The sequence below is a fragment of the Schistocerca americana genome, chromosome 1, assembly GCF_021461395.2.
Source record: "Schistocerca americana isolate TAMUIC-IGC-003095 chromosome 1, iqSchAmer2.1, whole genome shotgun sequence".
NCBI classification, from domain to species: domain Eukaryota; kingdom Metazoa; phylum Arthropoda; class Insecta; order Orthoptera; family Acrididae; genus Schistocerca; species Schistocerca americana.
The window spans coordinates 381927805-382216162 of NC_060119.1; the positions used below are offsets into that span (position 1 = coordinate 381927805).

The 288358-nt window shown below is 40.1% G+C and overlaps 1 protein-coding gene and 1 non-coding gene across 2 annotated transcripts; one reads left to right on the forward strand and one right to left on the reverse strand.

Moving 5' to 3' along the window:
- Positions 1-6506: 6506 nt before the first annotated feature.
- LOC124601260 lies at positions 6507-242199 on the forward strand. The gene is made up of 10 exons (XM_047136230.1): positions 6507-6620; positions 24379-24747; positions 60879-61025; positions 74866-75107; positions 80660-80790; positions 103363-103440; positions 221785-221879; positions 231301-231347; positions 231453-231579; positions 237334-242199. Exons 2-10 carry the CDS (start codon positions 24413-24415, stop codon positions 237554-237556), a joined length of 1425 nt encoding a protein of 474 aa, XP_046992186.1. The 5' UTR covers positions 6507-6620; positions 24379-24412; the 3' UTR covers positions 237557-242199.
- Trnai-uau lies at positions 44614-44686 on the reverse strand. Its single transcript has one exon. It is a non-coding gene; the product is annotated as a tRNA-Ile (tRNA).
- Positions 242200-288358: the final 46159 nt, after the last annotated feature.

The following is a 288358-nucleotide window of genomic DNA, read 5'->3' on the forward strand; positions in this document are numbered from 1 at the left end:
AAAAAGAGTGCATTACCTCAGGTGGAAACTGGCAGCTGCCGTCACTAATGAGTATAGGAAGGTGGCCTCTTTCAGCCAGCATGAATCAACTGAGGAAACAGCAAATAATGTCTTTCAGAAAATTATTAAGTGGTTCTCTACAAACGGGCTCTCACGAAATGTTGAAAAAATACAGTTTATGCAATTCTGTACAGTAAATGGCATAAAACCATTGATAAATATAGACTATGAACGTAAGTCTGTTGCTAATGCAGAAAACTCAAAATTTCTGGGCGTGTGCATCGATGAGAAATTGAATTGGAAGAAACAACATCGATGATCTGCTGAAATGGTTAGGTTCAGCTACTTGTGCTATTAGGGTTATTGCAAATTTTGGTGATGAACATATCAGTAAATTAGCCTACTTTGCCTATTTTCATTCACTGCTTTCATATGGCATAATATTTTGTGGCAATTCGTCATCAAGAGAGAAAGTATTCATTTCACAAAAGCGTGTAATCAGAATAATAGCTGGAGCCTACACAAGATCACCTTGAAGACATTTATTTAAGCAAACTCGGGATATTCACAGTACCTTTGCAATACATATATTCACTTATGAAATTTGTCATTAATAACCCATTCCAATACAAAAATAATAGCAAAGTACATAGCTACAACGCTAGAAGAAATAATGATATTCACTATTCTGGATTAAATCTCACTTTGGCACAGAAAGGGGTGAATTATGCTGCCACAAAAATCTATGGTCATTTGACAAATAGTATTAAAAGTCTGACAGATAGCCAACCAAAATTGAAAAGCAAATTAAAAGAATTTCTGAATGGCAACTCGTTCTATGCAGTAGGTGAATTCTTAGATATGTAATAGTAACTGTAAAAAAAGAATTAATTAATTAGTTTATGTTAAGAAAACTTATGTTAAAGTGACACATTCCACATCATTACAAAATGTCATATTCATTCATGATCTGTGGAACAAGATGTATGTATGTGTGCATGTACTTGTATTTCCAACGACATACTATTATAAGTAAATTCTAGTTATGTTAGTGAAATTCTGAAAATTCCAAAAAGTAATCAAAACAGTGAGAAAGATGAAATATAAGGAACACTGCTGAACCCTTTTCATCAACTCAAGATATTAGCTGTTGTAAACCTATACATCTATGCAGCATTGTTTTGAGTCAAACCATTTTAAATGAGTTCTACATCAGAGTGAATATACACCTTCATGACAAACTGGACATTGATATATCTGCACACAGACTGGAAAAGACTGCAGGCTTGCACATTTGTAAAATAGCATGTTTAAAATTTTTGAATAAGCTTCTGTTATCTGTTCAGTTCTTGTCCTATGGTGTTTCCTAAGTTATCATTTATGAGGGGTTAATGAAATAGTCGTTTTACAAGACAGAAGAACCATTTGAAATAAAAATTATTTCAATTAATTTTTAACAATATTTCTATAAGAAGTGGATTAAATTGAGAGAAATTCTCTGTAAAAATTGTAAAAATTATATATTTTTGTCTAAATCTATTCTACTATAGATGGGCAATCATGAATAAAGGATTAAATTAAATTTTGGGAGTCACACTGAGATTTCTTTTTATTCCAAATGGGAGATGTGTAAGAAATTTTCATTTCATTACATGCCTCTGGATTGTTTCTTCATTGTACTGTTTTGCTTTCTCTTCTGAGTTACTTGGAACAATTTTCTCTTGAGCTTTTAACAATTACTTAAAAAAAGATATCTTCCTTTTAATGCCATCATCTTCTAAGGTGTCTTCACCATCTCTATTTTAGGAATATTCTACATTGATTATTTTTTAGTGGGTAATAAGTCAGTTACTGATACAATTAATTCCTAATAAAATCATTTGAATATTTTTAAGAATTTTATCTTTCATAGTCAGACTTCCTGCATTGACCCAATTTTTATTAGTTTACATTGGTGCTATTATTTCAAGAGACACATTTTTTTAAATAGTGAAATAATAGAAGACAATAAGTGCCCACCCAGTCCTGCTGTGCAAATTTATAATAAAAAAATATATAATATAATTAATTAAACAAATTGATTTTTTCGCACTTTTATCATTTTATTCCCTATAGATTTTTAAGGAATGCAATGCCTTTCACTTTTAACTTATGTCAATTCCTGTATTCGCTTTGCTGTTGAGATTTACTCAAGATGGGTAAATGGTACTCCTTCTGCCATAATTAGTTCACATTCTTGACCATGTGTACAATATTGATTCTTAATTGGACTTCCTCTTCTGATGCAGGCAGCTACAGTGACATGACATTGGGATAATGCGCTGAAGAAAAGAAAACTTTCGTGGTTTTGCACAAAAACCAACTCTCAGACTTCATATTTTCATAAAATTATTATTCAGACAAAATACTGTATCAAAAAAAAAAAAAAATAATGGTTCAAATGGCTCTGAGCACTATGGGACTTAACATCTGAGGTCATCAGTCCCCTAGAACTTAGAACTACTTAAACTTTACTAACCTAAGGACATCACACACATCCATGCCCAAGGCAGTATTCGAACCTGCAACTGTAGCGGTCCCACGGTTCCAGACTGAAGCGCCTAGAAACGCTCGGCCACACCAGCCGGCCTGTATCACAAAAAATACGTCTTCTCGCCACGAGAACTAACGACAGAGTCTCTAATAATTGTCAAAAAGACTGAAAAAAGTTTCCATCATTTGTCTTTCGCCTTCTGGCGTAGCAAAATATCTCTTTGTCAATGCTTACAGTGGCCACACTAATGTTTATTGTCATTGGTAATAACTTTTATCTTAGCATGTTGGGGCATTTCCTTAAGTACCTATACACTGCACTCAAAAGGGTTTTATGTATGAATCACACTTAGACAGTTCTTCAAAGGTTAATTATATAAGAGACTAAGTTCTGTAACAATAGTTTTAATTGTCTTTGAGATGATGTTAACATCCACTCTGTCAAAGGTAAAAAAATGTCATTGTAGTGTGATTTTTATTGCTCCTATAAATTAACTCTGTCTGTCTCTCTGTCTCTGTTCTTTCAGACATATCCGAAACAACAGACACCATATCCATATAAGTATAGAGGGTGGTCCATTGATCGTGACTGGGCCAAATATCTCACGAAATAAGAGTCAAACGAAAAAACTAGAAAGAACGAAACTTGTCTAGCTTGAAAGGGGAAACCAGATGGCGCTATGGTTGGCCCACTAGATGGTGCTGCCATTGGTCAAACGGATATAAACTACATTTTTTTTAAAAATAGGAACCCCCATTTTTATTACATATTCATGTAGTACATAAAGAAATATGAATGTTTTAGTTGGACCACTTTTTCTGCTTTGTGATAGATGGCGCTGTAATAGTCACAAACATGTGGCTCACAATTTCAGACAAACTGTTGGTAACAGGTAGGTTTTTTAAATTAAAATGCAGAATGTAGGTACATTTGAACATTTTATTTCGATTGTTCCAATGTGATACATGTACCTTTGTGAACTTATCATTTCTGAGAACCTGTGCAGCTGATCCTGGCGGAGGTTCAAGTCCTCCCTGGGTCATGGGGGTGTGTGTTTGTCCTTAGGATAATTTAGGTTAAGTAGTGTGTAAGCTTAGGGACTGATGACCTTAGCAGTTAAGTCCCATACCATTTCACACACATCTGAACATTTCTGAGAACACATGCTGTTACAGCGCATGATTACCTGTAAATACCACATTAATGCAATAAATGCTGAAAATGATGTCGTCAACCTCAATGCATTTGGCAATATGTGTAACGACATTCCTCTCAACAGCAAGTAGTTCGCCTTCTGTAATGTTTGCACATGCATTGTAACAATGCGCTGACGCATGTTGTCAGACATTGTCGGTAGATCACGATAGCAAATATCCTTCAACTTTCCCCACAGAAAGAAATCCGGGGACGTCAGATCCGGTGAACTTGCTTCGATGACCAATCAACCTGTCATGAAATATGCTATTCAATATCGCTTCAGCTGCACGCGAGCTATGTGCCGGACTTCCATCATGTTCGAAGAACATCGCCATTCTGTTATGCAGTGAAATATCTTGTAGTAACATTGGTAGAACATTACATAGGAAATCAGGATACATTGCACCATTTAGATTGCCATCGATAAAATGGGGGCCAATTATCCTTCGTCCCATAATGCCGCACCATACATTAACCCGCCAAGGTCGAGGATGTTCCACTTGTCGCAGCCATCGTGGATTTTCCGTTGCCCAATAGTGCATTTTATGCCGGTTTACGTTACCGCTATTGGTGAATGACGCTTCGTCGCTAAATAGAACGCGTGAAAAAAATCTGTCATCATCCCGTAATTTCTCTTGTGCCCAATGACAGAACTGTACACGACGTTCAAAGTCGTCGCCATGCAATTCCTGGTGCATAGAAATATGGGATGGGTGTAATCGATGTTGATGTAACATTCTCAACACCGACGTTTTTGAGATTCCCGATTCTCGCGCAATTTGTCTGCTACTGATGTGCGGATTAGTCGCGACAGCAGCTAAAACACCTACTTGAGCATCTTCATTTGTTGCAGATCATGGTTGACGTTTCACATGTGGCTGAACACTTCCTGTTTCCTTTAATAACGTAACTATCCGACGAACGGTCCGGACACTTGGAATACATAGCACACGCCCGTTGGGCATTTTGACCACAATAGCCATACATCAACACGATAACGACCTTTCCCGCAATTGGTAAATGGTCCATTTCAACACGGGTAATGTATCACGAAGATAAATACCGTCGCACTGGCGGAATGTTACGTGATACCACGTACTTATACGTCTGTGACTAATACAGCGCCATCTATTACAAAGCGCAAAAACTGGTCCAACTAAAAGGTTCATATTTCTTTACATACTACACAAATATGTAATAAAAATGAGGGTTCATATTTAAAGAAATCGCAGTTGATATCCGTTTGACCTATGGCAGCGCCATCTAGCGGGCCAACCATAGCGCCATCTGGTTTCCCCCTTCAAGCTAGACGAGTTTCGTTCTTTGTAGTTTTTTCGTTTGATGCTTATTTCGTGAGATATTTGGCCCGGTCACTATCAATGGACCTTCCTGTATAGTTCTGGCAACACCGGCCATGGCCTTCTTCTGTGCGGATGCACACATATTCCCCAAACTTTTACAGGACTTGGTAAGAATGTCTTCCACGAGTAATGAGTGTGTTGGGGTGTGACACTACGAATGTAGTGTGTGGACGTCCCCGCAGTCGTGTTATCCTCTGTGCCCTCGGTGGCTCAGATGAGTGACGGCGCGGTAACTCAGCATGTTCGGTCAGAGGGTTAGCAGCCCTGTGTAATAAAAAAACTGAGTTAATGGATCAACTACGAACTGAAACGGGTGTCTTGTGACGTCCGCCCCGAGCAGATATAATAAACGAAAACGAACAAAATGAGATTAAAAGAAAAAGAAAAGATGGATAGTGTCTGCCATGTACGCAGGATGTCCTGGGTTCGAGTCCCAGTCAGGGCACAAATTTTCACCTGTCTCCGTTGATATCTATCAACGCCTGTTAGCAGCTGAATGTATTAATATAATTCTAATTTCGTTTATTTTTCGTGCTTGTTGTGAAAAGCGTTATGTTCTTAGCATTTCTTTACAGATTATCATTGATGTATACATTTTGTTTCATAATAAATAATATTTTACAATTTTCAATTAAAAAAATAGATGTATCTCAAACAGTACCCTAAAAAACAAAAAAACATGAATGTAAAATGCAAAATTACAATTTTAATCGTAAAACAAATATAAGTGAAATAAATATCTAAATCTTTTAATTAGGTGTGTTGAAAATAATCCAACAGCACACTGTGTACAGCTTATTTTCAAAAAATGGTATTTTAGGAACGGTCGTTATTATACATGGATGTGTGTATCTTGAAAGCTCCTTTAATTCATCTTCTAACAAAAGTTTTCATTTTTCAAAATTAATTAATGATGGTGGAGTATTCTGCAAAATTTCAGATTATTTCAAAGGTTCATAATATAGTTTTCAGGAACGTTAATTACGTATCAACTTTTATATGAAAAACATATTTTGATGTAACATCGGTTCTAAAGCTAGTATGCCAAATTTCCTTTCGCAGTGTGGTTAGTGAAACAAACAAAAAAATGTATTGCATTGCTTTTTCCCCTCTACACATCCGTCAAGTGTCATCAATATTATTTACTTACATTCAGAATATTCCTTTGTGAGATGTCTATATCTTTAATTAGTGACCTGCACCATAGCTGCATGTACGATTGCTAGATGTAAGGTGGAAAGTAGGTTATCTTACTTTCTAGTTATTGTAATCAAAATGTAAAACTACTAAATGCTAATTTCCAGAAATGTACTGCGATTCCTACATGCTTATTAAACGGAGACAGAAAAACACTTCTTACCACAATACTGAAGTGGGGGAGCCAAAGATATGCACCTTAGCAACGAAAGATTGTATCTTGTTTATAAACACCTGTGTTATTGTTTGATAACAAATCGTTCTCAATATCCGAATGGCAGTGTGGCAGTTGTGGAGGGCGGTATGATCTCAGAAGTTTGACGTAATTGTCGGTAAGCCCTATCTCTGGTTAAAATTCTCAGTCTGGTTCACTGCATGGTAATACTCTCGGCGTGAGACCGTTAATATGTTGTTTAATAAACGTCATTCCTCAGTACCGTTTCGTCCAATAGCAATATGTATTATGTAATTAAAAATGTTTTTTATCCGTGTCCAGTTCTGCTTTCCGTCTATTTCAACCTTTTTTTCGTCTTACATTTATTTTCGTGTTTTGAATATGTAATATGTTGAACGTGCAATAGTATGGTGATGTTCACTTTAAAAATCTCAATTTCGGTAGCAAACAAGTAAATGTTAAATTGATACATTTTTATTTACATTTTCTTCTGCTACGTAGTATAGTATGCAAGTTCGCAGAAGTACAGTACTTTGGGAGGACGACGATTCAAACTCCGGTCTGGCCATCCAGATTTAGATTTTTCGGGAGTTCCTAAATTGCTCCACGCAGTTGTCGGGATGATTTCTTTGAAAAGGCGCGGCTGATTTCCTTCCCCATCCTTGACACAATCCGAGCTTGTGCTCCGTCTCTAATCACCTATGTGTCGACGTGCCGTTAAACCTAATTTTCCTTCCTTCCTTCCTTCCCTGTTCTAGCATTAATCGAAACAGTGAATTTAAACAGAGCAGCAGATATCTGTATATAGGAGGGATCAATAAGTTATGTAACTTAGTGATAATTTAAAAGTTAGAATTATGAAAAAGGTCATATAAGTAGGCCGTTAGGTATTTCTCAGCAGAATGAAAGTAGTGTTTGATGGATATCGTCAATTAAGTTATTTCTGTCGTGCACTAGCAGTCAGAATGGGTTTCCATATTCTGGAGTTCGGTTAAGAGTTTTCTGTGATATTTAAGCCAGGTGATTTATTCAGCAAGCCAGTGCCCAGTTGCTTTTGTTGTCCCATAGAAAAGTAAACTAATGCCCAGGTATTTCCAACTAGAATGAACACAGTGTATAAAGCACTAGTTTCATATGTACATTTATGTGTTTAGTTATCATGCTTCCTAACACTGAGGTTTATGTTGTAGCCACACATAATGCTCATTTCACGTGCTTAATAATTTCTCTCAGTAATTAACAATTGTTTGTGTTCTGTAATATGGCCGCAAATGCCTTTACATGTTGCAAATTTCAGCAGATTGATACGTACAAACTCCACTGTTCTTCCAATCAGATGTTTGGTGTTACATTCCACAGCATCACCATTTGTCATGAAAGTTATATATGAAACTAACAAGGAACGTAAATCAAGTAAACACATGTTATTTGCCAAATAAAAATTAGGAATAATTCTCTGTAAACTAATCTCCAATGGATATTGACAAACTGTAATGTATGGCCCAGGTTTGTCACAATTTAAAATAAGTGGACCTTAGAACTTAAGTCGTCCAAGCCCAGACCAGAACCCACTCTCCATGACCAGTGCAGGTTCTAGGAGGTACATTTAATATGTATGTTTTTCTGTACACTTTCCTTAGTTGAATTTACCAAGAAACACTCTCACAGTATTGTCCACACAATGAAACATACAGTACTACAACAGCATAATACTTGAGCAAAGACAAAGTAATATTCAGTATGTAGGAATAGCATTTGCCATTGTGCAATACCCAACACACACACACACACACACACACACACACACAAAGTAATTTAGGCTACCTAACAAGAATTACAAAATTTTCAAATATATATTTGGATAGTGTTCTGATAATCCCTTAAGTTAATATCCACTAATTGGTAAAAAGAAGAAAAATTTGAGAAAATCACACAGAAATGTACTGAACGGAAAGCTTGTGGATTTTAAACCATAATGTGCACTGTGAAAGATAAATGTTTGGGTATAATGAAGTTGGAAATATAGATTAAAAAGTGGGCCACTGTAATTGTGTGGACGTATTTCCTACAAGTGATTCATTTCTGTTAGTCTGCAAATTGAATCACTTACTCATGCTACCAAATGTTGTTTGTGGTATCAGTTTCATTGACTCCCGTAACTTCCTTATTGTTGTGCAGTTTTTTTGCCCAGCAACATGAATTGGGTTACCAGAGTCATTTGCAACATGCATCGATTTGACACTAGTTATTTTTTCCTGGTAAGCGCTCTAGGAAGATTCTGCAGTACAGCTTTAATTATCAGTTTTTTTCCAAGTACTTTCCATGACAGTCTGTGGCCTTACACAGCCTTTGAAGCAACACAAAAGAGTTTCCAATGTCCCCTATCAAACAGGTGTGTGTAAGTCTTGAAATATTCATCTGTCTATGAGAATTGCCTCCGTTGTAACCTCTACATTACAATGTAGAGAAGCAATGTTAAATCACTTGGTGTAAATTATAAATGATAGCATACAGCAAAGCCTACTGTCTAGTCACATTTTATTAGTTTCTCGTGACACTGGAGATTGTAATCTCAACAGAGGTATTATTTTTTGTCTTCATGGACTCTTTCTGGGCCTCATTGTGCATGTCAGTTGGAATTTTTTAATTGTTTTGGTTAGGAGTGTGTTCCATTTTAAAACTTCCTGGGAATTTGTCGCACAATGGAATACTTCGTGCCATCTGCTCAGCAGTTTATATGTTACATAGCTAAAAGGACCCCAGCTTTTTAAGCTGAAATTACCAACTGGGCTAGAACGAATATTCACATACTCTTCAATTTAGCTCCAGGGTAGCCTTGATTGTTCACGTGCATTAGTGCTCTACTATGTGACACACAAGGCTAACATAGACACTTTTCCTGTGCTGAATTTTATGATAATTTAAGACTGATGAATTTGATTGAAGTGTGTACTTCATGTGAGTTAATTCATCAAAAACTCGTGGCAGATTGCATGCAGAGGTAATTCATAATCAAGCAGAAAAAATTGTAAATGTTTTTCTCCTCCATAGCACAGAAATAAATGTCAGCTGAAGTTATTGCATCATCAGCAGTCATTCAGATTACAGATGAATGTATTAAGCTTCTATATAAGATGCCTAAATGCTATGAAAAGTTATAATTTCACATATCCCCAGATTCCATACTACATCTTAATGAGAATAACATTTGAATTCAATCTGGAATTGATGGTCTGTTTCGTTTTATAGTCTTCTGGATTTAACCAGATACTTAATGATAATTCATGCAATGAACACATGGAGTGGCATGGTGTAGCAACTGCAGGAATCACATTTCTCATTTTCAAGAAGTAAAATGTTTTGATTTGCCACTGTAACTGATAATTCATATTTATGTTGGGCTAGCAATACAAATATTCATTCTTTGACCGTTTAACACAACAGTATTGGACATGTCAGATACATTACCGATATTTATATGTAAAACATGTACAGACGTGGATCGGCTTATGCAAAGAAGTTGGTCATAGCCTTTGCAGTGGAGTCATCCAAGTATTCTCCTTAGCAACTATGGAAGATCCAAGTCAGGATAACTGGATGGAGGTTCAAACCTTGCTCCTCCCAAATGTGAGCCCACTGCTTTCAATCTGCATATCTGCAGGGTCCCAAAACTGTGCCACTACAATCAGTGTCATAGTTGGACAGGATAGTGTCAATAAAATCTTAAGTATCTAGAGTGTGCAGTTAACCTTCCTCACTGAAATGCTGTACATAGTGTGCATCATATTTTATGTAGAGAAGTGTAACAGGAGTTGAAAAAAATAATGTGAACTTGCCCTCCAGCATAAAAATCAAGTATAGGCATATCTTATATACTGATTTATTTGTGAAGTTACATTTCTGGGAGATGACCCCATTTTCTTTTCACTTGGGTGCCAGTGTGCAAATTACCCTTGTTTTGTTGTGTTGTGATAATTTAAGGGAAATTAGTGTACTTTGCACACTTCCAGCCATTAATTTCATATGGAATAATTTTCTGGGACAATCCCAGACATTGACACAAAGTATTCATTTGACAGAATCTTGCTGTAAGAACGATATCTGTTGTTCGTTCTTGATCTTCAAGTAAGTATGAGTTGAAAAGGTTTGGTATACTAACAGCAGCCTCTCACTTAATTTATTCTTAATACACAACACGATCGAAAAATTAAAAGAAATAAAAAAAGTTTGATCATCTCCCTAGCGACTGAGTTCTGCCATATAAGGCATTTTTTTTAAAAAGTAAATCATTTCTGCTTGACAACTCTTTCTACTTCAAGCTGGAGAAGTAACAGCCTCCTCCGGCTCCTCGCGTGTGGTCCCTTGGGCCCCTCTCTTCCAAGATCTCCACTAATGCCATGGTGGACACTTGCCAGTGGCTCAAGGAGCCAAGAGCTGCTGGACGAAGAGCTTCACAGTCTTCCTCCGTGCCGGAAGCTGCTTCGGAGAAATCGTCCCAGCATGCCCCTAAAGAGAAGCGAATGAGCAGGCAAACTAAGAAGTCTGCTGAAACAGGACCCTCTGGTGACCCCAACACCACCACTCCCTATCAATTCTGCATCTGAGGATGCGGTGGAAATCTTAGCGTCCCCTGCAGACCTAGATCTCACTGATGCCTAATCCACCATAGAAATGGCTACAAATACTCAGTTGGTGGCAGCAGGTGACCCTGAGGGATAACCTGCCTCCTTGAGCACTTAATGCCTTCCCAGCCTCATGATAACGTCATCCTCCAGTGGAATTGCGGTGGTTTTTTCCACCACCTGGCTGAGCTAAGGCTACTTTTAAGCTTTAAACCTGCTTTCTGCATTGCCCTCCAGGAAACCTGGTTCCCGGAAATGCAGACTACTGCCCTTCGCAGCTATAGGGGATATTACGAGAAACTTAGCAACTATAATAGAGTGTCAGGTGGAGTTTGCGTCTGTTCTGAACTCGGTATGTAGTGAACATGTGGCCTTTCAAACCCTTCTTGAAGCTGTGGCTGTCAGGATAAGGACGACACAGGAAATAACTGTCTGGGACGTATATCTTCCTTTAGATGGTGCAGTACCCCAGAATGCATTGGCTGCACTGATTCATCAACTCCCTAAACCTTTCCTACTTTTGGGAGATTTTAACGCTCATAACCCCTTGTGGGGTGGCACCGAGCTTACTGGCCGAGGCAGAGATGTTGGAACCGTACTTTCTCAGTTCGACCTCTGCCTCTTAAATACAGGTGCCCCCACAAATTTCAGTGTGGCCCACGGCACAAATTCGGCCATTGATCTCTCAGTTTGCAGTCCTGGCCTTCTCCCATCTATCTACTGGAGAGCACATGATGACCTGTGAGGTAGTGACCACTTTCCCATCTTCCTGTCACTGCCCCGGCGTCAGGCCCATGTACGCCTGCCCAGATGGGTTTTAAACAAGGCAGACTGGGATGCTTTCACCTCTGCTGTTACCGTTGAATCTCCAACACATGGTAACGTTGATGTGGTGGTTGAGCAGGTAACTACAACGATCGTTTCTGTGGTGGAAAACATGACCTCATGTTCTTTAGGGTGCCCCCACCGAAGGACAGTCCCTTGGTGGTCGCCGGAAGTCGCTGAGGCAATTAAGGACCATTGGCGAGCTCTACAGCAGCATAAGCACCCTGGAACATCTCATAGCCTTTAAACGGCTCCGTGCCCGCGTTTGCCAGATTATCAAAAGACAGAAACAGTAGTGTTGGGAGAGATACATCTCTACCATTGGGTGCCATACGTCACCTTCCAAAGTCTGGGCAAACTTCAAACGAGTTTTTGGGTACCAGATCCCAACAGGTGTTCCCGGTGTTAACATAAATGGCGTGTTATCTACCGACGCAAGCGCAATTGCTGAGCACTTTGCTGAGCACTGTGCTCGAACCTCTGCATCAGAGAATTACCACCCAGCCTTTCACACTCTCAAACGGTGGATGGACGCGAAAGTCCCCTCGTTCACTACATGCCACAGTGAACCCTATAACACCCCATTTACAGAGTGGGAGCTCCTCAGTGCCCTTGTACATTGTCCCGACACAGCTCCTATGCCAGACCAGATCCACAGTCAGATGATTAAACATCTTCCATGCGACTACAAGTGACATCTCCTCGTGATCTTCAACCGAATGTGGTGCTATGGCGTCTTTCCAATCACACTGGCAGAAGAGCACCATCGTACCAGTGCTCAAACCTGACAAAAGCCCACTTCATGTGGGTAGCTATCGGCCCATCAGCCTCACCGTTCTATGTAAGGTGCTGGAACTTATGGTGTGTCAGCGGTTGGGTTTGGTCCTGGAGTGACGTGGCCTACTGGCTCCGTGCCAGGACAGAATTACGCCTGGGTCGCTCTACCACTGATAATCTTGTGACCCCCGAGTCTGACATCTGAACAGCCTTTTCCAGACTCCAACACCTTGTTGCTGTCTTTTTTGATTTTCGAAAAGTGTATGACACCACCTGATGTCATCATATCCTTGCCACATTACACACCTGGTGGCATCATATCATTGCCACATTATACGAATAGGGTCTCTGACGCCCGCTCCCGATTTTTATCCAGAATTTCCTGTCACTTCGTACTTTCCGTGTCCAAGTTGGCGCCTCCCGTAGCTTCCCCCACATACAGGAGAATGGGATCCCACAGGGCTGTGTATTGAGTGTATCTCTATTTTTTTGTGGCCATTAATGGTCTAGCAGCAACTGCAGGGCCACCCGTCTCACCATTTCTGTATGCAGACGACTTCTGTATTTCGTGCTGCTCCACCAGTACTGGTGTTTCTGAGCGGTACCTACAGGGAGTCATCCACAAGGCACAGTCATGGGCTCTAGCCCACAGATTCCATTTTTCAGCCGCGAGGTCATGTGTCATGCCCTTCTGTTGGTGTCGTACCGTTCATGCGGAATCAGAACTTTATCTTAATGATGATCCACTCACAGTAGTGGAGACAAATTGATTCTTAGGACTGGTTTTCGATGCCTGATTGATGTGGCTTCCTCATCTTCGTCAGCTGAAGCGGGAGTGCTGGCAGCACCTCAATGCCCTTCGCTGCCTGAGCAACACCAACTGGGGTACAGATCGCTCTACACTGCTGCAGCTCTACAGAGCCCTTGTTCAATCCCGCCTTGACTATGGGAGTGTGGTTTATAGTTCAGTGGTGCCCTCAGCATTGTGTTTACTCGACCCAGTGCACCACTGTGGCGTTCAACCAACGACGGGAGCTTTTAGGATGAGTCCGGGGTGACCAGCATCCTGGCGGAGGATGGAGTCCCTCCGTTGCAGGTCAGGCGTGCGCAACTGCTCAACAGTTAGATCGCACAGGTTTATAGCCCTGCACATCTGATTTACCGTCTCCATTTCTCACCTGTGGCAGTTCATCTCCCACATCGGCGGCTCAGGTTAGGGCTTACAATTGCAGTTCGCTTCCGATCCCTTCTGTCGGAACTGGAGTCTTTGCCTTTACCACCTAAACTTGAGGTCCATTTGCGTACACCTCCATGGTGTACACCTAGGCCGAGGCTTCACCTGGACCTTTCATGTGGCCCAAAGGACTCAGTTCACCCCGTGGCTCTCCGCTGTCACTTCCTCTTGATTCTTGACATGTACCGAGGCCATGAAGTGGTTCAACTGATGGCTCGATGGCTGATGGTCATGTCGGCTTCGTGTATGTCCATGGAGGACATATTGAATTACTCGATGGCTTGTAGTATTTTCACTGCAGAGCTGGTGGCTATATCTCATGCTCTTGAGCAGATCCGTTCATGCCCTAGGGACCGTTTCTTCTGTGTACTGACTACTTGAGCACCCTACAAGCTATCGACCAGTGCTACCCTCGTCATCCTTTTGCTACTGACCATCCAGAAGTCCATCTATGCCCTGGAATAGTCTGGTCATTCGGTGGTGTTTGTGTGGACCCCAGGACCCATCGGAATCCCAGGCAACGAACTTGCTGACAGGCTGGCGAAACAGGCTACACGAAAACTGCTCGTGGAGATTAGCATACCAATAACTGACCTGCATTCGTTTTTACGCCGCTAGGTGCTAGGTTTTTCAGCTTTGGGAGACGGAATCGCACAACAAACTGCGTGCCATTAATGAGACTACAAATGTATGGCAGTCCTCCATGAGGGCCTCTTGCAGGGACTCTGTGGTTCTCTGCCAGCTCCGCATTGGCCACTCTTGGACAACCCACAGCTACCTCCTGCGCCGTGAAGACCCGCCTCAGTGCAGTGCGGTGCCTGGTTGACAGTGGCCCATATTCTGGTGCACTGTCCCACTTTGACTGCCCTGCGACAAAATCTTTGGTTACCGCACTAATTGCCACAATTTTATCTGACAACGCCTCATTTGCTGATTTAGTTTTACATTTTATTCATGTGGGTGGGTTTTATAATTTGATCTAAGTTTTAGCGCATGTCCTTTGTCCCTCTGTGTTCTCCACCTTAGTGATTTTAGGGTGGACGTTTTAATGTGTTGCAGAGTGGCTGGCGTCTCCTTTTTATTCTCAAGGTCAGCCAGTATGGTGATCTGTTTTGTCATTTTAATCTCTTCTACCTGTTTCTTGCATTTCTGTGGTTTTCTTCTCCCCTTTTGCCCATTTAAGTGTTTGTTGTCCTTCTGTCGTTCTTGTGGTTTTTCCTTTCTCTCCGTTTTGTGTTGTCAGTCTCACTTGTTTTATTCCCACCCTTGTGGCATTGTTTTATTCAGAACAAGAGACCGATGGCCTAGCAGTTTGGTCCCTTCCCCCCTGTTTTAAACCAACCAACTACCTCTTTGAAATTCTGAAGGTAGCAATGATAAACTACAGGGAACAAAATCAAACTGTAGTTATAATACAGGCCTATTCAAAAAGAAGGAACAAATTTCAAACTTTTATTGTTTCCAAACTACAAAAGATAGAAACACAGTTCTAACTTTCCTGGAAAGAGAAGTTCAAATTTTTATGTGTTCAATGTAAGCACCATGTATGACACGACAAATATCAAAATGGTGGCTCATTTCCTGCCATACACGAAGCAGCTGTTCTCTAGTTATCGAATTCACAGCTTCAACAACACGATGTTGCAGACTTTCAAGAGTGCCAGGCATAGGGTGATAAAAATGCAGACATTTACGTAACCCCACATATAAGTCACAAGATGAGGTCTGGAGATCTGGGAGGCCACCAGCAAAGAAAATCATCTTCTGTTCCTCCTCTTCCAATCCAATATCCCAGACCTCACACCTTGTGACTTTTATCTGTGTGGTTACTCAGTTATAGATTAAGCACAATAAAGCAAAATAAGGAGTAATTTGGAAAGTAAATTAAAGTTCAGGTATAAGAATATAGCAACTTTGAAGTTTGCCAATGATTTTGTAATTCTCTCAAAGATGGCAGGGGACTTGGAAGAGCAGTTGAGTGGATGGGTAGTGGATATTATAAGATGAACATCAACAAATCTAAAACAAGGGTAATGAAATACACTTGAATCACACATTTTTGTTCCCCCCCATGCCTGACACTCTTGAAAGTCTGCAACATCACATTTTTGAAGCTGCAAATTCGACAATGAGAGGCCAGCTGCTTCATGTGTGGCAGGAAATGAGCTTCCGTTTTGATATTTGTCATGTAACACATGGTGGTCACATTGAATGTGTAATTATTTCAGCTTTTCTCTTTCCAGGAACTTTGCAATTGTGTTTCTGTCTTTTGTAGTTTGGAAACAATAAAAGTTTGAAAACTGACCCTTCTTTTTGAATAGCCATGTAGTTGAACATCGTGGAAGGGAAATGGTAGCTGAGAAGGTAGTGAAAGAGGATTGTCTATCCCCAAAGATGCTCATTTGTAGATTACGCACTCTGTAAAGCAAAATAAGTAGTAATTTGGAAAAAAATTAAAATTCAGGGATAAAAATGTAACAACTTTGACGCCTGACAGTGACTTTGTAACTCATTCAGACATGGCAGAGGACTTGGAAGAGGAGTTGAGTGAATGGATAGTGGGTATTATAAGTGTAACATCAACAAATCTAAAGTAAGGGTAATGAAATGCACTTTAATTAAATCAGGTGATGCTGAGGGGATTAGATTAGGAAATAAGAACTATAAATTATTGATGGGTTTTACTATTCGGGCAGCAGAATAACTGATGATGGCCAAAGTAGAGTGGATATAAATTCAGACTGGAAATAGCAGTAAAATCAGTTCTTTAAAAGAGAAGTTTGTTTGCTTTGAATTCAAATATTAACAAGTATATTCTGAAGGTATTTGTTTGGAACATAGTGTTGCACGAAAATGAAACGTGGATGATAAACAGTTTTACAAAAGAGAATAGAAGCTTTTGAAATGTGGTGCTACTGAAGAAAGCTAAAGTTTAGATAAATATACCGGATGATCAAAAAGTCAGTATAAATTTGAAAACTTAATAAACCACAGAATAATGTAGATAGAGAGGTAAAAATTGACACACATGCTTGGAATGACAAGAGGTTTTATTAGGAGAGGAAAAACAAAAAAAGAAGTTCACAAACTGTCTGACAGATGGCGCTGGACAGCAAAATGTCAGTGACTGCGCATGACAATCGTGTATAAAAGGAGCTGTAATGAGAGAGAGAATCAGATGCGCCAGCAGTCGCAGCATGTTGACGTTACCTGAAAAGGCGCTTTTAGTGAAGCTGTATTATTGCGCGCGATGGTTGGTGTTGATCCTGTGCTCAGCCGCCACTTTCGTCGTGCTTGGCCTCCCAGGTCCCCAGACCTCGGTTTGTGCGATTATTGGCTTTGGGATTACCTGAAGTCGCAAGTATCGTGATCGAGTGACATTTCTAGGGATGCTGAAAGACAACATCCGACGCCAATGCCTCACCGTAACTCCGGACATGCTTTACAGTGCTGTTCACAACATTATTCCTCGAGTACAGCTATTGTTGAGGAATGATGGTGGACATATTGAGCATTTCCTGTAAAGAACATCAACTTTGCTTTGTCTTACTTTGTTATGCTATTTATTGCTATTCTGATCAAATGAAGTGCCATCTGTTGGATATTTTTTGAACTTTTGTATTTTTTTTTTTTTTTGGTTCTAATAAAACCCCGTGTCATTCCAAGCATGTGTGTCAATTTGTACCTCTCTATCTAAGTTATTCCATGATTTATTCAGTTTTCAAATTTATACTGACGTTTTGATCACCCGGTACATTATACAATGAGAAGATACTGAACTGAATTGGGAAAAGAATTATTGCACAACCTTATTAAAAGAAGAGATTAGATGATAGGATGCATACTGAAACATCAAAGAATTGTGTTTGGTAATGGAGGAAAATGTGGAGAATAGAAGTTGTTGGCTTGAATACTGTCAGCATGTTAAAACAGATGTAGGTTGCAGCAGTTACACAAGGATGAAGATAAACTATGTGATCAAAAGTATCCAGACACCCCCAAAAACATACATTTTTCATATTAGGTGCATTGTGCTGCTACCTACTGCCAGGTACTCCATATCAGCGACCTCAGTAATCATTAGACATCGTGAGAGAGCAGAATGGACCACTCTGCGGAACTCACGGATTTTGAACGTGGTCAGGTGATTGGGTGTCACTTGTGTCATACGTCTGTATGCGAGATTTCCAGATTCCTAAACATCCCTAGGTGTATTGTTTCTGATGTGAAGTGGAAATGTGAAGGGACACGTACAGCACAAAAGCGTACTGGCCGACCTCATGTGTTGACTGACGGAGACCACCGACAGTTGAAGAGGGTCATAATGTGTAATAGGCAGACATCTATCCAGCCCATCACACTGGAATTCCAAACTGCATTAGGATCCAATACAGGTACTATGACAGTTAAGCGGGAGATGAGAAAGTTTGGATTTCATGGTTGAGCAGCTGCTCATAAGCCACAAGTCATGTCGGTAAATGTCAAACGGCACCTCTCTTGGTGTAAGGAGCATAAACATTGGACGATTGAACAGTGGAAAAACATTGTGTGGGGTGACGAATCACAGTACACAATGTGGTGATCCCATGGCAGGGTGTGGGTATAGCGAATGCCAGGTGAACATCATCTGCCAGTGTGTGTAGTGCCAACAGTAAAATTCAGAGGCAGTGGTGTTATGGTGTGGTCGTGTTTTTCATGAAGGGGGCTTGCACCTCTTGTTGTTTTGTGTGGCACTATCACAGCACAACCCTACATTGATGTTTTATGCACTGTTGTGCTTCCCACTGTGGAAGAGCAGTTCGGGGATGGTGATTGCGTCTTTCAACACAATCGAGCACCTGTTCATAATGCACAACCTATGGCGGACTGGTTACACGACAATAACATCCCTGTAATGGACTGGCCTGCACCGAGTCCTGAGGTGAATCCTGTAGAACACCGTTTTGGAATGCTGACTTTGTGCCGGGCCTCACCGACCGACATTGATACCTCACCTCAGTGCAGCACTCCATGAAGAATGGGCTGCCATACTGCAAGGTACCTTCCAGCACCTGGTTGAATATATTGCTGCAAGAGTGGAAGTTGTCATCAAGGCTAAGGATGGGCCAACACCATATTGAATTCCAGCATTACCGATCTAGGGAACCACGAACTTGTAAGTCATTTTCAGCCAGGTGTCCGGATACTGTTGATCACATAGTGTGCTTGCAAAGGGTTGAACAACCTGGAGAGCTGCATCATACTTCTCTTCCATTGAAGACCACAGCAGGGACTGAAAGTATCTGCTCTCATCAGGAGCAGATTTTCCAGTATCTTTCTCTAGACATGATTTGATAATGAGATTATTGAGCTTTGAAATTAAAGCATGGTCTTTCAGTAAATGGAAGAACGAGCAGCAGTTGTGAAGCAGGAAATGTTGTTCCCTGGAAGAATACTTTTCTTGCCATAGTGGATGACAATCAGTTTCCCATCTAGCAGCGAACAGCAGTGTGTGGTGATTTAAGCAGATTATGTTGATGTGTGTTTTTGATGTCAGTTATATTAGTTTCTGTATTCCGTTACCACATTTAGTAGAAATTAAACACTCCCAAGTGTGTCTGGGCACTTTGTTGCCATTCATTTGAAAGGTGCACTGTAGATCTGATATAATTCTGCCAAACACACTGTTGTTGCATTTTGTGGCATTGTTGGGCAGACGGAATGGGGACTTGCCTGGTAGTAGTCTGCCTGGTTAGAAATTTTTAAATTTTATTCATGTAAATAATACATTTGGAGATACTTTTTTCTTTTTTTGTTATTGATTTACTTGCAGCTTTTATTCATGTTTTATTAATTTTCTGTGGCATACCTGACTCTGTTTATCTTTTAATTATTTGTTTTGGTTTGTTATTCACAACACATCAAGTGTCAAAGTATTTCTTCCAAATGCATTATAGTAGTTTTGCTTGTTCAGTTGTATAAAAAGGTTGTGTGTAAACTCTGTTTTCCAACAGAAGTAAGTCACTAGAAAGATAAGACTATTCCCAAGTACCTTTTCTCTCTATCTGAAAATCTGTGATGATAGGAGGTAGTTAATGAAGAGACTGCAGATGAGCTTTCGGCCTTACAAGTGCCAAACAGGGTATTCAATGATATACTGAGCCTCAAACTGCTTCTGCTAGTATGGAATGGTGATGAGAGATGCACCACTGGAAAGCAACTTGGGTTGAGGGAGATAAGTTGCTAATTGAAATATAAAACAAAACATGAAAGTACACTCCTGGAAATTGAAATAAGAACACTGTGAATTCATTGTCCCAGGAAGGGGAAACTTTATTGACACATTCCTGGGGTCAGATACATCACATGATCACACTGACAGAACCACAGGCACATAGACACAGGCAACAGAGCATGCACAATGTCGGCACTAGTACAGTGTATATCCACCTTTCGCAGCAATGCAGGCTGCTATTCTCCCATGGAGACGATCGTAGAGATGCTGGATGTAGTCCTGTGGAACGGCTTGCCATGCCATTTCCACCTGGCGCCTCAGTTGGACCAGCGTTCGTGCTGGACGTGCAGACCGCATGAGACGACGTTTCATCCAGTCCCAAACATGCTCAATGGGGGGCAGATTCGGAGATCTTGCTGGCCAGGGTAGTTGACTTACACCTTCTAGAGCACGTTGGGTGGCACGGGATACATGCGGATGTGCATTGTCCTGTTGGAACAGCAAGTTCCCTTGCCGGTCTAGGAATGGTAGAACGATGGGTTCGATGACGGTTTGGATGTACCGTGCACTATTCAGTGTCCCCTCCACGATCACCAGTGGTGTACGGCCAGTGTAGGAGATCGCTCCCCACACCATGATGCCGGGTGTTGGCCCTGTGTGCCTCGGTCGTATGCAGTCCTGATTGTGGCGCTCACCTGCATGGCGCCAAACACGCACACGACCATCATTGGCACCAAGGCAGAAGCGACTCTCATCACTGAAGACGACACGTCTCCATTCGTCCCTCCATTCACGCCTGTCGCGACACCACTGGAGGCGGGCTGCACGATGTTGGGGCGTGAGCGGAGGACGGCCTAACGGTGTGCGGGACCGTAGCCCAGCTTCATGGAGACGGTTGGGAATTTTCCTCGCCGATACCCCAGGAGCAACAGTGTCCCTAATTTGCTGGGAAGTGTCGGTGCGGTCCCCTACGGCACTGCGTAGGATCCTACGGTCTTGGCGTGCATCCGTGCGTCGCTGCGGTCCGGTCCCAGGTCGACGGGCACGTGCACCTTCCGCCGACCACTGGCGACAACATCGATGTACTGTGGAGACCTCACGCCCCACGTGTTGAGCAATTCGGCGGTACGTGCACCCGGCCTCCCGCATGCCCACTATACGCCCTCGCTCAAACTCCGTCAACTGCACATACGGTTCACGTCCACGCTGTCGCGGCATGCTATCACTGTTAAAGACTGCGATGGAGCTCCGTATGCCACGGCAAACTGGCTGACACTGACAGCGGCGGTGCACAAATGCTGCGCAGCTAGCGCCATTCGACGGCCAACACCGCGGTTCCTGGTGTGTCCGCTGTGCCGTGCGTGTGATCATTGCTTGTACAGCCCTCTCGCAGTGTCCGGAGCAAGTATGGTGGGTCTGACACACCAGTGTCAATGTGTTCTTTTTTCCATTTCCAGGAGTGTATTTCAATGCAGTGTCATTATTTTCACTTGGGTAACACAAATTTTCAGACATAACTCTTCTGCACAGAAGTGCACTTGTGGTGCATTGGGAGCTATCTGTTTTTATTTTTACAATTTTTCAACAGCGAAAGTACCGGACAAACTTTTGAATATAAGCCTTTTATGAGAAACTCTTTGAAACGAAATTCCAAACATTCAGTGGTGAATCTCAAGGACAGTTAACAAAATCTGTCATAAATGATATAAAGATACAGAAAAAGGAAAAGATGAAACAAAAGGTGATGACAGTGAGAAGATGTGCAACACATTCATGGGTAGAAATGTGTATTTAATGTTTTTGTTGCATGATAAATCATTCACAGTCATTCAGATAGAAAAAAGAAATGTGCGGCACTTAAAAATCTTAGATTTACACGTAAATGATACTATTCATCTTGAAACACATAGTTTAGACCAACAATACTGTTTTACACTATTCTCTAATGCAGTTTGTTTAGGAATGGTGAACCACTGAGAGAAGTGTACAATACGGACTGTCTTATTCCAGCTGTGAGGTTTGGCAGCGGTTCTGTAATAGTTGTTAGGTAATAAAATCATAGTTTTTGCTTCCTATGATCACACCGAAAGGAAAGTACATTGGTAACATCTATGAAATCATTTTAAGTGTTATGTTTCATTTGTTGCTGTAGACAGGGGCTTATATATTAAAAGATGTCTTCTCTCCCATGGACACAGCTGGTATTTTACACGACCAGCTTCATGAACATGGGTGGGTAAAATACCTTGTCTTCACAACAAGCATGCTTGAATATTATCAAGGCATTGTGGCATGTATTCTAAAACCAACTATGGGATTAGTGTTCTCCACAAGCATTTCTCAAAGAATTAGACATTTACTTTTTTTTTTTTTTTTTTTTGTGAGGAGTGACATAAAGTCCTATATATCACCAGTCACTTTTTGCGTACGTCAATCCTACGGAGAATTCGAGCTGTTTTAGATGCCATAGTTGACATTATACAATTTTATGTTATTTTATTCATCAATAATATGACAAGTTCTGTTGTTAGTTGGTCTGTTATGAAGAACCTCATTTTTATGTAAATAATGAAGGCTATACGATGTCTGTCTAGAGTAGCTATTCTGACTTATTGCTTGTGAAGATAAGAAAATAGGTAACTAAATTTGTTACAGTGTTTCATATAGGGTATGTTGTTAAAATAACAACAACAAAAACATCTCAATACAGCCATTCCAAAGCTCTAGAGGTATAATTTATTCAAGCCCACTAGAAAGAAAATGGTATAGGTAAAAGAAAGGTTGGAGCGATGCTCCATTATTGAGAAAAATAAGAGGAAGCAGAGCTGAACAAATTCGCTAAAATTCTCCTATTTGAGTTGAGCATACATGATTTGAAAACTATTAATTTATAACATTGCAGTTATAGACAATCACTGATCAGTATTCCAAATATGAAGAATGCTGTACTTCACAGGAGGAGACATAAAAGCATACTCTGCAGAATATAAAGTCCAGAGCGAATCTCATAGTCTGCAGAGTAATGTGTACCACTATAGAACTTACTGATAATCTAACTTTTTTCAAAATCAAGGCTCAAACCTGAACCTCACCTTTCTCTGGCAATACTCTTACCAACTGAGCTGTACAGCTACAACTTCAGATCAGATTTCAGTTTGCAATGTATTCAGTAATGAAACTGTCTCATTAGTCATGCCAAAATAGTTTAGTTGATTAGTGCATTCTCTGTAGAACAGGCTTTGATCTGTCAGGCATGCAGTTTTAATCTGCAAAAAGTTTGAAAATATAAAATAATTATAGTATTGATCCTAAAGCTTACAATTTAGGAATTGTTAATTTATGGTATTTATGATTTTAAGACACCATTAAATGTGTAGGGATTGGCCCAAAATGGAAAATACAGAAAAGTAAATTAAAAAACGATTATCTACAGAAAATACCAAACAGTGGGAAAATTCAGGAATGTATGTAATAATATTATTAAAAGGAAAGTTATTACTCACCATATTGCAGAGATGCTGAGTCACAGATGACCACAACAAAAAGACTATTGCAAATAAACTTTCGGCCAGCAAGACCTTTGTCAAAAATGGATGACACACACACACACACACACACACACACACACACACACACACACACACACACACGTGCGCGCTGCACACATACACCTGACTTCAATCTCTGGCAACTGTAGCCCCACTTCAGTTGCCAGAGACTGCAGTCGTGTGTGTGTGTGTGTGTGTGTGTGTGTGTGTGTGTGTCGGACATCTATTTTTGACGAAGGGCTTGCTGGCCAAAAGCTTATTTGTGACAGTCTTTTTGTTGTGCCTATCTGCAACTCAGCATTTCCGCTATATTGAGTAGCAACTTTCCTTTTCATAGCAAAAATATCAGAACATAAAATATGAGATAGTCTCCATATAATCATAATGGATTCACTTACAAAATTGAAATCGCACGCAAGGACTGTCAAGCATTAAATAAATACTCAGAAAACTAAAACAACTTTGTTGCTGAAAGACATGGAAGAAATTTTTAATAATGTTAGTCTAAGTATTACCCAAGAATTTAACTTTTACCTTTGGAAGCCATGGGGAAGAACATACAAAATATAAAAACACATTCATTACACTAAATTAATACATGTGGTTTATTTTTCAGTTAGCTTGGTGTTGTTTGAATCTAACAACAACATCTAATGAAAAATGTAATATTTTGTTTATCCTCCTTTTTTTTTCAGTCATGTGTTACACAGTGAAACAGTGAAGAAGACAATGAATGGAAATTTTTTGCCACATTCTGAAGGCAAGCGAAAGAAGCGTCATGACCATAAGCAGTGTGTTTATCTGGAAGAATGGCTAGAGAAGTCTAGTCAACAAGTTCATACGGCGAGGCCACATTATGGGGGCAGAGATGATGCCAGCCCTTCAGGTTACTGGCCACCACCACCATCTTCTCGACGCCTATTTGCTGCTCTCTCAGATCCTGCCGTGTGTCGCTACTCTGCTGTCCCAATGGGCTATTCTCTGGAGCCTGTACTCTGTCAGGTTTACCAGCCACCACCTCCATACCACCCAATACAAGTGCAACACTGCAGCTACCCTGCCAGGTTAGTGTCTACTTTATGCCCAAAATTAAGGTTTCAAGTAAGTTAACTAAGTGGAATGTGTTCTTTGTCATTTGTTCTTCCTCCCTTTACTCAAAACACATTTCTTTTATTCTGACAAGATTTGGTGATATGATAACATACAGCAGTCCTTGTCATAAGTGGAAATGCATGTGCCGCCTCCTTTTTACGTAATTCATTTTACTTTTATGGCTCTTTACTTCATCATATGGTAACAGTTGCACTACTCCAGTCATTCATGGTTCCAAGTAAAATTCTGATTAAATTACCATATGTGACAACCAGTTATTATATTCTCATCTACTGATTGTTCTTATATTTATGGTGCAAACTCGAGGTTTGTGTTACGTTCATAAGGCAGTGGGTGTTATTGTGGTCTTTAGTATGAAGACTTGTTTGATGGTGCTTTCCACACTAGTCTGTCCTGTGTAAGCTTCTTCATTTCTGCATAAATACCACAACGTATCAAATGGACCTGCTTGCTATAGTCAATTCTTGGTTTCCATCTACAACTTTTGCCTCCACACACCTGCAGTTTCCAAATTAATGATTTTTTGACGCTTCAGGATGTAGTATCAGCAAGTCTCTTCTTTTAATCTAATTGTACCAGAAGTTTATTTTTCACCAATTCAGTACCTCCTCATTAGTTATCCACTCTACCCCCATAATCTTCCTCATTCTTCTGTAATGCTACGTTTCAAAAGCTTCTATTATCTTCTGGTCTGAACTGTTTACCGTTCACTTTTCGCTTCCATACAAGGCAGCACTCCAGACAGATACCTTCAGAAAAAAACTTCCTAACACTTAAATTTTTATTCAATGTTAACAAATTTGCCATTTGCAAAAATGCTTTCCTTGGTATTTGCAAAGTTGCATTTTATATCCAGTCTACTTCAGCCATTGTCAGCTACTGTGCTGCTCCAATAGCAAAACTCATCTACTATTTTTAGTGGCACATTGCCTAATTTAATTCACTCAGCATCATCTGATTTAATTCGACTACATTCCATTACCCTTGTTTTATTTTTGTTTGTATTCATCTTATAATTTCTTTTCAAGAAATGGTCCATTCTGTTCAATTGATGTTTCCAGTCTTTTTCTATGTCTGACAGAATTATGACGTTTCTGCTAATCTCGAAGTTTCCCCAAACTGTCCTCTGTTGCTTGCTCAGTATACAGATCAAAGAATGTTGAGTATTCACTCCTCTCTCAACTGCTGCATCTCTTTCATGTCCTTTGTCTATTACAATTGCAGTCTGGTTTTTACACAAGTTGCGGAGAACATTTTGCTTCTTGTATTTTATCACTGCTACCTTCAAAATTTTGAAGACTAGATTTCAGCCAGGATTGTCTAAAGGTTTCTGTAAATCTACAAATGCTATGTACATACATATGCCCCCATAGGTTTCCATTGATATTTTGATTATTTTGTCAATAATTCATCTCAGTGTTTTGAAAGCATGACTTGCTGAACCGATTGTTTCATAATACTCACACCATTCAGCACCTGATTTCTTTAGAATCAAAGTTTTTACATTCTTCTTGAAGTCTAACAACGTTTTACCTGTCTCATATAATTTGCAAATGAGATGGAATAGTTTTGTTGTTGCTTGCTCTCCCATGAATCTCAATAACTGTGAGGGGATGTTGTCTACTGCAGGTGAGCTGTTTCATCTAAAGTTTCTCAGTGCTCTGTCAAATTCTTCTCACAGAATCATATCCCCCATCTCAGCTTCACCTGCTTCCTCTTCCCTTTCCATAATATTGTCATAAAGTTCATTTCCTTTGTACAGCCCTTCTGTATATTCCTTCCACCTTTCAGCCTTTCCTTCTTCACTTAGTAATGTGTTGGCAGCTGAGAGCTCTTAGTGTTCGTACAAATGCTTCTCTTTTCCCCGAAGGTCTCTTTAATGTTTCTGCTGGTGGCATCTGTATTTCCCTTATGCATGCTTCTGTAGCTTCACATTTCTCCTCTAGTCATTCCTGTTTTGTGAATTAGCGCTTTCTTTCAATTTAATTTTTTTTGTGTCTCTATTCCCCTTCTGCATGTTTCATTTTCTACATTTTTGTATTTTCTCCTTGTGTTAAATTCTGTATCCATTATGTTATCCAACGATTTCTATTGGGCCTTGATACTTGCTAGCATGATCATTTGCTGCCTTCTTTATTTCATCTCTCAAAACTATCCATTTGTATTCATTTCCTCCGTTTCAGGCAGTGCATCCTTTGAAACTCTTTACAATCTCTGTTTCTTTTAACTGACCCAGGAGCCATCTTCCTAACTCAAATCGGAAGAAATTTATTTATTGGTATATACACAATAGTCAGTGTTTGCGAGTCATTGTCAGTCTGCATACACATCTTGAAATTGTGTGTGGGACACTTAACTGATAGAAGAAAATGACTTATGACTTCTTTAATTATTAACTTAGGTATATAAGTTACAATATGAAGACCATTTACAATTTATTTTGGAAATTTGTGGTAAGTTCCTATGGGACCAAAATGCTGAGGTCATCAGTCCATAAAACAATTTAATCAAATACAAATTACATCAGGCACTGCTGACATGAGCTTTTCACAAAAAATTATGTTAATTGCCATTAATGCCACTATTTAGAAAATTATTAAAGTTGAACTGTGCATTGTTTTAGCCTTGATTCAACTTATGTATCTGGCCTTGCAGTTGTTCTGTGCTCTGCTAGACTTTATTGAAAAAGGTTTTGCTGGTATATACAAAAATTATTTTTGATTTTGTGTAATCTAGACTGAGAAATCTATCTCAATTTTTCATTTCTAATTTGTAAGTATGGACATAATGCCTAATTTAATGCATGTATGCAATATGTGTGGAATTTTTTAATTCTTGAAGTGTGTGTAGACTAGGGAAAATAAATGTGTGTTCAGTACAGCATATTTGACAAAAAATGTAGGTATTCAAAACAAAAGTACTTCTTGTGATGTTTTTCGTTATATGACTCTTCATTTGATGCCAGAAAGATACCTCTAATGGGGAGAACATGGCAAGTGCCATAATCCAGTTTCGTGGAAGCTTTTCCCAGTGGAACAGGGTCAAAATAAGTGAACACCCATCTTATCCACAGATAATCTATCATTTCTGAGAAAATGATGGCCACAGATTTTGAGATAGTCTTATGTGCCTTTTAGCTCTTAACACAATCAACCAAAGTGGTGGCGCAGTGAATACTGTCAAAGGTTAACACTTCTGCACCCCCTGGTCGAAATCTCATTATTGTTTTTATTTTATTTTATTTATTTATTTATCTATCAGAGCGTTCCTTCATTATATGACTGGAATGTCATGGATAAAGATGGAATACCAACCTGTTCATTGAAAGTAATTCCTCCAAAGTGTACACTGCTTTGTCAGACCTGTGATGTATACTTTTACAGGCAAATAAAATGTTTCACCCGAAAACTGCAGAAATGCACAATAGAGCAAAGTGATATTGCAAGTAGACATGACAATAAAAATCCATGCATTGATTCATTATCAATTGCAAGCACCAGTTTTTGAAAAAATCATTGGTTATGTGTCATTTTCTGAGAAATTATTGCCAAAGCCTGAAATCTTCAGCAGTGTTAATGAAGTTTCGTTTCCGAGTGAGATGCATACAAAGAAATGTGACTTTGACAAAACTGTCTTTTGCACAATGCACATGGCATTCAGGATTTCCATGTTTTGAATGTTTGTTTGATCTGTATCATCCAAGGGAAAGCACCAAATGTTCCTGAAGAATAAATACAGGGTCAGGCATTTAAAACTTTTTGTCAGAATATTTGGCGAAATACACATCTGATTAAAAAAAGTGGTAATAAGCATTGTTCAGCTTGAAGTGAAGACCTCCATTAACATAATGCATGACCTCCCTGCACCATCCCTGGGGGTGGGAGGGTGTGACTGAAATCTTAAACTGGAGCCTCTATTTTTTAATGCAGATTTGGATTCTCCATGAAAAAATTGCAACTTCTGTATGAAACATTTCTTTTGTTTCGTGATAGATGGCACTGTAATCGGCAAACATGGAAATGAGGTGACAGTTGTTGCAAAATGGTACTATCTCAAACAAATGCACATCCGATTAAGGCAATCGAAGTACTTTCTTGCTATTTTTGATAATTCTATCTTGTGACGCCTCCCACAATCAAATGTAGCACAGATCGTGATCGTGTGCTCGGTCTGCAGTCAGATTGTGCATGTTACTTCAATAATTCAGACTGTACACATCTTGTTGCAATTGTTCCATGATGTTAACAATTGCAGAGAGAGCCAATATCATTGTCACGTACTTTGAGGCTTATAGAAATGTTTACAAAGTTTGTCAAAGGTATGCTACTCTGTTGCCCAATAGGAATGTTCCGTCTGCAACAATGTTTTGCAATATTTGACCACCTGTTTACTGAAATGGGAAGCATTGAACCTAGAGAAAGAATCTGACCACTATTTGTCACAAACAAAAGTAAGGCAGTGAATGTTTTAGCTGCAGTTGCTGCAAATCCTCATATTATTTCTCGACAAATTGTGAGCGGTACAGGAATCTTGCAAAAAAGTACTACATGCACGCAAATGGCATCCATTTCATTTATCCTGCATCAAGAACTGCAGGGTGATTATTTTCACAATTACCTGAATTTCAGCAACTGGACACAGGAACAACTGGCAGTCAATGATAATTTCATTTCACACATACTTTTCTCTGATGAATCAAATTTTACGAATCGTGGTCAAGTGAATTGACATAATATGCATTAGGATTGGTCAGTGGTTAATCTCCTGGACAAGGCAAGTTGAACTTCAACGCCCATGGAGTGTCAACTTTTTGTGCGGTGTTTTAGGTATGCAGGTAATTGGCCCATACTTCAGAGGCCCACACATTCACCCGATTTGACTTCTGTTGTTTTCTTCTGTGGGGATGGCTAAAAGAGAGAGTTTACATTGATGTCTCAACAACCCCCAAAGATAAGCAGCAGGAAATTCACAATGAAAGTGCAAACATGAGCACAGGGACACTGATACATGGCAGATTATATTCAGACACACAGCTGCAATGTGCATTAGAAACAATGGACAACATTTCGAACATTTGGTGCACGAAACACTTGAGAGAGGCAAGGGACTCTCAGTAATCAAGCACCCCAAGATAGTGAGAGGCAAGGGGTCTCACCAACATCAAGCACCCTGAAGGGAACATGCTACTACTATGTGCACATCGTCATCCAGGGTAATACAAAATGTAGTCTAAGAATGCATTGCGGGAGGTTATGAGAGTAGAAGGTGTCACATGATAGCATTTTTCCCAAATATCAAATAATGTACATTGATTTTACCAATTGGATGTGTATTTTTGTGAGATATTACCATTTTGCAACAATTGTCACCCTCATATTCATGAATTCCGATTACAGTGCCATCCGTCATGAAATGAAAGAAATGTTTCATACAAAAGTTACATATTTTTTCACGGAGAGTAAAAATCTGCAATAAAAAATAGGGGTTCCTATTTAAGATTTCAAAGTCAACCCCCCCCCCCTCCCCCCGCCTTCTCTTGTCCCCAGGGGTGGTGCATGGGGTCGAGCGTTGTTTTAATGGATATCCCTCTTCGAGGTGAACAACGTTTATTACCACTTCTTTTTAATCCGATGTGTATTTCACCAAATATTCCGGCAAACAGTTTTAAATGCCTCACCCCGTATAAGAATAAAATATAAGCATTGATATAAGAATGAAATATAAGGCTGTGGGATTTTAAACCCTTGCTAATATCTTACAGACATATATTACATAATAAATGTGTGACACTTATTGTGAAACCCAGTTGTATCCCCTAACTAGATAAGAAACATTTGGGTAGTAACCTTCTGCGGGTATATGTAGATTTAAAAAATAAAGGGAGGGGCAGTTCAAACAAGGGCCACAAAAGTGTGAAAGTGCAAAGCTACTCACTGCACCACTACTTCGGTCAGCCTTATTGCATGCTAAAAGGTATCTAAATTGCATCAAAACATTGACCATCATTTTCTCAGAAACAGTGGAGTACCTACAGATAAGCCAGAGACTTGTGTATGCTTATTTTGATCCCTCTTACACTGAGCAAAGTTTTTGGGTGGGTTAGGGCACTTGCTATGTTCCCATTGTAAGCATGAAAACCCACATACAGTCCCATGAATTGGTGCTCTTCAGTGGTATTAATTTTTTTTTAGTTTTCTTATGATGTATATTATCTGTGAAAATTTATGACTTATTTTCTGTTTCTGAATATACATTATAATTTGTGTTGTAATATTTGGCTAATAATTTCTCAGAGTTCTTCTTGAAACTTTGTAAGTTCCTATTTAATATATCTTCATTTCTGCAGTCGGCTGATGTTAATACATCTTGTTAGAATTATTGAGCTGCCTTTTCATTATAATCATTCCTTTTACATGGCCACCTCTGTAGCGTAGCGGTAGCGTTTCCGCCTACCACGCAGTGGGCCGAGGTTTGATTCCCAGCAGCGGACTGGGTGTGATGTGTCCTTCATCATCGTTTTCATCATCATTGACCCGCAAGTTGCCGAAGTGGCGTCAACTAAAAAGGACTTGCAATATGGCAGCCGAACTCCCCCACATGGGGCTTCCCAGCCAACAATGCCATATGATCATTTCATTTCGTTTCATTTCATTCCTTTATCATAAAAGCTTTCTGCATATGGTGTTGCATCATATTGCAAAGAAACCGTCACTACATGAAACTGATGTTTTTGAGACAGTTACAGTGGAGTTCCTTAATCCAGAAAACTTCTATGAGATTTGAATGATATTCACTTATGTCACCACTCTCTATGGTACACAGTTTTGCATATCACTCACACACACACACACACACACACACACACACACAATCAAAAAACAATTTTTTGTCTATTTGTCAGTTAAAATATCATTTATGATAAGAAATTTGTAGTATTGTATTGTTTTGAAATATTAATGGCTCCTGTTAAAATGAATATTTGTTGTAAATATTGCTAGTTAATTTCTCCAACTAAAAAAAATTGAAACAAACTAATAAAAAATTTCATTATGATGGTAGTTAATACAGGTAGACGTTATACTTGTTGAATTAACCAACATAGTATTAGTACATGGTCCGGTGACATTAATGTGACCTTTGCCTGTGTTTGATGTCAACATGCAACCATTCACAGATGGCAGGTGGCAGCACTAGTAGTGGAGGATACATAAAGCATGTCTGGGGATGCAGAAAACAGTGCAGCCATTGTCATAATTCCAAAACAGAGCGATTTATCCGATGTCCAAAAAGGGCAGGAGCATATGCTTTTGGGCCATGATTGGAAGCATTTCCGAAATGGCCAAGTTTTTACACTGTTCATGTGCCACCGTGATTAAAGTACAGGGTGGAGAAAAATTATGTCACGAAATTTTAACCCTGGATAGCTGATGCCAGTGGGAACCAAAATTGCTAATGTTGTGTAGGTTGACAACGCACAATTTTGAAAATACAGAAAACTTGGTACCACACGCTCTGATTGGCCACAGGATTGACCTGTTGCCGGATGCTCTGGACAATGCACGACCACGAATGCTTTGCCTGCCAGAGATCGCGATGTATCCATGGCGACCCGCCTGCTCGGTGGTAGCATGCCAGCCTTCCACTCTGGGGCCTGTGGGCGAATCCGCGGGGCCCGACACATCCATTGTAGTTTTATGATAATGCATACTAGGAACAAACCTGTCAACAGATGTTAGTTCGCGTACAGAAAGTAATTGTGTTGGCTCTGAAAAGGGCCGTTTTAGTAGCTAGGGCATTGTTTACTGAAAGCAGGTGCTCAAACTGGCGACCCTTTGATGTCACACGAGCTTGGCAATGTCGAATGGTGTTTTGCTGAACTCTTTCAAAGATTCCCGGCTTTACAATGATGTGTTTGGCACCATTTTGAAAGCAATCCATTAATTCCTCTTCGTTTCTAGGTGGTTGGCGTCTGGATGGGTGAACTAGAACCTTGAAGAGTCCCCGTAGGAAAAAGTCCGGTGGCATGAGGTCTGGTGATTGCAGGGGCCATGTCCTACGAGCCCTCCGCCAATTACCCATCTGCCAAAGAGTTCATTTAAATATCTGCCCACAGTACGGCCGTTATGTGCGGGCACCCCATCATGTTGCAACCATGTGCATAGCCATATGACCTAGGGAACATCTTCCAGCAGGTCGGGTAGAGTTTCTTGCAAAAAGTGAAGGTAATTTGCCCTGGTAAATTGGGGACTGGCCCAATCAGATGGTCACACACAATGCCTGCCCAGATGTTGAGCAAAAATTGTTCCTGGTATCCATGTACGCACATGATGTGAGGATTTCCCCTTGCCCAGCAATGAACGTTCTGAGTGATGTAAAGGGAATCCCAATGGCATGTCCACTCTTCGGTAAACAACACAATGGTGGGGAAGTCAGGATCTCGTGCAACACTTTGCAGAAAATACTGGCAAAACCCTAGCCTACTTTCATAGTCTGCCACATGATTTAGGTCTTGGACAGGGTGGATACTGAATGGATGCTGGTTGTCATCCCTCAAAGCCTCCCAGACTAACCGATGAGTGACCCCCATGTCATGTCCAACTGCTCGAGTAATTGTCTTAGGTGCTTCCTCGAAGCACTCGAAAACAGTCTCTTCAAATGCAGCATCCCGTCGTGTTAGAGGTCTTCCAGCATCACCATGATATCCCACTAACGAGCCTATTTCACCAGGTCGCCAGTGAATTGCTGTAAACATTTGCTGATGTGGATGGCTTCTTGCTGGGTACCATTCCTCATACAACCATCGAGCTTTGTGTGCGTTACCATTGGCTAGTCCACAAACAAAAACCATATCTCGTTGTTCTTTAAATGAATACTGTGCTGCCATGCTTACTGTAGGACTAAATCGCAGTCTCTTCAAATGCAGCATCCCGTCGTGTTCAAGGTCTTCCAGCATCACCATGGTATCCCACTAATGAGCCTATTTCACCAGGTTGCCAGTGAATTGCTGTAAACATTTGCTGGTGTGGATGGCTTCTTGCTGGGTACCATTCCTCATACAACCATCGAGCTTTGTGTGCGTTACCATTGGCTAGTCCACAAACAAAAACCATATCTCGTTGTTCTTTAAATGAATACTGTGCTGCCATGCTCACTGTAGGACTAAATCGCAGTCACTTCAAATTCAGCATCCCGTCGTGTTCAAGGTCTTCCAGCATCACCATGATATCCCACTAATGAGCCTATTTCACCAGGTTGCCAGTGAATTGCTGTAAACATTTGCTGGTGTGGATGGCGTCTTGCTGGGTACTATTCCTCATACAACCATGGAGCTTTGTGTGCGTTACCATTGGCTAGTCCACAAACAAAAACCATATCTTGTTGTTCTTTAAACGAATACTGTGCTGCCATGCTTTCTGTTGGACTAAATTGCAGATGACCTGTTTGTGCTCCGAAGCAAAACTTACGTGTGAATACCTCTGACATGAGGTGGAGACAAACAGCAAGACCTATTCAACACGTGTGCGTACCACATTGGGGCAGTGACGGGGCCAGGGACGTTTGTATTTGTGAACCAACAACCATAGTGCTGCCCATCAACTGACGAATGGCAAAAGGACAGTCCCACGGCCAATTGGAGCGCATGGTGCCCAGTTTCTGTTGTTTAAAAATGGTGCATTGTCGACCTAAACAATATTAGTAATTTTGGTTTCTACTAGCATCAGCTATCCAGGGTTAAAATTACACAATTTTTCTCCACCCTGTATACTGAGAATGAAAAAGTGGCAGTATCCGAAACAAGCTCCAAGAAAGACAACTGTGGTGCACCTTTGGCCATGAACCAAGGGGCTACCAACAGTGGCTGCTCAACAATCATTCAGCAAATATTGCTGTATACGGACCTCCACAGTAGGTGCCTGGTTCATGCGCTGCGCTGATTGCTGTTCATTGACAATGAACGATGGAATTTGCACACCAATACCACAATTGGATGTCCACTGAGTGGTAACTTGGTGCCCTTTCAGATGAATCACATTTTATGCTCCATTGGGCGTGAAATGCCTGAAAGTAGACTCTCTGGAACAAATGGTTGGAAGGATCCAGTCTGGAGGAGGGAGCATTATGGTTTGGTGTATGTTTTCGTGGCATTCCCTGGGGAATCTCATCATTCTGGAAGGTACTATGGATCAATACAAGTATGCATCTATACTTAGGACCATATTCGCCCCTAAATGCTGCTGTTCCCCCCCGTACCCCCCCCCCCCCTCCCCCCACCCCCCCTACCCCCAACCCCACCTTCAGCGCAAAGGCATCTGCTAGCATGACGATGCAATATATCGCAGAGCTTGCAGTGTGTCTGCTTGATTCGAAGAACATGAGGATGAGTTCACTTTACTCCCCTGGTCACGAAAGTTCTTGGGTTTAAACCCAATCAAGATTTAGTGGGACCACGTTGATCGGGCTGTTCGTTTCATTGATCTTCAACCAAGAAACCTAGTGCAGCTGGCCATGACACTGGAGTCAGCATGGCTCCACATCCCTGTGGGTATCTTGCAGAATTTCATTGATACTCTTGCTGTACTTCTTGCAGCGGTCTGCAGCGCGAAAGATGACTATTCAGGCTTTTGGCGGGTGGTCACTTAAATGTAACTTGAGAGTATTAGCTTAACAAAACTCTGTTATAAATCTGTATACATATTGAATCTTATGTTACAAGTCATCCATTTCTTTCCTTTAAGTCACTTGCATTATACAGGGTGATTCAAAAAGAATACCACAACTTTAAAAATGTGTATTTAATGAAAGAAACATAATATAACCTTCTGTTATACATCATTACAAAGAGTATTTAAAAAGTTTTTTTTCACTCAAAAACAAGTTCAGAGATGTTCAATATGGCCCCCTCCAGACACTCGATCAATATCAACCCGATACTCCAACTCGTTCCACACTCTCTGTAGCATATCAGGCGTAACAGTTTGGATAGCTGCTGTTATTTCTCGTTTCAAATCATCAATGGTGGCTGGGAGAGGTGGCCGAAACACCATATCCTTAACATACCCCCATAAGAAAAAATCACAGGGGGTAAGATCAGGGCTTCATGGAGGCCAGTGATGAAGTGCTCTGTCACGGGCTACCTGGCGGCCGATCCATCACCTCGGGTAGTTGACGTTAAGATAAGTGCCAATGTGGTGGCGCTCCATCCTGCTGAAATATGAATTGTTGTGCTTCTTGTTCGAGCTGAGGGAACAGCCAATTCTCTAACATCTCCAGATACTGTAGTCCAGTTACAGTAGCACCTTCGAAGAAAAAGGGACCAAAAACTTTATTGGCTGAAATGGCACAGAAAACGTTCACCTTAGGCGAGTCACATTCATACTGAGTTGTTTCCCGCGGATTCTCAGTGCCCCATATACAGACATTGTGACGGTTGACTTTCCCGTTAGTGTGGAAAGTTGCTTCATCACTAAACACAATCTTTGAAACGAAAGATTCATCTGTTGAGCGGTCGCCATCTTAGCATCAACTGACGCTGACGCCTAGTCAACAGCGCCTCAAGCGAACAAATGTACAACTAAATGAAACTTTATAGCTCCCTTAATTCGCTGACAGATAGTGCTTAGCTCTGCCTTTTGTCGTTGCAGAGTTTTAAATTCCTAAAGTTGTGGTATTCTTTTTGAATCACCCTGTACTAGTAAACAGTCCAACAGCTATATACTCATACATATAATAGTGAAGCATCCTTAAAAGAAGTGTGAACTACCCACATCATACATCATCACAGATTCTTTATTGTTTTTAAAAAAATGACTTTACTAAGTAGGTTTCACAGCAATAGCAAAGTTTTAATGTACAATTGTTTTTGAAAACTTTGCCATTGATGTAAAACCTACTCAGTAAAGTCCTTTTTTTAAAAATAATAAAAAAAAAATCTGTGATGATGTATGATGTGGATAGTTCACACTTCTTTTAAGGATTCTTCACTATTATATGTATGAGTATATAGCTGTTGGACTGTTTTTTTTTTTTAATGTACAGTTGTTTTTGAAAACTTTGGCATTGCTGTGAAACCTACTCAGTAAAGTCCATCAGCTATCCAGGGTTAAAATTACACAATTTTTCTCCACCCTGTATACTAAGAATGAAAAAGGGGCATTATCCGAAACAAGCTCCACGAAAGACAACTGTGGTGCACCTTTGGCCATGAACCAAGGGGCTACCAACAGTGGCTGGTCAACAATCATTCAGCAAATATTGCTGTGTACGGGCCTCCACAGTAGGTGCCTGGTTCATGCGCTGTGCTGATTGCTGTTCATTGACAATGAAGGATGGAATTTGCACACCAATACCACAACTGGATGTTGTAATGGTACTTGAATTACGTAACCATTATGGTACCTCACCTGAACCTCTCGATACCAGTAATATTTTACTGTGTTTCTGTAAAGTAGTTAACATATTTCTGAGACAATATTCAGATTTGATTTCATATGTGATACATCGATATGTTTATATTGCAATGATATTATTCTTATGTGTTTTCTTTCTTTTGTCACTATGATCTTTGACGTACTTATAACTCTGATTTTTGGTCGCGTAAGTGATAGTTAGTTAGTTGTTAAGTTGTTAGAGAGTCTGACCTTGAGAAAGTCAAGTCTTGGATATCATGTTGGAAAGACGCATATTATAGTTGGCTTATAAAATGTGAGGAAGATGTTTTCAAGTATGTTTTGTATTGTGAAGTGATGTTTTGTGTGATACGTGATATTACAATAAAAGCAGTTAAAAGGAAGTGTAACTTGAATTTGGAGTGCTGATTATTTTTTTTACATCACCACTGTGCTAACTTTGAAAAGTTTAATCTCCAAGTTTGGTTTGAGAAGCGCATCTACAAAACTTTTGAATATAGCAGAATAAAACCTAGGCCTCTTTGCATCCGAGCTTGGAATCATAACCACCTAGATTTTCAACGATTGAGCCATGATAATACGAGACCCGCGTGGGAAACACAAAAAGATGAGTGCCTAGTTTTTTCATTATTACATGAAATGACTATTAACTGTGCTTTAATGACACCTGCCACATAATATGACTGATGTTGCCCGAAAATGCAGTATTTAGCAGCGTGAGCAACACCACAATTGTTATTAAAATTTTGACGTTTGTTGTGGTAGGGTTGTTAAAATGTCCACTGAGTGATAACTTGGTGGCCTTTTCAGATGAATCACATTTTATGCTCCATTGGGCGTGAAATGCCTGAAAGTAGACTCTCTATAACAAATGGTTGGAAGGATCCGGTCTGGAGGGGGAGCATTATGGTTTGGGGAATGTTTTCGTGGCATTCCCTGGAGAATCTCGTCATTCTGGAAGGCACTATGGATCAACACAAGTGTGCATCTATACTTAGGACCAAATTCGCCCCTAAATGCTGTTTTTTTTTTCCAGCACGAAGGCATCTGCTAGCATGACGTTGCAATATATCACAGAGCTTGCAGTGTGTCTACTTGATTCGAAGAGCATGAGGATGAGTTTACTTTACTCCCCTGGTCATGAAAGTCCTTGGGTTTAAACCCAATCAAGATTTTGTGGGACTATGTTGATCGGGCTGTTCGTTTCATTTATCTTCAACCAAGAAACCTAGTGCAGCTGGCCATGACACTGGAGTCCGCATGGCTCCACATCCCTGTGGGTATCTTGCAGAATTTCATTGATACTCTTGCTGTACGTCTTGCAGCGGTCTGCAGCGCGAAAGATGACTATTCAGGCTTTTGGCAGGTGGTCACTTAAATGTAACTTGAGAGTATTAGCTTAACAAAACTCTGTTATAAATGTGTATACATATTGAATTTTATGTTATATGTCATCCATTTCTTTTCTTTAAGTCACTTGCATTATACTAGTAAACAGTCCAACAGCTATGTACTCATAATAGTGAAGCATCCTTAAAAGAAGTGTGAACTACCCACATCATACATCATCACAGATTTTTTATTATTTTTAAAAAAAAGGACTTTACTGAGTAGGTTTCACAGCAATGGCAAAGTTTTCAAAAACAATTGTACATTAAATATATCATGGGAGAGCAGATAACTGAAAAGATTCATGATCATTTGCTTTTTAATCTCTAATGTAAGCCATGTTTGCTGACTAAGTTATGCTAACACAGATCTGCTTATTATCAAAACAACCTTTTTTTTTTTAATGCCCAAACATGTTTTGACATATTTTTAGAATCATTTGCAGGTACGTTTAGGGTCGGTGCATATTGCACTCAGTGCAGGCAGAGTGAAGAGGACCCTGCATTTGCAAAACATGCACTCCAAATGGGCACCACATTAGGACCCATCAGAAGTTTATGGCAGGTAGCCAAGAAGGCTTTCGGTGTGAGCAGCACAGTTTTCTCTTGCCTTTATCACACCTGTTGATTGCATTCATGGTGTGTGTCAGCTGTTTTTGTCAGTCTGTTCTCTGCCAGTACTCTGATGTTTCACCAGCAGTGTGCATTTCAGCAGCTACGGTTCACTTGTGGTGTACAAACAAAAACATTTAATGATGGACTAGATGATTCTTCTAGTTCAGGGTAAACTAGCACTTTGTTATGCCAGCCATCCAGTCAATATGAGGAATAAGTTAAGGGAAGAAATATGGAAGATAGCTTAGGAAATGTTATGTAAATTAATTGTATTGCATCAATCATTCATACCACTCCCATGAACCATGGACCTTGCCGTTGGTGGGGAGGCTTGCGTGCCTCAGCGATACAGATAGCCGTACCGTAGGTGCAACCACAACGGAGGGGTATCTGTTGAGAGGCCAGACAAACGTGTGATTCCTGAAGAGGGGCAGCAGCCTTTTCAGTAGTTGCAAGGGCAACAGTCTGGATGATTGACTGATCTGGCCTTGTAACACTAACCAAAACGGCCTTGCTGTGCTGGTACTGCGAACGGCTGAAAGCAAGGGGAAACTACAGCCGTAATTTTTCCCGAGGACATGCAACTTTACTGTATCATTAAATGATGATGGCGTCCTCTTGGGTAAAATATTCCGGAGGTAAAATAGTCCCCCATTCGGATCTCCGGGCGGGGACTACTCAAGAGGACGTCGTTATCAGGAGAAAGAAAACTGGCGTTCTACGGATCGGAGCGTGGAATGTCAGATCCCTTAATCGGGCAGGTAGGTTAGAAAATTTAAAAAGGGAAATGGATAGGTTAAAGTTAGATATAGTGGGAGTTAGTGAAGTTCGGTGGCAGGAGGAACAAGACTTTTGGTCAGGTGATTACAGGGTTATAAATACAAAATCAAATAGGGGTAATGCAGGAGTAGGTTTAATAATGAATAAAAAAATTGGAGTGCGGCTAAGCTACTACAAACAGCATAGTGAACGCATTATTGTGGCCAAGATCGACACAAAGCCCATGCCTACTACAGTAGTACAAGTTTATATGCCAACTAGCTCTGCAGATGATGAAGAAATTGATGAAATGTATGACGAGATAAAAGAAATTATTCAGGTAGTGAAGGGAGATGAAAATTTAATAGTCATGGGTGACTGGAATTCGTCAGTAGGAAAAGGGAAAGAAGGAAACATAGTAGGTGAATATTGACTGGGGGGAAGAAATGAAAGAGGAAGCCGCCTTGTAGAATTTTGCACAGAGCATAGCTTAATCATAGCTAACACTTAGTTCAAGAATCATAAAAGAAGGTTGTATACCTGGAAGAATCCTGGAGATACTAAAAGGTATCAGATAGATTATATAATGGTAAGACAGAGATTTAGGAACCAGGTTTTAAATTGTAAGACATTTCCAGGGGCAGATGTGGATTCTGACCACAATCTATTGGTTATGAACTGCAGATTGAAACTGAAGAAACTGCAAAAAGGTGGGAATTTAAGGAGATGGGACCTGGATAAACTGAAAGAACCAGAGGTCGTAGAGAGTTTGAGGGAGAGCATAAGGGAACAATTGACAGGAATGGGGGAAAGAAATACAGTAGAAGAAGAATGGGTAGCTCTGAGGGATGAAGTAGTGAAGGCACCAGACGATCAAGTAGGTAAAAAGATGAGGGCTAATAGAAATCCTTGGGTAACAGAAGAAATATTGAATTTAATTAATGAAAGGAAAAAATATAAAAATGCAGTAAATGAAGCAGGCAAAAAGGAATACAAACGTCTCAAAAATGAGATCGACAGGAAGTGCAAAATGGCTAAGCAGGGATGGCTAGAGGACAAATGTAAGGATGTAGAGGCTTGTCTCACTAGGGGTAAGATAGATACTGCGTACAGGAAAATTAAAGAGACCTTTGGAGAGAAGAGAACCACTTGTATGAATATCAAGAGCTCAGATGGCAACCCAGTTCTAAGCAAAGAAGGGAAGGCAGAAAGGTGGAAGGAGTATATAGAGGGTTTATACAAGGATGATGTACTTGAGGACAATATTATGGAAATGGAAGAGGATGTAGATGAAGACGAAATGGGAGATAAAATACTGCGTGAAGAGTTTGACAGAGCACTGAAAGACCTGAGTCGAAACAAGTCCCCGGGAATAGACAACATTCCATTAGAACTACTGATGGCCTTGGGAGAGCCAGTCATGACAAAACTCTACCATCTGGTGAGCAAGATGTATGAGGCAGGCGAAATACCCTCAGACTTCAAGAAGAATATAATAATTCCAATCCCAAAGAAAGCAGGTGTTGACAGATGTGAAAATTACCGAACTATCAGTTTAATAAGTCACAGCTGCAAAATACTAACGCGAATTCTTTACAGACGAATGGAAAAACTGGTAGAAGCGGACCTCGGGGAAGATCAGTTTGGATTCCGTAGAAATGTTGGAACACGTGAGGCAATACTAACCTTACGACTTATCTTAGAAGAAAGATTAAGAAAAGGCAAACCTATGTTTCTAGCATTTGTAGACTTAGAGAAAGCTTTTGACAATGTTAACTGGAATACTCTCTTTCAAATTCTGAAGGTGGCAGGGGTAAAATACAGGGAGCGAAAGGCTATTTACAATTTGTACAGAAACCAGATGGCAGTTATAAGAGTCGAGGGGCATGAAAGGGAAGCAGTGGTTGGGAAAGGAGTGAGACAGGGTTGTAGCCTGTCCCCGATCTTATTCAATCTGTATATTGAGCAAGCAGTAAAGGAAACAAAAGAAAAATTCGGAGTAAGTATTAAAATTCATGGAGAAGAAGTAAAAACTTTGAGGTTCGCCGATGACATTGTAATTCTGTCAGAGACAACAAAGGACTTGGAAGAGCAGTTGAACGGAATGAACAGTGTCTTGAAAGGAGGATATAAGATGAACATCAACAAAAGCAAAACAAGGATAATGGAATGTAGTCAAATTAAATCGGGTGATGCTGAGGGAATTAGATTAGGAAATGAGACACTTAAAGTAGTAAAGGAGTTTTGCTATTTAGGGAGTAAAATAACTGATGATGGTCGAAGTAGAGAGGATATAAAATGTAGACTGGCAATGGCAAGGAAAGCGTTTGTGAAGAAGAGAAATTTGTTAACATCGAGTATAGATTTATGTGTCAGGAAGTTGTTTCTGAAAGTATTTGTATGGAGTGTAGCCATGTATGGAAGTGAAACATGGATGATAAGTAGTTTGGACAAGAAGAGAATAGAAGCTTTCGAAATGTGGTGCTACAGAAGATGCTGAAGATAAGGTGGGTAGATCACGTAACTAATGAGGAGGTATTGGATAGGATTGGGGAGAAGAGAAGTTTGTGGCACAACTTGACTAGAAGAAGGGATCGGTTGGTAGGCCATGTTTTGAGGCATCAAGGGATCACAAATTTAGCATTGGAGGGCAGCGTGGAGGGTAAAAATCGTAGAGGGAGACCAAGAGATGAATACACTAAGCAGATTCAGAAGGATGTAGGTTGCAGTAGGTACTGGGAGATGAAGAAGCTTGCACAGGATAGAGTAGCATGGAGAGCTGCATCAAACCAGTCTCAGGACTGAAGACCACAACAACAACAATCATTCATAATCATCATTTTCATCTTCTTTGTCCTCTTCTTCTTACTAGTCATTCAGAGAAAATTTGACAATGCACATGTGAATAGCCCATCTGCATCTACTTTGTCCAGTCCATTAATTATGTGAGCTCAAACTGAGGAGGGAGGGGGGGTGGTGGTGGTGGTGTTATAATAGGCAGTGTAAGAGTGCTCACTAATCCTTATGGCATCTGTGAATGGAACTGACTGTCTTACATGTGTGCCTGCCTGGGTTTCCCCAATTTGAAACAAGTGCTGCATGGGTATCAGATTTCATTCAGGGAGTTCTTTGCCGCACTGGTCGAAATCACTGCATGTCATTCAGTGAGTCCATCGTGACACTCTGCAATGCATATAAGGCCAGTGCTGTTATGCTCAACGTGAATTTACAGCACATATAAAGTCAAAGCTATTGTGTTGAACATGAATTTGTATATAAACTTTACATTGTGTATGTTAAGCTGTGTGTCCACAAGTCAAAACACATGTGCGAGCAAGAAGCTAATCCTTTGTGGAAGAATGCTAAGCTGAAGTTCGCTGATAATTCCCTCAGTCAAGAGACGGAAAAACTTCGCATAGTATGGCTCAAAGGAAGGTACAAACAATGTTGTCTCTCATCTGCAAAATAAGAAAAGATTCAGTGCCATTTAATGTGTGTAATATACCAATAAAAGTTCAATTTTTTAGGGATTTGTCAAAATGGTTAACACTGTTTTCTTGGAGAATTTTTTGACTTCCTTCCCCACCCTTACCTAATCCATGTGTTTTAATCAGTGTTTACAACAAATAAAAAATTTCATTTTTATGTATTTTTACTTGACTATGGGGTGAACTTCACTTGAGGGACGGGGTGGTGAGTCCTACCACATCTCACCAAGGGGGGAGGTGGGAGTTTTGGAGAAAACCCTTCACCCAATTAATGGATGACCCCTTTGGAATGTTATTGTACAGATATGCATTTGCACAAACTGCACCTCATTCGTGATTAAATATGGCAGATGTATACAGTTTCTTTGAATTCTTGAATTTACTTATGAAACTGCTTTAACTTATCTATACTAAAAATAAATCTGTAGAACCTTTGTGTCTGTCTGTTTGTCTTTAACACTCTGATCTCCAAAACTACTAGATGAATTTTCATGAGGTTTTTGGAAGTAACTTGAATACAGCTTTGGGAACTGCATAGACTTTATTTCATCAAAACTGGATCACAGAAAAAAAGATATCCTGACATATAATAAAAATGTATGTATGTTGCACATCTCCGAAACCAATGGACGATTTCTACCTAACTTGGTACCCATATCACCTACTCTCTGGAAAGAATTGTTGTGAGGGCAAAAACCACCTACTTATCAAATGGGAAGGGGAGTGGGGTGTGGGTGTCTGATGGGTAGAAGTGAAAAAGATGTATAGGCTATGAGGTACAAATACTCAGAATTTATTCTACCGGTATTTGAGAACGAGAGTACTTGGTGACCTGCAACGAACCTTACATATAATTTCCAATCTTTACAACAAAACCTTTTCTTGCTGCTCCCCCCCCCCCCCTCCCCCCTACACACACACACACAAAATTATTAAACCAATAAAGTTTACTGCTTACCACATTCCCGCATCAGGCATGATGTTTTAATTTAGTACTTCTTTACATATATATTAAGATGGTATCTGTTATTTCGGACATGTCCGAAAGAACAGATACCATCGGTGACCGTGTAGCTCGTTAGAATGAAATTACAATGAAATGAACACCCTTAGCTGCTTACAGGCATTGACATACATCAACGGGGACAGATGAAAATGTGTGCCCCGACCGGGACTCGAACCCGGGATCTCCTGCTCATATGGCAGACGCTCTATCCATTGAGCCACCGAGGACACAGAGGATAGCGCGACTGCAGGGATTTATCTCTGGCACACCTCCCGCGAAACCCACATTCTCAACGTATTGTCCCGCACTACATTCGTAGTGCCCCCGCCCATTTTACTCATTACTCGCGGCGCATTGCCGATTCCCGTAAGAGTTCGGGCACTGTTTGTGCATTCGCACAGAAGAAGAAGATGGTCAAGTGGCCGGTGAGCCTTAACTATATATATAAACTAAGATGGTATCTGTCCCCGTTGACGTATGTCAACGGCTGTAAGCAGCTAAGGGTGTTTATTTAATTGTAATTTCATTCTAACGAGCTGCATGGTCACCGATGGTATCTGTTCTTTCAAACATGTCCGAAAGAACAGATACCATCTTAGTGTGTGTGTATATATAAGGCTCACCGGCCACTTGACCATCTTCTTCTTCTGGGTGAATGCACAAACAGTGCCCTAACTCTTACGGGAATCGGCAACGTGCCGTGAGTAATGAGTAAAATGGGCGGGGCACTACGAATGTAGCGTGGGACAATACGTTGAGAATGTGCATTTCGCGGGAGGCATGCCAGAGATAAATCCCTGCAGTCGCGCTATCCTCTGTGTCCTCGGTGGCTCAATGGATAGAGCGTCTGCCATGTGAGCAGGAGATCCCGGTTTCGAGTCCCGGTCGGGGCACACATTTTCATCTGTCCCCGTTGATGTATGTCAATGCCTGTAAGCAGCTAAGGGTGTTCATTTCATTGTAATTTTATTATTTCTTTACTACTAACTGGATTCGTGACACATTTTGCAGACAGTGTTCACATATTTCAATGAATGTACCTGCAAAATTATGTCATTTCACAACACATATTTCAGGGTATATGACATCACAAACACACATGTGCAAAAACCGACACATCATGCATGACGTTTAAATTTACTATTACTAACCTGTTGAATAGATTGCGATGAAATGTAGTAAGGAGATAGCTTGATCCCTGAGGAAAACCATAGGCTACTCTAGAAATTCAGTCATACAAGATACTTGCTGAGTGGTATAATATTACATGAATTTGTGTAAAATATATAGTCTCTGACTTTTGAACTTCATCATATTTGTGAAAATGCTTTTATTGGTTGAGATATGCTATGCGATATGTGTCACAATAATGAATACAATGCTTATGTAGTCTTCAGTGTGTATAATCCCTACTTCCACACTATTTGTTGCATGATATACACCTTGTGTAATGTGTAGCTGCTATGTGTACTATTCAGTATTTGAGAATGAGAGCACTTAGTTATTTGCAACAAAATTTACGCGTAATTTCAAACCTTTGTGAAGCTTTTTCACTCTTACATTTCTGCAAAATGAGTAAAAACAAAATGAAAATTATCGCTTACTGCATTTTCGGTATTCATGCAGTATAATTACCTGACAAAAATTGCTCACTTCTTTACTACTAACTGTGTTTCAGACAGATTTTGCAGATAGTATTCACGTATATCACTGAATATACCTGCAGAATTATATTGTTTTACGCAGATAGCTCAGGGTATATGATGATATAAACACTGACTTGCATGAAAAACTGCCAAATCATGCATCATGTTTGACCCGCTGAACTGATTTTGTTGAAATTTAGTAAGAAGATCATGGGTACCCCGAGGAAGGATATAAGAATATATAGATTTACTAATTTTGCTTTGTGTATTAGAAACTTACGATCTTGCTTCATCTTCGGATAGCTCTCATTTATATTCTTTTCTAGAAAAAAAAAATGAATTTATTCAGTTATGGTTTGTGATTTGGGTGCCTACTCATTACATTCTGATTTCACATTGTTTATGAATAAAAGTCCCAAGATAACAGTTGAGGTTTCTGAATACATCAGAACAGCTAAAAGACTGAGGACTATGCAGTCTCAAGAATCCATTGAAGACCTTGAAGTGAGGCCTGCTGCAGTTAGGGAAGATCAGGCTTTAATTTGTGTTTTTGTTGAGCGATAACTCTGATCGAGAGCGTCATGCATTATCTTGCTCCTTGGAACTCTTCACTCGCAGAAAAAACTACTCATGTCCTCGGCATTTTCATAAAGCTGCTTCATGGTCTCTCAACCAACAGATATTATGACTGAGTACTGATAGTGAACGTGTAATGGATCTGGGAGATGTGTTATTTTCTACCGGATTTGTCGATACCAAATTGTAAATGTTTTCTTATATTTTTGTCAGAATTTTTTAAATTGTAATTTGCCTTATTATATGCTAATTTACTTATATTTTTGAGAGTGAAAGCATATTGATTACTATTAGTAAATGTGACAAAGAATATCAAAGAGACTGGTTACAAGTGGAAGCTTGTGTGTTGTGTAAAATGTCTTTGACACTGGAGTCGTCTTTGACTGTAGTCAGTCGGCAGTGAACTCTTGGTGTGTGTTGATGGTAGAACAATGTGCAGGTCGCCGTCATAAGTAATTTGTTAGTGAACATGAAAAAATGAATTATGTTACTACTTTTTTATATAAACTTTAAGAAGAAACCACATTCGAAGAAATGGTATTTGAAGCACCAAAAATGAGGCAAATGCATTGAACCAGGTCATTTCTGAAGCCGACGAAACTGCATTGTGGAATCATACTTCCATTAGACAACTGAAGCCAAGACAAATATCGCCTTGTAAACATTTTACGGAAAAAGTACTGTCACGAAATATGCCAAATTTAAGTAAATAAAAAATAGTGAGCATATTTCAAGCTCCATTCATTATCTCGCACCTCAGAAACATTTACTGAGCATAACAAGCACTTAAGCAATGATCAGGGTCATCACAATATTTAGAATTAGCAAGAGAGGACACACGTCGAGATCATGAGAATTTTACAATGAGTGAAAGGGAAAGAATAGATGGAATATGACAACCAGAAGAACAGCGCCAAGCTTGCCTAGATCTTGACTGACTTTGACATTCACTCATTTCATCTGAAGATTCAGAAGAAACAAGAAATAGTTGCAGGGCCTGCTCAACTTCCTCGGGTGATAAAGAGAAAATTACAGTTACTTATAGTCCTGTAATTGATTGTACCATATATGCTTCCGTGGTGGAATGGTCGTAAATTGTGTATTTTGTGAGATTATGGAATAATGGAAAGAAGTGGCTGGGATGGGTTGTTTAAGTGGAGAAATGCATATTTAAATTTTTCAGAACCTCCCTCAGATTTTAAAATCTCTGCTGAATGGTGACCGTCCACAATCAAAATACGAGGTGCATTCAAGTTCTAAGGCCTCCGATTTTTTTTCTCCGGACTAGAAAGAGATAGAAACATGCGCATTGTTTTAAAATGAGGCCGCATTCATTGTCAATACGTCCCAGAGATGGCAGCACCATGTGGCAGATGGAATTTTACCGCCAGCGGCGAGAATGAGAACTGTTTTAAATACTTAAAATGGTGACGTTTTCCTTACTTGAACAGCGTGCAATCATTCGTTTTCTGAATTTGCGTGGTGTGAAACCAATTGAAATTCATCGACAGTTGAAGGAGACATGTGGTGATGGAGTTATGGATGTGTCGAAAGTGCGTTTGTGGGTGCGACAGTTTAATGAAGGCAGAACATCGTGTGACAACAAACCGAAACAACCTCGGGCTCGCACAAGCTGGTCTGACAACATGATCGAGAAAGTGGAGAGAATTGTTTTGGGGGATCGCCGAATGACTGTTGAACAGATCGCCTTCAGAGTTGGCATTTCTGTGGGTTCTGTGCACACAATCCTGCATGGAGACCTGAAAATGCAAAAAGTGTCATCCAGGTGGGTGCCATGAATGCTGACGGATGACCACATGGCTGCTCGTGTGGCATGTTGCCAAGCAATGTAGATGCGCAACGACAGCATGAATGGGACTTTGTTTTCGTTGGTTGTGACAATGGATGAGACGTGGATGCCATTTTCCAATCCAGAAACAAAGCGCCAGTCAGCTCAATGAAAGCACACAGATTCACCGCCACCAAAAAAATTTCGGGTAACCGCCAGTGCTGAAAAAATGATGGCGTCCATGTTCTGGGACAGCGAGGGCGTAATCCTTACCCATTGCGTTCCAAAGGGCACTACGGTAACAGGTGCATCCTACGAAAATGTTTTGAAGAACAAATTCCTTCCTGCACTGCAACAAAAACGTCTGGGAAGGGCTGCGCGTGTGCTGTTTCACCAAGACAACGCACCCGCACATCGAGCTAACGTTACGCAACAGTTTCTTCGTGATAACAACTTTGAAGCGATTTCTCATACTCCCTACTCACCTGATCTGGCTCCTAGTGACTTTTGGCTTTTTCCAACAATGAAAGACACTCTCCGTGGCCGCACATTCACCAGCCGTGCTGCTATTGCCTCAGCGATTTTCCAGTGGTCAAAACAGATTCCTAAAGAAGCCTTCGCCGCTGCCATGGAATCATGGTGTCAGCGTTGTGAAAAATGTGTACGTCTGCAGGGCGATTATGTCGAGAAGTAACGCCAGTTTCATCGATTTCGGGTGAGTAGTTAATTAGAAAAAAAATTGGAGGCCTTAGAACTTGAATGCACCTCGTACTTTATGGATAGGGTCCATGCATACTATAATGCATTTCGAATTACATCCTTTGCCACGAAACAAATTATGGATGGACCATTCATGCCTACCTTCAAGGTTCAAGGCCAGGTTTACCACCTTCTCAGTACTTTGCTGCCTGAAATGTACCCAAGTTTCTTCAGGTGTAGTTTGTTTCTAATTATGAAGAACAGGCAACTAGTAGATATGGAAACTTTCCACAACTTGGCAGTGATCTGATTGCTCTGCTTCAAAACATGATTCATCAAGTGAATCTATATATTCATATTTTAAAGCTAGATTAGAATCAATTCTGCAGGTGCAAAATAATGAGTATAAATCTGTCATTAGCACAGACAAATGACCTGCTGCTGGACATGGTGGAAGTATAATGTCCCTATCACAAATGAAATTGCAGCTGTTTTGGTTAATCAGGAATGTGAACCATGTGTATAGTACTGCATACTCGACTCAATTGCCTTAAACGCATTTAAGAGGCACATTGATCATACGATGCCATACAGTACCCCTTAATTTACTGCCATGGAGAAGATGGGTACAATTTTGGGTTGTACCAAGTCAACTCCAACACAAAATTGTTGAACATTAACTAAAAGCTATCGTCCCGACAATTTTATGCTCACCAGCTGCAAATAAGACAATATTGTTTTGTCTACTTGCAGAGATTTTATGAACTCTTCTGTCAGTTTGTTGTTGATATGTACACAAAAATGAGACAAAGCCCTTAGTGTATATATGCCCCAACTAGATAACGTTATGTGCTGAAGACTATGTGCACTTATGAGTCGCTGTGCAGCAGGATGATAGCACAGAAAACTTTAGGCCGAGTAGTGATTCTTCTGTCCAGTTTTACTGATGGCCCATGCAATAAGCATTTGTGTACTCAGGACACTTTCTGTTATGTACAAAACTATGGAAGACCTGATCTATTTATTACATTCACAACAAATCCAAAGTGGAATGAATTCATTCAAGAACTTCTTTCTTGACATGTCACATGATTGACATGATCTAAGAGCCAGGGTTTTCTAGTTGAAATTGAAGTTGCTGATCCACCTGATCACAAAAGAAAGCTTTTTCGGGTCATCTTTGTGCTTCATGTATAGTGTTGAGTGACGAAAGCATGGCCTACCTCATGCACACGTCCTCCTGTGGCTGGTAGACAAAATATGTCCCAATGATGTTGACAAGTTGTTAGAGTGCTGCATTTCTGGACCATGACACAGTTCCAACACTGTTTGACATTGTAGAGACACCCATGGTTCACAATCCTTGCAGGGCATAAACAGAAACATTCCTTGTATGCAGGATGGCAGGTGTTCTTGGAGAGATCCAAGAGCACTGGTAGAGCAAATGATAAGGGGAGAAGATGGATATCTATAGTTGATGTTCATCTGAGCAAGGTGGGTTTACAGCTACAATAAAGTCACATGACCAAGAAATTGTTTTCGACACTAGACATGCCCTATTATCCAATATTATCTAAAACATTTCAAGTTACATTAACGTTGAAATGTGCAATAATGTTGAATGTATGTAGCATATTTGCAAGTACGTGAATGGGGGCAGTGACTAGAGCCACACTTGCATTGAGAAATGAACACTATAAAGTCATGAGGTTTCAGTCGAGCTGATACCTAAGCTTTTCAGAGGCAGTGTGGCAAATTTTGAGCTTCCTTATTCACAAGAGACACCTACCTGTGATTCATCTTGATGTACACCTTGCAGGAGAACAGCGAATATATTGTAACCCTGAAGATATTACAGGTTGGTTTGATAACTAAAGACAAACAATTTTTCTGGCATACTTTAGGCTTTCTGAAGCCAATGATTTTGCAAAAACATTGTTGTATGATGAAGTTTCGTTATACTTTACTTACAACAAACAGATAGGTATTTTCAGTTGTAGAATGCGTGGCAGAGCTGTAGATGGGGAGCCTGACGTATTTAAAGAACATGTTATTGGAAGAGCGTAACGGTTAATCCAAACAGTGCCACATATTTCTGCTTGAGCCTGATTTTACATACACTGTAGGGACCTCCTTTCAGCACTCTGCAAATTGTTAGTGCTTGGTGGCTATACAAAACTTGGTTACATATATGGGAGGAAGTTCTATCCATCAGTATAGCTTGTCAGTGGCATTATTAGAAGATGCATTCATCAACAGAGTGTACACAGCGGAAATAAACCATAATCCAACAGAACTTGCAGAAAAATTGTAGAACGGCATCCAAAATCTAGCAGAACAACAGTGCACAATATTCAGATGCATTTGTCCGAGTGTCAATAATAATATGGGAGGAATTCTGTTTTTTGAGGCACGTGATGGGATAGGAAAAGCATTCCTCGCTAAAATCATGAGCCCAAGGAAAAATAGCTATTGCTGTGGCTTTACCACGAACAGCAGCTACTTTTTTACCCACTGATGAAGGTGCTCATACAGTATTTAAATTCCTGATAGATTTCGATATCAGTGAACACACAGTATATGACACCTTGAAGATCAGTGACAAAGCCAGGATTCTACGCAATTGCTGTTTAATAACCAGTAGAGGTGGTTTATAAAACCCTTAAAGATGTTCAACAAAATGACCAACCCATGGGTGGCATTATTATTATTGTTATTATTATTATTATTTTTTTTTTTTGTGGCTATTTTAGGCAGACATTACCTATGGTACCACAGGAAGCAAAAGCGGATGATAAAAGTGTTGTAGAGTTCAAGTCTGTGGTGACACATCACGCTGATGTGTCCACAAACAGAATGAGGTCACAAACAGAATGCAACACAAATGCACAGAAGCTTTCAGATATGCTGTTAAAATTAGTATGGGCACATATCTGGAAGAAGATAGTAAATTGTTTTGCCTGCTAATTTGTGTCCTACAGTACTTTCACTTCAAGACCTCTATCTCATGAAAACTCTTGGCTTTGTGAAAGAGCTGTATTGTCACCTCGAACCAATCAAGCTGCGAGAATTAATGTGGGCATACTTACTCTTGGTGAGGGAGAATTTGTAGAGTATACCTCTGTATGTTGTGGAGCGAGATGATTCTGCCACTGATCGAATTTTTAAATTCTTTTAGTGCACTTGGGCATCCATCATGCAAAATTAATTTGAAAAATGGCATCCTAATTATTGTGGTGCGAAATTTGAGCCCACCAAAGTAGTTTAATGGTATGAGGCTTAAAATTACTTCTCTTCTGCATAACATAATAAAAGTGGTAATTTTGATGGCTAGTGGTGCAGGTGAGTGAGTTTTTATACCCTGAATCCCACTTATTCCTAATGATTTACCAGTTTGTTTTAAAAGTGTACAATTATAGGTGAGGTTATGTTATGCCATGGCCATAAAAAATGCACAAGGTCAGATGCTGTGAGTTGCAGACATGGACCTTAGTGCCAGTTGCTTTAGGCATGGCCAGCTCTACATGGCTCTCTCCTCCCATGTTAGTGAAGCAAACAAGCTCTTCATTCATGTCCCCAATCATACTGCTTCAGATGTTGTATACCAATAAGCTTTATAAACTATATCTTCTGTACCTGTACTAATAATAAAAATGTAAAACTGTTATGTGTTTGTCTGTTTGAACATGCTTCTCCAAAACTACTAGACATATTTTCATGGGGTTTTCACAGGTAACTAGAGGTTAGCATAAGTCATTGTATGGGCTTTATTTCTTCAGAATCAGATCACAGAAAAAATATTTGAATTGAAAGTTTCATCCATACTAATATCATAGATGCAAGAGTAACTCTGTCTGTTGCATTTCCATGACTAACCCACTGAACCAGTTTCGATGAAATTTGGCAATGATATAGCTCGAGCCCTGAGGAATAACATTGGCTATTGTAAAATGTGTGTGTTGTATGATACTTATTGATTTGAAGAATATTAAGTGAGTTGGGAAAAATATTTACTCTTTGGAAAAGCTATTAACTCTTTGACTTTTGAATTTTATCATATTTGTGAAAATATTTTTATTGGTTGATATGTGCTTGATACAATTCAGAGTGATAAATACAATGCATATACAATCTTCAGTATGTTTAATTTATGCTTCCACACTATTTGTTGCATAATGTACGTGTTGTGAAATGTATAGCTACTTCAAACAATGGAAATTTCAGGTTGGAATATTAACAATATAAGAAAAGGATAGATTGCTATACAACATAAATATGGCACATTCAGATGGAGATAGGCATAACAAATAGACACTTGTACATTATCTTTTGGCCAAAGCCTTCTTCAGAAAAGTGAGCAAGAACACATTCATTTACACAAGCAAGCTCGTGCCATGCACACATGATTATCATTTCTGGCAGCTGGGTCTGAAATGTCACACTATTTAAGGTGCTGGATTCATATTCAGGAGAACCAGAGCTTTGTTTCTTATCTAACCATTTAGAGTCGTGTTTTCCAAAATCAGTTGCAATAAATTGTGAGATGGTAGCTTTGTAAAGGAATTTGAGTAATTCTTTCCCCATGCTTATCCAATCCCAGCTTGTGCTCCCTTTCTATTGCCTTCAGTTTCGTTCTGTTGGTACATTTTACCCAACAAGTCAAGTGTCAATTTGATTTGTGTGTCTATTCTTTGATTTGCATGGTTTAGTACTGTTAGAACTTCATTGAAAGTTGGTGAAAGCTTATAAAGTGTATGTCCATTTCCAATGCTAAGAAAGGAGTGAACTTATACTACGTGATCAAAAAATCTGCATACCCTCAAAAACATAAGTTTTTCATATTAAGTGCATTGTGCTGCCATCTACTGCAGGTACATCATATCAGCAACTTCAGTAGTCATTAGACATCGTGAGAGAGCAGAAAGGGGCACTCCGCGGAATTCACGGGCTTCGAACGTGGTCAGGTGATTGGGTGTCATTTGCATAATACGTCTGCACGCGAGATTTCTACACTCCTAAACATCCCTATGTCCACTGTTCTGATGTAACAGTGAAGTGGAAACATGAAGGGACATGTACAGCACAAAATCGTACAGGCCGATCTCGTCTGTTGATTGATAGAGACCACTGACAGTTGAAGAGGGTTGTAATGTGTAATAGACAGACATGTATTCAAACCATCACACAGGAATTCCAAACTGCATCAAGATCCATTGCAGGTGCTGTGACAGTTAATAATAAAATACATATGAATGGGAAAAAATTTAAAGGATAATACAATTGCATTATTAGAAATGTTCCAGTTGTATGAATTCAGGCTATTCGGACTTTCTCTCTTACATTTCAATTGTAGATGCCAGGACACCAGTGTGTGTCAAAAAATGAAGAAAATCCTCCTTACTTGGCTCCACTTCACTTCAATAAAAATACTTAATACTGTTATTAAGTCTTCTCTTATTCATTCACACGTGTAATACGTAACACTCGTAATACTTCATACTTTAAACAGTACATCTTAACCATCCTTCCACATACAAGAGAGAGAAAACAAAATCATGTACAAAGAAAAATGAGTGTTTTTTTTTTTTTTTTCATTTGTCTGCGCCTTACCATGCATTCATAATTAATGTCCTTGCCGACACTTATGGTCGATCGGTTTCATTTTTTTAAAATAAATTTTAATTTTACCACGTAGGGGAGGGGCCTTTCACCATGTACCTACACAGCGGAAGGTGAGGAAACTTGGATTTCATAGGATGATTGAACAGTGGAAAAACATTGTATGGGGTGACGAATCATGGTACACAATGTGGCAATCTGCCGGCAGGGTGTGGGTATGGCGAATGCCCAGTGAACATCATCTGCCAGCATGTGTAGTGCCAACACTAAAATTCGGAGGTGGTGGTTTTATGATGTGGTCATGTTTTTCATGGAGGGGGCTTGCACCCCTTGTTGTTTTGTGTGACACTATCACAGCACAGGCCTACATTGACGTTTGAAGCACCATTATACCTCCCACTGTTGAAGAGCGATTCGGGGATGGCGATTGCATCTTTCAACATGATTGAGCACCTGTTTGTAATGCACGGCCTGTGGTGGAGTGGCTGCATGACAATAACATCCCTGTAATGGATTGGCCTGCACAGAGTCCTGACCTGAATCCTATAGAACACCTTTGGGATGTTTTGGAACGCCGACTTTGTGCCGGTCCTCACCGACTGACATTGATACTTCTCCTCAGTGCAGCACTCCATGAAGAATGGGCTGCCATTCCCCAACAAACCTTCCAGCACCTGATTGAACATACTTCTGCAAGAGTGGAAGCTGTCATCAGGACTAAGGGTGGGCCAACACCATATTGAATTCCAGTGTTACCAATGGAGGGTGCCACGAACTTGTTAGTCATTTTCAGCCAGGTGTCTGGATACTTTTGATCACATAGGGTGCATGTATTGTATATGGAGTTATGGATGACCCAAAACTACAGTTACCAAAGGAACCATTAGCAAAATGCACCATATGGTTTCGGGCAATAGGCAATGTAGGTTTACCAATTAGCTGACAACTTATTCATACACTGGGATACATTTTCTATGAAAAATTAATACACGAGGAAGTTTGTATGAGATGGTGCACTGCATTTGTTGGAATCTGATTCAAAGCAAAAATAAAAATAAATTCCTTGGCACATTTAGATAGCATTACAAAAACTCCAACTAATTTTGTGCACTAATTTGTTACCGTGGGAGACTCATGGATACATCATACCTCATCAGAAACAGAAGAAAATCGAAGTAGTTTTATTTGTTTTTAAAAGTAATGTCAATTAGATCTGCCTATATGATTATGAATAGTGTTTTCTGATTTGCAAATTGGGGTGTTCATATTGATTACCTTGTGAAGGGTAAATCTGTGGTGATTAGTAGTGTAAAACTCTTCTATACAACTTGAATGAAAAAATATGTGGGAAGTGATATAGACTGTAAAAGAAAGTAAAAAGAAAAGCTCTTCAGGATAGTGCACATGCCCATAAAGGTTTGTAGGGCATTGGAACTTGGAGGTAGTTGTAGTATTATTTTTTGGAACATCTGTTCTGTTTGCCTTAGTTGGCACACTCTGACTTCCACCTGTGCCCACATGTAAACAAATTTCTGATTGGAAACATTTTGAGTCAAATGAAAAAGTTATGGCAGCTATATATGGCTATTTTGTAGACCATCCAGAATCTCTCAACATGGACAGAATTTATTTAAGGAAAAAATGCTTAAAGGCTCCATTGATCTAAAAAGAGTCATTGTTGATTGATAACATCAGTTCTCCTCCAAAACTCATTCCTTATATGCTGTATTGATAAATGTTCTCCTTGGTGTTTTCACAGCATGATAATCCATTCATTAAATTTTGGGAGGCAACCACAAATTTTATTTCTTCTTTTTGTAATAATGTGGCTGTATATCTTCCAGCAGTATCAGAGTCACCCACATGAAGCTAGAGCACATTACAGTACTTGTTCCATTGTTTTAAACCACAAAAAGTGTGAGTGCTAGAGACATTGATGATGCTGATGTGTCATCATTAGCTACAGTGTAATGACGTCTTTGTGAGTTTATTAAAGAAAGCAATGGGGTTCATTGTTTGTCTGGGTTTAAACTGCTGTCTTTGTTCGTTAAATTATTCATCAAAGAAACTTCAACGGCGTCTTTCACCACCGAGTCCAAAAAAATGAAGTTGTAACTAGAATTTTGAACTTCTCATACCATGAGTAGAATGACCTCTATCAATGCAGTGCCCTGTCACAGCTGCTTCCTTGGGCTGTAAGAGTCACATGTGCCTGCAGTGTTCAACACACCTTAACAGAAAGTGTAGTTTCATTGTAGACAAATCATGGAATCTGGTGCTTTCTTTAATAAATTCACTAAGACACTGCAGCAAATAACTACATGTTGATATCCCATCATGGATTGACCACATAGCCAAAGATTCAATTTATGCATATTCTTTGTTGCCAATCAATGTCTCTGGTGCTTGTGTTTTCTGTGGTTTAGAATGGAAGAACAAGTACTGTATCGTACTGCAATGTCAATCGGCTCTCTCTGAAGATAGCTGGAAGATATACTGCCAAAATATTAGAAAAAAAAAAAAAAAAGAAATAACTTCTCAAAGATAAAATTTTTATCTTGCTTGCTTGCTCTGTATGGCATTAGGAACAGAGAGAGAGAGAGAGAGAGAGAGAGAGAGAGAGAGAGAGAGAGAGAATGAATAGAAGATTCACTATCAGATTTTTTCATACCACATAGTGGCAAGCACACCAATAAAAAGATGATGACAAACAATGTAACATCTAGAACAAGTTTCTTTTTATTGTTACTGTTGTGGTTTTAGGGCACTGAATTACAGGGCCATGAACACACTTGCATAATATAAAGAGTGGCAAGTGCAGTTAAAATGATTAAAACTATGATAAATTCTAAAGCTATATAGAAACGACACACACTTACAACAAAAAGGCTTAAAATACAACACTGACCAAAAGAAGACAACAAAAACAATAGCACAAAACATATGAAAACATGAGTAGCAGCTGATAAAATATGTAATAAAATAGTAGGGTCTTTTTTAAAATAAAAAGGTACCAGATTACTGGGTGTGAGTGACACACTTGGTTATAATGTCTAACCTGTCCACTCTAATATGTTAAAATGTACCTACAAACATTTTGGGAAGGAGACCAGACAGCACAAAAACACCTGCACCCCATACTGCACTCATCTTTTAGTCATTAAAAATAGTGAGCAGATTCTGGGGAAAACACAGTCTGTCCCTCAGGTTAACAACTAAAACACATTAAGTTAAAATATTGTATATCAATATCCATGTTCCACATATTTCAAACACTAGTGGGTCTTCCAGCAATAGGAAAAACCATGTGTTCATTGATAAAGGTCCCACACTCTTAGACTTGTAAGGGCAACTTCTACTCATTGTGGTTGGAAGGATGTAAGATATAACCACACTGCATATTTAGAGAGAGCAGGATAAGATTTGGAAGGAAATTGCCAATGAAAATCCTGTAAGAAGTGATATTTGGAACACTGAGGTGAGGCAGAGAGGGGATTGACCAAGTTATGGAGAAAAGGATGACTAATTGGAACCACACGTATATTGAAAGAAAGGTGAGCAAGTTTGGAAGAACAAGAAACAAGTGGCTGAAAATATGTTGTATGAAAGAAATGAGATCAGAAGTATGAACAAGAATAGAGGTTATCATAAGTCAAGAATAGTTGAATGTTGTTGAGCAAATTCTCTCTCATGTCATTGGGTGATATGATATGATGCAGTGGGTAAGACACTGTACTTGTATTCAGGAGGCATGAGATTCAGATCCTCATCTGGCCGTTTTGATACATGTCTCCTCTTGTTTGTCTAAATAACTTTAGGTGAAAGCTGTGATGTTCCATCAACTGGGAAACAGGCAGTTCTCAGGTACTGTCTCTTATGATGTCAAAATTGATAAACAAATGAGGCGGCACAGTAGTTAAGTCTCTGAACTTGCAATGGGAAGGAGTGAAGTTCAAATCCACACCTATCTAAACTTATGGTCCATCTCTAATCTTCCTTCCTGTTCTTGCTATACATCAATAAGCCTTAAACTGTGCCTTTGCTTGCTCGAATTATACTCCCAAATGGAAAGGCCTTAGACACAGCCAGCTGATATGGCTCATGTTTGGCAGATAGTTTATGTACCATCTGTCACCTAGTTTGATTCTCTAAGCCCCTTTTTCAAGAAAACCACCTGTAATGTTCTTGACATGCAACTGACACAAAATTGAAGTTAGAGATCAATAGATATTGAAAACTGAGCTTTTTATTATGAAATGTGGGATCCGCAAACACACTCCCCAGCTAATGGGCTTGGTCATTGCAGCTTTTGTTGGAGGATGTTAACCTTTCAGATACATAACTGGCAGTTGTAAAAGTTTCTTTTCTTGATTTCTTGGAAAATATGAATTTGCAGGTCCCACAGATGATGAAAAATACCCAGTTTTCAATTATTTATCGAGCCCTTTTATCGAGTTGATTGCATGTCATGGGTTGCCGGGGTGATTTCCTCAAATTTGGGAGGGGGTGGGGATTGAGACAAAGTATCTTAGATTCCTCCATTTTAGAGGGTATGAAAGCACTTTGTCAAACATGAACTGAATCAGTTGGCCATCTTGAATCCTTCATCATGTCAGTGAGGGATTCCTTTTTTATCATTATGTTGCCTTTCAGTAACTTAATTCTTCAGCGTGTTATTATGTGACAAAACCTTTTCTCACATAAGCTAGCATTTTTGTCAGTATTTAGCCAAGACTATTGGGCAAGGAGAGTTTTCTATTTGTTTTACTGTAGTTTCATTTTGGAGGTCTATTTTCTACAACTGAAATAGTTAGTCACTGCAATGATAGAAAAATTTATAATGGGGATGGTCTAGGTGAGGACTGTAGCATATGTTGTGGAGCAAATTCTCTCTCTTGCCATTTCTTCTGGGTCATGTATGGGAAGTATCAAGGGGCATCTACTACTAATGGCTATATTGCTGCCGTGAGCAGTGTGGCATAATCAGTGTGTATCCCCTACTGAGGATGCTCTGGTGTAGGTCAGAGGGAACATTGTTCTGGGGCTATCTGGCTCTGAAAGCAAGTATTAAGGCCTGGACTGTTCCCTTGATGTCTGCAATAGTGCCTGGCCAATATACATCGTGCCATGCCAATGCCTTCATCCTAGACGGCCTGATGGCCAGGGATGCTTCAGTAATGTCAATCAGAAAATATAGTGATGTTTGATGTGTGCTTCCTTTGATCTGGAAACACAGGGGCTCTTGTGCATAAAACTTGGTATCAGGAAGACAGGCAGGACAGCATGTTGTTATTGGCCTGCTGTGATGTAGGACCACAACTTACAAAGGGTATTTCTAAGTGAGGTCCATTAAAAAAAAGTAGAAGGGGCAAACAAAAATATTTTTTTACTTCACTCTTTATACTTGAAAAGCTATTTTTCCACAAAGCTTCCTCCATTGTTTAAACATTTATTATAGCATTCTTCTAATTTATCTATACATGGTGATGTGAGCATCGGACATTAGCCTGGGATTATAACTTCTTCAAGTAGTAGAACAGATGGTAATTACTTGGTGGCAGGTCCAGGATGTGTGGTATAGTCTGTTTGCTCAAATGACTCTGATTAACTATTGAGTTCGAGAAGTGTAGTGAGGCTGTGCATTGTCATTCAGCAAGAAAACTCTGGATGGCAGTAGGCCAAATCAGTTATTCTGTGCGGTGCACTGAAACTTCCTCAAGGTCGAACAGTATGCAGTGAATTTATTGTTGTTCCCTACAGCAGAAAATTGGCTAACTGAACAGTAAACCTCTCCCAAAACAGATTTGCCATAATCTCAATCTTGAGATTGTGTGTTTGGCTTTCACTTTGGTTGCAACAGCCATGTGTGATCATTCCATACTGACTTACACTTTGTTTATGAAGTCATACAAGACATCATTGTCTCGTTTCCTGTGGAAATATTCTCAAGAAACTCATCACCTTCCTCATCATATCGGTTTAGAAATTTCGAAGTCCACACACACACACACACACACACACACACACAAACACACCTATATCTACACCAACATACTTTGAAATTAATTATACATTTTTGTTTACTTTAAGGTGCCAAAGACAACGTCCACGGAAGCAGAATATTGCAAGTCAAGCTAAAATGCCAGCCACAGCTTCGCCAGCCGATCCAGGACAAGAATTTGCCAGTCTTCCACCGGCTGCACAATCCATGAATGTTCCAGAGGCAACACAGCGGAGGTATTGTGGAGTTTTTTTTTTTTCTATGATTTTTTATGCTTTTTTTTGTCATGACTTATGAAGTTAATTCAATAGATTGGTGGAATTAAATGCTGAATGGGTGAAATTCCATTTCTGTAGGAAGATGTTGCATTTTAAATTCAGTATTGCATTCCGTAATTTGGAAAGATGCAATTGTTAAGTGCGAAAACTGTTCAGAAACTGAGGGTTACTCAGTAAGCAGTAAAGAGATGCATGTTAAGAATTAATAGAAGAGACAGAAAAACAAACAAGTGAATCAAGGATAATGTAATTGAAATGAAACTGGGGGTGGGGGTGGGGGGTTGGGACATCTAGAGGAACAGATGGTAGATGAGCCAGTCGAGTTCGTGCTTGATTCAGAGAGATGAGAAAAGATGGAGAGAATAAGCTAATGTACTGTGTGTAGATGACATTAGAAATCATGCAATAGCAGCAAGGAAAAGTCTAGGGGGAGGGGTCTTTATCTAGCAGTGGGTGTCAGATGGATGTTGTTGTTGTTGTTGATGACGGTGATGATGACAACAACAAAGCATCAGTTTTGCCTGTTGTGGCTACCTTGCTTCAACAAGGTATGTCTGAGAGGACAGTAATTTTCTGTGGAAAAAGAGCTTTCACATGCTGGGATGATTAATGTCTCTAGCTGCCAGATGAGTTTTTAGAGATGATCATTTTTTAAGGACAAACAGCTGCATTGAGTGTAGAGCGAAGTATTATGGGAAAGTAAAATAAATAGCACCGTGTTACAAAGTTTCTTTAGTGGTATTTGTACTGTGGCTTTTGCTATACAGAATATTATCATGTGTTGCTAGTGGTTTTTGCGAAAAACGTACCAGACAAAAGTAATTAAGAAATAATTTGTTAAGTGCATGGAAGGGAGTAAATAATGAAACTTCTTATCTCATGAGAGAAACAGCTCGTTTGTAATAAATGGTTAGTGTTATAATGATTGAACAGTTCTTACCAGCATGGCAGTTCATAAAACATGCGTGCTACATTGACAACTCACATCTTATAAAAATAATTAAGTACGGTATATGTTTTGCATTAAAGATATGTGAAAATTTAAAAATCTGCAGGTGAATGTAACTTTGGCATTGAGCCAGTTGTCTGTGGTCAGTGTTTTTGTGGTGTGTGTGTGTGTGTGTGTGTGTGTGTGTGTGTGTGTGTGTGTGTGTTTTGCACGTGGAAAGATTTTAAAATTGAGGGTAAATTCTGAGTGACAAACATTATCAGAGGGAACAGTGAGCATTTCAGCTGAGGTAATGAGCTGTGATTGCTACACATAGTCAAAACACTGCAAATAATGGAAAGAATAAAGGAACTTCTACATCTGCTCTGCAAGCCACCATATGATGATGCATGGTGAAGAGTACCTTGTATAACTGCTAGTCATTCCTTTCCTGTTCCATTGGCAAATGAAGAAAGGGAAAAACTACTGTCTGAATGCCTCTGTATGACCCCTGATATCTCTTGACTTGTCTTCAAAGTCCTCACATGAAATGTACGTTGGTGGCTGTAGAATCAGTCTGCAGTCAGCAACAAATGCTGGTTCTCTAAATTTTCTTATTACTGTTTCTCAGTAGTTTTTGTAATTTGAGTTGGCAGAACATTTCCATAATACTCATGTTGAGCAGACCTACTAGTAATGAATTTAGCGGCGGGTCTCCAAATTGTTTTGATGTCTTCCTCTAACCTCAACTGGTGGGGATCCCAAACACTTCAGCAATACTCAAGAATGAGTTGCCTTACTGTTCTGTATACAGTCTCCTTTATGAATGAGCTACTCTTTTATAAATGTCTCCCAATGAACAAAAATTGACCATTCGCCTTCCCTCTTACTGTTCTTACATGCTCGTTTCATTTCATACCACTTTATAATATTACACCTAGATATTTCATTAATGTGACTATGTCCAACTGCATGCCACTAATACTGTATTCAAACATTACAGGATTGCTTTTACTGCACATCTGCATTAACTTAAATTTTTATACATTTAGAGCCATTTACCACACCAAATTTAAGTTCTTGACAGTATAATGGAACTGGATAGATGAGAAATCTACTCATCATATGGCAGTAGGAGAACACATGCACAGAAAGGTTTTAACTTTTACAAGCTTTCAGAGCTAGTGGCTCCTTCTTCTGGCAGAAGAGTTGAAGGGGAAGGAAGAGGGATGAAGGGAAAGGAAACCTCTCCAGTGACAGTGGGTGCTGTGGGAAGAACATCAGGGTCTAATTTCAATGCTTTACTTAAGAAAGTTATAACTGTGACATTTGAGGCCTTGGTGGTAGGGAGGATCATTCTGACTATTTTGGAAGTGGGAGCTGTATTTTCAGACAGGAGAAGAGATACTCCCACGGGGATTTATTTTTGGAGAAGATCTTTGTGCAGTTGTCAGGGAAGAAATCTTGGGAGAGGTTGCTGGTATAAGTATTGAGGGATTTAATGAAATGAAATGGCGTGTGACGGGGGCCTCCCATCGGATAGATCGCTCGCCTGGTGCAAGTCTTTCGATTTGACGCCACTTCGGCGACTTGCGCGTTGATGGGGATGAAATGATGATGATTACGACAACACAACACCCAGTCCCTGAGCGGAGAAAATCTCCGACCCAGCCGGGAATCGAACCCGGGCCCTCAGGATTGACAGTCTGTCGCGCTGACCACTCAGCTACCGGGGGCAGACGAGGGATTTAATGTTAGGAGTACATACATTTGAAAGAGATGCCTGGGCTGTAGAAGAGTAGTGTTTGAGGTGGAGGAGGTTGCAGCTGTCAAAGTGGAGGTAATGCTGCTTAGTTATTGATTTTATGTGGAGTGAAATTCGGATGTGAGCTTTGATAAGGTGGAGGTCAACACCAACAAAACTGGTTTTGGATTTGGAAAAAAATGAATTGGAGCTGGAAAAAGGTGTTAAGCTGTTTCGGGAAATGGAAGTTTTTCTTGATTGTTTTTTGGGTCAGGATGGTTGACTAGGTTGTGGGCTTGTAGAACCAGTTCCTTGGCCACCATGGAATCATAAATGCATTGGTAACAGCAGCATATTTATTCAGCAGAATTCATACAGCTGAAGCAGAAAGTGTCCCAGTGGCTTGTGCTGATCGTAGGTGGCATTGTTGGTGGAGATCAGCAAGCGGCAGCAGGAGGAAACCACTGGCGCAAGGACACCCAACTGAAAGGCGGCCACAGTGAAGAACCAGTGTCAGCACCTCAACCGGTGCACGACTATGTATGGCCTGCAAACATCAGGTTTGCAGGTAGACTGGCCACACTGTTACACTTGAGTGCAGTGGCCAGCCAACAGCTTACTGGGGGTCAGGCCCAGTCAGCACCCCACTGTGGTTCGTGTACCAAAGATGCCAGTTTAGACCATAGTGGCATCAGTTCTTTGTGTGAATCAAGGCCAGTGGCTAGCAAAGTCAACGATTAGTTGTAGATGAGACTGAATTATTTGTATGGGCATGGCCTGTCGTTATTAGGAAAAGATGCTACTTCGTCATGTATGGAGCCGACGCAGCAAGCATCAGGGCCTGGCATTTGGTAACCACTCTTGCTATAGTACCAGAATGCAGGCTTTTGCCATGCCAGCTCAGTGCTTTCCTGCCCCCCCCCCCCCCCCCCCACACACACACACACACACACACACACATCAGAATTTTTCATTTGCCCATGGTTTATAAAGTCCGCTAGGAAGGTGTTGGTACAACGGTACAACACTCGTCCTCTTCCTCCTCCTCCTCCTCCTTTCAGAAGATCTGGTTCACCAGTTTGCAGACTGTTATTAACTTTGCAAATTACTTAAACATTATGTTGTAAATTTTTCTCTTTTTACATGTATGTACACTTTTTGTGCCAATAGATCAGATACTAATCCAATTCAATCACTATGTCTGATGGCTCATATGCTTAAAGATTAATTACTTTCTAAGGGTGACACACTTGCTCAGTAGTATATGGTGGACAGAGAGTTCAGGACAGTGGGCAGCTTTCTGCTGTAAATAGAGGTAGGGTGCATAAACCAAAATCAGAAACAAGATGATATGTGAAGTGGAACTGCCTGCACTGTGATTTTGTGCTGGTACTTGGTGTGATACTGCTGTGTGTGTAGAAATGTTTGTGCCATACTAATGCTCCCCTCTTGCACTGCTGTAGACTTGTTCAGAAAACTGAGAAGGCTGGGATCCACGGTATTGTTTAGAAAGTTCAGATTTTTAGCGGGTAGTATCCCCAGACATTTGTCAGGAAACTACAGTAGAGGCCATGGCAGTTCAGAATTGCAGCCCCATTATGGTAGGTATTAGCCAAAAACTGGGCCCTGAAATGTCGCATGCTGACCTCATTATTACTTTTTAGCTCTAACTATGCTGCTCCTGTAGGTCGCCCTTGCTTGTAATAATTTGTGATAACCATCACTAGGTCATATATGGAATATTCCGAGTGTGAACCTAACTCCTGGAAGTAGGGTTGTGGTGCAGGGATTTTCCGGAAGCTCCTTCCCACCTCTCTCTGTGCACGTACTAATGTGTTGTTGAGCCTCTGGACGTCATCAGTGCCTGGTGTGCCAAGTACCGTTTTTGACAGTCTACCTCCTGCATCTATTCATTTCTGCTTCTGTCTCTTTAACGTGCATGGTACCAAGCCCACAGCTTTCTGCAGTTGGTCCTAGAGGTGCTTGTATGACAAACACAGTACCTGGTACTCCTCTTGTATGTCGCTTAACGCTCTGTTCTTCCCAGCTTCCAGGTAGTAAATCCAAGAAAGCTTCATTCAGCCTTCACACCTAGTTTCTTACTCTCCAACAAGCATTATAAGTTAATCTCAATGTCCACTGGTGATCATTTAAAACAATGTCCTCCTAGCTGGTGAAAAGCACCCCATCCTTCAGTGGCCGTTTCTGCAAGGTGCTTACCCCCTTACAGCTGTAGAGGTTAGCACTGCTAGTAGTGTGGTGCACCATGTGTTCACTCTCGCTGGCGGTGTCACCCTGCTGTACTGATGACATGGCATGCAAACCCACGATGTTGTTCTATGTCACTGGTCACTTATGACACCAGTTATCACAGGTTGTGATGGGTGACTAGACAGCAGGCATGAAGACCCAGTCCTACAGCTGTTGTGGAATCATGAATGCAGTGGTAACAACACAAATTTATTCAGCAGAATTCATACAGCTGAAGCAGACAGTGTCCCAGTGTGTGTGTGTTGACCCTGGGTGGCAGTACATGTCCAGCTCAGCACGTCACAGTGTGAGACATCTGTCAGTGCCAGGTCGCTGAGCCAGAAAGGTGGCTGCAACAAAGGAGAGGTGTCAGCACCTTGGCAGGTGTGCAGCCTTGTCAGGCCAGCAGACTTCAGGCACACGGGGCAGCAGTCTTGCAAGCAGACTGGCCACGTCGGTAGGTGTGAAGGCAGCAACAAGCCTGCAGCCTGCAGTGGGCTAGGCACAGAGGGCACCTCAGCACCGCCTGCATACCAGAGACCCCTTGAAGATGCCCAGGAGTTGGTTGATGTCAGCCAGCAACAGGTCCCAACTGGAATGTGCCAATTCAGATGCCAGTAGCATCAGTTTTAGGTGCAGCCCATAGACCAGTGGATAGTGTAGATGAGACTGGGTGACCTGCAGTGGGTTGATGGCTGGTGTGGAGGGATTCTCGGTGTAAGCTGCAGTTGACAACAGCCACTGCAAGGCCAGTGTGGCCTTTATTTATATGGGCTCTACCCTGTGTTTCTCATCATGTATGGAGCCTCGACAGCAAGTGTTAGGGCCCTGTGTATGGTAACCACGGTTGCTATAGAGCCATAGCGGAGGCTTTTGCTGTGCTAACTCAGCACTTTTGTGCTCTCATGTACCTGAATTACACAGGCAGCAAGTTGGCCCGTCAGCCCACGGTTTGTGAAGTCTGCTAGGAAGGTGTTGATGTACCAGTTGAGTATCTAGAGGATCCATAACAGAGAATGGAACATCCGGGATGGAATGCAACAATATTATGAAAAGGAAAGTAGCTACTCACCATACAGCGGAGATGCTGGATCTCCGATAGGCACGACAAAAAGACTATCATAAATGACACAACTCAGACACATGGCTGCAGTCTCAGGCAACTGAAACCACACTGCAAGCAGCAGCACCAGTGCATTATGGAAGTGGCAACTGGGTGGGGGTAAGGAGGAGGCTGGGGGGGGGGGGGGGCGGAGGAGGGAGGGGGAGATAGTAGGGTAGCGGTGGCAGACAGTGAAGTGCTGCAGGTTAGACGGAGGGGAGGGGAGGGAGGGGGTAGTGGGAAATGAGAGAAGAACAAAGACTGGGTGTGATGTTGGAATGAGGGTCATGTAGTAGTGCTTGAATGGGAACAGGCAAGGGGCTGGTTGGATGAGGACAGTGACTAATGAAGGTTGAGGGCAGGTGGGTTATGGGAACGTAGGAGGTATTGCAGGGAAAGTTCCCACTTGTGTAGTTCAGAAAAGCTGCTGTTGATAGGAAGGAGCCATATGGCACAGACTGTGAAGCAGTCATTGAAATGAAGGCTTTCATGTTTAGCAGCGTGCTCAGCAACAGGATGGTCCACTTGTTTCTTGACCACAGTTTGTTGGTGGTCATTCATGCGGACAGACAGCTTGTTGGCTCCATAACAGAATAATATATGGGTGATTGAATGAAAGGATTTTCAACACGCAAAGTATTATGAAATAGTTCAGCAACAAAGCTGTTTCTGTGTTATTACTTTTTGTATGTGGATTAACAAAAAAATCTTCCAGTTTTTGCGCAGCCCTGTTTTCTCAGTTCAGCGAACTATTGCAAATGTTGGATATGTGATGAACATTGGCATGTGAAGGGTAAATGACTTGAGGGAAAACCAGAATGGCCAGTCAAACATAAATGCTGTATGTTGCCTTTGTTATTGTTATTATAACAGACAGCCAAAGAAGATCATGATTTACCATCCATCGGGAAGAAGACAAAGAGGAAGCCCAAGGTAGCCTGATTAGATGGAATAAAGGGAGCAATGAGAAAAAGAGAATTAGAAGAAGACTAGGAAGCATGGAAAGATAGCTTTGGTTTTCCTCTCCTCCTCCTTCCATGAGGATGGTACATTGAGATCTTCTTTGGGTGTCTGTCATTTGTCATTCGCATTGAATGTCAGTACCAGGTGAGCTGCTGTTCTTCTATTCTATATGTGATGTTTTTTTGAGTCTGGGTTATATCCCTAATCATTGTATTTCTTATGTGATCTCGTCAAAATATTCTACATGATCTTCTGAGATAGTCCATTTCTACAATTCTCAATTTGTTTTTATTTTCTTCCAGTAAACTCCCAGTGTTCCCATCATGCATAGTATGTTATAGGCTCTACAATATTCCTGTAGAGCACCTTCTTTCTTTTCCAACTTAGAAGACCACAACAGAGGGTTTAGCTTCTGGATTGCTGCTATCCCATGGGCTACATGTTGCTGTATTTCCCAATTACTTACTCCATCTTCCCATTTGATGTTACCCAAATATTTAAATTTTTTGTTTGCCTTGATGCACTGGCTCTCTACCAATACGAATCCTAAATTTTTCCACTGCGTAGATATACAGTCTTTTGAAAATTTACTATCACATTGTATTTCATATTCTTCTAATAGTTTTCTTAGCATAAAGCAGATATAATCTTCTTCCTCTACCTGATCATTTGCAAAGAACAATGTGCACAAACATTGATTCCTTGTTTTCTGAATACCCGTTCCTGCTCATTTCCTGCTCCACAGGTCTGTGGTTTTTTGGGAGTATATTTGGTGAGATAGATTATAGTTAGTGTTCATAGATCTTGATAAGGTGTTTGGCACAGTGCCCATGAAGAAACTGCTTGAAGTGCTAAGGAGGAGTGAACATGATGAGACTTATGTTACAGAAGTATATACAACCTGTACAAGTTTGCAGAGTATGTAGTCAAAGTGGGGAAAATTTCATGACAACCCTTCAGAATTAAAAAGGATTTAAACAGGGATGCTGCTTGCCTCCTACATTGTTTAGAATACATATGTCTGTCTGCCTTAGGTTTTGCATCACTCTGTCAGAGTTGATCGGTGTTGGTACTTTAGCGCTTGTGACTTATTATGCTTAGATAGGTTTTATGTGATATGGAACTATTGACAAAATTGGTCATTGCGTATTACGTATTACTGAGGTATTCAATGGTCGTTGATCTTTCTCATCATACTGTGCAGTTTTACTCTTCATACAAAGTCAGTGCAATACTTTATTTCAGCTATGAAAAATTTATATTTTAACATGCAATGTCTTGCATTTTAGCTATTTTTCAATGCTATTTCCTACTTATGTATATTAAAAATCTATGTACTTCTTGTTCAGTTATATTTACTGTCAGTTACTGGACACAACTGTAATGGAAGTATTTCTTTTCTTAATATGTGAATTTGATGCTGTCTATACGGGTTGTTAAAAAAAAGCATTGAATACTTTGAGAAGTGATAGTACCCATCGAAACAAGAAAAATAAGTCCAATGTCATGGGCCTGGAAACACATACTTTCCGAGATAAACATATGTTTATAGGGAGGACTGCACGACACCTAGTTGTGGATATTAGCACAGGTGTTGCATTGATGCTCTATCAAATATGTTGGCAGGATATTATGGTGTCATACTCAGAGTGGCCTGCCTACCATTAGGCGGTCAGTAGGTACGAGGATGGTTTGAAATGTTCTTGGAACGGAAAAAAGTACTTACAGCACTGAAACTTCTTTTATATTTAGCGTAGTCTCCTTGTAGGTTAATGCACTTGGTGCAATGATGTTCCAGTGTCTTGATCCCATCACGAAAATGAGTTTCCTCCAGTCCTGCAAAATAATTGTCAACTCCGGCTATCAATTCTTTGTTTGAAGTGAATCTTCATACACCAAGAAAAAATTTCAGTTTTGGGAAGAGATGGAAGTCTGACGGAGCCATATCAGGTGAATAAGGTGGGTATGGCAACAATTCATGTCTTAGTTTGTGTAATTTTGCACTGGTGACAGCACATGTGTGCGGGTGTGCATTGTCTTGACGGTAGATGACTTTCTTCCCTGCTAAACCTAGCCTTTTTTCGCATATCTTTTGTTGCAATTTGTCCAGGAGGCTAGCATAGTATTCTCCAGTAGTTATTTGCCTATTGGGTAGATAATCTACAAATAGAATTCCCTTGGCATCCCAGAACGCTGATGCCATGACCTTTCCCACTGAAGGAATTATCTTTGCTTTCTTTGGTGGCAGAGAATCAGCATGTTTCCACTGCTTTGACTTTTGTTTTGTCTCTGGGGTATAGTAGTGCACCCAAGTTTCATCTGTGTTCATTTCTCCTAAAGTGGGCCAAGCATTGTTCCATTCTCATGCATTTTTGATCCGGCGTCAAGAGTTGTGGCGCCCATCTTGCAGATAGTTTTTTCATTTCTAATTCTTCAGTTAAACTGTGATATACACTTTCAGATGACATCTGACAAGCGTGAGCAATTTCAGGCACTTTCAATCAGCGATCCTCCGTGACCATTTTGTGCACTTTTGCAATGATTTCTGGAGTAGTGACACACCGTGGCTGACCACTGCACGGATTATCATCTAAACTCTCCCGGCCAAATTTAAATTCATTTGTCCACTTGGCAACAGTTGAATATGAAGGAGCAGAGTCCCCCAGTGTATTCTGGGAATCAGCATGAATGTCTTCTGCTTTCATACCTTTCTTTATGAAGTACTTAATCGCTCCTTGAATCTCGATTTTTTTTTTTTTTCCATCTTTGCAAATCACTACACGGGAACAACAACAGAGCAACTTCACCACCACAGTTTTCTTCCAAGAGCACTGACATGGCGCATATTCACAGGCAACAGTCCAGTAAGTATCATGTGAACAACTCATTGTGCTAGCACTGACCTCTTGTGGTGACTCCGGGAACTTTTCAAATCATCCTCATAGTTGTGTGGTTAGAGTCGTGTTGTAGGCTACATTAGTTTTTGTCATGTTTGTGTGTCTTATGGTACAGTACTATCAACCCTAGGTACATATCTTCCAAATGCGGATTCATGTTTGTGTTTACTGTCTGGATGTACGGATGGTGTAGTATGTTTACATTTTTTCTTTTTGACCACTTCTTAGCAATGTAAGCCTACTATTTGACAAGTGAAATGGCGGATATAATATTCTGCTATGGTTTCGCAAATAGATGTAGCCTGCGAGCCTGTGCCCTCTACGCTGAAAAATATCCACAGCACAGAGTGCCCTCTGATGAGCTCTTTGGCAGACTTTTCCAGCGTCTGGGGGGCACAGGTACCCTTGAACCATGCAGAAGGTGTGCCTCACTCTTTTGTCGGGAGGGAGGGGAACATGACACTTCATGAAAAATTGCTGCAAAAGAAGAAAAGAAGAATCATGATGGCAGACGGTGGTTCTGTCAATGGCTGTTGCAGAAGTGTGCCACAGATGCACAGTTCACATCCAAGATTTTATTTACCAATGAGGCAGGGTTCACAAGAGATGGTGTTGTGAATTTCCATAACCAGAACACGTGGGCAGATGTAAATTCCCAAGCAGCGCAGGAAAGAGGGCATTAATACCATTTTTCAATCTATGTATGGGTAGGTATACTTGGTGATAGATTAATAGGGCCATACTTGCTACCACAAAGGTTAACTGGGGCATATTACCTAGACTTTCTCATTAATGTATTGCCTACCTTTATTATGGCTGTGCCATTGCAGCAATGAATATAAATATGGTTCTTGCATGATGGCGCACCATCACAATTTTGGCACAATGTGCGTGAACATTTGATGCAGACATTTCAGGACCAGGACCACTGAATTGGTTGGGGGGAGGGGCACACCTACCATGCCTATCAATGATGTGCAGACACTACAGGGTCATAGCTTTAATGTGTGCCAGCAGGTACAACAACAGCAGGGTATACTTCGAAGTGTGTGTCATTTCTTATGCCAGAGGACAGAGGAGTGCATTGTTATGAATGGATGTCATGTTGAAGATCTCCTGTATATGATTTTTTATCGCAGAAAGTATGCATTTCCAGACCAATGTTTATTCGACTTGTCTGAAAAGTATACATTTTCGGACTCATGTTTATTGCACTTATTTTTCTTGTTTCAGTGGGTACTACCACCTCTCAAAATATTCAACACTTTTTTTCAATGCCCTGTGGGACTGTAAAGTTCTCTGTATTAATATTAACTTTGCATTAGTTGGGTTACGTGATTATTAATAACTGATGATAACGCTTGTCACTGTGGAGGTGAAATATGTTATGTCTTTTCTACAGAACAGAGTAAATTTCGGGAAGATGGAAACACTTGACAAAGGAAACACATGTGATCTATACTTAGAATCTTACTAGCTCTTCAAATGCAATCTCAAAAACATCTTACTTTTGCAGAATTAAATTAATTGCAAGCTGCTTGGAATGTCTTTCTCGTCTCAGACAGGAACAGTTATTCACAGAGATGATTAGTGTTCCATTTTTCTTTTGTTTTTCTTACTCACTCCAATTACTACTTATATCATTGGAAATTAAGAGCAATCATTCAGGAGATGAAGCTAACTGGCGTTTGGTTTGATCTAATGAAATCATTCCCCTTGTAGGTATCTAGCAGATGTCACATTTCACCTAAAGAACTCTTCTTTTATGTGTAGAACAACAAGATAAATAACTACTACCGTATACACTATTACATCCCACTGATTACTTCACATAATGTGTATCTGACAACCACACACAGTCAGGTGCATGCTGGCTGCTAGAAAGTGTGGTCTTCCTGGCATTGGCCATTCATGATGTTGCCAAAGGATAGATATGGAGTGAATTGCGAGCTGAAGCCACACCGCCACAAGGAGAATAAAAGAGTTTTTTAACACTAAGTTGAGCTGTAAAATGTCTGCTGGATTCAAACAGAATTTCACTTTTCATCTGTCTGATAGTGTTGGGTGGTGACCGCTGCTCCTAGGTGTTTGATTTCCAGGCAGGAGTCACTGTTCTGCATGATCTTGTGGTGCTGGCAGCTGCGGCCTGGTAGGAGTTCTGTGTCCAATAGTGGCTTGCGTTTTGGTGGTGTCTTCTGCCCTTACGTAGGCTGGCTTGCACCGGTCAATGACCACTACTGTGTCCGCCCCGTTGATGTGAAGAATTCATTCCATAAGTGTGTTTGGGCCTTGGTAGCACTGCTCCAGTGATTTGTATAGTGGGACACATCAGAGGAAAATGTGTTTATCATTGCCATGTTTTTGAAAATAGAAATAGCCAGTTTTCCATGCTGTGTATTTACACCCAGATGCATAGTCTCCATTTTCCTCCTGAGCTCCGCAAGGAAATCTTGAGTTTAGTGGAAGAGGGTGGGATATGGTTTGAAAAACTTTCCTGGTAGATGCAGAGGTTTGCCTTACGGCAACTCAGCTGCAGGCATTTTTTTAATACATGGTGCAATCCTAACAGCACTCCTGGGAGGGTATCAATCCACCAATCTGTCATATGGCAAGTTATAGTGACTTTCAAGGAATGGTATAGGTGCTCCACATTGTTGTCATCTGACTGCATGATGTGGTGAAGTCTTTGTCATGTGTATCCTTTACAGGCAATCCATTGCACAAAATATTTCTGTCTTTGACCGCTGACCCTGATTGGAAGTTGTTTACTGGGGACAGCCAAAATGGAAAATTCAACTGCAGGTGAACACTGGTGCCACATTTTTGGTTTTTCCAGTGGAAATACCTCCAGCCATGTTGTATATGTATTGATAACTGTGAGGCAATACCAGTAGTTAGGAGCGACCAAGAGTGGACCTACCAAGTCCAGATGGATGTATGAGAATCATGCCTATTGGTTATCAAAACTTCTGAGCAGGGCTTGTGCGTACCGAGTTACTTTGCACTTCTGGTAGAGAATGCAGATTTGAGATCATATACAGCAGTCATTCTGTATATCAGTTCACATGAAACTCTGCATTACTAGCACTGTCATAGTGCAGGTTCTCGGTAGCTGACTTTGTGTAGAGAGTTGAAAACCTACTATTGTTGAAGGACATGGACATATGGCTTCTGTCAGCGTATGACTAGTCGTAGTATAGGTATCAGTATCTCAGTGCCTGGCACTGGCATGTGACACAAATGCAGGGCTCTCTTGCCTTTCAGCAGATCCTTTAATTTGTCATCCTTATTTTGTACTTTCATCAGCTTGGTGAACGTGTATGACAACCACACACTCTCCGGTGTTTGCATTGTAGTAGGGGTGATCTACTGGCTGCTGGAGAGCACTCTGGTATTGGTTGTTTTCAGTGTTACCTATGGGTAGATGTTGATTCACTTGTTGAGGTCGATACAGCCCTTACTATTATTGTTTACTTAATGCCCCATAGTTCCTTTACTGTTATCATCATTTAATACAGGCTGGCTATTGCAGTGACATATTACCCCAAAACAACTCAGGATTTTTAGTTTCTTCATTTCATGTGTTTCACACGTGTTTATTGTCAGTCACACTTAGTTTGTGTACATATTGCATGTAAATCAATTTAATACCTTAGGCCTGCACTGAAAATATATGCAGAAAAATGGGCATTATTATTAAAATAAAAATGTATTTATTAGACTCGTAGCACTTCAGTGGTGTCATCACTCCCCTCTTTATTACTGTAGATTCATGTTCATGTTGCCATCAAAACTCTCACTTGAAAAGCTTGTGTAGCTGGTGGCATTAAGGAAGTGTTTATTATAGAAGAACAGGTGAAGAAATGTAGTGCATGCCTCTCAGGTGTAATGAGCTGCAATATCTGTTTCTTTAGGTTCAGTGACCCTGGCCTTGGCCCTGCAGTTGCAAGCAGTGAAGATGAGAGTGGCAGTGAAGATGCTGGTGCTTCTGCTGTTATTGGCCCCAGTGTTCCTGAGCAGATTGCTTCTCTTCATAACATGATGAAGACTATGTCACGAGAGTTGCAGGAGCTACGCACAGAACTTGAAACTTTAAAGTTGCAGACTGCTACGTGGAGGAATGTATCTCGAAGTTATGAACCAGGGATGCTTTCAGGTAACATTATTTGCAGAAGTGGAATTTTGAGTGTACAAACAGGAAATGAGAAATGATTTCTGTGAATAGGACCAACCAGAGCAGATCCCCAAGTTACCTGCAGGTGTTCATACCATGCAGCTTTATGTACCTTATCGGTACCCAGATGTATGGGTCACTTCCTGGGGAACCAATTTGATGGGCTGCCCATTAAATTGCTCTGCAGACAACCAAATTAACCAGTGTCTGCAGTACTCTATATTTAAGTGCACCTTCAATCTACAAAGCAGACAGGCTGACAGCTAACAGCACTGACAGTACTTCACATTATCAATAAATGAACTGGTTGTGTTGATCCCAGACTCCAAGATTAGAAACATTCAGGCCTGTGCTGAGACTGCTTTGCTCACACCTGTGCCTACATTCCGCATGTTTCACGTGTCTTGCCATACTATTCAGGCTCAAGGAGGTCAGTATAACACGGATAAGGTTGTCAGATCCCCTACTTCTATGAGTGAATTTGTAGAAAATCGGTGTTCTGATCGACATGGTAGTAGACTGAGGAAATTTGGGCAAAGACTTCTGCATTCAAACATTGTTTCACAAGAGTACATAAACATCTACATTGTACATCTAATTTTGATTAAGATGGTAGAATAAGTTTCCTAACTTCTGAACTAAAAATAGCTATTCACAGACTAGGCATACTGCCTAAAGTGAATACAGTGACTTTTTTGTAATGAAGTTAGTAGAGTTGGAACAGGAGTTCAGTCACATCCAATGATGTTATCAATGGTATCACTTATTTGACATCCACTCCTGGATAAAGCCTTCCTCTAGATTTCTCTGTGCATTACAGTCCTCAACAGTACACATCCTTCACGTCCTTGCTGCTTCTGCATCATTTCTAATGTCATCTACCTGTCAACCATTAGGTTGTCATTTTGGTCTTTTCTTGTCTCTTGTAATCCAGGAAAGAACTTCTTGACCTCTTTATTTCATGCTTTCCATTTCATTTTTTTAAATTATAATTACACCTTCCACTCCAATATTTTTCCTGTGAACCATTTGTTTTCTTGCCTCCTTTAGTTAATCAACACTGTGTATCTTTCCATTTGTCCTGAGCAACATTTGGTTTTTGAAAGCTTTCACATTAAAAGTTGATATCTTTCTGCCGTAAGTCAAAACTGATAATATGCACTACCAGTGGTTGTAAACTTCTTTCTTTTCAGATCTCTTGGAAGCTTAGGTTTGAAGACTTATTTAGGTCTACCCAAAGCATACCAATCCAGTTTGTACTATTCTGTGTATTTCTTTCACTGTCCATCAAGTAGTCTTCAGCTAACATGTACACAACATCCCAAACATCCCATCAGCGGACATTAAACACTAACCATCACCATCATCATCCCATCAGCAGTTTTATGATTTCATTATTAATTTTATGTATTTAATTTCTAATGTGTTAATTATATATTATGTAATCTTACCTATATTAATTTTTCACACTTATTTCCCAACTTGCTCTGTTAAGTTCTTCCATTAGTTTTTGAAATCTGTTGAAGTGATCCTGCAGCATTATTGGCCAAGGTTGTTCAGCTGCCTGGTGCAAATCATTCTGTTGGGTGCCACATCAGCAACTTGCATGTTGATGAGTGTGAAATGAAGTTATTAGGACAACACAAGGAAGCTGCAATGTCTCTGTGTATTTCTCTCTCTCTCTCTCTCTCTCTCTCTCTCTCTCTCTCTCTCTGTGTGCGTGTGTGTGTGTGTGTGTGTGTGTGTGTGTGTGTGTGTGTTTGGGCTATAGTTTTTCAAGTCTTGTCTTTTCTATTTCTTGTGAAGTAGAAAAGTTCATAGGAATTTTACAGTTGTGTGGGATTGTCTTTCTCTGCAGACATTCTGTATCATGAACAATTTCGCTGCATGTTCCTTTTGTTTTAATTTTCTTCAGCTTTAATCATCTTCTGGCACCTTTCCTTTCTCCATACCTGAATTACACCCTCTCTAGCCATACTTACAGATTATCATTATTTCTGTTATCAGCCGTCTGTGTTTCTGATTCAGGTCCTGAACTGTATAAACTTTTATACAAATTTTAAATGCTTGTACAGTTTTCTGTCTGTTGCTAGTTGCTGTGACATTTTCAATCTCAACTATTGAAATATGGTGTGTCTAGCAAACATAGTTTGTTTTCTTTATAGTCTCTTCATTTGCAGACATTTCTCTTATTGTTTCTTTGTATTGTTTGACATTCTCTTGTAGACATTTTTGTACACTGAGCAAGGTGGCGCAGTGGTTAGCTCACTGGACTCACATTTGGGAGGACGACGGTTCAATCGCATGTCCGGCCATCCTGATTTGTGTTTTCTGTGATTTCCCTAAATCGCTTCAGGCAAATACTGGGATGATTCCTTTGAAAGGGCACGGCCAACTTCCTTCCCCATCCCTCCCTAATCTGATGAGACCGATAACATCACTGTTCGGTCTCTTCCACCAAATTAACCCCCAACATTTTTGTACAATATTGTGCATTTGAGGATATTTTATCATATTTCTCATATTATATGTTTGAAACTCTCACCTTCTTTCTGATAGCTGTCCGTTCATTTTTGGATTTCCCATTCCTTCGCTTTCTTTGTACCTGTAGTATTTTGTGCTGTTTGCTTATGAACTTTTGTTAAAGAATAGTCCCATTCACCTGTGTATGAATAGCATTAATTTTTTAAGACCCTGGACATGTTTAATTTAATCTATCAAACCTTCATATTAAATTCCACGTTTTGTGTGTGATGAGTTCTTTTTTTAGTTTTGTATCTATTTTTTACTATGCATATGTCTCGTATCATACATTTAGCATTTGATAACAGCACAGGAGTCATGTCAGAAATTTGTAGTATAACTTCACTGAAATAAAACAGCATTTAATTAATGAGAGACACATTGTTGTAACATGAATAGAGAATTTTACTGTGTATAAATTGCAGTAAGATTAATGATAGATGACATCCTTTTTAAAAAATTAACTTGTCCTTCATGAACCCTCCCACTGGGTAGTAATGTGTTTGTAGCGGAGTATTGTTACCCTTTTTTCTCCATTGACCATGGTTTTGGGTTCAGAATGTCTTTCAGTTTTAATTGCATATTTTCATTCCCAGGTAATCGGGAGTCTTAAGTGTATAATTTAAATAGATAAATAAGAGGCATGAAGTTATCTTTATTTCTTGTATTATATAAGTGGACAAAATAATTTTCCTTGATTATTTCTTTTTTGATGTTTTAAAATATAATTTCACACTTACAGAATGGGAGAGGTATGTTAAAAGTACAAAGGCACTTAAATAGTTGAAGATTTAATTCCCTCGGATGCACAGATTTTTTTTTCCCTGGGATTTGTTGCTTGGAGCTCCCTTAAAATAGAATACCCTACTTGTTAACAAATTGAAAATAACTGTAATGTGTTATTTCCCATGTGTCCCTGCCAGTGGCACTGGATAATGCTTGCATTTCAAAGTTAAAACTACATAATTTATTTGCTATATGTCCAACATACATATTCCAATTTAACAGAATCAATGTTCACTATGTTTTTCTTCTTCTTCTTTTTTTCTGGAATTATTTTAATTTCTCTTCCTTTTATCTGGGTCTGACAGCACCAAAGTTAGCTAATTTACCAGGAACAATGTAGACTACCAAGTGTACTAGTGTCTAAGTCAGGGATTTCATTATGATTTACAATTTTTGATTAATGCAGCCAACAGAAACAATATTATATTTATGTTAAGGTAGAGACTGGGTATGTCCTAGAGGGGAGAGTGAAGGATGCCATGTGTTATTTTTCACACGGAAGAATGATTTACAGTGTTAGGTGAGACATTTACTTTTTGTTTTCTGTTGTGTAAAAATGCAGTCAGCAATTTATGTCCACTGATGTCTGAGAATGTATCTTCAACTTCATTGGTTTTTGCTTGTGATGTGCTAGTCTTGGTAAGAAGAAACCTATAGGCCATTCCATAAGCCATTTTTTCCTCATTGTAAATCAAATTAGTTTGACAAAAAAATTACATATTTTACAATATAATTCTCTGATAAGATAACAACTGCTTTTTATGGTTCATTAATACAGTTCAGTTATATAGTGATTATACAAAGGATTGTTATAATTCATTTCATCATTGTTTTTATTCCATCCTGGATTTTTTGTTTTACGTTATAGCGCATGATAGATATAATTTTAAGTATGATTTTGGTTGGAAAGTATGTAGATATAGTTTTTTTATAATCTGATATGTATGTCACCACTGGTTTTTATTAGTTTCTCTTATATGTGATGGTTAGACAAGTATCACTGAACATATTACTAATCATTTTGGAGCCTAAACCGTTTGAAGACAAATCATCCTTCCCAGACGTTTATTAATTACAACCTTTTTATAATCTGTGTGTGCTGCTCCAAATTTATTACAATGATCACTAGTTTTTGAATTAATTCACTATATATATTTTTCTCTTACTGATCTTCTGCATTATGTCATTGATTATAACCCAGAAATTGTGTAGAGGTCTCTAACACTTCAAATTATATTTCTTGTTTCATTAACAAGTTCTTCCTCACTGTTGCTTTGGAGAGAATTTATTCCATATACACAAAAACAACTTAACAATCCTTGCTGGATTCATGTTATGCCCCTTCTTTGTGCATGATATGTTGTTGAGTTGTTTATTCATTTGACGATTGCTAAACTAATATCGATTTTTGAAGTTGGTTTTACTTAGTCACTTATAGTGAGAAATTAGTCTTTTCCATTACCAGTTTCAGTACTGCCTCACCTTTATTTTCGATTTTATTGATATTTTACCCTTGATCATTAATATTTATTCACTGATTTAGAGTCTGACATTTATTCTACCTTGGCAGATTCTACAGATTCATTTGGGAAGAAATAAAAACCTGAACTTATTACTTTACAGATTTTTTCACTTAAGTTTTTCTGTATATGATTCATGATTTTGTTGTTATATTTTGGAGTTTTGTGCAAACAGCATTTTTATCACTGTTACTGTCACTTTGTAGGCACTTTTAATAACTATGTCTCGTGACTTTATTACCGGTGCTAAAGTAATGTTTTCTTCATGTAGACAGACAATTCTTGGCCACTGATAAATTTCACACAACTTTTCACACACCTCTCATGCAAATTTAACACATGGAATACTTTACCACACTTTTTAAAACTCTTCCTCATTGGATCTGTTGTTTATTCTACTCAAATTTTAGAGCATTATGTCATTACACTGTTCTATAAGTGCCACATTAGACAAACGTGGCTAGGGATGACGTGTTAAAGGAAACCATGATATAGATTGAGAGATGTTAGCCTACACAATTGTAGGAAGACTAACAGCAGAATCAAGAAATTAATACCCATTGTTGCATACACTTTAAACCTTTCAAATGTAGGTAGTACACAGGACTTCGTGTAATACTGTCTTGACTTTATATTTTGATACTGACAATGTTTTACTTCATTTTTAATTTGATAATAACACAGGTTGTTTTTCACCTTCTGCAGAACTGGTTCGTGAGGTGCGTGATGCTGCTAGAATGCGAGAAGATGCACTGATGGCTAGAGTTTGTAACATGCTGAGTGCCTCTGACAAACTGAAATGGAGCAACTCTACTCCACAGCTCTCTGATCCAGTGGTAATGTACAATTATTATTCATCTTATGTAAAACATGAGAATGAAGCAATTATGATTGCGATAGCATTAATTTTTTTTCTTTCTGAGACGTACTAGAACCTGACTTCATGAGAAAGCTATAGGAAATGTGATATGTAGTGGGGCAAACTACGAGGGTAATCCCAAAAGCAAGGTCTCCTATTTTTTTGTAAGTACAGACCTCTGTTTGTGTGGCACTGTTATGAAGAATGATTCACGCGCTGTGTGTAAACATGCGCACGCCATGCTGAGGCACTGTCTTGGCTTGGCAGCCATTGAGAATGGAGCTCCTGTTGGATGTTACCGCCAAGTGCGAATTGCACGCAGTTATTCAGGTTTTGGATGCAAAGGGCACTGCGCCGATTGAAATCCGCTAGACGGAAGTGTATGGTGAGTCATGCATGGATGTCAAAAATGTTTGTAAGTGGTGTAGAGAGTTTGCAGCTGGTCGGACCGAAATTCATGACGAACAAGGGAGTGGGAGATCATCAATTTCTGAGGAGACAGTGTTGAAGGTTGAGCAAAGCATGCGTGAAGATTGGTGGATCGCCCTGGATGATCTCTGCACGTTGGGTCCTGAGGTTTCCCAAAGCACACCGCTCACAGAATTTTAATGGAAACATTGAACTATCAGAAGGTGTGCACAAGATGGGTGCCACGCATGCTGACTGACAACCACATGCGGCAATGAGTTGATGCTTCCCGCGCATTTCTTCACCACCTTGCAGCCGAGCAGGCCAACTTTCTGGACTCAGTTGTCATGGGTGACGAAACCTGGTCATACCACTTTACACCTGAGGCCAAGAAACGATCACGCAAGTTTCTGAACAGCATGGCGGCGAGCTGGTATGACATGGGCATACAAAAAGTGCCACAGAATCTACAAAAATGCATCAACAGAAATGGTGATTATGTCGAAAAATAGTAAATGTTCAAGCTTTAAACTGATGTAAATCATTGTAGAAATAAACAGGTCTATGTACTTACAAAAAAATTAGGAGACCTTACCTTTGGGATTGCCCTTGTAAATGAAAGAGGTGAGATATAAAATGATTTTTTCATGTAATCATAATTGGATTAGTAATTCAGAGTTTGTGCTGCTTTTGAGTGTAACCACCTTACCTATAAAACCAATTTGGTTTTCAGAGGCACATTTAGTTCCCCTACTGCTCTCAGTAAAGGATAATGAATAAGCAATCTCACCGCAGGTATGTGCATTTGTGTGTCTGTGTGGTTGTTTGTCTGAAAGTGTGTACTCGTGTGCTAGAGAAAAGTCAGGAGCTAGAAAGCTAGAGTGAATACTGTTTTCCATTGCGCGTTTCTCTCAGTCAGCTATAGGTGAGCGGTTGTCTTTCCTGTATTTAGTGTATTATTCCATTCATAACTTTCCTTTGTTGTCAAATTCTGCAGTAAGACAGGCCATGAAAAATTGTTTCCAGTAATACCTTACCCAGTAACCAAGATGTGATGGTGGCCTGTGTTCCTACTTCAATTGATACTACTGATCCTGTGAAAATGTTTCAAAAGCACATTTACAGAAGGGGAGGACAAGAACATAGAAAAACTGCACCCCATGGCTTAAAATCACCAGTCACGTATTATATTGCTAGTATTTGCAATGTTGGCAGAATCAAATCAGCTGTAAGAGCTCATCAGAAAGCTCTCTAAATATCAATAAAAACTTAACTGTTGATAAAATCAAAATCAGAAATGTTTTTTGTCATCATCAAATGATTCTCCAAGTATGAGAGTAACAAAACCATCGTTATTAAACTGCTATTTGCCTCTACTTTGGACGTATCAACAAACAATGCACGAACTAGACAAGGTGTTCTAAATATGGTGGTTGCCATGTAGTTAAGCCTTTTGCATTAAATGTTTTAACTGCAATTATAAGCATTTGTCACAAAGAGATGTTGCCTATACTATCATTGAATGAGACTAACTGAGGAATTAAGTGTTATTCAGAAACTCTCTTGGGGTTCATGAAGATCTCACTATGGCAGATTCTTGTTCACACACTAATGCAATTAGAAGCAGTGGCGTTACTCACTTTGACTATCATGAGAATTAACAAAATGTCAATGATGCTATACGTGCAATGCCCACCATTCTTCAGCAAAGTTTGGAGTGTGTTAGGGACAATACTGTGGCTCAAAATAACACTGAAGATCTGATTCATGACTTATGCTAGTTTGTTTTAGAATTAATACATCAAACTGGCTAAGACAGACTGTATCTGGACATCATGCCACTGAGTGAAGGAAGAATCAAAATATTTTAAGGTTATGAATGGGACTTAAAATCTTTCACTGGAACACAAGATCAGTGATCTGTAACAGCGAAATCCTGCTCCCTGAAATGGATACCTTTCATCCTCCAATTATAGCAATCACAGAGACATGGTTTTAATCTACTCACAGATTAGATTCTAAAACATAATTCAAGAAAAGCATATATACAATTAACAGTATGTCGTACACTTCAGTCAGCACTTCAGTTCTTGGCAGCATATATAGAACTACCAGTTGGTTCATTTACAATCATGCTCACTGAGATTGATCATATTAAATGATGTATTGCAGTAAATTTTTGCCCAGCTGTGTGTGACTTCCATTCTCACAGTAAGGCAAGGAACTGTGAGATAACATTCCAAATTGTGTGGCTATTTGTTCAGTGATAGAAGACCAAATGTATTGTTATATAACTTCTCTCCTACAATTATGAAACTATAACTCAGCTGTTGATACCTCTGCATGTCCTACCGAGCGAGGTGGCGTAGTGGTTAGCAGACTGGACTCACATTCGGGAGGATGACGGTTCAAAGCCGCATTCGACCATCCTGATTTAGGTTTTCCGTGATTTCCCTACATCACTTCAGACAAATGCAGGATGATTCCTTTGAAAGGGCATGGCCGATTTCCTTCCCCCATCCTTCCCTAATCCGATGGACCGATGACCTTGCTGTTTGGTCCCCTCCCCAAAATCAACCAACCAACGTGCATGTCCTCCATCTGACACTCTGATATGTGTTTGGAAAATCTTGAATGGCCAAATGGAATTGGATAATTACCAAATTCTGATCACTTTACAGCAATCGCTCCTCATCTGCTCCATATATCTAGGAGAGGCAAATGGAACAGTGCCAAATTTGACTTGTATTCTTGGATGAGTTGGAGGAAGCAGCTTCTAGAATGATAACAAAGAAAATTGTGCAAACCCCCCCCCCCCCCCCCCCCCCCCCGCCCCCTCCATAAGCAGCCTGCTATAGAGTTGAACCCATAATGCTCTCAAACTATTGCTTTAATATTAGCATTATAAAAATTTAGACAGCAACCAACAGAGGAAATGTACCCAAATTACAAATGTGTTGATGCCATAGTGAACCTATTCCTTAAACATTGCAAAATAAGACTTGAAAATTGTTCTATGAATTTCTGATGTGCTGTACTAATATGGTGGAACATATTGTGGGAAGCTAAGGTGTGTATTCACAGATTTGCTAGAAGGCTTTTGCAGACACAATTACCTCACTTTCTATGTTGTCTTTAATCAGTTTTATTTTATGTTATGGTAAATGCAACCTCATTACTGTTGTAGAGTGTTGGTGGGTTACTTCAAGTGCCAACCAAGCAAACTTATAATGCTGGTATGGTGTTGTCAACGTCTGTTACCCAATGATCACACATTTGCCATCACAGGCATTACATCTACTTCCCATCATCAAAAAAATATGATCAACATAATCATTCCCCATGAGAGCACAAACCATTTTGCATGTACTGAAGTAAGAAAAAGAACTCAGTCATGTTAGTTCTTATAGACCAATTGCGCCAAGCTCTGACATCATCAATATTCTGTAACAAATTGTTGAAACATGAGTGGAATTTTAGCTGGTACATAAATACTTACTATGAAGCACTGAATATGCCTTCAGATAAGAAAGGGGGACATAGGAAAATCAAGTACTATTAGTTACTTATTGCTTGGTATCTTGGTGCAGCTTCCTCGTCGCTGTCTTCTTCCATATCTCAGCTGCTTATGCAGGGTGTATACGACCCGGGACAACCGGGAAATCTGGGAAAAACCCGGGAACTTTTTCATCTGGGAGAAACCCGGGAAAAACCGGGGAATTTTTCGAAATCCCTGGAATTTTTCGTCGTTTTATCTTTCAGTTAAATTTTTGTAATTTTGACTTTTAAGAATTGATTCTCTAGCAAAGAATGTTACTGTGTCCTGCTACTGGAGAATGACACTACAACAATAAAATATGAACGAGAGGAAAAAAAATAAAACTTTAGTGGCAAAGGAAATGCGCAATTTACAACAACAAAACACCGTGCACGCACAAGCGTTTGCAAATAGCAAAAATATGTCAAAGGCCGTAGGGCGAATACTATGTAATTCTTCCTAACAATAAACTGCTTGCTATGAGCATGACGTCACAACTGTTCACATTAGGTTCGTTTGACCAGTTCCCAGCGGGCTGTTGCCCATGCGCAGTTGACTCGCATATAAGCAGTACCTTCTCCCGCTTCCCGCTACTTGAAGTTTGGCTGTTAGCTGTATCGGGAGTAGCATTAAGCAGCCAGATGTAAACGAGAAAAATTTTTCTCATGTGCCCTAGCTGCCAGACTCAAATTATTAAATCTAAAGGAGAAATTATAGTTATGATGACAGAAAAATCGTGTTGGACATACAGTAAAAATACAGTTATAATCTTCACATTAGCAAAGGAATAGAAAGAAACTGATACAGGTGGAAAAAATTAGATAGCATCTTCTGGAGGATGATTTTGACAGACGTTGACTAGTTTTTATTCCGACAAGGCAGAAGATTATGTTGAAATATCTTCAGGATTACAGATACATTTGCATTACACAATATACTCTTGAAAATTTGTCTATTATTATGTTTCTAGGTAAATATTACGTTTATACTTCTATTAATTTGACATCTCATCCATCTGTGTAATTGACAAAAATATTTTTTTGAAGGTAGATGCTAATGATAAAATTTATAAATACTTTGTACAGTAAACATTCTTACTAATTTTGAATTTATAAAGGACTCTTGTCTGAACAGGATATATTTGCCTTTATTGAAAACATACTAAAGCCAGTGTATCAGAAATTGTTACCGGTAATATTTTGTGACTTAGATAGGCTTCTGAATCTGTGAAACATGATCTGCTTATGCAAAAGTTAAAATATTATAGTGTAGTAGACACTGTAGGTTTATGGTTGTTATCTTATCTGCATGACAGAAAGCAGTTAGATGGATCAGTCAGATGTTGTGTATCACAGAATTCTGTTTTGGGTTCCTGTTGTTTGTGATATAAGTGAATGATCTTCTACTTGCACTATCAGGAGATGCAAATTTTAGTTTTTCTAATGTTACCATCTGCACCAGACTCAGATCAGTTCAGTGGAAGATAAATGGCCAAGGCTGGTGCACCGGCCAGCCTGAGTGTGGTTTTTGGGCAGTTTCCCATGCTCATTTAGGCAAATGCTGGGCTGTCCCCTGCTGTTCGCCTTAGAAGATACAATACACTAACAGTTAAAATATGATCACACTCAGAAAAAGTTTACACCATTTACAGTCAGATGGTGCACATGGCTTCCCTCCCTTATATAACCGATGACTGCACTGACTGGAAGGACATCCAAGTAGAAAGTTAAGTAAAATAACTTGGTTAAAAAGTTGAGTGCAGTGGAGCCCATCCTACGCTGGGTAAATGTTAATGAGGAGGAGGAGGAGGAGGAGGAGGAGGAGGAGAAGGAGACGAAGACTGTTATTGAAGTGGATTATGGTTAAATTTTGACGAGGCCGCCAGCAAATACGGGCTAAACATAAACAAAGCCAAGACAGAGTACCTCATTATGACGCGTGGTCATTGTCAGACTGCTGATCATCTACAATCACTGCAGGTTGGGGACCAGTCCTACAAGGAGTGCAAGAATTCAAATTCAAATACCTAGGGGCACTTTTCACTGAGAACTCGTCATGTGAAGCAGATATCAATGCCAGAATACAAGCAGGAAACCGATCTTACCACAGCCTTGCACAACTGCTTCAGTCCAGATATCTCTCCAGGCAGTTCAAGATTCGACTGTGCAAAACCCTGATCCAGCCCGTCGTTCTATATGGCTGTGAGACATGGAGTATCCGGAAACAGGACTCCCATAAGCTCCTTGTTTTTGAGAGAGAAGTGCTTCAGAAGATCTTCGGTCCGGTTCTGGATGCAGATACAGAGGAATGGAGGATCAGATACAACCAAGAGCTTGAGGAACTATACCAGCAGCCCAACATAGCAGGAACTGTCAAAGCCAAATGAATGCAGTGGGCCGGCCATGTGGCCCGGATGGAGGATCACAGATGGCCTCAGAAGCTCCTGGATTTCACACCTACAGGAAAGAGACCACCAGGGAGACCCAAGAAGCATTGGAGGGATGGACTCCATGAAGAGTTAAACCAAGTGTCAATAGATGTGAATGGATGGCGTATAGCAGCAATGGACAGAATACTGTGGAGGAGGAAACTTGTAGATGCGTGCGGTCTACTGGGTCTGATCATCTGATCATGTAGTAGTAGTAATAGTAGTAGTAGTAGTAGTTGCAGTAGTTGCAGTTGTAGTTGTAGTTAGTCTATATGATTCAGTTCTTCTGAAAACTCCACAAGCTATAAAACTAGTCTGTTCAAGCAAGAGATACAATAAGTGTAGAGAGTGTTCAGGTGTGTGACTGTAAATAGATTACACTCTTGATTGGAAAACCCATACCGTAAATTAACAAAGTACCTTCACTCCCTTACATTTGCTGTATGTATGGTTACAGCTATTGGTAATGTAAAAACGAAGAGAAATATTCAGGAGACCAATGAATTGCAAAACGACAGTCAGTCTGCTACACATAAGGCATCTATCAGTGTGTCCCATAGATGGTGGTCGGATTCCAATGAAATGGCTGAGAGGGTGAGATGACGTGATGTGTTTGGCAGATGTATACTTTTGCTTGGATGTCACAGTCCAGCAGTGGTTTAAGAAAAATGAAGAGGAGCTAAATTCTGAGGCAAATTACAGACAGAACTGTGGAAAATGTTTGATGATAACCAGCAGCAAGTGCAGATGGCGGAAGAACAATTGAAGAACAGGGCCCAGTGCAGGGGAAACATCACAGTTCGTATACAGAATTCCCACATTGTGAATTATAAAATGACAAAAGCCGTCAAAATGTGACTGTTGATGAAAGGAGTCACAGAAGAAATGTACAAGGCTCTTTAGGTAAGGAGATAACAGTGACAAAGGAATTTGTCAAGTGTTGCCAACAAATCAAGGAGACACAACAAAAAAACAGTCTGATGAAAGAGCTTTGAATGACTGTTGAATGTGATCCCTATAGCAGCTCTGAAAAAGCACCAAGAGCTCACCTGCGTCATATGGCATATACTAAGAGAAGAGATACAGCAGTATACAGCAGCTAGAAATTTCAGACCAAGTACACAAGAAATAGCAGCCCTTGCAGCTTATGGTGGCCAGAAATTTTGGACAGGGTACACCAGATATAGCAGTCTTGAATGTTGACACAGGCCAGGAGGTAATGGAGAATGTTGAAGAAGAGGCATATTGAGCTTTAGCGCTAATCTCAGCCACCAGACAAACATGCTAGGGAAAATGGACTTGACTGACTTGGACTTATGCCAGAGCTGTTGAAAGGCAACCTAGCATCCAACCAATGCAGGTACAACCCACTCCCACACCAAGCAGAATGCCCCACAGAAGAACAGACATATGGAGGACAGAGGAGAACACGCTAGTGTGTTTTCACTGTGGACATCCTGGACACACTGTACGCTACTGCAGTGAAAGAAGGCAAGTTTCAGACATCAATCATCACAGCAGCTCTCTTCATGCCAGTCAGTTGTAGACAATTATAGTCAAAGCCCATCACTGTACCCTGGATGAGATCAATTCCCAACATGCTGTAGCCATTCACCGCCACTCTACCAACTGCTTGCTTAGTCATCAACTTTAGGAAAATTGAGCTAGGCGACCATCTGTGGAGGTGAGGCTGCCATGGTTGAAAATACTACTTGGACGCCAGTCACCAAGAGGCCAGGAAATCTCACTGACATTGTCACTGACGGCCAACCTGTCCAAGCTCTAGCTGACTTAGGGGGCTTTCTCTTATATATTATGAGATGGTTAATGTCGCCAGCTATAGAAGACTACATTCTGTAATACAAAAGCAATAAACTGAAATGTAGCTAATGGGCTACATGTATTGCTAGACTAACTGTTCATGACTGAAAACAGCCCACTGAATTTGTTGTTTTAATAGAATGTTATTTATAAATTTATTCTTCGGTGAGATTTCATCCAGACTTCACAAGTAGTCATAGACTGTGTGGAAGATCAGAGCTCTAGATTGATGAAGCTTTTCCAACAAGCGCGCACAATAGTGGTTGTTCTGGACAGTTGTTTGACGTTGAAGACATTGTTATCTCACTGTTATCAAATACATGAGTTCAAGTCACTGATCGAGATGTTCATTTGAACTCTGAAGCTTCTGTTGATTGCAAATAGCTACTCAGGTTCACAAGCAAAAATGTAGTGACCTGTGATGGTTATAAGCATTACCAGTAGTCAAGGGGAACTATGGATCACTGTCACGAGCAGCTGCAAATCGTCCCTAAAAATATATGCATATGAACACCTGAACCAATCCAAGATGGACAGCTCAGTTCCTACAGCAAAGAATTGTGCTCCACTGCCACTGCACAATGGAGGAAGCTCCTATTAAACTGCCAATAGGATCTGGCCTGACTGATGAACACCTTTGGTGAGTGTAAGCTGTTATGTGACAGTTTTCGATTTCTATCAAATCTGGAGTGGAGAAAAGACAGACAAAGTGGCCTTCAGTAAAACACCGTATTAACACTAGGGATCTTCTGCAAATCAACCAGCGCTCACTTATAGGGTATCACTGACCGGACAATGCATAATTCAGGAGAAGATGCTGCAGGATGACATCACTGAACTTTCAGAGAGTCTTTGATCCCTGCCTGAGGTTCTTGCGAACAAGTAGGATAGCACATGGCATTTCTGTGTCAACTTCTGATGACTAAACAAAATCATGAAAGTCCATTGCTGTACATTGGTGACACTAGACTGTTTGCAAGGACCAAAATATTTCTCAACTATTGACATGCAGGCAGGCTACTGACAAAATGAAGTTGACCAGTTGACTGTAAAAAGACTGCCTTTGTAACTTCTGACTGCATCTATGGATTTAAAATTATGCCATTTTGACTGTGTAATGCTCCAGCTATCTTCAGACATATGGTGAACAACCTGCTTACACTTTAATCACGGGCCAGATTTGGCCTGCGATTGATTTCATTCTGGCCCATGGAAAAAATGTGACAGAGAGAGTCAGGCACTTGCATTGAACTCTGCCCAGGGTGCATTTTCGGATATTTATACTGGTGCTGGGCTCGCTACATGAGTACTGCTTTCGTATTTGCCGTACAGTCTGTAAAAACCGACATAAGATGAATGCCTATCATCTACAGCGGTAGAAATGTCACACAGAAGTTAATGGGCCTTCACACGTCCAATATTATTGTCAATACATCAATACAATAACTGTCTGAGGGTGAGTGTTGTCATATTGTTGATACTACTAGAACTATTGATAAACATATTGATGCTGACCAGAATATTCTCAGTATTACCAACATGTAGTGTGCATGTGAAGGTGAGTGTTATTGGTTTGACAATTTGTCATTCTGTTGTTCACTTTTTCCAGTTTGGCCTCTGTATAATACAGTAAATATATGCTAAGTTAAAGCAGTTGAGACTTTTAAACCTTTCAAAATGAACAAATAAATGATGGCTTCATTTATTTAGTGTTAAAGAAAGAGCCCATGTTTATGTGATCAGTCATCAAAATATTTTTGGACAAATATTTAAGAAATGCTTGCTAATAGTGTTTTTGGATATTAACAAACTAAATTTCAAACATTTGAATGACCTGCCTGTGGTTAAAAGTCACAAAGTTGCTCCTAATTGCTTATTGACTGGGATTGCCTGTCTCATTTCCATATTCTGTTTTTCTGTTTTCTCTTGTATGAATATTAGTAAATGATTCTTGCCCATTCTGAATGTATTAGAGCACTGTAACTGTTGAAACTGAAGATAATTTATAACACATTAGCTGCAACCATTTGCTTTTATAAGCATTTATTTTTCCATGGTGATGTCTCAGGATAAATGGCATTCCACCTTCAGTTTTTCACATTTATTTGCATGTCATGAACATTGTTTCTTTGTTAACAGCATAGCAGAAATCTGCAATGAAAGTTTTTAAGACAGCTACTGCAAAACATCATAAGTAAAAAGACAATGTGCACAACATGTAAATAAATATGAAATATCTGAAGTTGGGGTAAATATAAAATGGGCATACTCTAAAAAGCTTGTGTTTTGAGGCCTAATTTATTGGCATGGCATGTCTAAACAAGGGGTGCCATTCATACAGGTGCATTACCCCATAAACATTGATGTTACAGGTGCTATAGTTTCGTTTTTATGCACTAGGAGTGCTGCTGTCATGCGATGAAGCGGTTCGTAACCTTCAGTAAGTACATGAATCAGGCCTGCAGGTCACCAAACATTGCCTGTGCCTGCCTTAAATGGATGACTTGTCTTTGCTATCAGACAGTTAGGTTTTCATAGACATTTGAGGAACATCTACGCCGCCGAATGACTGTGTTGTGTTCAGGCTGCAAGCCTCTGCCTGAATCTGAAAAAGTGCCTCTTCATCACCCTGTGTGGTGCATGTAGTCAATCACATTGGAGTCTGTCCTGATCCAGAGAAAATAACAGCAGCCATGGATTTTCCTACTCCTCGATTCATCTGTGATGTGAGAAGCTTCCTTGGAATATGCTCTTCCCCTACAACAAATGCTACAGGAAGACACCAAATTTTCCTCGAATCAGGTGTAAGAAAGATCGTTCTTTGTCCTTCAGGAGATGGTAACATCTTCTCCAGTCCTAGCATTGAATGAGAAAAAAGGTGAGATAGAACTTCAAACCCAAGCCAGCAGTTTCAGGCAGGGGAAGTTCTAGTGCAGGATCGGGAAGGTGCTGAAGAAGTGGTAGTTGTGCTTCCAGAATGCCACCCAAGTCTGAGAAGAGCTACTGTACAACTGAGAAAGAGCCATCAAGATGATCCAGCCATATTTATTTGGCAAATCATTCACCATTGTGATAGATCACAGATCTCTATGCTGGCTGACTAGTATGAAGGATCCATCAGATCGACCGGCAAGACGGGCACTGTGGCTTAAGGAGTATGTCATCACAATGGTACACAAAAGTGCACTCCAACACGAGGATGCTGACAGCCTTTCAAGGAATCCTTTGGCGGAACACAGCAATGTGGATTAAATCTTAGTCACTGCTGCATTAAATGACATTGCAGCAGGATGGGGGGAAGCTCCAGCACTGCTGAAAACCATAGAAGCCTTCAAGAAGGGGGGGGGGGGGGGCGGTTGATGAAATGTGAATTCCAGAACTTAAATAAATGGAGCACTATATAAGAAGAACTATGATCTGATTGGGCGGAAATGATTGCTTGTCATCCTAGCTCATACCAACTATCCTGAAGTATTTACATGATGTATTGATATCTGCTCAGCTGGGATTTGTGAAGACTCTAGGCAGAATCAGACATAATGTGTCACTGGCCAAGTCTTTACTGATCTATTAGAAACTGTGAGCCACCACAAGGAATGCCAAAGATGGAAGTGTGTGTCGCAGTTACCATTGAGGGATCTGGTACCAATTCCCGCCTGCAACAGTTCCCTTTTATTGAATTGGAATCACCCTTCTGGGTAGGATCATGAAACCAATAAATGGTAATTAATGGATAATAGTTTGTGCTAATTATCTTGCCTGCTACACTCTCACCAAAGCTGTGTCAATTGCTGAAGCTCTGGAAATTATAAAGTTGCTCCTAGAAGGAGCACCCCATGTGATGATCTCTGATTGTGGAAAAGTTTTCCAGTAAAGACCAAAGTCAGAGGTAATTTCACATTGCAACATCATCCACAGGAGGATAACTACCTACCATCCACAGGTGAATAGCCTCACAGAATTCTTTAATAAAACTTTGACAGATATGCTCTCCACATTAATTGATATCAAACAGAAAGATCGGGATACAAGGCTGCCCATGACATTCTCTTACAAAAGTGTAGTGAGGTACTACAGGCTTCACACAATTCTCTGCACTCCACAGTCACAAAGCCAAAACAACAATGGATACACTGTTCTCATTTTAACCAAAAGATACACAAGATGACTACATGAAACACGTCAACACCAGGACTGAAGAAACAAGGCAGCTCACTCTCATGTGGGTGGTAAACACCCAGGAGAAAGACTGAGAATGCTATAATGTAAAGTGTTTGCCAGTGAGATACAGTCCAGGAGACTTCGAATGGATTTTTATGCCTGTGCAGAAAGTGGGACTACTGGAAAAGTTTCTGAAGCATATTTTGGGTGGTATTGTACCCTTTGCTGTATTTTGGGCTGTATTGTATCATCCTTCAGCCATTGTTGGGCATCACATATGGAGTTGAGGATTATTACCCTTCATCAAGAAGACAAAAGCTCGGAGACATTGTCCATGTCCTCCATATGAAGCAGACAGATGATTCCTTCTTTTTGGGCTGTATGTTGGTATTAGTAATAAACGTGCTTTCCATACAGTGTTTAACTTCGTTGACAACCCTGCCTGTGTATCTAGGCTGGATTGTGGTGTAGATATGACGATATAATACCAGGACCATGTTCACAGGCAATGTGTTAGATGCCTTGTGGCTAATGTAATGAAGGCTAAGATAGAGTTAAAGAGCTATTTGTTGGATGATTCCTACGCTGTTGAAGATTATCTTCAAAGAAACTCTTGAATTTAATTTATTTTATTCTAATGTAAGTAATATTAAGACAAATTAGTTGTCAGTTGCCCAGCCTTTTCAGATGACCTCAAACTATTAGCATCTGGTGTAGAAGAAGCTATTTACAAACTCTCTTCCTTGAACCTAAGTAATTAGTTAGGCATAATCTTCTGGAACAAATGAGATTTTAATAAAATGAGAAAATTAAAATCAAGTGTAGTAATGTCCTGCAAATATGTGAATGTAAAGTATCGTGAAAACTGTTTGCTATTTGAGAAGAAAAATTATTCAAGAGGAAGAATTATTTCTTGATTTATATAAGTCTTGGCTCTATATTTCCACTGATGTAATAATCAAAACAGAGCTGCCTCTGTTAAATATTTGCTTAAGAAAGGACACTGAATCTGTAGTGTGTGATAAGCTGTAAATAATTTCTTCATCAGAAGAAGAGATCAGGAATATGAAATTTGTGATGTTTTAAAGAGAGAATAAATTAAAAGTTCCAAAAGTCCAATTCAGCATCCATTATTCCATTTGTGTATCTATGATGCTTATAGTAATTTTTGTAGTTTTAGCAACCTGTAAGTAGGCAGTTGTCTAGTTTTGATATTGATTGCTAGCTCTGTGTCTCATTCAAACCAAGGCTGTAAGTAATCATCTTTCTTCTGTACAGTATTTACTTGAATCTAAGCCGCACTCAAATCTAAGCCACACCTGAAAAATGAGACTCGAAATCAAGGAAAAAAATTTTTTTTGAATCTAAGCCGCACCTGAAATTTGAGAATTGAAATTCAAGGGGAGAGAAAAGTTTTAGGCCACACCTCTAAAGCTAAAGAAAATTGGCCCATTGTAATATGAGAAACAATTTAGCTCGAATGAATGACGATAAAGCTACAGTTGTTTGGTTCGAGTCGTAAGCTTAGCAGTTAAGCTTTACCAGGTAGCCATTGCTACGCGTCAGGTGCTCCATCCATATTTATTCGGGTACCCTTCCTTTTTCAGGTGCTTCATCTGGTTTGAATTGATTGCTTATTTTTCTTTGATCTGATAAGTGCCGTTCTCTTTCTTATAGGTGTTTACGTCACTCTAAGCTGAAAGTGCATTACTGTACTGTGTCATGCATTGTTTGTCGCATTCTGATAATGAGTGTCTACGGCCTGTCGTCGCTCATGGCATGGCTTGCTTTTGTGCACGCTACCGCTGCTTACAATTAAAAAGAGAGAGAGAGAGAGAGAGGAATTGTCTCATTAGCGAGACAATGGCAAGAGACTGCTATTTGTTGTTACTTACACTGCTGCTTTCTTTGATAATGATCAACAAGAACCAAATAATAGACTGCGTATGGTAGATGATGTTCTGAACGAGAGTTTAGCGAAAAATTTTCTCCGTTTGAAAATCTTTGCAGATGCCTCTTTAGTACATTACATTCTGCACAGAAATTAGAGTCATCTTAGATTTAAAAATCTAGTCCAATGCCGTGATTCATTTCTGACTGTATCACTATCAGGCATAAGAATAATACAAATATAAACATGACATAATTCCGCGTTTGCTGTTGTCTCACTCTAGTTTCGTAGTTTATTAGGCAGACAGGATTTAAACGAGATAGCAGCAAACACGAAAGAATACATGGCAAAATGTTTATATTCGTATTATTCTTATGGCGAAGAGAATACTGCATGTGATTCACACTTCATAAAAGTTGCTATTAGCAACCATCTCTTCTCACAGGTAGGAAAAAATTCAGAACGTAGAGTTGGCCATATTGACAAACACCCCAAACAGTCTTGCCAGTCGGATTTTCGTAGTACATTGAAATGCTGCTACATTCGAAGATGAACAATACGGCATTTGTATTTACTTCATTGGATAATGTATGAAAATGCAGTGGTCGAAACTCGGGGCAGAGAAAAAAAGCTCGTCTTCCACCTTTTTTTTAATTTATTTACTGACGCAGAGATTTTGGCGCCAGTTTTTATCTTTGTACCTGCAAAGCATGCCTGTGTAGCGCTTCATATATTCGACGGCAGAAGTTTGTTGTGGCGGCACCTACCAACATTTTTCAGAACTTCCGCTTACTTTGCACTTGATTCTAAGCCGCAGGCGGTTTTTTGGATTACAAAAGCCGGAAAAAAAGTGCGGCTTAGATTCGAGTAAATGCGGTAATTCGTAAATACTAAAGGAAGACATTAGAGATGGAAAGAAGGGAAATAGTGAAAGTGAGAGAATACATCCATAATCCTTTTGCTTTGTGTATTTGGTTCTTATCTTGATCTTTTTCGTTGCTTATGTGCACTCAGATTTAAATTTTTACACACACAAGAAAATAATCAATTATTGGTAATATGCTGTATTGATAGAAAATCTGCTCATCAGGTTTAGGGATAGTGGTACAATTCAGAAAAGTCACCCAGAACTCCGGATCAGGGGAGACTTACAGGATGGTATGAGAAGGAAAGACTGATTGTTGGGGAATGCACTGTACAAGATTTGAAAACCTGAGAGCTTAAAGGTGGAATACAGGGTATTGTGCAAGGCAGAGATTACTGCTAAAACATCATGTTCAAGTTAATAAGAATAAAAACTAAGAGCATTGTATGTAACAGAGGTGGGAGGGGGATGGCAAAAAATAGAAAAATAGACAAGTCAAAAAAGGAACAATGTAGAAAACTAAATTGGAGTGAAGAAAGGAGTAGTTAATGTGAAGAAATGCTGAAGCGTAAAGAATTAACATGAATTAAGGCCAGGTGGGTGGCGAGAACCAAGGACATGTTGTAGTGCTAGTCCCCACCTGTGGAGTTCTGAGAAACTGGTGTCCGTGGGAAGAATCCAGATGCTATGTGTGGTAAAACATGCTCTGAAACAGGATATTGTGTGTTACCTGTATATACCCTCTGCCTATGCCCATTCATCATAACTGATTACTGGGTGATAGTCATCCCAATGTAAAAGGTCAAACAGTGTTTACATAATAGCTGGTATGTGACATGCGTCGTTTCACATTTGGCTCTCCCTTTGATAGTATATGTTTTGCCAGTTACAGGGCAGGTGGTAGGAGGGTGCATAGGGCAAGTCTTGCATTGGGTATGGCCACAGGTGTATGAGCCATAGGGTAGGGAGATGGGTGCACTAGGAGCATAAGGTCTGGAGATGGGTGCAGAAGGAGCATAGGGTCTGACAAGGATATTGCGAAGATTGGGAGGATGATGAAAAACTATTCTAGGTATGGTGAGCAAAATCTCAGACAGGACGGAACTCAGTTCAGGACAGATTTTAGGAAGTCATGGCTGTGTTGAAGAAGCTGGTTAATACATTCAAGAGCAGCATGATACTGGGTGACAAGAGGTGTGTTCGTTCCAAAGTTGTTTTTTTGAAGGGTTAGCTGTACCAGGATTGGATGTGATGGCACAGGAAATCTACTTTTGAACTGGGCTGTTGGGATATTATGTCCAGTGAAGGCTGAAGTGGGAGTGGTGATGTATTGCTGTAAAGAGTCTGCATCCGAACAAATATGTTTGCCTCAATGCCAAGGCTGTATGGGAGGGAACGTTTGACATGGTAAGGATGTAAGTTCTGTTGTTTGTTGGTTTGATGTGGACGGAAGTGTGTAGCTGGCCTTCGGTGAGGATGTGATCAACATTGAAACATTGAAAGTGCCTATTTCTGGATGTAATCCTACTCTACACCAGCTTCTTGTACAGTTTCAAATACAACAATCTCTTGCACTTACCTGACTAATCTGTGACGTATATGCCTCATCTGCCAGTTTCCACTCTACCAGATTTCTCTCTTCCTGCAGTTAACTGCTCCTCGTGTGTCCTTCGTTGGTATCATCCGAGAAGGGAACTTCAGACTGCAACAACATGCCAGACTTCACCTAAAAAAACTATCCCACCTTCTCCTAAACTGCCTTAGCAGTGGTATTTCCCTTCCTGTCCCTCTGGAGCTCCCCAAACAGCCATACCGTCAACCCCACTCCTCTCCTACAAACCAAGGTTGGCCAACCTTCTTAATAACCCACAGCTTCCCAGACCAGTCACAACAGTAAAGTGTTCTCAACCTCTCGTCCAAAGCAGCCCTGGTGAAGGACCCACTTTCATTCACACATAATGTCAAATGGAAATACTACTTTGCAACCCAATCCCAAAACCTTTACAACAGCAAACCTGACATTGAACCCTGCCTTGAACAGTTCCGGCCATGATCCCAACTTGATTCACCAACAATACCTCAGAATCATCCCTTACAAGCCTTCCAAGAATTCCTGACATCCAGCATCGCTTCACAACCTTTGCTCAGGTCCCTACAACATGACCCTAACTGGTCCTCTGCAGAACTCCAGGCTCTTCGTTCCTTAAAATGATCATTGTCCTCCCAGCAGACAAAGGATCTACCATTATGGTACTTGACTGACAGGAGTATGTTATTGAAGGTCTACACCAGCTTTCTGACAGCTCTACATACAGCATCTGCCATCAAGATCCCATCCCAGTGATTCAAAATGACCTACAGTCCTTCGTAAAAACCTCAGTCCCCTCACAAGGACTTACAGCTGAACCCGTAGTACTTCTTGCTTCACCCAAACCACTCACCCCTACCTTTTACCTTCCTCCTAAAATCCACAAACTCAATCATCCTGGATGCTGGATGTCCTACAGTTGAAAGCACCCACCAAACGTGTATCTGTGTTAGTTGATCAACACCTGCAACCCATAATACAAAGACTTCCCTCCTATATTAAAGATACCAACCATTTCCTAGATCATCTGACATCCGTGCCCTTCCCACTCCTACCACACACCTCGCTTGTCACCATTGATGCCATCTCCCTCTATACCAATGTTCCCCACATACATGGTCTGTCTGCTGCTGAACATTTTCTTGTTCATTTTCCACCTAATTCCAAACTCATGACATCCTTCTTACTCACCTAAATCAACTTCATATTTACCATATTTACTTTGACTTTGAGAGGCAGACATACAAACAGATCAGCAGTATGACCATGGGAATCGGGATGGCTCCTTCCTATGCCAACCTTTTCATGAGTCACTTGGAGGGGGTTTTCCTGGGATCCATAAGCCTTCAGCCCCTGGTTTGGTTTAGATACATTGATTACATCTTTGCCATATGGACTGGTGGTGAGTCCGACTTGTTAAAATTGTTGGAATCTCTAAATAACTTCTCCCAATTAAATTTTGCAAGGTCCTGTTCCAAATCCCAAGTCACTTTCCTTGAGATTGATCTCATCCTCACTGAAGGCCAGGTACACACTTCAGTCCACATCAGACCTACTAACAAACAACAATACTTATATTTTGACAGTTGCCATTCTTTCCATGTCAAATGTTCCCTCCCATACAGCCTTGGCATTCGAGGCAAACATATTTGCTCGAATGCAGCCTCTTTAGAGCAGTACACCGCCACTCTCACTTCAGCCTTCACTGGACTGATTATCCCAGCAGTGTGGTTCAAAAGCAGATTTCCCGGGCCATCACATCTAATCCTGGTACTGCTGATCCCTCCAAAAAACAACTTTGGAGCACACCATTTGTCACCCAGTATTATGCTGGCCTTGACTGTATTAATCAGCTTCTTCGACACGGCCATGACTTCCTAAAATCGTACCCTAAAATGAGATCCATCCTGTCTGAGATTTTGGCCACCACACCTAGACTAGCTTTTCATCGTCCTTCCAATCTCTGCAATATCCTTGTCAGACCCTACGCTCCTTCTGCACCCATCTCCCTACCCTATGGCTCCTACCCCTTGTGACAACCCCCACTGGAGACTTGCCCTATGCACCCTCCTACCTCCACTGGTTCCAGCCCTGTAACTGACAAAACATATACTATCAAAGGGAGAGTCACCTGTGAAATGACACATCGTATACCAGCTGTTATCTAAACACTTTCAGCCTTTTACATTGGCATGACTATCACCCAGTAATCAGTCAGGATGAATGGGCATAAGCAGAAGGTATATACAGGCAACACATAATATCCTGTTGCAGAGCAAGCTGTACAGCGTGATAGTCATGATTTTGGTGCGTGTTTCACCACACACGCCATCTGGAGTCTTCTTCCAGACAACAGTTTCTCAGAACTCCACAGGTGGGGGACTAACACTACAACATGTCCTTGGTTCTCACCACCCACCTGGCCTTAATTTACTTTAATTCCTTCCGTCTCAGCATTTCTTCACAGTAACGACTCCTTTCTTCACTCTATTTTACTTTTATGCATATTTCATTTTATGACTAGCCTATTTTTCTGTTTTTTGCTGTGCCCCTCCAACCTCTGTTACAATGCATTTAGCTTTTTGCTTTTATTAACTCATGCACAATGTTTTAGTAGTAATCTATGTCTTGCATATTAGCCTATCTTCCACCTTTTAGCTCTCATATTTTCAAATCTTGTCCAGTGTGGTCCCCAACAATCAGTCTTTCCTTCTTATCCTTTTTGGAAAGTCTCCCCTGTCCCAGGGTTCTGGGCAACTTTTCTGAACTGTACCCCTTTCCCTAAACCTCTCAAGTCATTTTCCTTCACCCCTCTTTCTTCCCCTTCAACTCTTCTGCCAGAAGAAGGAGCCACTGGCTCTGAAACCTTGTAAAATTTAAAACTTTGTGTGTGTGTGTGTGTTTCCCTGCTGCTGTGTGATGTAGACTTGAAGTCCTAAAGTCATTCAAGGACTTGAGTTTTTCAGTGACTGCCACGTAACTAGAAGACTTTAATGTTATTACTTTAAGTTAAGTTGAAGTGTGCTGAAAGTTTATAATTTTATTCGCTGTAAGTTTTGTGGTTTTCTTCCATTGCACTTTCGTTGTATCGTTTTAAGCGAATGATGAAAACTACCACAAAAAATTCGGGATATAAAACACTCTTAATTTCTGTTATATGTGTGCCATATACACTGAGACGACAAAAGTTATGGGATACCTCATAATATTGTGCCGGACCTCTTTTTGCCCAGTGAAGTGCAGCAACACAACTTGGCATGGCCTCAAGTCATTGGAAGCCCCCTGCAGAAATTTTGAGCCACACTGCCTCTGTAGCTGTCCATAATTGTGAAAGTGTTGCCGATGCAGAATTTTGTGTATGAACTGACCTCTCAATTATGTCCCTTAAATGTTTGATGGGTGGCTAAATCATTTGATGGAATTGTTCAGAATATTCTTCAAGCCAATCGCAAGAAGTTGCAGCCCACTGACATGGTACATTGTCACCCATAAAAATTGCATTGTTGTCTGGGAGCACAAAGTCCATGAATAGCTCCAAATTGTATCCAAGTACCTGAACATAACCATTTCCAGTCAGTGATCGGTTTAATGGGACCAGAGGACCCAGTCCATTCCATATAAACATAGCCCATATAATTATAGAGCCACGCACCTTGCACAGTGCCTTATTGACAACTTGGGTCCGTGGAGTTGCGTGGTCTGCACTATACTTGAACCCTACCATCAGCTTTTACCAGCTGAAATTGGAACTCATCCTACCAGGCCACAGTTTTCCAGTCATCTAGGGTCCAAAAATGTGCTCATGAGCCCAGGAGAGGCACTGCAGGTAGTGTTGTGTTGTTAGCAGAGGCACTTCCATCAGTTATCTCCTGCCATATCTTATCAACACCAAATTTTGCCACACCGTCCTAACAGAGACATACGTCATACATTCCACAGACATCACCACTCTCGGGCATTAACTGATGGCTGCCAGCCTCTGCATTGTCTGTGTGAGAGGTGATGATGAAATTTGAAATTCTCGAACTCATGACATGGTGAATCTTAGAATATTGAATTCCCTAATGATTTCCAAAATGGAATGTCCCAAATGTGTAGCTCTAACTACCATTCTGCATTCAAAGCCTGTTAATTCCCAAATGCACCCATAATCATGTTGAAATCTTTTCACATGTATCACCTGAGTACAAATGACAGCTCCACCATCTCACTGCTCTTTTATAGCTTGTGTATGTGCATATTGCTAAACCCATAACTTTTGTTGCGTCGGTGTAATGTAACATTAACCAATTGTAGGCATCCAGAAACCAGATTCTTTAATCTCATGACATCAGTAAATATTTTTAAAATGTTTCTTGAACTTATTTCCTTCTCATTTATGAGACTAGTTTCCTCCTCAAGTTGGTCATGGTACACTACTGGCCATTAAAATTGCTACACCACGAAGATGACGTGCAACAGACGCAAAATTTAACCAACAGGAAGAACATGCTGTGATATACAAATGATTAGCTTTTCAGAGCATTCACACAAGGTTGGCGCCGGTGGCGACACCTACAACGTGCTGACATGAGGAAAGTTTCCAACCGATTTCTCATACACAAACAGCAGTTGACCGGCGTTGCCTGGTGAAACGTTGTTGTGATGCCTCGTGTAAGGAGCCTATCGCGATTGCGGTTTATCGTATCGCGACATTGCTGCTCGCGTTGTTTGAGATCCAATGACTGTTAGCAGAACGGCCTCGTATCACTAGCAGTTGAGATGACAGGCATCTTATCCGCATGGCTGTAACGGATCGTGCAGCCACGCCTCGATCCCTGAGTCAACAGATGGGGACGTTTGCAAGACAACAACCATCTGCATGAACAGTTCGATGATGTTTGCAGCAGCATGGACTATCAGCTCGGAGACCATGGCTGTGGTTACCCTTGATGCTGCATCACAGACAGGAGCGCCTGTGATGGTGTACTCAATGACGAACCTGGGTGCACGAATGGTAAAACGTCATTTTTTCGGATGAGTCCAGGTTCTGTTTACAGCATCATGATGGTCGCATCCGTGTTTGGCGACATCGCGGTGAACGCACATTGGAAGCATGTATTCGTCATCGCCATACTGACGTATCACCCGGTGTGATGGTATGGGATGCTATTGGTTACACGTCTCGGTCACCTCTTGTTCACATTGACGGCACTTTGAACAATGGACATTACATTTCAGATGTGTTACGACCCGTGGATCTACCCTTCATTCAATCCCTGCGAAACCCTACATTTCAGCAGGATAATGCACGACCGCACGTTGCAGGTCCTGTATGGGCCTTTCTGGATACAGTAAATGTTCGACTGCTGTCCTGGCCAGCATATTCTCCAGATCTCTCACCAATTGAAAATGTCTGGTCAATAGTGGACGAGCAACTGGCTCGTCACAATACGCCAGTCACTACTCTTGATGAACTGTGGTATCGTGTTGAAGCTGCTTGGGTAGCTGTACCTGTACACGCCATCCATGCTCTGTTTGACTCAATGCCCAGGCGTATCAAGGCCGTTATTACGGCCAGAGGTGGTTGTTCTGGGTAGTGATTTCTCGGGTTCAATGCACCCAAATTGCGTGAAAATGTAATCACATGTCAGTTCTAGTATAATATATTTGTCCAATGAATACCCGTTTATCATCTGCATTTCTTCTTGGTGTAGCAATTTTAACGGCCAGTAGTGTAGAATTGTGGACTCGTCAGATGTGTCTTGTGAAATTGATGTCTTATGTGTATATTGTGATATATTATTGTCAGTCGCTTATTGAAATGATTACATAACTGATTACTAAAACTTCTTTCTGTTGGAATTTAGAATGGCCCATCTGCACCTTCATCAATGTCAGCTTGTTTAGGAATTTCACAAGGTTCAAGGGAAATTGAGGAACTGAAGGTATGTTGAGCTTTAAATCATTGTAGTAACATATATGTAATCTCATGTTTTCTAAATTCTTCCCACATTTATTTGTACTAAATAATTCTCCTAGTTCTTTTGCGTGCATAGTTACCCTATGTATATTCTGAATCATATTAAATGTAAATAAAATTGTGAGAAAAACAGAAAACCAATCGTCTTAAAGATGGTATTGAATAAAGAATACAAAACCCAGAAGGTGGTGAGGAAACTTTCTTACTTTCTGCTGCTGCAGAGGAGTCAGCATACACATCTTGCTTCTCTCATTATCTAAGTAGCATTTTTTATTTGAAATTTAAGGAACTATGGGCTCTTAAATATATTATTTATCATAACATTAAATGTCTTTTTGGACTGTAATGCTGCCAGCATTCTACACTGTGCCTACATCAGCAAAAGGCTTAAACAGTTCTATTGCGCTGTAAAATCATTATGTGCGTCATTATATATTTTTCAAGTAATGAATTTATTGGTTCTTTTGAATTCTATTACACAAAGGATTACAGGAAAATATAATAGGAAATTAAAAGGTTAGTGTGATGTTTATTTTGGATAGACAGTGACTTGACTTGCACAGAATGTGCCCTGTGGTTTAAAGAGAATGTGAACAGTTGCCAAGTCACTCCTTAGCACTTCTTGACTGAAGTAGTGGGCACACCTTAGTTTCAGGATTTATCATCAACAACATTAGTGAAATACTTTGATTTATTCATCTTTGCCACCTGTCTCGTTTTGGTTTTCCCCATCTCTTTTTTCTCCTAGTTCTTAATCATTTTTTCATCTTAACACATCTTTGCTTCTCACCCTGTCTTTCCATCATTCTGGCCTGAAGTTGGGACACTGCTCAACTGACCTATTCTTTGACACCACCCCTTCATTTTTGTCTCCCCTCATCCTCACACCAGCTGGATCCCTCTCACCATGGGATCTGAGTGACCTACATGCTCTTTCATTTTAACTTTCCCTGACACAACCCTTTTTCCTAATACAGTAGTTATGGAATCTAGGAGGGTTTCTTTACTTTTACTGCATTTATGGACATCACTAAAAATGTTGTCTCCTGAAGGTAAGTACTGGACAGCCACACTGTCTTGTAATTTTATAAAAATAATTTCCTGTTTAATGACTAACCCAGCAGCAATATGTGGGAACAAGACATGTAACTTGCCTACCAATAATCAATCAAGTATAAATAACCAGTTGACAGATGATGGTTAGAGTGCTGACACATGAGTTTTAGATTATCTGTGAATCCAGTAAGGCTGGCAACTGATGGGTTATGCATGAGGATCGTATCCACCTGTACCGCGTCAAAATAGCCTGAAGATGATGCAGTGAAGCGTCAAAACTGGTAGCGACAAAATAAAATGAAATCATAAGGACGGCTGTAGGTGTTTTTATTTTTTGTCAAAATTACTCGTAAGTTTTTGTCCTACTACTTTTGCGCTGAAAAGCCCTGTTGTGATCTTGCTGTGGGATCTGCTGTCATCTTTCCGTTTCTGTAACTCCGTGTAGAAGTCTTCTAGCCGGCCGGAGTGGCCGAGCGGTTCTAGGCGCTACAGTCTGGAACCACATGACCGCTACGGTTGCAGGTTCGAATCCTGCCGTGGACATGGATGTGTGTGATGTCCTTAGGTTAGTTAGGTTTAAGTAGTTCTAAGTCCTAGGGGACTGATGACCTCAGAAGTTAAGTCCCATAGTGCTCAGAGCCATTTGAACCAAGTCTTCTACTTACTGATCATAATGTCAACATGTTGGCACAAAAAACTTGAATAGTATTCATCTAACAACTTTTGTTTATTTTTAAAACAAGTAGTAAAGTAACTGAGTTTTTAAATTTCAATTTATTTTGTTATCAGTCAGGCTTTATGTAGCAAGATGTGGGCACAGCTGGGTATGTTCGATGGTTTAAAGTCTTTGTTTGAATTCTCTCTGTCTACTACTGCCATATTCTTTCACCCTGAATGGAATATTGACATTTCCAAGAATTCACATTGTGGCAGTCGTGCCTCTGTCAGCCATATCTGCGGAACACGTACCTACCAGGGGCCAAGGAGTTTGGTAAGACATTTTGAATAGTGCAAATTCTTGGCTGAATTATGCTCATGACATTATCAGAGCAGTCAGCCTGATCAGTTGATATGTCAGTGATGTGCATGAAGAGTCTTCAAGTCTTCATTCATTATTGTCATTCAGGATTTAGTCAGTTGTTGTATGACTCATTATGCAGTCTAGGCCAGTCTGTAGGTTTGCAGCTATGCTGTCTGCACCTTGATGAGCAGCTCACTCAACTTGTTTTCAACAAGATGGTTGTCTTGTATGTTCTAACAGTGTTCTTGGTAGTCACTTTTTGTAGCATAGAAACAATGGTCTAATACACAAATTGGGGAAAAGGGATTTTTTTGCATTATTATAACATCTTCCTACCTGTCACAACTATCAGGTGACAGAGCTATAAGTCTGCACAGCAGGGCGGCATGTGGCAGCTGCAAGTGTGTTCCTTGGTGACAAGACAGTGGAATTGGTGTTTCCATCTAAAGTGGCGGCCCCTGTGAGACAGTCTATCAGAACAATTGAGCAGAGATATCAGGAACACACCCGATTAAAACAACCAAGTAAATCAGCTGTTGCCGAGCACTGCCTTGAGTATGATCATGAAATGAAATATGATGAGACAAGTGTCTTGGTGCAAATGCGAAGTTTTTGGGAATGCATAATTAAGGAGTGTATTGAAATAAGGATGTCAGAAAATCTAATAAACAGTGACAGAGGTTTCAATTTCAATAATGCTTGGAGTCTGACATTCAGTTAATTAAAATCTTGTTGACTATCTCATCCATCAGAGCTTGAAAACACTAAGAGAATTTGCATTTCAAGGAATATCTGTTCGAGCTCTGAAAAACAATAGAGCATCAAAGTGCATGATGAATGTTGGGACTTGAACTTGGCTGTAAATAATGGTGTGAGACCAACAATAGTTCACAGTGTGGGTGCCATCCAGGTGGCGAGTACATGAAATGACAAAGTTCGTAGCACCTGAAGAAGATGACTGGGTCAGTTATGAAATATTGTGCAACTTACCAGAACATCCAAAAGCTGACCATTGATCACTCATGCTGAGTAAACGTGAGAGATCACAAGTATGATGTCAACTGATTGTGACTAGATGCTATGCTTGCTACGAGCTGTCACGGAGGGCATCTCCATCGCAACCCTGCTGCTGCCACTAATTTTTCTGTGTGAAACGTGCTATTGAAAACCAGTGTTACGAACTAGAGCAGAAAGGAAGCATTCTCACAACTGCATCGTAACCCTCAACTACCTTCAGAGTTACCACTTATACCTGAATTTTTGTTATGAGGTTTGTCACATAGAATGAATTAAAAGATATTTGGCAATTGCACATGTTTGCAATAGCTGGATTCATATTTTGATCTGAGAGCAACGAGAGAAGATGTGGAAATAAGTGAGTGGCTGAAAGCCCAGTGATTGGTGTTTGATTTCAACAGAATGTAAGTACGCTAGACTCATCACATTGTATGTTGGAATATAGACTTACCTGGCATATGTTGCTGATGGAGAAACTCATAAGTTTCCAGCTGAGTGGCAGTGTTGCAAAAGAATGTGGTTTGCAACAATGTCACTCTGCTGGAAACTCACAAGCTTTTTATCAAAATACTGTATGTTTCTGAAAGAATTTTAAGTTCCAGTGAACAGAGTAAATCCCGTATTTTTGCTAGGGAACTGAATGAGTAAAAAAAGATAATCTTGTGTAACTATCACAGTACATCCTGCTCATTCACCATAGACTACCGAATTCTGTGAACTGTTGAAAATATCCCTCACCCACTTTCCTTTTTTCAATAATGATGATGTCACATTGGTATGCAATGTGAAGAAAGAAGCGAAGTTTCCATTTCTTTAAAGTGTTCAAATTGTAAATCATATTGTAACTACCATTTCATGCCATCACCTGTAACTACACATTTTCATTAAATATCAGACTCCACATTTAAACAATAGAAAACACTACAAGAACATGTCATGCTGTAAGTCTCACAATATGGCATCTTCACATAATAGACTACTTGATCTGTACATATTTCTCACATGATCAGTAATGCTGTGACCAAAAAGGGTGTTTACTTCTTAAGAATTGTTGTAATAAAGTGTTTGTGTTTTGATGCTTCTTAAGGTATATGTTCAGTTACATATTCTATGAAAAAGACATATTTCTTCTTGTTTGGCAGCAAGATAGGGAACCAGTGTGCTTATTGTGTGTTTTTCCAACATAAATGTGTGAGTGAATCGAGTAACAAGATTATTTGGAGTGCTGGTGTTTTTGAAGGAGCCCACCAACCTCACTAATGACTATTATTTCTGTGTGGTTTTCCTCATAAGCAAAACATTTTCCATAAAGGAAAAAAAATCACGAGCTGTATTCCATGATATATATTCTGCAATTTACCGTGTTCCAATGACAAAAAACTTCCTGCCCTTGAACCTTCAGGAAAGGATATTGTTAACTGTAATTACACTACTGGCCATTAAAATTGCTACACCAAGAAGAAATGCAGATGATAAATGGGTATTCATTGGACAAATATATTATACTAGAACTGACATGTGATTACATTTTCATGCAATTTGAGTGCATAGATCCTGAGAAATCACTACCCAGAACAACCAGCTCTGGCTGTGATATTGGCCTTGATACGCCTGGGCACTGAGTCGAACATAGCTTGGATGGCGGGTACAGGTACAGCTGCCCATGCAGCTTCAACACGATACCACAGTTCATCGAGAGTAGTGACTGGCGTATTGTGACGAGCCAGTTGCTCGTCCACTATTGACCAGACGTTTTCAATTGGAGAGAGATGTGGAGATTGCGCTGGCCAGGGCAGCAGTCGAACATTTTCTGTACCCAGAAAGGCCGATACAGGACCTGCAACGTGCGGTCGTGCATTATCCTGCTGAAATGTAGGGTTTCGCAGGGACTGAATGAAGGGTAGAGCCACGGGTCGTAACACCTCTGAAATGTAATGTCCACTGTTCAAAGTGCCGTCAATGCGAACAAGAGGTGACCGAGATGTGTAACCAATGGCACCCCATACCATCACGCTGGGTGATACGCCAATATGGCGATGACAAATACATGCTTCCAATGTGCGTTCACCGCGATGTCGCCAAACACGGATGCGACCATCATGATGCTGTAAACACAAGCTGGATTCATCCGAAAAAATGACGTTTTACCATTCATGCACCCAGGTTCGTCGTTGAGTACACCATCGCAGACGCTCCTGTCTGTGATGCAGCGTCAAGGGTAACCGCAACCATGGTCTCTGAGCTGATAGTCCATGCTGCTGCAAACATCGTCGAACTGTTCGTGCAGATGGTTGTTATCTTGCAAACGTCCCCATCTGTTGACTCAGGGATTGAGATGTGGCTGCACGATCCGTTACAGCCATGCGGATAAGATGCCTATCATCTCGACTGCTAGTGATACGAGGCCATTGGGATCCAGCACGGCGTTCGGTATTACCCTCCTGAACTCGCCGATTCCAATTCTGCTAACAGTCATTGGATCTCGACCAACACGAGCAGCAATGTTGCGATATGATAAACCGCAATCGCAATAGGCTTCAATCCAACCTTTATCAAAGTCAGAAATGTGATGGTACGCATTTCTCCTCCTTACACAAGGCATCACAACAACGTTTCACCAGGCAACGCCGGTCAACTGCTGTTTGTGTATGAGAAATCAGTTGGAAACTTTCTTCATGTCAGCACGTTGTAGGTGTCACCACCGGTGCCAACCTTGTGTGAATGCTCTTAGAAGCTAATCATTTGCATATCACAGCATCTTCTTCCTGTCGGTTAAATTTCGTGTCTGTAGCACGTCATTTTCGTGGTGTAGCAATTTTAATGGCCAGTAGTGTAGTTGTCCATGCACGACAATGTACGGTACCAATACTTTACAAAAAGCCGTGCACAAAAATTCGATTTTTCAGGGGGTCATATCTTAGGTTCTATTAACCAGAGAGAGGTCAAGTATTCAGTAAAATATTTTTGATTTTTATTCTTTTAAAACACAACTCTTAAGTCAGGTGCTTTCGATGAATTGTAGTCTTGCATACTGATTTGTTGTTTATATGTGTGAAAGTATATAGATGACAAAATTGTGAGAGAGATGGATTGCTGCTCATAATGGTGATGTTGAGTCGCAGACAGTCACAGCAAACAGACTACTAAACGTATGAGCTTTTGGCCAGAAGGCCTTCTCCTGAATTAGATAATGCACACACACACACACACACACACACACACATACACATACACACGACCACTGTCTCTGGCCACCGAGGCGAGTTTTGTGTTCCAATTTAATTAAATGTCTTGAAGTATGTAAGTAAACTGTCAAAACTTAACTGTCCTATAGAATTTGTTGTATTTAAGCTTCACACCCTGTCAGAACAGGAAAAAGAAGGGAACCAGTTGAATAATTCGCTTCTGTCAGAGCACAAAAAAGGACGAACGTGTTCCTCTTTAAAAGACTGACAGGAAAGTGAGGAACAAGCTGCCTCAATCCTTATTCAGCCTTTCTCACCAAAAATATTGGCAGGCAAACATATTCACACTTTTTTGTGCTGAAAGAGAGTAGTGGAGAGACAGTTATGGTGGAAAAGAGGAGACAGTGCCAGTGAGAAAAAGAGGACACAGTGATGGTGGATGAGAGAAAGTGGCAGAAGGAGAGATGGATGAAGAAAATAGCAGTGGGAGCCAAAGAGAGGAGATAGTGATGATCGGTGAGAGGCAGTGGCAGTAAAAGGAAAAGCAAGATGGATGGAAATAATAGTAGTAGGAGCAAAAGAGAGAGGAGACATTGGAAATGAAAATGATTGATGAGTGGAGAACATGCATTGTTGTGTTGATGCTGGAGAGGGATTAAAGACTGGGATGTGTTGGTAGCTAGGAGAGTACATCATTTGGAAATGAGGAAATAGAGGAGGATAGAACCATTGCCAAGAAGAGTTACAAAGAATGTGTGGAGAAAAAATAGCAAGTGACTCTGCTTCTGGTAATCCCTCAGTTAAGGACTATGGATCAATTGCTCTTTTCAGTATATAGAATGTTATTGAATGGGCTGTAGGTATTGATGGCTTGCTGTTTCTTTACATGTTGCTTGGTGTTCTCTAGCAACCATGAGCATGTCAACTGCACAGCATTTTCATCGGACACTGTTTCCATCCTGCCTATCTTGATGCTAACAATCTCCAGCTCCCTGCTACCAAGTGAGCCCAGGGTCAAGGCACTGCACTTGAATTAAGAGGAGTGAGGTTCAAATCCCTGCCTGCCTGTTAAGATTTATTTTTTCAGTGGTTTCGCTAAATCACTTTAGATTATTGCAGATGGTTCCTTTTATTCTGTCTCAAAAAAGCTAGTTCTCACCTTAATCTCCCCCCCCCCCCGACACACACACACACACACACACACACACACACACACTCTCTCTCTCTCTCTCTCTCTCTCTCTCTCTCTCTCTCTCTCTCTCTCTCCCTCTCTCCTTCCCCTCCTCCCCTCCCTCTCCCCTCTCATTGATTCAACAGAAAGCTAGTACATCCTTAAGTACTTAAAGTAAAGTACATATTATGGTGGAATGAGGCCCAAACCCTCGGCCACCACCACCACCTGCTTGGGAGAAAGGATATAGTGTGCAATGTAGCAAGGTGTAATAAACCTACTTGCTTAAATGCCACTCCCCTAAGCTATAGCCTGCTCACAACAACAGTGTAATTCACAAAGAAACATTTTCTATAATGAAATATAAAACTACATGCAATTCAAAATTTATCCCCATTAGCAGATATATTTGTTCTATAATTGACATACCTTACCTGAAAGATATCAGTCTCTGCTTCCTAAAATAATGCATTAAAAAAGATATGTCTATTCAAAATTGTTGTTTTCCAGTGTGTTCAAATCTTTGAATGTAACCCTTTAAAAATCCAGTGTCACTGCCTTGTAGCCCTGATTTTTATGCTCCCAAAAATGTGTAATTTTACTAGAATAATAATTTAGTTAGTGACAGATTTCAACTATAAAAGTTACAGTTCCCAGAAATTTTGTGTTGGGTTTTTGTAAACTTCAGGGATAAAACTGCATGCCCAAACATCTGCTGCATGAAATAAAATTTATCGTGTATATCATTTGAAGATTAAACAGTCCACCATTAAACAAAATAACTTCATTCTCTAAAGTATGTATATCTTCTCTACTTTTCCTTTCTATTATTTCAGTTTTGAAATAACTGTATAGGTACCATGCACAAATCCAGAGTCAGTCTGCACTAAACGGCCATCGAGCAGTGTTCATATGGTCACTGAGCCCAGAATCACCACTGAGCTAGGTCATGTACAGTAACTTCACTATGTAGAGTTTCAGTCTGCATCCAGCTACAGTAGAATGCGGTCAATGTGTATTTTAGCCTTTAAGTATGATCTATTATAGCAATGGTTTTCAACCTTTTTGAGTTTGTGGCTCCCCTGTAAGATACCTTGTAAAAAAATAATTAATAAAAAAGTTATGGATAAAATACTACTCATCTCGGTGTGACATTTGAGCTTCTTTTTTGTTACACAACTTGCCAGATCTTGTCACCAAGTGAGATACAGCTATCTTCATTTTCTTCTCCACATAAAGACTTCATCTGGACTTGGTTGCAGTGACAGCCACTGCTGAAAGTCCACTCGTGCAAAGCAATTAATATCTTCAATGCTTTTGTGCTTAGTCTTCAAACCTCTTTTCTTAGTGAAAACCCAAATTTTAGTAGTCCATTGATGAAAACTTCTCTTTTAGTCAAGAATCTGATGAAAGCTCTATCAACTCTTTCACTTCTGCAGTACTAAACTCAGAAGTAGAATCGTTACTGAAGGGATTTTGAACCTACTGAAACCTATCACGGTTTTCAGGAAAGTATTTTTCAAAGTGAACATACATTCAGATAAATGTCTTTCATTATAGAAAAAAGTAGCTGAATACCTGGTATTGCCTGGGTACGTATTTATTCCAATTTTCTATTAGTCAATCTCCTGCTTCCACCTCTCGCTGTCGATCTCCTCCTTCCCTCTCTCTCTGTTCACATTCTCACCCCCACTCCCTGTCCATCTGCTCCTGCCACTGCCTCTGTCATCCCCTCCTCTCCCTCTGTCCATCTCCTCCTCCCCCTCTGTCCATCTCCTCCTCCCCCTCTCTCTGACCATCCCCCACCCCCCGGTCTCTGTATGTCCATCTCCTACCCCTTTCCCTCTCCAAGTTACTACCCACCCCAGTAGGAAGTTGCTGGTTCTTACCTCCACAGCACTTCTTTCCAGGCAGTAAGTAATACATGTGCCATATTTGATTGAAATGGATCCAAGAGTTTAGGAGGACCTTTTTATCCATGGCTTTGTGTGCATACATAAATGTTACATGTATTTCACACATGCTTGTAAACATATTTCACCTGAGAGACTTTATATAATGAAAACCAAATTGCTGCTATAGGATCTATTTTGGATAAATTGCAATCTTCAGACAATGTACATATATCAGTAGTGGTCACTGTCACTTTGAAACCTATTACAACATGTTGTAGATTTAGGACGCCAATCTGTCAAATCTGATGATAAAATGTCAAATTATAAAAATTATGGGAAAGAATGATTAAAAACACCAGTAAACCACCTGTCAGCTTATATTATAAGTGTTCTATATCTACACCATGTTGTTACAGAATACGAGTGACAATGACAACTGCTGATATATAGACTTGGTCGGAAGATAGCAATATAGCCGAAATGGCTCCATCATAATGAAACACTAAACTCCTATAGCAGCAATTTGGATTTCCAAGGCTGTGTTCACATTGGCAATGACAAAAGTCATCAGATGCTGCCGCCAGAGATTTCCCCGTAACATCAGTCGACAGCTTGATCACTGTGCACCCAATCTCATTTTTCAGTTTGTGGCAGGGTCGAGGAGGTTAGGCGAGAGGTTAGATTAGGGTAGAATCTGTCCTGTGTATGAAGTTGGCTACATTTTAACTTACAAGGATGGTGTGGATACCACAGTTCCTCTTTGTTTGGAGACGAGTGCTACAATTTGGCGTTTGCTATTAGGTCAGTCCAAATGAAGTGATCCAATAAAAATTAAGTTGGTTGCTTGACCACTTCTAAATATTTTCATTTTTTATATGTGATTACCCTATAATTGAGAAGTTCAAAACAGTTTTTTTAAAAAAAATTTACCTTTCACCTTTACTGAATGGGGGCCATTTTCGTTTGTAAGCATGCGACGATGTTTCAGTTTAGAGACGTTAGCAAAAATATGAATATCTCTGCACTGGGTCAAGTTACAACATTGCAATTGACATGATTTTTTTTTAGAAAAGTGTCCTCTACAACATTGTCTATTATACAAAATACTCTAAATTCAAAAATAACCAGTCAAAATGACTCCAGTTTGGTACCCAAATTTTCAAAAATCCACTTTTTAGGCCCAAAAATAACAAACAAGGAGTGATCCATGACAGTCTATTTTTGTCCTATAGTTAGATATCATACACTACTAGCCTCATATAGAGCAAGAACACTTACAAATGTTTCCTTAATTTTTTATGAATTTTTGAAATTTGAAAATTTTTATTTTTTGTTAAGTTTGGGGCTAGTTATCTCAGGTGGGACTGACTATAAAAATATGATTTTTGCACAGTTTGTACACCTATATGATAGCAACGTACTGTAAACATTTCAACATTGATATCTGACTGTGAACACAGATATGAATTTTTGAAAATGAGATAATTCACATTACTCTACAACTGATCTTGTGGCTGTTGCCTATTTATGTGTGATATTGGCGGGATATAATGAATTATTATTGAAGCAGGGTACTGAATTATATACAAAAAGTGGAAACATTACTGAAATTAACATTTATATTATTTTGACATACTTAAAATAAATGTTTTCAATTAACATAGTTTGAGACATAGTTTGAGATGTGACTGTTCCTAAACGTGGTGGTGAATGTTAAGAACACTTATTTCTTAAGATAGCTTCTGTGATATAGAATAAGACTTCCCAGTTGCTGTGGTAAGTTCAAGCACTGAAAGTTTCCTTAAAACACGTTTCATTGGTATCCAAACTTTGTCACTAGTAGATTTCTTGAATGATGTTCTCGGGCCAGCAGGGTGGTAAAAATGCACAAAAACATCATTGTTTTCCAAACTTATTCTTTCAACCTCTGCAAGCCACCACTGTCCATCATAAACACGTGGCATTATGCCATTCAACGTTAAAGACAGAGATTTAATTTTACTGACACAATGATCCCCATAAATTTCGGTTTCTGATGTTACATAGCATTGAACTACGTTTTCTGCAATGCCAAGAAATTTGTGGACATTCCTTGTTCCTTTTATTGCTATACAGTTCTCAAATCTGGTTTGAAGTGTTGTTTTCATATGCAGAACCACTTCCTCTTTCTTGATCAGAAAACAGGTAATGCCTTTAATATTATACTTGCAAAAGACATACATGTCCTGCACTGTGAGAATCTGGTCTGTGGTCAGTCTTTGTAGACTGGCTTTACTTACTTCACGTTTTGTTGTACCTCGTACTCCATCACAAGCATTTTTACCATGGCAGGATGCAAAAAAATGCCATTCAGCCTCCAAACTAAAGTGTACTTCGTGGTTGCACAGATTTGAAAAATTCTTTTTGTTCTTATACTGACTACCACTTCCACTGTAAAGTATATCAGCTTCTCAACCTTGGGAAAATTTTCTTTTATGTAATTTATTACGTACTTTTGAACAAAGTGTTGTGCTCCAAGTAGTCGGTTAGAATGCAAATTGAAGAACTGCAAACTTCATCTTTCTTATTTTTAAAGTAGAGAATAAATGGATGCACTGTTGCCTGGTCATTGACCCAGTGGTACCCTTGTATTTCATTCTGAATCACAAATGTAATTTTTTCTGCAAAATCAGCTAGCACTATGCATTCAGTTTCTTGAAGTTGTGGTATTTTGCCCTTCAAAAACTTTCTTTGGATTTTAGAAACATAGTGGTGACTTTTGAGTTTTTGTGAGTTATCAATGAAAGATTCCACTTCCTGAGATTTAACCACTGTTATAATTTCCGCCCTGTCAGTTGTGACCCACTGTTTGAAGGTAATACTGTCTGGCTTTCCTCATCATATTCATGAAATAATTCAATAACTGGTTTCCTTACCAGGGCATTTATTATGCAAACTTACCATGCAGTCATAACTGTTAGTGTCACATACGATTAAATCTAGTTACTCTTTGTAGTTAAGATCACTGAGTTTTGCATCCGCAATCATCAGTTTGACATTTTGATGATTTAAACAAACACATACGGAGTGTGTCCCTGAGGATCCAGTCAAAATATCTGTATGGTGTGAAAAGTGGCAACTGACCCTGAATGAAGAAAAGTGTGAAGTTATTCACATGAGTCCTAAAAGAAATTGGCTAAATTTCGATTACGCGATAAGTCACACAAATCTGAAGGCTGTAAATTCAACTAAATACTTAGGGATTACAATTACAAATAACATAAATTGGAACGATCACATAGATAATATTGTGGGTAGAGCAAACCAAAGACTGCGATTCATTGGCAGAACACTTAGAAGGTGCAACAGGTCTACCAAAGAGACTGCTCACACCACGTTTGTCTGCCCTATTCTGGAGTATTGCTGTGCAGTGTGGGATCCGCATCAGGTGGGACTGACGGATGACATCGAAAAAGTACAAAGAAGGGCAGCTCGTTTTGTATTATCGCGAAATAGGGGAGATAGTGTCACAGACATGATACGTGAATTGGAGTGGCAGTCATTAAAACAAAGGCATTTTTTGTTGCGATGGGATCTTTCCATGAAATTTCTATCAGCAGTTGTCTCCTCAGATTGAGAAAACATTCTGTTGGCACCCACCTACATAGGGAGAAATGATCATCACGATAAAGCAAGAGAAATCAGGGCTCGCACAGAAAAATTTAAGTGCTCTTTTTTCCCGTGTGCCGTTCGAGAGTGGAACGGTAGAGAGACAGCTTGAAGGTGGTTCATTGAACCCTCTGCCAGGCACTTTATTGTGAGTAGCAGAGTAATCAAGTTGATGTAGATGTAGATGAAAATACACCACTTAGGGTGGAGGTCACAAAATTTTTACCTTCCAGTTTTGCATTCAGGATGAGAATTTTTGAAAGCTATAAAAGTTTATTTAAATTTCACAGCACTAGTCATTTCTGCTTTGTTACTTTAAGTCCATTTATAACAACTCTTTTGCTATCTTTGCAACCTGGGCACATTCTACTGTTTTCATCATCTTCAAAAACTGCTGGATCTTTTTAATTGTTTCTTCACTTATAGCTATTCCTTTCTTCTTTCCTAAAACTGGAAGAATGCCTTGCTCTTTCACTAATTTTCGGGCTAGTTTAACCAAACGATGAGAGACATTGAATTCATGAACTATTTTTTCTCTTGACAATGAGTCAGGGAGCAAACTTAAAATTTTAATTTTTTGCGCTTTAGATGTCACTGAAGATTTAATTTTTAATTTCTCTATTAAGCTCAAATATTCAGTGTCAGATGGTGCTGGTGGTAGGTTTTCTTCTTTTTTAGAAATAAGGTTGGTATCTGTATTATTAAAGCATGATTCCAAGTCTCTTATTAATTTGTCTTAAATTTGTTGTACCTTATTTTCAATAGCTGCTTTTCTTTTTCTGCTACTTAATTTTATTATTTTCGAAGCAGGAGATATGTCTAACCTAGAACAAGCAATACCCAATGTGCTAACACCTACCTCATTAGGAATATAAATGTAATTAACAAGGTTACATGATTCTGGTTCTGGATTCACAACAAATACTTTTGAGTTACAATTTGGGCACAGGGAATGTCAAGGAACCACATTACGTTTCACTTGCGAAGCTGTTTCACTCTCAAATAATAATGACAAATGTTCAAGTTTTATTTCCCTCAAACCTTTAGTAACTGGCTTTTTATGAACTTTAAGTGGATCACAGCACTTTCTTCCAAAAATGTGGTTGTATTTCAGAATATATTTCTTCTCATGATACTCACACACTGATGTTATAGAAGAACTTACTCGAATTTTGAACAAAGTATGTCTAACTTCATCAAAGTCATTGACATTTTTTGAAACTGAACCGTAGGCTGTTTTGTGACACACTTCACTTGCTATCTGTCCGACAGAGCACTGTTCATCCATGTTATTGCATTCCAGTTAATCTCTCAAAATTAATTACAAATTACACACGGAACAAAGCACATAACACATTCTACACTCTCGATGAAGTATGTACATCTACTCTAACAGAGGTTTCAGAACAGACTGACTACAACAATGCCACACCCAGCAATAACGTACTTCTTTATTGACAATAAACCTAACGATTAATGGGCATTTTTATCACCATAGAACAAAAGTGAAAGCTCCTATTGCTTAATATTGCATTATTAAAAATAAATATACTAAATGAATATTGGGTGATAGTGTTAACTAAATATATGTCACAATTAAAGCATGAAATTACAATGAAACACTAAACCATTTAAATAGGAAACAGCCATTAGATCGGTTGTAGAGTAATGTGAATTATTTCCACATTTTCAAAAATTCGTCTTTGTTCACAGTCAGATATCAGTGTTGAAATTTTTACAGTATGTTGCTATCATGTAGGTGTACAAACTGTGCAAAAATCATATTTTTATATTCAGTCCCACCTGAGATAACTAACCCCAAACTTAACAAAAAATAAAAATTTTCAAATTTCAAAAATTCATAAAAAATTAAGGAAACAATTGTAAGTATTCTTGCTCTATATGAGGCTAGTAGTGTATGGTATCTAACTATAGGAAAAAAATAGACTGTCATGAATCACTCCTTGTTTGATATTTTTGGACCTAAAAAGTGGATTTTTGAAAATTTGGATACCAAACTGGAGTCATTTTGACTGGTTATTTTTGAATTTAGGGTATTTTGTATAATAGACAATGTTGTAGAGGACACTTTTCTAAAAACAATCATGTCAATTGCAATGTTGTAACTTAACCCAGTGCAGAGATATTCAAATTTTCGCTAATGTCTCCAGACTGAAAAATCATTGCTCGCCTACAAGTAAAAATGGCCGCCATCCAGGTGCAAGGTAAATTATTTTAAGAAACTGCTTTGAACTTCTCAAATGTAGGACAATCACATATAAAAAAATTATAATTAAAAATGGTCAAGCAACCATCACTGGACCACTTCATATGGATTGACCCTATTAAAAAGATGCTGAATCCATGTAAATGAGTATATTTGTCTCGAAAAGAACTTGGCGAGTACTGTACACTCTGCCTTCAGTTATTGGAATTACCAGACAAGTTTTACAAATATATAAGATGAAGGGAAAAATGCCATGCCACAAAAGTTAAAAACCCTTTAACTTTGTGATGCCACTTTCCTTCTCTCACCGCCGATTAGTGTCAGAAGCAATCACTACCATTGAAGCTGTACACTGTATTACATATTTATCCACATATATTACGAAAATATGTAGTGTCAGTGATATACTGCACTAAGGCTCTCTCCAAAACACGCTGTTCAGAGAATGGTTTATTATGCTACAATGGAAGGATTTGCGACTTAGATGTGTGAAGGTCTACCAGTGAAGTTATAAGCACATAATCATTTATTTATGTGATGAAAGTAGATGTTTGTATTATATGATGCATTGATAAAAATTTGTGTGTGAATAAACAAGTATTATATAATTAATGAAAGCTAAATTTGTGGTTTCACAGCAGTTCATTTTATTCTAGAAATGGTGAAAATTAATGCAGTACTGGCAGTATATTCAGATAATGAGATTCTAGTACACTTCAGTGCTTTTTAAACAATTGCCCCGAGGATTTGAGGAAGGAAGTAACAAGATATCGGTGACAGTATTACTTCAGATTGAGTGTCGATTTTAATAAAGAAAATCGACAATATGACCGATTTCAGTCCAATAGATACCAGACTATATCCCGATTATGATATTTTTTATGCTCAGGATTTCACAAACTCCACCTTTGACTAAACTTATCAGTTTCTCACTGCCCATGATTTGTGTCATGTCAAACCTTATGATCGAAAAAAGAAACAGATTTGAAATTTGACAATGACATTGGGTACATTGTGACTGCACTCATAGTGGGCTACTGGGTGGAAAAGAGTGGCCGCCTTCGGCAAATGTCAACAGAATCTGTCAATATTGGTGCCACTGTGGCCGCAGCCTAAGAGATAATTATCTTCAGTGCTGCGGGCACATTGGATTGAAAATATTTCACCTGTATCTGTACCAAAATTAGCTCTGCAGTTTGTTTCATTTTCACGCAACTTGATGTTTGTTTATGATGTCATATACCGTGAACTATGTGTCATACAGTGATATAATTTTGTAGGTACATTCAGACACATGTGGAAATTGTCTGTGATATGTGTAGCGAATGGATTTGGTAGCAAAGAAGTAATAAATTTAATCGTCAGGCAAGCTGCAGGTTTCCACACAGCTCAGTGTTTATGACGTATCTCCTGAACTATATGTCATGTTGTTGTTGTTGTTGTTGTTGTTGTTGTGGTCTTCAGTCCTGAGACTGGTTTGATGCAGCTCTCCATGCTACTCTATCCTGTGCAAGCTTTTTCATCTTCCAGTACCTACTGCAACCTACATCCTTCTGAATCTGCTTAGTGTATTCGTCTCTTGGTCTCCCTCTACAATTTTTACCCTCCACGCTGCCCTCCAATACTAAATTGGTGATCCCTTGATGCCTCAGAACATGTCCTACCAACCGATCCCTTCTTCTGGTCAAGTTGTGCCACAAACTTCTCTTCTCCCCAATCCTATTCAATACTTCCTCATTAGTTATGTGATCTACCCATCTAATCTTCGGCATTCTTCTGTAGCACCACATTTCGAAAGCTTCTATTCTCTTCTTGTCCAAACTATTTACCGTCCATGTTTCACTTCCATACATGGCTACACTCCATACGAATACTTTCAGAAATGACTTCCTGACACTTAAATCAATACTGGGTGTTAACAAATTTCTCCTCTTCAGAAACGCTTTCCTTGCCATTGCCAGCCTACATTTTATATCCTCTCTACTTCGACCATCATCAGTTATTTTGCTCCCCAAATAGCAAAACTCCTTTACTACTTTAAGTGCCTCATTTCCTAATCTAATTCCCTCAGCATCACCCGACTTAATTACACTACATTCCATTATCCTTGTTTTGCTTTTGTTGATGTTCATCTTATATCCTCCTTTCAAGACACTGTCCATTCCATTCAGCTGCTCTTCCAAGTCCTTTGCTGTCTCTGACAGAATTACAATGTCATCGGCGAACCTCAAAGTTTTCATTTTTTCTCCATGAATTTTAATACCTACTCCGAATTTTTCTTTTGTTTCCTTTACTGCTTGCTCAATATACAGATTGAACAACGTTGGGGAGAGGCTACAACCCTGTCTTACTCCCTTCCCAACCACTGCTTTCCTTTCATGTCCCTCGACTCTTATAACTGCATCCAAGATTCCACGTACACTGAAGCAGCAAAGAAACTGGTAAGAGGTACGCATATTCAGAGATATGTAAACAGGCAAAATATGGCACTGCAGTCGGCAACACCTATATGTGTCTGCTGCAGTTTTTAGATCAGCTACTGCTCTTACAGTGGCAGGTTATCATGATTTAAGTGAGTTTAAACGTGGTGTTATAGTCGGCGCACAAGCGATGGGACACAGAATCTCCGAGGTAGTGATGAATTGGGGATTTTCCCCTATGACCATTTGACGAGTGTACTGTGAATATCAGGAATCTGGTTAAACATCAAATCTCCAACATCACTGCAGCCGGAAAAAGATTCTGCAGAAATGGGACTAACGACAACTGAAGAGTTCACCGTGACAGTCGTGCAATCCTTCTCCAAAGTGTTGCAGGTTTCATTGCTGGGGCATCAACAAGTACCAGTGTGCGAACAATTCAATGAAACGTCATCGATATGGGCTTTTGGAGCCGAAGGCCCACTCGTGTATCCTTGATGACTGCACACCTCGCCTGGGCCCGTCAACACCGATATTGGACTGTTGATGACTGGAAACATATTGCCTTGTTGGACGAGTCTCATTTCAAATTGTATTGAGTGGATGGATGTGTACGGGTGTGGAGACAACCTCATGAATCCATGGACCATGTCAGCAGGGAACTGTTCAAGTTGATGGAGGCTCTGTAATAGTATGTGATGAGTGCATTTGGAGTGACATGTGACGTCTGACATGTCTAGATACAACTCTGACAGATGACACATATGTAAGCATCCTGTCCGATCACCTGCATCCATTCATGTCGATTGTGTATTCCGATGGACTTGGGCAATTCCAGCAGGACTACGCGACACCCCACATGTCCAGAATTGCTACAGAGTGGCTCCAGGAGCACTCTTCTGAGTTTAAACACCTCCGCTGGCCTCCAAACTCCCCAGACATGAACATTATTGAACATATCCTGGGATGCCTTGCAATGTGTTTTTCAGAAGAGATCTCCACCCCCTCATACTCTTACAGATTTCTGGACAAAGCTGCAGGATTCATGGTGTCAATTCCCTCCAGCACTACTTCAGACATTAGTCGAGTCTATGACACATAATGTTGTGGCAGTTCAACATGCTTGCAGGGAGGCCCTACATGATGTTAGGCAGGTTTACCAATTTCTTTGGTTCTTTAGTGTATATTGAAGGGCCATTCAATTTCAGGAAAAGTATTGTAGAAACAGTTTTTGTCAGCAGGAAGGCTCTACTGTCAGTAATGATCAAATTCATTTGGGAAAACCCTCTTCCAGATTCATTAGATGATACTGTAATTGTCTTGCTGGTAGTTGTTAACTGAAGTGAATTTGGGGTATAATTTGTTTTATTTTTGCAGTTTCCACCAAAGTTCCCACAATTGTCAAAAACGTATTCACAAAATCATATTGTATCTAGTTCAACTGCAAGAAAACTGAATGTGACACAAATCTTTTTCCCCAATAGTCCTGTCGCACATCATCTCAGAATCTGAGTTTCTGATTTTTTGTCAGAGGCACCGGTATGTCACATATCAAGCATTGCAGGATGGGTGTTTGCAGTAAGGCCTATCTCAGTGTTGTTTATAAAATGCTGCAAACATGGAAAGTAATCCATTTCTTCTTCGTTGTCCATTTTTCATGTCCAAAGAAGCATAATCTTTTTGAAGGCCAAAACTTTGACAGTAATCTGAATGAAATAATTTTCACTTCCATTACAGAGACTCATTCACAGAGACTTATTCAGTGAGTTAACTTCTCGAATGCAATAAGTATGCCTAGGGAGCACTGATATGATTCTGTCCTTTCAGTAGGGAACAGACTTGTCGCTCGAGTTCAAAAATGCCCAATAATACATTTCCCCTGGCAAGCCTATGAATGATGGTATAAAATGTTATGTTCAGACCCATATTGTGACACATGTGCCTAAAAAGGATCTAGCTTTCTGAGGACGAGTTTTAATAAAGTTCACCACATTTATGACAGTACTTGATTCAGATCAACACACAGATGTTGCAAAGAAAGTACTTCTCAATTAATGATCCAATGGCTCCACATAATATACCACATAATACAAGGAACTTTGTCGCAGATAAGTGCTTGTAGACCAATGTAATACCCTGTTTTTATTTTTTTTTCATTTGACTCAGTTGTCCAGAAAAATATTCTCCTGGTTTGACCACATCATTCTTCAGAACATTTTCTAAATGGCACTGTAATTTGCTAGATAGCTTATATCCAACAGCAAGGACTTTCAAACTCAAAACACACTGTGGATGCTCTTCATTGTTGACAAATGTGCAAGTGAAACCAAAATCTAAAGTAGTTATCATCATGTTTTCTATACTTTCATTGCCACTGCCATCCGCAAGTTTCACGTTTTACTTCCACTTCAAATTTAAAACCTTTCTGTAGTTTATTTCCTTAGTCAACTTTATAACAAAGTCACTGTATAACAGAAATTGTTTTGAATCACTACTGGTGCTAAGGGTAATGCGTAATTGTTCAGCTTCGAGATTGATTTCTTACACAGGTTGGCCAGCATCGAAATTGCAGTCCCTCTGAAGCCATGCAGGTTGACACTAGAAATGAAACTTTCCACGACTGTCTTCCCTGTAACTAACTACGAAAGAAATCCACGGTGCCCCTATCACTGCATTATACACTGAGGTGACAAAGTCATGGGATAGTGATGTTCTCATGTACAGATGTCTGTAGTATTGCGTACACAAGGTATAAAAGGGCACTGAAATGGTGGAGCTTATTTTTTACTTAGGTGATATATGTGAAAAGGTTTCCGACATGATTACGGCAGCATGACGGGAATTTAACAGCCTTTGAACGCTGAACGGTAGTTGGAGCTAGACGCATGGGACATTACATCTGAGAAATCATGAGAGAAATCGATATTTTGAGATCCACAGTGTCGGGCTTGTGCTGAGAATACCAAATTTCAGACATCACTTCTCACCATGGACAATGTAGTGTCAGACGGCCTTCGCTTAACGACTGAGAGCAGCGGCATTTGCATAAAATTGCCAGTGCTAACAGACAAGCAACACTGTGTGAAGCAATCCCAGGAAGGAATATGGGACGTACGACGAACGTATTTGTTAGCATAGTTCAGCGAAATTCGATGTTAATGGGCTATGGCAGCAGACTACCGGCGCAAGTTTGGTTTGGTAACACAACATTACCTGCAGCACCTCTCCTGGGCTCGTGACCATATCGGTTGGACTCTAGATGACTGGAAAGTCGTGGCCTGGTCAGATGAGTCGCGATTTCAGTTGTTAAGAGCTGATGGTAAGGTTCAAGTGTTGCGCAGATCCCATGAAACATGGACCCAAGTTGTCAACAAGGCACTGTGTAAGCTGGTGGTAGCTCCATAATGGTGCGGGCTGTGTTTGCGTGGAATGTCCTGGGTGATCTGGTCCAACTGAATCAATCATTGGCAGGGAATGATTATGTTCGACTACTTGGAGACCATTTGCAGCTATCCATGGATTTCATGTTCCCAGAAAACGAGGGAATTTTTATGGATGACAGTGCATGTCACTGGACCACAGTTGTTTGTGATTGGTTTGAAGAACATTCTGGACAGTTTGAGTGAGTGATTTGGCCACTCAAATCGCCTGACATGAATCTCCTCGAACATTTAGGGGACATGGTTGAGAGTTCAGTTGGTGCAAAAAATCCTACAGTGGAAACACTTTCGCAATATGGACGGCTGTAGAGCAGCATGGATCAATAGCTGCATGACTCCAGGCAAAAGGAGGTTCAACACAATATTGTGAAGTATCTCATGACTTTTGTGATTTAATTGTAGGATTATGTACGGTTTTGTAAATTTCCAAGTGAACTGTTATTAAGTATGGAGTAACATAAAAGCTGAGCAACATCAACAAGAACAGTGAAAATAAATAATAGTAAAATCTAGTTCATTAAGGATGCCCAGAAATTGAAAAGTGGAGTGGTGAACTTAACCACATCCCTAAGTGTATTGTTACTGGAAATTGGAAGGCACGTAGAGATAAAGGGGCAAACTGAAGTATCGATACTGTTAGATAGGAGATGCGCACAGATTAATCAAGGGGAAGTAAGGACATCCCGTGGACAACAAAGAATCGGTCGCGCCCTTTCGAAGGAACAATTCCGGCATTTGCCTGAAGCGATTTAGGGAAATCACGGGAAACCTAAATAAATCTGGATGGCTGGACGCGGATTTGAACTGTCGTCGCCTAGAGTGCGAGTCCATCGTGCCACCTCGCTCGGTACAGATTAATCAAGTGGGAAGCCAAAGGCACCTGTTGGAGAAACTGTCACACACCATTTTACAATATTAAATGGTCACGAATGTCCATAACTACTAATATTTGAGGCAGCAGTGAAATCTCGCGCAGATGTTGGTAGGCGAACTTCAGTGTTCGGGAGGGGCAGCACTCAATATTGCCGCGTTGGCTCCTTAGCTCTGCCGTCAACTATCGCTGCCAAATATTGGAGCAAGAAACTGTGTAAATTTAGTTTTCTCCGGGCGCTTGCGGAGCACTTGTTGGCCGAGCAGCTGAGGGTGAGGAGTGGGAAGGGGGATTGGGAGGCAGTCCAAGTACTCTGCTCGCTTGCCGCAGGCGCTTTCGCCTTCAGGCCGGGATGAATGCAGGGTAAATTTGTTCAGGCGATAACTCGTAACGTGTGCTCGAGCCGGCGCCATCGACCTTGTGGAAATGTTTGTGCGCCGTGTTTAATGTGGCAGAGCCCCATATAACGCCGGCGTCTGTGGCCAGCTCGCCACTAGTGGCCGCGCACTGCTGCCGGGCAGTCGGCTCCGCTCCACTGCGCCGCACAGCCGTCGACTTGTCGGCTCCTTCACCCTTGACATGGAATAACCAACGTGACGAACTGCTGCCCACAGCACCGAATGTGAAATCGGATCGTAATTCGTAGAAGAGTGTTACCAGAGGCGGCTCCGATCTAGTGGAGTTGTTTGTGTTGGGTGTTATGGTATTCCTGCTGCTCGGCCGTCGTGTGAAAAATATGGCGACATCAACACTCAAGCAACTTGTGTCTAGGTCGGTGTTTGGAATGAGATTAGGTATCATCTCGTTTGAGTCACAGTTATAAAATTTATATCGTGGCAACTACATTTGGTGGATATTGTGCACTGGGGTGGCTTGGTGGTTGCCCTGTTTATTTGGCTGTGGAGTTTACTACGATGATGGTGGTGGTCGTGGTAGCTGTTGCGCTCAGCTACGTTTATTGGACAGTGGATTTTGCTGGTTTATGAACTTTTTAGCCACAGCAGTGATAGACTTTTTGTTGACGATGTGGGAACCAAAGAAACGAGACTTTTGCGGATACCGGTTATTAGAGTGTTTTACCGGAAACGATTATTTACTGTATTTGCAAAATATGCTACGTGCCGCATTTAAATACCCACAGCATGGCTTACGCATTAACCGCCGGTCCCTGGCATGTAAAAAAATTACAAATAAAACACAGTGAATGTATTTTGTATCAGTTGCTTTAAGTTCACATTTGGTAAATCTGTTTTTTTACGGTTTTCCTGACGACGGGTCTCAGTTTCCGGACAGTCGGAACCATACAGACAGAAACATTTCAGTGGCTCAGTGGTACCTCGATCGCCACGCCTTCGCCCTCGTGCTCTACCGGACACACACTTATCGCTATATTCCATTCACTTACCTTCTCAGATCCCGGTTCGTAGATATCGTTACTTAGACACTCACTGATGTTTCGTCATCAGCGTCTTCACAGTTACAAATTTCGTACACAAAATCGGTTTCACGAACAGCGGTAGCGCATTCCTCTCCACTACATTTTATAAAGCCACTTTCGGCGGTGAAACATTAGTCATGTGCATAATCGTATTCTGAACGAAAATATTTATTCTAGTTACAATACTTCATGAACTTTTTTTTTCAAAAATCGTTGAACTATGCACGGATAAACCTCAAGTGGGATGATCCGCACCCTAACAATCGGCAGCTTAGATGTATTCAGGTTTCTGCTCGGACGTATGAGCTTCAGATTTTCAGTTTCGCTGGCTTTGATAATCAGCGTTGTCAAAGGATACACCACTGTTAGCTTCTACTTAATATTTTCACGTTACTAATGGAAGCTCACCGACACTTGACAGTGTTTATAATTAGACGCGACGTTAAGCGGTCTGTAGCACACGTACAGGCATCGAAACAGAGGAACAGTATTATCCTGTGCGTAAAAGTTGATAATAGAAGTTGACTCGAGGCTTCGTGATTGGATCGTGTTCCGTTATCGCGCCTACCTTGACACGACCGTCAAGCTCTTCGTTTTTCTGCTTACAAGTTTTAATCCTCGTTTCAGTCCAAACTACTACCCCCCTCCTCCCCCCCCCCCCCCTCTCTCTCTCTCTCTCTCTCTCTCTCTCTCTCTCTCTCTTTACACAGTGCAAATGACTGTGTATTGCTGATATAAATGTTGCATGTGACGACTGTAGCTTACAGTTCCACCTTCAGCATAAAACAACCTCTTTTTATCAACATAGTCCGTTGCGCCATCATGTTACTAGTACCACCTATCCAAAATGTGTCTTTTGTAAAGCAGCTACAATTTCATAGCCTTCCGCACACAAATTACTTGCCTTGTGAAGATGGGAGCAGTTTTTTAGTGACCAGCGTTTCTGATCGATCGGTCCCGTTAAGACCACAGATTGACAGAGCAGGTTGTGTTGTCGAATTACTACAACTTTTTCCTCTTCCTGAAACTTATCTTAAATTCGCGCAGCTGCCGGCCGCTGTGGTTGAGCAGTTCTAGGCGCTTGTCCGGAACCGCGCTGCTGCCACGGTCGCAGGTTCGAATCCTCCCTCGGGCATGGATGTGTGTGATGTCCTTGGGTTAGTCAGGTTTAAGTAGTTCTAAGTCTAAGGGACTGATGACCTCAGATGTTAAGTCCCATAGTGCTGAGAGCCATTTTTCGCGCAGCTGTGCGCGAATTTTCGTCTAATTATTCCTCTATTGTATTTGCTTATTAGTCTAATCGTCTTATGAAATTGCGAGCTTCTTAGCTATTATAGCACTTTTTATTTTTTGTAAAGCAGTCAGCTGCTGAGCATTATTGTTGCAGATGTTTTTCATTCTTAGTATTAATGTCAGTCATTTCGCAGAAGTTTCATATTTCACATACTGGCTTCTGAACATTTCATTCAGCATTGTTACTAGGACGTTGTTATCTTGCATTGTTTCAAGGACGGTTGTGTCTAGGTTTTTCACCAGTTTGTTGTAACGGTGAAAATGAAGTGAGGACTCCGGCCGACTTTACTTTTACCAACTTAACAACAAAATCACTTTGTAAATAGTTTTGAGGAAAAATGAATATTTTTTAAAATTTAGTGGTATGCTTGTTAGAATACCATTTTTACATTTTGTGTTCCTTGCTGTACGAGGGCATTCCCCCGTCATTCATGGTGCGCTATTTGATTCACAATTACGGTTGCAAGTATGCAGTACTTCCAGTACTTCTGTGTAACCGTAGATGGCAGGACAATTACTAGAAATGTAATCCCTGCACAGTACAGCCCAATGTCCCAACTGGTGTCATGTGAGCGGACAACCTGGAGCGTGATCATCACGGGCAGCCCTGGACGACGTGTTTTTCTTTGGATGGAGGGTGTAAAACCTGCCGATATTCACAGGCGATTGGTGGCAGTATGCGGAAAGTGCACAGTCACGAGAAGTGTTCTTGGAACACGGCGCTCGTCAGCATATGGGTCGGAGAACCACGGGTGCCATCGTATTCACCTGACTTGTTCAGGGCTGCGAACAAATCCCTGCGTGGAAATCATCTCTCAAACTCCAGGGAACTGCGAACTGCTGTCCTGCGTTTGGTATGATAAACCAAAGAAAAGTGGTTCTAGGAAGGCGTACAGAAATGAAGGGGCCGAGGGGGGGGGAGGCGTACAGAAATTAAAGGGGCCAAGGTAGGTGAATATGGTGGATGTGGCAGCGCCTGGAACCTCATTTCATCGATGGTAGCCGTGGTTTTCCGACCCGGATGGGAACAAGCGTTATCGTGTTGCAAGAGCACTACTCGCGGCGGTGCACTCTCTCTACGTACTGCCTACTAATTCCCGTATCGTGAAGCGGATTACTTCAAGAATAATTAAAGAGGGAGTCTACGAAGGAAAACACCCGCACATCCTATCCTTTTTTGTCAAGGGTGTGGGAACCGCGGATACTAAGCTAGGTGTAGAAGTGGTTTATCCCATTTAACGTGGATTTGGCATTTTTCACGTTAAAAAATCGTTAGAACAGGTGAAAGAAGCAATAAATTAAAAAAGTCATAACACCAGCGTGAGAATTGATGCCTGACCTTTAGATTAGTTGTCCAGTGACTCTCCCAGAAGAAGTAGAGGCAAAGGCAAAGGTCCCGAGTTCGAGTCTCGGTCCGGAACACAGTTTTAATCTGCCAGGAAGTTTCAGTTGCTGGTTGCTTGCCTTACGTCTTCCAGAGGTAACAAAAATTTGGTTTCCAGTACTTTGCGTAGTAATTGATCGAATTTAAAAATTTAAACTGATCTCATAATGCGCTCATTAACAGGGATACTTTTATGTTAGAAGTTTAAAGAATAAGACAGGTACTATATTTAGAAATTGTGTGTTTGCCTTGAGGAAGCGTAACTGATAGCGCGCAAATACTTGGTCTTTATTCGAGCAGTATTTGAGAATGTGAGACTTCTTTCGTGCAGTATTTGAGAATGCGATACCACAAGATAATGAAAGGAAAATAATTTACCGCGTACAACATTTAGTTTATCGATAACTTAATTTTCGCTGTTCATGTAATAAAACATCAGCATCATACATGACGTTTTAATTTATGTATTACTTCTTTAATGCCGACTGTATTCGCGACACAGTTTGCAGACAGTATCCACATATACCACTAAATGTACCTGCAAAATTGTCATTGTACGATACGTAGTTCAGAACATACATCATAAACATTGAGATGCCTGAAAAATTAGCCTTTACTTAAGTAAAGCACAAGTGGAGCACAAATTACCCGACTGTATTCATCCAATGCTTTATAGTGAGAACACTTAGCGACTTCCAACAAAGTTTGAATACAGTTTTAAACTGTTTGTAAACATTTTCACGCTTACATGTTTAACGTCAAGTATTTAACACATTGATTCATTTGTAAAGTAATCAGGAGTTTATACAAGGGAGTGCGATTCCGTAAAGAGTCGGGAGTATACTGACTGAGGCACCGAATTCGACAAGCACTTTTAGTTTAACATATGTATACAATGTTTTATTGGTGGAGAATTTATTTTGGTCTGTAAAACTAATGCGAATTGCAAGAATGAAGTCGGTAAGTCCTTAGCTACAAAGTAAGAACAGGTAACAATAACTTACAAAATTGCAATGAAAGTACCGCAATACCCTTACCACAGAGAATAATTATATTGGTTCGTGCTTAACGGCAAAGAATCCTTATTTATTACTTGGTGTACAGTAAGTTGGCAACCAGCAGACCCAATGCCGCTCTGCCTCGAAGGGCAGGTGCAGAAGCTTCCCTCACATTCTGTAAGTCCTGATGCTCCGCACTGAACGAGAGAACTACACCGCACGCCAAACACATCGCCGATCTTCTCTAATTTCTTTTTCTCAGGTAATACACTGTCTGATCTCGACCCCCTATGTAATGCGGATGTCATGAGAGGCGGAACCGCCAGTTTAAAAGTTGGCGGCAACTACTGTGTTGTCAATAGAGAAGCAGAAACAACAGCGTGGGTCGGTTATGGGAGCTCACTGACTTGGAACGTGTACCATTTGCTGCAGTCAGTGCTACGCGGTGCTTGAGGTGGGGCATGGAGCGACGGCACTGGACGATGGATGACTGGAGGATTATTTGGAATGACGAATAACACCATACCGTGTGCAGTCCGAAGGCTTGTGTCGGCGAACGTTGGAAAACGGTCAACTTCCCTTCAGAACCTGGTGTCCAACATCACTACTTCTCTGGTTGCGGCTTTTGGCGAATAATAGGCTGCCATCCCTCCACCGCCATTCAGGCACCTCACTGAAAATGTCCTCAGCAGAGCTCAAGCCTCATAAAGGTGAAGCGGGGACCCAACCCATATTAAGGTCCTCTAAAAGGTGTCCGGAGACTTTTGGACAGATGTTCACGGAAGGTTATTGCCCATATCGAGCAACACTGAACTGATGTCTAAAAATGCAACGTATGTCCGTCTCAGGTTTTATCTCCAAACACTCCTGGTAGAAATTGATTGCGTGCGCCCCACTCACATAGACAGCGACCTACCTCACAGTAGATCGTCAATCGCCCCACATGACTGTGCGGAGGCGACGTCACGTCCGTTCGTCAAAAATTAGCGGCCGTCCTGCGCGGCGGTAACATTGTCTAAACACTGTTGACGAAGAAAACTCGAATTCCTGTTTAATTTCCGATATGCTATCTGGAACCCTTCCTTCTTGCACCGATTATCATCCCACGTTCGGTTACACCGCCACGTGTACACGTACTACATATGGTTTGCAATAGACTACTAAGATATTGTGCCTACACTCGACTACATATGTTGCATCTAGCGCCAACATTGGGGCGTCATACACAACTCATGTGCAAATAGGACAACACTTCCTGTGACTTTTCGCCACCCATTTTATAACAAGACATTTATTCACAGCTGGTAATCTGTTGACTGGGAAGCAGTGGTAACAAGCTGATATTGAATTACACATTTGTAAAAGTTTATACCGTAACAAAGTTGCAAGGCCGTATTGAACTGTAGACGATTTCATAGTACCAAATAGTGCTTCCATTAATAACAATAATAGTGTTGAGTTGAACATATAACACTGGATTCGCATTCGGGAGGATGACGATTCAGACCCCCGTCCTGCCATCCAGGTTTAGATTTTCCGTTATTCCCTTAAATCGTTACAAATAACCTAAATTGGAACGATCACATAGCTAATATTGTGGGTAGAGCAAACCAAAGATTGCGATTCATTGACAGAACACTTAGAAGGTGTAACAGGTCTACTAAAGAGACTGCTTACACCACGCTTGTCCTCCCTATTTTGGAGTATTGCTGTGCAGTGTGGGATCCGCATCAGGTGGGACTGACGGATGACATCGAAAAAGTACAAAGAAGGGCAGCTAGTTTTGTATTATCGCGAAATAGGGGAGATAGTGTCACAGACATGATACGTGAATTGGAGTATCAATCATTAAAACAAAGGCGTTTTCGTTGCGACGCGATCTTCTCATGAAATTTCAATCACCAGTTTTCTCCTCCGATTGCGAAAACATTCTGTTGGCACCTATCTACATAGGGAGGAATGATCATCACAATAAAATAAGAGAAATCAGGCCTCGCACAGAAAAATTTAAGTGCTCGTTTTCCCGCGTGCCGTTCGAGAGAGACAGCTTGAAGGTGGTTCATTGAACCCTCTGCAAGGCACTTTATTGTGAATAGCAGAGTAATCAAGTAAATGTAGATGTAGGTAAGTCCGGGGATGGTCCCTTGAACGTGCCTGTTTCATTCCGTGTTCTTTCCTAATACGAGCTTGTGCTCCGTCTCTGATGACCTCGTCGTCGACGGGACGTTAAAATCTTAATCTTCCTTCCAACATGTAACGGAGCTGACATTTTTATTTAATTTTAGCAACGTGACAAATTATGTCTAGCGTCTGTCGCAGTGAGATGCATGATAACTTCGCAAAAATCATGAAAAAAGAGAACCTCTACCTTATTTGCAAAAATAAATAAATAAATAAATCGGTCGATTCCTGGCTTCTGTAAGTCGCCCAGGCCTATCTAAATTAGACAACGGATTATAAAATAAAATAGAAAACACGATATTTCCCTTCATGATCTCGATGCATATGTACTCTCCTCCAACTTCAATAATCTCTATTGTTTCAGCAGGGTATGTAGTGCCCTCCTGCAAACGGGAGATGTCTCAGGAGTGAGGACTCGTGTACCCGGAGCAGAATTTTTTTCCTCAAAATACTTTGCTTCCCTTGATCCCATAACTTAGTGACTGCATAAGTTTGCTCATAAAGCACTCCGTAGGCTTTGAATGTCCACACATCGCTAGCACAAACAGATCTCGTTCAAATGTAACGTGTATTTTACATATACATCTCATTATCACCTAAACAATTTATATCTTGGGTTATTGCGAAACAGCTTCACATCACGCGAATGTCTTTGAAAATGTGACGAAAAAGATGGAATTTTTTGGGTATGACTGACAGGAAATTAGTGATTCGTACCATATGATTGTCCATTATTCTTCTCGATTGTCCTTTATTCACTCTTAACTTATTTATAGGCAATCACGATAATATTCAACATTGCAACGTTTTTATTTGGGAATTTTATACAGAAGTGTCAACTACGTTACCGAATAAATATGAAGTGAATAAATGTAAAGAATTGAATAAAAATGCAACAAAGCCCACTAACATTAGAAAACAAACGTCTTCATTCTGCTGTGCAGCACACTTACATACAAATAATGTGTAGACGAATAAATTTGTGGTTCCCAAAATTTATTTCAGTCTAGCAGTGGCATCAGTTAAGTGAAAGAGCAAAGTGACAGCAGCAGGGGAGAGTGAACAGAGTGACAGCTCTGAAAGAGGTGGATGACATTTTGTGTACACACACACACACACACACACACACACACACACACACACACACAAAATCGCAGTCGCTGTAGCTCCGCGCCTCCAACATTCTCCCTGCCAAAAATATATTGTGTTAGTGTTGTGAGCATACTGTGAAATATTTTTAGGGACGAAATTCTTTCTTTTGATTTCCTGGTATGAAAAGATTTTCTTTGCCCATACTTACTGAAACTAAATTGTAAATGACAAATAATCATCCTCCACATCATAGATACTACTCAGGTAGCTTCCTATTATTGCTTTGAAATAAAAACAGCGGCTTGGAACTCTGCTTAAAACGGAGCAAATGACTCATATTGTCGTATATAAATTTTACCTTCACAAGAACACCGCTCGAAATATGAAGGCCTATACATTCAAGGGATTGACGGATAACATACTATTACACGATAGTATACTACCGCACAGCTGAATTTATCTGTCACTTATCTCATTAAGTATGTGGTCATACAATCACAGAAATTAACCCTGCCATACTAAGCCGTCATTGCCCTATGTCTCGTTATTTCTGAAACTATGAAGCAAGCACCTCTTTGTTGTATGAGCACCATAATTAGACCTTTGTCATGATTTTCTATGAAACATAACTGTTCCTCATTTTGCGTATTACTCTTTCCATGGCAGCAATAATTCACTTTTGCAGTTAAAAAATATCAGATGAGTAAAATAGAGCAAATACGCAGAGTATTAAAGTTTCGATCTTTGCATAAGTTATAAACTAACAGCTTTGTCTGAAGGTCATATTTATGTTGGGAATATACACAGTATGCGATACTCACTCCAGAGTTACACGGTCCAGTCACATTAATGTGACTAATCGTGTATGTTCGTCGTCAACGTACAATAACCACTCACAGACGGCAGGTGGCAGCAATAATCGTGGAGGGTATATGAAGCGTTCTGGGGCGCGGAAAACAGTGCAGTGGTTGTCGTAAGGCAGAAACGGAGCGATTTATCTCAGGTCTAAAAGGGCATGATCATTAACTTTCAGGCCAAGAGTGGAAGCATTTCCGAAAAGGCAAAGTTTGTAAACTTTTCGCTTCCGCTGTGGTTAAAGTATACCGTGCATGGTAAATGGCGCTATTCAAAGTTGCACACGGGCCATAAATGACAGAAGTGAACGACGGCTGCGGAGGTGTGTAGGGCCGAATGACGTGCAACTGTTGAGCAACTGACAACCCAGATGAACCAAGGGACTACCAACAGTGTCTCTCCCAAACGACCTTTCAGCGAACGTTGCTGCGTATGGGTCTCCGCAGCAGGCGCCTGGTTCACGCACCAATGCTGTCTGCCGCTCATCGGCGACTAAGGCTGGAAGTTGCACGCCAATACAGCAACTGGACAACCACTGAGTTGCTACTCCATCTCACAGATGGCTGTAGGCGTGTATGGCGTGAAACGTCTGAAAGCAAACACGCTGAAACAATCGTCGGAAAGGTTCAGGCCGGAGGAGAGGAATGTTTTCGTGGCATTTCCTCGGTGATCGCGTCATTCTGGAAGGCACAGCGGATCAACACAATGTGCATTTATCATTGGGGGCCACGTCCGCACCTATATGCAGTTTGATTTTCCTCGGCACCTTGACATCTACCAGCAGGCCAGTGCTACGCCCCACACAGCTCGCAGTGTACGAGCTGGTTCGAACAGCTCCAGGATGAGTTCACCATACTCCGCTGGCCACCAAACTCCCCAGATTAAAACCACTTGTGGGACCACCTCCTGTTCGCCCCGAGAAACATAGCGCAGTTGGCCTTGGCATTATATTCGGCATAGATCCGCGTCACTGTCAGCACCTTCCAACACGTCAGTGACTCTCTTCCTGCTGGTCTCGCTGCGGTCTGCGCCGCAAAAGCTGGTTATTGAAGCTTTTGACAGGTGGTCACATTAATGTGACTGGACAGTGTATTTTTGTTCTATATTTTGACATCTGTCCATACCTTATTACACGCGTCTGCGTCTTTCGACGAATAAGGACCCTATTCTTTGCAGTTCTTTGTGCAAAATATATTTTGTGTAACATTCAGTCTTCTTCAGTTAGAAATATATAAAGTTTGTAAATGCAAAAAAATGGAAAAGAAAAAGAGAAATGCTAGATGTGTCGTTTTAAGTATATCTTTCTGTGTTACGTAGTTTCATGTCGAGATGGAAACGAATACGTATACTGAAGCAGTAACCAGAACGGTCGGCCCGCAGAGCTTTGAGCGTTACTAGTGATCTTCTGTCACGAACATAAGCTCAACGGATAAAATATTATACACCTACCTAAACGGGCACACCACACTGTTCACTTTGGAGCGCTGTAGAGGGCGTAGATTGCTGGCCTAAGTCATGGCGTTGAGTGTGTGCCTGGCGGTTTTATGGAAGGTACGTAATAAGACGGGTCGTCATGGGTATGCGAAAGAATAGCAGTGGGAACTTTGGTGTTCGAATGTGCCTATGAACACACCGTATTGAAATTTCCCTGTTTTGATGGTGTATCAACACTGACTGTCCAGTGTGTCTACAGGGAATGGTGGGCCACTCTGTCAAGTAGCACAGCATGATAAACGTGGTCGTACATATCTCCTAAGCGACACTGACCGGAGACGTGCCTCCCCACGTCAGTATCGGTGGTTTCAAACCAGATAGGAATTCGTGCTCTCAATGAATGCTGGTCCATCTCAGTTTCCGAGCGAATATTGCAAAGGTAACTGCATGTAATCGACATTTGGAGGCTGGTATCCCGCAAAAGGCCATTTCTCACCAAGGCACACGAAGTTTCGTACACAGAAACTGGTCAGTAGCTGACTGGAGGCTTTTAGTGTCGTGTGGTGAGTCGCCATTTTGACTTTTTTTCCCAAAAGATGCAGGCCGGCGATTGCACAGTGGCCTAATGAGGAGTTTTACCTGCAATTTGTGAAGGATGCTTCATACAGTGAATTGGCCCACTCATTCAAATTACCAAGAACATCCACCAGTACATTTATACTGAGGTGACAAAACTCATGTAAGAACCTCATGAGGTACCTACATGAGTTTTGTCAACTCCTTTTGCCCGGAGTAGTGGAGCGGTTCGAAGTAGCATGGACTCAACAAGTCGTTGGAAGTCCCCTGCAGAAGTATTGAGCCATTCTGCTTCTGTAGTCGTCCATAATTGCGAAAATGTTGCCGATGCAGGATTTTGTGCACGGACTGACCTGTCGATTATTTACCACGAATGTTCGATGGTGTTCACTCCTGACGATCTGGGTGGTCAGATCATTCACCCTAATTGTGCAGAGTCTTCTTTAAACTAATCGTGAGCTATTGTGGCCCTGTGACATGGTGCATTGTCATCCATAAAAATTCTATCGTTGTTCGAGAACATGAAGTCCGTGAATGGCTGCAAATAAGCATTTCCGCTCAATGATCAATTCAGTTGCACCAGAAGATCCCGTCTGGTACATGTAAAGAAAGTCTATACCATTATGGAAACGCACCAGCTAGCACAGTGCCTTGTTGAGAACTTGTGGTCGATGGCTTCGTGGGGTCTGCGCAATACTGGAGCCCTACCGTCAGCTCTTACAATCTGAAATCGGGGCTCATCTGACCAGGCCACGATTTTCCAGTCGTCTAGGGTCCACCGATATGGCCAGAGTCCAGGAGAGGCGATGCAGACGATGTCGTGCTCTTGGCAAACGCTCTCGCCTCGGTCGCCTGCTACCATAATTCATTAACGCCATATTTCACCGTACTGTCCTAACGAATACGTTCGTCGTACGTCCCATATTGCTTCCTGGGATAATTTCACGCAGTGTTGCTTGTCTCTCAGCACTGACAAGTCTACGCAAACGGCCTGCTCTCTCTCGTGAAGAGTAGGCCGTCGACCACTGTGCTGTCCGTGGTGAGTAGTAATGTCTGAAATTTGGTATTCTCGGCAGATTTTTGACATTGTGGATCTTGGAAAACTGAATTCCCTACCGATTTGCGAAACGGATGTCCCATGTGTGTATGACCGATTACCATTCCGCGTGCGGTCATAATCACTTATGAAACCTTTTCACATGAATCACCTGAGTACAAATGACAGCTCCACCACAGCATTGCCCTTTTTTGCCCTGTGTACGCAATAGTACTGCCATCTGTATGTGAGCATGTCGCTATCCAATGACTTTTGTCGCCCCAGTGTAATTCAGCGTTCTTGGTGACTGACGTTTCGCTTTCTTCCAACGTCTTTATGATGAGTATGCTCACGCTCGGACACTCCCGTCTTCGAAGGTGACAACCATCGCGTTTACAGGAGTGCACACTTACATTACTGATTTGACGAACATTGACTCATTAAATCACCCAGTCACAAACCCACAGAAAAATCTTGAGTATATTTGAGACAGTGGGTGACGCGTAGCAGTCGGCATCTCGGCAGTATGGTAGCTATACGGGAAGTGATCATCAGTGAGTGGCTTCAGCTGGGTACGGGGTACCCGAAGAAACTCGTGGACACACTGCCTCGCCAAGTTGACGCCATTGTCAAGGCTAGAGACGGTGTGACACGGCATTAGCTTGATGTCTCCCCATATTAACTTTTTAGTCATTATGTTTATTTCCTAATTAGAAATTTATTACGAAGTCACTCACCTTTAGGTTATCTTTCTCAGTTCGAGGAGTAAAATAGTTTTTTTTTCTGTCTGTATAGTAATGACATCAGCATTGTGCGTAGCCACCTTCAGAAACAAGCTCGTTTAAGCTCATGTAAGTACAGTGTAGGAATAATAAAGAAACTAAAAAATACGCTACGGCATTAAATTAACAGAAAACTTAATTATAAATAAACTTTTTTCCACTCCTCCAGCATGTTTAAATTTTGAGGCAAATAAAAATGGTTGTGCAGTGGATGCAACTTACCTGGAGTGGTTGTAAGACCGTTATCACAGCTTTGAAATTTTCAGAGGTGACGGAGAATAGCCGCACTGTGCAGAAGACTTGTAGTTCATAGTCGCCAAAGCAGGAGAACAGGGCAGATGGGCCAAATCTCCCAACAGAAGACCATTAATTAGCGACGTGTGATGACAGCAGCACGTGGTCTGGCGTTATCGACGTGTTTGACAAAGGAGTCATTGCAGGTTGACGTAGCCTGTCCACATCGAATGCAGTGCTGTTTGCTGTCTTCCAAATTATTGCCGTATACTGTGGTGTAAAAGGCATCTCAGTTTCCAGACCAGTCCCCCAAACACTCAGCATTCCCCTCTTCAACCGAACGACTACGGGGATGGTTAAGAAACACGATACACATTTTTTCTTCGTTTTTCGTTGCAGTAACTACCAACTCCCAATCTTTTGTGGTGGTGCTTGTGAGGTAGTCCAGGGTGCAATTCGCCCTTCTGGCAGGGCTACGCTCAGCAGTTTTGAGCTTGACAATCGAAGGTTGTAAAACAACGCTTGCTTCAAGTCGTCATCGATCAGCTACCTTGTACATCCAGAACATTTCCTCTAATCCCACGGTTGCTCGGTTCAGGTTGTTTCTACTGGCTTCCTTATGATAATGTTTTGAGCACCCTGATAGACTGTGACTGAACGTGACAATTTGCGCCCCCCTCTGCATTTCGAATCCATCGCTGACGTGCCTCTGGCAGCGTCTCCTGCCTTCTGCCACAGCGTTGCGGCGTCGGGGTCGGGTACGCGGCTTAGCTGCTCTTATCGAACTCAAATAGTAAACTGTATGGTAGATTAGTTATCGGTCTCCATTCCAGCGATACGATATCTAGCCCGCTTGTAGTCTGCTAAGTCAACATTCACTGTCAGTTACTATTATAACGTCGCAAGCTCTCCTTTGTGCAATAATCTGCCCCGTAACTTGATAGACGTAACTCATTTTCCCAGTTTAAAAAACGTGCTATAGTTCATAGCTTGGAATACTATAGCGCAATTTTCCTTTTCGAATGATTGTATAGCCCAGTCTGTAGTCTGGAGATTGTTATGCAAGGTCTCGGATACATTGTTAACGTCTTCCTCCTTTTTTTAAAAATTTTTTCCTGGTCATTGTAAGTTCGATATTGTGCTGTAGTTATATAATATACATAAAGCGATAATGTACGGGGGCGTGCTGGGAAGTAATGCTTCCTAATTTTTAAAGTGAGAACTCTTAAATCGTTTAAAATAAAACTAACGTTTTTAACATGCTACACCTTCATTCTTCATGTCTACATATTTATTTCTCAACATAGTGAGCTGTTTGTCTCTTGTTGTGGGTTGACTTTAAATGATCGATATTTTACGAGGTGCCAAGTCTTTACTCGTTCCCATATAGTAACAGTTAACGTCTTCTCCAAATTTCCTGGTCGCCGTCTTGTTTTCTGGTTGTCGTCCTGCTATTCAGTACCATGTATTTAACCGCTGACTTCGTTTCCGATTGCAGAGGGGCGAGTGCTATAACAGAGCTTGTACTCACTACGAAATCTCGAAATACTGTTTCCTAAATTCTTCTGTTTTCAAATAAATTATCAACTAGCAACAACTGATAATTAGCAAAGTTTTTCAGACGTGTTCATACATGATGGTTCACTGCTTCACCAAAACCGTAAGTTCGTACTTAACTCCAGATAGCCAGGCATGTACTCTATACAACAACATTCATTTTTCTTTAGTGCTTGACCACTGTTGTCATGCTCCTTTTTTGGAGTCCACAGCACCCCGATAGCACGACTGTAAAGTGCAAGCGACCACGCATTGACCAGTCCAAATTACACATCCGTCGTTGCCTTCTGCGCTGTGCCCGCGTATTTCTGTTTCGTGTCTGCACATAAATCCAACGAACATGGCCACAATAGATGATCTGTACTTTGCTGCTAATTAAAGTCATGTTTTTCACACGCACATGTTTCATCGGTCTCGTAAAAGAAAGTGACACTTGTTGCTATGTTTTATAGGAACATGGACCATTACAGTAAGCCCCCTAGCGACGAACACATTTCTCTCAACGAGAAATCAGTTTGTTGATACCGTCACTGTAGAATGGTTGACTTTGTGGACGGAGCCACATCTCACCTCCGCTTGCAACACTTCATCACTATCAAAGTGAAGTCCTCGAAGGCGTTATTTAAGTTTTGGAAACATGAAAATCAGGTGGGGCCAAGTCTGGACAGTATTGAGGATGATCCATGACAGCACTAACGCTGCGACTTAGAAGAAAGACTGAAGAAAGGCAAACATACGTTTGCAGCATTTGTTAATTTAGAGAATGGTTTTGACAATGCAGAATGGAATACACTCTTTTGAACTTCTGAAGCTAGCGGAAATAAATGGACCGAAAGGTTATCTGCATCTTTGCAGTGAGCAAACGGTAAACAAAGCCAAGAAGAAATTTGAAAATATGGAGAAATTAGAACTTTCAGGCTTGCCGATAGCATTGTGGTTCTGTCGGAGACGGCAGAGCACTTGAAAGATCAGTGGAAACGAACGTTTAGTGTCTTGAAAAGAGATAATAAGATGAACGTAAACAAAAGTAAAACATTGTTAGTGGCGTGTAGTCTAATTCAGTTAGGCTTTGCTGAGGGAAGCAGATTAGGAAATGAGCAGCAAAGTAATTAATGATTGTCGAGGCACAAAGGATATAAATTGTAGATTTAAAACTGTAAGAAGAGCATTCATGAAAAAGAAAAATTTGCTAGCGTCAAACATAAGTTTTAAGTTTTAGGAAATATTTTATGGAGGTGTTTGTCTGGACTGAAGTCTTGTACGGATGTGAAACGTTGCTGAGAAGAAGCCGGCCGAAGTGGCCGCGCGGTTCTGGCGCTGCAGTCTGGAACCGCGAGACCGCTACGGTCGCAGGTTCGAATCCTGCCTCGGGCATGGATGTGTGTGATGTCCTTAGGTTAGTTAGGTTTAACTAGTTCTAAGTTCTAGGGGACTAATGACCTCAGCAGTTGAGCCCCATAGTGCTCAGAGCCATTTGAACCATTTTTTTGCTAAGAAGAGAACAGACCCTTTCGAAATGCGGCGCTGCGGAAGTTTGCTTAAATTATAGAAGGTAGACCGCATAACTGACGATGAGGTACTGAATTAAATTGGGGGGGGGGGGGGGGGAGGGGGAAGAAATTTGTAGGACAACGTAATTAGAGGAAGGGATCGGGGTATAGGACACATCCTGAGTCAGCCAGTTTGATAACGGTGTGAAGTGTGGTGGTGGTGGGAGGTAAAAATTGTGGAGGGAACCTAGGCTTAAATACAGTAAGCAGTTTCAACTGGATTTAGGTTACAGTAGTTATAAAGAGAAGAAAAAGCTTACACAGGATAGACCAGCTTGGAGAGCTGCATCAAACCTGGTTTCGAGATGGACACGTTTACGTTGTTTTAATGTGTCCGATCTTATCCACCAGAAGTGGCGAACACTGTAATCTGGCAAGGGTGAATAACCTAATAGAGACGATTACACGGAATGTCTGTTTGGTGGGGATGTGGGTGGAGATAAGTGAAACCATAGCTCTGGAACACAGGGAACAATCCCAGCCAAATGTAGCTAAAGATACTTTTTGAATCATTTTTGGTGAGGTGCGAGTTTGAAGAGATGATATGTAAAAATAATTTTAAAAAATGGCAGTTATTAGTGTCGAATGCATAGTTTTAGTGGTTGGTAAGAGTCTCCGTGAAATTTCACCACTAAGAGAGTGAATAGGGGTGAAAAGGGAATGTTATGTAAAAAGAAGCAAAAACGAACTGTAATTAGTGTCAATTCCGTAATGTTGCAATCGTTAGACTGTAGATAGCACTTCCGATGATATTTCATCCATATGGCATAGGAAAGGGGGCGGGATTAAAAAAAAAAAAAAAGAGAATGAACTTGAAGCTTAATTTTTGCCTCCGTTTTTTTTCTTTCAAATAAATGTTTTGGAAGACGGTTCTGCCTTGAGCAAATAATTTATTTCGTTATTTATGTATAGACGTAGCTACATGAACGACAGTTTTAACTGTTAAGCAAATAAATGGAACCCACTGATGATGATGAAACTTTACTGAAACATACGATGATGAACCAAAGCATTATAATCAACTGCTAAATACAATATCTTTGGCCACAGCTCTTCTGCATGGCATGGATTCGAAAAGTCTTTGGTACCTATCACGAGATAGGTGGCATCAGTCATGCAGTTACAGGTCATGCAGTACTCATGAATTTTGGGTCGGTGGTTTGTGGGTGTGGGTGGAACTAGCACGTGATAGCCTCCCAGTGTGAGCCATCGGGTGTAGAAAAAGAATTTGGTGACCAGGACATCAACATGAGTTCGATATCATGCTTCTCAAACCAGTGAGCACGATTCTAACTTTGTGATACGGACAGTTACCTTGCTGGAACATGCCACCGTAGTGTGTGTGTGTGTGTGTGTGGGGGGGGGGGGGGGGAAGACATCAAAGCAAGAAGAGATGCGGGAGGCCCGCCATAATGTTCACTTTCCCCATTGCTGTCACTGGCTCAGCGTGGGTACACGAGGGGTTGTCTGAACCATGTTGAACATTGGGCGCTGAATGATGTCCTCCGTAACACTTGTGCTTGCACTTGCAGTGTACTCTGTCGTCAGATTTACTTCAGATCACTGCCTATCTTGCTTTACAAAGCGGGTTAGCCGTATGGTTACATGTTCTGTGATGAGACGTGGACGTCCGACACCTTGTCGGCTACTCATGGATTCACAGTCCTTCCTCCACATTCAGTAAATGCCCACGACTGTAGCACGCAAACAGCCGACCAGCTTCGCAGTTTCCGAGAGGATCGTTCACAGGCTCCAGGCCATAACAACCCGAGCCTTGTCACAGCCACTTACGTTAGTTGGTTTCCCATTTGGCGCGCGTATCGTCGCTATAATGATTCACTAATAGTCTCTGCTCCGCTTATATACACTGAGGCGCCAAAGAAACTGATATAGGCATGCGTATTCAAACACAGAGATACGTAAACAGACAGAATACGGCGCTGCGATCGGCAAAGCCTATATAAGACAGCAAGTATCTGGCGCAGTTGTCAGATCGGTTACTGATGCTAAATTGACAGGTTATCAAGGTTTAAGTTAGTTTGAAGGTGGTGTTGTAGTCGGCGCACGAGCGATACACAGCATCTCGAGGTAGCGATGAAGTGGGGATTTTCCCGCATGAGCATTTCACGGATGTGCCGTGAATATCAGTAATCCGGTAAAACATCAAATGTCCGACTTCGCTGCGGCCGGAAAAAGATCCTGCAAGAACGGTACCAACGACGAATGAAGAGAATCGTTCAGTGCGACAGAAGTGCAACCCATCCGCGAATTGCTGCAGATTTCTGTGCTGGGCCATCAACAAGTGTCAGCATGCGAACCTTTCAACGAAACATCATCGATATGATGTATCCTTGATGACTGCGCGACACAAAGCCTTACGTCTACACCGACTTTGAACTGTTGATAGCCGACCGGTGTGGCGTAGCTGTTCTACGCGCTTCAGTCTGGAACCGCGCGACCACTACGGTCGCAGGTTCGAGTCATGCCTCGGGCATGGATGTGTGTGATGTCCTTAGGTTAGTTAGGTTTAAGTAGTTCAAAGTTCTAGGGGACTGATGACCTCAGATGTTAAGTCCCATTGTACTCTGAGCCATTTTTGAACTGTTGATGACTGGAAACATGTTGCCTGGTCGGACGAGTCTCGTTTAAAATTGTATCGAGCGGATGAACGTGCACGGGTATGGAGACAACCTCATGAATCCATGGACCCTGCGTGTCAGTAGGGGACTATTAAAGCTGCTGGGGGCTCTGTAATGGTGTGGGGCATGTGCTGTTGGAGTGATATAGGATGCCTGATACGTCTAGATACGACACTGACAGGTAACACGTACGTAAACACCATGTCTGATCACTTGAATCCTTTCATGTCTATTGTGCATTCCAATGGACTTGGCCAATTCCAGCAAGACAACGTGACACCCCACACGTCCAGAATTGCCACAGAGTGGCTCCAGGAGCTGGCCACCAAACTCCCCAGACATGAACATTGTTGAGCATATCTGGGATGCCTTGCAATGTGCTGATCATATGAGATCTCCACCCCACGCACTCTTACGGATTTATGGACGGCCCAGCAGGATTCATGGTGTCGATTCCCTCCAGCACTACTTCAGACATTAGTCGAGTCCATGCCACGTCGTGTTGCGGTACGTCTGCGTGCTCGCGGGGACCCTACACGATATTAGGTAGGTGTACCAGTTTTTTTGCCTCTTCATTGTACTATGGCTTACCATATCACGTACCTGCAGTACCACCAGGCGGCATTTAATTTGTGTGTGCTAAAAGTGTGAGGGTCAAAAAACAAGGTACGAAAGAACTCCGTGGGTATAACTGAAGTCTTTATTCAAAAGTAATCACCAGAGGCGTAACTCTCCCCCTGTTACACGAGCCGAAGGCTTCGCTGTTCCCAGCATTCCTGTGACTGTAACAGGAGCCAGTCCTCTACTGTGTCCCTCAGTTCGTCGTCCGCGTTGAAGGGCTTCCCTTTGAGATGTTTCTGTAGCGGACCAAACACATGGAAGTCCGAGCTGTAGGGCGGATGTTCTAGTTGTTCCCGGTAGAACTTGACCATTACAATATGTGTGATGTTCGAGTAGACGTGTGGACGCGCGTTATCGTGGAGCAGAACCGGTCCTTCCGCGAGCAACCCGGACCATTTGCTCTCGATGGACTCGTGTAGGCTACGGAGTTCTTCACATTACACACCACTGTTTTTCTGTGCTCGAGGAATTTGATAAGTATCGGACCTCGGACGTTGAAAAAGGCGGTGAACATAACCTTGTCTGCTGAGGGCACAGCTTTGAAATTTTTTATGGGGAGGTAACGACGCAGCTTCGATTGCTTGCATGGCTCACTACGTTATCCGCACGCGGCTTATGCGAATTTCAACCGGTTTGGTTGTTACGAGTTTCGTACCTTTTGATTTGAACACTTCTTATAGAATCCTTTCCAGTACATATTCTAAGCATTCTGGGTTGTTAAGCTGGTTGGTGGCAGTCCTGATGAAAACTTGAAAATTGACCGATAGGGACCAATGTGGCTGTGAGAGGTAACCGGTGGGTGCGGGTACGTTAAGGAGGGGGGGGGGGGCAGTTAACATGTAAAGCATAATCGTGGAATGCAGCACCTTCAGTCAAGTTATACACATATCAATGTCTGGCACTGGGTCTAAAACATGTGAAACTCCCATAGACATGAGATGTCGATGCAAAGTTGTTGACATGGAAAAATAATCGAAAACGGCTGATATTAGTGTCATACCCATGGGCTTCGGAGTCATTGGTTAACTGGTGACTGTTCCGATGACGTTCCAGCCTTTGCTGGCGTATTGTGGGAGGCGGAGCATGACCTATAAAAATAATTGAAATGTACCGAATATTAAGGAAAAATGGTTCAAATGTCTCTAAGCACTATGAGACTTAACATCTGAGGTCATCAGTCCCCCAGACTTAGAACTACTTAAACCTAAATAACCTAAGGACATCACATACATACATGCCAGAGGCAGGATTCGAACCAGCGACCGTAGCAGCAGTGCGGTTCCCGACTGAAGCTCCTAGAACCGCTTGGCCACATCGGCCGACCCGAATATGAGATTGAGGTCTATAGGTAACCTGGCAGTGCCGATAAATCAGCATGTAATAAAGTGAAATAAAGCTACTTTGATTGCGTGCTGTCGATACCAGTACACGCAGAGCAGTACCACCTGCCAACCAGTGACCGCCGACATCTCAAAAACTGTACAACATTTGTTTCTTGCAGTTTATGTTACTGAATGCGTTTCATTTCTTTACGAAGCGAGTTCCGCCGTACTCGCGTCTTTTAACATTACGTTTTACTCTCGTGGAGCATTAACGAAATCCATGATTAACTGGACATTGAAATTCTGACATCATTTACGTATATACACATATAATATTATACCAAAACTCCCCATTATCGAGTAACGTTGTAAATAGTAGTGCATTCTTTTACGCATGTTGTGTTACGCACCAGAAGAGAAATCTGCAACAAAGTCCCATCTGTGTTCGTAAGGTAATAACAAAAATTTGAATTCATGTTCCATACAGACTGCAATCTGCAGGCTACCAAGCTAATGCGTCCGCGTGTTGTGTTACATATTATCTGCCAGCCGTTACCTGACTATTCTGAATTCTATTCTGTGCAGTTGCTTTGCAGAAATAGAAAAAATCGTTATAAGAAAAAGGCGTCTAATACAAAGGGTACTTAGAAAGTTTGCAATACAGCTTTATTTATTTAATTCTTTCTAAGTAATTTCCGCCACATTGAATACATCTTTCCATCCTCCGAAACCAATCCATAAACCAGTTCTTCCAAGTTTCTGTAGGGAGTGAGGCACATTCATTGTCCCAAGCCCTCAGGAGGTCCTCATCACTTGAAAACAGCACAGCTTTCAGCTTCATTTTCACATGTGGGAACATTCCAAAGTCACAAGAAGCAAGGTCTAGACTGTAAGGAGGGTGCTCGAGAGTTGGGTTGATTTCGTGGAAGAGATCAAACATCGAGGTCATCGGTCTCATGGGGTTAGGGAAGGATGGGGAAGAAAGTCTGCCGTGCCCTTTCAAAGGGAGCTTCCCGGCATTTGTCTGAAGCGATTTAGGGAAATCACGGGAAACCTAAAGCAGGATGGCCGGACGCAGGATTGAACCTTCGTCCTCCCGAATGCGAGTCCAGTGTGCTAACCATTGCGCCACCTCGATCGGAGTTCAAGAAGTCTCACTATCAGTCCTGTACCCCGCAAATATTCGGTGCATGCTTTGACGCCGCGAGCTGGAGCTTATCGGTCGCTGGTTCTTCAAAGACTGGATAACTTTGGCCAGGCGCTGCTCACTGTGCCACTTATCTATGCTTGTGCCTGTCTTCTGTGTGTCCAAAACAACACCTTGCACAATTCCACTCGATTTAGAAAAAAAAAAAGAACAGTTACCATTTTCTTCTTTACTGATCAACTTGCCGTCTATTGCGATAAACACGCCTTGCCATTATTCCACAAAGTTTTTCCACAGGGTTCAAATACAGGCTAACTGCAGGCTAGGGTAAAACAATATCTTCAAACCACTTTTTTGTTGTGCATAATCTTGTTGAAACATTAGACTTTCGCCCCATAGATCACCATACATTCTAATCCATTCTGTCCCTAGCATTTCTGTACACATATGTGAGTTCATTCTAGTGTTCATCCAAGCAATGCGTGTTTTACCTTTAGCGCAGAAGGCTGCCCAAATTATTCCTATAACACTTCCGCCACCAAAATTGCCGCTCATTCTTACTTGCTGCTCTGTTCTCAGACCATGCCAAACACACTGAAATCCATCCGGACCATATAATTAAACTTCTTATCACTTTATCCCATTCTCAATTCCACGACATATATTTTTCAGCAAACTCCAATCAAGCCATTTTATGTTTGAGTCTTAGAGCAAGTTTTCTGCAGTAGTTTGTTGAATACAAGATGTATTCATTTGACAAAGTTTGCCATTCATGTCTGGCAGTTTCTGGCAGCAGTAAATCAGAAACAAGTAGAGAAGAATAACGGTTTTGTGGCCCTTGCTTTGCGCAAAGTAACCGTTTCGATGCCTCAAATAATTTTCTCATATGCCCACAATTTCCATTCTGTTCCTTCTATGCACCAATTTTTACTTTTTCATCACATGATAAATGTTTTCCATGTGGCTATGTCACAATCGTGGTAGATGTACATAATACGCACTGTCACTAATGGTTTCTGTTACCTATCAGGATAGGCACGTACACACACACTGACACCGCACAGAGCCGGCTGCCTTTACACCGAGTTCGACCCTCTACCATCCGAATCGGTGGTGAGTTGTTATATACTGTACTACCAATATCAAATGCGATACCATTTGTGACTGTATTTGTCAGTTTACTGGATCTCATACTATTGCATTTATACTGTGCGCAACTATTCAGACCGACAGTGGTAGTTTTCCTACAGATATCCATGCCATTATACTGATTTCCACTGCTGTACATTCCAACGCAATTATTAGTTTACATGCTACACTACATCAACAGCATAATGGCAACGACCTTCAAAATCGGTTACAATTCTCCGAATGGTGCAACAAAAAGTACTAAGCGTTGAGGCGTTTTATGCAAGTTTTTGTTTTCGGATGAAGCATCCCTTACAAACCATAGGCAAATTAATCTTCGCCTTATGCAGTACTGGTTAGTTGAAAATCCACACTGGTAGACAGAAACGGTTGATCGACGACCTTGGTGTGTCAGCATGTGGTGCAGTCTTTTCAGCAATTTCATCAGTGGTAGCTGCTTTATAGACGGGACTCAAAAGCGCCACAGGTATTTACTGTTCCTAGTAGATATGCTACCGGAGTTTCCGGAAGACACCGCCCTGAACATAAGGCAGACCATGCCGACACGACTAATGTCCTGCCCTTCCGCACTAGTAATTACAGACTTTCGTAACAGAACATTTGCAGATGTTTAGATCGGTCGCTCGGGGAACACAAAATGGCCTGCGCGCTTACGACACGTTACACCTCTGGACATTCAACTGTACGGAAAAATAAAACAAGAGGTCTACAAGGAAACACCGACGACTTCGAAGACGCGAAAAGCCGTGTAACACAGATCTACGCTGCGATAAGGCCAGATGAAATTCATCGTGCAGTACTGTCTCCGGAATAACTTTACAGTGTTATCAATGCTGAATACCAACTTTTTGAACACTTGACATAACAACCATTGTAAGATCCAGACGAACCGTGTGTGGTTGCAGTTTTGCTTTAATCTGGTACATTTGGGCAGGAGTTTGTGGTACCACTTCTCCTGGCGGCGGGACGGTGGTTTCCGGCGCAAAACAAAATCGGAGTCTCAGTTCAGCAACAATATTCCTTAAAAATTACGTACGGACGCCAGAAAATGCACCACATATTCCGCTTGTTAGCGAAAATTTCCCCTTATTGTATTTACTTTTGGTGGATATATTTTGGTTTGCTTGACTTAGCTGCTTCACACTGTGTAACCTTAAACAACGTAGGCAAGAAGAAATTTCAAAATATCAACGTTTATTTTCCCCAACAAATATAATTTTATGAATACAAACACTTGAAAGACAGAACATAGTGCATTTTTACATTTTCCCTTGGGTTTTGTTTTCGTTCTATTTATATAGGTTGAAGCGAACTCGGGCTGGCGCGACACCTCACACGCCAGCGATAAAAAAAGGTCTCTCACAAAATTTTGTCCGGCAAGTACATCCGGCAGAAAAAGGACGTCATCTTAATCGTCAACAGAGATTGCAGTGGGTTCTCGAGAAAACGTTTGCACTTACATACAATCTTGTCAGCTTTGAAGGAAGCTCTTTCCACGTCGTGGTCGTGAATTTATTCGCAACGCTTCATCTACTAGATACCTGTTTTCATTGTACCCTCCTCCAATAGTCCCATAGATTAGTACCAACTATTCAAAAAATGTTCAAATTTGTGTGCAATCTTATGGGACTTAACTGCTTAGGTTATCAGTCCCTAAGCGTACACACTACTTAACCTAAATTACCATAAGGACAAACACACACACACACCCATGCCCGAGGGAGGACTCGAACCTCCGCCGGGACCAGCAGTACCAACTATTATTCTTGCCTTGTTCAGGTCAATTACATTTCGTTAAGGCCTTACGTTACCGATAGGACTAGCAACGTGCTTTGCGAATAATGCCCAATCATAGTTACTATTTCTATGTGTTACAACCATAGTCCTGCATTGAGTCTGGTAACCGCACACTGTTTAGTACGTATCTCAATGCATTATTATTATTATTATTGTTATTATTATTATTATTATTATTATTCTATCGACGGGATTGTGGAAACATCATGTCTGTTACGTTAGGGAAACAGTGCAATTCGAAACCGAACATTTCGCAATTAGTGGTGTTGGGATGAATCATGCAGAACAGTATTTGTCAGAGGGGTAATGCGTGTTAGATGGAACAGCACACAGGACTGACGGCGTGTTTATACTGTATGCGCTGTCCACCAGAGAGGGACTAGTTGCGAGTGGAGTGATGCGCCCGTGACGGACTTCAATGTACTCGTACATGCGTACACGTCTAGAATTTTCTCATCGTAAACCTCTAAAACCAGTGTGGAAGGCGAGTGGCATACACAAATGATGAATATGTGGATATGCTTTTGGTCCTTGGTGCATCTGATAACCAGGCTGATGTTGCCACTCGTGAATATGCTGCTAGATATTCTCGTCGACGCCATCCAGATAAAAATGTGTTTCGTCGTCTGGAGCTGCACCTTCGGGAGTCAGGTTCTCTCCTTCCACCATCGCGTGACAGAGGTCATCCACGGACTCGCCGTACTCCAGCTACTGAGGAAGCTATTCTGGAGGTCATACACCAAGAACCTCAGCGAAGTACATGTTGGGTTGCAAGGCAGCTGCGTGCCTCGCAACGCACGGTCGTTAAAGAGCTGCACAAGTATGGGCTGCACCCCTATCATTCTGCTTTCACGCAACACCTGCTTCCTGCAGATCGCCATCAGTGGATGCAATTCTGTGAATGGTTCCAACAACAACAGGAAGCCAACGATGACTTCGTGAACACTTTAATGTGGTCGGATGAAGCATTCACTCGTGAGAAGAGTGTTTTCAATATGCACAATGCCCACCATTAGCGTGAGGTTAACCTGCCGTCATCCACGACCGTGGATATCAAGTTCGCTTTGGTATCAACACCTCGGCCGGAATATTGAGCAACAATTGTATGGGCCCCTACATGTTGCCTGGCCGGTTGACTGCACGAAGGTGTGATGCATTCCTCTCAAACCATCTACGTGATGCGCTGGGAGATGTTCCACTACACGTCCGGCAGAGGATATGGTTCCAACATGATGGTGCACCACCACACTCTGGAATTAATGTGCGACAGTATTTGGACAGAACATTTCCAGGGAAATTGCTCAGATGTTAAGATCCAGTTGCATGGCCACGGCGTTCACCTCACCTAAATCTCCTGGATTTCTTCCTCTGAGGACACCTGAAGGAGCACGTGTACTCTACTCTGCCGACGAATGGAGAATAGGTAGCGTGTGTTCATGTTGCTCTTGTTACTGTGGGCGCAGAGGGTCCAGAGTTGTATGATCTGGCGGGTTGCGCAATGCTTGGACATGCAGGGAGCGTCTGCTGTTCTGAGAATAACGTATTCTGTTGTGAAGGTCATGCGGTCATTAATATGGACATTATTATTGTCAGTATTTGCTAATGTGCAACATCTGAGCGCTCATATTACATGTAGTATAAATGACAAGTAGATGTTGTGTTATTGTACTGTGCTATCCTCTTTAGCATCTCGAAATTGATATTGTTTTTGTAGTTAGATCATTTGTTTCAACTGTTAATTTCTTATTTGCCTAACCACGTATTTGTTATGTTCAGTATTACAAAGTGTTGTAAATTTAGGATACATGTGACCTAAGAAACGATGTATATTAGAGTAACAAATGCCAGAATGAATTTAGCAAATAAAACAAATGCGTCGCAACCCAGGATCGAACCCTCCACCTCCTGCATGCTAACCCAAAACTCTATCCACAGCACCAACTGTACAGCAGAACTAATAAGTGCGAACAAAGGTAGTTACCATACATGTATTACAGTGTTGCCAGATTGCCGCTCTTTAACGTCCTTTTTCTGCCGGATGTACTCGCTGAACGAAATTTTGTGAGACTTTTTTTTTGTCGCTGCCATGTGAGGAGTCGCGCTGTGAAGGCAGTGTGTGCGAATGTCGCTTCACCCTGTATAATATAAGAGAGAGAGAGAGAGAGAGAGAGATGAATATTTTATCGTTGAAACAATTATCATTTAAAAAAAACATTTTTCATAGTTTATGCTCTTACGAACAGTTGAAAATTTTCTTTACTCAGATATTACTTTCAGATATTCGGTCTCTTTCTTCCGGAAACAACGTCGGCACACCCCTCCATTTCAAAACTTTTTTCGCAAGAATCTTGGCGCTGATCTCAGTTCCGATCCATTGACGATCTGTGTCGTCATTTGAAATGCGCATTGAAGTGTTTTGATGTCTCGTTGTGTGACGTCCAGTGTGCACCGATTTTAAGAAGGGAGTACCTCGACCGAATCAACTGAGATATTCAGTTTAGTTTTTTGCACTTTCTGTGGATCACAATGCGACGACTGACGATGACGTGGAACGTGTCAGTAAGTTTACAAAGAAGATACAGTTTCTCTATGAAAACACGGCTATACACTGGCTAATTACCTATCCGAATTTTTTAAAAAAGTTAATCGACAGCAAGATTTGGCACATGTAACTCATCCACGTCTATACTACCTACTCAGAAATACAACCAGTACAAAAATTTTTCAAGCAGAAATGATTTCAGTTTGTTACATTTTCAGTGTCTCCCAGCACCTATAAATCAAATTTTTCTGACCGAGATACCTTGTGCCTCCTTACTTTGTTTCTTTATGTGGAAGAGTAACGTCAAGTTATACATCGTGGAAGTGATTTTCGTTCCTAGTTTGATATTTATAAATGCTATTATTATGTTGCTGAACTCAAGCATTTGCGAACAATTATAGTTTATGATATCCAATTCAAGTTCTGACCGTTCAGTCAGTTTTATACAGGGTGTACAGAAAGTACAGGAACACTTTCATTGCGCAAGAACTAAACATTGTACAGATTTCATACATATTGCATTTTTAAGAGAAACTGAAAGTTTTTTTATAAACATTCGTATGCGAACCATGAGTGACCCGTCAGACGTCAGTACGGTAATCAAATTCTTGCCATACCCGTCCCAGCATGGCATCGTCGACTGTGGCAGTCGCTTCCCGTATCCTCTCCCAGACCTCTGCTGCATCACGTGGTAGAGGTGGTACATACACCAGATCTGTAATGTGGCCCCACAGAAAAAAAACCACACGGAGTGAGATCTGGTGATCAGGGAGGCCATTTCATGAACCCCAACACACAGAAAGCTCGCTCCGCACCCGAACTCGCCATGTTTGCGACTAGCGCTGACTATCGGCAAATTACAACTACGCTGTGGCGGTATACATGGAAAAAAAAAAAAACTTTCAAGGTTTATCTTCAAAATGACATATACATATGTCATTGTACATATATGTACAATGTTTGATTCTTGTGCAGTAAATAATTAAACGTGTCCCTGACTTTATGTACAACCTGTATATTTCCTTTCGTCAATGCCGTGTTCTTATTGATGATGGTGTATCTTACCGCGTACAGATTTTAACTGCCATGCTTTCTGCAATCACCGATCATGTGAAACCCAGTTCGCCCTATGTTCGTCCAATGATATAGAAGTCAGTAGATACTGGCGCCCAGGTTGATGAGAATTCCTTGGCTTCTGGCAGGCGTTCTATCTGTCGCCCAATAAATGAAATACACGCGTACTGTATGTCAGATCAGCTTTGTAATGGGATGGAATAGCTCCTAGAAACTAGCGCGTCGTTCTTAAGGGAGTGAAATCTTCAGAAGTAAAAATAACTTCTACGTACCGCAAGGGTGTATTACAGAACCGTTACTATTCACTACATAAATGAGTATATACGTAGTGGATAACTTTGGCAGCTCCTTGAGGCTGTTTACGAATGATGATGTTGCATACCAGTCCAGCTCAAAAATTCCGGAACATTCGTAATTTCGCTCCAGTGGTGTGTTGGAGCGAAATGCGGTTAGCATCCCTGCACATACCTATGTTTAGTGTGTAGCTGCCAGAAGTTAATTTCGAGATGGAAGAGTTAGAGGAGCGACACGTCTGCATTAAATTTTGCGCGAAACCCAACAAATCTTTACAGAGACACGCCAAACGATGCAGTAAGCCTACGGTGATGAGTGCTTAAGCCGTGCTCGGTGTTACGAATGTTTCACATGGTTTAAAAATGGCCGGACGGAAGTTAAAGATGACCCTCCTTCATGGCGCCTCTCGACATCTATCGACGACGCTTATGTCAGGAACGTCAACGAAATTGTGCGTGTCAATCCAAGACTGGCTGTCTGAGAGACTGCAGATAAATGTAACATTTCAGTTGGATCTTATGATGAAATCTTGACACATCATCTTGGAATGCCCCATGTTGCCGCCTGATTCGGCCCACGATTCATGAGTCAATACCAGAAAGACCTTCGACTCGCAATTTGTGAAGAGCTTTTGGATCGTGCAAATGAGAACGAGATGTTCCTTGGGCCAACCATAACTGGTGATGAGACGTGGGTCAACAGTTATGACGTTGAGATGAAGGTTCAGTCTTAAATGGATCGTGAAAGAATCTCCAAGACCTAAGAAAGCTCATCAGGTCAGGTTAAATGTAAGAGCCATGCTGATAATTTTCTTCGACTACGAAAGATTAGTTCATGAATTCGTGCCACAAGTACACACTGTTAATCTATGGCACTATCGGGACGTGTTGCGACGACTGCGAGAAAATGTGAGAAGGAAACGGCCTGAAATGTGTCGAGACAATTCATGGCTCTTCCATCACGATAACGCATTTGCACATTCATCCCTGTTGGTGCGTGACTATTGCACGAAAAACGAAATCACATCACTGTGCTGCGTCATCCTCCGTACTCTCCAGATCTGGTCCCTGCGGGCTTTTATTTATTTCCAAAGTTGAAAACCCCGTTGAAGAGACGACGAGATAAAAGAAAATATAATAATCAACATTAGTTCCGAAAACAACGATCATGTGAAGCCGAGCTCGCTCTGTTCGTCCGCGAGACCCAGACAGCATTCGATACAATTCCGCATTGCCATCTTATGAACAAAATACGGCCGTATGGAATATCGGACAAGCTGTGTGACTGGACTGAAGAGTTTCTAGCGAACAAAATATACCATGTAATTCTCAACGGAGAGAAATATTCACGTCTAAAGGTAACTTCGGGCTACCCAAGGGAATATTATTGGACCAGTGCTTTTCACAATATACACTACCGATCATTACTTTCAATACACCGTGGTATTTCATATTTACAACACAAATCAAACGTTATTTCTCACAAAATATAATTATATAACTTTCCCATATATAATACAGTCACAATCGTTATATTTTACTTTCATCAAAGTATCCTCCTTTGGATTTAATGACTGCCTCACAAACTCGAGGCATGCGGTGAGTCAGTTTTTGTAGGTTTCGTGAATCTATATGTTACCACACATCCTTAACAATATTCCAGAGATGTTCCTTGCTGGATTAATAACTTCCCTGATACGCGTGTCCACTTCATCCCAGACCATTTCAATGGGATTACAGTCGGGGCTTTGGGACGGCCATACCATATCATTCAGTACTTTCTGTTTTTCCTTTGATGCAGTGTAGTTGGTACTGTATGCGGACCCTATGAAGCACAATCCATTTCGTATTGCATGATATTGAAGTATGCGGTGACACTGCTTCCGATCCATATATCCTTCCATTTTCACAATGTCGCCAACTCTATCTCCGGCAAAACATTCCCGAAACGTAATAGAACTTCCGCCGTGTTTAACTGTAGGTAGAACACACTGCTGGGCTACCCTTTCCCCTATGAATCGGCGAACAAATATTCTCCTTCTGGTTCCAAAAATCTCGAACTTCGATTCATCGGTGAATAATACCTTCGTCCACTCCTCCGATGTCCAATTACGATGTTTTCTAGCCCATTCAAGTCTCTTCTGTTTATTTATGGGCCTTAAAGGGGGTTTTCTTGCTGCGACACATCCTTTCAAGCCGGCCTCAGTCAGTCTCCTTTTTACTGTTGCAACAGATGTTGTTGTGTTCATTTCTACCAATTCTGCACGAATTTGGGGCCCTGAATCTATTTCTCTTACTGGTAATTCTGATATACTTATCACTTTTAGTTGTTTTTACGAGGTACTCGTGGTCGTGGTATGTCCTTATTGCTACTTCTCTTCTGGCGGTGAAAGGTGTATGCACTCCCCCTATGGACACACTACACCGTTTCGCAATTTGGCAAATATATAAACCTGCTTGGCTAAGGTCTACAATTGCAGCACGTTCTTCTATGGGTATCTCGTGGAGCCATACTAGCGATGTGGACACTTCAATGTGATGAAGGAACTGATGTGCAGGAACCACATATTACGTATCGTAGCAATTCTTGCCGTTCGCGGCGGCCATCACATCACTACAGGGAACAACACAGGTGCACCAAATGCGGTGTCCTTCGGCAAATAGGCAAACAAATATATCAGATAGGCACATAACGTTTATGTACACAACATTGTTTGTTGGATACTATAGTATCTCGATGACCACAAAAAAAAAAAAAATCATGACATGTGTACAATTGTTGTAATATTCCTTTGCTTCCTCAACCGTACCCACAGTGTTAGACCTTATCGACAGAGAACTAGATGTCATTTATAGGATGTATTGAAATTAATGAGCGGTAGTATATATAATGACCAAGTGAACAACTTCGGAAGATCCATGAGTCTTTTCGCGGATGTTGCTGTTGTATACAGAGAAGTCACAACGCTAAAAACTTGTAGCGTAATGCAGGAAGACCTGCAGAGGACAGACGATTGGTGCAGGGAGTGGCAATTGACTCTCGACGTAAGCAAAAGTGCCGAGAACGAAAACATGGTCCAAGTGGGCCCTATATCTTTATTATCCGTACAATTAACCAATTACTACCGTGGGTCATTTTCAAGCATGTGTAACACGTTCAGAGTTGCTGACACTGGTTTATACATCCATTGTCTACAAACTCTCGCATATTCATATACTTCATAACACAAGTTACTTACATATCTTAAGATTAGAGCTTCATTTTAGATTCTAATACACCGCTGGTACATGTGGACAGGTATGCATAACATTTCTGTGCGTATGTGTCGCGAAAACAAAACTATAGTGTACATGATTAGGCCCGTTAGCCGACACAACAGAAAGCTGCCGTATCATAGTATAAGTACAGTTACGGCATGATCAAAATTTTTAGAATCCTATCTGGGGATGGTCGATAACACTATGTAAGCTGCTGGCGCAATATTCACTGTGCTACCTTATTAAAAGTAGTGGATCGAAACTCATACATCATATGTCAAGCCACATGTAATATTAGAAATTACAGTACAAAATCCAAACAAAATATGTCGGGTCTTTTGATAAGGCGTGCAATCAGTCTGTCAGATAAAACAATAGTACTGTAGTAACAAATACGTCATGTGGTACATTAACACCAGTAACAGATTATAGATCAGAATAGTTTTATTTTATAAACTGACTGGCGCACCTTATGAAAAGGCCCAACATAATCTTTTATAGCTTGGACTTTGTACTGTAATTTCTAATATTGTATGTAAGTAAGTATGTATGTATGTATTTAGTTATTTATTTATTTATTAAACCGGGGACCTAGAAACGACGCAGAGGCTTCGTCCCGCCATAGCCCTCAGTGATTCGCAACCCCACAACAGGCCACAGCAGTCCACCCACCCCACCGCCGCCCCACACCGAACCCAGGGTTATTGTGCGGTTCGGCCCGCTGTGGACCCCACGGGAACGTCTCCAGACGAGTGTAACCCCAAATGTGTGTGTGGTAGAATAATTGTGGTGTGCGCGTACGTGGAAACGGTGTTTGCGCAGCAATCGCCGACACAGTGTAACTGAGGCGTGATAAGGGAAACCAGCCCGCATACGCCGAGGCATATGGAAAACCGCCTTAAAAACCATCCACAGGCTAGCCGGCACACCGGACCTCGACACTAATCCGCCGGGCGGATTCGTGCTGGGGACCGGCACGCCTTCCCGCTCGGGAAGCAGTGCGGTAGACCGCGCGGCTACCCGGCGGGCTTAATTTCTAATATTACATGTGGCTGGACATATAATGTATGAGTTTCGATCCATGGCGAGAATAACGAAAATAATATGCCAGTGAATATTGCGCCAGTAGCATAGATAGGATTCTAAACTTCTTTGTTCATACCATAACAACTATGCTTGTACAAAGATATGGCAGTTTTCTGTGTGTGTCTGCTAGTGGGCGTAATTATGTACACTATTGTATTGTTTTTGTGGCACGTACGCACAGAAGTACGACGTATACCTGTCCGCATGCACCAGCGATGTGTTACATTGCGAAATGAAGATCGAAGCGTAAGATAAGTAAGTAACTTGGGTTACCAGCTTGTAGACAATTGACGCATGAACCAGTGCCACCATTTCTAAATGTATTACAGATGCTTGAAAATAACCCACGGTAGAAATTGGCCAATTGAACTGCTAATAAAAAGAATACAAACTATTTGCACCATGTTTTCATCCTAAAAAAACATGTCGAGGCTGCGGACCCTCACAAAAATAAAATTTTAAAACAAACAGATGTAATGGTATTGCGCAAAATAGGAAGAAAGATAAATGGTTGTATGATTTCACGATCGCAGAACAATATTACTGGATGCAGTCTTATCCATACAATACCTAGAGTACACGAACGGTGCGGTTTGAAATGGAATGACCACACAAAACTAAGGGCCAGCAAGGTAGGTGGCAGACTGAGTATCATTGGAAGAATTTTCGGGAAAAGTAGTCTATCCACAAAGGAGGAAGCCTACAAAACCGTCGTTCGGCCAATACTTGATTACTGATTGTCAGCCTGGGAGGGCATACACGGGAGTGATAGAAGAAATAGAAAGAGACACAAAGGACAGCACTGCGTTTAGTTACGGCTTCGTTTAGGGAGCGCAGAAGTTTCGCGTAGTTGCTCAGCCAACTTGAGAGGCGGTTCTGCAAGAGAGGCATCCTGCACCGCGGTGGGGGCTACTGCGTACAGGGTATGCGTTCCTAGAAGAGACCACCAGTATATTACTTCCATTGACCTATAACTTGCAAAAGACCATGAAGGTAAAATTTGAGAGATTTGAGCTCACATGTAAGGTTAGCAGCAGTCGTTCTTCACGAGAAACATTTGTGACTGAAACGTGAAAAGGGGGAGGTGGCACTGGTACACAAAGTACCCTCCACTACACACCGTAAGGTGGCTTGCGGAGTGTAGATGTTGATAGATAGAGATGCGGAGCTGGGAAGTCAAAGGTTGTTTGTTTGCGTTCTGCTATCTCCAAATACTATTTTTGTTCACCTTCGCCTTTTGTAAAAGATTCTGGAAAGGGCGCTACCGAATAGAAACAATGATGTTATGAGAATGCCGTAAGGGTTTTACTGAAATAAAACAATAAACTGGTAGCCAAGATCGCAGGAATTCTTTTTATTCCATGATTACCGCTTTCGGCAAAACTAAAGCCGCCATCATCGGATCTTAGGACACATAAAGGTTACAACATCAAGGCAAACAATGGTGATATTAATAGTTGCGTATAACACGCAGGCCTTACAAAATTGTCGTAAGTAGCACGTAGGCGTCCAAGAGAGATGACGTTATAAATGTACCTAGCTTGCGCTTGTATGTGATGGAGACACTTAACATTTATAACATCATCTCTCTTGGACGCCTATGTGCTACTTACGACAATTTTGTAAGGCCTGCATGTTATAGACAACTATTAATATCAGCATTGTTTGCCTTGATGTTGTAACCTGTATGTGTCCTAAGATCCGATGATGGCGGCTTTAGTTTCGCCGAAACCGGTAATCATGGAATAAAAAGAATTCCTGCGATCTTAACTATCAGTTTATTGTTTTACAAGCATCTAGATCGCTCCCACATGAGCACAATGTGCACCCTACAAAATTTTTCTGAAATGTCAAATTGATGAAATAGTTTTTATCTGATGTGGAAGACGATTGTAAATTTGTATCGTACGATCTCTAACGGAAGTTTTGAAGGATGATGTCATTTCTGACTGGACATGGAATTTTCCATTTGCCTTATATCATATTCCTGGATATTGATGTTTTTATTTATTTTTTATTACAGATAGAACGACAAGCTAGCATACGGACAAGAAACCAAATATGCGTTTAATAGAGCTAAAGTAGCAATTTAATGCGTGCCCATTTTCGTAAACTCAGTAAGTCGCGAGCTAAGATGCATTCGACAACTGCCGTTGGAAAGCGCTTCGGTCGCATATCACCTTGAGGAGCACGTTCCGCGTGATGTACCAGCTTGTTTCTAAGCGTACAACAAACCACGATGGAAACCACGTCCGGCGTGCTTGACGGAGAGAAACACGTCCGGTGTGAGGACGGCGTTACAGATGAAGAGGCTGCGTTAAGTTTAGTCTAGAGCGGACGCAGTGCTGTGTGGCGGCGCGGCCGAGGAAGGTGACGTGCCCGATGGCTGGTGTGGCAGCCCCCCTGCGCCGCGTCCTCTACCTGGCCGTGGCCGGCGCGTGGTTTTTTCGTTTTTGCGGGCCGGCGGAGCGCCGTGCCGCCATGCTGGCGCGGCCGGCGGCAGCCAATGGGAGGGCGGGCGCGGGCCCGAGATTCGGCGCGGTGTTTGGTTACCCCACAGACCCACTCCCTCAGTCAATATTAGCCCATGTAAGTGGATGGATTCATCAGCAGTATGGCGGGCCCGGCCCCCGGCCGGCGATCGGGTTTCGGCCCGATCCATCTCGATAGCTCTCCATTAGCCCCATTCCGGGCGCGCTCCTTGTTTGTCAGCGGGCAGCTGCATTCTTCCCGCGCTGCATTAAGTGGTCATCCATCAGCAGGCGCCTCCGCCCCCGCCTTCATTACCAGATTAATTTCGACCGAATGAAGCGCGATGGCGGCCGGCGCGCTCGCCGATTAGTTTCGCGTATTAGCCTCGCCGTTTCTGGCACTCGCGTCTCGGCACACGCTGTTGCAAACCTGGCCGTACCCGAAGATGGGGCGCCGCGGTTGAGACGTTGCTCTCGTGTCCCCACCGTGTTCGTTTGAAATCACCGACTGGAAAAAATATTGTACGCTGTTTCATCTAAAGGCGCGTATACACAAGGCCGACGAACGACGCAGACTGAATTCGGCAAAAAGTTAGTCGCCAGTTCGTTGGCGTTCGGCTTATCATCCAAACCCATGTGGAATCGCAATTTGCTCTTGATAACTTGCCGGCGTTGCTCCGTTTTGTTATTGTTATGAAGTAGCGTTTTAATAGGGTATTTGATTGTTATCTGCAAATCGTTTTAAATGGTTAATTATGTCATTTTATGCCCGTAACATGTTTTTTTTTCACCCGCATTTCAGTATTATTTTAAAAAAACTGAACTGAATATCAAATAATTTGAAAGCCCGCTAAACTCCATGTGACTCGTGATATCTATGACGTCACTTGCTAGCTCGCTGCTCCTGCTGTCGTAAAGTTCACTCACAGTATGAAATGAAACGATCGTACGGCAGTTTTGGCCGGGAGACCCCATGCGGGCCGCCGAAATTGCAAGTCCTTTTTAGCTGACGCCACTTCGGCGGCCTGCGAGTCAATGATGATGAAAGACACACAACACCTAGTCATCACGAGGCAGAGAAAATCCCTGACCACGCCGGGAATCGAGCCCAGGACCCCGTGCACGGGAAGCGAGAACGCTACCGCAAGACCACGGGCTGCGGACTCACTCACAGTGATATCTTGTATTGGAATCCACGTACCTTTCGGAAAATGGGTTACAAATGGTGTGTAGTACCACATTGTACAAATACACCTGTAAAAACTCTTGAAATATTCGTTTTGAGTGTTCCGAAGAATGACAAGTTTCATAAAACGTGGTTGTACTGTACCTGCAAAATGCCACGACATCGAACCATAAGAACATAAGAATGACTTGCACTCTGAAGTTAACATTAATTTACCTCCGAAATAAGCTTTTCCATTGTTGCAAAGGAGGACAGCGTCATTCAACGAAATTAAACCCGCAGTAACAATTGGGAGAACTGACTGTCTTTGTATCCAGTATATCACGGTTGCTTCGGTAGCTCAGTTGGTGGAACTGTGGGTTGTAATAAACAGTTATGTATAAGTCGCTAGCTCATATCCGGTCTCAAGGAAAATTTTAACTTATTTGTAAACGACTCAACAGTCCTCTCATATGAAAACCAAATCGCATTTACAAAACTTCACAACACTAATCAGAAACGTAGTATTGTTGAGTTTTCCCTGCCATTTATTTGCGCTTACATTTGCAGTCGCATTGTTTGACGTTTCATCATCTCACATAAAGATGAAGTAAGTACGCGTCGGACATTGACGTTAGTTTCCACTCACAGACATTCTACTCCATACATTTGTCTTACCTGCATGTTGTAAATATCTTTCCACACACGAAACCTCATCGTCCTATACCTCGTTGTGTTGCGGGCATGTGGTGATACCTTCACCACTAACGATGCTTTTCAAAAAAGTGAATTGAATGAATTTATCCTCAATCGACCATTTCTCCAACTAAAGTTAATGCGAAATTGTACACTGGTAAGCCAAAACATTATGACCACTACCCAACGCGACATTGGATGCCACCTGTGGCGTTGCGGTCACGTGACGCGGTAACGAAAGGATGTAAGTGGAGCGCATCACCCTAGTGATATGGGCTCCAAATGGGGAACTCCATGGAGATAAGTGACTTTGACAAAGGGTAGATTATTATTACACAGAGTCTGTGAACGAGAATCTAAAACCGGCGAAGCTGGTCGAACGTTTACGTGGTACTGTCGTGAGCAACTACGGAAAGGGGCGGAAGGATAGTGAAACTAGCACTACGCGCTAAATGGTTGGACGTCCACGACTCTTCATACAACGTGGGGTTCGGAGGTTCAAATGGTTAAATAGCTCTGAGCACTATGGAACTTAACATCTGAGGTCATCAGTCCCCTAGACTCAGAACTACTTAAACCTAACTGACCTAAGGACATCACATAAATCCATGCCCGAGGCAGGATTCGAACCTGCGACCGTAGCAGCAGCGCGGTTCCGAACTGAAGCGCCTAGAACCGCGCGGCCGCAGCGGCCGGCGGGGTTCGGAGGCTTGTCTGCTCTGTAAAGTAGGATAGATGGTGATCTCTGGCATATATGCCGAAAGAGCACAATGCTGGTGCACGCACAACTGTTTTGAAGCACACCGCTCATCGTGCATTGTCGAACATAGAGCTACGCAGCAGACCACCACTACATGTTACCATGTCGACCGAACGACATCGTCAGTTACAATTGCAGTGCGCGCGGGACCATCGGCATTCGAACAACGATAAGTGAAAACGTATGGGCTTTTCGGTTGAATCACATATTTGCTACCCTAGGCCGATGGTCGTCTCCACAAACGCCGTCATCGAGGTGAACGACGGCTCGAAAAGTGCAGCACGCCACGAACCCAGGATGGTGGGAGCAGAGTAATGCTATGGGAGACATTCCCCTGTGCTTGCATGGGACCTTTGGTGGTAATCGAAGACATGCTGACAGCTGCAAACTACCGGCTCCCTTCATGCTTGATGTCTTCCCCTACGGCGATGTCATCTTTCAGCAGTATAATTGTCCGTGTCTCGGAGCCAGAGTCGAACTACAGTTATTGGAGGAGCTTTATAGTGAACTCATGTTGAGGTCTCGACGACCAAATTCGCCTGATGTAAATCCTATGGAATCCTATTATGACTTCATAGGTCGATATTAAGAGGGAAGAAAAGGATTTAGCAGTCGTCGCAAGTGCGCCATCGGGCGCCATCACAGTGCACGTAAATCAGCGGCCCATTATTTATGCAAATTACGTGAGCTGTGCGTGAACATTTAATGCCACATATCTACACAAACCTAACAACAAACTGCAGATTCCTGATACGCAGAATCAGTGATGTATTTCGTTCCAAAGACGGTCAAACAAGCTATTACGCAGACGGCCGTAATGTTTTGATTCATCAGTGTATGTAATACATCCTGCTAACGAACAAGTGAGTTCTTGTCGACGCTGTTGTGGTATTTTCGTGTACCACTTTTAAAAATTTTGCGACCTTGCCACGATTCGAACTTTAAAAAAACTTACGACGTTGTCTGGATTCGAATCTTGCATCTTTTGATTTGTAGTCAGCAGCGTTATCCTTTGCACCACAAAACTGCTCCGCGTTCCGGTATTTCTGTCGATTGTCCTGTAGACGAGGAAATCAACATTCAGGTTTACCAAGAATTTTGCTGTGATTTTGGTCGTAGTTCATCACTGCAGTGACACGGAACGAAGGTATATTTTACAGATTTAAAGACGCTGCAGAGAGGGAGCAGGGAAAAGAATTACCAGTCTTGTAAACACTGTATTACAGCACTAAATGGGCGGAGCGCAAATGCATCAGCTTTTGGGAAGTTTCCATCAGCGTTCACAAAATTCTTCTTCATTATTATTTAAAGTGTAAATGTTTTTTTCCATCGCTAAATAGCTAAACTGCTTGCAGAAAAAGTACGGAAAAATCTAGTAACTTTGGATAACTCTCCTCAATGACACCTATAGCCTTCGACCTACTCCTAGCCTATAACGGCACCAGAGCTTCAGTTTATAACAGAGCATTTTCGATCACTTGATCAAATCTTAACATGTAATGCTTTTTAAGCTTTAATTACATAAAATAAAACAATTCTGATCTATAATCTGTTACTGGTTTTAATGTACCACATGACGTATTTGTTACTACAGTACTATTGTTTTATTTGATAGACCGATTGCACAGGAATAACTCGAAAAATAAGCTTGAAACGAAAAATCTGTAGAATCAAAAGTTGATTATTTTCGAGGGGGACATCTGCTGGTGCTAAATTTAGCCCACCACCCCCCAGCCCCCTGGGGGCGGGACGGGAGACAACTTAAAAATTTCGAATGGGAACCCCCATTTTTTTATTGCAGAATCAGATTCTACATAAAAAACTACGTACATTTTGTCTTAAACATTTCTTTTGATTCTCGGTTGCTGGCGCTGTAATTCAAGAAAATCCATGTTCTCATTTTTGCGTGGAAGATGGTTACGAATAATAAAAAATACTTATTTACTTCGTCAATTTTGATTCCCTAAAACTAAAACTCTCCCTCTCTCCCCATAGGGCGGGGCTTGAGAGAGAGGAATTAGAGTTTTACAAATGTTGACCCAAATATTAATTTTTTCCGCGGATTCGGATAAGTTTTGTTTGTTTCGCGGTCATGAGGCCACTCAACTTTTAATTATTAAACAAATCATCTGACTAACTAACTAACTAACTAACTAACCAACCAACCAAACATTCTACTTACTAACAAGTGAACTCAATAACTAAAAAACTAACTGAGTCACGAACCTAATTTTTTATTACATTCGGAGTAATTACTCTTGTTTGACGAGAAGTCTCACAACTGTTTGAGTCTTTTAGTTTCGGGTGGTAAAACGTAGAAAACGACATTCATAAATTTATTGACTTAAATCACATTGTTCACATCTTTATTTTATTTCGGAATATCGCGGCTGTTACGTCGTTTACATTTTTAGAAATATGTACGATAATCGATATCCCACTCAGCCCTGATCGGTAATCGATGGCCTTATCCAGCCCTTGCTGATGAGAGGCGTAATGTTTCGGAGTGCCGCCGATAAGTAGCGCAGGAACGAGAAATTAGCCCTTTCTCGTAATAAGACAGGGCTTTAGAAATTATAAGTATTAATGTAATAAACGCACTGTATCTTTTACCCGTCTGAGCATTCAGACAGCAATACATCGTTTATAACGATTGTCTTTTGGGCGACTTATGTTTGATTACCTTGTGTGACTGCGTTCGCGGCTTTTGCTCGCTACCAGCCGCGTTGGACGCGGAGTTAGTATTGCTAGGCGGAATGAACGTCGAGCGGGCCGCTTCTCGCACAAAGAAATTCTAACCCTGCGCCTCTCTCAACGCCCCTTATCTTTCATCACTTGAGATTAATAGCTGACGTATGTCATTATGAATTACCTTTCTGTGGAAGAAAAAATTGAGATGGTATACATTTATGGAGAAAGTGGGAGAAATTTTGGTGATGCAGTCACACTTTATGCGCAGCGTTTTTCTGGCCAACTACGATCATGGTCCTCTTTTGTTTGAGTTATTAAACAATTTACTGCGATGGAAGTGTGAACCAGAAAAAAAGAACTTGTGCAGCTACTGTTTGTGGAGAAAACAATGAAGTGGCAGTTCTAGCTGCTATGGCTCATAATCGACATGCGAGCACAAGAGAAATACCAAGGCTATCATGAATTTCACACATGAGTGTTTGGAAAATCCTGAAGCTCCACAGATTTCATCCATAACATGTACCCATGCATCTGGAACTACATGGCGACGACTTCTAAAACCGTCTAACCTTTTGTCACTGGGAAATTCAGCGGATGCGAACAAACCAAAACTTTTTTGCCAGAGTACTTTTCTCCGACAGGCAACATTCACAAACACAAACCACTGCGAAGTTGATCGCCATAACATACATTACTGGAGTGAACAGAACCCACACTGGATTCGAGAAGTCAACCATCAGCGATCTTGGTCAGTTTATGTTTGGTGTGGTATAATTGACGATAAACTGATCGGTCCATATTTAATCGACGGTAATTTGAATAGCAACAAATATCGCATCCTACTTGAAAATGAACTGCCTTGAAGACCTGAGCATCGAACTTCGACAGAACTTGTGGTTTCAACATGATGGTTGTCCAGCGTATTATTCATTAGTAGCGCGTGATGTACGAGATCGACTTTACCATGGTCGCTGGATCGGCAGGGCAGGTCCTGTGAATTGGCCAGCCAGATTGCTGACCTTACCTCGCCAGATTTTTCTTATGGGGTTATCTAAAAGATATCATTTATCAGGAAACGCCTACCACTCGCGAAAACGTGATGCAAAGAATAAGAGATGCTTGCACTGCAATTACACCAGATATGTTATCAAGATGTGTGCAGGGATTTACAGCACGAGTCAATAAATGTATCAAAATTGGCAGTCATCACTTTGAACATTTGATTTCATAAAACGGTGAGATGCAACGGATTTACGGACAACAAGCAGGCCGAAAGTGAGAGGCGAGGGGACTCACTGGAAACAAACACCCCGACATTAATTTACTTTCAAGTAATCAACAATAAAATGAAACCAATCGTTCCTTTTCAGGACCACCAAATCTGAAATGGGAGTACGTTCATCTTTAGTTAGCGAGTGGGTTAGTCTTTTTCTCAGTTAGTCTTTTACTTTGTTTACCCCGTGAGTTAAAGAGTTCACTCGTTAGTAAGTAGGATGTTTGGTTGGTTAGTTAGTCAGATGATTTGTTTGATGATTAAAAGTTGTGTGGCCACGAAACAAACAAAACGTATCCGAATCCGCGGAAAAAGTTAATATTTGGGTCAACACTTGTAAAACTCCTAATTCCTCTCTCTCGAACTCCACCCTATAGGGAGAGAGGGCGGGAAGTATTTTTTATTTATCCGTAACCATTTTCCACGCAAAAATGAGAACATAGATTTTCTTGAATTACAGCGCCAGCTATCGAGAATCAAAACAAATGTTTAAGACAAAATGTACGTAGTTCTTATGTAGAATCTGGTTCTGCTATAAAAAATGGGGGTTCCCATTCGAAATTTTAAAGTTGTCTCCGCCCCACCTCCAGGGGACTGGGGTGGCGGGCTAATTTTAACACCAACAGATGTTCCCCTCGTAAATAATCAACTTTGGATTGCACACACTTTTTCGTGTGAAACTTATTTTTCCAGTTATTCTGGTTTGTCAGCTTAAAATTTACACCCTGTAGATAGAGGTTTGCCCGGTTAAGGAAAATGTCATCTGCACAGCACACCCAAGTTTTTTATCAGCATACGTATTGTTTCAATCACATACGCGGATATTAAAGTTTAATAAATCACTTTAATCAGTTCGGTAGATCGCTAGGGTCGATAGGCTTGCACTCGGCCTGAATTTTCGTCTGAAGTGGATCTCGAAATTTACGTTCCGTTGATTAAGAACGTACAGGTCGATAGTGTACACATTTTAATACAACACTCTCCCTAAGGAAAGGACCTGTTGACAACATAACTGGCACAGATTCAGAAAACGACGTTATTGTCAAACACAATTGGCTTTATATTCACACGAAGTAATGAATGCTGTCGACAAGCGATCACAAACTGGTTACATGTTTTTCTAAATCTCCAGACGGATATGGACACCATTCCTTACAAGCGACTTCTTATCGGATTTAGTGCTCATGAAGTATTGTCAGTTGTGCGACTAGATTCGTAATTTTCTGTTTTAGGTGTCCCAGTATGGAGAAATTGACAGGAAATCATGTAATGAAACCAAAGCAATTTCTTGAATTCCACAAGGATGTGTTATAGGCCCGCAGCTGTTCTTAATCTATATAAACGATTTAGGAGACAACCTGAGAAGACCTCCTGGATTGTTTGCAGGTGATGCTGTCGCTCACCGTTTAGTAAAGTCGTAAGAAGAACAAGAGGAAGTATAAAATAATTTAGGCAAGATATCTGCATGGTTAGAAAATATGCAGCTGACCTTAAGCAATTATAAGTGTGGTGTCCTCCACATCAGTCCAAAAAAATTCCGTTAAATTTCAGTTACACGGTAACTAACACAATTTTAAAGTTTGTTGACTAAACAACAGGGATTAATATTTCAAACAACATAAATTGAAACCAAAAGATAGTGAATGTCGTGGAGAATGTGAAGACTGTATTTTATTGCTGAACGCTTAGAAGGTGCAACAGATCTACTAGAGAAACTGCTTGCTCTACGCTTGTCCGTCCTCTTATGGAGTTCTGCTGCACGGTGTGGGACTCTTACCAGATGGGATTGACGGAGGACTTGGATAACATTTAAAAACGGGCAGTTCGTTTTATACCACCGTAAAATAGGAGACAGACTCACAAAAAATATGATAGGTGAGTTGGGGCGGTAATCATTAAAACAAAGACTTTTTCAGTGCGGCTAGATCTTCTCACGAAATTTCAATAACCGACTTCCTCTCCCGAATATGAAAATATTTCGTTGACTCCCACGTACACCTGATGATCAGAAACAGTCTGAAAAGCTTGTAAGCGTTTTGCACGGCAGGTTTTGGTGAGAAATTATTGTTAAAAAAAATTCAATGCGTTGCACCGTTTCGCAATTAATTAGCCCTGAAGTCAGCTAATAAGGCCGTTGCGTGCGAGCAAATTCAAGCGGCCCGCCAAAACCAAACGAGAGAGCGATAGAAACATTGGACATGGGACGGTAGCAAGGATCGAAACCGAGCCAAATGCTGAGCAGTGTCGTACGCTGTCATCTACGCTATGAGTAGTGGCGCGGGGCCGCGCGCATTGCCGCCCGCTAGTCTGTGTGCACGTTATTCGTTCGTTTCTTTCGACAGTCTACTTGACTGAATCGAGTTATCGAATAGTTGTACTTTCCTATGTAGCAAGCGCGTCCGCGTCATCGTATTTTATACGTTTCTGTCTGGCACATAGATAGCTAACACATACCTAGGAGAAAAGTCGCGGCCATTCTAGTGATCTCGATACATTATTCTATCTGGCATTTGTTCGAGAAAAGTCGCGAATATTCTGTTGTTTTCTTGTACAGAGAACCTACCGTACGTAGGGTTATACTACATTGAGTGTCGTTTTGACGATGTAGTTACCAATTTGCCAAGAAGAATAGGCGCCTAGAAACCATCATTTAAGGAAGAGAACCACAATTGTAACATTTTTATCTCATAAGATGGCATTGTCTTATATATGTGTATAATCAGTTTTATTTTTTATTGCTGTAAAGGTAAAGGTAGCTCAAGATATTTTTAGCGCCCACTCCTTGGGGTTTTTCTGTATCCGCCACTGGCTATGAGTACAACTGATACTTAATAGCATCTGGTGGGCCGCTTGAATTTGCGCGCACAACGGCTTGATTGGTTGCCTTCATTGCTAATAAACTCGGAAACGGTGCAAAGCGTCGAAATTCTTTCTTAACAGGTATTTCTCAGCACAACGTACCCTGAATCACCCTTCAACACTTTTCAGACTGTTTCTAACCATCCTGTACAGGGCGAAATTACAATCATAAAAAAGTAAGAGAAATTAGAGATCGCATGGAATTCCCCATACACAAATCGAGAGTGTAGCGGTCCAGAATTAGTCTGAAAGCGGTACTGTGAACCATTTGCCAAGCTATCAAAGGTGAATTGCACAGTAGTGATGTAGATGGAGAACAACAGAAGGACCAATAAATGCAATATTCAGGGATGTTTCAAACAGGACCATGGCCCCATTCGTTCGTACTTTTTCACTCAACTATCTGTAACACCACATGAGGTAGTGTTGTGATAAAAACGATGGACTACTGCTGTCGATCTCCGCTGGTTGCGAGGTCGAGATCTGTCTTCGCGGGAATTCCTTTTTTCCGTTCTTATGAGGATGTTCTCAAACGTTGCAGATGAAGCATTCTAGATATTTTCCCTTCGTGGTGGTCTCTGGTGCCGATCTGTGAAGAAAAAGAAATATTGTTCCATGAAATTTCGGGAGAACTGCCGAGTGTCAGTAATTTCCTGCCACGATATGTCTTCTACTATTAATTTGCTGGAAGAAATACATTAAGCGATTTCGGGTAACCGCCGAATACCCGAATATCGAAGGAAAGATGGGTGTTTGAACCACCGTTAAGGATCAAGACGTGCGAGCGAAATCAATGTTTTTAATATATTTCCTAGGAAAAAGAAACGGGAATGTGTATTACAGGGAACTGAAAGTACAAGGTAATTGTATAACAAGCTTTTGAGGATGTTGTTAATGTACTAATGTTTGTTAGTATCAGTAAATATTTACGAATACTCAGTGAGGCGCTTAGCACTTTTGTCTAGAGGACCACAGGCTCGTAAACTAAACATTAACTCATTTTATAACTGTGTAATTCAAGGAGATACAGGTATCGACTGTTTTAGTGAAATTGGAACTTCGCTATATTCGGCACTAGAACACCAAATCTCAAAGGATCAATTCAGTGACCTAACTTCTTGTTGTTTTTTTGGTAGGTGAATGGAAAATTGTGGCCTACTAGTAGTGGAAACCGAATCTGGTGCTTGTTGCGTGCAGTCACCGTAACAAATTAGGCCATCCGATCATCCCTCCAGGGCCGAACCAAACATTCCGTGTCGTTTATGTTACCAGCCTGTTTCTTTTATGTACAGAGGCCTCACAAGAGATGAAGTAGAAAAAGTGCATTGATTGTTAGGACTTTGTTGCTGTTCTTGCGACAATTTGAATTGCTCTATCTGAAAGCTGCGGTAGTGTCCACGGAACTTGTGCCGTCGAAGCAAGTTGCAGGTGACATTTACGCCACTGCCGGCGGAAACGTGCACCACTAAGAGAAGAGAGACGTTGTTAGTTGCGTGTTGCGCCGGCCGTGGTGGCCGAGCGGTTCTAGGCGCCACAGTCTGGAACCGCGCGACCGCTACGGTCGCAGGTTCGAATCCTGCCTCGGGCATGGATGTGTGTGATGTCCTTAGGTTAGTTAGGTTTAAATAGTTCTAAGTCCTAGGGGACTGACGACCTCAGAAGTTAAGTCCCATTGTGCTCAGAGCCATTTGAACCATTTTTTAGTTGCGTGTTGACCGAAGGACTTGCGTGAAGTGCAGCGGAACCACACTCATTCTGGGACACCTTTGTCGTTGAGTCATGCCGCATCTCGTTCTGGTACAAGTGAACGTCACATGTCCAGTGACTCGGCAGTGCAAGTTTTCAGAGTTTGGACTGAGCTTCCAGGTGGTCCATCAAACAACAGCCACAGGATCGGCGCATATACACCCATATTGCATTTATTTGTACTCCGTAGTTTCTTGCTAGGCAAAAAATAAAAAAAAATTGTTTCCACAGAGCTCTACTGTAACTGCGCTGAAGTTCAGTTTAGGAAAACTAACTGACGTGTGAATCTCGATTAAAGTCGCCGTGATCTGTATTGCTTGAGGTCCTTCCACTGTCGCTTGCTGATAACAGATAGCAAAATGTATTTAATGACTCTAAGACCTCGTATATGAGGCGATGTCGTTAGGAGCAAGCATAGCATAGCATAGGAATATGTAAGGAGGGAGCATTCAGTTGCAGAGAATGGAAATTCCGTCGCCTATTTACATCGGTTCAGAATTCCCGTGGCTGTGGTGCCGCGTAACTTTTAACAGTAGGCGCTCTGCAGGTTATACACGACGTTACATCGCTACACAGAAATATACTATTTAAATATACATGTCTTTCGTAAGTATAATAATAATTTGTATTCTTTGTTTTGAATGAACTTGGCTTTAAACTTTAAAAAGATAAATGCAAGGGTATTTCGCTTGTGTGCGACAAGTGTCACAATTTGTATTGTGTTATTTTTTTCAATAGAAAAAGAAAGGATAGCCTCTACTGTTTTCAGGTTTTGTACTGAACGAAAACGTTCAATAAAGAATGCTGCGAGGGTATCGCGTAATGATTTCATAGTGCAACAACAAATTTGGAACTACGACATGCGCCAAATATGCTATTTATTACGCTTTGAAATATTTTAGGGATGAAATTATTCAGTGTTTAGTTTCTAGTAGCATTTTTTTAATCTTCATCGTGCTGAAGGTTACTATAACATTAATCGCACATAATAATTTTCTACATAGTAGGTGCTGGTAGCATACTTCCTATTGTGATTACTTTAAAATAAGCACAATATTTTGAAAATGAGTAAAATCCAGGGGAAATTATCTAGACTGCATTAGTCGAAATGCGAATTCGCTGCCAATGCGCTTCCACACTACCGAATCAATGTTATCTCATAAAACGAGTATGATAACTACAATTAGACCTTAGTGATACTTATCAATAAAAAGTAGCTTTCCCTCCTGTGACTAGTTTGGTTGGTTTGTTTAGGGGAAGAGACCAAACTGCGCGGTCATCGGTCTCATCGTATTAGGGAAGGACGGGGAAGGAAGTCGGCCGTGCCCTTTCAAAGAAACCATCCCGGCATTTGCCTGGAGCGATTTAGGGAAGTCACGGAAAACCTAAATCAGGATGGCCGGACGCGGGATTGAACCGTCTTCCTCCCGAATGCGAGTCCAGTGTGCTAACCACTGCGCCACCTCGCTCGGTATGACTAGTTTCAATTTGCATTTGAACCAGCAACAATTCAGCACCATCATTGTAACTAATAAACAAAATATGCGAAAAAGAAGTAAACACGTTTAATATTAAAGTTTTTCTTAACAGAAAGTGTAAAAAACGTCATACCACCGCCAAGTGACTATTTCGGTTTGCTGTACGCTGAGCGCACTCCGAAGATATTCTTACTCCGTGGGAAGAAAATCTCCGTCTCCAATATACTTTGCGCCTCACTTTCTTTCTAATTTAGTAATAAAGGTGAAAATATCCCTCCACCCTATGAACGATGATTACTTCCTTGATCAAATTTCCGAAAAAATATTTTCAGGACGTCCACTTACGTAATTGCTGAAGCGCAGTGTCCAAATTTTTGTTATCCATGTGTTGCAAAAATCTAAATGATATTACTCTTTCACACGTTATCACTCATTCGATAGAGAAAGATATAAACTCGTACAGTTATTGCAGTCTTTCACGAGACACAGAAGCAATAAAGTACTACAAGCAATAGAAGGATAAAATCCACGAACGTAAGTAAGCGTGGCGAAAAGAGATTGAAGATTAAACCGTGACAGAGAGCCGTACTGTTGTGACTCAGATGGTCGTTTGCGTCACTGTCCATCAGTGTCACCCAGAGATCCGTTGACGTGACGCTGACGCCGATGCGTACCGTCGACGGTTGCTGTGATGGGAAATACATTGTGTGGAAATTTTGACGTGATGTGACGTCCAGTGTTTTCGGATGGAGACGGGTTAATGTCCCGGTCCTTTCACAGTGATTTATTTATTCAGTGGTTTCCCAAAACCACTGCCGTTGCATTCGACAGCGATTTTTTAAAAGAGCAGCACAGGCCCTTTCCTCTTCAGCTGGGTGAGAGCTGTTTGTAATGAGCTTGACGTCGACGAGACGCTACAGTGCGACCCCCTCCCTCCATCTCTTTCTTTTGTCTGTCACGACTTTGTTGTATACAGAAAGTAAAATAGTAGCTCTCTTGATATGCATTCTACAAGTTGTCTCCCTTCCAGTATCTTAAGAAAACGAAATACACTCTTCAGATTCTTCATGTACGGGTTCACAGCCTCAATGGAACTTCTAAATGATGAAAGCAAATTTAAAAGCAACCGTAGGCTGTCAGAGTTTTACTAAGTAAGATGCCTTTATTGCTACTCATCACCTGACAGGCCAGTTTCGGCCTTTGGCCACTTGAAATGCCTGCAAGTACAATATCAAAAGAACCATAAACAGGTAAGACACATTGGTGAACATGTTTGCATATTACAATTTATTGTTGTTAAATTACCTACACAGCGTAGGTAATGTGGCGTCACATTTAAAACCTGTTTCGTGCTATATGGGGACAGACACTTGTTCCCAAACATATATATATATATATATATATATATATATATATATATATATATATATATATATATATATATATATATATATATGTGTGTGTGTGTGTGTGTGTGTGTGTGTGTGTCTTACACATCGCAACCTAGTTCCTAGCACACATTACACAACGCATCATGTAAGTAAAAATACTACTATCAGCTAGCTTCCTGGTCCTTGCAACTTCATTTACAGGCACAACGTGCCCTTTTGCTTCCATACGTGTACATGTCAGTTACAAAAACTGGGGAAACATGTATCATCCAAAGAATATGCTTACACTTGCCATTTTGCACCGAGTCAAAGCTTATCGACACTGGAAAAAAAAAAAAAAAAAAAAATTCCACACAAATCTGTGAACTGTTCAAATTGTTTACGCTGCTATCGACTCGTAAAATAATTCACATTCGTTATTGTAAAAATAAATGAACAGTTTGGTAAGACTCTTCTGATGGACTGTCTTTTACTACAGTGGCGAGAGCCAGTGATATTGTACCACTTAATGGTTTTTGTTGTGGAAACGAGCTTAGAAACCATTTTTAAAAATAACAAAAAAGTCATTTAATGACAAAATAATATATGATGCTGAGACTAAAAGCAAAGCAGCCTGGGATGTTATAAAAAAGGAAACGGGGCGAGGCAAACAAACGCAGAATAACATACTGCTAAGGGAGGGCGTAAGGTAATAAATGATCCACAACACTCTGCAAACTATGTAAACGAGCATTTTTGGAGTATTACGGAGAAGTTACAGCAACAACTACCCAAAACGAATATTAGACCTGTAAATAATGTTGCAGTAAATACAATTATGTTACTTCCAACCACAGAGAATGAAGTCCATAAAACTGTTCAAAAACTAAAAAATAAAAAGTCAGTAGGCTTAGATGAAGTACCAGAGTGTGTACTGATACAATGCATAGGGATTATACAGGGCCCCTTAAAAAATATAATAAATGAATCCTTCACCATCAGGGACATTTCCAGAGCAGTTAAAACAGGCAAGAGTTGTACCTTTGCTTAACAAAGGTAATGCAGAAGATATAGAAGATTACCAGCCCATTTCCGTACTGTCACCGTTCTCAAAAATAATAGAAGCAATTATGAAAGATGGACTTGTGAATTACCTGAATAAATACAATCTTTTCAGTGAATCGCAGTTTGGTTTCCGACGTGGCAAAAATACGGAGTCACCCATAGTAGAATTCACAAAAGTTGTGTATTTGATGCTGCTGGCAGGAGTGGCCGAGCGGTTGTAGGCGCTACAGTTTGGAACCGCGCGGCCGCTACGGTCGCAGGTTCGAATCCTGCCTCGGGCTTGGATGTGTGTGATGTCCTTAGGCTAGATAAGTTTAAGTTGTTCTAAGTTCTAGGGGACTGATGACCTCAGAAGTTAAGTCCCATAGTGCTCAGAGCCATTTGAACCATTTTGTATTTGATGCTCTTGATAAAGATGAGTGTGTCAGAGGCATAGTTTTGGATCTTTCCAAGGTGTTTGATACAGTCGACCCCAAGATTCTATTAAATAAATTAGAAGCATTAGGAATAAGAGGGGTAGCTAATGACTGGTTTCGATCACACCTAGCAGATAGGGTACAAAGAGTAGAGGTAACACAAACTTCAAATAGATGTAAACATTTAGTGAAACAGTTATCAGAACCAGAATACATTAATATAGGGGTTCCGTGAGGTAGCAAATTAGGACCAATACTATTCCTGATATACATCAATGACTTTCCCAGTAGTGTTGCTCATGGTTGAAAAATTGTCTTCGCTGATGACAGCAATATCATAGTCACTGAGAAAACAAGAGAACTCCTTACAGAGAAAGCAAATGAAACTTTCAATGAAGTTTATGGTTGGTCAATAAGTAATAAATTGACATTGAACATATAGAAAACTAGTGCCATGAATTTCAGTTTGAATAGGAAAAATGACAATGTTAAATTAAATGTAGATGGCACCTCTATAGACTGTGTAAAAAATGCAAAATTTCTGGGAATGGACATTGATTCTCAGTTGAAGTGGTGTGAACACACAAAGGTACTCGCAAACAGAATGTCATCAGCATGTTATGCCCTTAGAATCCTATCATCAGTGTGTACCATGCAGTGTCTTTTAGTTGCATATTATTCATATGTACACTCAATTCTTAGCTATGGCATTCTTTTTTGGGGAAAAAACGCACAAAATATGAACACAATTTTGAAACTCCAGAAAAGAGCCGTAAGAATAATAACAAAAAATACTAGACGAGCTCATTGTAAAGATCTGTTCAAAACACTGGGGATTTTAACTGCTCCGTGTGAATACATTTACCAGTCAGTTGTACACATCAAAAATAACATTGGTAATTACTGCACAAACAGTTCTGTCCATGACCATGCAACAAGAGAGAGAATACATTTACCGGTCAGTTGTACACATCAAAATAACATTGGTAATTACTGCACAAACAGTTCTGTCCATGACCATGCAACAAGAGATAGACTCAACTTACATTTACCAAGAAAAAATAAACATAAAACTCAAAACAGCATTTTCTACCAAGGAATAAAACTGTACAATAAATTACCAAAAGAGATTAAAGAAATTGCAAAAATACACTTATTTAAAAAGCCAGCTAAAAAGTACCTGTTATGCAATACATTTTATACATTGAAGGATTACTTAGATAAAACAGAGTAGGGATGTGATGAAAAATGTTATACAAATAAATAATAATAATGATTATAAAACATCCAGCATTCCACATAACACCTTCACTTTGTTTTTTTCCTTTCTAGAAATACTTACCCCCAAGCTATGCATAGCACAATACTAACATCTCATCCTCTTTCTGAGCTCAACATCTCTCTCATTGTGGAGGGATGCTGACTCAGTTTTTCAGGATAGCAAATGGGAAGTTGCGGTACAGAAAATGGCCCAGAAATCACCATTGTGTGTGTGTGTGTGTGTGTGTGTGTGTGTGTGTGTGTGTGTACTGAGTGAAGTGTTATGAAACAATGAGTGTATAGTGTGTGCAGTGACTGAAAGTGAGATATGAGTGAATAGGGTGGCATTACATTATTTAATAAGTTATTTGTAATAGAAGTATTGTATACCAGGAGTAAATCTAATGATTGTCTCTAACTAGAAGTCTGTAAATGTATGTGTATACGAATTAGCTTATTTTAAATTGGTCTAAACTTGTAAATACTTTGACATGTCCTACATCCTTGTGAAACTGCTGCTACTACTACTACCACATGTAACAACAACTAAAATTAAAAAAAGAAAAGATTTAATAAGATCTGGAAGCATATATGTAACAGTAACGAATACTTATACGACTAATGGTTAAGGATTAACGACAAGTATGCAATGCTGTGTTTGCAAGATTGCAACTCCCTCTGTCGATTAACTTTGACTCGCTGCAAAATGACATGTCTAAATACAGCCTTTAAATGATACACGTTTTTTCGAGTTTTGTGACAGATATTTTTAAATATGAGGAAGCAAAAGGACACGTTGTGCCGTTGAATGAAGTCGAAAGGACCAGGAAGTCAGTTGACGTATTGTATAACGTGTGCTTGGAAGCAGGTTGTGGTGCACAAGACTATAGGGCCTATATGTAAATATTCGTTGGTGTGTATTGGAACAATTGTCTGTCCCCATATAGCACGAATCAGATAAAATGTGACACTACGTCACCGACGGTGTGTAGGGAATGTAACAACAATAAATTGTAATACGCAAGCATAATGATGTTCACAAATGGATCTTACTTGTTTACGGTTCTTTTGATACTGTATTCGCAGACATTTTCAAACAGGCCAGTAGTGGGGTATATATACTTGTTGCAATAAAGACATCTTTCTTAGTACCACTGACAGCCTACGGCGGTTTTTAAAATGGTTTCATAATTTAGCTACTGCAATTTTCTCTCGGAAGTGACTTACATAACGGTATTACAGTAAATGTATGAAATTGGGAATATGCCTTGAAACCTGAGACAAAACCGCCCATCATTGGGATCCTCAAGTTTAAATTATGAACTCTGTATTAGTCAGAACTGAAATGGATGCTACTGAGCTTATGTGGGTCCATAGCTACTATTTACAAACTCATACCAAATAAAAGGTCATTACTGTCCGAGGTCGTTAAACAGCGCAAGACTACACGTCCCCTTGACGGAATGATAAAGACTTTTTCCAAATGTCGGTTGCTATTGTAATGGAGCAGGAATGCCGGTCATCAGTGGAAGAAGACATCGAGTGTACAATGTGACATGGAATACTGAAGTTTTATCACGTACCTAATCAACGGACATCTTTGTCTCACCACAGATGTGGTAATTACCAGAGGCACGATACATTATAATCAGTCTTTCGCCCAGTGGACGAGCTAGAGTGGAACATATTGTTCAACGTGCTTTTTCCCGTAGCGCGCGGAAATGGTGCATCTTCGTGCATCGGTTTCTATTCACTTTATCCTCCCGGCTCCCTCTATACGCCGTAGGAGTTTGTTAGGCGACTTCAGAGACGGGCTGCATACCTAGGAGACGGCGTAAGCGTTGCACACGTCTTTGGGGACAGAAAGCACTGTCGGGTTATCCTGGTGCAGGTATCCACAAATCACTTGCAGCGAATGCTGGAATGGCTTGTTCGATATTTTCCATCCTTGTTAGAGTTTAACTTTGTCTGTGCTACGCTGGCTTCCCGGATGGCCTCCAAGAAAGCTTTGATTTGGTAGACCGGAAGTTAGGTGATAATTTACAATTATGTTCGACTATATAATGTCAGTATGTAAGAAATGGCGAATCTGCAAGTCCTCTGTTATACTTGTGAGCTCTCGTTCTCGGTTTTCTTTCTACACTGCTATATTCCTCTTGTACCAGACAGCAGACACGAGTGACAAATTTTCCGTTAAATGGGTAGCGGCGGAGATGAGCGAGTGGAGCCTCTGAGCACATGGGGACAGCGAGTAATATAGACCGCAGTGGCGAGTTTAGAGCGAGAGCTTCTGCTTCTGCCGACTGCATTGTGAGCATTTCAGCTGCCCAGTTTAAAATAAGAATTTGTTTTGTCCAGAGTGTGCAGTGTTCACAAAATCGAGTTGACGAAATTTGTTAGTGAAGATATAGATGTATTGCGCCAACTGAAGATGGTTGAAAGCCCGAAACATGTCGTGGCAGAAATAAAACTGCATAACAAGTGGCTGTATTTCGTCAAGTTACTCGCATACCTTCGATTCAGAGATGCGAAGTAGTTATTGCGTACGGCCTACCTGGGAGGGGCACCCACTGTACGTGCCAGCTACGCTGCCCCGCTGTTCTCTAGTCGTTACCGGTTCTCGGAAGTGTTCCTATAGTGCCTGCGTCCATAATATCAGATTCAATGTCATCTGCTGCACCTCTAAGGAAAATAGCTTCATGTAAATGAAGTAAAGCTACATTTACTCCTAATGTTTGTTTTTAGATAAAATTTCACTCAAGAAAAAGAAATGTTTCTGAATTTGCGATTTTTCTTTGCGATGCAGCGTTTCGCTTGCGATTCTAAGTCAATTATTCGGTACGATAAGGGTTTCCTTCGATTATTATAGCCTCACACTACCGCTGACTATCTTTTTGTTATTGGTCATAGTTATTACGATGCAATTAATGAAACAATTCCTAGTGAAATTCAGTGATGCCATGTTAACGCAGATATATAGTATACATAAACCAATATTGATTTTGTAAGTAGTTATTTCAGTGCACAGTCCTTTTTTTGTATAAAAAGTGAACAAGTGAAAGCTGTTGTCACGGTTGTCCGTATTAAGACGCAACTGGAGTCCAATGGAAACGAATACATGCATGAGAACCGAGGAGTTTAGTGAGAACTGCCTACAACTGTTCTCATTCTGATTCCGAGAGCTGCTTACACTAGCGGAGCCGCATCGTAAAACAAGAGGTCTTGGAAAACGCTGGTAAGACGTTCGAATCGAGAACTTTTTAGCTAACGTTTCGCGGCTTACTCAACACAAAAGCCACGCACCACAGGTCGCTGCTAAGGGTGACTGACCATCAGGCAGATCCGTTACAATACAGGTAACATAAAAAACACGCAGGACCGAGTTTACTTGACACACGGAGACCTGGTCAAGCGTCATTTGTTAAACGCGCACAAAGGTTTATACACAGGATGTTTATTTTAACTGAAAGACATTGAAATATCTCGGAAACTACAAATCGCATCAAAAAATGTTATAATTCCAAATTGATTGTCTCGGAGGACATCATCCAACGCCCTTCGGATTACGCAATTGAAGCATGGGAGGTATTAGATCGTATTTACACTGGTCGGTGTATCGACAGAGGTGGTCCTGTTAATTGGCCCGCGAGGTCGCCCATTTCTTCCTGTGCGGTTATTAAAAAGATAAGATGTACCAGCAAGTGCCAACAAGCCGTGAAGACTGGTCGACCGCATCAGAAACGCCTGTGCTGACATTCTCGCATATATGTTTCTGTACTGCATACGGTCGTTGGAAAGTATGATCACTAAGTGTATTGAAGTTGGCGGTACTACGTTTGAACACTTACTCTTAACTGAAAAGGTAGAGTAGCGTCACCTCGAGCCACGGCTACAGAGGCACGTCGAGTAGTACCGTATTCGATATGTCGGAGGAATACAACGTTGCGAATGAGGTTTCCAATTAGGAGTCACGAAATACTGGCCTGACTCCCTTCGCAGCATGGAGGTGGGCTCCCACGTGCCATTGGACATTCAAGGGCCATTGAGAAGCATGTCGTAAATTACGATTGTGTACTCATTTCTGTTCCTCCGATTACAGCGCTATCTATGGCGAAACGAAGAAAATTCTTTAGACAAAACGTGCATAGATTCTGCGTATAATAGTTATCTGAAATAAAAAACCGGGGTTCCCACTGAAGATTTTAAAGTTGCCCTCCACCACAGGGGGGAGGGGCCGGAGGGGGGGTGGGGATAGAGTTAGGTGTCATTGGATGTCCCCTCCGAGACACAAATTCGAATTATAACGGTATTTGATCCGATGTATAGTTTTCGAGATATTTCAATGTCTTCAGTTAAAATGGGCATCCCGTATAACAGTTTGGGGTTGAGCATTGCTTTGCCTCATTACGACCTGCTTAACAACGCGGAAATGAGTTGATAACTAATTGTCAGACGTCCTTCTCATCAGATGATGCAGTGCGAACTGTGGATGAGGGGTAACAGGCAGATTCCATATTTCTAGATTTCAGAAGAGCATTTGACACGGTGCCCCACGCAGACTGTTAACGAAGGTAAGAACGTATGGAAAATGTTACAGGATATGTGAGTGGGTCGAAGACACAGTACGTTGTTGTCGACTGCAAGTGTTCATCACAGGCAAGTTTATCGTTAGGTGCCCTCCGCCACGCACTGTACGGTGGCTTGCGGAATATATATAGATTTTCAGCTGTGCTGTTTGCAGCTATTACATCTAGCTAATTTTAACCAGAGATAATTGTAAACATTGTATCTGTTTGCTATTTTAAGTATTTTAAAATTATTAGCGATTCCTTTAAAACAATGCTGACGAAATGAAAACAACGAATGAAGCACTGGGAAGGAAGAACCCACACGTACAGAGGATAAATCGAGAGAAGGGGCAGTGTTAGCGCAAGGTGTATGATAGCAATAGAGTGAGTGGATCGGTATATGAGAGATGAGTACGGGGCCTGTCCAAAAAGTATCCGATCTTTGGCCAGAAAAGATATTTCGAATTCCTGACTGAGTTGGGACCCTAATCCCCCTCGAAGCAGACCCCTTGTGCTTGCACACACTTAGCCCAAGATCCTTACACTGCCGGAAACACCTCTGGAAGGCTTCTTTTGGAATGGTGTTCAGCTCCGTCTTCGTGTTCCGCATTATCTCTTCTCTACTGTCAAAGCGAGATCCTTTCAGTGGCGTCTTCAATTTTGGAAACAACCAGAAGTCGCAAGGAGCCATGTCTGGAGAGGAGGGAGGTTTGCGAACGGCTGTAATTCCATGTTTGCTCAAGAAATTTAGGATCAAGTGAGATGAATGTGCGGGGGCGTTGTCGTGATGCAGTTGCCAGTTTTTCGCCGTCCAAATGTCTAGTCTTTTGCGCCGAACTGCGTCACGGAGCCACCGGAGAACCTCTTGATAGTACTCCTTTGTCATTGTTTGTCCTTCCGGTGCGTATTCGTGATGCACAAATCCACGGACATCAAAGAAGACAGTCAACATCACCTTGATTTAGCTTCGCACCTGCCGCACTTTCTTCGGCCTTGGAGACTCGGGATGCTTCCATTGCGACGACTGTCTTTTTGTTTCCGGGTCGTACCCGTACACCCATGAATAATGTGCAGTTATCACGGTGTTCAGAAACCCAGGATCAGTGTTGGTGGTGTCCATAAGGGTCTGTGCAACGCCAAAACGTAGGTCTTTTTTCCGGCGACAACGACGTCGCCACAAATTTCGCAGCCACTTGATGCATGTTCAAATCATCACGCAAAATTGCATGTGCAGAATCTTTATTCAGTCCAACCTCTTGGGCAATCTCCTTCACGGTCAAACAGCGATCTGCCATCACCAAATTTTGCATCCTCTCAAAAAGAGCTGCACTCCGAGCAGTTTGGGGCCTGCCAGAACGGTGATCACTCTCGGCTGATGTGCGGCCATTTTTGAATTAGTTGAACCACTCCTTAATTTGCGTTACACCCATAGCATCTTCTCCAAACACCTGCTGAATCTTACGAATTGTTTCGCTTTGAGAATTACCAAGGTTTTGACAGTTTGATGCAGTATCTTTGCTCAACATGTTCAGTCATCTTGAGGGAATCGATAGTCCGACGAACACATTGTGCAGCGCCTCACTCAGCGACCGACATGCAGCGACTGACGCGCTGGAAGGCGGGGACAAAATTCACGCATGCGCATAAAGGTCTCTTCCTTTACTGTGTGTACTGTGGCACCGCACTGTCGTCTCTATTTTGCGCGGGAAAATCAATGGTCGGATAGTTGTTAGACAGACCTCGTATAGTACAGTAAAGTAGTGGATAGGAAAACAGGTTATTATTTGGGGTATGTGTGATTGGAATGGAGATCAAGCCAGTATCGTAAAGATGAAAGAAGGGAAGAGGCACAGAAGAGTTAATGTGAGAATGGATGAAGAGGAGCGGGTTATATCTGATATGAATGAAACATGTGCAGTAGGTACCATTTTCAGAGATTACGAATGTGTTGAAGCTACATTAGGAGACGTAGCTGTAACGTGTGCAGATGTTCGAGTAACGATCCATTGAAGAGTCAGGGACGTTGCAGTAGAGATCAGAAACGGAGCGGGTAGGAGACCTTTGTTGAGGGTTGCTTACATTAAAAATCCAGGCTCCGCTGTTACGTCAGTGTTACGGTAGCCCCTTCACTCCCATTAAAGTTTGACGAGTATGGCGAGTATTGACAACAGCGGCGCTGCGGTCCCTTCCTACACGTTGACTCGTCTCTCGTACTGAAGCGCACAGGAGTGGTAGTCGTGACAGAATTTGGGAGCACTGTCTTGTCGTTGTAATGTACCATTGACAGTGTGAAAATGACTGATTCTCGAGATCAAATGCCTTCTAACGAGGCTGCGGCTTTGGAGAGTATAAGACGCTAATTAAGTGTTGTTGTGTTCACAGTTACAAATTTACTTCATTAGAGGCAGAGTGAGATCTGAAATAAGTTCGATGCTGTAATACACGCTTCAGTCGAGAAATATACAGAGTTCGTCCCAACGTAAACAAAATGCTAGTATACGATTATATTCCACTCCACTAAGAGGAAACCAATGTGCTCTATCAACCAAAACCAGGATACAGAGCAACGGTACATTTATGCCCCGGGACCAAAAGGCACTAATACTTCTGGTTATGGTAACTTGTGTTTATGGACTAACAGCAAGTTGCATAGCTTATCATTCATTTCTGTAATTTTTTCGAAGACCGCTGTAAATTTATTTTGATATATAATCATGATTTAAAGAATACACTTCAATGCCATATCCTGTTTTCTCTTTCTGTCATCACAGACTCGGTTACTTGTCTGAAGTATGTGTATGTCATATTGTAATTGTTAAATATTTTCAGAAACTGAAGTAGGTTTAGCGCAGTCTTAGAAAAAAATTTACACACACACACACACACACACACACACACACACACACACACACACACAAAATACAGAACAATATTCACCGCTAACCGATCAGTCGTTGTACTTGTGTATAATAATCGTCATGCCCAACGGTTGCATATGTGCCAGCAGTGCCGCGAGCCCTTTGTTACACTTCCGTAACATGCATCCTCTTTCTCCTCTACGCTTTACAGCACACTTGTACCCCAGAACAGACCAAGCGACGAGTTTTCAATTAAACGGGCGAGTCGCCTCACTAAAAGCACGGAGACAGGAGACAGCGAGCTCAGGGATGACATCGTAGGACCCACAGACGGGTTTAAAGCAAGTATACAGAACTCATTCATGATCTCCACTTTGCAGCTTAATACCAGACAAGCTGATAGCGGAGCGAAGGGAGTCACGATTCGGAACATTTGGGAGAATAGTACCAGTTTCAGCATTTGCCTGTTGGAAACGTTGGCCTGGACCGACGAAAGGGCGGGGCGAGGGGGGGGGGGGGGAGATAAGAACTGTTTTTAATTTATTTCTGGGACGATAAGTACTAGACAAAAAATATCAAAGCCTAGTGTAATTATAAATTCATATGTTTATGAGTCTACTGCGTGCGATGACTTGCTCGAGATGTACAATGTACTAATGTCACATGCAATTTCCCCCCCCCCCCACCCCTCCCTCTCGCTCTTGAAAGGAGAGAGTGGACTGATGAGAGAGCTTATGATAATTTCAGCCCTAGCTTAGGTTTCTCTGTTTGGGCTCCATTTATTTGTGGATGGGGAGAATATGTTTAAGACTCTGAGGGAGGGGAGGAGAGCGAGAGAGAGAGACAGAGAGAGAGAGAGAGAGAGAGAGAGAGAGAGAGAGAGAGAAAATGAATTTTATTTTTGTGGGAATTTTCGTTTTTGTCTCCCTTGGAGGCTTAGCCCTCTCGGATTTTCCTTCAGACGTTGCCGTGGATACTATATTCCGTTCATCATAAGAATAAACCTCATGTAAACATTACAGCATGTATTCTTCCGCGTTTGCTGGAACCTCATTGTCTTTCGTTTCACGCGGAGCGAAAGCCAAGCTGTCTCGAGTACAGTCAAATACAATAATGAGGATACGTTTTATGCTGTGCGTTACGCGTACATCGACTCCGCGATAATACGGGACAACAGCTTTACCGGCGTATTTAACTTTGACAACACTGGCCACCCACCTGGTCCAACTAACCTGCAGTGATGTGAACAGTTCCACTGAAGACATAAAAAGAGACGAGCAGACAATACAGCTTTCAATATCATTTAGTTTTAGACAGAACGAAATAATATAAGCAAAATCCAGGCGATACATTTCGGAGGTTACCTGTCGGAAAACATGACATGCTCTCGATATTAGCTAACGTAGTATTGTAGGGTAATTTTTCTGCACGAGCTAGGTGCGGCGTAAAAGCTCACTGCTGGGATTTCACATGTAATTGAATATTGAAGGCACTGAGTGTATTATGGTCAGTTGTCCGGTAATCTATGAACTCTTCCAGATTGGACTCCGAGGAATACATTTCAGTACTGCTAACGAGACGATCATCAACAGAATCCCAAGCCACCAAAAGGTTCACATTTCCTCCTCCCCTTTCACGACGTGCTGTGCTGCATTTCGCCATCGTTCGACAGTGACTTGTCACAAAGCTTCGTGCATTACTTATTTCCCGCAACTAATCCCTTAACTTGGCTCCATATAAATTGTGTTGGGTTCAGATTGCAGTATTAAGGTGACAACTATAAAAGTGCAGCATTATTACAGTGTGCTCGGCGCCGCGAAAATTATCGTATTCCATGTTTCTACGACGCTTATCACTCCGGCTCGTGTGAGATCACATCTGTCGTACAAAACAATGGGTATATCGACGGCCCCAAGTGTTAACGTCGTAACTCAAAATTGTCAATTTTACAGGAGAAGCAAAAGAAAGTTTAAGTAAACAGTGTAAATCAGAATTTATTTAAATTGTAATGAAACTTCACAGGTACAAAGCTATAAATGAAGAGATTTAAATGTACTATACTAATGTGCTCCACCCTTTTCCAAAAGTATAGTTTTCGGACTTACGATGTTTTTCTCTGGAAAAATATACAGAATATTTCTATCTAAGTTGCGTTACAATTGCTTTATGATAACAGAAACTGATTAAATAAGGTATTAAAATTTTTTTGAGCACTTTTGACAATAGCTCATCATTCATCTGCACTTGACACATCATTGTCGTGTTGTTCTGGCGTACCAGTTTGTGATGAAACCAGGCTTTGATAAAATGGATGATAAACACATGGAATGCACTTGCTGTCACATAAGGACAAGAGATCCTTCAACTTCAGTTCACTCATCGGTAAGATTCCGTGATGTGCCTGTCCAAGGATGTCGCAGGATGATATCTGTCGTCCTCTAGAACGCTTCTGGACAAAGATACACTTTGCTTCTTTCTGGTAAGTGTACTTAAAGTACACTTCGTTGGTCGGCCTTCAAAGACAGCAATTTCCCATATTTTACTCCACATCACCTTATTTTGATTAGTGTCATACATCCACTGTTGCTACTGCACTACTTTCTTAAAGTCGTAAATTAAGTCCTGACTCATTTCATTAACTGTGTATGGCTTTCCAGTGACCTTACTCATTCTAATTAAAGTGACTTATTGATGGGGGCCGGCCGAAGTGGCCGTGCGGTTAAAGGCGCTGCAGCCTGGAACCGCAAGACCGCTACGGTCGCAGGTTCGAATCCTGCCTCGGGCATGGATGTTTGTGATGTCCTTAGGTTAGTTAGGTTTAACTAGTTCTAAGTTCTAGGGGACTAATGACCTCAGCAGTTGAGTCCCATAGTGCTCAGAGCCATTTGAACCTTATTGAGGGGGATCCGGAACGTACACCGATTGATTCTTCTTTCGATCAGAGCGTGCATTGAGTCACCTTCATTGTGGAAGTGACCCCGTTCTAGAAAGCGATGTGTGATTGAAATTCCAAACTTAACAGAAGCAATTACGAACATACAAAATAGGAATCTGTTCCTATTTTGGCCTCCACAGCTATCAGAGTACAGGTTGAATGTTTTTCCACCTTTGCAAGCTTTCATCTGCAAAAAATGGTAAAGACAGCTAGCTATTTCATTTGGACCACGGCGGGCAATGGCCTCATGCCAAACATAGCAATGCCCTTCCTTGTTTCCCGTGTCGTATACTGTAACATTGCAGGTCGAATATTTCCGTTTGTAGTAGTAAAGGCTCACATCAGACTGAGGAGCAGCCAACACTTTCTGCAGATCGAAACGTGCACTAATAATGGAGTTGTCCGAAATTGAATTCATTTTGTCTTTTTCTTTCAGATCCTTGACAATAGTTTTATTGGCAATGTGAGACATGTATTTGTCTTCCAACTTTGCTTTCTCCTCTCCAGAGGAACTATCGTAAATCTCACATAGTTCACACTTATCCTTTTTAGGCCGAAAGAATGACAAATTATATTCTTGGTTGAATATATCAGTGTATTGCCTTAATGTGGCAGGATATATGGTGGCATATTTTCTTTCCTTGATCCGTTCCTGGTACATTCTGTGCATTTTTGCAATGCTCAGTTTTGCATCAAGGTATTTTCTGCTTGTTTCTTTTCTTGTGTAATGTGGCTCTACACAAGGAAAGCTGTTTATATGCTCTCTCCCTGAATCCTTTATTTGAGGCCCTATTGTATTTCGCCTTCTGGAATGCTTTCCTCTCATTTCAAGTGACAGAATTCCATCTGTTCTCAGTTTTTGCATGGCAGTTCTCACCCACATATCTGTAATAGAGAGAGTGTGCAGAAACAGTTTCTGACACATCTTAATGATATTCACATCGACTGTTAGAGAATACTTGAAAATTTTCTTCTTGATTCTGCCACATTTCGAATCTGTTTCCTGCTTACATTTCTCACATGTCGACAGACGAACTCTCGTTGTCTGCTATGATCCCCCATCTACCAGAACTGTTCAAAAATATCCCGCCTGATTTTTTGAGTTAACTTGTTATGACATTTTAGTCGGCATAAGTTAGGACCGCATCCAGGCTTCATTACTCTTGCTTTTATTTCAGCACCTTTTCGACCAGTGTATGGAAAACTTCTGTTGAGGTATTCTTTTGCTCTATTTATTATCCATGAGGCTGAGTTCCTACTCCTTTTACGGGTCTTTTTATCCTTTTTTCGCATCGTCGTGTGCGGACAGTGTTTGGTGAGGATATAGTTGTATTACGTTCCGCTGTGGATATGGGTGGAGAAAGATTTAAGCGCTGCCCAGTAGTTTGCAAGAAGATCTCTCCTGCAATAAAAATGCGTAATTTTAAAATAAAATGCCTATATTATATTGTTTTGCGAAATGTACTATGCTACAGAAACCTTTATTGTTTACCTTGGTCTTTGTTATGTTTCCCTTTGAACTTTTATTCTCTTTTGTTCCTTCTCGTCACTGCTGCTTGATGAATCATCAGCTGTTGTGGCAACGAAGTCAGGGTCAGCAACAGAGTCATCACAATTATCCAAACACGATGTATCAATTAATTTTGAACTATTTCCTGTTGTCATCACTTCAGCTGTGCCATTATTGGGACGAACATTAGAAAACCACGAACTAGAGCACCCAGCATCAGTGAGATGTGGTCCCCTTTTATATGCACTTCCGTCTCCTGTAGAAAGACGCGAATGGCGTCTAACAATAATTATTGTTGCGACAACAAAAATTATTTGTAGCGCTAAATAGAACTGCAGCCGAAAATTTACGAAAAATATTCTTAATTTGTATATAAAACGAGAAATCGTAATAATTTTTGTTGTCTATAGAATTTCGGGGATTTTTCAGGTTTTCAATTGTATATACGAAATTACGTTCTTTATGATTGTTACAATAAAAGAAAATAAGTACTTACGTTTATCATCTTTCGTTAGGTTGAGAACCATGTCCATTACTTTTAATGCTCTACTTGAGTACATAATTATCCAAAAACGTAATAAATGATACTAATTACGAAAGCAGCACACTCGGAACCCGTTCACACAGATGTTTATCAATTAATGTGCTAAGCAAAATAACTGGTTATACTCGTACTGATGACCACATCTACAATGAACATACTTATTGTTGGCTACAAACAAGCTGGGACGACAGTGCTACCAACTTAATGAGCGAGTGAAAAACATCGCATGCATCTACACAGTAAAATTTCCCTGTACAAACATCGTAATTACACTTACGATATTTGTTCCGCTACAGTTCTCCCAGGAAAAACATCGTAACATAACTTGCGATCATTATCATTGGTGAAAGAGCCCCTTAGCTGACTTACGATATTCTGAAGATTGCTATTGCTGCTTAAGTTGCGGCGCTAGAGATACGATACTTATACAGGGGAAAAGTATGGAGGCAATAATTGTGCCGACCATCGTAACTCAGATAAGCCATTTTTGGACTTAATGATATTAATACTTGGAAACGTCGATATTCAAACAAAGAGTATTTGATTTTTCTTTTTTCTTCAAAAAGTTTAATTGTACACTACTGGCCATTAAAATTGCTACACCACGAAGTTGACGTGCAAGAGACGCGAAATTTGACCGACAGGAAGAAGATGCTGTGATATGCAAATGATTAGCTTTTCAGAGCATTCACACAAGGTTGGCGCCGGTGGCGACACCTACAACGTGCTGACATGAGGAAAGTTTCCAACCGATTTCTGATACACAAACAGCAATTGACCGGCGTCGCCTGGTGAAACGTTGTGATGCCTCGTGTAAGGAGGAGAAATGCGTACCATCACGTTTCCGACTTTGATAAAGGTCGGATTGTAGCCTATCGCCATTGCGGTTTATCGAATCGCAACATTGCTGCTCGCGTTGGTCGAGATCCAATGACTGTTAGCAGAATATAGAATCGGTGGGTGCAGTAGGGTAATACGGAACGCCGTGCTAGATCCCAACGGCCTCGTATCACTAGCAGTCGAGATGACAGGCATCTTATCCGCATAGCTATAACGGATAGTGCAGCCACGTCTCGATCCCTGAGTCAACAGATGGGGACGTTTGCAAGACAACAACCATTTGCACGAACAGTTCGACGATGTTTGCAGCGGCATGGACTATCAGCTCGGAGACCATGGCTGCGGTTACCCTTGACGCTGCATCACAGACAGGAGCGCCTGCGATGGTGTACTCAACGACGAACCTGGGTGCACGAATGTCAAAACGTCATTTTTTCGGATGAATCCAGGTTCTGTTCACAGCATCATGATGGTCGCATCCGTGTTTGGCGACATCGCGGTGAGCGCACATTGGAAGCGTGTATTCGTCATCGCCATATTGGCGTATCATCCGGCGTGATGGTGTGGGGTGTCATTGGTTACACGTCTCGGTCACCTCTTGTTCGCATTGACGGCACTTTGAACAGTGGACATACATTTCAGATGTGTTACGACCCGTGGCTCCACCCTTCATTCGATCCCTGCGAAACCATACATTTCAGCAGGATAATGCACGACCGCATGTTGCAGGTCCTGTATGGGCCTTTCTGGATACAGTAAATGTTCGACTGCTGTCCTGGCCAGCACATTCTCCAGATCTCTCACCAATTGAAAATGTCTGGTCAATGGTGGCCGAGCAACTGGCTCGTCACAATACGCCAGTCACTACTCTCGATGAACTGTGGTATCGTGTTGAAGCTGCATGGGCAGCTGTACCTATACACGCCATCCAAGCTCTGTTTGACTCAATGCCCAGGCGCATCAAGGCCGTTATTACGGCCAGAGGTGGTTGTTCTGGGTAGTGATTTCTCAGGCTCTATGCACCCAAATTGCGTGAAAATGTAATCACATGTCAGTTCTAGTATAATATATTTGTCCAATGAATAACCGTTTATCATCTGCATTTCTTCTTGTTGTAGCAATTTTAATGGCCAGTAGTGTATAATGTTTTCTTAACTTCGACAATCTTTTATAAAATATCGATGATTAAGAATGTGTATTAGAATGAAAACCAGAATTTGACATGTGAATGTAATTACAAACCAGTAGATGCGCATTTTTCTTGAAAAAAAAATGATGCTTATGTATGAGTTAATTGCCATATATTTAATGAATTCTTATTTAAATGATTTAATTGCCATATATTTAATGAATTCTTATTTAAATGATTTAGGTGTTCAAACCTAACAAAAGAAATTGTAGACTACAACGGGTTTGGAACAGCCACCCGCTAGTACACTCCATTATCTATCTGTGACGCTATCTATTACGCCACATATACGGGGTGTACATAAAGTCCGGGAACACTTTCAATTATATATTTCACAAGAATCAAACATTGTACAGACATTAAACATATGTCATTTCGAAGAGAAACCGTGGAAGTCCTTTTTTCTTTCATGTATAACGCCACAGCGTAGTTTGGTAATTTGCCGATAGTCAGCGCTAGTCGCAAACATGGGAGTTCAGGTGCGGAGTGAGATTTCTGTGTGTTGGAGTTCGACAAAAACAAGTGTGCTACAGCAGTGTTGCAGCAATGTCTGATGCCTCAAATGCAATCGGACTATCCGTTCATCTTTCAGCAGGATGGGGCTCCACCCCATTTTCATCGTGAAGTTCGTGGGTACCTGAACACGGAGCTGCTGCATCGATGTATCGGCCGTGCTACAGAAGGGGACAGCTGTTTCATGATATGGCCTACCCGATCGCCAGATCTCACTCCGTGTGACGTTTTCTGTGGGGACACATTAAAGATCTGGTGCATGTATCGCCTCTACCACGTGATATAGCAGAGCTCCGGGAGAGAATGCGGGAAGCGAATGCCACAGTCGACGATGCCATGCTGGGACGGGTATGGCAGGAATTCGATTACCGTATTGACGTCTGCCGGAACATGGTTCGCATATAGAATGTTTGTAAAAAAAATCATTCAGAGTTTCTCTTCAAAATGCAGTATGTATAACATCTGTACAAAATTTAGTTCTTGTGCAATAAATAATTGAAAGTGTTCCCGGACTTTATGTATACCCTGTTTAATGAAAATACCCACCCTTATATTTAGGACATAGTGTTTCTCAAACAACGTCAAAGCTGATTTTTCTCTGTGGTATTGTGAAAAACATTAAGAACAACTTGTTTCTCGCCATTAACGGTGTTCCGCGCGCAGATTTCTCTACGAAGTGGGAAGCTGTATCACCCATTTTCACGGTACGTATGAACAGCGAGACAATCCGAGCACAAGTAGCGTTTACGGAGACTGTGATTGTACACGATTTTTGAAATAAATATTTCGTAGCTAAAGTATGATCAAGAAAAACGTTGATGGCTATTAATACGACAGACTGTCTCAAAGTTTTGTTTATATTGACATAGTAATAAGATATCTAATACATAAGTTGGACCTACTTCCAAGAGCGGAACAACACCTATCTACGAGAGCTACGGCTGCCTACTAGTTATCGTGTTTGCGTTTGTTTACATATGGTTTATTCTTATGGTGAACGAAGTATATAATATGGCTTTCCTCTTGACGGTCGATTCTGGTATTGATCAGCAAAACACGAAAAATGTTCGTTAATACGCTGGAAGGAACAATATTATTCTGGCAGTAGGTGTGGGTGTGGCAGCCAGTGTCGTGACGCTGAACTCTTGTTGCCAAGGTTGGTTTTCGTGGAAGTGATCGACCATGCGTTTAAACTTCTCTCGGAGGTGAGGTATTCCGTCTAGCTGATTATGAGTTCCGCCTTTAGGAAATCGTGAGGGAAATTTAATGCAAGTTGGACAGCTGGACTTTGTATCCGCAGTAGGCAAACGATCATGTTTTCACCGACAAATGCCGCATACTCTAAAACTAGAAGCAGCAGCCTCTTGTACAGAAAGCATCCAACATCCCGTAGGAGTCTTGTCTTCGGGTGTAGCCGCGGGTAGAATTGGCGATGCCTTCTCGTCACTTTGGCCGTCCATTCTTCGACAGATGGACCCCAAGTTAGTCGGCACACGATTTGCCTGGCGAGACGGGCGGCGATCATCCACATACATACCTGCATCGCAAATTCGCGCCACGAGATGGACCTCACGGGCTAGGAGCCGTAATCGTCAGATCTGGAAAGTAGTCGTAAGAATGTAGTCCGACAGTTCGGTAGTTACGAGAAATTTGTAGCGTTTGAGTATTGACCAGCTACAAACCTGCCAACCCACTGGGCCCACGTTTGTACTGTGGGAGCAGAATGGCTCGGCAGCTGATGAGACTTTGATGTCGATGCGCCGGCCGTATTGACTGGTCAGTTTGGACGCGTGAGGCGGTCTCGTAACGAGAAGCGGCCGCGTCCGGCCCGACGCGGCGGTCATCGCAGTAACGAGCCGAGGCGGGACACTCGGCGCGCGGTTAGCGCAATCAGGGCCCAGTTTGCGCGCAAACACCACGCAATTGTTCGCTAACCGGATCGGCCGGCTCCTGCGGACGGCGCGACGGCCGAATAACTCGCCGGAAAACGCTGTTAGCCGGCGCGCGTAATTGTTGCAAACAGATAGGGCGCCGTGCCCTGCTCCTGCCGCCGCCGCTGCCACTGTTTGCTCGCGACGCTTCACCTCTTAGCGACGCGCCGGCCGCAGGTTACAGCCACGGTTAACCCCCGTTCTACGAGGGTTAAGAGAGTCTTTCCATAAGCAGTGCGTAGGTTGACAACAATGTAATCATGATTAAACGACACTGAAGGCTTAGCGAGTACAAGAGGAAATGCGCTACCAGGGATAGGTAGTGTGTAACGTAACTAGTTTATTAAGTCAGGGCTGCAAAATACTGACACGAATTATTTGTAGAAGAATGGAAAAACGTACAAGCGACTTGGGGGGGGGGGGGGGGGGAATCAGTTTGCGTTCTAGAGAAAAGTAGGAAGACCAGAGGTCTTAGAATGTGGACTGAAGAGAGCAAAACTTACGAGGGTCGAGCAGTAAGTAATGCAACACATTTTTTTTTTTCTGAAACCATGTTGGTTATTCAGGATTCCGATACACAATAATTTTCCCCACTCGTTTGGATACAAAATCCTATTTTTCAACGTATTCTCCGATCCATGCGAGTGACTTACGCCACCATTATGAGAGGGCCTGTGCGCCTGCATGGTACCAGTCTACCAGTCTACTAGTTGACGCCGGAGCCAACGTCTTGGTGCATCAGCGACCTCCCCATATCGACGTACTGCTTCTCGCGGAGTGTGCATCCTTCATTGGGCCAAACGGATGGAAGGCGTAAGGTGCGAGATCTGGGATGTAGGGTGGGTGAGGAAGAACAGTTCAAAATGGTTCAAATGGCTCTGAGCAATATGGGATTTAACATTTGAGGTCATCAGTCCCCTAGAACTTAGAACTACTTAAACCTAACTAACCTAAGGACATCACACACATCCATGCCCGAGGCAGGATTCGAACCTGCGACCGTAGCAGCTGCGTGGTTCCTGACTGAAGCGCCTAGAACCGCTCGACCAGGATGTGACTCAAAGGAGGTGTATTGTTAAACTGACAACCTTTACCTCTAAGGATGGAAGAAAGTTTTCTCAACGGAGAGTCAACCATAAGCACGGAAGAAATTTCAGATGTGACTCAAAAAATGGTTCAAATGGCTCTAAGCACTATGGGACTTAACATCTGAGCTCATCAGTCCCCTAGAACTTAGAACTACGTAAACCAAATCTCATCAGTCCCCTAGAACTTAGAACTACGTAAACCTAAATAACCTTAGGACATCACACACATCCATGCCCGAGGCAGGATTCGAACCTGCGACCATAGCGGTTGCGTGGTTCCAGACTGAAGCGCCTAGAACCGCTCGGTCACACAGGCCGGCAGGAAGAACAGTCCAGTGAAGTTTTGTGAGCTTCTCTCGGGTGCGCAGTCTTCGGTAAGGCGTTGCGTAGGCCATGGAGAAGGAATAGTTTGTTTGCATTTTTGCGGTGACGAACACGTTGTCGGTGTCATACATAGGGCCTGCTTACACACGCGAGATCGGATAGCGCTGCGCGACCTTATTGCGATAATGACTCACCGTGCTTTTGTTAATTGTCAGATTTCCGTAGACATTGTGCAAGCGCCTATGAATATCCGCCATGCTCTGGATTTCCTCCAAAAGAAACTCAGTGACAGCTGTGTGCTTGGGACGCACCACCGTTACAGACGCCACTTTGAAGGCTATTATAGCGTCGCCACCTATCGGAAATCACGAACTTATAGGGGATGAAGCGAAAACATTCCACAATGCTTCACAAAAAATTCCGCATTTTTTCAACCGAAACAGGCCGAGAAAAAAATGTGTTGATTGGTTACTAAACGCCACTCGTACGTTTATAGCGTTTGTAGGCTTGTAGATTTAGAAAGCTTTGGACGAAGTTGATTTCAATACACTCTTTGAAATTTTAAAGCGCGCAGTCCGGAACCGCGCGACTGCTACGGTCGCAGGTTCGAATCCTGCCTCGGGCATGGATGTGTGTGATGTCCTTAGGTTAGTTAGGTTTAAGTAGTTCTAAGTTCTAGGGGACTGATGGCCACAGTAGTTAAGTCCCATAGTGCTCAGAGCCATTTTGAACCATTTTTTTGAAATTTTAAAGGTTGCAGGGATAAAGTGCAGGAAATGAAAGGTTATCTACAACTTGTACAGAAACGAAACTGCAATTACAAGAGTCGAAAGCTATGAAAGGGAAGCAGCTGTTGAGAATGAAGTGAGACGGGGTTGTACACTAACCCCATGTCATTCAGTCTGCATATTAAGAAATCAGTAACGGAAACCAAGGACAAATTTAGAAATGAAGTTCAAGGAGAAGAAATAAAAACTTTGAAGTTTACGGATGACAATGATTCATAAAACCTTTGACCAATAAACTGCCGAAAATAGTTTTCCACGGCGACTCTTTCTACATATATAAGAACATAGAATATCACTTTTGAGCAGGTTGTGAACAGTGTCTGTCCTGCAGCACAACCATAATCTCTAGTGAATGCAATGAAGGAGTCTGGCATATCAGAATTTTTACTCTAAAGCCACGAAAATTTAGAACACATTTTCATCTTGAATATAGCGTCATGCAACTCTCAGATGATAAACAAAGCAGTCGTTTTATAAGCTGTTTTTGACGTTCTCCGACATTTTTTTCTCAATCTGTTTGTGGATGTGTGGAAATATCAGTGTTAATTAATGAGCTGCGTTAAAAAACACCGCTTTCGCAATTTAGTCTGGCCTATTGTTTTCTTCTTAATGACTTTTCTTTTTCGTTTGTATCTCTGCTGACGCTTCCTTTTGCATAATGTCTTGGATGGGTATTTTGGTAAACCGGTGATAAATGAGGAATAGCTTCTTCTTTGAAGCACCATTTTTTCTATAGAATCGTAACTTCTGTATCATTTGTGATAAATAGTCCTACGTGTACAAGCTCCTCTGAAGAACGACAGTCGCAGACATAACAGTTGTGCTAGAAATTTCTGTCTTTTCGAGGAATTGATGTTACCAATTTTAACATTCTCCGTTCGTTCATAGGCAGTGACGCATTTAAAAATTGGAACGAATATAGTGGCGTTGACCATTGTTCTCCTTATCTTGTGACCAACAAAGCACAGTCGCAGGTAAAGGACCACTATCGACAGTCCTGCTATTACCACTCTACACAGAAGGTGGTCCACCTGATCTGTCTAGCAACAGGCTAACATCAGTCATTCGTTGACTGAGGAAATCTGTAATGAAAAATCAACTTCTCAATGGAACCTTACTGGCAGATAAATCTGCCAGTAAGTTTCATATGAGCAGACAATTCGCTGCAGAGTGAAAATTTCATTCTGAAAACATCCTTCAGGCTGTGGCTAAGCCATGTTTCCGCAATATCCTTTCTTCCAGGAGTGCTAGTTCTGCAAGTTTCGCAGGAGAGTTTCTGTGAAGTTTGGAAGGTAGGAGACTGTCAGAATTGAAGCTGTGAGGACGGGCCGTGAGTCGTGCTTGGGTAGCTCAGTTGGTACAGCACTTGCCCGCGAAAGGCAAAAGTCCAGAGTTCGAGTCTCGGCCCGGCTCACAGTTTCAGTCTGGCAGTAAATAACGGTTCATTGTACACTCCGCTGTAGAGTGAAAATTTCATTCAGTTACTTTGAAAGTAACAGCCTATTACGTGGTGCGCAGTATGAATTTTGGAACATATACTGTACTCGAACATTATGAATTTCCAGGAAGAAAACGACTTATTTCCAAGCAGCCAACACGGATTCAGAAGACATCCTTCTTGTGAACACAACTAGCACTTTATTCTTATGAAGCAGGCGCTGAAGCCCGCGCAGTTGACCGCCCCACGTCACTTTATTATCACGAAGCAATGAGTGCTATCGGTTGGGGGCATCAGATTGATTCCATATTTTTGGTTTTTCGGGTGGCTCTTGACACCGTTCCTGACAAGCGACTTCTAATCAAACTGCGTGCCTATGGAGTATCGTCCCTGTTGTGATTTCCTGGTTGAAAGGTCACAGTTGTTCATAGTAATTCACGGAAAGTCGTCGTGTAAACTAGAAGTGATATCTGGCGTTCCACGAGTAAGTGTTACAGGCCCTCTGCTGTTTCTGATCTACATAAACAATTTAGGAGACAATCTGGGCAGCCACTAAGATTGTTTGCAAATGATGGTGTCATTTAAAATCTTGTAAAGTCATCAGGTAATCAAAACCAATTGCAAAATGATTTAGACAAGATATCTCTGTGGTGCGAAATGTGGCAGTGGGCTCTAAATAATGGAAACTGTGAAGTCATTCACTTGAGTACTACAATAAATCCTCTAAATTTTTGTTACGCGATAAATCACGCAAATCTAAAGGCTGTCGATGTAGCTAAATACTGGAGGATTACACTTTCGAAAACCTTAATTGAAACGATCACATAGATAATGTTGTGGGGAAAGCGAAACAAAGACTTCGATGTATTGGTAGAACACTTGAGAAATGCACCAGGTTTACTGAAGACATGGCTAGCACCATGTTTGTCTGCCCTCTTCTGGTGTAGTGCTGTGCCGTGTGGGATCCACATTGACAGAGGACACCGAAAAAGTACAAAGAATGGGAGCTCGTTTGTATTATCGCGAAATAGGGGAGAGAGTGCCTCGTATATGATACGCGAATTGGGGTGGCAATCATTAAAAGAGAGGGATTTCTCGTTGCGGTAGGATCTTCTCACGAAATTTCAATGACCAATTTTCTCCTCAGATTGCGAAAATATTTTGTTAGCGCCCACCTACTCAGGGAGATATGATCATCATAATAATATAAGAGAAATCGGAGTTCGCTGGAAAGATTTAAATGTTCGTTTCTCTAGCGCACCATTCTAGAGCCGGACGTTAGAGAAAAAGCTTGAAGGTGCCATGCACTTGATTGTGAACTGCAGAGTAATCATATAGACATAGGTGTAGAAGGAATGTCCGTTGCTACAGAAGTGACTGTTCTTGTCAGAAAGACAGTGAAGACATATGAAAAGAAATTCATTCCGTTAATACTGACGTATTATGAAAGCAGTAGGCTGCATATCACACAAAGCTCTGCTGAGCAAGCTGGAGTCCTCAAAAGAGGTGCCCACTCAAGAGCAATGTCATTTGAACAGAAACTAGAATGTGGGATGCCTCAGAGATCTTTGTTTGGGCCTCTCTTAATAGTTGTAAATGACTAGGGGTTAAAAGTTCAGTTCGCAGACGATACAACTTTGTTATGTACTCTTAAGGCCTCAATCTGTCAATTCAAGAAGTAGATTTTATAATAATTATGGCTAAAGAGTGGTTCACAATAAACAGGATAAAAATAAATGAAGAAGAACACAATTGCTATTATGTAGTGTTGATGACACCACGTTCTTGAATACTGTAGGCGCTTGAAACTTCTTGATTTTGTAATTGACAGCAAGCTTACATGGCTAGGACACATGCGCATGCACGTTGAAGCTTTCGCGATTTGTATACCTCTTAAGAAAATTAAGACATATCATAACAACACAGTATCTTTTAACAAAGTACTGTGCACTCTTTCACATCCAGATTAGTTGTGGATTATAGCTGTAGCGCCATTCAGCAGACTGTAAGAGCACCTTCAGAAGACAGTAGCTAGAATTGTAACATCCAGTAAGAAACTAGACCATTACAGACCTGTCTTCGCCTAGTTTGCAGTAAACACAAGTAGTGGGCAAGGCCGGCGTCACCCCACTCTTCATTGTTGCCAAATTTATTCAACATGGCGACGATAGATATGGCAACATCGCAATGACGTCATGGTGGGAAGTTCATAATTTGGTGGGAAAATAGGTCAATTAGACTACCTCCACTAACCTAACCCCATCCCACCCCCCCCCCCCTCCCCCCCAAAAAAGTTCAAATTGTGGCAGAAAAAAGGTTACTTGGGCTATCTCCAATAACCTAAGAAAATGGTGGGCAAAAGCGTCTCTTGGGCTACCTTCACTAACGTAAGTCATCCGACCACCACCTCTTCCTAGGAATTGGCGGGAAATGGACTTAGTCTGTGCTGGGCCCCTGGATAGGATGGACATAAGTCTTTATTTTGCAGGCAGTCTTTATGTAAACAATTTGAGGCAGTAGCTCCATCCAGTTTGTCCATCATGAGGTCCGGAGTCCAACTGCCCTAGTACACAATATGCCACCAGAGGGTGCTATCATTCCATGGTGGTCTGGGCAAAAATGGTGGGAGAAGTACTCAGCCTGTCCTGGGCTGCTGCAGAGAGGAAGGAGTGTACTTTCTTTATTTTGGAACAATTTATGTAGGGACGGAATTCACATAGTTCATTTATCACACTGATACAAAACACTCACTGTGACGTGCTTGGGGTCACAATACACAGCCTACAGAACTGCAAACTACTTGTAAATTATCTAAATAATGCAGCACACAGCACACACACCTGCAGACTACTCGTAAATCACCGAAATATTGGAGTACACTAATACGTAGACACGAAAACTACTCGTAAATTATCAAAATAACGCATGTAAAAGGCTCTGCAAACACGCTCAATGTCGAAATAATGCAGTGCATAGCCTACAGACGTGTTCACAAAGCAATGCAACAGACACGTCCACTATGTGTAAAATTAGTGAAATAATGTATGTAAAAGGCTCTGCAAACACGCTCACAATTTTAAACAGCCGAAAATAATGCGGTGTACAAACACTCAGTGCACATAAAAAGCGTTTTCGAACTATTGTTAACCGCGACGTATCACCAAACTGTTCCAATTCGCGCACATGCTGACGCCGCCAACGCTGCACAGGCGCTTTGCATGGCGGGCCGGACACAAGGCACTGCCGGAGAGACGAACGCAGGGGTGCGAGCCATTGCTCTCAGGCCGCTACCGCCCACACCCAGTAAGTGAAAGTCGCGTCTGTTTTCAGGTATACAGTTAGAGTTCTTTGATTGTTACACTGATGTCACATATCTATGTAAAGAAGTGCCAAGTCCCCCTCTGGACGCGCGTGTGTTCACCTAACCACTGTGGCTGAAGCGTACCTGCCGGGCCAGAGCCGAGAGAAATGTTTGCATAGCGACTCACCCTCGCAGACGCAGCTAAAAGGTTCTCGATGTTATACTGACGTCACAGGTCTATGTAAATAACAGCCAAGCCCCTCCTCTGAATGCGCTGTAGAGAAATGTGTTGCAATGCTTCCCAGAATAGCACAGGGTGCATTGTTCCTAGCGTTCCTAACGGGACACGCGAGACGCATCGGCCACGCGCAAGTGTTTACCTGCCCAGGGAGGCTGATGCATCGCCATGAGATGTGTGCGTAGCATGGCTGGAATTTCCGGTGTCCAACAGGTACTCGTCTGGAGATGCCCTAATACCACAATATTGGATGAAGGACAGCATCACTCCAGAGAAGGGTGGTCTGCTTCAACTTGTCTTTGAACATCTGAACAAAGAATACATCACCTTACACCCAGAACTTTCTGTAGATAACTTGCCTCCATCTTGATCGAACCAGTCTGTAGAGGCTCCTATATCCCAGCAAAAACGGTGTCTTGTGAATGAGTGGAGCATTCTAATTGGCTCTTACTGAATTTACCCGCCAAATTACTGATGCTGCTGGTCAGGAATCACTGTATGCCTCTTTTTTTGCAGACGAGACTTTCAGCAACAAAACTATTTTGTACAGATCGCCATATTGCACTGACCGCTAAACCCTGCAAAAGTGGTCTTCAGATCGCCAAATACATCCCAGTACTCACCGTGCCGCTGTGCAGCGCCGATAGAGGAAACTGCCGCCATAAATGCAGGCCGTGACCACAGCTGTGGAAGAGCATGTCAACCAGAGAGAGACTAGCCGGTCATGGGCGACCCCACATCCCAGGAGGACCTGGGTGGTAGGAGTTCGAACACTATCAATATTCCCAGCGCAAACATTCCTTTTATTGAATCTTCTCAAATTTCCACGGAGTATACACACGACACATGTGGTCTCCAAGGTGACTTAATGTAAACTGGTTATTAGTTCACTATTCGTCCGACAAGGGGAGTCACGAGCCAAGACATTTTTAGCCAGAATCTTTCTCAGAGTGTGTGAACTGGTGTACAAAGGAAGGGCAAGCCCCATCTCGGAACGAAGGAGGCCGCTGAGATGCTGTTTCCGGCCCCAACCTGCTTGCTTGCTGTTGTGCTTTCTATGGCAATCTCCTGACTCACAAGAATATTGGGAACCAGACACATATTTGTCAGTGTAACTACAGTTAAATATTAGGATTGCTGCCGCAGTCTGACAGAGCAATGTACTGGATATGTCTCCTCTTTACGACTGTCATTCTGGGACGAATCTCAGTATCTATAGTGCTCATAATTTTCACGCAAAAAAAAAAAAAAAAAAAACTTTCATTCCCCTTACAACTATCGATGTGCTGAATCTATACCTCCATCATGATAGAACACGCAGTAGCGACCACCAGACATCTGTACACATACCGCGAAGTCTGTGGTGCAAAGGATGGGTCGGTTCCCCTTGGCACAAAGGCATCACTGTTTCTGGCCCCAACCTGTTTGCTTCCTTGCTTGTTTTCTACACCCGTCTCCAGACTCCGGGATTACAAGATCACATGTATTTTCACATGGTTTGCCAGAATGTTATACCATTTACGCGATACTTCTCGATATCAAGCACACGGCAATATCACTTGCATAGCAGTATGGCTTGTGCAGTGTAATTCCGAAGATATGGACTCGAAATTATTTCTCTATAAACTCGAAACTTTAGCGAGGTGGAGCGTGCTGTAAACCACTGAGTAACTAGAAACTTATCCCGTCACCATCTCTCGATGTCACGTCAGAGGTTCCATGATACACCCGCTGAGTTATAGGCAATGGTTGACTGAAAACGATCACTAACAATAGATGGTGTGCTGATTGAGGTCGTAAGAAATGTACACTAGCTTTCCATATCTCTAGTGCTGCGCTTTGCAGCAGATATGATGTCTATGAGTTGGAATCAAGTCTTTCCATTCAACCACATACCTGTGTTGTATCTGATGGAGAAGTCGTTTAATGATTACAGCCACGAGTGAATCATATTTCTGCCACTCTCATATCTCGAAATGAGTCACCTTTTTCGAACCTGTCTGCTATAGTAATATTTTAGACAGTCCATATGCCTCTTGCAACCGCTGCCATTTCTGCAGCTTTGTGCATGTGATCATTCCAGTTTAAGTCAGAACTGAGTAGAAGTCGGAGAGAACTGTATCTACCACCTTCTGCAACCCATGTAGAAACAGAGTGACCTGAGTTAGTGTGACAGGACTGTGTTTTGATCATTCGGTGGAAATGGGAACATGTTGTCATAGCTCCGTGTACAATCTGTAAGGTAAACGCCAAATGGAGCCCACTCCCGCAACACAAGGTAGTGTAACAGACAGTACGGGAACTGGAAGAAGGATGAGGATTTTGTTACTGCATTGTGGTGCATCCCCAAACTATATAGAGGAACTAGTGTCTGAAGCAGATCTGCGTCCGTCAGGACCCATTCACGTCTCTCACACCAACATGCTATCATTGTTATGCTGTACCATCCAACAGAGAAAAATTACGAACTATTAAAGCTCCACCAACTTCATCCGATAGAGAACTCGATAAGATTTTTACCCCATCTCTCCCCTCCCATGCATCGAAAACAAATACCGTGTGCTTGCTGGCACCGAGCACACGTGACAATCCTATTAAATATACAGGTATTGATCTACTGCACAGATCAGTTTAAAGTTGCATCACATGTACTGTAGGAGGATGACCGTATCCCACACACCATACTGTAAGTCTCAAGAGACGGTCCCTCTGGCCCTCTGTCGTTGTTTGAAACATTGCTTTTTTTCCCCTTCTGTAACACGCTTTGTGCACTGCCACACATTTTGTCTTCCCACCATGACTTCGAGGTCTGTGTTGGGTTCTAAACTGACATTAACACATTCTGATCCACTGCCTCTTGCAGAAAACTAGACGTTGCATGGTGTAAATAGCGTTGTTACTGCTGCTACCATAACACACCACACACACTGGATGGTTTTAAATAAAAGACAGTTACAACATAAGGAAACTGTAAGAGTTTGGCAGCATCATGGAGCGTTTCCAAACTGCAGTCCAAAGGTGATTGATGAGCTCTACATTTAAAGTCATCTGTCACAGTGCGGAATAGCTGATGGCCCTGCATTCCATTTTGCCTGATTCCTCATATTGCAGTCATATACGCGATCACTGTTTCGTTGCTAGCCATCCCCAGAAGGTGTTGCCCCTCCACCAAAACTCTTTCTCCATCTCAAACAAACGATGTCAGTCAATCATTATGCTGTAACCAACAGTGTGCCAGTGGACGGATGGGATGGAACAATACGCATTTCAGTTGATAGTGCGAACAATTTTAGCAATTTTACAGTAATTTCAACACTGACCAATGATGCAACAGCATGTTTCCCAGTTTCAGTATCATCGCTAAACTGCCCATTCTCTACTTTGCGAGTACCCTTACAAATGTAGATAGATGACTTTGCAGTACATCCATTCATTGTTAATATTCGAACATATACATCATCCAAGTTTACCAGACAGCGCTCTGCATATTTCTAACACCTCGACCATGGATAGATGACTGTGCAGTATGTCCATTCATTCTTAATTCTCGAACGTATACATCATTAAAGTGTACCAGACAGCACTTTACATATTTCTAGCACCTCGAGCATAGTACAGAATTTATGATGTATCTCTATGCAGAAGGGAGTCACAGTGCAGTCTCGCAGTCTTAGGATAACATTAAAGACTGGAAGATCCCCTTGCACTATCTTTGACCAACCCACACTGCAGCACCGTTACTGATTTAATCTGCAGCTGACCATAAGTAGGCCGCTACATTCCGCATCTCGTGAATGAATGGAACTTGCCGAGTCCTCGCCCAAGTGCACAAGATTTCTCTAGATACGCCCATGTGGATGAGGTTAACACACATTTACAGTAATAGATCTGAAAGTGTTTTAATAGCGGACGATTAAAAAGAACAAGAAATGGGTGGTTTTTGTGCTTGATGGAGCTCCAGATGGATGGAGTTCGAAGCATTTTACTTAAATCGACTACACTATCAATTTTAAAGTATTGTTCTAGTGTCTGGGATCAGTTCCAGGAGGGTATTATTAAGAGGCTACACGGTTCTGCACTTAAAACAGGCTATAATGTTAGATCCCTTCTGTTTCCGACCTATCAGTTGTGTGGAATGCAGCGCTGTTAATATCCCAATGTAAGAAATATATTTCCAGCGCATGACATACATCCTTCTTGCAGGTTTCTCTACTATAAACCATGGTAACAAACTGTGAAATGAAAAAAAACTACTTCCTTAAAACATCTACTCTGTGTGGTACATGCGCATTATAGCTTTCAAGAGATGTATAGCATCCGCTGTTCACACCCGACCATGGTTCAGAAATTATACTATGCCCGCATCAGTCCTATATAAAATGATCATTAGTAAGGGGAATACCTCCTACAAGGAAACAGATAAATGCATTGTAGTGGCGTCCAACATGTGAAATTACACGTCATGCCACCACTACATCTGTAAACAGCACATCTGTCAAGCAGATGTATAGACGAGGACTGCAGTGTCTCACAAACACCTATCGCTAACTTAGAATCATCTTAATTATGAAACCGAAGTCTCGATTTTATACCCAAGATACGACACAGACACACAGAAAACAGAGCAAATGCACTGCAAATGTGGAATATGCCGGTGGAGGCTACTTTATGCCATCGAGTACAGTGCTATACTACGCATCCCGATCAGAAAAACAGTGCATTTTGCCAGGTGTTGGCAGCTGTACTACATTTACAAGGAATTTTAGAAGATGGAATGAGATGTTACGTCATGATCGCATGGGTAGAAGTGACATAAAAAATTCGATAGAATTGCGAAAAATAGCAGAAAATACGTATTAATTGAGGCAAAATACGCTAAATGTGGGGAAATTGAGGAAGTAATTGCGTGTCTTCTGGTTGGCGCAGAACAATTCTTGTGCATGGGGACAAGTATGCGATGGCAAGAGAATCCGAGAAAACATCGACATGGAAGCGGAGGGAACCAGGGAAACAGTCACTTTTTTTCCGTCGAGGCAGCATTCTACTGTATCTCTATTGAGGTAAAAGTGATACATGCGAGTTGACTACTGTATTTGACGCTTTTCAGGAAAACAGAGAACCATCTACCTCTAAACTTACATGCATCTGGGTTAAAGGATAACAGAGAGTGGACGGGGTGATTGATTGAGATGGAGCTGTAGCGAGGTATGATTCAGTGGCAGACTGATGATGCATTCTAGAGAGGGATATGTTGCTGCAGGTCATTTGACCATTTTTTCTGCTGGTATGTCAGAATGCAATCACGTTTTGTATTGCTGTGTACATAGTTCCGCGTAGTCAGCGCGTACACGACTTTCCCAATAGAGCGCGCTCCGCTAAGCACAACAGCACAGGCGCAGCGCTCGTCCGTCTCCGCAGTACGAGATGGCGCTGTCTTAGAGACGGACCAAATTCTGCTTCCGCCGATCCGCGTATTAATATGTAACGCAGCCAATGAGATTGCTGCTAACGTAGAAACTTTTCTCCTCGCGGACCACACTCGCGCAGTGATACCTGAAGGCGCGAGGTATTATAACGAGTGTACAGACCTCCGATTAGTCAGTCTGCATTAGTTTATAGTCAAGTTTCAGTCTGCGCTTAATAAGATTATCATATTCCTGTACATAGCCTTGAAGAGAAATGTATAGACACTTTGTCAAGTATCAGAGATATGTGAGAATAAGATTAACTTCAGATTGTCAATTGTAAACAGTGATGGGATGGCGAGGCGCGGCGACTCGAGCGCATCGAGAATTTCTCGAGCCTCTAGTTCTCAAGCAATTCTCGAGAAGCTCACGAGAAATGGCTCGCCGGCGTGTGCCGATGCGCGCCAGTTGGCTGCGACAACATACGCCGCGCCGCTTTTTTATGAATTGAATGCCGCCGCTAGACAAACACGCTCTCTGTGCTCGTCACTAGTATGTCTCAGGTTTCATTCGAGTAAAGCTGTTATTCAAATCAATATGGACACTCGAAAACGAACGTCATGGTGCTGGCAATACTTTACGGAGGATGGAGATAACGTTACTTGCAACATTTGTCGTAAAAATCTCCGTAATGTATCAAATAATACAACGGGCATGATTAGACATTTTAAACTGCGCAATTTATCGAGCAATAAAACAGCGACGTCCGTGGGTACAGAGGCTCATTCTTCCAATAGTGCGAGACAGACAAAATATCCAGGTACGTGTGGTACAAAAAGTGAATTCCGTGCAAAAAGGTCGGATAGTGTCCCAAGCGGTCCGCCACGCTTAGAAAACATTGATTTTTTAATCGTACCCCGATAATCTACAACATACCCCAAATCAAACCTATACTATCCTAGCTTTTGCACGATACGATATGTAATTTTATTGTACTAGTTGTCGAGCATAACGTATCCCCTCGCAGGTGCACTGATCTAAATCTTACGTTTCTCTTCATAGAGGGAAGTAAACGGCAACAACAGCTAGATGAAGCACTAGTGGCCATGATAACAGACGATTTTCAACCGCTTTCAATCGTCGAGTACACTGGTTTTCGACGTTTTGTTTCACTGTTGGACCCACAATACTCGATACCAAATCGAAAAAAGTTGCGCCTCGTGATTGAGGACGATTACCATAAACAGAAAGAGGCTGTAAACTTGGCCGTGGAAGACTCTACTTGTGTTTCTTTAACGACCGATATTTGGACCTCACTCAATAGTGAGGCATGTATTGCTGTAACTGGTCATTTCATTAACACTAATTGGTGCCTGAAAGCTCTAGCTCTCGAGACATTCTGTTTCCCGGAAAAGCATACAGCTCTAAATATTAGTGAGGCGTTAGATAACGTGATTTCAAAATGGAACATTGAAAACAAAGTTGTAAGCATCACAACTGACAACGCCAGTAACATGACGGCAGCCGTACAACTTATTCTCAGTGGCAACATAGATATGCAACATGTGCCGTGTTTAGCACACACTATCAATTTAGTTGTGAAAAGTTCTTTGAACAGCAACAGTGAGCTCTGCGTAATGCGGGAAAAGGCCAGAAAAATTGTTAGCTATTTTAAAACAAGTTGCAATGCTAATGAAAAACTCCACGAGATCAAGGATCTAATGAAAAAACCTGTTCATAAATTGATTCAGGAAACCGAAACCCGATGGAACAGTACGTTTTATATGCTACAACGTCTAGTGGAGCTAAAGGAATGCATTGCAGCCTGTTTATCAACTTTGTATTCAGGTGTAGAGAACCTCACAGCTGACGAGTGGCGAATTTTGAGCGAATGTTTATGTGTACTAGAGCCATTTGAAGTGGTAACAAGTGAAATCTCAACTGAAAACTACACCTCTCTTTCGAAAGCTATTCCAATAATCAGACAGCTAATCATAACCGTACGCAATGGGAAGTGGGCTACCACGACAGCGCAAGAGCTACAGCAACGTCTGCACAACTCGCTAATAGCCCGGCTAGGCTTCATAGAAACAAACTCAGTACATGCCGTTGCCACAGTTCTCGACCCAAGATTCAAAACGTTACCATTTACGAATCCCATTCATTCAAAACATGCCGTTGCAAGCCTAATTGCAGAGTGCACAAACGTGGTAGAGACCGTACGATCTACTCATTCGGCTGCTAACGACACTAGCCACGAGTACCATGTCGTACAAAACGCCAGTAGTTCCTTATGGGCTTCTTTCGATGAAGAGGTTGCCAATAAAAATCTAATGAAAAGCGGTTATGATAGCATAGACCTGAAGGTACAACGATATTTGGAAGAACCGTACCCACAACGCACGGATAATCCTTTACACTACTGGAAAAAAAATGAAAACAGTTACCCAGGTCTAGCTGTCGTGGCAAAAAAAATATCTTGCAATACCTGCAACTTCTGTTCCCAGTGAAAGAATATTTTAGAAAACTGGACTACTTATAAACAAACAAAGAAGCAGACTAAAAGATCAATTGGTTAATAAAATCATATTCCTAAACAAAAATCGACGGCAGTGTAACAATGCGATGTAAAAATGCCTTCTGCTGAACAACTTTTGTTTCCTTTCTTTCTTCAGTAATTAAACGCATGTACGCAGCTTCTGTATATAAAAGGCTATAGCACTTCTCTTTTACGTTTAAGCATGCGTGCATACATGCAGAATGTACAAGGTAATTTATGTTGTAAGAATAAAGCTTCTGTTTTATGCGAATTCTGTGCTTTGTTTTAAACAACAATTCTATGTTTTTTGTCTTGTGAGACATATACTAATACTTCAGTAAACATTAATAACGGTAGTACAGTTGATATCAATCATAGAATTTCAAAGTTTTCCGAGCACGTACGTACGACGAGTACGATCGCTGCGGCTCAGTGCTTCGTGTACCGAAGGTTTGCGCAATTTCTCAGAGAGCGCAGCACTGTCAACTTCTCGAGCGTACCCGAGAAATTCTCGAGAAATTGCCTTCGCGTCGCGCGTTTCTCGAGCGCGATCATAGCCCATCCCTAATTGTAAATAGCATCCAGAACCAAGTTAAGTTATTTCTATGCTTTTTATTATTTTAATAAATGTGTGTGAAAATTAATCAAGTTCTGTTTAAAGTTGGCCACCGTCAATCTGCTACTCTAAGCGTGCAAGTGGCATTTCTATCGTCTGACCTAACGGCAGAAGATAAAACGCCACGATAAGACCACGAGACATATTGCTGACACTCGCTTACTTCGTTAGAGCAAGTCAAATAATCTGATGGTGTGTGTACCGAAGGTCTAGCAGTACACACACCACATGTATGTTGTGACTTAGATCACTGTCTACTTGCGATCGATAACAGCAAACCTCTCGGTTATCAGAGGACTTCCATTTCATTTCATGTGTGATGAAACGTGACCAGCCGGCCGAAGTGGCCGTGCGGTTAAAGGCGCTGCAGTCTGGAACCGCAAGACCGCTCCGGTCGCAGGTTCGAATCCTGCCTCGGGCATGGATGTTTGTGATGTCCTTAGGTTAGTTAGGTTTAACTAGTTCTAAGTTCTAGGGGACTAATGACCTCAGCAGTTGAGTCCCATAGTGCTCAGAGCCATTTGAACCATTTGAAACGTGACCATCCTGTTTAGACACATTTCTCTAAACAAACGAAGATTTATGTGATGTACTCCATTTTCCTGTCGCATCTCGGGTATAAAATCGAGACTTCAGTTTCATAACTAATATGATTCTAAGTTACTGATAGGTATTTGTGAGACACAGCAATCCCCGTGTATACATCTGCTTGCAGGTGTGCTGTTTAGAGTTAGTGGCGGCATGATGTCTCATTTCACGTGTCAGACGCCGCTGCTATGTGTTTATCTGTTTCCTTGTAAGGGGTATGTCCGTTACTAACGATCATTTTACATAGGACCGATACGGGCATAGTATAATTTGTGAACCATTACCGGAGATGTACAGTGGACGCTATACATATCTGGAAAGCTATATTGCTCATGTATCACACAGAGCAGATGTTTTAAGGAAGTAGTTTTCTTATTTTACAGTTTGTTACCATAGTCTATCGTAGAGAAACCTGCAAGAAGGATGTATATCATGCGCTGGAAATATATTTCTTACATTGGGATATTAACAGCGCTGCATTCCACACAACTGATAGGTCAGAAACTGAAGGGATCTAACATTATAGCCTGTTCTAAGTGCAGAACCGTGTAGCCTTAGGAGTGCATGTTTTCATGTTTCTCTCTTAACAATACCCTCCTGGAACTGATCCCAGACACTAGAACAATACTTTAAAATTGATAGCGTAGTCGATTTAAGTAAAATGCTTCGAACTCCATCCGTATGAAGCTCCATCAAACACAAAAACCACCCGTTCCTTGTTCTTCTTAATCGTCTGCTATTAAAACACTTTCAGATCTGTTACTGTATGCTGATAAAGTGTGTTGACCTCATCCACATAGGCCTATCCGGAGAAATCTTGTGCACTTGGGTGAGGACAGGGCACGAGATGCGAAATGTAGTGGTCTACTTCTGGTCAACTGCAGATTAAATTGGTAACGGTTCTGCAGGGCGGGTTGGTCAAAGACAGTACAAGGGGATCTTTCAGTCACTAATTTTATCCTAAGACTGCGACTCCCAGCCGAGCGGTTAAAGGCGCTACAATCTGGAACCGCACGACCGCTACGGTCGCAGGTTCGAATCCTGCCTCGGGCATGGATGTGTGTGATGTCCTTAGGTTAGTTAGGTTTAAGTAGTTCTAAGTTCTAGGGGACTTATGACCACAGCAGTTGAGTCCCATAGTGCTCAGATCCATTTTTTTTGCGACTCCCACCCGCTTAGAGAGAGAGTGTAAATGATGCACTATGCTCAACGTGCTAGATCTCAGTTGCTCAACGCTGGACCACTTATTCTATATGGTAACGTTAGATCGTACATCGGAAGTTGTGCGAAACCATGTAGCAAGTTTTAAACTATCTCCTCTTTGCCGGAATTTCACCAAACATCGACATATTCGTAAAACCGAAACAACATATGCGTGCACAAAGTGACCCCCCCCCCCCCCCCCCCAAACTCACTCACTCTCTCTCTCTCTCTCTCTCTCACACACACACACACACACACACACACACAGCATGTATCATTATAAAATGATTTTCGATCTTTCTCTTACTTCTTATATCAATGTTACAAACATTTGTAGCGACGTTTTCGGCGCATTTGGATGCACGAATTTATCATCAGTTATTTAGCCTGCTTCCACAACGCTAGCCAGATACTACTTTGTAACGTCCTGTAGCCTTCACAAATCAAACACGATGTAAAAAATTAAACTAACTATTTTGCCTCCATCCCAGTCCGCGGTTGATGCTGTGATGCTGACGACACGGACATAAATTACGAGTTGTTAACATTAGTTAAATTCCGAGTTGTTAACATTAGTAAACATTCCAAACTAATTCGTGTCTACTGCAGGAAACTTCGTGCTTACGCTGACATCAATCTGTTGTAGAATTTTGGTGCACATTTAACCTCGCGTGTTACAGCCTTTCTGAAGACTGAAAAATCTCCTCAGTAGGAATCTACATGGATTACGCTATCAACTGTTTTGTGAAACCCACTTTACTACGTACGTCCGCAAGATTCGGAAGGCAGCAGATCCTGTTGCACAAGTTGAAGCCTTGTTCCCTCGACTTGCGGAAGACGTTCGATAGTGTTGCGTAGTAAACAAAATACGAATGTGCAGAGTATCAGACTGGCTTCGTGACTGGAAAAATGTACAGGTGACGCAGGTTGCTAGCAAATAGAACACTAAACGTCGTTTTTCACGGTGAGAAAGCTTCAGACGTAAACAGAGGTTTGGGCATACCTCAGGGGAATATTATACGACCGTTAGTATGCACAAAATGACCAAATGGTAAAAACATGAGGCTATTCATGCATGCTGTTGTGTATAGAGAAGTTGCATCACTATAAAATTGTGGGAAAACGGGCAAGGATTGGCAGATCCGAAGAAGAAGAATAGTGCATTTCTCGACGGGTATGTTTAGTAAGCGCGGAAACGTCACGGAGGTGCATGTCCGACTCCAGGCGCTTCAAGAGAGACGTTATGCATAGATACAGAGGTAGACGGCTTCCCCAGCCACCTTATCCTGTTGTTGTTGTTGTTGTTGTTGTTGTTGTTGTGGTCTTCAGTCCTGAGACTGGTTTGATGCAGCTCTCCATGCTACTCTATCCTGTGCAAACTTCTTCATCTCCCAGTACCTACTGCAACCTACATCCTTCTGAATCTGCTTAGTGTATTCATCTCTTGGTCTCCCCCTACGATTTTTACCCTCCACGCTGCCCTCCAACACTAAATTGGTGATCCCTTGATGCCTCAGAACATGTCCTACCAACCGATACCTTCTTCTGGTGAAGTTGTGCCACAAACTTCTCTTCTCCCCAATCCTATTCAATACTTCCTCATTAGTTATGTGATCTACCCATCTAATCTTCAGCATTCTTCTGTAGCACCACATTTCGAAAGCTTCTATTCTCTTCTTGTCTAAACTATTTATCGTCCATGTTTCACTTCCATACATGGCTACACTCCATACGAATACTTTAAGAAATGGCTTCCTGACACTTAAATCAATACTGGATGTTAACAAATTTCTCTTCTTCAGAAACGCTTTGCTTGCCATTGCCAGCCTACATTTTTTATCCTCTCTACTTCGACCATCATCAGTTATTTTGTTCCCCAAATAGCAAAACTCGTTTACTACTTTAAGTGCCTCAGTTCCTAATCTAATTCCCTCAGCATCACCCGACTTAATTAGACTACATTCCATTATCCTTGTTTTGCTTTTGTTGATGTTAATCTTATATCCTCCTTTCAAGACACTGTCCATTCCATTCAACTGCTCTTCCAAGTCCTTTGCTGTCTCTGACAGAATTACAATGTCATCGGCGAACCTCAAAGTTTTTATTTCTTCTCCATGAATTTTAATACCTACTCCGAATTTTTCTTTTGTTTCCTTTACTGCTTGCTCAATATACAGATTGAACAACATCGGGGAGAGGCTACAACCCTGTCTTACTCCCTTCCCAACCACTGCTTCCCTTTCATGTCTCTCGACTCTTATAACTGCCATCTGGTTTCTGTACAAATTGTAAATAGCCTTTCAGTCCCTGTATTTTGCCCCTGCCACCTTTAGAATTTGAAAGAGAGTATTCCAGTCAACATTGTCAAAAGCTTTCTCTAAGTCTACAAATGCTAGTAACGTAGGTTTGCCTTTCCTTAATCTTTCTTCTAAGATAAGTCGTAAGGTCATTATTGCCTCACGTGTTCCAGTGTTTCTACGGAATCCAAACTGATCTTCCCCGAGGTTGGCTTCTACTAGTTTTTCCATTTGTCTGTAAAGAATTCGTGTTAGTATTTTGCAGCTGTGACTTATTAAACTGATAGTTCGGTAATTTTCACATCTGTCAACACCTGCTTTCTTTGGGATTGGAATTATTATATTCTTCTTGAAGTCTGAGGGTATTTCGGCTGTTTCATACATCTTGCTCACCAGATGGTAGTTTTGTCAGGACTGGCTCTCCCAAGGCCGTCAGTAGTTCTAATGGAATGTTGTCTACTCCCGGGGCCTTGTTTTGATTCAGGTCTTTCAGTGCTCTGTCAAACTCTTCACGCAGTATCATATCTCCCATTTCAGCTTCATCTACATCCTCTTCCATTTCCATAATATTGTCCTCAAGTACATCGCCCTTGTATAGACCCTCTATATACTCCTTCCACCTTTCTGCTTTCCATTCTTTGCTTAGAACTGGGTTTCCATCTGAGCTCTTGATATTCATACAAGTCGTTCTCTTCTCTCCAAAGGTCTATTTAATTTTCCTGTAGGCGGTATCTATCTTACTCCTAGTGAGATAGGCCTCTACATCCTTACATTTGTCCTCTAGCCATCCCTGCTTAGCCATTTTGCACTTCCTGTCGATCTCATTTTTGAGACGTTTGTATTCCTTTTTGCCTGCTTCACTTACTGCATTTTTATATTTTCTCCTCTCATCAATTAAACTCAATATTTCTTCTGTTACCCAGGGATTTCTACTAGCCCTCGTCTTTTTACCTACTTGATCCTCTGCTGCCTTCACTACTTCATCCCTCAAAGCTACCCATTCTTCTTCTACTGTATTTATTTCCCCCATTCCTGTCAATTGCTCCCTTATGCTCTCCCTGAATCTCTGTACAACCTCTGGTTCTTTTAGTTTATCCAGGTCCCACCTCCTTAAATTCCCACCTTTTTGCAGTTTCTTCAGTTTTAATCTACAGGTCATAACCAATAGATTGTGGTCAGAGCCCACATCTGCCCCTGGAAATGTCTTACAATTTAAAACCTGGTTCCTAAATCTCTGTCTTACCATTATATAATCTATCTGATACCTTTTAGTATCTCCAGGGTTCTTCCATGTATACAACCTTCTTTCATGATTCTTAAACCAAGTGTTAGTTATGATTATGTTGTGCTCTGTGCCAAATTCTACCAGGCGGCTTCCTCTTTCTTTTCTTAGCCCCAATCCATATTCACCTACTATGTTTCCTTCTCTCCCTTTTCCTACACTCGAATTCCAGTCACCCATGACTATTAAATTTTCGTCTCCCTTCACAATCTGAATAATTTCTTTTATTTCATCATACATTTCTTCAATTTCTTCATCATCTGCAGAGCTAGTTGGCATATAAAGTTGTACTACTGTAGTAGGTGTGGGCTTCGTATCTATCTTGGCCACAATAATGCATTCACTATGCTGTTTGTAGTAGCTTACCTGCATTCCTATTTTCCTATTCATTATTAAACCTACTCCTGCATTACCCCTATTTGATTTTGTGTTTATAACCCTGTAGTCACCTGACCAGAAGTCTTGTTCCTCCTGCCACCGAACTTCACTAATTCCCACTATATCTAACTTTAACCTATCCATTTCCCTTTTTAAATTTTCTAACCTACCTGCCCGATTAAGGGATCTGACATTCCACGCTCCGATCCGTAGACCGCCAGTTTTCTTTCTCCTGATAACGACATCCTCTTGAGTAGTCCCCGCCCGGAGATCCGAATGGGAGACTATTTTACCTCCGGAATATTTTACCCAAGAGGACGCCATCATCATGTAATCATACAGTAAAGCTGCATGCCCTCGGGAAAAATTACGGCTGCAGTTTCCCCTTGCTTTCAGTCGTTCGCAGTACCAGCACAGCAAGGCCGTTTTGGTTATTGTTACAAGGCCAGATCAGTCAATCATCCAGACTGTTGCCCTTGCAACTACTGAAAAGGCTGCTGCCCCTCTTCAGGAACCACACGTTTGTCTGGCCTCTCAACAGATACCCCTCCGTTGTGGTTGCACCTACGGTACGGCTATCTGTATCGCTGAGGCACGCAAGCCTCCCCACCAACGGCAAGGTCAATGTTTCATGGGGTGGGGGGACTTATCCTGTTATGTAACGGTATTCTACTGGTGTCCAGGCGTATCAGATTGGCCAGAGGAGTGCCAAACCAGGAACCTGCTGACCCCATCGGGCTCAGTTCTGGCAGTCATCCTGTCACTGGTGGAAAAACTGCCTCCTGAAGGTGGTGTGCTTTATGCCATCCACAATGCTTGTCTTGGGTCCTGCAAAATGTCATAGTATCGTAGTTCATCACCATTGCATACTTCACCCACAACAAGAAAAAGTTCATACCATCCACATCAGAAAGGTGAGACATATGGCCTGAAACATTAACCTGTAGCTTTTTCTTTGAGGGCATAAGCACAGGGCACAGCCATACTCAGAAGAAAGAAAATATCAGTTATTGAACATTTTTGAGCTGTATTGCTATATCGACAAATGTCGTTAAGAAATCATTACAAAAGAAATTTCAAACGCCCGTCAAATATCCAAATCCCTCTCCGACTTTCCAACATCGGAAAAAGAGATGTTCCACTATGAGAAGAAGACGGGTGAAAAAATCAATGACCGATACACCAATGAAAGCAGGCATTTGCACATACGACAAAAGTAAATAAATAAAATTTCTTGGCGATCTTAATGTTGGAATTACTGTTCTTTGTGGAAAAGAAAAGTAGTTTGCGTCTATCTTCAAGCATTTGCCATTTGAGTTCCTTCAGTATCTCTGTGGCAGTCTCCCACAGGTCAGACAAACCTGTGACCATTTGTACTAACCTTCTCTGTGTAAGTCCAGTACCCTGTGTTAGTCCTATTTGGTACTGGTCCCACACACATGAGCAGTATTCATGAATAATTTGTAATCAGTTTCCCTTGTAGACTGATAGCATTTTCCTACTAAGCTACCAATAAATTGAAGTCAGCCCCCTGCTTTACCTACGACTGAGGCTGTATGATCATCCTATTTCATATCCCTACAAATACCCAGATATTTCTACATTTGACTGATTCCAACTGTGACTCCTTGATACTGTAGTCGCAGGATATTACATTTTTCATTTTGCAAAGTGCACAATTTTACATTTCTGAACATTTAAGCAAGTTGCCGAAGTTTGCCCCACTTTGAAAGCTTGTCAAGATTTGACTGAATATTTGTGCAGCTTTTTTCAGAGGGTACATCATTATGTGTAGTGCACATTTGATCAATTTATGACACAATCCCAGAAAGTCACAGCCTAGCTTCTCACAGAGCCTTCAAAGTATGTGGTCTCATCCCTCAACATGTGGTCTCATCCCTCAACTCAACCCTGGGCCAGGGATCACGATCAGCTCTGAGAACGATGCTGAAAATTGTGATCTCTGTTGACACTGTGTGTGCCAGGCTGATCTTCTCAACTTTCTCTGTCAATCAGTGGAGTGATTCAAGCATGACTTTGGAATACATTGTGCACTGAAGACTGATGTTGGTTGCACTGTCTTCCCTCTTCAGCATGTTGAATGAAGCGTCCAGGCATACACATGTGAGTGCACCTGGTGTTCCTTCCCATCCCTTCCTGCTATATTCCTAAGGGTTACCTCTGTTCGCTATATGTTTGAACTGCCAACAGTTACTATATCCCTACCTCTTTGTGTTTGTCTTCTTTTGACACAGTACATAACAGCTTTTCCAACAGGTGAAGTGAGTCTCACTGGCTCAGTGAAAGACAGCATCTGTAACTTGTTGGTTAGAGTGATGCTCCCTGTCTCCTTTGTATAGGATGCCTAATCCCGCCACTGACATGCTGCTCACAGTCAAGAAATAAAGTAGTGCTAGGTGCTGTACTTCCTGTAGAGGAGACAGGATCCACAGTGTGATATCTCTAACAACACTAGGAAGCTTGCCCTATACAAACATGTGCACCAACCTCCAATTGTTGGACATTAGTCAGTGTTATTTCCAGTCGCTTGCGTATGCCAACTAACTCACCCTCTATCCTGGAACAACAGTCATAGTGGGGCTGAATTGTGTCGTTCGAAATGGCCATGATGGTAGCATTTACACACAAATGAGGAGTTGTAGATCATTAGAGCTGGGCGAGGAAGTCTTTTGTATGGTGACACATGAGGAAAACTAGTACACAGTATGACAAATATGGTAAAATATTCTGGCACTTTTGTCAAGAATTTATCTCGAGCTCTAACTAACGGCTGCAATAAGTGGTCATTTGTAAGCATGCATGATTTTATTGTGCAATGTATTGTACATTGAAAAAAGAAGCATTTATAATTAAATTTGGTTGTTTTATAAGTCAGAGAGCTACTCTCCACCTCACAGTAACACCGGCATCGGCAGTACACCGTGAAAGCCAACATCTGAGCATGGCCTCCAAAAGCCAAAGTATCTTCTGATACCTTGACGACAGTTTTGTTGTATTCCTCAGTGGAAGAGATATGCTGACAATTTACCTTAAATACTGTAGACCAAGATATATATTGTACACTGAAGGCAGAGAAAAATGAGGTACTTTCCTTCTACAGCATCCTCACTCGCCCTATGCCTAGTGATGACTTAGGATTCAGCATATTCACTAAAAAATCGATGTAGACCACTATCTAGATTCTTGGTGCTAAGAGCAAATTCCATCACAGTGTGGCTTTTTTTTTTAAAGAAGAAACAGTTTCTGGAAACCTTCTTATTTCGCAAACATATTCATCTACAAGTAACAATAGGATAAACAGAATTATGTATTTCTCTAATTTGTCACATATGGGGAAGGTAAGCCATCAAGTGAAGAAGATTATGATTTGAAGTCTTACTTTCTACTACCACCAAATATTGACAGCTCTTTTTCTGGTAGGTGGCGCTATTTGTAAGTACTAGACTCAGTTTATGGAGGAATAATGTTCAAAACATCATTTGTTGAACATAATTTAGGTTACGCTGAACCAGTTAAAAGGCATTATGGTTCTTCCGTTGAAGTCTTATTTGATTGAAATATTTTATTTGTTCAGAGACACAGCAGATACAACTGGGAAATCATTGTAGTAATGATACAGGTGGCAAATGGGGAAATCCATTGGTATGAATGACTTTGACAAAGGCAGATTGTTATGGCCTGACATGTGGGAATGGGCATCTTAGAAATGCTGAAACTGCTTAGCTACACACATACTACTGTCCTGAGCATCTCTGGAAAGTGGTTGAAAGATGATGAATCTGTGAATAGGTGACTAAGTATTGGATGTGTGTGTCACATCATCATAGATTGCAGAGGTTGAAGACTTGCCTGCTGTGTATGGCAGGATAGAGGCAGATGTGATGACACAGTGCTGATGCAGGGATAAGTGTTTCAGAGTTCACCATTCAGTGCACATTGTTGAACATGGGGCTCTGCTGCAGATGAGCCATACATGTTGCCATATTGACCCAGAACATCATCAAGTATGATTGCACTTGTCGTGGGATCATTGATACTGGGCTGTGGATCAATAAAAACTTATCTTGTGATTGAATGAATGACCTATCTTATTAAACCAATCAGTGGTCCTGTCCAAATTGACTGGATAAATAATTATACAGGTGAATGGTGACTTGAAACATGCAGTTTGCCATGTATACAAGCCCATGGAGGACATTCACCTAGGATTCCATGGATGTGTGATAGTAATCGACGGGTTAATAACAGCTGTGGCCTGTGTGAACATTATTGTAGACCACTTGCATCCTTTCATACTTGATATTTTCCTTAGTGGTGATGTCATTATCCAGAAGGATAATCGGTCATGTCAAGGCCAGAATAGTGCTACAGTGGTTTGAGGAGCGTGATAGTGAACTCATGTGAATGCCATGGCCACCAAATTCACCTTATGTGAACCAGATGTGTTGGACACCAGCTCCATATTCACAACTGGCCACTTGCAATTCTACCAATGTATCTTAAGACTGTTGTCCTCCTCCTTTATGATGACTTGATTGGGAGATGTTCCAGTGTCAGTGGTTGCAAACGTCGAGTTGGCCAGTGACTGAACCTCAAATCATTACATATAACTAAGTTCTCAGTAGATATTCTTGTAACCTCTTGATGTGAATAAGCTTTCCCATATTGAGTGAAAGAAATGTTTGTCCATAATCTTTGTTTCAGTTGTTGTAATCAGAAGAAAAAGAGAGATTTTCCAGATCTTTGCAGCCATTATACAAGGTGTCTTTTTTATATTTATCTAAAAGCAAAGGACGTACAGATAACACTGAAAGGAATCAAAAAGTTGCATGCCATTCTTCATGCAAACCAATATTTATGGAGCTGTTGCAAGAATATAAAACTAACCACTTTTTAGATAAAATGACCATCATTTAAAGAGCACTTTGGTCAGAAAATGCTGAAGCTTCAGTACTGAACACCTCAGAAAAGAGTTATAACATAAGAAAAACCATACTGTTTCTGGGCTTGCTACTTGGTGATTGCTGTCAAGTGAATGTGGCCTAGTATCGCTTATACGCATCTGGTGCCTATCTTATACAAGAACTAGTAAGTCTCCCATGTGCTCTTGTTCCAACATCCACGTGCAGCTGCCTGTTGAGGCTCCAGGAGGTGTCCAAATATCATTCTTATAAAGAACTGACATAAAAAATTAACATGATTATTCACTTAATTGTTGGTGAAAAAAATTGAAGAGGAATTTTCCCAAATTATTTGTACTTTCTGCTGGTGACTTTTGCACATAGATTGAAAAGTTATCCCACATATGTATGATATATTGTGAATTTTATTATTATAGACATTATTGAACTTATATATTTTATATCTGTGTTTTAGGCTCAACTAAAGGAAGCTCTTGTGGATAAAAAACACACAGAAGAAAGACTGTTGAAGGTTGAAGCTCAATTACAAAACTTGCGGCTGAAAGATAAGTAAGTTTGTCTTTTAAAGATATACCCCTTCTAGATGTCAAGTTTGTCTTTTAAATATATTCCCCTTCCAGATATCGAAAGATATTACATTTGAATTTGTTTGATCATTGTTTTAAATTAATTAGCATTCTTTGGTGATAATGAAGCCTGGTTGTCTTGATGTAAGAAAAGTTGCACAGTAAAATTAGAAATTGCACTTCTTAAGTACAGTGATGGCAAAGAATTCCAAAGTCAGTAGGAACATAAACAATCGTGAGACAATTTTTAATTACATTTCTTGAATTTTGTATCTTGTTTGTTCTTTTGGCATCATACTCTCTCTGACGCCTCACATTTTAACTTTGTCAGTCCTCACTACAGGTAGGTACCCTCAACCTGTGGTCTCAAGGACCAGCCACTCCTTTCCAACCACAACAAACCTATTCCTCTTTTCTCCCTGAGAAGGGAACTAATGATTATGAAATTTAGGAATAGTTTTTTTGCTTTAAATGTGTCATCAGTTCTGGAATTTTTGCCTCCTTCAGGTAAGTACTGCCCAACTATTCTGCCCCTCTTAATTTTGCAGTGGACTGACAGTACTGTAGAAGGTGGAGGAATGTATGTTAGATAGCAAATTTTACATGTGATTTCATGTATGACTTTCTCTCAATAAGACAGATACCACCTCTGTCAGAACTGAAGTAGATGAATACCATGTTGCCCCATAGGAGAAGATTACAGCTACAAAATTGTCATGCTTGTAGGCTGTGGAAATTACTGCTGAGACATATTTCATACAGATCAATAAAAGCCACAAGTTTGCCACATTAACAAAGTATTGATAGGTACTGACAAGAGAACTGTGTACTTCCAGTATACATTTAGCTATCCTAATGCTGATTGTATTTTAAATTATTGTTGGTGTAGTGTAGAAGGTACAGTATGTAAGACAGCAAATCATGTATAATTATGATTTCTACCAATGACACAGGTTTTACATCTGTTCGAACTGAGGTAGCTGCCTAGTGTGTTGTTGCACTGGAGAAGTTTGCATATGGAGAATTGAGATTGTTATATGTTTTACACAGTGTTGCCTTAGTAGATTCTTCACTGTAGAATAAAAGCTGTACATTTGCTGCATTATTAAAGTCATTATGGAAACAGCTAGATACAACCAACCTGAGGGCATGAAGACATTAGCAATAAAAGTGTCTTTTTACCATTCGGTGTTTTTCAGTAATTACTCATAAGGTTAAAACATTTATCACCTCGTAGGATAGTAAAATAAAAATAAACCCTTCCAGGGTTCAGAAGAATGGTCATTGTATGACTCGGATCTTTCAGTAATTCTTACATAGTTTTGACTTTCACTCAGATTAGCGATTGGATAAGTCCAGAATATCTCCATGGAAATCAGGGATATTGTACACATAGAATGATGAGGTATGTGTCTTGCAAGCTTATTGATTTTTAAAGTAATGCCTAAGATTATTGTTACAGTTTCAAACATCTGGGAAGTTTTGTAAAAGTGAGTTACACGCAAACTAGTGGGGACCCACACAGGCAAGAAATATATACAGAAAGCTTCTCAAAAACAGTGCGAGCTACTTAAGTCTGTATTCCAAAGTGAAGTCCAGTCCACACTGCATCAAAATTCCACCTATGACAAACGACAGAGTCCGTGTGATATCAGTACCTGAGCCAAACCATTAGCACACTCGCTGTGCATTCCAGATTGCATCACATCTGACTCCTTCCATGGGAAAAGATCAAGTGGTGCATGGTCTGGAGCAGGCACTACCAAGAAAGATGGTGGGTCAAGTTCCACTGGTGTTGCTGCAGAAGGTTGATGATTGGTGAAAGTTTTGTGAATCCACATGGGGCCAAATAGTCTGCCACAGGCACAGAAACCAGTGGCTGCTGACCGGGCTGGCAAAAATGAAGTTGATTTTGTCAGCACCGCCGACCTCTGTGGACAGAGGCCGCAGTATACATCATGGGGTAATGGTGGGTAAAGATCATACCACCAATCCAAATTAGATTGTTTGACCTTGTGGCCTAGGCTGATGCCGGGTTGCTCACTCGATAAGGAGAAGCATCAGTGATGACATGCACAGTCACAGTTGCAGCATGTTGGACAACGTGCATTGATGTGTGGTTGTGAAGCCACTGCATTGGGCTTCAGCCTTCAGTCAGTTTCTAGAAAAGTGCACAAGGCATTAAGTGCAGTGTCAGAGAACATTTATTTACACATTATGGCACTGACATAGTCTTTCATTGTTGCAAGTTAATTTGACAAAGGTGTCAGTGATAAATATGTCAAGAATTATTGCATGAAAAAACACTTGTTCATTTATATTTGAGTCCTTTCTTTGCCAACTTCTACAGCAAAAGCTCGAGATTGTGAAGTTCATCCTTTTGAGTCACAGCTGGTAACCAAAATATCAGCAAGGTATGCAGCACGGTTTGGAATACCATAGGGCATAGGCAATAAAAACTCTGGAGTATGGAAAGGGCTGAAGAGGTTTTGAAGGCAACCAATTATAACAGTAGACGCTATATGTTGTATTGAGCACTAGTTAAGCTTGTGATGGTGCATCCAAAGAAATGTGAAGGTACACCTCTACAAGTTCATTTGATTTTAGTAACTGAGACTCTGTGACCTACTTTTGCATAGTTCATTGGGGATCAGTTGAGGAAAAGTATCCACTTCAGGTTGTGTGTTTATCCCACACTTTGAAGTCAAATGACACTACAGTGTTTAATGGTGCCATTGGGTTTGTGTACTGTACCAGTGGAATGGCTCATTGATTATGGAAAACAGGCTTTAACACATCTTCATTAGGGAGCATTTCCAATTCTATTTTAGGTTCTTACTTTTAGAGCCCGGGCACCAGACAGTCTTTAAGAAATGTGGGGCAGCAGCCATTTAAAAGTGATGTGAGTTTCAAAATCAGCTGCCTACCCCAGTCCTGAACAGATGATTTGAGCATATCTATTAAAGAGAGTCCTTAAAGTGGTTTAAGGCCCTTCAGATTGCACGGGGTGCCCTGTTTCATGAACCTTAAATCCAAAGGTGGAGAAAGAATCGATTCTAAAAACATTGTCCAACCTAAGATGAGTTACCACAAGAAGTCTTACTGGGTGATTGATTTGCTTGTAAGTCAGTGAAACTGGAAGTTTTTTATCAGCGTATCTGGCTATGCCCATAGGGTGATGGATTTGTTGTGGCTGCCTGCAGAGGCAGCGACCCTAGTAGATTATTTAGGAAGGACACAGAACCCCAGGGTTCAAGATTCACTCGTAGTGTGTTTGCCAGTGAACACATAAGTACATTTGCTGGATTGCGTCCAGAAAAATCTTCACTTCGGTAGATTTATCACTCACTTGGTATTCTTCCACCATATCCTCCGTCATATCTGTATCATAACTGTTAGAACAAATCTCTTGAATGTGCCCCTTTTTGCTGCATGTATGGTGAAGGAAACAGTGTTTGCAGCTGGATAATGACACTGCCATTGCCGTTACCTGTGGCTACAAGTGTGGTTATTTAATACATTGCTGGGCCATGGAGCAGGTGAGGACCCTTGCTGTAGGTGGCATGAAATTCCTCATGATCAGTGACAGGGAGCTGACTGCTGTGATGTCTTCTATGTGGGCAGTTTCAAAGGCTTGAGCTATTCGCATTACTTCCATCAGAGATAGATTTGATAACCTCAGTGTGTAGTTCTTTACTTCTGAGCTGGTATTAAGACACACTATAATTCTCCTTATTGGTGTCCACATAATTCTGTCCACAAAACATTTGAAATTGCATTTTGTACTTAATCCATGTAGATTGATAGCCCAACATCCATCAGATTGATTGGGTCCCTTTTTCTGCTCACAAACTTCTAACCCAGTTACAGTAACATGTTTCTTCATTGAAAAATGTTCTTGCAATAAAGAAAATAGTGCCTAGTTTCTGTATTAGATGTCAAATTTCTTGACAAGAACATGGCCTTTTCAATATTGAAATATGGCAAGTTGTAAAATAAGTATAATTATAAAGCCCATGAAACATTAAAAAAAGATATATTTGCTGTAAGTGGCCTAAAAGGACATAATAAATGATAGAATATGTGAAAGATAAACTCTCAAAGTTTTACAATGTTTATAAACGTGCTATGTGTCCACACTTCATCATGTGGCACATGTCAATCAGTAGTACACTTCAAACCATAACAGGCTCATTATGTGAGGAGTGACAATCAGAAAAGCTGCTGTGATGCAGTGTCACAAGTCTTTGGGGTTCTGTGGTGGAGCTGAAACCTAAATGCTATCCTTGATGCGACTCTGCAAGAAAAAATCGTGAGATGTCGATTCATACTATGGTAGTGACCACCTAAGTAGTCAGGTCAGTGGCGATGACACAGCCTAGCCGTGAAATTGCAATGTCTCATTTAGGTAAGCTTGTACACAATTGTCAGAAGTGATGGTAGGTCCCTGGCCTTGTTGAAAGATGAAATCCTTGCTTTGAGTTTCAAGTTGCAGCATTTTGAGGTAGCTGAGACCATTGATAGTTCTCTCGGGAAAGATGATGAGTCCAGAGAATGTATTGTTGGACACAGCACACAACACATTAACTTTCTCAAAATCCGAGATGTGTGTGACAACTGCAGGTGAATTCTCTCTCTCTCTCTCCCATATGCATGTGCATTGTCATTTGACCTTTCCTGAAAGATGAAAAGATACTTCAGCACTGAAGATTAATTTTCTTACTTAGTTGTCATTTCCATGATGATTCTGCATATCAGTGCTGAACTGCTGACTATAATTCATCATCATGGCCTGTGGCATGCAGAAACTACAATTTTTATGGTGGCACATTTAATGGCTTACAAAAGATTTTCCACACAGTTAGCAGAGGGATTTTCAGTTTTGCACTAGCTCAATAAATAGACTTTGCAATGTCATCTCCCTTGCACAGTCCTCTGTCTCTTCTGATATCTCTGGTTGGCTCAAACATTGTGCTTTACACAAACAATTGTTTCCTTGAGTTTCTTGTACTGCCTCACTTTACTGGCGGTGTCTTGTGAAGCTTGCCACAGAAAGCTCTTTGCATACTCACTAATCTGATCGGCAATGGCCAAAATCTAGCCCACAGACTGCTTTCTCTGCTTGATTCACTGTCATTTTTAACAGATACAATTGGTGCTGGCTCTGTCGTGGTTTTCCAACTAACTTGTCAGCACTGTGCTAAAAAACCTTTGAGAGCTTGTCTTTCACATACTGTATTACTTGTTACAATATGTTTAGCCATTTATCTGTACTGTTTTTTTTTTAAATGTTACATGTACTGTATACTCACCCCGTATAACTGCAGTTGGTAGTGGTAAGTGTCCTATTCTTTAATTTGTTTGTTAAATTGTGGAAAAGCTGTAAATATGAGTGGTGTGGGAGATGTTCCTGCTACGTTCACTAACACTTGCACTATTCATAGTATAGCTGTGCACAATATAGCCTGCACAGTTTGTGTTAGTATTTGTTATAAATGTTTCATACGTGAAAGATCACACTCTTTCTAATTACAAAAACATCCAAAATGTTATTTTCATGCATTGTAGGTCCTGAGTCATAACTATTTTTGTAAAAGTGAATTACAAATGAGCTAGTGGGGACAAACTTTGGTTTATTTACAACAAGAGATATGTACAGATTGATTGTCAGAAACAGTGCAAGCTAACTTAAGTCTATATTCCAAATAAAAATCCAGTCCACACATTATCAAAATTCCAGCTTTGAGAAAGTTCAGACTTTTAGGGTAACTGGAAGAAATACACAATGATATGGACAGAAATGACACTTTTATTCAGAAACAATAATTACATGGAAGTTGCCGCTATTTATGATGGTGCCTTGGACATTACAAAAGATGGGACATGATTCTTAATACAATGTGTGACCACCATGGACCACAGTGTATGCTCTGCAGTGTGGTCCCATGCTGATCACAGGGTTAATAAGGAGTTCTTGTGAAAGGATATTCCGTTGCTCACCAGCGCAGTTGACAATTGCTGGATGATAATTGGTGTATGGGTGTAAGTGGATGTGCTGGAATATGTCTCTCCACCACAACACGCATTTGCTCGATGGGATTTAAATAGGGGGGAAGTGAGCAGGCTAGTCCATTTGCTGAAGCTCCTCCACCAGTACTGTTTGACATGAGCATGCATTGTCATCCAAAAATGAAGTCTCGCGTGAATGAACCCATGAAAAAATGCACATTGGGAAGGATTACAGTGTCACAATAATGTTGACCAATGACTGTGTACAAAGATTTGGAGGTCAGTACACCTATGCAACATTATACTTCCTTACACTGTAACAACCGGACCACAAAAATGATCATATTTGAAAATTTTCCTGGTGCATTGCATATTCCCACCTCTCCCCATAGGAAGGTGTAGTGGTACTGGAAGTACGAAAACATGATGGTGGTACAGTGGCAATGGTGTAATGTGTACAGGAGCTCAGCCACCAACATTTACAACAGTTGATTGTATTTGAGATAATGCTGTGTTGCTACATTTTACTAGGCCACCTGAGAAATTTGCAAAGCAGGATGCACATGAATGCAGGGTAAACCAATTTTGTGTACGATGAATTCTGAAGGCTAAAAAGTGGAAAGTGTACATTCCAGGATTGCTGCAAACTACGAACGAGGACAACCTGGATCGAAGGGTGGAGTACTGTGAGTGGTTCGAAAGCATGCTTTGTGAGGAGGAACAGTTTGCAGGAATGTTGATCTAGTGTGACAAGGCGCAATTCACACTGAACGGTACTGTAAACTGCCACAATTGTGTGTACTGGTCGCCTGAAAATCCCCATATTCTCCTGGACAAACATGTTAAGCTGCCAGTTGTTAATGTGTGGTGTTGTCTGTCATTGCGTAGTTTGATTGGCCTGCTCTTCTTTGAAGGCACCATAACTGGTGAGGTGTATCTTCATATGCTACAAAGATCAATTTTACCTGCCACCTGAGAGATGTTTGGGAATGGAAGATTGTAGCTACAACAAGATGGCGCTCCACCATACTACCACTAAGGTGTCAGAGCCTATTTGGATGAAAATCTACATGGACGATGGATAGGTCGAAGAGGAGCCGTTGAATATGCACCATGGTCCCCAGACCCTACACATCTTTACTTCTACCTATGGGGGATCTTGAAAAATCAAGTTCATCAACAGAAGCCAGCTACACTGAATGAGCTGTGAGAAACCATCGAGGTGTCGTTTGCAGCTATCAAAACCGCAACACTAACAGCCGTAGTTCGGTCAACAGTTCTGCGGCATTGATATTGTTTGGGTGCTAATGGAAGTCACCTAAAATAACCTTCTCCCTGTGCAAGAATTGTAATGATATGTCATTTTCTTCCACTAGTATTGACTATCAAAGGGTGCGTACATTTTTCTGGACCCATCTGTATATCACACCCTTCCAGTCACTGTGCCGCTGTGAAGCGTGAGATTGCATGCCTTGCAGTTCCGTTAAATATTGTTGCACTTGTACTCACTGTTTGGCCTGGCTCCCTTCTCGCCTGTTGCACAATGCAGTGATCATCTGCTGCTTTAGTGGGCCCTGGTAGGCTACATGTTCTTGCTCAGGCAACAGTGCCTGTGGTTTGGAATGCTCCCCATACACATCGGATAATGTTGTGAGGAATACCAAACTCCTGGGTTGCACTTTCCTGATGGTTCTTTCCCATGTCAGGCCAGCTAAATGTTGTCTCTGGGGCATGTTGTAATGATGAACACCACCAAAATGCACTGTAACTGCTCACTGATTGACACACACTGCATTTTCCCATTATTTCAACTGCCTCATGTTGTGGGACCAGCCCAATTTGGCACTTTAGTCACACTGATCTCGTGCTGTGTAATGTCCAGCTTTCTGTAGATGACCGGGAGATGTCTGGCAATATGCTCCTGCATTTTCATTATTTTCCACTAAGATATTAATATGTCATGCTACTTAATATATCAAGTCCTTAGAGCAATGCGTTATTTTGTTTTACTAGTTTTATGTTGTAGAAAGCAGCTGCTGTTCTTGCTAGAAAATTAAAGAAATTTATCTTCATTTCAGTTGAAGCTAATTGTCAGAGCCAGTTCGAGAACATTTCTCACACACAAGTGACTTATTGTTTGCACTCGCTGTCCTCCTTTTCTGTCATATTGTTTCATACGTGTCAGTTTTCACTACTGTGTTATGCATCGTATACAAATCTTTCACATGAGTGCCCCTCTAAGCTTGGCACCCCAATAAGCCGGTAATAATTGTGATATGTCCTGTATTGAAATCTTACAGCTGTGGCGGCTCTGGTGTCCCTTTCTAATTGGTGCTCCAAGCGGCAACTGTGTTGCTTTCGGCCTTAAAATGGCCTTGCTAATAGTGTTATATTGTTTTAGTCATATTCATCCATTTCTAGATCAATGCTTTGTGGTTAGTCCTCAATCATTCAGTAGGCAGTCATTTTCATGAACCTGTGAGCAGTTTTTTTGAGAACATGAGTTACACTAGAAATAGTTAACAAACTGTTGTCATTGAAAATGGGGTCAGGATAGATTCATCAGACTACTACATTACTAAAAAATAAGGGCATCAGAGTGAAGAAGGGAAGGAGAAAGAGAAAGAAATTTAAAGAGAATTTAAAGAAGAGAAAGGTGTCTAATAGTGTTTGTCAGTATAAGGAACATCTCTGTAATGTAAAAAATGAAATTCAAGAATGAGAATAATTATTTTGTGAGAAAATATAGTAACAGAAACCAAGCCTGCGATAAATAATTGAATTATTTAGTTTGAGATGTATTTAAGTTTCAACTATTGCATTTCACCAGTTTGATTCTCCATTTTACACTGTTCTTATTCAGAACAGCTGATAATAGATTATTCCCAATTCCAGCTCGATAATAGATTATTCCCAGTTCTAGCTTGATAATAGATTATTCCCAATTCTAACTCAGTTTTGATGTTCTGGAAATCTAGCTCCTATATTTACATTTCTCTCATTATGTTAATCTTTTGCCATTCCTATATATGCTATGTGTGACCATTTAATGTGTACTGCACACTGTTTAGGTGACTGACAATTTAATAAGTTAAGCATCTAGGGAGGAGCTATTGTCCAGGATTTGATCTTCGTTGAATCACAACGGTGTGCTTTTTGCATATGCTGTAAAGAAATGTATTTGGCCTTATTAGTGTATGTGGACCATGTGTAAACACTGCTTCCCCACATTCAAAGTTGTCAGCATTTTAGGTGTTGTAATTGAACTATAATATTCTTTTGTTTTACACATATGGGTTACTTTAACTGAACAAAAAGGTTCTTTTGATTTCCACTTTTTTTCTATTATCTTGTTAGGTCATTGTATGATTATGACAGTAATTTTCAATTTTCAGTGTTTGTGACGAAACCCAAGTTGTCCTGGAAGGGAACACTGGAATGGGTAAGTTCTCTTTGGTGCTAATGTGACTAGTATTTGTCTCTTTGGAGATTGTATGATGAATAATAGAATTTATTGTGCATATGCAAGCATAGTTGTATCTTACAGGTGATAGTGGACGTGATAGGGTCCTTAGGCAAGAACTACAGCAACTCAAATGTGATAAATTCAAATTAACATGTGAACTTGAAGAAGCTTTGGCTACACGTAAAACTGCAGAAGAAAACGCTGAAAAGTAAGTAAAATATTGTGCTGAAACTCACTTATCAGTTATGAGAAAGCAATCACTGGAATTTGTTTCCATTAAATCCAGAGGAGGAAGATACTTCAGAAATCAGTAACATCACAGTGATACACACTGACATCACACACTGTTTCATATATGTGCAGTGGGATTTGGGTACTACTGCCACTACTTTGCTGCATTTGTTGACTATTTGAAGTACTAATTCAGATTCATATTGTCAGTATTTAAGTATTTTACAAGTGACTCTTAATAAGAGTAAACAAAAATCTCTGATACAGCTATTCAGTTCCAAAAAAGTAATTAATCTCCTGCACATACATTCCAAACTGCTAATCACAAGAAAGCATTAAAATTAAATGGGAAGTCTCACTTTCTTACTTCATACTGTGAGTGTAGGCTTAAGGGAGTTTTTCTTTTTTTTTTAAAAAAAAAAAAAAAAAAAAATACAATAATGTATATTAAAAATGGTGCACCATCTTGTAAAATATTTGACGGTTACAAAGTATATTGAAGACATTAGCAGTATTTGATTTCAGCCTGATGTTTACCAGTGATATCTTTAGTAATGGCCTCAGCAAATATTCGGCAATAATAACAAATGATTGAAAGTTCGGTACACATGTTCCAGTAAAATGTGAAACACAATATTTCATCTGCTTTTAGTTGCACTATATAGTGATCAGTTTTTCTAGTTACTTACAAATGGTTAAAAAGATACTGATGCCCAAGTATTTTTATTTTGTTAAAAAGTATTTCAACACTACCTCATTAAAAATTTTGGAATTAATCTTAGTACCTTTGGGCAATGAGTGATACTTTTTTTGTAGTTTTTTTAAAAAACTGTGTATTTTCCTTTGATGAGCTAGAGTAAAACACACACACACACACACACACACACACACACACACACACACACACACACTCAAAATCCATGAGTGTGCGCCTTTGCCTATGCCCTATGTGATGCTGATTGGACGAACAGTGCCAATCTATTTTTTGGCAGGCAGACTGGTAGTGGTGAGAGTAGTGCCAGGTGGGTTGAGTTGAGGGAGAGGGAGGCATAAGATAGGGAGAGGGGCTAGGGTCAGGTGGCTAATGGCTCGGAGGGAACCTGACCCTGGTCCCTCTCCCTCGATTTATCAGCTAGGAATGCGGGAGGGAGGAGTGGCACACACATGGACAGGCATGATTGTAGTGGTTGGTGGGAAGTGGCGCAAGTTGAAGTTGACATGAATTGGGGGGGGGGGGGGGGGGGGGTGACTGGCCAGAGGAAGGGGAAACTGTTGGGTGGAGATTAGGGGAACACTGGGTTACCTGAGATTGAAGCCAGGACAACTATAGGAGTGGAGTATGTGTTGTAAGGATAACTCCCATCTGCTTGGTTCAGAGAAGCTGGTGGTGGAGGGGAGGATCCAGATGGTGTGGGTCATGAAGCAGCCGTTGAAATTGAGCACATTATACTCGGCTGCTGGTTGTACCACAGGGTGGTCACCTTTGTTCTTGGCTACAGTTTAATGGTGATTCAGTGGTGACCATTCATCCTGGTGGACAGTTGGTTGCTAGTTGCAGTCTTTGCAGCAGGGTTGGTATATGACATGGCTGCATTTGCAGGTTGCCTGGCCTCGGATGGGGTAGGATAAGCCTGTGACAAGACTGGAGTAGGTGGTGCTGGGTGAGTGGATTGGGCATGCCTTGCTTCTTGGTCTGCCACATGGATATGTGGCAAGCAGCTGGGAGTGGGAGCGGCATACGGATGGAGTAGGAAGTTGTGTAGGTTGGGTGGGAAGGATCTTGTATAGGATGTCCCTCATTTCAGGGCAGGATGAGAGATAATCAAAGCTCTGGTGAAGGACATGGTTCATTTTTTCCAGTCTAGGATGCTATTGGGTGGTGATGGGAGCACTCCTTTGTAATTGATTATTGAGGAATTGTGAGGACATGGCATGGGAAATCTAAAAATATCCCTGTACATAGGTTAATAAGACCTAGAAACAAGTGTAATCTTGTGCTTTGCTTGAATAATAAGTTTGTCCTAAAATTGGAACATTCTTTTTAAAAGATATTCATTTTGACTGATTGCAACATCATCAGGTGATAATTAAAAAAAAAAAATTCAAAAAGTTTTACTTTGCTGTGAGTGTAAAATATGTTGTTAAAAGTCTTTTCGAATTTTCAAAGATAGTTTGCATTTCCCCAATAAAGCCCCCAGAGAAAAGTGGGATTACGAGAGGAAGAATTAATAAACAACATAAAAAGTCAAACTGTTACTATAATGTTGTTTATGAAGTGATGTTTTATAATGTTACCGTAAATTTTTCAGATTATTCATGTGGTTTGGTTCTAATAGGTAGCACTGCACTTGTGTCAGAAAGATAAGCATAATCAAGAAATGAGAACAGTGTATCCTGATGGTTATAGTCAAGGTAAACTTCAACTACAGCACAAGTGATATACAATACTTTCAAAAACCTATATTTATATTGAGACCTCTGTTATGGTGGCATGGTTACACCTAACTATTGCATGTGCTTGCCTGTAACTAGCTATAATCTCCAAAAAGTGGCTTAAGAAACTATTGGCATTGAAGTTCCTGAGAAGAGGAAGTTCTGTCCAACTGTGCTACTGAAAAGTCATATATGGTTGCAATATTTCAGTTCTTGATGTTGTGGTGATAGCAGTATTTCTCCAAGCAACAATGATGATGTAAAGCTCTGTGTGCTAAGGTGTTACCATTCATCTTTCTTAGTTGACCAAATCTTCTTTGCCCGGAACTTTACTCCAATTGTTGTCATTTCTGTTAATGTAACACCATAATATTTTCCCACACAAATGCTGTCCCATAAGAACTGTACATTTCTATGTACAATCTTTCCATGCAATTTAAATTATTCAGTATTAAATGTCAGAATGGTGCCATAAAGAATTATCAAGGACATCATTCCAGAAATATTTTTGTGGAAAAGTTTGTCATCAATAATGGTTGACTATACAGAGATAGGAGACTTGGTGTGGTGTATTGTAATAAGATCAACTTTTAGGCTTTAATTTGATACAAAAGATTAGTTTATGTGGTATATACACTGAAGAGCCAAAGAAACAGGTACACCTGCCTAATATTGTATATGTCCCCCACAAGCATGGAGCAGTGCTGCAACATGACATGCCATGGACTTGACTGATGTCTGAAGTAGTGCTGAAGGGAATTGACACCATGAATCCTACAGGGCTGCCCATAAATCCATAAAAGTACGTGGGGGTGGAGATCTCTTCTGAACAGTGTGTTACATTGCATCCCAGATATGCTCAATAATGTTAATGTCTGGGGAGTTTGGTGGTCAGCGGAAGTGATTAATCTCAGACGTGTGTTCCTGGAATCACTCTGTAGCAATTCTATATGTGTGGGGTGTTGCATTATCCTGCTGGAATTGCCCAAGTCCATCAGAATGCACAATGGACATGAATGGATGCAGGTGATCAGACAGGATGCTTATGTACATGTCACCTGTTCACCTGTCAGTCATATCTAGACATATCAGGGGTCCCACATTGCTCCAACTGCACACACACAACACCAGTATAGAGCCTCCACCAGCTTGAACAGTCTCCTGCTGAGATGCAGGATCCATGCATTCATGAGGCTGTCTTCATATCGATACACATCCATCTGCTCGATACAATTTGAAACAAGACTTGTCTGACCAGGCAACATGTTTCCTGTCACCAATAGTCTAATGTTGGTGTTGACGGAGCGAGGCGAGGCAAGGCGTAAAGCTTTGTGTCGTGCAGTCATCAAGGGTACATGAGTGAGCCTTCAACTCCAAAAGCCCATATCGATGATGTTTCATTGAACGGTTCATGTGCTGACACTTGTTGATGACCCAGCATTGAAATCTTCAGCAATTTGCAGAAGGGTTGAACTTCTGTCACACTAAACGATTCTGTTCAGTTGTTGTTGGTCCCATTCTTGCAGGATTTTTTTCCAGCTGCAGCGATGTCGGAGATTTCATGTTTTACCGGATTCCTGATATTCATGGTACATCTGTGAAATGGTCATACAGGAAAATCCCCACTTCATCACCACCTCAGAGATGCTGTGTCCCATCGCTCATGTGCTGACTATAACACCACATTCAAACTCACTTAAATCTTGATAACCTGCCATTGTAGCAGCAGTAACCGTTCTAACAACTGCACCAGACACTTGTTGTTTATATAGGCAATGCCGACCACATTGCCGTATGCTGCATATTTACATATTTCTGTATTTGAATATGCATGCCAATACCAGTTTCTTTGGTGCTTCAGTGTGTGTGTGTGTGTGTGTGTGTGTGTGTGTGTGTGTATATCTTGTTACAATATACCGCATCCAAGTTTCCTATACTGTACAGCCGACAATTTATTAGTGGCTATTTCTGTAATGATCTCTTTGTTGATTCTTTATGGCATCATTCTGACACTTAACACTGGATTTCATGGACTCCTTGAACCCAGTAATGTACAGTTCTAATAACAGTGCATCTGTGTGGGCAGAAATGGTTCAAATAAGTGACTTGGCATCAGGAGATTTAGTTGCTGCCAGTTGTCAAGGATAATGCATTCCTACATGTTTGTATTTACATGTATTATTCAAAACATGCATGAATACCATTGGATCTCACAAAGTTAATGTGGAACTACATAAATAAATATATTCACAAACTTTTTTAAATTTTTACTCTGCTTGTAATGCAAATTTCACATTGATCATTGATCAGTGGAAGAACCATTTGTGATAAGTGCCCTGAAAGGCTTGCCTCACAACTATGCCCAGTCAGCATGGTGTTTCCCAACGCTAAGACTACACTACCAGCAAACTTGCCTCATTAAAAGATGTTCACATGGATATAATGGAAACTACTTTATTGCCATGTGACTGTGCAAGGAAAAGCATGCTGTGAAATCAAGTAGGATGTTGCTGAATCTGCAGTAAATGAGTTCATCACTGTACTGTTGTGAGTGGGCTATGCCCTTCCGAATACCTGCTATATAAACCAACTGCTCTGGCGCTCTCGTGCACATTTTATTAGCAAACTGCAACTTGTGAGGCAACTCTAAGCTTTGCTAAAAGTAGTCTTGCAGATATTATTGAAATTCATTGTTCATTTATCGACAGATATTGGTCCTATGATTGAGTAGTTACTCTGAATCTTGTGCTGACATAAAGTGAACATTTTGTTATGTTGAAGCCATAGACAAAGTCTTCAAGTGATGTTTTGTGTCACATTCAACACTACTGAGAATGTGTTTCATTTTGTTCCCCCCTTCAATGCATCCTAGTATTCTGGCTTATGAAACATTGTCCAAATATAATGTTTATGGTATTACCCCAATTATTGCAATTTGCAAACATGAGTCGGAGATAGACTCCAATATAATTCTTTGTGTTACCTGTGATCACATGCCTATTGGAAAGAAGGAGTACTTGTTTCTTGTATATATAACAGCAATCAGCTTTGTGAGTAAATCTTAATTGTATTTTCCAGTGACTGCTGTGCATTCTGTTTCCATTTTCTCTTTCTGGATTACATGTAAATTTGGACACAGCTTATACACAAATTTTTCCTCCCCTGTGACACTGTTGGAAAGGTGTGTGTGTGTGTGTGTGTGTGTGTGTGTGTGTGTGTGTGTGTGTGTGTATACACTTTGAGATTTTATGTTTAGTGAATGCACATTTATGATTTAAAACTGTCTCACTCCTAACAGAATGGAACGACTTGTTGATGTTCTTCGAAAGAAGATAAACGGTGTAGTTCAAGAAGAGAAACAGCAACAAATCTTGCAAGAAGTGACCCTAATGGAACAGAGTCCAAGTTCCTTGGAGAATACCAGTGAGTCACTTGTTAGTGTTGGAAGTAGCTCAACTGGTCGTTCTTCTTCTCTACAGTCACCACAGGTGACAATGTCAGGTCCAGTAACTGATCTGTAGCAAGAGAGTGCCTCCTTGCCATTCCTAATTTGGGGAATCATAGTACTCCTTCAGCTTGAGTCTCCAAGATGTTGAAATGTGGAATTTGTTTAGCCATACCATGACTACATCAATATTTTATATAAGCATCAGACATCTTAACAAGAAGGATGAAGATATCTCAGGCTATGTATTACCTTTTTGCAGAAAATCAGTGTACATCCACCTCAAATTTACAGGAGAGTGAAATAAGAAATCAGTATTTTTGCTAATTTGGAACATGACATCACATTCTTAGATATTGACATGATTTACACAAGGTATTATATTTTGATATGATTTAGCAAAGACAGTGTTATGAGCAGCAATAAATACTCATAATTTACATCATACAAGCGTAAATGAATACTAGAAAGTTTTTTGGTACATACGGAGTGACACATTTTGTGACTGTGTTATATATTTATATGACTGTTTTTATAGGGACAGTAATTCATATATTAAATAATAGAGAGAAACAGAATTCAGATAAAACATTTTATAAAGCCATGTGAGTATGAAATGTGAACATATTCGTGTAATTTGTCCCCGTCTGCTATTTCATTACTGGGTGTGCTATGTACTCAAACACAAAATACTCTTTTCCTTTTCTGAAACTAATGTATATTTTGAAGTCTTTATGTCATAGCACTCATCAGATTTTAGTTCATATCAAATAGCAAACTGAAGTTGGACAAAGAGAAAAATTGTTTTATACAAATATTTCACATTGCATATTGACTCTACATTATTACATTTTCTTCTATGGGTTACACATAGCCTTTTTATTTGGTTTTGTTCATAATTCAGGTACCCATAGCAAAAATTAGTGTCTACTTCAAGTACACAATGAACAGTTCACTGATTACCGTACAGATAAGAAGAGCTTACAAATCCCATTATATGTGTGTGAATGCACTTCAAAGGTTTTCTCTTTCTTTTACTGTATCTGTAGTTATTAAGTGTTAACTTTGTGCCAATTAGAGAGATTTTTCTGCAATTTATATAGGTGAAAACACATTTTGCTCATCATTATATTTAATTAATATATTATTTCATAGTTAAATTTTGTGCTCATGATGCTGTATTACAACATATAAATTGAGTTATTTTGGATATAAGTAATATTATCTCCTCCCTCTTTCTCCACTAGTCTGCCCCTCTCTTCCTCACAAAAAACACATGTACAACTACTTTATTTTAATTAAACAATACCGCTGCAGTCCCACAACAGTGAATGTTGAATGAGATGGTTCTGAATGTGAAGCTTCTGCATACAGATATTTTTCTGACAATTTAAGTTAAATGTTTAATGCCATATAAAGTAATGAAATACTTCCTATTTGAAACCAAGATGTTTATTTCCTGTTGTTGCCCAATGTTTGACATTTCTTTTTTGCTTCAATGGTAAAGAATGGAATTGTGTGTCAAGGACATTGTACTATTATTGTAGCTGTGATTTTTGCCCTGTTATTATGCTGAGCTATCCTTGAAGGAAATTTGCGGCATCATTGCTGCTAATAATGCCACATTAACTATAGGTGATATTTATGTGTGGTAATTAATTGATTATAAATTTGAACTTATAATTTTGCAGGTCTTAATTTTTATTTATAAATTTTTTGTCATTGTGCCATCATACTAATTGAGTACATTTTGAATTTTCACAAATGTAAATACTTACTACACTGTAGACCGAAATGTATGTTGCTATTCTTCATTTTAGGGACTGTAGTTTGAAGCACTATTTTCGGTAATATTGAAAAAATTAGCACAGGATCAAAATATATGTTTTTTATGTGTAGTACATAGTAAGTATAAACGCAGAAATTACCGCACTTACACATATGTGGTTTGAAGTGTAGGTTATGTATTTGAAATTATATTGGAATTCTATTATTTTATATTAATGATTTTTTGCTAAGCACAGTTAATGCCATAGCAAGTTAAGTTGCAAGCTAAGGATTATTTGAGAAAATGCCACTAATTTTGAAATCTTTTGGTTGTATGTTTATGTATCAAAAATATTTTCAAAGTTACAAGTGCCTTATTACTTTAGAGATGCATCCAGCAAAACTTGATGGCTCTAGTTACATATCAAGGAAAGCAATAGTTGGAATGTTTATGTTTAATGAATTTATGTAATGTTTATATTATTATAAAATGTAGATTTTGTGATAAATCTCTATTGATAAATGGGCTCTAGTTTGTTGTTATGGAAAGGCCACATAGCTATTTATACTGATAGTATGTTTACAACCTGTTATACTGTCCAGAGCAATCAATGTTTTTGCATGACTGAATTATTTACATACATTTCATAATGAGTCTTTGATCCTTTGATCAGCTTCTAATATAACTCCAAGATTGTGATAAGAGAAAGCTGTTCTCCCAAAAAACTGTTTGCTTTCCACTTGTGAGAATATATGTGTTGAGTCAAGTGTAATATGATAGAGAAATAAATGTTTTACAGAGCTTACACAGTTTCAGGCAGGACAGATTACCAGTAGTCTTGATGAGGTGAACAGAAGACATGGAGAAAATGATAGCTATTTTGAACATCAAATAAATCAATCTCTTTCAGAAAATGGAAAGGCTGGTTTGTATTTAATTTTACAAATTGTGTGTAGATGGCAGTGTGCGTAACGACATCAGAATTCAGCACAGCATAGGAAAAACCTTTGATGAAATGTTTCCATAGTCTAAGAACAATTCCTCTTGGATGTAATACAATACTGGTACACCCTTTCTGTACTACAAATTAGTAGCACATTCTGAATTTTGAAATAATATCCATAGTTACAGAAGGAATATGTTTAAATAAATGTTTGCCAAAAATACTATTTTCATATTATATTGAAAGAGAATTTAGAAAATAATACCATTAATAAGAGATTATAAGGATTTTCTATAAGCTAGACATTATGATGTATTGGCTGTGTAATTTAAAATAATGTACACATAATTATTTTAATAATAAAAATAACTCATCATGTGCGTGTTATTTAAGAATACAACACTTACCTATCATGACAGGACTACATTGTGATTTATTAATCCTTTCTCACTAATTAATTTAAGCATTAATTGAGACTGCAGTTACATGCCTAGTGTCACATTTAAGTTTATTTAAGTTAATGCCAGTAATGCTGCCTTATTGGCAAAGTTTAATTGATACAAACAATTTAACTACTGGTAATTTGTCTTGCCATCCAGATACACATGCCATCAAATAAATTATGTTGGAAAATGTGATGGGAATGAGTTACATTTTTTGGGAATATTATTTATTACTGTTATTGTTGACAGGTACTGTCCTAGGAATTATGTTAATGTTTTATGCTACTGAGAAATGATGGAGATATTTTCAGCATTTTTCTTGAAATTTGGCCTGGCACAAATATTTGCACAGTTTATGTAGAATGTTACCGAGTAAGCAAATGAGGATTGAATTATGAAGGACATTATTTTTTATTCGAATACCTTAATTTGTTGATAGCCAATGACGCTGAAACCCGATTTCAACTTGGAATGGAGCCTTAATTGTGAGTGGTTTCTTGTGTGTGCATTATGTAAGAATCTGTTTGGTTTGATCTTTTAATTTGCCTAATTGCTGTAGTTGGAAAGGAGCTGGATATAGCTCACATCAGCATTAGAAGGCAATTGTACTTCAGAGTTTTATGTTAGTGTTCCTAAAATAACATTTGTAAGTAGGAAATGAATGGTATTGTCATTAAAACATGGACAATTTTCAGCAAAAGCATTATGTTGTCTTTATAGGCACTAAAAAGGAGTGTAGCACAGATAATAGAAAACATATTCCGTCCACTTAAAGTTACTAGTTTCTATCCATGTCAGAGTCTGATTGCCGTGTGTGCTTTAATGTAAATTTCCAAAAAGTAAAGTTATGTACAGATTTGAAATATGTTTGTTACAGACTACAGTATAAGAAATATATGGAAATATAAAGTGTTGTGGCAGATGATACTTATCCTCTGATGGATGTTAGTTTTCTTGCAGGCTGTGTAAATGCCATTTTGTGTGTCACATTTTGCCTTACTACAACAGTCCACAAAATTTTCTTTGAGGCTTTTCATAATTTATGTTAGCCTTCATTTTAACACAGCATTTTTTTAAATTAATGTTGGGTTGTTCAAATTCGTCTCTGCATCTTGCTTGAATTTTCTAAAATGTTGTCATTTCACATCAACTATTTGTTGTAGATAAGCTGTTACATTCGACATTGATATACAGTGATTTTGGTATTGAATGTGAAAATTGGAACTGAATGCTTTGTAGATGAGATGTGGAAGTCCAATTTGCTTAAATTACCTCATATAGTAAATGTTGAAAAATCGCAAGAGGATGCCTTACAATTGTTAGATCAACTAAGTGTAAACATTTGCTTCTTTATATGCAACATTTACATTCCTTATCAAATAATGGTACAGGAAACACAGTGTGTGAGAAGTGAAGGGGAGGAATCAAGACATTAGATAATGACTTAGTAATTAGTGCATGAAAACAGACTAATGCATGGAATACATGCACTTTTGCCAATGAAAAAAAAAAATTGCAGTGGACAAATCCAGAATGAAGAACAGACATCTAATATAGAGAATGTAGAGCTCACCGAGGAGGATGCAGAGCCATGTTAGAAAGATCTCTCCAGTGTAAGTCATTTGTATTTCATAACATTTACTGCAGTTGTTATAGAAATATGGTAAATAACTAGAGTTTTTTGCAGCATGTAACGTGAGGCTTCAAGTGAAGCAGCATTGTATTTAAGACATACGGTCTTTTAGAAGATTTTGTAAGGTTTGCAGGGTGAATGTTAAGTGAGGTACCCCAACTAATTTTGATAAAATTTTTTTTAAAAATAATGGACAGCTACTACAGAAATTAAATTGTTTTATTGATAACAAGACTTAAATAAGCTGTAGTAGTAGAATTGCTGATTGGAGAAACACCTCATAAGTAGGTTGAAACATTATGGAAGGTACTGAAAAGGTAGAATCTAAAAAATAAGAAATTATATGTTTGTATACTGTAGTGACTATATGAAGGTCAAATAATTTGAGAAAAGAAGAGTAGAGAAGCATGAGTTGTTATGATTTACAACTGTAGGAAAACATCTGTAAGCCAAGTTCAAATACTTTCTGAAACAGTGCAAGCTTCAAGCATAAACCAGCAGTTAGCTTTTCTGAAGTACTGTTGAATTAAATTCCATGAGAAATGTTGGGAATTCAGTTGGATTTGTGCGATGAACTGAAATTTAGTATTGGTGAAAATAAAATTTATCTTTGAGGTGGGAAAAGTCTATGAATGGATAATATTTGTGTTACAGGTTTTCAGAGAGCACAAAATAACACAGTAGATGCCTCTGGTACTAGTGAATGCTTTAGTGACAAACTTAATTTGCTGGTTTGTAATCTCTGATAATGATCTAATTTGTGATATCAAAATTGTTTGTGAATGATGTGTGTCAATAGGTCATTTCATATCACAGAAATCATAAATAAGAGTGCTTTGTACATATAATATTTGAGGTAAGATATGTGGTCATAGTTCATACAGTAATTTCAACATTGTTTATCATATGCTTAAATATTTGTGGCACATAACTGATCAGTACCACTTTCTTTATACATGTTTCACCCAGTGTTCATTACGTTGCATCATTAGTAATAAAAACAAAACTTCCACTGTGTTGTTAACATTGTAAGTGTTGATGGTATACATTGTTGTGCCAATAATACTAAGCATATCAGACCTACAATGTACAATTGAACGCTGTTCAGTAACACTTTGAACAAAATATGTAGCATATCAGTTTCGGAATTGCATAACAGTTCCGTCCATGGAATTATACTATGAAACACAAATAAAAGATGTTTGTAAACATTATGTATGCTTAGGGAGTACAATTCTTGTTTTTATGCTCAAAATTGTGGTAGTGTCACATTTAAGTTGCACGAAATGAATTAAATTTGAAAAATAGTTGTAGATTTTTTTCTTTGTATTATATGACTAATGTGGCATCAATCAGAGCTGTTTGTGGTATGTGCAGAGGGAACAGTTTTCAAATTTTATTATGTAAAAAATACAATAAATTTTATCTCTCCACGATGTGTGTGAGTATATCATACAACCTACACTCATTCTCACCATATATTGCATTCAGAAACATTAGAAATCATCAGTAATCTGTCATTGGATAAAATTTAGCCTTAGTTAAGTGCCTGAATTATTGCACATGTATTAGAGATTTATAATGTATATTTCAGCATTCTATTAACTGTTAATAAATTGACAAAAAACACAGAACAAATATTATTACTGAATTATTATTACTGAATTCCTATCATGTTTGCTTCAAGTTTTGGGTAAACCCTAGAGACAATATGCTTACATAATAGAAACTCTACAATAAAATATATTATGAAGACAAATTTGTAAATCTGTTAAAACATAATAACATTTCTTTAATTTATCCACGATACTGGTGGCTAAACTCCATTGCTGTGTATCAAATTACTTGAAGAAATATAGCTACCTAGTGGCTATTTTTTAAGTAATAATACTTTTCTGAAAACAAACTCATTTCCCAACATAATCGTCTTTGAGCTGAATGCATATGATTTAACACTGATCTAATATTTTTGTTTACATAGAAAATAAATTTATTTTTAACTCTGCATAGGGGTCCTGTACAGCAAAGATAACTTCTTCATACAACATACTGAATATTCCTGCCTCCAAGGCATCATATCGAACAGTGTAGATAGCCTTCAGCAGAATACCTGGATATGAAAGACTTGATGCAACATAATATATATATATATATATATATATATATATATATATATATATATATATATATATATATATATACAGCTGCATGTGTTTGTTGTAATGTTGAAAATGCCTGCCTATTAAGTATTAACACTGAAAATGGTACCAGAATTTCACCATAAAACCAAAAAGATCATGGTAACAAATGTATATAAGCATACACAAGTTCAACTGAAGTTCCACCATCAATTCCTCACCCAGATATGTATGAAGGGGCTTTTAACAACTATCATGCAATGTGAAATTTATAATCTGTGATCAGGAGGTACTGCAGTTGTGGGATGGGCTGAAGAAAACAGTGTAAGCGTCAGTTTTGATGCAAAATACAACAGTACATTCATGTATGCAGGATGGAACAAAGATTATAAACCATCTCTCTGCTTGTCTTCACAAAATTCTAAAAACCAAGTTCTAAATAAATCCACAATAGTTCTAACTGTCTTTGCAAACAGAAAAAGCTGATGTGTCATGTATGAAGTAGGGTACCAGTTATTCGATCCATTCCTACACCAAGATAGAACTTTGAAAAGGACGAATTGGAAAACATTTACTGATGAACTCATTAAAGTAATTAGATGAATACCAGCATCACCTCCTAATCTAGCCCATGAACTGATGGGAAAACTGAATCACTCATGAAGAGAGAAATGGATCAAAACAACAACCAAATTGGATTTTAAGAAATCAAATAATCAGTTCTAGAGCGTGCTGAAGTTGAGTAGAGGCAGCCCATCAGTCTGGGTAGTTTACGCTGACACCAGAGCAAATAGCAAACAAAATTGTTTCAGACTCAAAAGCCCCACAAGAAAAAAAACCACACTCAAAAAATAAAAAAAAGGAGCTTAGTAACATACAGAAAAGATACCTTCTGATACACAGTTCTCTCTGGACTTCACATTGGAGGAGCTAGGAACAGCTCTACAGGATGTATGGACAAGCAAGGCTGCTGGTTTTGATGGGATACAAGAGGGGGACTAGGGTAAAGGCTGATCAATTTTTTACACCATTCCTAAAATCGGGATATGTACCAAAAGCTTTCAGAAGTACTGAAGTCATTACTGTCCTGAAAGTAAAGAAATATTCAGGTAAAGTAGAAAATTATTGCCCAATTGTACTTCCCAGCTGTCGCTACAAACTTTTTGGGGAGAATTCTTTTAAATAGCATAGACACAAGAATCCTTTGAGGAAGAAGAAGAAAGATTATGGTTCAATGTCCCGTCAACATCGAGGCCATTAAGTCGGGTTCTCACATGTAACTAATGTGATGCCACAGCTCATGGCATTCTGTAGTGGCACCATGAGCTACAATTCACACAAATGGCTCAAACTCTATGTAGTTGCACAGGTTTCAATGTGGCATCTACTGAAATTTTATGGGTGATTTGTGGTGTTACAATCCATTCCTTGAATGAGAGGTATCACGTCCTTCAATACATACATCAGAGAAAAGATGTTTGTGACTGAGAGTAATCGATAAGTGGTGAGCTTCCCACTGTTGAGAGGTGTTTTAAATTGTAGGTGCTGATACCAGAGCTAACAATCGAGTGATTGTACAGAAGTGGGTAGCAGTCAGATGACAATACCTGCTGTGGTGGAGATAGGAGTGCCATGGAGTGGGTGGTACGGAAGAAAGGGCGCCATGAAATCTAAGAACATGAAATGTCAAAGATAATAAATGTATCAGTATAATTGTTAATTATCAAGATAAACATCAGATCTGTCATGTACGTAGTACACAGAGGCGGTATATTAGTTGGTAGCTGTCCTCATTTATCATGTATTGACTCATAATTTTGAAGATAATATAAAAAAGTGAATTGAATCTCACACCTTATGTATGTGGTGGAGTGAATGAGAATGAGAAGTTAGTTTTCAGCAGCTTTATCTGCATCCTATAAGGAGGCGAAGACTGAGCCAAGTTGGAGGAAGAACTCACACTGATTCAGGGCACAATAATGCAAATGAACTTAACTTCTCCATGAAAATGCAAGGCGTCATGCAAGTCTGCGCACTCAAGAGGGTCTTATGAAACTTCATTGGACTGTTTTCCCTCATCCAACCTACAGCCTAGATCTCACGCCTTCTGACTTCTGTCTGTTCAGTGCAATGAAGGATGCACTCCTTGGGAAGCAGTATGTGAATAATGGTGGTGGTTCTTAATGCAGCAAGATGTTGGCTCTGACGTCAATCAGTAGAGTGGCACCTTGTGGGCATACAAGGTGTCTCAGTAAGATGGCATAAAGCTGCTTTATTGAATGCCCCTTGTAAATAAGATACTCAGCACAACAGAACCATGAGACTCATCACTGGGTGCATAAGAACTACAACACTGTATTAGTTACAAACACTCAGCCACATAGCGCCACCTCAGTTAATAAGGCAAGAAGCCCTTTTGAAAGAATATTGCAACATCCATATATTATCAAAATGGATGTGTATGTTCCACGTCCTCCACTAAACCACTGGACTGATTTCAACCAAACTTGGTACACACATCCCTTACTGTCAGGCAACAGTTGCTGTGAGGGCAAGAACTAGCTACCTATCATGATTCAGTGGATATTACATGATTAACAACGAGATGTGTGAACAAGTACTGCATCATGCACCACATTTAAATTTGCTGCTGCTTTGCTACTAACTCTGTTTGTACACATTTTGCATACTTTATCCACATATGCGGATGAGTATACTTACAAGATTATGTCATTATATGTCTCATAGATCAAGAGATACAATGGCATAAACACTGAGATGCAGGAAAAACAGCAGCATTATGCCACAATGCATTATTCAAACTTTGAACTTTCATTAACGCCAGTGAGATCAGGAAAATGGTTTGACTTTGTCAGAATGTGTCTTTTTTGATAATGTGATTATCTTTTTAAATGCATCCCTATCAAATCAGAAATAAGTTACCTTGCTATGTCTTGCTGTGGGCAGTGTGCAGTCAAGTCCACTAATTTCGAAGGCTACAATCCACTCCAGATCCTCTAATTTTCGTTCCTTCACGCCTTTTTCCTTAATAAATTCAACAATAGTGAGATTTAAATAGAAAAATCCTTCCAGGCATTCCCCTTGATATAACCAACTCATTTTGCAGTAACATGTGAAGTCTCCATACTCTTCATTCATTTTCATTGAAAACTGTTGCCGCTAAAAATGGAAGAATAGTTGTGACTTCAGAAGTTTTGCTATTCATACCACTAATTTTTCAAGTGCTCCTTGCCTGCAAATTTAGCACAAAGTGCTTGATGTACATACAATGTATCCTGTCTGTTGATCATTGTATTTTTTTGCTGTTTCATTGTCATCTAAAAGTTTAAATTCTTTCTGCATGGTACTATAATGTCATTCTGTAGCAAATAAGCATACCCATTACTTATGCGAATTGAAAATTTTCATCCCCCTCTTCAGCCATTCCTACTCATTTTAAAGGCTTGTGAAAATAGATCACTAGACTGCCTCCTTTGTGCAACCAGCCTCTGGACCTGTGAACGTCCTTCATACCATGAACAAATAGGAAAGAGTAAACAGTGCTGACACCATGATTCTGCTGAACTCAGAGAGTTGAAGCGACCGTAAAATGCCACACCACAATGCTAGATGAAATGTCGCGCTGTTCTGGTTACTTCTGAGAAGGATTGAGCAAAGCCACATGATAGCCTAGGCCTTGGCCTGCTTGTGGCCTGGACATGCTGCATGCGTGAAGTTTGGCTCCAACAGTGCTGGACTGCTGCAGCATGAATAGAAGAAAGCAAACTGCATGTAAGCAAGACACAGGGTGTGCGCATACAACCTGCGCAAACAGGGTTAGCAGTTCAGCACAAACTGTGATTATGGACCATCAAACCAGACTATCCTCTACATCTCCATCTACACTTGGGGAACCACTGTGAAGTGCGTGGCAGTGTGTACATCTCATTGTACCAGTTACAGGGTTTCTTCCTGTTGTATTCACACACGGAGCACAGGAAGAATGGTAGTAGTACATAAATGAGAGTTCTGGCTCAAATAGCACATTGATTCAAAATTCCAGGATGTAAACCATGATTTCAATTTCGCCAATCCTTGAATCAAACATTTATCTAAACCCATAAAACAAAAATATCACTTAATTGGAAAAGTAATTGTTAAATTAAAATTTAATACCCAAAAATTAAATTAAAAAATCTAAAATTCATTCAAATTCAATTTCATGATTGAGACAATATTTATTTTGTTGTTTACCTTGATAAACAAAATGTAATCCAAATATTTTCTCTAATTTATCATTGTCTGGTGAAAAGATTTTAATATAATGATCCGGAAGAGTAATTTTAAATTTATCATGTAAAGGCAATAATACATTTTCACTATATTTAGTTGGTAAAATTTCAGCTTTTGAAATGTTGTAGGGCTTATGTTCCTGAGATTTGATAATTTAGTGAATGCTTCTGAACAACCATTACTAAAATTGTTATGTTCAGTTAATAGATTTTTCAGTGCTACAATTCATGTTCATTTTGTTTTGGTTTTATTTATGTAGAAAAAGTTTATTTTCCAAAAATTAAAATGGAAAACCTTTTAATTTTTGAATATTTACAGTTTTCTATTTTACCTTATATATCTTTTTGAAAATATTTCAAAAGGAAGTGAAAACATGAAGTTAAAAATTCTTTAATATTTCTAATTTTGTACTCATTTATGCAATAAAAATTTTCAGTTATCATTTTATATTGTGAATCATAAGTCAAATTTCTTTCACCATACACAATTACATATGCAATTGTATCATCCCAGTACCTACTGCAACCTACATCCTTCTGAATCTGCTTAGTGTATTCATCTCTTGGTCTCCCTCTACGATTTCTACCCTCCACGCTGACCTCCAATACTAAATTGTTGATCCCTTGATGCCTCAACACGTCCGACCAACCGATCCCTTCTTCTAGTCAAGTTATGCCACAAACTTCTCTTCTCCCCAATCCTATTCAATGCTTCCTCATTAGTTATGTGATCTACCCATATAATCTTCAGCACCGTATTTCAAAAGCTTCTACTCTCTTCTTGTCCAAACTATTTATCGTCCATGTTTCACTTCCATACATGGCTACACTCCATACAAATACTTTCAGAAACGACTTCCTGACACTTAAATCTATACTCGATGTTAACAAATTTCTCTTCTTCAGAAACGCTTTCCTTGCCATTGCCAGCCTACATTTTATATCCTCTCTATTTCGACCATCATCAGTTATTTTGCTCCCCAAATAGCAAAATTCCTTTACTACTTTAAGTGTCTCATTTCCTAATCTAATTCCCTCAGCATCACCCAACTTAATTCGACTACATTCCATTATCCTCATTTTGTTTTTGTTGATGTTCATATTATACCCCCCTTTCAAGACACCATCCATTCCATTCAACTGCTCTTCCCAGTCCTTTGCTGTCTCTGACAGAATTACAATGTCATCAGCGAACCTCAAAGTTTTTATTTCTTCTCCATGGATTTTAATACCTACTCCGAATTTTTCTTTTGTTTCCTTTACTGCTTGCTTAATATACAGATTGAATAACATCGGGGAGAGGCTACAACCCTGTCTCACTCCCTTCTCAACCAGTGCTTCCCTTTTGTGTCCCTCGACTATTTTAACTGCCATCTGGTTTCTGTACAAATTGCAAATTGCCTTTCAGTCCCTGTATTTTACCCCTGCCACCTTCAGAATTTGAAAGAGAGTATTCCTGTCAACATTGTCAAAAACTTTCCCTAAGTCTACAAATGCTAGAAACATAGGTTTGCCTTTCCTTAATCTAGCTTCTAAGATAAGTCGTAGGGTCAGTATTGCCTCACGTGTTCCAGCATTTCTACGGAATCCAAGCTGATCTTCCCCGAAGTCGGGTTCTACTAGTTTTTCCATTCGTCTGTAAAGAATCCGCATTAGTATTTTGCAGCTGTGACTTATTAAACTGATAGTTCGGTAATTTTCACATTTGTCAACACCTGCTTTCTTTGGGATTGGAACTATTATATTCTTCCTGAAGTCTGAGGGTATTTCGCCTGTTTCATACATCTTGCTCACCAGTTGGTAGAGTTTTGTCAGGACTGGCTCTCTCAAGGCCGTCAGTAGTTCTAATGGAATGTTGTCTACTCCCGGGGCCTTGTTTTGACTCAGGTCGTTCAGTGCTCTGTCAAACTCTTCATGCAGTATTATATCTCCCATTTCATCTTCATCTACATCCTCTTCCATGGCATAACAAATTGGGTAGAATTATAATAACTAGTATTATGTAGTTCAAAATGTATTTTTCGTGTAGTCCAGGAAAATAAATTCTATGCAGATTTTGGATATTTCAATTTTTCTTGTTCAAGTAAATATTCTGGTTCATATTTAACCAAAGGACCACGAATTTTGAAACTTTTTCAACAGTTTTAACTTCTTTTGGGAGTGTAACATCATTATCAGTAGTCCAATCGAGAATAGAATCTTCTTGATCTTTTGTCATACTCCAAGTAAAAATTACAGTTAAATCACCCTCTACATAATTTCTTTATAATTTTTAAAAAGCCTTCCAGATAATTCTAATGGATAAAGTACTTCATTTTGTTTGGTTTCAATTTTACCATTGTTAAGAACATGTCCTTCCATATTTAATTCATTTGATAGGGAAGAAGTTAAATAAAAGTTGATGAAGAAATAAAAGGATACACTATTCTACATAAAATATTGTTTCCTTTTACAATTGTTGTTACAGCAAACATATTAATACTTAATTGTCAACTACTTTAATGTTTGAGTTACCATCATATGTTGAAAAATTTGTTCCATCTGTATGAATGACATCAAAAGCCATATAAAGTTGTGAGTTATTAGGATGAATCCAACAATCACTAACGATAGTGCTAATATCTGTTTCCTTGCTAGGAAGATTTAAATTATTTTTAGTTTTCTCATTCATGGGAAATGAGTAAAATTGACAACTCTTGACATTGTTTGTGGTGTACTATGGGATAAATTTATTAATTCATTTTTAAAATTAATGTTACATAAGCACTACTGAAGTCAATCAAATCATCATTTTCATCAGTTATAATTATTTCTAAATTCTGAGTAGTATATAAAATTGGAATATTTATAGTGTGATTAAATTTATAAATTATTCTTACTCCAAAAATCAGCATTTGGTTCAAATGAAGAAGTAATATTAGTCTCTCTATGATAATGATCATTATGTTTGAGGAACATTCCATGGGCTAGATTGAAATTTATATTAATTATTTCAAATGGAATAATTTTAGGAATATCTGTAGCAATAGTCTTTTCATTAGCTTCAACAACTGGCCACTAAATCCTGTTATATTACCAATACTATCTTTTATATCCATGTATAATTTTATATGACTTTCGATAGCAATTCTATTTAAAATTTCATCTGCTCGAATATGAAAATTTGACTTTTTGGAATGAATAAATTTTTCCGAATTTTTCAAACTATACTGACCAACAGGAATTTCTATCGTTTCTCTGTCAGAATGTAATTTGTTATTTTTCGATCTAATATTCAGAGTTGAATAAGAGCTAACTAGTGAAAAACTTTTATAAGTTTCTCATATTGCAATAGGTAATCTTCTTTTCAGAAGAGATGAATTATCACTCCATTGAAATAATCTACTCATTTATATTAAACATTATGTAAAGAAATGACAGATTGTGAACCAAATATAAGAACTCCAGAAAATAAATAAAAAAATATTCTTAGACAAGATAATACAGATTTAAATCATATTTATCATGGATTTATTGAGGAGATTTAAAGTTTGATTAATTTAAAGAAATATGTAGCAAATGTTCAAATGAAGATAAATTTGATTTTATAATAATAGATATGACAAAGAAACCTTAATAATGGTAACTTTAGAGAAAAGATTAAGAATGTATTAAACATTGAATGTAAATTTAGAACATAAAAATTGAAAGTAAGCATTAAACAAATTTTGAATGTCAAATAAAAAATTGTTATTGAATTTTTTCTCCTTAATGAATCGTTGCAAAATAAGATCCAGAAGTTGTTAAAAAAGCCAGATGAAATAGAAGAGTAAAGGAACAAAAAAAGATGAATTTAAAAAATGAAAAAGAAACTATGAACAAACATGAAATATTTTAAAAATATCAACCAGTTACCAATATAATTAAAAAAAAGTTAACCAAGGAATTGAGGAATTAGGTTGAAAAAGTTTTAAAAGCAACAAAAGAAAACAGAAATGTGTAAAAACAAATGGTCCTTATAATTGACATTATTTAGAAGATTTTAACGATATAGAACAGTTCCACAGCGTGAATGGGTTGATGATAATGCTGCTAAGTATGACTACAATTTAAGTGAATAGGAAATAAATAATTTGTTACAGAATCATGAAAAAGAAGGAAATTAAAAAGAAAAAGGTCTTAAAAATGAATATAAGTGAAAGATGTTGGAATTTATCAATGATGGGAAGATGATGTATTTGAATTAAGACCTGATGGTACTTTTAAATATATTGGTAAATTACCAGTGGAATTCAATGGCGAAACAGAATATGAAGGAACATATGGATTAATGAATATTGTAAATAAAAGATAAATAACTGTGGTTGATGTAGGTACAGAACTTGATTTACAGAATTATGTTAGAATTTTATGAGAGTCAAATGCTATATATAATGAAAATAATGTGGGAAAAATTAAATTACATAATGGAAATAAATGGAATTATTTGACAAAAGCAGCTGCTGAAGAATATTTTCTCACTTTTTCAGAAAGAAATCTAATCATTTGAAAAAGTTGGTGAAGGTTTAATAAAAATTATTAATAAAATCAATCGATTATGCTTGGATGGATAGTGTCATCACTTAATCAATAGATTAACAGTAACTGAAGGAGAAGAATTAGCTGGAAATAAAAATTGTCATAACAAAGACGTGGGGTAACTCAAATGTTAAATAATCCTTTTAGTAATTTTAATATTAATGATCCAAAAGGAATTAGTTATTTAATTATACTTTTGAATAATTTACCACACACATTATGGAAAAGTGAAAACACTATAATTAATAAATTACCATTAGCCATGCACCTTCCAGGCTTAGCTAGAGGAGATCAAGGAATTATCCTTTACATTTTATCAGCTCTGGAAAAACATATTGTATGCTTGGGGTCTTTTTTGCCCCAAAGTGATTCAAGCAACTTTATGGCAATTAAATTTGACATATGTCCACAAAAGTAGTTACAATTTTTTGAAAAACATATAAATGATGTTGATATTACAACTCCACAGTTTCTTAACATAATTAAGCCACATATAGTTTGTATTATTTGCTACATTTGTTTGATATATGAAAACATATTTTGTTTAGTTTGTGTAGTTCCAAAATTATTTTAACACAAAATATTCATAACTCACACACTATGTAACAATACCGTAATTTATGAGTATTATGTGTAATTTCACTTACATGGAATTTTATTAGACATACACACCCAATCCCTCTCTGTGACATATGATCAACAATCATTACACAGCACAATTATCCCAACATTTTCTTTACAGACAAATTTGTGAGCCACATCATACTGTTGGTTCACTTTCTTGTCGTTTGATCTTGGTCAGAAATCACACCATTTTCTATCTAGATTTTTAACATCAGATTCCTGGCTATCGGGTTGTTTTCCTTTAGAAGATCCTTGAAGCCTGAATATATTATTGCTGAGTGAATGTGTTGTATTCTGCACTGGGGTGGCAGGATTCATCGTTCAATGTGAGGTTTGACTAATTCTTTTCCTAGTTCCTATAGGAATTCTCTTCTGCATTTTTACTTCTCATACCATGTTAAAAATTACAATACGGAATGTAAGTTTTGAGATGCTATCTTCTTGTTTCACGTTTCACTGAATAATGTCTAGCCATCTTATCAACTGTATCAACTCCTGACTTTGTTGAGTTGAAGAATATTATTATTTTAGGATTTTTGTGCTCAGTTATATCAAATGTGTGGTGTAGAGTAGATGACAAAATGACTGATCTATTTTGTGTAAGAATATATCAAGCTAAAACAGTATTCTGTGCACACCCAAAAGTGGCTGATAATGGACTCCTCTTTTTTGATGGCAACATTTCCTTTGGTATCTCTTTTTGGTTGGCCTGAAGAGTTCCCACAAGTATCAGTTTATTAGCAAGATGGTTCAAATGGCTCTGAGCACTATGGGACTTAACATCTATGGTCATCAGTCCCCTAGAACTTAGAACTACTTAAACCTAACTAACCTAAGGACAGCACACAACACCCAGCCATCACGAGGCAGAGAAAATCCCTGACCCCGCCGGGAATCGAACCCGGGAACCCGGGCGTGGGAAGCGAGAACGCTACCGCACGACCACGAGATGCGGGCATTAGCAAGATGTTTGTGTCCCAAATGAAAACTTGTAAAAATTTATGATTGGTAATGTTTCTACCACTTCTCTTCAGGTGATCAACTAAATCATGTACCACTCGTTTCCATTGATTTATTTCCCTTCCTTCAGCAGATTTCCTCATGATTGGTCTCACAATCGACAGCAGCCCACACTCCTATCCCATACTTTCCAGGTTTCAAAGGAATGTACACCTTGAATGGACACTGTCCCCTGAAAGTACACACATGCTTAACAACTGTAGTAGAAGGTCCATAAGGGACATAAGACGAAATGCATGTATCAACGAACATTTCAAACGCAGCACTTATAGGTTCAGCTTTTGATCTAGAAGCAGCTTTACTTTCTTTCCTTGGCTGTTTATCATTGAACCAGAGGCTCATCAAAATGTCACGAAATCTTGAAAAGCTCATTGTGGCCCAAAAAATAGGTAAGCCATACTCTTATGATCAAAATTGACTCAAAGGCTTCCCACATGCCTTATACAAGCCAGCTATTATTAGCAGACCAAAGAATGCCTGCAGAATCAAATTTAATCCAGCGTTCAAGAGTGGGCTACAGAAACAATCTGCTCTTGTCTGCAATTGAGGTCTAAGGTCACGTGGAGTATGCACAATTTCACATATTACATTCCTTGAAACCTGCTTGCACACATCAGGTCGTACTGTGTTCTATGCTATCTGTTCACTTCTAGACACAAAAGTAAATACACTCCTTTTTTTAATACAGTTATCATCTTCTTGACAGGCACTCATATCCTCTTATTCTTCAACTTATGTATCTTACTTTGTTATAAACCTACCAGCATCACAGTCATCTGCATTTCCAAAAATTGATTCATTATCACAATCACTCTTCTGTAAATCTGCCAAAGCCTGCTCGAGACTGCAGCCCCTTGCAAAACTGAATGAACTATAGCGCCATGTCTTCCTTCAACAAAACTTAATTCCAAACTGGGATTTGTCATAATAATGCACATTAAGGTATTTTCTGTTCATTGTTTACAATGATGTACAAATGAATGCTGGTTTATAAGGTGCATTGTTGCCAAGATTTTTATTTTCGTAACAAAACATATATATGAACATAACACTGAAAATCACATATTGTATACATGGGATATTTTATGATATACCTGCAAATTATTTATTAATTTTTAATCTATTTTAAAAATAAAGCAAAAGGATTTAAAATTGAAGCAAATAATATAGTATTGGTCAATTTTTAACTGAGGCTAAAAAAAGAAAGAGATAATAAGAAAACTAATGGAAATTTACTCACAACATTAGCCATAATTGATCACCTTATGAAAAAGAAAGAAAAACACATGAAGGTGGATTTTTACCATTGTTATTGGCAGCTTTCTCATATTTAACAACTATTGATTCAATTGAAGAATTACTTAAACACTTAATAATTAATTATTTTTGTGCCATTTTCATCATTAATGAATTACCTGATAAACCATAAAACTTAGTATAAGGAATAGTAAATTTTGATACTTCTGATCACATTGGTACTCACTGGATTTGTTATTGTAAAAATAAAGATATAAAATTTGATTTGATTCAATTGGACGAAATGTACCAAGGCAAGTAGTTAACTATTTGGGAAAAAATGATTAATATTATAACATGGAAAAAGTACAAAATTTTGATGAAGTAATATGTGGTCATTTGTGTCTATTAGTTCTAAAACTATCATATGCATTATAAATATAATGATATTTTATAATAAATCAGTGAACATTTTTGTTAGTAAGTTCTATGCTAAACTCATTACCGATTTAGAAAAAGGAAAAAAAAAGAATTGAATCATTGGAACTGAAAGTTAAAGAATGAGATTGGCTTTTCACTGACTTTTCAAAATTTGAAGATTTTCAATCAAAAATATTCAGTCATCAGTAGACTCAATTACTGTAATCAAACAATCTCAGAAAGAATTAAATGTCACTTTTATAGTAATTTATATTGGTTTTAAAGGTAGAAAAATTGCGAATGAAAATGATCCAAAAGATGTATTGAACAAATAATATTTAGAGAATGAGTTATCAAATCTTGTTATAAAACCTGTATATAGCAAGTTTCTCATAGATTTAAAGCAAAGAACTGGTATTTACAATGGTATCACGGAACATCATAATAAAGAACTAAATAATAAGTAAACAAGTCATTATTGTGCATTAGATTAAATAGATTTAATACAAAGTAAACTTAAGTCATTAGATCCACACATTAATGTGTGGTGGAAGTTGGTAAAGATTTAGAAGTACTGAAGTCTTTAGAATCAAACAATGACAAGTAAATTAATTAACAAATATATGTTCTGTATAAATGGAGAATCATCATGTCGACTCTTTGAAGTGTATAAAGCTTATGGAAAAACACATACTCCTCACAGAGTAACGACAGAAAATGGAAGACAAAGAACTTAAGATCTTTGCAAAGTAATCAAAAATGGAAAGAGTAAAGTTGTGTGAAGGTCTAAATATTCGTCACTAAATTATTAATAAATTACATAAACCAGTGAGAAAAATTTTTAAAACAAAAAATGTAATTTCATTCATGATGGATTATTTTGACAACCGATTTATTGAAATGGAATCTGTAAAATTAAAATGACTTTAAAAAGTAAATACAGTGTACAAATATTTATTCTGTTTTATAGATGTTTTTTCAAAATTTGCTTAGACTATTCAAATTAAAGATAAAGGAATTAAAAATATAGTTAATTCTTACAAAATAAAATTTTATATAGATCATAAAAAATTGACAAATAGATAACTGTAAAGAATTTATAATAAAGAATTTAAGAAGAATTTAAGAATAAAGAATTTAAGAAGAATGAAGAATTTAAGGAATTAATGAAAATTTAATATTAATTATTATTCAACATTTAGTGAATTAAGAGCATCTGTTAAATTTACAAATATTTAATATAATTTCTAAATTAATTGATGATTATAACAACACAAAACATTAGCCAATAAAAATATTTAAACAAAGAAAAGTAAAAATCTTATTGAAAACATTTTATGTAACAAATTTCTTAGATACAAATGCTATGTATAAAATTGCTGATAAAGTGAGAATATGGAAATTAAAAAGAATGATATACATCCAGCTGCTCAACAGAAATTTTTGCAATTGAAGATGCTATTCATTCTATTCGAAACACATATAAATTGAAAGAATTAAATGGCAAAGAAATGGAAGGAACTTTTATGAAAAAAATACTACCAGAAACGAATTTTCCTGATGTTGAAAAGTTTTAAATAAGAAAAGCAATAAGTATATGTTAAATGTTTATGCTTCAATAATTCACACAATATTTTGGTTAATAAAAGTACTGCGATTTTTTAAAATGTTAATAAATTTTTCATATATAAGTTGAGTTAGTTATTGAAAATTTAAAAATATTTGATACTGAATATAATATAAATTATGCTCATTGTCTCATTAAAGAGAAGAGAGTATATTCTGACAAACAGATAAGTGATTTAGTGTCGGAATCATTTGAATATTTTAAATTTGATTCATTGGATTCAGATGGTTTTGATTAATATTGTTTATTAGATGTATATAAAAATCGTTATGACTGCTAATGAGTTGTATCATTACACAATTGTTCTTCTGAATATTTATCTGAAGTATTGAAGTATTTTTAGTGGTAAATAATTCTTAAATTTTATTTGATTCAGTGACAAATTTACTGAATTTGGTACTAATTAACTCTAAAAAATTATTCAACATTTTGATGTCTTTTTTCATTAATACCCATTAGTTTTTTGAATTTTAAAAATTGTGTTCGAATAACATAATGTTTATAATTAAAATAACAGAAACTTAAATTTCGACCAATTGTTTGAGGAACAAGATTTGATAATAAACAATTTTTCATTCTTTTCTTTCATGTAAAATTTCTACAGTTCTATCATATATTTCATCTAATGTTATTATATAATTTCATTAATTTTATTCAGTTATTTCAAATGATTTATTTTACTTTATAGAGGTGTTTTTCATATATTTTTATTTTATATTCGCCATGTTTTTGGGTGGATGGTAATATTTTTTCATAAATCTTGAAAATTTTCTTCTCTTTCATTTTTGATTTTAATATTAAATAATATAAGCCAGAATCGTTAATAAATAATGTACCTGGATGCAGATTTTGCAAGGGCTGTGAAATAAAACCCTTTAATTTTTCAAATGACTTTTTGTTTTATATTTTTATTAGATGCATCTAGCATTTTTATATTCAAGAATAATACAGATAGTTTTATCCTTAAAGCAAAGATTATTTCTCATCAATAATTATTAAAACTTGTTTTTTGTTGTTATATATGTTTGTTATTTTTTAGATCCATATGTGACATTCTTTTCATGTTTAATAATTACTATATTTTTATTTTTTATTCCAAGAAATTGTTTCATTAGAAATCGAAAGTGAAAATAAAATAATTTGTCCATTGCGCAATCAAGATAAAGAAATTCATAAAGAAGTAGGAATAACAAAACAGAATGTACCTTCAACAATTGGTTAAATTTTTTGTATATAAAAGAAAGAAAAAGAACATATAGAAATAAATATGAACATATAAAAAATTGTTAATATTTGGGATAAAAGACATTAATTTGTGAAAATATAAAAAGGAAATGAGAAATCTACTAAATATATTCATAACTGTGATGAATCCAAAAATGCGAAAAGGCTTTAAGTTATCAAAAACATAAAGAAAGAGATTAAAAAATTTCTTGTTTTGTGGAAAATTTGTGTATAAAACATCAAAAATTACTATACCGTGATAGATATTAAAGACTGATTATTTTTTTATTATATTCTATGCAATTGTTTACTTCCCATAAGAAATTATTGCTACCATCTATAATTTTATTTTGGTGCAATTCTTGTAATATAACATGTTTATATTATCAGAACTGAAAACTATTTTATTACATTGAGCTGTATACATATTGTGGATAAGCGATCTAATGAAATTCATTTTCCTATATTCTTTTATTTTGTCAGCTACACATTATTTAGAATCATCAATATTAATTTCGTTTTTTAGAACAAATTTTTTTGTCTCTTAGATTTTTTCTCGTCTTTATCACCTACTTAATAAGCATAAATTTGCGATCTTAAATTAACATGCTCTGACATAATTCTTCCACAATTTTTGACCATACTTCCTAAAACTTTTTATTTACTTTTAAAAATCCATAAATATTGCATTTTGAATAATCACATTTATCAAATTCGCTTATCATTGATTTCATCTTTTTAAAAAAATCTTTGGTTCTTATAACTTAAAGAAACAGTATCTATATTATATAGATCAATATTTTCGTCATTTTTGGTGTTATAACATTATAATGAAAATTCTACATTTTTATTTTCGAAATATGCAGAACACTCATTCCAATATAAATTAATATGTATAATATTACTTTAAATTATTTCATATGAACTACAATTAGATTTTGTGAAAATGCAGTAGCATGTTGGCAAATTGGTTTTGAAATATAGTTCTATATTTTCTTGGATGTGTTATCATTTTAATATTGTATCTATTTCTTATATTTTCCATCGTTTTTTCAATTACTGATTTATTCATTAACATGTAGAAAGCTCTTTCAAAATCGTTAACTGCCTTATTTCTCATTTCCATATTTAAATCAATGTGTTTCTTCAACCAATCTAATTGTTCAAATGGTAAGATTCTATGAATTTTCTGTACTTTTAATCCAAGATTTAATCATTATTTCAGATTTCTAGACTATAAAACATTTTTCTTTATTATTTAATGTTGTTAATAGTTTATTTCCTCCTTCTTGCGGTATTGGTAAATATTTAATTAAATCATGTATTGTTTTTGGATATTCTAATTTGACTTCTAAAATATACAAATATTATTATTTTCTGACAGTTTAAGTATATTTTCAGAATCAAAACACTTTTGGTCTAACCTACAGAATTTTTAAATGGTAGAAACAGAGACATTGCTCAAACAAATAAATTATCTACTTTTAATTATGCAATATCATTTGATTGGTTTTAAGTTAGAAATTGTTCATGTATTTATTATTTGATTTTGCTTATCTCTTAATACTTTGAGAAATTCTACCTTGAATTCCTTTCTTGAGAAATAAAACCATGTCATAATAGTATAATAAAGCTTTCTGAATTATTGTCATTTTTAACATGGAATCCAAGATAATCCTGGAGCTGTAAACCACAAAGCTGAATCGAGTTTATAAGTTAATACATGTATCTCTAAAATTTTCAGAAATATGTGGTGGTATCAAAACATCAGATTTATTATGTAATCTTGTTTATTCATCTAAATTTTTAATATCAAACCTATTCCATACAATTTGTGCTCAGTTATAATCTACATTGGTGATATTATCTTTATTAAGTCTCAGAAATATCATTCCTTTTTAGGTAATTTAGTTTCTTGTAATATTTCTTCAGAATACATATATTCATAAGCATAAACTCCTTTTTAATTATGAAATATAATTTTGCACCTTCAGAATATTTTTCTGTTTCTCTAACTTGTACTTTTGTAATATTGGAAGATAATTTATTGATACTTGAGGCCATAAATTTAAACATATACAAAAAGCTTAATTTTAATCTACCTTCAACATGTTTACTAAGAGAAACAAATTTTTGTTTATAATTTGGAGTAGCTTTAATATCTATTGTCAATTGATAATTCTTTGACAAACAAATTGTAAAGTGGCATAATCTCCTGACCTTCATTTCTTACATATTCAGTTCTCACAATCGTATTCTGCACATCAAGATGCTTCATTCGAACCCTAACTCGATAAGGTAGTGTCAATTGTGTATGAATTCATGTAAGAGAAATGCAAATCTAATAAGTAAATCGCAAGCGCACACTGAGGCTGAAAAAGTCCAGGCTGGCATATACAACATGATGGCCATAGGAATTTTCGTTCTAGGGATGCAGCCGGCCCACTGGGAGGCCCATACATTCAGAGGGGTGGGTCAGCGCACACCTACTTCAGTTGGAACGACCGCCCAGAGAGAGGACAGCTGTTGCCAGAGCGAAAGGATAACAACGCCTTGTTCGACTTAAAAGCAAGTTCCGCTACATTGTGTGGGAGCACCCAGAAGACGCATTTTTTGACAGACCAACTGCGTAGTTACAGAGTTCTCACAGAAGGACAGTATACACCTAACGGAGATGTTACATCTTTCTACATTGGTCGACTTAAACGAAACGTCATTCTCCCATTTAAAAGATTGGCGGAATTTTTCTGAGGCAAAGAGCCAGAGGAGTGAGGGAAGACAACAAATGATATACCCTTGCAACTTATCCAGAAAAAGGGTCCGTTCCGTTGTCGCTCTTGGAGCAAGAACACATAACAAGAGCGAGTGCGCTCGTATGTGCACGCAAAGAGCGAGGAGCAAAGTTTCTCCTCAGTACTTCACCGGAAGAGCATCTCAGTCATTAGTGAATCGGAGTGATAGTCTATATTGAGTCACTCGCGATTAAGCTATGTTCACTGTGTTGGCTGTCACACTTATTGTGCAGTGTTAACATGGACAGAGTACTAGTTAAACGCCTGCGAGCGAATATTGAGTGGCATCACGGTGGACTGGTTATCTGAACGATGTACCACGCCAACAATTATACTAGGGGCGGATAAGAGTCCTTGACTTCATCAAGGTGTAGGGAGAGTTTGATTGGCGAAGGTCAATCCAGATAGAAAGAGATAGTTGTGTTATTTGTCAGCAGCGAGCCACGCAGGCAGCAATTGTCACAGCTCACAGTATTGGGCGCTACAGCATATGCGAGCCCCATTTGTCCTCCATAACTATACACTCCATTACATTTCTCATGTGACAGCCTTGACCGTACCTAGAAAAGTTATTCAAGTTGTGTAGGTGCGGCTCTCAGCCATTCTGTCGAGTAAATAAAATTCTTAAAGAAAAGGGAGGATAAAACCTTTCTGTACTTTGTAAATTAATATCATTCCTATCCATAAGAGACAATCTACTGTTCCAAAAAGAACCTGGAAATTTATTAATTTATAAGAAAAAGATCTTGATTTGTCAGAATTTTTTTGCAATAAATAATATTTTTCCTTCGTTTAATGTTTTACTTACACTTACTAGATATACTCCAGTACCCAAGTAATCCACTAGTTAAGTAAGAACAGAATATTTTTGTGTCTTTTCCTTTCAGTGGACGACTCCAGAAGATATTTGTTGCTGAATGTTTTTCAAGCAGTTCTTGTTGGTACATTAGGAGAGTCTGTCTGACTTCTGTAGTAGTGTGAGGTGGAAATTATTTCTTGCAGGACCCAAAGGGTACTTGTTGGATCAGTCCATTGCGCAACTTGACAAAATAAAACCCACACACTCACAAAATGAAAATTGTAATTTGTTAAATTATGAGTATAAATTGAAATGATTTTAGTATTTTGATAACTAAATTGCAATCTTGATGAACAGCTACTTGATATTTTCTGTTAAATGACAATGATCTCTTACTGTTTTCTCATTCAGTAAATTTCTTTTCACAAATATAACAAGTTTTTGAATTTATAAAATTTATTTCTCCTTCATTTGTCAGTATCACTGGAATATTTCGTCCATATGTTTTAGCAATATCTCTAGATCATTCTTTAACATTTCAACAAATTTTTTGCTCCATCATTATCAGTATACACAACAGAATTTTTGTAATCACCATTTGAATATTAAACAAAATAACTGACTGAAATCAGGTAAATGTTTTTGGTTTTTATTAGTATAAGATTTTCCAGGAATGGTTGGCAAGAGTTAATATTTTGTAGTAAACATTCGAAAACTCATAAATTACAAAAGTACCATTAATGAACGATTATAAATTTCAGATTCAGTTTTTTTCCCTTTAAAAAAATGTATCAGTTTTTACTTTTTTATGTTTTTTTGCAATCAGTCTCATAACTGCTTAATTTTCCTTGTAAATGAAAATATCTTTAACATCTATCAAAATCGCAATTTTTCCATTATGTTCGCTTGTTGATGAACTAATAATTCTAGACTGATTTTTTATCCAACAATAATGAGAATTATTTTCTTCTCAAATTAAAAGAAGATTAACATGTGTTTCTTGTTTATTTTTTGTGTGGTAAAGATGATAGATAATAATTCCTTCTCCTTCTCATTGCTTTCAAATGTATATACTGTAATTGAAAAATTTGATTTTTCGAAATCTGTTAACTGAATAGGAAAATTAATTTTCTCTTTATCCAAAATTTCATCTAATTTTAATCAAATATTTTTATAATTATTAGCTTTTTCTGAATTTTTGTCTACAGTAAACAATGCAGATTTTTTTAAAGCCTTCGTTAACAATTGTGACTTTGTTTCTTACATTAATTACAGTTTTTCATCTTTAGTTGCTTCTGGTAAATTGATAAATGAAGAACCAAAAATTGCATTCTTTCTATTAACACTTAATTCTAAACTATCTATATGAAATAAAGACGAACCAGATACTTTCCTTTCCATTTCTTCAATTTCCGTTAATAGTGTATTCATGGTTTTTTGATAATAATGTTCTAAATGTGTTGTACTTATTAAAAGTTGATTAGCTGTTTTAAAATTATGTTCTTGTATTTTAATTGTATCTTTTAAAATGACAATAAAATGTCATGTTAACTTTAATTGCTCTTTTTTGTTTTAAAATATTCTTTAATTTGATGATTATTTATTCTTTAGTTTGATTAAAAAAGTCTTGACATTCAACAATATTGTCATCATTATTAATTACATAATTTTTTATTCTTGATTTATGAGCAGAAGCTTGTCTATAAATTCATTCTGGTGATTTTTAAAAATCTTCATCATCTAGAAATTTGAAGCCTGGTAAAGTTTTCTGATAATTTTTTCTTTAACTGCTTGATATTTATCTGCTAGAAGTTTTTAAAAATGGTGCTCATTATCATTATTATTAATATTCTACTCAGATATATTGATAAGGTCATTTAATTGTTCTTATTAAGATTTTTTAAGGTAAGACTAGAAAGCAAAACGAGGATAATGGAATGTAATCAAATTAAGTCGGGTGATGTAGTATTCTTCTGTAGCACCACATTTCGAAAGCTTCTATTCTCTTCTTGTCCACACTAGTTATCGTCCATGTTTCACTTCCATACATGGCTACGCTCCATACAAATAGTTTCAGAAACGACTTCCTGACACTTAAATCTATACTCGATGTTAACAAATTTCTCTTCTTCAGAAACGCTTTCCTTGTCATTGCCAGTCTACATTTTATATCCTCTCTACTTCGACCATCATCAGTTATTTTGCTCCCCAGATAGCAAAACTCCTTTACTACCTTAAGTGTCTCATTTCCTAATCTAATTCCCTCAGCATCACCCGACTCAATTCGACTACATTCCATTATCCTTGTTTTGCTTTTGTTGATGTTCATCTTATACCCTCCTTTCAAGACATTGTCCATTCCGTTCAACTGCTCTTCCAAGTCCTTTGCTGTCTCTGACAGAATTACAATGTCATCGGCGAACCTCAAAGTTTTTATTTCTTCTCCATGGATTTTAGTACCTACTCCGAATTTTTCTTTTGTTTCCTTTACTGCTTGCTCAATATACAGATTGAATAATATCGGGGAGAGGCTACAACCCTGTCTCACTCCCTTCCCAACCATTGCTTCCCTTTCATGTCCCTCGACTCTTATAATTGCCATCTGGTTTCTGTACAAATAGTAAATAGTCTTTCGCTCCCTGTATGTTACCCCTGCCAACTTCAGAATTTGAAAGAGAGTATTCCAGTCAACATTGTCAAAAGCTTTCTCTAAGTCTACAAATGCTAGAAACGTAGGTTTGCCTTTCCTTAATCTAGCTTCTAAGATAAGTCGTAAGGTCAGTATTGCCTCACGTGTTCCAATACTTCTACGGAATCCAAACTGATCTTTCCCGAGGTTGGTTTCTACTAGTTTTTCCATTCGTCTGTAAAGAATTCGCGTTAGTAATTTGCATCCGTAACTTATTAAACTGATTGTTCGGTAATTTTCACATCTGTCAGCACCTGTTTTCTTTGGGATTGGTATTATTATTTTCTTCTTGATGTCTGAGGTTATTTCGCCTGTCTCATACATCTTGCTCACCAGATGGTAGAGTTTTGTCAGGACTGGCTCTCCCAGGGCCGTCAGTAGTTCTAATGGAATGTTGTCTACTCTGGGGGCCTTGTTTCGACTTAGGTCTTTCAGTGCTCTGTCAAACTCTCCATGCAGTATCATATCTCCCATTTCATCTTCATCTACATCCTCTTCCATTTCCATAATATTGTCCTCAAATACATTGCCCTTGTATAGATCCTCTATATACTCCTTCCACCTTTCTGCTTTCTCTTCTTTGCTTAGAACTGGGTTTCCATCTGAGCTCTTGATATTCATACAAGTGGTTCTCTTTTCTCCAAAGGTCTCTCTAATTTTCCTGTAGGCAGTATCTACCTTACCCATAGTGAGATAAGCCTGTACATCCTTACATTTGTCCTCTAGCCATCCCTGCTGAGCCATTTTGCACTTCCTGTTGATCTCATTTTTGAGACGTTTGTATTCCTTTTTGCCCACTTCATTTACTGCATTTTTATATTTTCTCCTTTCATCAATTAAATTCAATATTTCTTTTGTTACCCAAGGATTTCTACTAGCTCACGTATTTTTACCTACTAGATCCTCTGATGCCTTTGCTACTTTGTCTCTCAAAGCTACCCATTCTTCTTCTATTGTATTTCTTTCCCCCATTGCTGTCAATTGTTCCCTTATGCTCTCCCTGAAACTCTGTACAACCTCTGGTTTAGTCAGTTTATCCAGGTCCCATCTCCTTAAATTCCCACCTTTTTGCAGTTTCTTCAGTTTTAATCTACAGTTCATAACCAATAGATTGTGGACAGAGTCCACATTTGCCCCTGGAAATGTCTTACAATTTAAAAGCTGGTTCCTAAATCTCTGTCTTACCACTATAGAATCTATCTGAATCCTGTCAGTATCTCCAGGCTTCTTCCATGTATACAACCTTCTTTTATAATTCTTGAACCAAGTGTTAGCTATGATTAAGATGTGCTCTGTGCAAAATTCTATCAGGCGGCTTCCTCTTTCATTTCTTAGCCCCAATCCATATTCACCTACTACGTTTCCTTCTCTCCTTTTTCCTACTACCGAATTCCAGTCACCCATGACTATTAAATTTTCGTCTCCCTTCACTATCTGAATAATTTCTTTTATTTCATCATACATTTCTTCAATTTCTTTGTCATCTGCAGAGCTATTTGGCATATAAACTTGTACTACTGTAGTAGGCATGGGCTTTGTGTCTATCTTGGCCACAATAATGCGTTCACTATGCTGTTTGTAGTAGCTTACCCGCACTCCTATTTTTTTATTCATTATTAAACCTACTCCTTCATTACCCCTATTTGATTTTGTATTTATATCCCTGTATTCGCCTGACCAAAAGTCTTGTTCCTCCTGCGAGCGAACTTAACTAATTCCTACTATATCTAACTTTAACCTTTCCATTTCCCTTTTTACATTTTTTAACCTACCTGCTCGATTAAGGGATCTGACATTCCACGCTCCGATCCGTAGAACGCCAGTTTTCTTTCTCCTGATAACGTCCTCCTGTGTAGTCCCCGCCGAGAGACCCGAATGGGGGACTATTTTACCTCCGGAATATTTTACGCAAGAGGACGCAATCATCATTTAACTGTACAGTAAAGCTGCATGCCCTCAGGAAAAAATATGGCCGTAGTTTCCCCTTGCTTTCAGCCGTTCGCAGTACCAGCACAACAAGGCCGTTTTGGTTATTGTTACAAGGCCAGATCAGTCAATCATCCAGACTGTTGCCCCTGGAACTACTGAAAAGGCTGCTGCCCATCTTCAGGAACCACACGTTTGTCTGGCCTCTCAACAGATACCCCTCCATTGTGGTTGCACCTATGGTGCGGCTATCTGTCTCGCTGAGGCACGCAAGCCTCCCCACCAACAGCAAGGTCCAAACAAGTAACTTTAAACTAAGCCTGCTAATTTAAAAATATTGCTAATTCCCTTTAAGAACTGAAATAGAAGACAAAACAATATTTCTATTATGGCTACAGAGAAACCCGCGGTAAATATGACTAGTTTCCTAAATCATTTCGAGGTGATAGTAGCTAACAAACTAGAAAATAGTGTTGATTACGATGAAAGTATACAATATACACTCCTCTTGACAGGAAAACTAGATGTAACATATGTTAGTTATAATTTGTGCTCCTGTAACTAGATCACAAACGCCGATTTACTATGAAAAAGTTTATGCATGAAACAGGTGCAACTTCTGAATATTTTCAAAAATGTTCGTTTATTCACGTTGATATATACCAGACCTCGGTTGAAACATTCTTTGACAGTAACTGTCATCAGAAACGTTGACTTGCTACAAAACCAGTTACTCACAATGCTTGTAACTGACAAAAATTTTCGAAGATATACTTTGGTAAGTACCCAGCACATTGTCAAGGAGTGTAAACTGGGAGCCTAGCTTGGTGATCTAAACGAATTCTTCATGGCTACACCATCGAGCCTCTCCTTGATAGGAGACTGGACATTAGCAAGCAACTGTTTGTTGGCTTAACATATCATTTTATTTTTTCTTGCTCATATTTTTGACTGTATGTCACGTGTAGTGCTATATGATAAATAAATAAAACATGAAAGTAATGCCTATTAAAATTTCATTTCACTAACTTAAACAGTAACAGATCATACACAGCTTGATTTTTGAGTCATTATATGACCAACATAATAAACATTATTCAGGAGAGTCACACTTGAATTTCATTAACTCCATCTGGAGAGCAAGGAAAACTACTGTTTAAGAATAATAACACCCTCCATCATCAAACTAAAATAAAAGTTTTGGGCACTATCTACTTGCATCATGTATACACTGAAACTAACGAAATAAGCTGGGTGCTTATACTCTTGCTTTCACTGAGTTGATCACTGTTCCATGTGTGTGAATGGTAATAATTTACAATCAATTTCGATAAGTCTGTACAATCTGGCAACTACATCAGGCAACTGTCAGCAGTGTAGTTGCTGACCTGTACAGATTCTCTCGAAATTGGTTGTAAATTAATACAGATTACAAAAAAGTGAGATGTGTCATATCATAAAGTTACAGTTTAGATTTCTGTGTAGAACGAAATTTTATAGTAGACTTCATAAGACTAAGCTATAGAGTATGGTAGCAACATAATGGCCAGGAAAGCCTGTCTGTATTGTGCAACACTACATTACGAGATTTGGCAGGAGAGATTTAGTGCACTAGTAAGTAGTAGCTTAAAAACAGGGCATTTTTCTAGATAGACTGAAATATGCTATTGCTAAACCAAAGTATAAAAAGAGGGGTAGGTCTGATGCTAACAACTACCACCCAATTTCGCTTCTGAGCGTTATCCAAAGTTCTTGAAAAGTAATGTATTCAAGAGCAGCTCCATATATTTGTAAAAATGAAGTAGTAACAAAATGTCAGCTTGGTTTTCATAAAAGCTTTTCAATAGAAATGGCTATATATGCTTTCATTGATCAAATAATAAATGCTCTGAATAACTGAACATCACCCACTGGCATTTTTTGTGATCTCTCAAAGACTTTTGATTGTGTGAATCATGAAATTGTTCTAGAGAAGCCTAAGTATTGTGGTATGAGCGGGACAGTGCACAGATGGTTTAATTCGCACTCAACAGAAAGATTGTAGAAGGTTGAAATTAACAGTGCAGATAGTCTGCAAAAATCAGCAGAATCCTCTAGCTGGGGAGGTGTCAAGAATGGTGTCCCACAGGTATCAGTCTTTGGTCCATTATTTTTTTTTTTTAAATATACAGGATGGTCCATTGATAGTGACTGGGCCAAATATCTTACGAAATAAGAATCAAACGAAAAAACTACAAAGAACGAAACTCGTCTAGCTTGAAGTGGGAAACCAAATGGGCGATGGCGCTATGGTTGGCCCGCTAGATGGCGCTGCCATTGGTCAAACGGATATCAACTGCGTTTTTTTTAAATAGGAACCCCCGATTTTTTATTACATATTCGTGTACTACGTAAAGAAGTATGAATGTGTTAGTTGGATCACTTTTTTCGCTTTGTGATAGATGGCGCTGTAATAGTCACAAACGTATAAATACGTGGTGTCACGTAACATTCCGCCAGTGTGGACGATATTTGCTTCGTGATACATTACCCTAGTTAAAATGAACCGTTTACCAATTGCGGAAAAGGTCGATGTCGTGTTGATGTATGGCTATTGTGATCAAAATGCCCAACGGGCGTGTGCTATGTATGCTGCTCATTATCCTGGGCAACATCATCCAAGTGTCCGGAACCTTCGCCGTATAGTTACGTTATTTAAGGAAACAGGAAGTGTTCAGCCACATGTGAAACATCAACCACGACCTGCAACAAATGATGATGCCCAAGTAGGTGTTTTAGCTGCTGTCGCGGCTAATCCGCACATCAGTAGCAGACAAACTGCGCGAGAATCGGGAATCTCAAAAACATCGGTGTAGAGAATGCTAATATTTCTATGCACCAGGAGTTGCATGGTGACGACCTTGAACGTCGTGTACAGTTCTGCCACTGGGCACAAGAGAAATTATGGGACGAAGACAGATTTTTTGTACGCATTTTATTTATCGACGAATCGTCATTCACCAACAGCGGTAACGTAAATCGGCATAATATGCACTATTGGGCAGCGGAAAATCCACGATGGCTGCTACAAGTGGAACATCAGGGACCTTGGTGGGTTAATGTATGGTGCGGCATTATGGGAGGAAGGATAATTGGCCCCCATTTTATCGATGGCAATCTAAATGGTGTAATGTATGCGTAACGTTCTACCGATGTTACTACAAGATGTTTCACTGCATGACAGAATGGCGACGTACTTCCAACATGATGGATGTCCGGCACATAACTCGCGTGTGGTTGAAGCGGTATTGAATAGCATATTTCATGACAGGTGGATTGGTCGTCGAAGTACCATACCATGGCCCGCACGTTCACCGGATCTGACGTCCCCGGATTTCTTTCTGTGGGGAAAGTTGAAGAATATTTGCTATCGTGATCCACCGACAACGCCTGACTGCACGCATCAGCGCATTGTTAATGCAAGTGCGAACATTACGGAAGGCGAACTACTCGCTTCTGAGAGGAATGTCGTTACACATATTGCCAAATGCATTGAGGTTGACGGACATCATTTTGAGCATTTATTGCATTAATATGATATTTACAGGTAATCACACTGTAACAGCATGCGTTCTCAGAAATGATAAGTTCACAAAGGTACATGTATCACATTGGAACAACCGAAATAAAATGTTCAAACGTACCTATGTTCTGAATTTTAATTCCAGAAACCTACCTGTTACCAACTGTTCGTCTAAAATTGTGAGCCAAATGTTTGTGACTATTACAGCGCCATCTATCACAAAGCTAAAAAAGTGGTCCAACTAAAACATTCATATTTCTTTGCGTACTACGCGAATATGTAATAAAAAATGGAGGTTCCTTTTTTAAAAAAAAACGCAGTTGATATCCGTTTGACCTATGGCAGCGCCATCTAGCGGGCTTGCCCCTTCAAGCTAGACAAGTTTCGTTCTTTGCATTTTTTTCGCTTGACGCTTATTTCGTGAGATATTTGGCCCGGTCACGATCTATGGACCACCCTGTATATTAATAACTTGTCACTATATATTCATGAACATGAAAAGCTAGTTCTTTTCGCTGATGATACAAGTATAGTAACCAGAACCAAAAAACAAGAATTAGCTGAGGAAACTTGCAAATAATGTCTTTCAAAAGATTATTAAGTAGTTCTCTGCATACGAACTCTCACTAAATTTTGAGAACATGGCATATAGAGTTCTATAGAGTAATTGGCATAACGCCATTGATAAACACAGACTTTGGACAGAAGTCTTTTGCTAAGGCAGAATACTGAAAATTTATGGGTGTGTGCACTGATGAAAAATTGAATTGGGGGAAACAACTTCATGATCTGCTGAAACTTTTAGTTTCAGCTATTTATACTATTAGGGTTATTGAAAATTTTGATGATAAACATATCGTAAATTAGCCTACTGTCCTATTTTCATTCACTGCTTTCACATGGCATTATATTTTGGAGTAATCCATCATTAAGAAGAACGGTATTCATTGCACAGAAGCGTGTAATCAGAATAATTACTGGAGCCCATGCAAGATCACCTTGCATACATTTATCTAAAGAATTAGGGATATTCATATTACCTTCACAATACATATATTCAATTATTAAAATTGTCCTTAATAACCCATCTCATTTCAAAAATAATAGCAGAGTGCATAGCTACAAGACTAGAAGAAAGGATGATCTTCACTGTTTTGCGTTAAATCTGACTTTGACACATGAATTATACTGCCACAAAAATCTTTGGTCATTTGCCATAGCATTAAAAGTCTGACATGTAGCCAACCACCATTTAAAACAAATTAAAATCATTTCTGAATGACAACTCCTTCTACTCACTAGATTAATTTTTAGATATGAAAAAAAAACAATACATGAACTTTAAGATACAAAGCAGTAATTGAAAAAAAAACATCATGTCACATTGAAAAAAAACATCATGTCACATTCCATATCATTACAAAACGTTGTATTCATTATCTATGGATCAATATTAATGTAACGTACAAATGGATTGCATCTACTTCTATTTGTTGTCTGAACCACCTGATGATGTGTGTTGGAGGGTATCACGTGTATCACTGTCACTTTCTCCGTTTCCTGTCCCAATCACGAAGAACAATGGTTGGCAAATTTTTTGTGAACCTGAATCTTCTTAACTTAACCTTTATGTTCTTTTTGGGAGGCATGTGGAAGAGGAAGCAAATATATTAGTTGACTTTTCCAGAGACATACACTCTTGGTAGACCACATTGCGAAGCACAACGCCTCCTTTTTAGCGTCTGTCACTGGAGTTGCATGAGTATCTCTATGACACTGTTACACTTGTGAAACGAACCTGCGATGAATCGTACTGTTTTTCTTTTTGTCTTCTCTGTTTTCTTTGCCACTCCTATGTAGTACAGACCCCAGACTGACAAGCAATCCCCAAGTTATGAAGGAAGTGGATTACATTTCCTGTGGATGCTTCTAATGAATGTTAGTCTGCAATTTGCCTTTCTTGTGATAAGTTTTATGTGACTATTTCACTTTCAGTTGCTCCATATGCATACAACCAGATAATTAATGGGCATGACTACTTCCAATGGTTATTTGACAGTCACTTCTACATTAACGAGATTTTCATCCCATTTATGGATGATAAATTACATTTGTATTTGTGCTGACGCTGCACCAAGGGTCGGTCCTCTGAAGGTCTTCCGGCACCTGGTTACAATTTTTTAACGTTGCTTCTTCTCTATATACGTTAGCGCCATCCGCTAGCAACTTCATGGAGCTTCCAACATTGTCCACTGAGTTATTTACATATATTGTAAACAGCCGTTATCCTGTAGCACTCCATTGGCGTATGCCCGACGTTACTCTTGTGTCTGAAGATTTGTCTCCGTTAAAAATGGCATGCTGTATTCTGTGTCTTAGTAAATCCTCAATTTAATCAAAAAGCTGGTCTGATACTCCATAAACACCCATCTTTTCACCAGGCAACAGTACGTAACTGTATCGATTTCCTTCTGGAAGTCAAGGAAGACAGAATCTGGTATCTACTGTCTCCTAGTATCTATTTGCGAAGTCTAAGTTAGTGCCAACAGAGATTTTCGGTCTCTTGAATTGTCATAATCTCTAAGCATGAAAGTAATTGTAAAATTCCACATCAGGCTGAAGACAGAGGAAGCGGCGTAAAGTTTCGTGTGCGAGTTCAGCGATCTCTGTAAGTTATCTCAACAAAAATAAAATTATTGTTATTATTCATTAAAAGATATGTTTACTGGCAGTGTAAGCTATCTGTAAGCTTACCTAAACTTTTAACATAGGAATCTGTAAACTTTGAACGTAAGAACTCGACTGCAAAAATGTGTCCCCAAATCTGACTACGAGAAATTAACTTGAAAGTGCCTGTCTGGTTCCCTGTCTGTTTAAACATTCATAATGGCAAGAATATTTTTTGAATTGAACACTGCGAATCATTACACTTTTAAACTGATAAACTGACTCTGGAAGAACTCAGTGCTTCCTTTTTTATCATTTTATTTTGGGCTGCCCGTTGCACAACGGAAACACTGTGACACTCCTCGTCTTGAAAGAGCGTCGCATTTGCTGAATTACAACTAATTACTGAATTGCGCTTGGTAAAATGCGCTCTCTTTTTAAAAAAAGCAAAACATACTTGGGTCATAACAAGTCTGTATAATTAAAAATGATAACTCATTTTTGATGTGGATTTTGGATGTGGACAATGATTTTGGAGAAATTATAACATCAAATGTAACTAGTTTTCTCATTAGGAAAGTGCTATATTCAAAAATTATCTCTCTCTTTGCTTTACAAACTTAATATCCAAAAAATTACAGTTCTTGAGTGGACAAACGTAACTAGTCTTTAACATCAAATGAGATTTTTCAAAAATGCGACTCGAAAAAACGTTATTAAGTGTTCAACAGTTACTCCTAATCCCAAATTGAAATTGAAAATTATGTACCGCTGTTTATCTTCCCTATACTCAAGTCTCTGGATGTCTGAAGCGAGAATGCGTAACTACAAGCTGCCAAATCTAAAATCAAATACCTTCAATTAAATCCTCCTCCATCACTCACCAAAATAATCATAATAAAATATTGTTCTCAAAATGCTTCAATCTCTTTCCTCATTTCAAATGGTTAATCAGTAAATCAACATGTTCGACTTCCTCATAACATAACTGTAACCGTACCACTAGGCCTACGTTGGACTACTGCACCACTGTCAAGTAATGGGTCTCATAATCTCACGATTAACAGTGCGCCTTATCTCCTGCGCATGCTGTAAAGTAGAGATGTTCCAAGCAAGCCTCCATGCGACACAGCACCTCTTATGACACTTCGAGCTTATAATGTCAAACAGTACAAAGGCGTTTACTGGTTAAGGACACCCAAATACTGGAGAATTGCCCATGAAATTATCTACAGTCTTCTATCATGTTGTTGATAATGGGGATGACCAGCGTATTTTTCCAATCAGTGGGAACGCTTTGGTCCTTCTGTGATTTGCAGTGGAGTGCTGCTAGAAGAAGTTCAAGTTCTTTCACACGCTCTGTGTAGAATCATATCGATATCCCGCCAGGCGCAGTGGTCTTTCCGCTGTTAAACGATGTCGGTTGCTTTTCTGTCCCACGGTCACTTCTTTCGTTATCTGTCATTTTCACTTTCGTGCGATGATTTAAAGGAGGAACTGTTGTACAGTTTTCCTTAATGAAACAATTTTGGAAAAAAATGACTCGGTAATTACACCTTCTCTGTGTCACCGACCGTTCACTGAGTGTCTGGACAGATGGTTTTGATCCACTTACTGATTTCAGCTAAGACTAAAAATACTTTGGACTTTCTCTCAGATCGGTAGACAGAATTTGTTGAAAGTTTCGCGCATTGCTTTTCTTACATTGATTTTGACTTCGTTCACTTTTTGTTTTTCTGCGTGACTTTGGCTACGTTTCACTCTGCGGTGAAGCTCTCTTTGTGTCTGATACAGCCTCTAAATGGTTGCAGAACCACAGTGGCTCTTTTCCATGCTTCACAACTTTGCTCGACAGGTCTAAGCTGTATAATATTCTTGAACTTTGTCCATTTACACCCAGTATTTTCGATCTCAGAGATGAACATTCTTGTTGACTGCTCAGGTGATTAGTAATCTATTTCTACTCTCAGTAAGCAGAAATCTCTTCGAACCATTGTTTACATTCCTACAACAACCATAGTTGGCTCATGATCACCGCTCCCTGCTCTGTTAGTAAACAGGAGACGTAAGATGTTACACACAACAGCTGGTGGTTTGATTAACTGCTCAAGGTAATTTATGGATAAAGCAATTCACACGATCTTAGTTTCACACAGTTATCGGTCCCTACTACTCAACCACTTGAGTCTCTCGTTCTGTAGCTGTTAAGTTATACTACAAAGTGATCAGGAAATTTAGAGAAACCTACACCACGTTTTCTCTGAAATATTCCACCACTATTGTTCCTGAGGCAGTGGGTGTACAAAAGCATTTGATTATCATGTTCCACCCACCTTTAACAGTCATAATCACCCAAATTATTTCGGATTCTGCACTAACTTCACTGGATATTATCGTGTTGCGTACGGCTATAAACACGTCCCCAATACCGGCATCCACCATATCTTTGCAATGTGCATATGAATCGGAATTTAGATTTTATTGCTGTATGCATCTGGTTTGAGCAAATATTCTGTCCCAAGTACTATGTAGGCACTATAACCTTCTACGAGTGAGACTAATTCTAGGGCATTTCCAACGATACTTCTGCAGTTAACTAATACTATATTAACATTTTCTTTCTCCATTTTGCCCCGACAACTGCTGCTCTTTGTAATTAACATGGTTGTTATTATTTCCTTGCTGAAACCGTAATGTAACTCAATGTAGGTTTTAGAGGGCTTTTTCTGTCCTAAAATCTCGCATGGGTACTCACCACATCTACTTTGCTCTCCTTGGGGCCGTTGACTGTGTGTAGTGCACGCCCGACATTTCTCCACCAGATTGCAGCCGTCACAGATTCGTTAGAGTCTCTGTATGTCCATCTTTTTTTAGAGATGGTTCGGGACTCGGCTGTTCGATAGAGGACATTATATTAAACGCCTTTCACTAGTCAAATTTCAACCTTACATACTTGGCAACCAGTTTCAGCATTTTACTACTCCATCCTCAGGCACCTGACCGATGTGTAAGAAGAATCTACCTCGGTTGTGACCAAAACAGGGGCCAGCAATGCTGGTATTAGTAGAAGTCGGCAGGTGAATTTGAAGTGATATGGAAATGCTATGTGGCTAGAGCCTCCCGTCGGGTAGACCGTTTGCCTGGTGCAAGTCTTCCGAGTTGACGCCACTTCGGCGACTTGCGTGTCGATGGGGATGAAATGATGATGATTAGGACAACACAACACCCAGTCCCTGAGCGGAGAAAATCTCCGACCCAACCGGGAATCGAACCCGGGGCGTTAGGTATGACATTCCGTCGCGCTGACCACTCAGCTACCAGGGGCGGGCGTTGTAGTGATCACTGTAACAAATACCTACTAATAGCAGTATTGCTGGCCCCTGTTTTTATCACAACCAATGTAGATTCTTCCTGCACGTCGGTCAGGGGCCAGAAGATGGCGTAGTATAACGCTGAAACTGGTTGCCAAGCAAATAAGGCTGAAATTTGACGGCTGAAAGGTGTTTAATCTGACATCCCCTGATTCGTTGGAGCCTCTGGTTTAAGCCTTCTACTCGGTTGCAAACTCGAGGACAACGATAGGTTCTGGGAACGATGCCACAAAATGCTAACTTGGCTTCCATTGCACATGTGAAGCTGTCTGTCTCTATCACTGCAGCCAGCCGTCTGTAGGAACTACGGATAGGCACCATAGCTCAAGGCAGCAACCTGAAGCCTGTCTGAACCCAGGCAGCAAGCGTCGATGGTGTCAACATGAGCCAAGATTTGCAACTGGCTGCAAGAATCATCGCCGGCGAAGCCTCCTCCAAATATCGAACGAGACTGTCCTGGCAAGCATAAAGGACGAACACTGGCCTTCCTGTCCAGCCTGCCTGCTGTTTCCCTAAGGGGCTTCAGTAACCGTCGAAAGTTAAACATCCCATTCAGCAGCATAGCCACCATCTGCACACGTTCGACCACTGAGGAAGATTGTCCCCAGTCCCACCAAACGAGGCGTCCCTTGCTGGCACAGGTGTGATTTCAGCCGTGGGCAGATGTTTTACAAGTGTAATCAGATAGTCGTGCGTCGAAAATCAACTTTCACCCAACGTCCGTAGATTTATGGCTTGATCGTTCTTCACCATTCATAATCAGGCGAATGTGAACCAGACAGGTCGAGCGTATCGGTAGCCACATTGACGTCAGTCCTCAGACGACGCTAAAGACACCAGAGTTAGCACAGCTTTCGCTCAAGTGCCTCAGTCCCACCACAGCCCAAGGCAGCAGCCTGAAGCCTGTCGACAGTGGGCAGCTGTTCTGGACAGTGGTCAGTTCCTTCTACATGTGTACACAACAGGTGCAACCCCTCTTCTCAGGCTGCATTCGTCTATACATGAAGACATTCACACAACCAGTCGCTTACGAATTAAAGTATCCATGAAAACTTTACAGATACACTGCAGCATTTTAAACAAACATAAGAGATTACATTGTGGATGAACTTAAAATCAGTGAAAGGACTGTAAAAGAGGGTCTCAGAAATAGTACTAAGTGAGCTACTTAATCTATGACCTCAACTCAAAAGAAAAGCTGCCATACTTTGGGAGCGTTATACACTAATGAAAAAAAAATGCTACATCTTCAAGGACTGCGTTCAGAGGCACAAGGTTGTAATACGTCCATAATGAGGGAATGTAGTCTCAATGTTTCATTTGCCACGGTCATCAGCCATCAGATGCCACGCAGGAGGCCAATCTGTGCAATCTCTATTTCTCTTCTGCAGGCAGTAACTGCGCTGAGTTTAGAGGTGAACAGAGTTTGCAACGTTCATTCCAGGGTGTAACCATGCCCCTCCGAAAGGTACATACTGCTGGTGAACAGCCTGTGCCATTAGGAACAGGATCGCGTTGTAGGCCGGCAGGATGCTGGATGGACATCGATGGATTGTTGCACATGTTGGGCATAATGTAGCGGCTGTGCGAGGCTGCTTTCAGTGATGGTTCGTCGAACATTCCCGCATTCGTAGACAAGATTCTGGACGAAACTTCCTAGCAGATTAATATTGTGTGCCAGACCGAGACTTGAAGTCGGGACCTTTACCTTTCACAGGCAAGTGCTCTACCATCTGAGCTACCCAAGCACGACTCATGCCCCGTCCCCATAGCTTTACTTCTGCCAGTACCTCATCTCCTACCTTCCAAACTTCACAGAAGCTCTCCCGCTCAGATGGTAGAGCACTTGCCCGCGAAAGGCAAAGGTCCCGGGTTCGAGTCTCGGTCTGGCACACACTTTTAATCTGTCAGTAAGTTTCATATCAGCGCACACTCCTCTGCAGAGTGAAAATCTCATTCTTGAAGGTTCGGGATGTCCACCTAGTACAGACGCAAGTTAAGATCTACGCGTTGTGCGAGCAGCGGTAGCTGACCAAACGTCGTCCACGGAAGAAATCCGGGCACAGATTGCACCTGCTGCGTTAACGACCATAGGGAACCATCTGTTCGCAACAGGACGAAGAACATGAGTGAATCTGGTCATGCTGTCACTGACGCCATCACACCACCAGGCATGGCTACTCTGGTATAGCGAAAGGGTCGACTGGAAAGTGGACTAGCGTTCTGCTGTCCTCAGTGGTGAGAGTAGCTTATGTCTGTATGCCAGTGATAGACTTACAAGTGTTCGGCGTATACATGGTGAACATTTGCCCACGACATACAGGTCTCACCCCAGGCTTCATGATGTGGGGGCCATCAGTTACAATTCGTGGTAACATATGGTGTTCCTGCTGGGTAACGTACCACGTGCCCGCTGCATTACACAGGTTGGTGTCTCCATGCTACTGCCCTTTTTTTCGACAGGAAGGTGATGTGCTTTTTTAGCAGGACAATGCACGTCCACATGCTGCTGCTGTGGTACAACCTGCTTTTTGTGGTGCGCAACAACTACTCTGACTAACAAGATCACCAGATCTCTCGCCAACTGAACACATACGGGACATGATGAAGTGGGAACTATCTCGTTTACAGAGCCTGCAAAAACTTACAGAACTACGACAAAAGGTGGAAGGCGCTTGGGGAATCTACTGCGGGATCCCATTCGGCACCTTTGTCATCGTTTGCATGCGAAAATACATGCCAACGTTGCCACCTGAGTAGGTACACAGTGTATTGAGGCACATGTTCGGTCAATCTTTCCATGACGCATGTGTTTCATTTGGTCTGAATTTATTAACATATAGTCCTGCAATGATGAAATACCTGTCAGATCACTTATCAATAAAATGACAATGTCCTCGACGGAGCTGCATTTTTCCCCGGCAGCGTTGTTTTAGTTAGCAGCCCTTTCGCTTGATGTGAGGGCGTAAGGTATATGCAAAAGATATTTAGCGAAGCTTTGTGAACAATGTAAAGCGAACAATCGCTGAAACTAATCGGGTGTAATAGGATCCTAATAATGCACAATAAAACAAAATGGAAGATAACATGTGAATAAAACTCTTTTGCCAATTTGCAACAAATGAAATGTGGTTTAAAACAGAAGAGTAACTTCGAATATATTCTTCAAACATTTGAAAATATGCACATGTCAGTGATGTATTAGTTTCAGTGTTATAGAAATAGTGCACTAGTATGTGCACATAATCCTAAACCTTATTACTATTTTCAATTCGAAACTAACAGTTAATTTTCCCCCAGAACACTGGTCAGTGCGGCTGTGGAGCTTCTGATAGTGTTGCGCCTGTATTACATGTGCCATGCGGATGAACTGGTTGTGGTCCTCATCTGTATCACTAGAAGACTATCCTGAAAACTGAAGCTTGGCACCCACAGCCAATTGCAGGTTGCCTGTCTAACGGCTCCAAGAAGCAACAAAAATTTGATTTTCAATATTTCAATATTGACTGATTTTAAAAATTTAAAATGCTCTCATAATGTACTAATTAAGATGTATAATCTTAGGTTAAAAATTTAACGCAATAAGTCAAGTACCACAGTTCGTATAGAGGTAACACACCCTAACTGACGGCCGCAAATGCCGGAATTTTTTACATCCTGTATTTAAGATTGAGAGCATTTAAGAAGGACTTTCAATAAACTTTAAACATAATTTCAAACCTTTTCGAAACTTGTTGTCACTTACACTTCCCACAAGTGATGAAAAGGAAAAAAAGTTTCCTGTTTACTACATCTCCGCTGTTCACGCAAAAATGGCAGCATTAGGCATCACATTTTAATTTATTACTTCTTCACTGCTAACTCTACAGGCAACACATTTTGCAGACTATGTTTACATAGGTCACTAAATTTATCTACAAAATTATACCATTGTACGACTCATAATTCAAGAGACATGACGTCATAAACATTTATATGCGAGAAAAACTAGCTTTTCCTTAAAATATTCGCAATACACTTTGCATACAGTATTTACACACGCCGCGGACTGTGCCTATAAAATTATATCGTTGTACGATATAATTAACTGTTAGTTTCGAATTGAAAATAATAGTAAGGTTTAGGATTATGTGCACATACTAGAGCACTATTTCTAAAACACTGAAACTAATACATCACAGACATTTGCGTATTTTCAAATGTTTGAAGAATATATTCGTCGTTACTCTTCTGTATTAAACCACATTTCATTTGTTGCAAATTGGCAAATGAGTTTTATTCACATGTTATCTTCCATTTTGGTATATTGTGCGTTATTAGCCAACGATAAACACAGGCCTGAGCTCACGTATGTGAATCGCCAGCAAAGTAGCGTTCGTGGCCAACGATAAATACTTATGAAAGCCCTTAGGTAAAATCATTGACAGTGTTTGTAGGGCAGCTTTTGGCAAAGATCTTTGATAAAAGGTAGAGCGAGGGCAGTACTTTACATGTTGCCTCGCTTGCTTTAGTGCATTTAAGCTATAAAATAACGGAGTGTATTGGATGCGGGACTACCAGCACAGTGATCTTTACAAAGTATGAAGACTAAGAAGTTCTTCATAACACAAAGCACGTTGACTACCAAAACCGTAATAAGCAATTGGAATCTTACAATGAAATATCTGCAGCAATCAGATGATGTTAACTGTGGATGATGTTAACCTTACATTTAGAAAGAAAGGACGTGGAAGGAGATAACAAAAGCCAAGTCAGAGTGCACATAAATGAAATAGATGTATTTATTTGTAGCGTAAATAACCTAACTTAATCTTCATAAACTCCTCTTTAGGTACATTATTTATGGGTTCATAAGTTTCTGGAATAGCACGTAAAACTGTACATAGTGGGATTCGAGTACTACATTGCAAGCTGGAATATTTCCGTCCGTTGCGAAATACCTTAACTTAGCCATGAGCTGATCTTCAGCAGAAATAGCATTCTTGATTTAAGTAATGGAACACTGCACCAGTTAGTATTTTTGCACGATGCTTTGCAGGAACTTATTCTCATGGCCAAATATTTATATAGATATTTTTTGTGACGTTTCGGAAAATCGGGCAAAAGAAATTTGTCCGATTATACACACATCAAAAAAGTATTGCATCACCCCGGTTCCCAAAACTCCTGAAGATAGACGTTGACTGTAGATATTATATCACAGACACAGTCCCTTTGACTATTCAGATACTAGTTGACACGGCGAACTCTGATCCGCCTTAAAGCCAATAATCTATTGTTGGAGCGTTAAATATGTGTTCGTGTGTTCCAGATGGTCGTTTATCTGCTCTGATCACGACTTTGTAGTTATCATTTGGCATGCACTCTAAAGCACTCTTGAACAGCCTGACCAACGGATGATGTTCATGAAGTAGTTGCTGCAAATCTTGAAGAGTTGCTCTTTTCATTGCTGTATTGATCTCTTGACGTCGATCAAGTTGTTCTTCCATGTTTCCCATGAAGTATATTTGTAAAAATTTATGCTGTGCATCTTCGAGAGGCAGCAGTGATCCAATTCGATGGCGAATCTGTCCTTGTATCTACAAAATAAAATATTACTGAATTATAAACACTTTTTTTAGAATTAGCAAACATAATACGTACGAATAAGTATAGTAAGTTATTCTTCTACTATGTTGTGTGTAAGTACAAAAATAAATAAATAAATACCTTGAATGTCGGATTAAATCCTCGTTCTTCGATACTGTCTGCCCCAAGTGAGGTCATTTGGAAACAACTATTGTATTTTTGGGTGTTTGCAAGAAAATGACGTGATTCGGGTGTTTCGCCACAAAGCAATGAATGCAATGGCTCAGGTGGCGGAGTCAATAATGGCAATTTCACTTTCCCACTGAGGCAGCACAATCCGTCCGTTTCTCCGGAAAACGTCAATGCGCCACAATACTCGCAAACAACGTCCATCGGTCCAATGCAAACGCAAGGATGCAAGCAGTAATCAGTGCTGCAATCGTATCTAAACGCTGCTCGATTCAAATCATCACGTGATAAATCTCTTCTTGTGAGTCGAAAATTATCTACATGTTGATCTCTGTTGTTCGCTCGACGATTTCGCATTGCCAACTGAGCCGTTTCACGGGCTGTCTCAATGTGACTGAGAAGCACGAAGTCGAGCCATACTAACGCGGCGCTCTTCACGGGCAATTTGTTGTTCTTCTTCAGTCCTTTCATTCGCAATGTTTTATATCCTTCTTGCATTACGGCTTTGTCGAGAAATATTCGATCGTCTTGGTCGCGGCATTGTTAATGATCATTCAAAGAAAATACAAATTATTTCTTTAAATTTTTAATTAATGATATATACTGATACTTAACCATAGACGTTTAGCTGTCATTTGCATTTTGTTATTCCATGTCAGATGCGTTTTTGCTATACCACGTTTTATAGCGGTCGAACGGGACAAATGGTTCAAATGGCTCTGAGCACTATGGGACTTAACATCTGTGGTCATCAGTCCCCTAGAACTTAGAACTACTTAAACCTAACTAACCTAAGGACATCACACACATCCATGCCCGAGGCAGGATTCGAACCTGCGACCGTAGCAGTCGCGCGGTGCCGGACTGAGCGCCTAGAACCGCGAGACCACCGCGGCCGGCCCGAACGGGATAAAGAGTATCCTATGTCCGTCTCCTGGTTCTAAGCTACCTCTCCACCAATTTTCAGCCAAATCGGTCCAGCCGTGCTTGAGTTAGAAATAGTGTAACTAACACGACTTTCTTTTTTATATATGGAAGATGTCACTAACCCCGCCCATAGACGTAAACAACCATGCATGAGCAGCTTCTATTAGACAGACCCGATAGCCGACCAGTTCCAGTCATCCCACCAGGAAGGAGGTACACGGCTCGTGTTGTCTGTAGTTCAACCATGCCTAGACGGCCAGTACCGCCGGTCGATCGCGTCCGCATTGTTACTGTGTACCAGGAAGGGCTCTCAACAAGGGAAGTGTCCAGGCGTCTCGGAGCGAACCAAAGCGATGTTGTTCGGACATGGAGGAGATACAGAGAGACAGGAACTGTCGATGGCATGCCTCGCTCAGGCCGCCCAAGGGCTACTACTGCAGTAAATGACCGCTACCTACGGATTATGGCATTTTCAAGTGATTGAGTTTATGTAATTAAACTTGTCCTGCAATATATGTTAATGACATAAACTCAGTCACTTGAAAATGGTATAAAAGAGCGAAACCTAGCTAGTAATTAAATAAACAACAATACAGTCAAATGGCGGTGTGTTCGTTTAAAAATTATTGTACGATTGTTGTTCAGCAACATCAAAAACTGTTTAGAGAGTCGGATTAGTTTTGGCTGTCAAAGGCGGAACTCACTGCTCACAGAAAACTAGTAAGCTTTCTTGCACTAGGAATGTTCCTTTGTTCAAGAACCAATAGTCATGCAAGATAAGAGGACCTTCATTTCTTGTTATAAGTGACCTCGTTATTTTGAAAATATTGGCGCTGGGTTGAGATTCGAGCTCCGATTCCAATTTTTCTCTGGATTTGAAACATTTGAAATGATACTGTCCCACCATTTTGTTGTTACCTCACGATCTCGTCATACTTGTGCGTTGCAGTTTGTTACATACGTTTTGTGGTTACTTCTCAGGGGCAATATAAGCCTCACGGTTTCTCCGGTGCAGTGCTAAACGTACCGTCATTTGTTTCCAGATTCGGACTTATGGCCTTGTAAACTGATACTGGAGAACACTTCGATATTTTACGTCTCCTTGTGCCTAGTCGAATCTCGATTAAACATGCATGTCTGGTTAACGGTGGGTCAAATTCGGATCCTCCAGGTCTCTGCGAATGGCGCGATTCTAATTTCTTGTGAAAGAAGAATTTGATAGTTGGCACCTGTTCGTGTGCGGTCAACAACAACGATATGCGTGGGGTTGGAGTCACAGGCAGCACAGAATTATTCGCTGCGTTACATCAAGCCGGTCATGTGCACATCTCGTCAATGGAGAAGAAACAATAAATATTTAGCGTCTATTTGGAGCTATAAGACAAGACAATAGTGAAAAGTGCCGAATTCGAATCGCTGCGAGGCAAAAATAATTTGTATCGTCCTTTCAGGTTCAAGTATCACGCTACTGAGGAACGTTTTTAACATCTGACATCTGATTGTTCTTAGTTAACAAATCATATAAGTATTGGATTCTATTCCCCATCCATCACCACAACTTTACTTCATATCGTTTCATACTTGTGCGTTGCAGTTTGTTACATACGTTTTGTGGTTACTTCTCAGGGGCAATATAAGCCTCACGGTTTCTCCGGTGCAGTGCTAAACGTACCGTCATTTGTTTCCAGATTCGGACTTATGGCCTTGTAAACTGATACTGGAGAACACTTCGATATTTTACGTCTCCTTGTGCCTAGTCGAATCTCGATTAAACATGCATGTCTGGTTAACGGTGGGTTCACATTCGGATCACGAACAACTACTCGTTGTGTCATTTAATGAGTGTGGTACGACTTCTCCAGTGTCACTTAGATAAATGAAGTTAAATTTACAAGTGTTATTGACTATATCATCTCTAATACGTGTTTTCAAATATTTCTTGTATGACGGTATTGCTTTACATCTGGACTAACTGCCATAAAGAGCAGTTTTCTCTAGTAGCGTCTTGTGATACACACTGTGTATAGTCAAAGGACTGTACTGCACAGGGTTTCAGCTTTTAGAGGACGTGCGACACAGCTAAGTTATGTTGGTTGTATTCAACAGTGACCTACTTTTTTACTGTCAAGTGTAGATTATGGCAGTCGAAATGTTCTGCAGTCAGTTGCAAATTTTGGTTCTCTACATTTTCCCAATAGTGTTTCTCATTTTAGACTTAATTTAGGAATTATTCACATCGTACTTTTTTAAAAAAAATTGAAATTCATACTGTAAGGAACAACCGGCCGCCGTGTCATTCTCAGCCCATAGACGTCACTGGTTGGGGATATGGAGGGGCATGTGATCTGGACGCCGCTCTCCCGGCCGTTTTCTCGGTCTCTGAAACCGGAATTACAATAGATAACCTCATTTTTCGTCAGTACAAAGAGATCATTTAGTTATGCAAGAGATCTGACAAAAATAACATCAGAAAGCAGAAACTAAGCACAGAAACAATCGACTGTGCAACCGCAAGTTACATCCTGTCTCCAAGGTGGTGTCGACTGTTTACCAACTGACAGAGAATCTGTAGCAGTAGTAGCGTACATCTTTTCAGTATACACACAGTGAAGAGAAATGCTGCACTTCGCAGTGGGCATGTGATTCCTTATCCAAACTAAAGACAACAGCGTATATAGCAAAACCTTGTTCCGCCAACTGATTTAATAGAAATGTTATTTAAAAAAAGGAGGCTCTGGTAACGCTATAATTGCGTACAGAGTGACCAAGAAAAGGTAGCATGTTCCCCACTGTTACACTACCTCAGTGAGACGAGGCAGTGCCGTGGGGAACAGATATGCAGACTCACCGAGTTCAAGCTGAGTTTTTGCCAAACTTTTTTCGCAGTTATAGCATAAAATTGTGTGCAATTTACACCTCCACAATGCGGTACCTCGTATATTTCTTTCTGTTGCTGTTACATTTATTTAAACATTAAGACATAACACGAACTTCGTACAGATGTAAACGACCACTTTATTTCGTCCACAACACAAATAAAGCGAATTGAAAATAGTAGTGGAGTAACATCGCCTGTATTTAGTGGGGTACAAAAACCACAATAGAGAGGCTACACTAGACTGCACGTTATTCTATGTACAATATTTCCATTCTGTACGTCTGACGTCCATGATTATCTTCGTAGAACCAGTACATACATACGAAAGAGCAATGTTCACTTACAGAAGATATTCAAAGCGACAAAATTGCATTTGCAAACACTTCATCGCTCACTGGATCGTTCTTTGTTGGACTCTACGCACCACACTTGAATCCACCATTGCCAAAGCGGCGTGCAAGTGTTCTATTAGGTCGTGTACATCCGAGGGTGGATTACTACTGTATAAACTTTTTCCTTTAGGTGTCCCCACTAATAAAAATCTAGTGGATTAAGGTCCAGGGAACGTAAAGGCTACGATATTGTACTTCCACTGCCAGTCCATTTCCCTGCAAATGTTTCATTTAAATAGTTACACGCATTCGTTCCAAAGTGTGGTGGTGCACCATCGTGCTGAAGCCAAAGCTGTCGCAGAATACAATGTGAATGTTTTCTGATGCACCAGGTAAAGTATTGCAAAGAAACGTACGATACTGGGGCGCATTCAACTTGTCCAGCAGTAGGTAAGGAGGCCGCAAAGCACTCGTACCACGATGACAGTCCCCAGGTTTATGCCAAAGAATGCCTAGATGACACGTTCACAGGTGACATGAGGGGTGTGTTCCGACCAATAGTATCTGTTGTGTAGGCTCAAAATACCTTCATTAGTGAAGCTAGATTCGTCAGTGGAGATCACATTATGTATAAAATGTTCATTATCTTCCACTTGATGCAAAAGCCATCCACAAAACGGTACTCGTCGAATGCGGTCTTCTGATCACTGATGTTGAGTTAATGTGATGATACGGATGCAGTTCTTCATGTTGCAGCACTTCAACAACCAGTCTTTGAGGTATTTGAACTGTCTTGCAGTGTCACGAGTACTTCGCCGAGGCGACTGTGGAACGGTTTCAAGAATCGCGTCCTTTGTTTCTGGAGTACGTCTAGTCCTTGCACGGCCTCTATTCATTACTTGTGGACCAAGATTACTGGTTTCCTGAAGTGGTTGCTCCAGGCGATGAAAAACATTCTTATCAGCGGGCATGTGTCTTTGAGGGTACTTAACAACATACGCACGAGCAGCAGTAGCAGCAGCAGCTTGGATATCGGATGCACCCAGCATCAAAAGTGTGTCGACGTATTCATCATTCGAGTACACCATCGGGTAGCCACCCTACATGAACTTTACAGGATCAGTTACGGTTGTGCATTGCACAGTTAGTAGACAAATGCATGCAGTTTAATGGATTCCAAAAGAAAGACTCGACCAGCAGTTCCATGGTGGATACTGATTTGATGTCCCAGTAGTCTACTCAGTGAGCAACGA

Excerpts from the sequence above, each read along its gene's own strand:
- LOC124601260 (XM_047136230.1), top strand. The coding sequence starts at position 24,413 with ATGAATGGAAATTTTTTGCCACATTCTGAAGGCAAGCGAAAGAAGCGT. Across the intron at positions 103,441-221,784 it reads GGGAAATTGAGGAACTGAAG|GCTCAACTAAAGGAAGCTCT; the intron begins GTATGTTGAGCT and ends TCTGTGTTTTAG. Across the intron at positions 231,580-237,333 it reads GCAGAAGAAAACGCTGAAAA|AATGGAACGACTTGTTGATG; the intron begins GTAAGTAAAATA and ends CACTCCTAACAG.